The 288,358-nt window shown below is 39.4% G+C and overlaps 4 protein-coding genes across 7 annotated transcripts; 2 read left to right on the forward strand and 2 right to left on the reverse strand.

Annotated features, from left to right (window-relative positions):
* The first annotated feature begins 5,201 nt into the window (after window positions 1-5,201).
* adgrd2 (adhesion G protein-coupled receptor D2) lies at window positions 5,202-60,693 on the forward strand. Of its 2 annotated transcripts, none has more exons than XM_081611238.1 (26): window positions 5,202-5,463; window positions 5,762-5,808; window positions 6,013-6,070; window positions 6,198-6,437; window positions 6,521-7,150; window positions 8,736-8,858; window positions 11,876-11,970; window positions 12,558-12,854; window positions 17,382-17,493; window positions 23,958-24,092; window positions 24,329-24,437; window positions 25,936-26,041; window positions 26,130-26,185; window positions 26,299-26,428; window positions 26,535-26,638; window positions 26,932-27,034; window positions 28,097-28,250; window positions 32,964-33,097; window positions 33,522-33,637; window positions 37,742-37,862; window positions 47,840-47,881; window positions 48,006-48,059; window positions 48,627-48,774; window positions 54,214-54,272; window positions 55,928-55,958; window positions 58,627-60,693. In XM_081611238.1, the coding sequence occupies exons 2-26, from the start codon at window positions 5,764-5,766 to the stop codon at window positions 58,632-58,634; spliced, it is 3,210 nt and encodes a 1,069-aa protein (XP_081467364.1). In that variant the 5' UTR covers window positions 5,202-5,463; window positions 5,762-5,763; the 3' UTR covers window positions 58,635-60,693. The 2 variants fall into 2 exon arrangements, with proteins under 2 accessions (XP_081467364.1, XP_081467365.1); XM_081611239.1 differs by having other exon boundaries at window positions 5,203-5,463; window positions 26,302-26,428.
* Window positions 60,694-65,454: 4,761 nt separating this feature from the next.
* On the reverse strand, window positions 65,455-87,331 carry nr5a1a (nuclear receptor subfamily 5, group A, member 1a). 2 transcript variants are annotated; one of them, XM_081611240.1, is made up of 7 exons: window positions 86,926-87,329; window positions 84,982-85,100; window positions 84,535-84,676; window positions 83,188-83,843; window positions 73,087-73,206; window positions 70,582-70,729; window positions 65,455-68,532 (listed from the first exon to the last, which is right to left on the reverse strand). In XM_081611240.1, exons 1-7 carry the CDS (start codon window positions 86,945-86,947, stop codon window positions 68,279-68,281), a joined length of 1,461 nt encoding a protein of 486 aa, XP_081467366.1. In that variant the 5' UTR covers window positions 86,948-87,329; the 3' UTR covers window positions 65,455-68,278. The 2 variants fall into 2 exon arrangements, with proteins under 2 accessions (XP_081467366.1, XP_081467367.1); XM_081611241.1 differs by having other exon boundaries at window positions 68,396-68,532; window positions 70,582-70,701; window positions 86,926-87,331.
* A 21,509-nt stretch (window positions 87,332-108,840) lies between these two features.
* Window positions 108,841-238,747, reverse strand: nr6a1a (nuclear receptor subfamily 6, group A, member 1a). Of its 2 annotated transcripts, XM_008417362.3 has the most exons (12): window positions 236,726-238,747; window positions 236,209-236,514; window positions 208,133-208,180; window positions 163,664-163,687; window positions 125,671-125,901; window positions 124,099-124,154; window positions 123,004-123,164; window positions 121,495-121,725; window positions 119,899-120,153; window positions 116,017-116,138; window positions 115,779-115,931; window positions 108,841-113,980 (listed from the first exon to the last, which is right to left on the reverse strand). In XM_008417362.3, the coding sequence occupies exons 2-12, from the start codon at window positions 236,273-236,275 to the stop codon at window positions 113,850-113,852; spliced, it is 1,479 nt and encodes a 492-aa protein (XP_008415584.1). In that variant the 5' UTR covers window positions 236,276-236,514; window positions 236,726-238,747; the 3' UTR covers window positions 108,841-113,849. The 2 variants fall into 2 exon arrangements, with proteins under 2 accessions (XP_008415584.1, XP_008415585.1); XM_008417363.3 differs by lacking the exons at window positions 163,664-163,687; window positions 208,133-208,180; window positions 236,209-236,514; window positions 236,726-238,747 and adding an exon at window positions 140,969-141,222.
* Window positions 238,748-241,275: 2,528 nt separating this feature from the next.
* Window positions 241,276-277,108, forward strand: olfml2a (olfactomedin-like 2A). The gene is made up of 8 exons (XM_081611242.1): window positions 241,276-241,577; window positions 252,411-252,674; window positions 257,374-257,481; window positions 257,558-257,734; window positions 261,026-261,272; window positions 265,097-265,393; window positions 265,598-265,783; window positions 273,981-277,108. Exons 1-8 carry the CDS (start codon window positions 241,509-241,511, stop codon window positions 274,583-274,585), a joined length of 1,953 nt encoding a protein of 650 aa, XP_081467368.1. The 5' UTR covers window positions 241,276-241,508; the 3' UTR covers window positions 274,586-277,108.
* The last annotated feature ends 11,250 nt before the right edge of the window (window positions 277,109-288,358 follow it).

The following is a 288,358-nucleotide window of genomic DNA, read 5'->3' on the forward strand; positions in this document are numbered from 1 at the left end:
ACATTCGCTACAGCTCTGAAAATGATAGAGAAGAAAACCTAGAGTTACAGGAAACATGTTGATCCTGGCTCTGAAAGGTTGTTTCTTAATGAACAGTGTGTTTCTGCAAACAGCTGCAGGGCCATGTGGAGGAGGCAGAGGAAATCCATCTATTCACAGAACTATCTCACATCTGTCACAACATAGAGACAGTTTTAACAAATATGTAAGAAACAAATTGTTCATAAAGTTACATACTTTGGCTTTAGAGGTTACATTTAGGCTTAAACGTTCAATCTTCAAACGTTACAGTTTCTAACTGGAGAAGAGTATTTATATTTAACAAGGTCAGACAGTAAATCTGAGAAATAATTAACAAAGAGGAGAAGCTGGTTGAGTGACAAAGTTTTCTGTTTTGCATTTTGGTAAAAAAAAAAAAAACAACAACAGAGGAATAGAAATTCAAAAGAACTAGAATTAAAATTTGGCTTCAGAATTATCAACAAATGATTGAATGACACTTACTAGTTTTCCTTCTTGGCCATCGTTCTAAGAAATGGCAGCATTGTGTTTTCTGAAACCACTGTCATTTATAATCTTCCTGATTATACTAAAAAGTCATCATAGGTGCGACACTACGGCCAAAATGGATCAGAAACAGAAAAACAGCTGAACTGATTTAGAATGTTTTTTGTTTTTTTTAAACAGACATAAATGTACTGAATTACAAAGTTATTTGATAATCTGCATCACTACAGCACACTGGAACACACCAACAGCTTCACAAGCTTGGTCAAACATGTAAAAACATATTTAATCTGTTCAGTCAGTGCAACAGAACAGTAAATGTAAAATAAATAATAAAAAACAAATTAAACTGATGAAAACAATATATTGAATGCTGTGGTCAAACGTAAAAATAAACTGCAACAAACCTTTCAAATGGTTCAGAAGGTGAAACTAGGCATTTGAAATATAATATAAAATAAATAATAAAGCATGACATTGCTCAATGCACAAAGCACAGAATTATGAGGGTAGATCTATGAGGGTAGATCTACCCTCATAGATTGCTCACACTGCCACCGAAATCCAATCTAGAATTTGTTCAATATAGGGACCAATACTTGATCAATATTTGATCATTGCATCTCTAGTTGTAAATAACTTGATGTTGGGAAACTTAAACTGTGTGAAACTCAACTGGTTAATGACTTTATGAAGCCTCTCTGAAAAGAAGGCAGTTTACTCCGCCCAGCATTGTCCAGTCAAAATCTGTCCAAAGAGCAGAAACTAACCGTGAACCTTCGGCCCTCTCCCCCTCTCTCTCTTTTTCTTTGTGTCATGCTAGCGCCATATATTGTTTATATGGCTGTTTTTAAAGCTAGTCTCCATGGTAATGGCATGACCCCTGCTGCTGTTCATCAGTTGCAGGCCTGATTGATGGTAACCAGGCAGCCATAAAGGCTATCTGCTCTCTCCAGATATGGCCAGACAAACATGGCCACTGATTGCTGACCTACCAGAGGTGTTTGTTAACAAGGATGGATTCTGCAAATGTCTGTCTATAAATATTGGACTTTTGGGCTAACCAACTGATTTGTGCAGTTTGAGTATGTGGTTGGATTTGTCAGGTAGGTACCATCTTTGCTTTATGCCAAAACTATTACTGGGTCACGAAACATGTGCAAAGCAAATTCTCTCAAGTAGAGGCGTGTTTAAAAATACATCTGCTCTCCTCTCCCCTTTTATGTTACCAGTGTATGTTGTAGAATCTTATTTTTATTTAAGGTCTCTTCTGCAACAGAGCAGCTGGCTGAGATTAAAAATGAGGAGCCGAGGGGGCTGTCACCACTTTCTCCCCTGTCCTCTCTTGCTGGGCTGGTTCTTCTGGGAAAAGCCTTCATCCTCGCTCCACATGTATGTCACTGGCCTTTTGTGAGGAACGAAGCACGCCCACAGAGTGTTTGACGTTTCCATACCTCCCTTACAATCCACAGGTTGTCATGGAAATGCGCTGGGTGGCAGTGGGTGCAGACTTACAGTGAAGGAACAGCCAGGGGAAAAGGGAGGTCAATTAGTCCCCTTTTCTTTTGTGAGTCTCTGCTTATTACGACCTGACCAGAAGAGTCTGGTCAGAACATTGTATATTGATCAAAATACTGGGAAAAACCCAGACAGTATTCTACCTCAAGGAGGCGTTGGTGTGAATGGCCTCCCCTGAAATGTGGTCCAAACTTTGGACCACATTTCAAACAAAAGTAAAAAGATTTATTTTTGTTTGCTTGCTGTGTTCAACCATCTCCCACAAAAATGAATAGCCCTCTTCTGAATGTTAATCTTCTGAAGTTGAAACTTTCTTTTTTATTGTTTGGATCTAGCAAAAAGACTTCTGAATAGCTTTCCAGACAACGAAAACAAGGCCCAGACCAGGAGGACAAAATCTTTTAAGATGTTTTAAAGCAGTTTTAATTGCATGTTCTTGTTAGTATCATGCCTTAAAATACCATAAAAGTATCTATTAAGAAATCATGATAGCTCTGTAAAAAACTTAATAAAGTTTATGTCATTTGATGTATTGTTGCTCTGTAAAAAGAATACCTCAACAACATACACTTTGACATGGAATGTGCATTGTTGGGCTTTGTAACGATGGTCTCCTGGATTGTCACTGACTCAGGCCTTTATGTTTGTCAGGTTTACAAGGAATTTACTGCAATTTTCTGCCCTGGGGAAGGAAGAGGCAGGAAGAGGATAACTGGTTTGGGTGGTGATTTTGCTTGAGGAGTGCAGAGGAGATTGAGTGTTGCAGGGTGAACAGACAGGTAGATGTGTGTTGGAGATCCAGAGAAGTTCAACAACAGAAGGTCTCCAATCTGAGGGAATTTTTCTGCCATAATCCAAGAGCATATATTTTCATTCTGAAAGCAGGATTTCATGTCTTTTGTTCCCAAAATCTTTAGTACTTTTGCTTACATTTTTATTTTGAAAGCAGAACTTCATGTGTTTCTTCTCAAAACTTGTAACGCTTGTACTCAAAACTTCTCCTGGCGCTCAGACATAAGCCATGTCCAAATTCAGGATCTGCATCCTTCTTACATGAACCGGGTCCTTCGAAGATGTGAGTTCGGACAGGTCTAGCCTTCACCAACCGTCCCCGCCCCAACCTCAGCGTAACTCATGTTGCCTAGCAACCATGACATCGTGAAGCACAGAGTGGCAAAGAAAACAAACAACAGAGTCGAAGTTTGTTTTTTTAGCTGTAGTACTCCTGATTTCTGTGTAATTCTTAAACTTTTGTAGTAATGTCTGTTCCATAGTGAAACATAAATAAATAGATAGATAAATAAATAAATCTGTTAGTTTGGTTCTAAAATGTCCAAACATATAGGACATTTCTACAAGAAATAAATATAAGCAAATTACTCATTTTCAAATATAATATTTTCCAGATCTCAGATAAGACATTATAGTTAAATAAAACTATTATCTTTGAAGGCTTAACTTTAACCAATAAAACCAATTTGCTCAGAAATAAATGAAATACTTTAGTAAACCAAACATTTTGCCATCGGTGTTTAATTTCCACTCATTGGGGAAAGCTAGTGGGGGCTTTTATAGCAGTGTGCCGGGAGTCAGGCTTCTCTAAACCAAACCTGGAGCACTGACAGCTGACATGTGGAGCTGTCTGCTAATGCAGCGGGAGCAGACATGTCCAACAATGTCAGAGCAAAATTGCAATTATGTTGATGAACCGAGCAGATATTTGAGACTTATGCAGATATGTTCACACCTAAAAACGTTGTAAAATATCAAGTTGAATCACTTCAAGTGTAATACAGCAAAATAATTTGCCGCTCTTCACCGCCTTGCCTGAACACCCAGTTTGGACCCGCAGCAACAAATCCCAAGCAATGTGGAACTATAACGCACTGAGTGAATGGGGAAGTTTGCGTGTTGCTGTGGAAAATTGAAGCACGTTAAAATGCATCAACACAACGAAGCTAATACGACATAAAAACAATTATATACTTGACGGAGTTTGGCTACATTGAGGCTCACTGCAGTAAAAAAGACATATGGATGATCAGATAGCAGGTAAAGCAGCGCACAGCTACAAACACTCACCCGGATTAGCATGACGGTCAGAAAGCTAAACAAATAACCCGCAAAATTATTTAAGTCTTCGAGCTGCGATGTAAGACGCTGGTTCTGCTCTCACTGTTGAACCGCTGCTATGCGCTACAGGTAGTAATATTTCACAGACGGAGCGCCGCTTCTGCTCCACCTGGTAGTGACTCTCACACCGAACCTCTGTTTAAAGCTGCAGCATCTAACCTAAAAAAATACATTTTACATACGTATTAAAACGTTCGCTGTTTTCACACATGGTCCACATTATGGTGACTATTGGTGCTATACGACAACCCATTCAACCTTGCACAGACAGTCAGAACTGCAGATCATGGAAGTTTAGTAGCTTTGTTTTCTGCAAAACAAATTGCACACCAAATTGCACACCAAACACACAATAGGTTCAGATATGGAGAGTGGGAGAAAAGTTTGTCTCTGGTTTGTGACAAGAATGGGTGAATGACATGAGGCTGAGAACAATGATTTTCATTGGTGATTCACAATGGTGATTTTCATTGCTACTGTGACAGCTGACTTGGCAGTTGGGCTGGACCATGTAGAGTTTCCTGAAGAACACCAGCAGCTGTTCAGTGCTGGATGACAGAATCATGATTTGTAGGTGTTGTGCTGTAGGAGGAACTTTACAAAACTGCAACTTGAGATCAGAGTATTATGCCTTTAAAAACTCATTTTGTTAATGCTAACTGACCTAAAACAGGAATTCATTGATGTCAGGAAATGAGAGAGAAATCTGTGTTTTTGTAGTCTTTTTAGATAATTTATTCAAACATTTGGTTTCAGCTTTACATTGAAGTATAATAATAATAATAATATGAAAAACTCAGATGATGTTGTGAAATAATTACAACGAACGCTTTACATTTTATAGAATATACTAATTATTTTATTTTTTGCACAAAATGATTTTCTGAAAGCATTTACAAAAAACATGAAGAGGTTTTATTAGTTAAAAATATGAGTATTTTCAGCTTTGTCAATAAATTGCAGTAATGGAACTGATGGGACCATTAACTTTGGAGTGGCCTGTTGAAAGCATAGATAAGGGGAAAGTGGTGGGTATGTGCAGCTTCTTGCTGCTGTTCATGAACTCTCTGTGCCAAAGGCTTGACACCGCTTGCGCAAGTGGAGTTCTTTTTAAAAAATGACCCTCTTTGCATGACAAAAGCAGGTTGCTTTAGGGTGGCTGCACAAGAGGGAGAAAAGCAAGGAGGAGTGTTGAAGCAGGAAGGGGAGGCAGACGGGGACTTGGGCAGATGCACTGGGAGCACTGGTTCTTTCTGTCTGAGGAGACTGTACACACTGCAGGATATGGTTGACATTGACACAGAGGTACCGTATGAGGAGCCCGAGTTGGATTTATGTTTCGCTGTTTGGCAGTTATCTCCAGAGAGATGTGAAATGAATGCACAATCTCTGATTGCAGATGAATCTGGCAATACCTTTTTGCAATTTTTGAGAGTCAGCGGTTGGGGAGAGTCATTTTAAAACTCTGCATGCGTGTTTTCTAGTGCTGTTATTGGCAGTGAATTTTGCATAGTGATGTTTTTAAAGCAATCATTAACTGATGGCACGTGGATACAGTGAAAATACATTTTTGTAGCTCAACTGATTCATTTCTTCTGTCTAGAAATGGCTGGGATCTTGCTTACAGGACTTGTGCTCTTCTTGTTGGAGGTAATAATGTTCACATTATATAATATACTTTGTAACGGAAGTCATATTTTTAGTTAGTTTTTTTTTTTTTATCTCCAAAGGCCACAAAAAGTGTAATTGAAATTATTGTATCAAATGTATCATAAATAGCCATGATTCACACAAGTGTGAACACTGTGAAACATCATCCATAAGAATGATGAACTGGGAATCTTTTCTCTATAGGTGATATGTGATGGTGAGCCAACACATGCTGGGCCAGAAACAATGCAGCAGCCCCATGGTGAGGGAACAGAGTGTTCATTTATTCTGGCATTTTTCTCATTTAGAAATTGAAAAATGTGCCAACTGATAAGAAGATTTCTAATCAACTATCTGTAATGTGCTCAATTATGTGTCTGCTTTCTCAGAGCAAGTCAAACTCGTCCATCCTACATCACAATGGGTGCTGAAGTTGTTTAACGACTCGCTGCCCTTTTCCAGAGCTGAGAGTTTCTGCAGGGGTCAGTTCAGCTCTCTGATCACCGTGGAACGGTCAGAGGAAGAGAAGGAGACCGTCGAGTTCCTTCAGCAGGCTGGACTTCGCTCTCAAGTCTGGGTTAAAGATCACCTCAGAGCAGAGTCCAAGCCTGTAGCTCTCTCCAGGCAGTGTGAGTGGAATTAGGGAACTTCAAAACTGTAATCAAAATTTTCCCTGAACTAAAAGTTTTTTTGTTTTTTTTTCTGGGTTCAGATTTGGAGTTCTCAGCGCTAAAATTTCCAAAGGAATCCCATGAAGGCTTTGCTCGTGTCGGAGTGTCTTTTCCTGCCATGTCGTCTGTCAGCGTATGTGTTCGAGTTCAGTGGGACACAAAGTGGACTGATGTATCAACAGTCTTCTCCTACGCTGCACCTGTCCTGACCAATGAGTTCCAGCTGCGAGGCCGAGTGGACATGCAGGGTCGTATCCACCTGGCCCTCATAATCCACGGAAAACACTTTCCATACAAGGCATCCTTTGCAAATGACGGTGCATGGCATCACATCTGCGTCACATGGAGTCGGATGAGCAATCACTGGGCTATCTATGTGGACGGAGACAGGAAAGACACGGGCTCTGGTACAGACATGGACAGGGATATACACGGGGATGGTATTCTTATCTTGGGTCAGGACCAAGACTCATTTGGGGGAAATTTCACAGAACCCTTTTTTGGGAACATCACTGACCTGAATGTATGGAACGTTTCTTTGGAAACAAGGCATGTCCATGCCCTGAATTTGTGTTCGGCCGCAGTACGGGAAAAACTTTTCAGCTGGAACCTCAGCCTCATAGACAGCCATCATGTGGTCAAAGAGGTGAAGGCCCCGTTGTTCTGTCCAGGTAGGATAAAAGTCTTATTATAAAACTATAAGTTCACAAAACATGTTGGGATTTGTTTTCCGCAGTCAATCAACCAGTTACAAATTTTTATAAAATTCTCTTGAAATGACAGTAAAAAATGTGGTAACACCTGCTTCACTTTTCTTGAACTCTCCTTCATTCAATGAAACACATTAACAGATGAAGTTGAATTAGAATTGAGTTTGATTACATTAAAAGTAGAATTTGTCTCTTATCTCTGCTGCTTTTATAGTAAATGTGTAGTAGGTCAATATACCAAACAGAGCCACTGTGCATTACCAATCTCTAATTAAAACAACATTACTAAATGTATTTTGCCAGTGCATTTATAAATTATGAATAGACTGGATCTACTAGCAGATATAAAAAACATTGAAAGTTGCATAAAAGTACAATGTTTCTTTCATCTCAGAAGTGAAACAGTCATTTTTCATTACACATAGTGTAAATTATTTCAAGCTTTATTTTTTGCAATTTTAATGTAGACAAAAAATTTAAGGATATTCAATGCCACAAAGTTAGAATATCACATTAGATCAATCAAAAACTGATGTTTTAAGCACAAATGTAAGGCTTCTGAAAAGTATGTACATTTCTGTACACTCAATGCTTTTACAGGCTGGTTCACACAACACAGGTCAACATTATCTGTGATGGTATTCATTTCCTACATTACTACCACAGATACTGTAGGAATTTCTGACAAACATTAGAAAAAGTATTTTCAAACGTTGTTGTTTTCATGAGTTCATAAAGTGAAACTTACCACAAATCACTTTTGTGGTGAACTGTCTAAACTGGTTGCTTAGGGTTCTATACTTATAATTCTGTGTGAATGTTGACATTTTTGTATAATTCTTTTAGTTTGGTATTATTTTTGCCTGAAGCCATCTCTCTACTGGCCTCTTTGGTCGAACGGTTCTTACGCAGTTGAATTTTCCTATAGTGGCATTGCTTGGTACAACTTCGTCACTTTGGGTATAAAAACCAAAGTCCAGGAGTGTAACATAGTTAGAGCTAAAACGGCTAAAAAAACAAAATAAAATTTTTTGAAGTGTCCTAAAAAATGTCAGGAGTCTGTACTATGATTTGACTCAGATGCTGTGGCTTGATCTTCATGAGAAATATTAATGCCCAAAACCCTACAATGTCACTGTAGGGTGACATTGTAGGGTCTTTTCAGATTTTCTTCAAATATGTTCAATGATGATTTTTTTTGCAGTGGTGTAGGTGAAGAATTTAAGTACCTTTGCAGTGTTTGTCTAAGCACCACTGTTGAGCCTTTTATGTAAAATGTGTGTAAATTGTCTTGTTGCTCGTGAAGCCGTCAGTAAAAGGACAGTGAAAGGTGAAGGCATTTATTGCTGAGCGGTCTGGCAGTCAGCCCCTCCTCTTTCTGCTCCCCATAATTGTGAACCGTACACATCCTGGAGAAATTCAAACTTTGCCAAAATATGTTTACAAATAATCTTATAGCTGAAAACTGAAGCCATTATTCTGCTACTGTGTGTTACATATGTGTGCGTGTGTGTGTGTGTTTGTAACAATTTGAATGCATGAGTAGCAGTGCTCCAGCAGATGGAGCTCCAGGGCTGCAGAACGGTGCAGGGCTGGTCAGATCAGCTGCCATCCATCAGCTGGACGGACTGCTCTGATCTTCTACCTTTCATCTGCAGGAGCAGCCGAGGTGAGCCTCTACGGTGCTTGTCAGAATAATCCATGATTTTGAGTGGTACCTGCGTGGTATTTTTGAATGAATACTGGGCCTATAAATACCCATCAGTGACTCTGTAGGAGAAGAGTTGATGTCTTTTAAAATTTAGAAAGCAATGTTGAACTGGTTGAAAACAAAATATCCATGCAGAGGTCCTGGCAGAAACCTGAACCCAGAACCTTCCTGATTAATGAAGTTTAAGACCTGGTGTTCTAAGGAGCTCAGTGAGGTCTTACCTAGTTTGTTCTTATTCTGGTTTCAGCTAAAATGGTTCTATACCGGAATTCTTCACTATCTTTATTGTCAACTTCCATGTCCAGATGGTTAGCCACAGTTAAAGTGCATACTTGGTCTGATGTGTTATTGGGTAGTCACAGAAACAGTGGATGGTATAAATGTAGATTTTGTCTTGTTTTTTTTTTGTTGGATTTTAAAATAGTGAGGAATTGCAACTTATCATGGTACACTTCATCCTACCACCATCAGATTGATCTATCTATCTATCTATCTATCTATCTATCTATCTATCTATCTATCTATCTATCTATCTATCTATCTATCTATCTATCTATCTATCTATCTATCTATCTATCTATCTATCTATCTATCTATCTATCTATCTATCTATCTATCTATCTATCTATCTATCTATCTATCTATCTATCTATCTATCTATCTATCTATCTATCTATCTATCTATCTATCTATCTATCTATCTATCTATCTATCTATCTATCCATCTATCTATCTATCTGCCTCTCTCTCTGTCTGTTTGTCTGTCTGTCTTAGAGATGGAAGGTAAGTTGGAAATGGGGTAGATATTGTAGTTGTTAGTACCTGGTTCATGTTTTTTCAGGATAACTTGAGATATTCCCATCATATTATTCAATCCTGCTTTAAAACTTTCCGCTGTGTTCCTTGTTCTTCGTTATGCTGATGTTCACTGATATTCTCCAACAACATCTGGGTTCATGCTGAAATCAGAATACACACAAATGAACTGTTTACACTGAGATTTATTTTAGAGGGATCATTTAAAGAGATCTAAAAACAAATGCATGCCACAGATTTGTATTTGTGAAAATGTGGAGACAGTGTCTCATTTCCCCCTAAATCACAATTATACACTATATATTGGTTTATAAGAAAACACACTGAATGTAGTACTGTAACATGAAAATACATCTTTTTCTTATTTATTTTGCCTAGCATTGTTAAATGTTTTCCAACAACAAATAAAGCAAACTTCAATCCAGGTTTTAAATTGAGTTGTGTGTGTGTATGTGTGTGTTACATTTTGTTGAATGAATCAGCGAGAAGTTTGATTTTAATCTCTTTCAATTTTGCTTTCTTTTCGCAAGATGTTTCTATTTAGAAGCACAAATAGGAATTTGTCCAATTAAATCAGCCACTGTTCCTTCAGGTTTGTATAAGATGGCACAAATGACCTGAAAAACAATTGTAATTTTAGCCAAGTTTTTATGTTTTCTTTAATGTTAATTTAATTTTCTTTTGAGATAAAGGAAGTATTGAGTTGAAATAAATTTAATTAAGTTAACATTCAGCATTCAAGGTTTCATAACAACACAAAGGTGCTTCTTAATTTGCTTTATTTGAACATCAGTTTAAAAATTACCAATTGTTGCCTCTGTGCTGGACACTTGGTTTGTACAGGCAACATCTGAAATGTGGTAATTAACTGCGAAAAATAAACAAATTAAAACAACATTTTTAAAACACAAGGTTAACACCATCAATAGGAACACATGTAACACACCTCAGTCTACATGGACTGCTGTGTGCCAACCTCTGAACTACAACATTCAATATTTTATCTCTATTTTAAATGACTCTTTTGTCTATTTTTAGCTTTTAGGAAATATTTTTGTTAAAAAGTAATAATTTTATTTAGTTCAGCACACACAAACTATTTTAAGTTTTATAACATAAAGCATTTGCTCTTCTCCAGGTTCTAAAATTAATTAAATATGACCTCAAGTGAATAAAAACACACCACAGATTCCAGCATGTCATTAATTTTTTAAACAAAGCTAAAACCAAATCGAAAAAGTTTGTCTAAAACTAAGTTCAGTGAGTGATTTTACTTTCTTTTTACTTCACCTCTGTAAGAGATCCATCCATCCATCCATCCATCCATCCATCCATCCATCCATCCATCCATCCATCCATCCATCCATCCATCCATCCATCCATCCATCCATCCATCCATCCATCCATCCATCCATCCATCCATCCATCCATCCATCCATCCATCCATCCATCCATCCATCCATCCATCCATCCATCCATCCTGGACAGGATGTTAGGTCATTATGCAACCAACACAGATTACAACAAGACAACTAAGCAGATCTGACCACACATTGACTATCCAGAGTATCCCTGGTCAACACACACATGCAGTTGATTACATTCTAACCCACCACAGTAAAAGTCACTTGCAGCTTCATTCCAACATTATCTGCTTGTTAAATAATTAATTGAATTACTGCAATGTAAATTAATTAAAGTAATCTACTGAGATCTGGTGACCAGTATTATTTAATAGAGATTCTTATCTAAGCTTTTGATGAAGAGTGTTTATTTATAGCTATACCTTCACCAATGAAATGAAATCACCCATAGCTGAATTCAAAAAATATCAAATATTTTCTATCAGACTGCTTAATGAGATCTTGTTCTTTTGTTTTGTTCATTAATATAGTGCATATTCTCCCACACAGATGGTTAATCAGTTATCGGTATTGTATTTGTACCTGATAAAAGCAAGGACATCTAGATGACTAATGTAACATGCAGGTGTTCCATGGTTGAAAAGGATTTTATTCAGGGTATATGGACCTTCTGCTGTCACTGAGAGCAGATATAGCAACCTGTCATAATGTTTTTTATCTTAGGATTTATAGTTCAATGGTCTGTTCTCCGATCTGTTCATAACCGACACACATGAACTGTCCTCTCTGCTGCAGAGCGGCACCACAGGATGGAGCAGATCAGTAAGTCTCAGAGCAGCCAGCCCTCTGCCTTCATGAACCAACTGATGAAGCTTTCCAACAAGAGCCAGGTAGGCCACGCCTGAATGCAGATCCAACACCAGCTGATTCCTGATATCAGACAGCCGCAGCTAAAAGTTCCCAGTGGGGATATGAACATCGTATCAGTTGATGGAAGCTGGTATTATCGAACAAAATTACAAAATCTATTACATCCGTATCCAAAATTAGATTAATTGAATCATCAACAATACAAAAAAAACACAATGTTTTTAAGACTATTGTGCAGTGTTTCTACATAGATCTTAATGTGAAAGTAAAAAAAAAAAAATTGTTGTTGATTTTTCCTTTTTTACATTAACGCTTGTCTTAAAATAAATTAGCCCAGTGTTTCATTGAATTCAGACTACACAGTGGCACAGTTGATAGTGTTGTTTTACAGCAAGAAGGTCCTGGGTTCAAATCCTGGCCGGGTTCTTTCTGCATGTTCTCTGTATGTATGTGGAGAGAGGCACCAGCTCCCCGCCCTGCAAGGACATTCGTGTTTACGATAATGAATGGATGGTTCATTAGATTGAAAAAAAAGACCTGAATTATTTTTAATCTCACAATGAAATGCAGTGTAGATTTTCACAGAATCCACCATATTCTCTTTCAGTCTGAGCTGGTGCTGGTGCAGCAGCCATCAGGGCTGGACAGCCTGGCCCAGGCTGCGGCCCTGCTCAACGCCTCCATCCAGGCCCTGGAAGACACGCAGCAGGACGGCCTGGAGCCAGCCGACATGGTGACGCTCATCCAGCTGCTGACACTCACTGCTGACGTCTCCTCTGAACCATCAGTCAGCGCTGAAAACAGTAGCCGTGACAACATCCAGGAGCTCAGTCAGCACTTCATCAGTGTGGCTGACAGCATCATCAGTGAAGACAATGCAGACAAGTGGCAGGCTATCAAAGAGGTAGCATATGATGTATGAAGCAGATGTATGATAGAAACTTGCCATTATTGCTCTACTGAGCAATGTAAGTGCTTGAGATGTTTCTAAAGCCGCGTCATCCTTCTTGCTGACGTCACAGAGAAACAATGGGAGCCATCTTTCAACCTTGACCCCATCACTTCAGGTCAAATCATTAAATGAAAAGGTTACTTACAAAAGCATAGATGTTGAAATTTACAGCAACGTATTGTGACAGATTCTAATTGCGTTTTAAAAGTCTTCTAACACTGTTAGGAGCTAACTTACAGATAGTTCAGTCTAAATTTTAACATCTTGCCAATTTTCTAACTCTCTGAAATTAGGGACTCTGAATAGCAAAGCTGGAGTTGTTCATTGTACAAAGAATGTTGTTTTTTATGAAAACCATATAAACCACTGCTAATGTACGTTACATCTTAGCAATGTCTCCTGGAAGACATCAGTGGGTTCTTCATTGGCTGTGTTTACATGGACTATACATTTGTGCAAATTTGAATTACAAAAACAAATGTGTTTTATGGAAACACAGCAATTTAAAAAATTGTTTTCTGATAATAAAAAAAAGCGCTAGGATGAGGTCTCTTTTCAGCCAAAATTTGCTTGTTTTGCAAAACTGCAATGGAAACACATTTCTCAACAGACGGATATTACTACTAGTGTAAAAGACAGAGATGACAACAGGAAGTGGTAGGAGGAGGATGGTGCGGAATGACTTACCACATTAAAAGACTTATTCACATGTGAGTTTAATTATTCTCTTATTTAATGGAAACATTGCAATTGTGAATTTGTGTCTTTTTGATAGTAGCGGAATACCAACAAAGTTTTGCGCACATTGGTAATGGAAACGCAGCTTCTGCTTGTGACCGAGTGTGAGTTCCCTGAGTGATTAAAATATGGGCAGAACTTAGAGGGTTCCATGAATGAGGGTTGTGTGAAGTGGTGTTGTGGAAATGGCCAGATCGGTTTTGTGTCTAGACTATGACCTCATCCTGACTGCACCTTGCTGAAAACATAATCGTAAAGAAAACAGCTGTTTTATGCTTTGCCTCTTTCCACCTCTCTGGTTTCAGCTGAGATGACCACATCCACGGTGATGTGTTGAATAATGGCAGCTTCTGCACATTAAAGCAGCAGGTGCAAGAGGCCAAATGTCCTCTTGCACCTGCCATTAAAACATTAACGGGACTGACATTAAAATAATTCTGACTCTATGCAGTGAATAAGATGACATTCAGAGATCCAGCACACCACAGTGAACATCCAGCAGAATTCAGCACAAAGGAGACAACTGGTCTGAACTGACATGTAGAGCTGTCAATGTGATTAATCTGAAATTTTAAAGCCATAGTATTAAATAATGCAGATTAATTTAACTACCTTTTTTGACCTAAAAGCCTCTCTAAGGCGGAGGGATACGTAGTTCACAGCAGTGTGTTATTAGTTCGACACACAGTGAGAGACGAAGAAAGATAAAGGTTTTCTGCGACAGCAACAAAAGTTGAACATTTTCAACTTTCTTGTGTTGCGTTGCTGGTCTTCGTGTGGACATCCACTATACCAGCTCAAAGTTACATTGACCTGAGTGACTGGCAAGTTCCACTGGAAAGGAATGGAGAAGGACATTTCTAAATTAACATTTAAAACAAAATTTCTTCCTTAAGCCTCCCTGAATAAAAAAATCCTGGAAAACTGAGAATCTTCAGACGTATTTGATTTGAGACAATACAACATTTTTTGTAAATATTTTCTGAAAATGTGCACACAGAGATATGGGCTACATGGGCAGCTTGCAACTGATACACAAATTTAAAATCGTCTTACTTAATCGAGCTTCTGTGTCTTTTTGCAGCTCAACATTCCTGCCAAATTCAAAGACAGAAGGGCTTTAAACTTAACATGGTTTATGGGCTTCAGTTATCCCATAATAGACTGTTGACTGTGAAGTATGTTTTAGCTAAAGCTAATTCTAATCCATTGCTTTAGTTTTGTTTAGCTAGTTCAAATTAACTGGAAGTTTCAGGTATTGTTCTAAGTTTTGTTTTCTTTTGTTGTCCCTGAACAGAAGCAGGATTAGTAGGGCAGTTGTTCTATATTTTTTATTCTCCAGATTTTTGTGACAGAGAATCATAAAACTATGTTCTGCTTTGTCTGTAGCAACAACTTTCTGTCACGCCTTGCCTGGTGAGTGCTGTACTTTCTGCAACGAACAAACTAACCTTGAGAGGAATTGGTGGATTGCATATTTATCTGTTGGTAAAACTGTAAAATATTGTGTCAAGGATATGTTTTCCTTAGTGGAATGTGTTCTGCTGTAAAGGGAACAAGGACATGATGAATGAGTTCACAAAAATGTGTGAAACAATGAAAGTCTGGATTTTAAAGGGCTGAGAATATCCAAATAAAAAAAACCAATATCAGTTCAGAGTTCCTGTCGCAATAACAGTGAAAATTATAAACGCCATAGCTCAATTCATCAAACAATCACCAGTTTGATTATTACATTTTCTATTCAGCTTCTGAATATTAATGTGTGTAAAACACATCAATAATGTGGTGATCAGAAGGAAACTGTATGAATAATATCTATACTTCTGGTTCTATGAAGAGTGGTAAAAATGAAGTTCCATGTGTTGTACCTACAGCTGTTGACCTTAATTTTTTTTTTCATCTATAACCACCAAGTTTAATGTATTTTATGGGGATTTTATGTGATGGACCAACACAATGTGATGTATGAAATGGGAGGAAAATGGCTCATGGTAATCACAGTTTTTTCACATGTACATATATGAGAGTTGTGCCCTGTAACACGGCCAACTCTCTTAGCCTTAATGTCCTGACAGAAACTCCAGTGCAACCAAACACCTTTGAAAGTGACCAAACTTGTGATGTAACTGAATCTGGGTATAAATCCAGCTGTTCTGTAAAGCCCTCAGAGGTTTGTTGGGGACCACTAGAACAAAAAGCATGAAAAAGACCAAGGAACACAGCAGACTGGTCATGGAGGAGAAATGAGGTTATTAAAAAATATCCAGTAGTCACACTGATCAGTCCATCATCTCAAAATGAAAGGAGAAAAAGAATGATGTAGCCATCCACCTAAACTCACACGCCGTAAAAGACGAGTAATAATCCAAGGATGGGAACTCAGGAGGAGCAGGAGCAATTTACAGATCATGTGGAATAATCAGCCGCCAGTTAAATACAGTCCAATCCTGAAACAAAAGCTGTTGGAGAACTCAGAGGACTTGAGAAATGGGTGGAGGTTCCCCTTCCATCAGGACAATGACCCTAAACATAGAGCCAGATGGAATGAAATGGCTTGGAATAAAGCAGATCTATGTGTAGCAATGGCCCAGTCAAATTCCAGACCTGAATTCAATTGTGAATAATTTGCAAGAAGATTTTCACATGTTTTTCATCCTGTGTGACTGAGCAGGAGCTATCTCGCAAAGAAGATTTCCTCTCTAGAAGATGTTAGAATTAAACCTCACAAGACTGAGAGAAGGAGAAGAAAATGTTCCGAATATTTAGAAAGTAAATAAATGCAGTTGAATTTGAGGGTGCAATGTGATCAAATGAAGAGCTTAATGTGGCAGATGAACGTCACTAACACATGTTCGGTTCTCTGAAGGCAGGAAATAGGAGAGATGAAATTAGGAGCTAAAATGGTGCATTGTTGTTTGGTAGGACAGTGATTTACATAAACCTGCACGATCATACTCAGAACTGATCTACAGCCGAAAGCAAAGGCATTGCACTGAAATGTGTTATGTTCTGTTCAAAACACTAGAGGACAGTGTGCTCCTGTAAATGCAACTGAAAATGCACCAAGATCAGCTAAAATGATGAACACCTGAGTAGATCGTCTTAAAGTCTTCCTCAGACATAATGCTTAATCAGTCAGATCTTGCTCTACGTTTTGACTGGAAATGTCAGTCAAAGAGAAGGCACATTGCTTCCTCTTGTTTATTTATTTTATAATCCTTTTTTGTACTTCTGCACCAGTGTGTGTATTATATAGATCTGTGCAACAACTGCTTTACGTGAAAAGCTGTATTTCTCTCAGCGCTTTCCCTTCCTTCGTCCCCCCCGCACACCCGTACCCCCCAAGCCTCTTAGCTCTCCAAGGCCACCTCAACGCATCCTCAATGGATGAGAAGCACTCTGAAAAACCGAGGCTGCACTCATCCACAAACCTCCCTCGCTCTGCTCCCAGCTCCGTCTCCAAGGCTCAGCTTTTAGATGGGCACACTGAAATCAGAATGCGGTGTTTGGAAACAGACAATGGCAAAATCTATGAGGCATGCATTATAGGCCTGTCTGCTGAGCTTTGTTTGTCCTCCTCGGCTAATCTGCAGACTCTTTCAAACTGTTAAAGTATTTTTCTATTGTGCTGCAATGAATGGTCATTTTGAAGAGTCCTTAGCTCAGATGAGTGTGTAGCTCTGGGCAGGGAGGGTGAGGGCTGTCGATGCCAACACTCTGCTGCTCTGTGGGTTTCAGGTGGTGAACGGTCCCATGGATGTTGTGAAGAGCGTGGACCGGATGGTGACCCGCTTGAGCCCAAGTTTGACAGCAGAGACTGACCATGTGACCATTCACACTCCCAATATCAGTGAGTTACCCAAATTTCCATTTTTGCTATGGTCACAGGATTTATGAAGTTATGAATTCACAGGTTGGAGCCAGGACCCGAGTCTATAATCAACAGTGGTGGAGAAAGTACTCAAAAAATGTACTTAAGTAAAAGTACAAATACACAGACAAAAATGTATTTTTGTCTGTGTATTTAATGTTAATGTGGTAAAAGCACCACATTAACATTTTACTTAAGTAAAAGTAAAAAAGTACTGGGTTTTAAAAATACTTAAGTATTAAAAGTAAAAGTACTTGCTGAATGCATTACCTAATCACTAATATCATTAAGTGAACCGATCGTATTTAATTTTAATACATCAGAAATGTGCCATTTTAATGAGCAATGCCATAGATAAAGCATGTTGTGTTTACTTTCTGTAACATAGTTTAGACTTAGATATGTGATACTATGCATCATAATTTCAGGGATGGAAACATCTTGTCTCCTGTCCTAACATAGCATGAACTTCACTTTTTTTGCCACTAGTGGCATTTATTTTGAAAGAAATCCAACTGAAAGGTGGGGAGGACATGCAACCGAGGAGCCATGTAGTTGTAGTCTAGACCACCGAACCCGAGACCAAGTCAAGACCAAGACCAGCACCCCTTGCTACATGACACAATAAAATTAAGTTTTACCTATCAAAATTGCTTCTCAAATTGATCTAAAAGATCCACATTCCCATAAAAACACCTAGATATTAAATACTTATAGCTGAAATAAATGTAACCAGTATCAATTCAATCTATTCTTCATTCTGTTTTGCTTTCATCTCTGTGCCACAATCCACAGAGGTCTCCTGCGATCCCTAAAAAAAAAATTACGCCCTGGGCGGTTGCCCATATTGCCTATGTCAGAAACCACAACTGTCTGCACCATTAAACATAGCAATTAATGGTAAACAATGCTCACCTATGAACACTGTCCAAGGCGCAATAAGGAAGAAGTAACCAAGCAGAAGGAGGTGACTCCTGCTGCCTCCTGCTGCAATGTATGCCACCATGACAGGTACGAAAACAAAGAGCAATGAGCATGCTCTGCGTTCTTATGTTCTTGTTTTATTTATTTGCCAATTATATATATATATATATATATATATATATATATATATATATATATATATATATATATATATATATATATATATATATATATATATATATAATGCATTCCGCAAATACTTTTACTTTTAAAATAAAAAATAAAATAATAATAGCTACTGCAGTGTACGCAGAGCATTACAAGAACACAGAACGGCTCTCAGTGAGGCTTTAGTTCTATCAACCTTAGTAAAGATCCGTCCAGAAGAATCGGATCGTTCCTGAATGTCATATTACTATATTGCAGACTTTGGTCACAGCGTTGTCCCATATATATGACACCTCAGTCAACACCTCCGCACAATAATTCTGCGCATGAGTGACAACTCTTTTTCATCGCAGATGCAACATATGTGTCTCATTCAGTACAGCTAGATTTGCTAACATCACATCCACGGAGCTTACCTTTCTTTAAGCTTTCCTTCCAAGTGACACTAAAAGTTGGACGAAGTCCCCACCGATTTTACATGTCACCATATCTTATGATTTCTGCAGCGCTATTATATTACTGATGATTAGACAGACATCTTCTCCCGCTCAGACAAAACCACTGCGCATGTCTTGGAGCTCCGAGTGTCAGTAAAGGGGGAGGCGATGGGTGACAACAGACACGTAAGTCAGGTTATTGTTTGGATTTTGCGGCGCCACCTTAAGTCCCTGAACTTCATGGAGAAGGTCGTCGCTGCAGCAAACAGAAAAGGGCGGGAACGGACCACTGTCAGTCTCATACCTTATTTGGAAATGGGACCATTGCACTCCGGAAGTGAAGGGGGCGCTATTTCTTGTATTATCCGCGGCCTCCCGTTTTTATTTTCTTTTGAAATATGTGATATAGCTTCACCTTTACGAAGGATTTTCACTCTCAGAATGTATTTGAACTTCAATCTTTTATTTACTTAAGCGCAGCTCACAGTTTTTAACAAATTCTGTTCGGTGTACTTCTAAATCTGCTCCTTAGTCGCATCTTTTCGGGCCTACTACTGCCTCTAGTGGCCTGGCGGTGGTAAAGCAACTAACATAATCTCGTTACTAAGTCTGAATACCACAACGTCTTTATTTACTATTAATTTCGGCATTACTGGCACCGTAAAAGATAAATTATCTCATAAAACACCATACTTTTTCACTTTTTTAAGGATGTAGAGCTAATTAAATGACAATAATTTTATACATTATGAATAATATCTATATATCTCCATCAATTATAGGAGGAAGAAAAGAAATAAAGAAATATGAAAAACAACATGATCACTATCATAAAAAATACCATTTGCAATATATACGTAAGAAATTTAATTCAGCAAAAGTCAATAACAAACCAATTAGGGATAACAACCCAGGCTGTTAAACAGATACAAGCAAAAAAATCAAATTTTTACGGTGCCATGTATGTTATTCTGAGATACCATTTATGGTAGAGTCTTATATATAGGAAAAAATAAGATAAAACTATTTAAAAACGATAAATCATATTCATAGAATCACATTATCAACAATTTGTAAATAGAGCAAAACACTTACACATTTACCACAGCACGCTATAGGTAAATGTTATTTAGTTTGGTTAAGAATAATTATTGCACTGTCAATAAATAACTTCTAATAGATGTTCTTAGTTCCTAAAGGAACACTTTAACATCTTCATGAGCTCAGAGGGTCAAACTGATAATGATGATGGATGCTCTCTGCTAGAATATTTCTTGCTGTCTTTCATGTTCTTTCAGCAAACAGTTGAGACAGAGATGTTTTTGGTTTCACCACTATTTACCTGCTGTTATACCTGCCATTCAAAGTATTCTTAAAAGACTGTCTGTTAATCTACAGCTCATGTGACCAAACCAGCTGAGGAGATGAAAAGTTAAAACTTGAGTTAAAATGTTGTTTTAACTTGAGTTAAGTTAAAACTCTAGTTAGATTGTTAAGTTTTAACATTTTAACACAACCTCAAGTTGGGTAACCCCAAGGTCTTCTTAAAAGATAGTCTCTGAGAACAGTTCTTAAATATATAGTCAGTGTTTTCAGCAAAGTTGAGCTGACTGTCCAGGAATAACACAAGGAATTTGAAATTTGCCACAGTTTCAACAGGTTGGTCATCAAGTGAAACTGGAATCACTTTCAGGTCTTGTTCATGTCATTTAATTAGCTCTACTTCCTTACGAATATGGAAAGGTATGTTCTTTTGGTTGGGAATTTATCTTTTACTGTTCCAGTAATCCATCCATCCATCCATTTTCTGCCGCATATCCGGTGTCGGGTCGCGGGGGCAGCAGCTTCAGAAGGGAGGCCCAGACTTCCCTCTCCCCAGCCACTTCCAGTAATGCCAGAATTTATAATAAATAATAAAGACTTTGGTATTCTGATTTAGTAATGTCATTAGATTAGTTGTCTTACCACCCCCATGCCACTACAGGCAGCAGTAAACCCCGAAAAGATGCGACTAAGGAGCAGATTTCGAAGTACACCGAAAACTACACAATGTGTTAAAAACTGTGAGCTACGCTTAAGTAAATAAAAGATTGAAGTTCAAATATATGCTAAGAGTGAAACTCCTTCCTAAAGGTGAAGATATATCACAGATTTAAAAAGAAAATAAAAACGGGAGACCGCGGAAAATACAGGAAATATCGCCCCCTTCACTTCCGGATTGCAATAGTCCCATTTCCAAATAAGGTATAAGGCTGACAGTGGTCCGTCCCGCCCCTTTCTGTTCTGCTCCTTAAGTCGCATCTTTTCGGGCCTGCTACTGCCTCTAGTGGCGTGGGGGTGGTAACACAAGTAATCTAATCGCATTGCTAAATCCGAATACCACAAAGTCTTTATTACTTATTATTAATTCTGGCATTACTGGAACAGTAAAAGATAAATTTCCTCACAAAAGAACATGCCTTTTCAATTTCTTAAGGAAGTAGAGTTAATTACATGAGATAAACAAGAACTGAAAGTGATTCCAGTTTCACTTGATGGCTAACCTGTTGAAACTGTGGCAAATTTTAAATACCTCGAGTCATTCCTGGACAGTCAGCTCGACTTTGCTGAAAACACTGATATAAGAAGCCTAGAAGCCAAAAAAGCTTTATCTCAGCGAAAGAAGTGAAAAATGGACTATCTCTGATATCGTAGCTCTACATTAATTTTTCAGCCATATTAGATGATGGACAGCTCCAAAATGCTAAAAAGCAATTGATCTGGCAGTTTCAAACGGGAAACAGGTCTAAATCTCATGTTTTAAGATATAAGAAGCCTAGAAGCCAAAAAAGCTTTATCTCAGCGAAAGAAGTGAAAAATGGACTATCTCTGATTTGGTAGCTCTACATTAAATTTTCAGCCATATTAGATGATGGACAGCTCCAAAATGCTAAGAAGCAATAGATTGTTTTATAATGCCAATAATGCCAGAATTGATAGTAAATAATAAAGACGTGGTATTCTGATTTAGTAATACATATATTTAGATTAGTTGTGTTACCACCCCAACGCCACTAGAGGCAGTCGCAAGCCTGAAAAGATGCAACTGAGAAGCAGATTTAGAAGTACACCGAAAGCTACAGAATTTGCTAAAAACTGTGAGCTACGCTAAAGTAAATACAAGAGAGACGTTTAAATACATGCTGAGATTGAAACTCCTTCCTAAAGGTGAAAATATATCAGATTTTAAAAAAAGAAATATAAACGAAAGTATAGGAAGGAGCGCCCCCTTCACTTCCGGATTGCAATGGTCCCATTTCCAAATAAGGTATGAGACTGACAGTGGTCTGTCCCCGCCCCTTTCTGTTTGCTGCAGCGAGGTGTACTTGCATTTCAACGGGGAAAAAAAAAAGAGCAACGCGACTTGGATGTAATGAGGAATGCGACAGTTTTGTAGAAATGTAGTGAAGTAGAAAGTACAGATACTTACTGTAAAATGTAGTGGAGTAAAAGCAGAAAGTATCCATTATTAAATCTACTTAAGTAAAGTACAGATACACGAAAAATGTACTTAAGTACAGTAACAAAGTACTTGTACTTCGTTACTTCCCACCACTGACAAAGACATCAGTGAAAGCACAGAAATGCAATTATGTAACAGCAGACCTTCAAAAATGATCAAATAAATTCTAGAATGGAGACAGAAATGCAGCACTAAAACAACAATAAAGGCACAAATGTACATGCTTTGTCAAAAAAAACAAAAAAAACAGTTTTTGAATGTAGAAATCATGTTGATTTTAATTTCAGAACAAAAGACGAACTGAATTTGGCATCTTTGTGTGGTGCTGGTTTAATGAGGCTGTTCATTATGTGATAGTTACTCTGAATGAGCTGCTGGATTGTTCACAGACTATAATACAATAAGTACAGCGCTGGTCGCTGCTTGGAATCTGAATGAACTTTCTGAACCCAACAGAAGTCCTATGTGTGTGAGGGATGACTTGTGTTTATTATAAATACATGGTCATTTTTTCTTACACAAACCACATGTTTATATAGTGACTACTATGTGTAAAAATAAAAAAAAACATGTATTTGCGCTGCAGTTAATATTTTATTTAAACAATTGTTTTATGTAGAAACAAACACAACATAGTGAGCAACAGACCTGATTTAATTGTCCATGCTGAATGTTATGCAGTTTTAGATACTTCTATTTAGTCAGTGTTAGACAAAATTTACATAGAGCAGATTTACATTCATAAGTTCATTTTTAAATCCCCACAAATCAATAAAAAATTCACAAGAAACAAAGATAATTAATCATAAGAAAGTGAAAGAAAGAATAAAATTAAACTTTGGATATTGTAGTATAATATAAATATGTACAATATGAATGAAATGGAATAGTTTTTAAAGTCAAAAAGAAAGCTTCATGGTAAATGTGATGGTATATTTTCATATTTGGTCTGTACTAACAGGTAGAAACAAAAGCTTGTTCATCTTATGTATTGTTGAACAGGATGTGTGTTTGTGAAAACACACATGCATTTTTCCTTCTCATAATAATGTGACATGATCAAGCAATCCTTGATTTTAGCCACTTAAATTTTATTAACCATGCTTTTTATTTAAAAACATTAGTCCACTAATAGATACAGATACTAAATATGCATAGGAGAATTTCCATCCCAGTTTAGATGTTGCAAAAAACAACAACACGAAACTAAACAAAATTAAGCCTCAAACAATAGGCAGAAATGGTAATCTTAGCCCAAAAGGTGGCAAAACCTTTTTTAATACAAAAAGTGATCAATACAACAAAAGAAAATTCTATACAGAAATATACTGATATTCTGCTGATGTTTTGCATAAAACCTTTTTTAATGTCACACATTTGAAATGTTATCTGGATGGTTATGTTCATTGTAGAAGTGGAGCTGCAGCAACAAAGACTGGGTGAAGGATCTAAAGTGGAGAGTTTCTGTGGGCCTGGGTCAGAGACGCTCAGCCTTCTAGACTGCATTTCTGTTCCACGTCAGAAGATACAGGATCTGCAGAACAATGGTAGAAAATTCATACAAATCCATTCCCCGATTCATTCATTCAAACGTTTTTTATTATGATGTTAAATTTTGCAGGTGAAATCAAAGGCATCTTGCTCTTCCTTCACCACAATGTCAGATTTTGCAGCAAATGCTGATAGACAATCATAAGCTAGTGATGAATTAGATTTCTTTAAGTTTTCTTTTTAGCTATTTTATCCTGCAAACTGAAGAAAAGCTTTTGTGTTGAATGTGCAGGCTTCTATAAGATTACCTTGGTCAACATGTGGTATGGCTCTCTGCGACCTCTTTTCAATCGAGAAGAGAACATCACCATGGAGCCTACGGTCACTGATGGCACACAAAGGTAGAATTAACCCCTTACTGCCAGAACTGATCTGCAGCTGACGTTTCAAAATAGTACATTTAACATATTTAGGTATTATGAAAATGTGTTAAATTAAGTATATTTGGGACAAACTCGGACAACTTATTAGCAGCAAAATCTTTCCTATATGATTTTTAGTATGCATTGAATGTACATAGATAGCCATTAGGTGATGCAGCACCCTTTCAGAATTGTGCTTAGATTGTGGCACTTAATGTGGAAGCATATTGGAATATTGTTATATCAATTCTGGTTTATACTTTGAAACTTAAATTCCTCTTTTTCTGATTGAAATTTTGTTTTTGTGGATGAGCATCCTCTAGTTTTGGATGCCGTGTAGCTGGAAGAATATTTGCTGATATTCCTTTACTTTTGTACAGTTTTTGTGTAACCACAGCAACAAGAAGATCTTTACAACAAGGAACTCAAATAATACCTCAAATACAGCCCCGAATATGGGATGACCTGAAAATGAGACATAATAATAATAATAATAATAATAATAATAATAATAATAATAATAATAATAATAATAATAATAATAATAATAATAATAATAATAATAATAATAATAATAATTAATTTTATTTGTACAGTGCTTTTCTAAATAGTCCAAGACACTTGCCATGAATCAAGCAAAATTACAAACAGAACGCTGAGCACAACAAACAAAATCATAAAGGAGAACGCTTAAATACAAAGCAAGTTAAAAATAAATAAACGATGACCAGACGACATATGATCGTATGATTTAATTAATTACATTTTTAAGTTTTTACTTTTCTCTTTTGTATTTTGAATATGACTTGTGGAGACTTGAAAATACAATATGTGAATGGATATGTGATGTGTTCTCACTTTTTACAGTGTGTGTGCATAGATATGCATGTACCACTGAAAACAAAATCTATATTTGGATAACAATAAATAAAGTAACCCAACCTAACCGTAGCTAACTTAACTCACTGACCACCTTCTAACCAGGTGGTCACAGATCTCGGCTGACCAGGATGATTGATCATCAGTCAGTTCTCAGCCCAAGGTGGTGCGTGTAAAGATGTTTTAGTTCTGAAACTATGGAGCAAAGATTGGTGAAAAACCATATTCTAGGTTATAAAAACAAATAAATTAATTTATTGCCTTGACTTTACTTTTTATTCTTTCACAATAGAAGAAGGAAATGTGTCTTATGTTTAGCATCTTCATTGAAAATCCAATCAAAAATACACACTTATTTAAAAACACTCGATTAATTAATCGATCAAACAAGTTCATTTGTGTATCACTCTTCAGCAGCAAGGCAGTTCAAAGTGCTTTACATAACAAAAACACAAAATTACAATGTTACAAAGAAAACACCATCCAGTCAATGATTGAGCAAATATTACATTTTCATGAGTGTCATTACCAAAATCATACACATCAGTCATGTTGGTCGATGTTTCATTCACTGTGGTAAAAGTCTGTTTGCCCACAGGTATCTGGGCACTGTGCTGGGCTCGGCTGTTATATCCTCCACTGTGCTGGGAGACGACCAGCCAGTCAGCATGGCAGTTCACTTCCAGCTCCAGCACAAAGCACAGGTTAACCAAACCTCTGGTTTATATCTGTACTATAAAAGTACTGGCCTATTAGAATGACATATTTATCATCTCCTGATATTTTCCCCAGAATTCCATTGATGCTGTGTATGATCCTGTGTGTGCATTCTGGGACTTTGATCTCACGTAAGTAGATTTTTTTAGGAGAACTTGCTATTTAAGTGACTTGTAAAATTTACAGTAACAAAATGAACTGTCTAAGTGAATCCTAAGCAGATGCTGTGTCATGTTTGTCTAAGCAGTCCGGAGGCCGGTGGGTGGTGGAATACAAGAGGCTGTGAGCTTGTGTCCAAACATTATGGATACACAGTGTGCTACTGCAATCACACCACCAATTTTGCTGTGCTGCTGCAGGTTTACGAAACTCAGGTGACATTTGTGTGTCTGGCAACAGCTGTGGATTTCTGTAGCTTCCTCATCAATAGGATGTGCAGCTGTTTAAAAAGCATATGCATTTTGTGTTGCTCTGCACCAGATGAGCCCAGAAAACGAAAAAGCTCTGCAGGTGCTGACGTTCATTGGCTGTGGAGTGTCTCTGTGTGGCCTCCTCTTCACCTTCATCCTCTTCATTGCTGCGGGGTGAGTCACAAACATCACAGAGTGCATCCTGAAAGCATCAAGGGTGAAAAGCATTTCATAAATCCCTGCCAGATTCACATCAATAAGAAAAAAAGCTGAATATTGTGTGGATGTGTGAGCATCCCCACAGGAAAACATTTTTCAATAAACGTGGGAGAGCTTCTCTCTCACATCGCAGCTCACACATGATGTGAGTGTGTGTGCATGCGTGCGTGTGTGTGTGTGTGTGTGTGTGTGTGTGTGTGTGTGTGCGTGTGTGGGGGTGTGTGTGTGTGTGTGTGTGACTTTTTTAGAGTCCCCAAATCAGACCGAACCACTGTCCATAAGAACCTGATAGCTGCTCTGGGCCTTGCTGAGCTTCTGCTGATGTGCAGCGACTGGGCAGCAGAAAATCAGGTGAGACACTTTGTTTAATCAAATAAAGTGTTATAAATCGTAAAACCATGTATTGATAATGCATTCAGACCAGTGCAATATGACTAGGGGTGTTAAAGTTAATGTGTGAAGACGAGATTAATCTGAAAATGTTAACGCGTTAATATTACTTTATGCTGATCAATCAAACTACCTACTGTGACCTAAAGCCTTTCTCCTGCAGATGGTTGTGTAGTTCACAGGCATTATCGGCTCGACACACAGTGAGGGATCAAGGACAGAGAAAGGTTAAAGTTCTCTGTGACTGCAGACAGAAACAAAAATTTAACATTTTTAACTTTCTTATGTTGCATCGCTGCTCTTCATGTGGACATGAATGAATTACGCTGGTCGCTCAGCTGGATGAGGACAAGCGACTGTTGCCTCATCACTTAAGTTCCATAGGAAGTGAATGGAGAGGAATGTTTCTAAACTAACATTTAAAACCTGGACAACTGAGGATCTTCAGACAATAAAACATTTTCTTAATAATAAAAAAAAATTTACACATTGGTGGTTTTTGATATGGGCTAGGTGGGCGGTTTCCCAGGGCAGCATCAGAAATTGATGGGGCACCAAAGAGCTAGAAAATAAAATAAATCTCATCTGTCAGCTGTCCAAGTTTGCTATTACTTGTGCAGTAGAGTATGTTTCCTATAGTTGCTCTTGAGTACCAGGAGACTACATTACTTCCTTGCTGCTGCAAAAATTAAACCGAAAACATCTTTTAATTTTAATTGACTGGGATATGGCAGAAGGAGGGGTTAACCCAAGACACCAAACCTGCAAGAAACACAATATAGATTTCAAGTTTACAAACTTAGGCAAAGAGAGACTGATCATGATGAATCACAGTGGTACAGTGTGGTTAATCCAATTACATTTTTTTTAATCGACTGACAGCTCTAGTTATGATCACTGATTATTTAATGAAAACAGGTCTAGCATGATGCAGCAAAGAAGGTGCACTGTTTTGATCAAGATGCACACCACTAAGATTTCAGGATTAATTCCAGGTGTTTTTGTCTGTGTTTAACTCTGCAGGCAGCATGTTTCATGGTGACTGCTCTGCTTCATCTCTTCTTCATGGCGTCCTTCTGCTGGATGCTGGTTGAGGGTCTTCTTCTTTGGAGCAAAGTGGTTTCTGTTAACATCAGTGAGGACCGCAGGATGAAGCTCTACTATGTCATAGGCTGGGGTAAACTTGTCTTATTGATGATGGTCACAACTTAGCATTTTTCTGCTTCAGTCGCCAAGTCACTATTCTGAAAAACACAACAGCACTGTGGGCTGGCTCTAAATAAACATCACTTTTTGACCAAGTTTTACTTCTATGATGTTTTTCTCTTATCCACATCTGAGTGTGTACATGTCACTACATATAGGCTCATAGAAGACAGTAGTAGTAGTAACCCATGGAGACAAGTATATGTAGTAATTATGACTTTTATTTATGAACAATTAGAACAATAAGCAATATTTACAATAACCAAGACTCATTCGTCTTGAAAAAATAAAAATGTCCTTTGGGGAGCATTCAAACCGGAGAGTGAAAATTCTCCAGTAGATCCATTCAAAGTTCAAGTCTCTATGTTTTAGGGAAAATTCAGTCAAGGAAAGAATCCAAAGGCTCTCAATGGTGTCAGGCAGAGAACTGACCCAGTCCTATCTCACCATCTGCTGACAGATGTTGTGAGGGGTCAAAGTTTGACTGTGAGGCCTGGACCCCCAATCCTAGGCTGCAGCATCAAATAAACTCCTGACCTATATTTAAAATACAGACCTATAGTCCTATTTCTAATGCTCTGTCATAAAATGAGGTTTATTTAACTGCCGTACAACATGTATCTTTTCTTTATGTAAAATTATATTTTATAGTTTACAGGTAGGTAACTGTAGCTATTTTCTTTAGAACAAAACATTTTAATTAATTGTAATCACAATAAAATGAAATTTTATGATTATGTTTTACCAACGGATTTTGCATAACTCACACTCCTCCATGTGTGCGCTCTCTTTTTATCTCTTTCTAACTTCTTTTAACACAGGATTTTAGATTGTAAATAAAATCAGTTAAATAAATAGGTTTAAATTAACATACCATAAATTACAGCACTGCTGCTTTTATCCATGTTCACCAAATAAAAAAAGCCACTCCTCTCTCAGTCCCTCAGGCGACTAAGGTTTAACCACCTGCCTATATGTGACTCAGCCTTAGTCACATTAGAAATAATCTGATTCAGATTGTTTTGCAAGTTCCATAAAACTGTGTTTGTTTTAATATGTAAATGTTTGTTTTAATTTTACAGGATCTAATTTTACAGGATTGCTTTAATTTTTGTGATGTTAATTTTCCATAAATATCCATTATGGATCATCTGTGTGTAATATATAGTATAATGATGAAATCTGTTGCTTGTGGTCTGAAGACAAGAGAGTAGAACATATGAACTTTACCATGTCTGTTAACAGCTTTATTCATCAGGTTTCCCTGGAAACATTGCCTCTGTTTCCAGTCAGGCTTTTTGCCCTTTCTGGTATTTGTTTCCATGTTCACCAAACAGAGACCAACCAGAGATCAGTTAACAAAACAGCTCGCTTGTCAGCATCAAATTAACTGAGAAGCATATTAAATCATATTTAACATAGTCTATACATACAGTTGTAGCTGAGCAGGTTAAGGTAAACTTATCCAGTAAATAGGCAACATAAACACAGGTCAGCTGGGATCACTTGTATATCTTTTTACCAGGAACTGAAATGAGTCTTCTAAAAAAGTGTTGAGGTCAAGTGGTTGGCCTTGCTTCTTCACGAGGATCTAAGATTTTCTTTGCCTTACTGTGACATTGTTTCTCACTAATAAGGCTCTTAAGATTCAAAAGCTATCTTAGGCACTCACTAAGTGGATTATTGCCATCTGTGTGGATATAGGTTCACATCTGCAGTGATAATTTTCTTTAGAAAATAAATTGTGAAGGCTTTAGCTAAGATTTTTTTTTCACAGATTTAATGACAATGTTTGAGGGAGAAAGTGAAGCTTTTCAGGTGCTAACATTGCTTTTTGATCTGTACAACAAGCCACGTCTACAGTGTCCTTGCAAAAGGACACTGCCTGAATAATTCTCAAAAATATGTAAATTTTGGTGATGAGATACATCCGAAACTTTGATACCAACAGATATAAATGAATAAATTCAGCACAACCAATTGCTTTCAGACATCACTAAAGTCAGGCTAATGTCAAATCTAATTTCAGTCTAAATAAACATCAACTAACATCAACGTCTTTGAAACATCATGTTTTCTGTAAAGGAGGTATTATGTAAAATCAGTTTTTTTTAGCTTCAATGTTATTCCCTCATATGAAACATACCTTGAGTGTTGCCTTGATTCTTTCATGCATGTTTGAGAAATCATTTGATCTCCATGGCAACCTTTCAGCCACGCAAAATGCTTGCTTTCTCCAAGCACCGCCTTTTCCACGCAGCTCCTCTTCAGAGTTTCGGTCTCGAGTCGAGCTCCTGCCTCACAGAGAAGCTCTCCTCCATGTCTTCCCCACTCAGCTCCTCTAGACTAGCTGCAGCAACAATTAGCAAATACCTGGTAGAACTGCACATCTGCTGAGGTCACTATACGAGCTACTTTTCAGTGGAACGCTACTTAGAATGATTATAAACGGCATAATGGAGAAACGTGATGACATGCTGGGGGTACAGTGTTAGAAAGAGAAGAAGCTTCTTAAAGAGACATAGGCCTAATTTTATTAAATTGCAAAGTTAAATTTCTTTTAAGTCATGTTTGAAATATACAGTATTTTTGTAACTACTGAACACAACATTGTTACTACATTATGCTATAAAATGTTAAATTGTAGAGTGTGAGATTATGCAACTGTAGTAAAACCTAAATTCATTTTAAAGCTATACATACACGTCTTTAAGCTAATTTTAAGTCAGTGTAGTAACACATGCGGTGGTAAAAATCAGAATTATGAGTTGTCTACTTTTAAGGTTCAGGAAAAAAAAAAACAGGAGGCTGGATAATTTAAATTTTCAAATCTGACTCGCTTAATGTATGTAATCAACAAATCTAATAGTTGCCTAAAAACAACATATGCTTTCTTCTTTCATTAGGCAAATGTATGTCTGTTTACTTGGTTGGTAAACCGCGAGCTTGAATTTCTTCCTTTCCTCCTTTTTCACATGTCACTTTGACAACAACATAAAAAGAATGTGACAGTCTTTTGCACAGTATTTGAAAATTTGTGAAATCAAGATTTAAAAAGAAATAAAGCAACAACCCTGTTTTAGAAGACATGCAGAACACTTTCCTCTCACGTGGAATAACACAGTTTGACTGAAGGACAAGGTAATAATCTCACAGCAAGAATAAAAGTACACACATCTACAGTTAATGCTTTTTACCCAGTGACAGTGAGAGAAAATAAAACATTTTGTTTGTTTTCAAATTTAAAAAAAAGACAGGAGCTGATAGAGTGAGGAGGACACACACACACTGACCAAATGGAGATTTTCTCATCTCCTCTTGTAACTACAAAACAATTATTCTCCCTGCTGAGCCACATTTGCAATTTGTTTAATATTAATTCAGGGTTTAAATTATATTTTGTAAAGAGACCAAAAAATACTTACAGGTAAAATCAGTTTGAGCGTTTTTGTTGTTGTTGTTGTTGTTGTTATTGTTTGTTTAGGTTTTTTTTTTCTTTTCTTTTTTCATGTGTTACTGGCAGTGAGTGTCTCAGAGCTGACACATTAGACAAAATTTTAGCTCAAATCAGAACTAATGTGATGGTGACCCATGTCGGGTTGGGGGCGCACAGAGCGGGGTCTGCAGCCCGAACAGCCATTCTGTTTTCAGGACAGCCCAAAACTTGTTTAGAATCTCAAACGTCACAGGACTTATAGAAAAATGGCTTTTTTTTTTTAGACAAACATTTAGTCCTGGAAATTTCTTGTTATTTTTAAAGAACCAGAATTTTATTTTCATTTTTAGAATTTAAAATAAAGGTAAAAATAGAAAAGGATGGATATTTTCACATACTGTATGTAAATCATGAATTCCAACCTAATACAAAGAAAGCAGATCTATGGAAATACAGTACAATTATTGTAGGAAAAACTTAAAAATGGTAAAAAAAAAAAACCAAAACCTTGCATTTGTTATGACATGTGTATTAACATAAACTTGCGTTTTGGGAGCCGCAGGTTGCAGACACCCCTTGTGTAGATTGAGGGTATCCATGCAATGCTGCCCAGTGTGTGAGAACTCCTCACTCACTGGCAGCAGTACGGTACAATCCTCCAGCTCCATTCAAACCCACAACGGCCTTCACCCACTGATTGCTGTAGATATGCCGGCTCATTATAAATTAAATACTTTATATTCCATTTTCCAGGCTGTAAATTAGATTTCCCACCACTAAAAATCTGTAATGCTGAAGTAATTCTGCTATGTTTGCCTCATGCTTCCCACCAGGGCAAAGAACCTTTTATTCTCACCTGATTTGCAGCTTCACAGGGCTGGTTGCTCTTTCCAACATTTTCTGTTTATTCTAAATCTTCTCTGCTTATAATTACTTACATGATGTTATGTTACACAACAGCCTTAACCCAGTTTTTATTTATGGCAGATGTTCCCGTATCCATTTGTAAGTGTGTGTTATGTCGCATGCTGAGCCGAGAACACGATGTGAGTCGGTAGCACAAACAGTCTTCAGGTGTTACTCTGGTCTTTACCCCACAGACTAAACAGGAACAAAGAACAGGAGAGACAAAACATGCAGCTGAACCCGGTTGAACTGTGACAGTAACTGATGCAGATTGATGTTTTAAACAAGCTCTTTGTTGTTTCAGCACCACAGTTGATTTTATGTCATTGACCTATTTTTCAGGACTACCTGTTCTGATAGTTGGTCTAACATTGGTGATATCAAGGGGAAAATACAAGTCACATGATCACTGCTGGCTCAGTGTGCAAACTGACACCATCTGGGCCTTTGTGGGACCGGTCATATTGGTCTTAATGGTATGTATTCATATTGTGAGTTGTTCATCTGTCCACTGCGGTATGTTTAAGTCATATGTACTGTTCATGCATGGATTAAAAGCTTCTTGACGCTGTTTATAGAATGAGTATGTTAGCTCCTGACTTTTATTTTGTTCCAGACATAAATATATAATATTTGTTCACTGAATGCAAAATAACATCTCTCCAGTCCAACTGCAGCAGCAACAATGGCAGTAAGATTAAAAAGAACCTTATAGAAAGCAGATCAAACAGCTAACTCGCAGTATCGCTCCTTCCATCCAAAACATGAGTCTTCACAGAAGTGTTTTCTGCTTCAGGTGTGTGCTGAGATGTATTTTGGTGCAGCTGAATGCTCCCGTCAGTTTAAGGCCAAGTGGCACTGCAGTGACACGTTGTTGCCGCTGTTGTGTTCTGCCTGCAGGTCAATGCAGTTGTGCTGTGCCGCGTTGTCATGGTGACCGTTTCCAGCGCTCATCGCCGCGCTAAGATGCTCAGTCCAAGCTTTGCATCGAAAATGCAGACCTTTGACCTCACCTGGTGAGACACAAAAACATCTCTGCCTCTTTCCTTCACAAATTGTTTCTCGCTGTCTGCCCGCTCTTCCACTCACACACACACACACACACCAACCCACACACTATTTTCTTTTTTTGCTTGAGGAGCACTGGACTCAATGGAGGCAGTGTGTGAGACTGGGAGTTTACTGTGGGAGTTACAAGGGCTTATCAACTTAACACCTGGCCTCGGCACAGTTGTTTGTCTTTTCGTCAAGCCTCTCCTTTGCCACGGCCGTGTTTGCATTGTATTATTCATACTGCTTGGTATTAGAGATGCACCAATCCAGTTATTTTGGGTTTTATTCAAATCTTTGTTGTTTTATTTTTAAATTTAAATACATGCCTGTACTAAAATGTCCAGATCCACAACATTTTTTATAAAAAAATGTTTCTTATTGGTGATGACATCACACAAGCTTAAGTGGCAAAAATGACAAAAAAGACGACAGGAAGAAGGAGGATGATGGTTTGTTTTTGTTTTTCGGACAATGTGCAGCTGCTCCTCCAGAGCTCTCACAGCATCACAGTTCATAAGCAGTTGTGTGTCATTCCAACATGTTGAATCCAGAGCCCTTCTGTAAAATCGCCAATTACAATTTTCAAAAAAAGCTGTACATGTATTGTGCAGCGTTTATGTAGCTCCTTTTTATTTGTTTATTGCGTTTGTATCGCCTGAATAAGACGCCAACATCTTCTCTGATTGGCTGAGCTATAAATACATTTTATGTGACTGCTTACATCTGTGGCTGCCATGATTTTTAATGACTTACTGCAGGAACAACCTTATTCACACGTGACTTTAATTTAATTTCTTAATTATGGTAACAATTCAATTGCAAAATTGTTTTTTCAAAATTATAGCATCAGAATATAGACAAAGATTTGCACACATTTGTAATGCAAACAATTATCTATTATCAGTAATTATTCCACAATTGTATGCATATTTTTAGTATTATTCATATTTGGAAGATTGATAACTGGTTGATGAGCCATGTGGAAAAAACGTAGACACCTCATCAAACATCCAATCTTTCTAAAGAAACATTCACATGTTGTCTAATCATCTTTTATCTCTTGACGCAAACTGATTTATTTACATTTAAACACCAAAAATGATCCTCGCTTCACTCTTTACAGAGATAAACAGAAATGTGTTTTCTAACTGAGGAAGAGGTTAGGACACCCTGCCCTCTGATAGCTAGTGAAGTGTTTGAGATGTCCAACAGCGTCGGCTTGAAGAAAGTTTCACCTCTCATCACCAGCTTTGACTGTCAGGACTTCGTTAACATTCTGTCAGTCACTGGTGGGTTTGCTGGTCCAGTTCTGCATCAGCGTTCATTTTTTCATTGATTGTCTTGACACATTTCTGATTCTTGTTAAATTCACAGTGGTGTCTGTGGTGGTGATGGCCATGTCGTGCTTCACATGCTTCACAGCTCGTTAGGTCCTGAGTTGTTTTGGGGGTTTTGATTAGTTGATTCTAGCTTCATTATTATTCTGCTTTCTTAGTTTCTCATTTTTGATTGATTACTCTTCTGTTTTACCTTAGTGCAGTCCTCTAGTTTTATTACGTCTACTCATTCTTTACCATTAGATTCATTCCCTCACCCCTGTGCCATTTTCTCTCTCCCCTCATACCTGCAATAAGTCTGCCAGTTAGCCCAGGTTATTTCTCTCAGTGTTTAAACACATCTCCCATTATCACTCCCTCCGGGGTGACAAGCGGCTGAGCGGCTATGCTGATGCGGTCTCCCGTTACGGTCACGCTTCTTATTCTGTGGTGGCGGTGGTGGCCCTCGACCTCACATCCCTTCTGCTGCTGCTCAACCTCTGACTGGCTGTCAGTAATTCATACTTCCAGTGCGGACCGTGCCGTCTCGCTGTCTCTGCCACTCAGCTGCTTGGTGTCTTGATGCTCCGGGAAGCAGGGCGGAGCTGGTGACGCCCTGGTTGCTCCGTCTCCCATCCTTTTATTTCTCCAGCCACACTCTCCCATCATAGCAGATGGGAGACACCTGGGAAATAACCCCCACCAAAATACAAAACACTTGCAACACAAATCTTAAACCAAAACGGCCACCTTGCCACACATACTCAAACCTTTGAAAGTCATTGTTCAAATGCAGAAAATGCCACCCTCACAACATTGGTGTTTATGATAAAAGAAAAAAATGTCAAACAGAATGTTCCTTGCAGCCAGAATTTGTATTTGTATTCATAAAGCCTACCTTTAAGACGCACTTCCACCTTTACATTTTTTTTGCTGCATGTTTGTTTGCAACTAATGGAAATGCCACAATCCCATTCCTTTCCCTCTACAGCCGTTTCTCTTCATTCCCTCACTAACAGGCGGATGTATGTGCCAGTCGTGTTACATCAATTCAGGAGATTGGAGGGAAAACAACTTTCAGAAATAAAGCGAAGAGTGAGTCGGCTTTGTCCTTGCTGACACAGTGCAGCTGAAAAACTCAATCTCTCCATCCAGGTGCAGCAGTGTGACAACAATGGTGGTTTAAACAAAGGCAATGTTTTCTGCTTTGCCCCATGAAATGGTTATTGGCGGTATAAGAACCTAGATCACTGAAAAGATGGTTGCAAAGGAGCAGGAGAATGAATGCAGTTGGGCGGAAAATCTATACTTACACAGAGGTGTTTGGTGTGGATTCGACAGGGAAACATCCAACAATAAACTGTCTTTACAATACGTTCAATGATTTTCTTTTCTTTTCTTTTTAAGACCTCAAGAATGAAAACCCACACACATGCGAGGCTGAATATGTTTTAACCTGATGCATACGAAAGAAAATAAGGACAACAAAATAACTGTTGAAGACTTTCTCTGAAAAATGTCCATGTATCAATGCATGCTCGGTACGAGGGATTGCTGTAAGCTCAAGGCACAATGCAAGCAATCGTCTGTCATCACTGTGTTCTCATCCAGGAGGAGTGAATGCTGCAAGTCAGTGACTCAATGCCATCCCCTGGGTTTCCTTAGATTGAAAATGCACTGTCTGATAATGAGGATCAAATGTGTGATTCAATTGAAATTTCATTTATTTTCTTTTGTAAAGTGCCTCCAGACGACATTTGTTGTGAATTGGCTCTACAGATACATATTTTGTTTTTCAGTTCAATTTGGTTTGTAACACCAATTTACACAAAATGTCCCAAGACACAAAATCAACAGATCCAATTTTTGTATGGAAGTTTATGGCGAGCTTAATCAAATCATAAAGACAAATTCATATTAAGTTGCATTCATTCCAGTTTGATCCCAGTTATTACACCGGATCACTTCTTAGGCCAGTTGGTAAAAATAGATCTGTTCAAGGGAGCCAAGCTAACAGCATCGAGTCTGAAAATGCAGCAATTGCTCCTCCTGAGCAAGCATTTGGTAACAACACATTATTCAATGCATTGATTCTTTATGTCTGCAGCAATTCACGTACTATGTAATAAATTAAATTAGCATTCAAAATTCCATTTATTTCAGTAACTCAATCACCAACTAAGATACATTATATATATTAATTAGACAAAAACTAATTCACAAAAACTCAATACTATAAGGATGTGAGCTTTGAATAGGCCAGTCCTTGATGGATTCACTTGTGAGTTTTTGGGTCATTCTGGATGATGTGGTAAAGTTCTGTTCTGCTTCAGTTTTATGTTTTTTACAGTTGGCCTCATATTTTCTTCAGGCTCTCTCAGATTCACCATATGCTTACATGATGGATTCTATGAGGGAGGGCTTTCCAGATGGCGCTACAATAAACCATGACACTTTCCCCTCCAATGCTGCACATTTGAGTTTTTTTTTTCCTGCAATACTCACATTCACCATCTCCTTTGTTCTGGTGTCCTAACAATTTTTGACTTAATTGAATCGATCGAAGATTATTATAAGTGAAGTTCTGTCTTTGTTTCTTATGGAGACTTCTAGAAGCTCTTTGTGGTCCTCACCCGGAGCTGCATTTTGTTACTACATGTTTTAATTGATTAGCTATAGATTGTAGATACTAATTATAACACATGAACCACCAACAGGGTTTATGCTGATACCGTTTCTGTGTGCTTTTAGGGCTGTGACCCGTCCAGTTCTCATCCTGCTGCCGGTTCTGGGTCTGACGTGGATGTGTGGCGTGCTGGTCCATCTGTCTGCGGTCGTCAGCTACATCTTCATAATCCTCAATTCCTTCCAAGTAAGCAAGACTGAAGTAAATTCTGATGGTGGTGTGTATATTAGGGATTATTTGAAAAAGGCAAGATGAAAAAAAAAGTCAAAACAATGCAACAAATGTAACCTGATATCAATATATTTTTTTGTTGTTTTTTTAGTTAAGCTATGCAACAAAGAACAATTAAAACTTTAATATATGACACAGAAAGTGTAGTCTGGTAAGAACCAGCCCTTGTTCTGTTTGATGGTCTAGGTTCTCGGCTGTAGACAAACGATTGCTTCCCAAAGGCATGACCTTTATTGAGATTTTAAATTTAACCCAGTCACTAATGTTTGCCCGTAATTAGCCAGTTTGACCCTAATAAGCTTACCAGTAGTTGCCTGTTCTGTAAACAACCATCCTCCACTGTGAAGAGAGAAGAGCCGATCCAAACGGGGCGAATCTTAATTAACAACTGTGGTTCCAGCAGTCCATGTTGGAAGTGTGACCAGCAAGGACAGAACGGTTTTGTTAATTTCATTGGTTGCCATTGCTAAAACTCCAAGCAAACTACAGTTCTAAAACAGCACAGAAAACCAACGCCACCGTTCACGATTTCTCCTTCTGTTCACTGATTGACATGGTAAAAATCCACAGACTTTGTTGTAAGCAAGAATTGTTTTTAGCAGAATTGCACTGGAAGGCTGAGGTCAAACTACAAAACGTATAATTTATTTGTTTTAAATAGTAATTACAAATGTATTTTTATCATAGACCTTAAACTTCTGATTAATCTGTGGAGCTGTGGGTATCAAGCCACACAGTGATCTTTGTGGCTTGCTCAGATGTTAAGAGAGGGGTACCAACAATTTTCACATCCATATGTGCAAGTGTTTTCAGTATCATAAAGTGGAAGTTAACGTGTTAACTTAACTTCGGGAGCAGGGCCACGCCCAAACCACACCTCTAACTCTTCAAGCGGCCTATTTATACTCTGCTCATCCACTCTACTCAGTCTGTCGTGTTTTGTCAAACGCCAGACCCGTAACTTCTGCTACAATTACAAGCCTACAAATTCAACTCACCACTGAAGGCGACGTGGCTACCCAGCTCTTCCCTTCAGATTCAGACGATGTTCTTCAATATTCCATCCGCCGCGAACATTTCTTTTCCTCTTCCAGCAATTAGCCAAGCTCCAAGTAGCAAACGCCGTGTGCTCTTTCATCTTCCGTCTTGCACCTCCTTTGCGCCGTTCCTACATCAGTCCGAGGTTCGCCCTTCACCTCCAACATTCCAGTCCAGCGAATGTAGAAGGCCAAGAGACGCCAGACATCAGGCTCGTTCTTCCGGGGCACCACCGCCTTTCAGAGTCATTCAGCTTAACAACACCAACACTTCCACACCTCAGCGCTGCATCGCAGGCGCATCAACCCATCTAGGTCTCAATTCCTCGCCTCCAACGCTCTCTACAGGAGAAACGAATCTCTTTCAGCCGCCCAGCAATTTCTTCAACGTCCGTTTCCTCATCCATGATCTCCGGTGACATCATTTCTGATGCCGGCTCGTAGACCTCCACTGGAGTGCCAGACTCCTCTCGGATCACTGCGAACTTCCAGAGTCTCTCAGCCAAGCAACACAAACATATCCTTATTTCAGCGTTCCTCCTCCGAAACCCAACAGTCAACCGCACCACCACCACCGAAGTTCAAACATCCCAGGCTTCCGCTTTCTCCAAAAAGCATCATCGATGATGTCACTTCCGCCTTCACTCACACCGATTTCGGACCTCTACTCGCAACCGATAGCTCCCCTAGTGGGAGCCAGGTTGTATCACACTTTCTGCCTGCATCCTCTCAGTTCAAAGACTCTTCATTTCATCACCATTCTCCCAAGCTTCTCATAGATTGAACATTTTAATATGTTTGTCTACTTTATAATACCTTAGCAGGACAGTAGTACATCTTCACTTGTCTTAAAGAACACCGTTACCAGTCTGAGCAGTAGCGATTTACATTAGGTTTCACTTTATTTTCAAACCTAATACCATCCGTCCTTCGTTCCCTTCTTCTCTCTTCATCCATCATCTTTTTAACATGCATAATCAAAGCTCCACCTTGTGTCCCATTCATGCAATAACTCAACAGAACATCCCTCTCCTGTTTCACCATCATTTTCACCATCAAATTCTAAATGATGTTGTTGACCCTTGGCAGGAAAGATATTCTGCAGCGATCCGTTCAACACAAATCTGAAGAAACCTCTAACCAAGATGCTCGGCTTTCCCTGGCCAGTCTCGTGAATAACATGGTGATCTTTGTTTTCAATCGTTCTTGAATCATGAGGAACCTTATTCACATAATCATCTTGAGAGCAAATCTTTACGTATTCTGGCGCCAAGCTATTCAAGGATTCATAAACCAGCAGCAGTATTCTTAGTTTATTCTCAGAGCTTCAGGGAGCCAGAGCAGAAACCTTAGAACCATAGCAATGTGCTCTATATTCTAGATTTTAGCCAAACACCAGCACAGCATTCTGGCTCAGCCAGAGCCATCCAATTTATTATAGTCTTCTACAGAACTGAACCAATCTTTATCAGGCCGTTGAACTTTTAGGTCCCTGACTCTGATGCTGCCGCCCCAGCAGATGACGGCAGAAGAGATGACTCTCTCGACAATAGAATCGTAGAGGACGTCCACATCTTGCTGCAAACCTTGAAGGAATTTCGCATCAAGTATCCAGGTCCCAAGTCCGAATTCGATAACCATCTTTCCATCATTCTTCACATGATTCTCCAATTTAGAAGATCAGGCTTCCATTAACATTGCATTCTTTCTGCAGCCCAGATAACAGGCCGTTTTCAACCATTTGATCAGGGGTCATACTGGGTTTCTTTTAATCTGAATCGTACATCTGCATTTTGCCACCTGCATGTCTTTCTCGCAGTTTACGTGGTACTTCATCTCATCCAGCAACTACTTGTACAATTACTCTCCCTCTTCATCCTTGTTCCTCCATCAATCCCTCCATCCATCCATCCAGTGGCGCAAAAAGTGGGTATGCAGGGTATGCAACGCATAGGGGCGCAGCACCAGAGGGGGCGCCAAAACCCCGTCTGGAGGGGGCGGCGCGCCGATGATGTTTTCCCTTACACTTCTGCGCGCCTTACGCTCCTTCACCTCGCGCACATAACGAGGTAAATGTAGCGAGTTTTACCCTTCACGTATCGTCGCCTCGGGGGGGGTGTTGCTGAGCGAGCGTCGCTCCTTCACCCTGACGTTCCTTCCCTCGGTCGGGGGGGGGCGCCGATCTATGTTTTTGCATCCACCTGAATAATGTGTAGTTGCGCCACTGCATCCATCCATCCCTATATCGATCCATTCACATCCATCCCTCCATCCATTCACCCTCTCATCGATTTATTCATTCATTCATCCATTCATTCACATTCCTCCCTCCATCCATTCATCCACCCATTGATTTATTTATTCATTGATCCATCCATCCCTCTATCCACATCCATTCATCCATCCAGATCCATCCATTCATTTATCCAGATCCATCCATCCATTCACATCCATCCCTACCATCCTCCATCCATCCATTCATCCATCCATCCTCATTCTATACCTACCCACATTCATCCATCCATCCCCCTCTCTATACAACGAGAAATGGCTATCCCCCACCGCTCCTCCCCTTCACATCAACCCAAAACTCAGACATCAATCTTTCTCTTAAGCTCATCAATTCCGAGGGCACTGACAATTGGGCCACGCCGTCGCATACCTGGGGGCAAGATGATCTGCAACACCTCAACGATCTTGGTAGTTCAGTCTCCAGCAACCTGCTGACCGCTAATCCATGTCAGCGTCTTTGCAAGGATTTTCCGACTCTTCGGTCCCATTCATCTCCCAGTTTACTAGAACAATTTCTTCACTTCAAACCAAGGTGAACGCTCTCATTCCTACCTTAAACATTATCCTAATGGAGAGTTATAATTTCTCTCTTATTGATTCATCCATGAGTTTTCTCTCCCGCATAGATATTCCAAATTCAATCATCATCCATCCATTCATTATCTATTATTGTTTCATCTTTAACCGGCTCCTTAAGTCCTAACTCAGTCGACTCACTTGTAGCCATGGAAGCCAAAAGAAAGGTTAGATAAGATCATTAAATTAATTCGCTTAGCAAGCCAAGGCAATGGGCTCTCTAAAGCAGATATCTCCCGCACATTCAAAGTCCTTTTCATTCACCCAGATTCTGGTGTTTATCAGCACATCTCAGGAAGGAGCTTCCACTTCAGTTTACCTCACTTTCGTTCATCATGTAACCCCGAAACCACTTCATTCTTCTCAATTATACCCACTGAAGGATGTTTCTAACAGTTCCTTGAACCATGCTATTCGCATCACTCCTCAGAGAAACCCTACATTCCAGCCAGCAAACTTCTTGTTCAAGGCTCACTCATCCTCAATTACTCTTGCAAGGGCAAGTTTTCTCTTCTACAATGACTTTCTTTTTCAAACCAAAGACATTCAACTCCCTCAGAGGCTTGGTGGCCATTTCAGAAACAAATAGCTGAAGCAAATGGCCTAAGAATTAATTTTTTCTCGCATTTTGAACTCATCATTACGGCAGCGAAACTTTGGGGACATGAACGGCGTAAGAAGTTTACTCTCATCCATTCAGACTCATTCAGGTCTCAGCGCAGCATCAGTACCAGGTTCAAGCAGCTCACATTCCAGTAAAGCAGAACATCCTCGATGTTCCATCATTTCCTTCAAATTTCGACTCTCTTCTTCAGATTCAGAAATTCATTAATCTCCAATTTCTCAGTCTTCAATAATATCCAACTGACTCCCCTGTTACTTTTCTTCAAGCATAATTATTTATCCACCCATACTTGTCAGGTATTCATCGTTATAACATTTAGAAGTTAACCGATCAGTTCGCTTTCTGTCACCTATTTAATCTCTTCCATCGTTAACCCATACGAGCCCATCTTCACATTCAGATCAGAAATTCAGCAACCATTTCATCTCAAGGTCCCCGCCTCACCTCAGCATCCTGTAAGGCAGTCACTTAAGTCTGGCTCAAGCTATTTAAGTCAAGTCCAGCATCTCTCTCAAACCGTATTCCGCCTATTCTTTCACGTAGGAGCCGCCTCTTCAACATCCATTCAGGCTATCTCCTACAAGACGGTTCAAGTTTTAGTTCGCTGGTCATCACAGGTGTACCTTTCATGCATCCGTATAACCTTAGTGATTTTTCGCAAACCCATTCTTTTCTCATCTCAATTTAAATCGGACACTTTTGGGGCTCCTATGTTGGCTCGGGAATAAATAAGAGGAACCGCCTCCCAAAGACATACCCCCACTCAGAGTGTTCACATCCCAAGCCCTCCATCATTTTCCCAGACGACCAAATCAAGATCCCCATCCCTCCATACTTTCATCCCTCCATCCCTCTCCCCTTCCTCCCTCTCCCCTTCATCCCTAATGCATTCATAAATAAATCTTCAAACGCATAGGTTTGTGGCGTGGTCCTTGATAGTGAAATCAATATTAAGTCTTCAACAATACAGCTGCCTTTATTCAACAATGCCCTCTTAAAACAATATTTTATCATATAAGCCATTTCAACAGTAGTAAATCATTTTAGTCCATGTATTTATATATGATGTTTAGTAGTTTGGTGCTTTTAGCTTCTTCTAATTAAATTTCTGCATTTTCATGGTATGGATGATTTATCTATTTTCATTCATTTGCTCTCTGTTGCTTTAGACGGCTGTTACTTTCACATTCAGATCCATTTCACCATGAAGGCTGTTGGCAAAGCTTTGAACAACTTTACATCTACATCCACCTCTCCTCCCCAGATAACATGGCACTCATTTCCTGCGTCTCACATGCTTCCTTTGCTTCTTTTTTCGTATAAATTCCCCCTCCATGTTTTTCTTGTACTTTTTCTGTTATGTCCCTTCTTTTTTTCATTTTTTTATCTTGCCTCTCCTTTCGTCTATCGTCCCTATTTGCTCTTCCCTGGTCTTTAATTAATCAAAATGAGTTAGCCCTTGGGTGACCCCAGAAACCTGCTAGTTAATTTAGATTTACTGCCAGTGTCCAGTTGAGGCCAGATAACGCTACAGTAGGAGTTCTTCCTCATGGTGGTAGGAGGATGAGGCAGAGCCAGCAGCTTTCCTCCTAACTAATGAAACAGGAAAAAAGAAGAAGGGTAGAAAGAGCCAATAATAGAACATTAAAGAGCTCCCCTAGTTGTTGGACATACTCTGGAATCTCAGACATGCATTTTAAACATTGTCGTTGTCCCTATGAGTTGAACTGTTTGAGAAGATTTCCACCTCTGTAGCACAGACCAAATCCACATGAAACACGAGAATCATGATTTCTGCAACAGAAACTCTTGCAGCTCAGTGTTAGGGTGGCCTTCTTCAAGGTTCTGGGTTCAGTTCTTGTTCCTGCTGATGAGCAGCACACTCCAGGAACTAGCACAGACCTTTAAAGGGGCGGGCCCTCAAGTTCTAAAAAGGGAAACACATTTTAAAAGACAAATTGAGCGTTTTTGTGTTGTTGGAGACATTTACATCTTTCACATCAAACCTTGTCTGTGTGTTTGTAACAGGAAACTGACCTATCTTCATTAAAAAAAAAAAAAATATATATATATATATATATATATATATATATATATATATATATATATATATATATATATATATATATATATATATATATATATATATATATATAAAATTAGCATTTGTGATAAAGTTCATTATTTTCCATAATGATAAAATGATAATGATAAAAATGAAACTGTCATATTTTAGATTCATTGCACACCAACTGAAATATTTCAGGTCTTTTATTGTTTTAATACTGATGATTTTGGCATACAGCTCATGAAAACCCAAAATCCCTGTCTCAAAAAATTAGCATATCATGAAAATGTTCCCTGAACGAGCAGTTAACCTCATCATCTGAATCAACAAAGTAACTCTAAACACCTGCAAAAGATTCCTGAGGCTTTTAAAAACTCCCAGCCTGGTTCATTACTCAAAACCGCAATCATGGGTCAGACTGCTGACCTGACTGCTGTCCAGAAGGCCATCATTGACACCCTCAAGCAAGAGGGTAAGATACAGAAAGAAATTTCTGGACGAATAGGCTGTTCCCAGAGTGCTGTATCAAGGCACCTCTGTGGGAAGGAAAAGTGTGGCAGAAAACGCTGCACAACGAGAAGAGGTGACCGGACCCTGAGGAAGATTGTGGAGAAGGGCCGATTCCAGACCTTGGGGGACCTGAAGCAGTGGACTGAGTCTGGAGTAGAAACATCCAGAGCCACCGTGCACAGATGTGTGCAGGAAAGGGGCTACAGGTGCTGCATTCCCCAGGTCAAGCCACTTTTGAACCAGAAACAGCAGCAGAAGCGCCTGACCTGGGCTACAGAGAAGCAGCACTGGACTGTTGCTCAGTGGTCCAAAGTACTTTTTTCGGATGAAAGCAAATTTTGCATATTATTCGGAAATCAAGGTGCCAAAGTCTGGAGGAAGACTGGGGAGAAGGAAATGCCAAAAGGCCAGAAGTCCAGTGTCAAGTACCCACAGTCAGTGATGGTCTGAGGAGCCATGTCAGCTGCTGGTGTTGGTCCACTGTGTTTTATCAAGGGCAGGTCAATGCAGCAGCTATCAGGAGGTTTTGGAGCACTTCATGCTTCCATCTGCTGAAAAGCTTTATGGAGATGAAGATTTCATTTTTCAGCACGACCTGGCATCTGCTCACAGTGCCAAAACCACTGGTTTACTGACCATGGTATTACTGTGCTCAATTGGCCTGCCAACTCTCCTGGCCTGAACCCCATAGGCACATTGTGAAGAGAAAGTTGAGAGATGCAAGACCCAGCACTCTGGATGAGCTTAAGGCTATCGAAGCATCCTGGGCTCCATAACACCTCAGCAGAGCCACAGGCTGATGGCCTCCATGCTGCATTGAAGGCTGCAAAAGGATTCCTGACCAAGTATTGAGTTCATAACTGAACATAATTATTTGAAGGTTTACTTTTTTGGTATTAAAACACTTTTCTTTTATTGGTCGGATGAAATATGCTAATTTTTTGAGACAGGGATTTTGGGTTTTCATGAGCTGTATGCCAAAATCATCAGTATTAAAACAATAAAAGACCTGAAATATTTCAGTTGGTGTGCAATGAATCTAAAATATAAGACAGTTTAATTTTAATCATTACATTATGGAAAATAATGAACTTTATCACAATACGCTAATTTTTTGAGAATGACCTATATATATATATATATATGTGTGTGTGTGTGTGTGTGTGTGTGTGTGTGTGTGTGTGTGTGTGTGTGTGTGTGTGTGTGTGTGCGTGCGTGTGCGTGTGTGTGTATATGTATATGGGTTATATACTGATCCGCTATAACCCTGATCAGTATCCACGTGGTAAGCTGTAAATCTTCTGAATCCTCTTTACAGAGCACGGGGGCTTACATACATTAAATAAGTTTAACAATTTGAACTTGTTAACAGTTTTAGACAGTTTTGTTGATTAAATTTCAACACTGGATCAACAATTGTGTGGTCAGGGTTGCTTTAAAGCTCAAAAGCTTTATCTCAAAGGTTCCTCTAACAAATCCATGTTTCTTCACTATTCTTTATAAACAACCAGTTATCAGTTCTGTGTGCAGAAAGAAGCACCTAAACCTGACATTAGGTAAAACACAGCTGTGGATGTAGCAGCTAAAATCAGCCTCTTCCTGTGTTTGGTCCATTAACATCACAACATCATAACTGAGTTTGTTGGGTTTTTTATTTATTTATTTATTTATTTATTTATTTATTTATTTATTTATTTATTTATTTATTTATTTATTCTGCCACCATGTAAAATCAATTTTGCACTGAGGCTGTAAGCAAAGATCCTGGCTGCTTCCAAAAATTAGTGTTTGGATGCACATGGAGCAGAACTAGCTTCTGAAATCCTGTCTGAAATACAAAAATGATGTGTGTGTGTTTATTAACAGAATCACATGTAAAACACAAAATTACTTGTTGATAAGTAATTAAGATTTTTTGCTGATCCCAGGCTAAACAAGCCTACTGATTTTAGCCTTGGGTTGTTATAAAGTTTGAAATAAATGCTCACATGGAAACCTTTAAGGCATTCTCGTTTGAAAATATTGGTTTTGAAAGTCTGTGTTGATAGAAAATATTTGGACATATGCATGTTTAATATTATTTGCAACAACAGTAAAAACATTATTCTGAAATTACAGAATGTATTTTTTTTTCAGCATGAGAAAAAATGTAAATTAAACAAAAGACTGTAAAAGGTGCCCTTTGTGCTCTGACTTGAAGCTCAATCAGAAGATTCTTACCCTTTGCTTTGAAGATAGTTGAAAACAGCCTCTGTGTTATTATCCAACATCAATATTGGAGACACAAAAAGGAGGTGAGCACTGCAGTCGCTATCAGGAAATATCACCGCATGTCTATATAACACAGATTTTATGGAAAGACCTGGGAATAAGTTTAAACAATTCATAGAAAATAATTCTTATTTCAAGTAAGAGCCAACCTTGGTGCCACCATAGTTTCATAGTATTGATAGTTGGGTGGAGGGAAAACATTTCTACTTATCTCAATGTCTGGAAGAACTCAAGGCCAACAGAAATCAATCTCTGAAAAATAGGCAATTTTATAATTTGTCTGCGGAAGATGTCGCCTCTGTTATTTAAACTTAGGAGAACCATTGTGGACTTCGCTGTGAGCTGAAAACCCGACTCTCCTGAATCCAGCTGCAGTGCAGTGTTAAAGGAAGCACTAATGAATAGGATTGAATTTGTAGTGAATGCTTTTCTTTTATTAATGGAGAGAGAAAACATAGTTTTGCAGAGGTCGCAACGTGGAATGCTAAATAGAGACATACTGTCAACAAAGGTCTGTTTTCTATTGCTTGTTCATTATTTCTCTTATCCACAGGGCCTGTATATCTTCTTAGTGTATGCTGTTTACAACAGTGAGGTAAGAAGGCATTCAAGCTCATTTAGCTGCTGCTGGATCTGCAACTAAATATAAAAAATAAACTGTGTATTTGTACAACATGTGAGGACAAAAGGAGTGAGAATAAAGCCTGAATCTGATTTAGGTGAGGAATGCCATAAAGAGGATCAAAGAAAAGAGAAAGGCTCTGTCTTTCACGGTAAGTAGATCCACAACATCCACACGCAGAGCTGTGCATGTCACATAGTCCTTTATTTATTATTACATAAAATATTACACTTTGTTTTTATTCAACATCAAGCAGGTCCTATAAAGAGATCTGAATGTGACACATTCAGACAATTATGATGCATTTAGTGTGAAAATATGCAAAAATGAAAAATCATTCTGCACAATTTCATCTGCCAGGCTGTAACACACTTTCCATAAGGTATCATTTTCATTATGATTTTTTTTATTTTTTTAAAGATCTACATGCTTTCCCCCTGAAAACGTGCTAAACCGGGTTTTAAGGGCTCCAGGGCCAACTCTGGTTTTGCATTAAACAAATTTTTAAGTTGACAGAAAATTTGAAAATATGACCAACTAATTATGTTATTATTTTAACACAATTAAAATATATGCAATTAATTTTAATATAAATGTTTTTATTTATATTTTTGCTCATATCCCACGGAGGGAAATCCTGATCTAAAACATTTACAGTCCAACAAAACGGCAAAAAGAGAAGAAATGTGTAACAGAGAAACTGACTTGTGTTTTGTAGAACTGCTCCCAGCCTACCAGCTTCCTTCCCTCCCAAAGGGCTCCAACAACCTCCTGGAGCCGGAGCCCCGCAACCTCCTCCAGCCCAGAAACAAGTGACACCTCTGGACCCCTCAGCTCCACTTCCACATCACTGGTCATCAAGAACGGTATGCTGCAAATAACATGGTCTGGGTTCCACTGGTTACTCAGTAGAACGTCTCTGACTGGGAAAAGAACATGTTGGCCCACCAGGGATGACTCCACCAATGTTCCAAAAAAAAGGGAAAATCCCATTTCTTTAGTGAAGACCCAAGAGAGATTTTCTCTCAGGCTAAAAACCATCTTCAGCTGGTGAATTAGGAGGCATGAAAAGAAAAAACTCTTCAGCTTTTAAATCAAACTGTTTTTGGTAACACTTTATTTGAAGGGGGGTGAATAAGACTGTCGTGACACTTTCATAAACATGACATAACACCTGACTTGAACATGAATAAGCCTTCATGAATATTCATGACTGTTGTCATAAAGCGTCATTTGGTAAATTATGACACTTTTAATACAAAGTTGACATTATTCAAAATGTCTTTGTTGTGACAACTTGACATTAACCAAGAAATCATTACTGATATAAATTTGTTTTAAAAGTATTACTGATTGCACTTTAAAAATTAGGTAACTTGTTATTAAAGGTAAAGTTTAAACAGTAATGATTTCTTGGTTAATGTCAAGTACTCATTAGTCTGGGACTAATAAGACTACTTCACAGAAATGATTCTATGCATCTGTGCTGGATGTTTATGTATTTCCTGACAGCTCTACGTATTTGTGCTTCACATGTTCTAAATCACAGGTGTCAAACTCCAGTCCTGTAGGGCCACTGACCTGAAACTTTTAGATATGCCTCTATTGCACCACACCTGAATAGAATAATTAGGTCATTAGCAAGGCTCTGGAGAACTTATCTACACAAGAAGGAGGTAATTAAGCCACTTCATTCCAGTGTTTTGTACCTGTGGCACATCTAAAAACTGCAGGACAGCGGCCCTTCAGGAATGGAGTTTTACACGCCTGTTCTAAATGGTGGAACTTGTGAGTGTGACTTGAAAATTGCTTAAAAGTTTTCACTTCCTTTGTAAAGCTTTGTAACAAAGCAACAGGACAACAGACCTTCAGCTGAGTGTGCTTTTCTCTCTGTACTTAATGAAGAAAAAAGAATACAACGAATGCACAATAGTTATCTCCTATTCAAGAAGCTGAGAAAAAAAAAAAACAATGGAAAGTTTTTTTCAAACACCAGCATTATTGAGCATCAAAAAGTTCATAATTTACACAACTGAGTCGTATTAAAGCTGGTTTGATATTAAAGATGACGTAAGAACTGCAGCAGTAAATTGTGGCTCATTAATTGCATGAAGATGCTTTACTTTTCTCTGATGTAGGAAATGCATATATCAGTTAGTACATTTATTCTCCTGTAGTTTTTATCTTATATATAATTGCGCATTTATTTCATGTTGGCGGCGCAGTCCAGAAGAGTTTGAATAGTAAAGCTCAAAACGTTGTCATGTCAGCATCAGCTCTTAAAAAGCCTAAAAGGTGTCATGGCTTCAGGGCTACCAGCAGATACAGTGTTCAGGATTTCATCTTTTCCATTCTTCCTGCAAACAAAAGAAGAGAAGAATAAGAAGTTTGTCACTTCAATTTTAAATCAAAATTCTCCGTCTTTGGACAGGTCAGCAGTTAAAGGTAGGCCTGTTTAATGCTGGTACATTTTTACTCACTTGCTTTGGCAGTTTGGGAAGAATGTGGATTTATTGGTTTTGTTGAAAACTCAACTGGTTCACCTCAGAGACAGAAGAGCAGCTCTAAAAAAAACCTTTAGGTCACGTCTGAAGACCCTTCATACTGTCTGACTGCGATTCAGATGGAGACTGAGGGCGATGCCAAGGGAAACAGCCACAGATCTAAAGTTTGAAATGATCCTTTAATCCATCATTGGATTAGAGCAGTGTTTCTCAACCTTTTTTGGGCCAGGGCCCCTCAGCCTTTATCCAGGTCCCTCACCACCCCCCACCAAAGAATTAGCAGGCTACTTTGCACTGACCATTATTTTATCATTAATATTACTATCACTATTGTAGATGTTTTAATTTTTATGCTTGTTTCTGTATTTATCATCAAAAATAATTTCCCAGAGAACAAAAAAGTTATGGGAATAGAAATTATTTTCACAGGTGTCTATGAAAAATGCAATGAACATTCAAGTTAAAATCAGTAGGCCTAACAGCAGCCAATCAGAGTGGAAAAAATATTCTTATTTTGTGCCATTTTCTAGTTGTTCCACAAAATGACCAGATAAAAGATGTTCAACATGCTAGTTTAAACTTTGAACTATTTGCAAAACGACTGAGCTCTGCAACATTAAAACATGGATAGAACTGTAACTACATTAATCATAGCTCTTCTTCTCTTCAGTGTTTCTGTTGGTTTCTGGTGGTGCAGCTCTGTGCTGCCTTCAGGAGAATGGGACATCAGAGTATCATCCTTAAAACTTCACCCACATGACATTTATTGTGCAAACCAGAGCTTTCAGTGGAAAAACTAAAGTTCCAGATCCTTTTAATGCCATACAAATATGAGACAGAAACATGGATTATATCTTTATATAAACCTGTCTATTGATTTATAGATTAATAGTTTTACTGGACAGAAATTACAAAGAACAAATCTGGTTCTTAATCAAATCCTAATAAGTCAAACTGAAAGTGTCATGGAGTCATCAGCCTCATGACATTAACACTGACATGAAAATAATATTGAAGAAATAAATATAGCAAATTTAATTAAAAACATAAATAAGTGATAAGTTATTTACTGTTATGGTCTGTAAGATATATTTATTCTCAGTACTAGATATGGTCTTAAACCCATGGCACTTCAATATTATTTTACCTTTTATGTTGAAATAGTGTTTGTTAATTCTTGCCATACAGTCCTCTGTATTAATTGTTGCTTGAAAGGTCTTGCCATACCAGTTTATTCCTCTGTATTTACTTTAGTTTCTTAGTTTATTCTTGCATTTTGTTATTCATTCATTTCCATTGAGTTTCTTTTGATTAATATTATCCTCTCTTGGTTTATTGCTATGTCCACTTTAGTTTCTTTCCAGTTGCTAGATTTATTTTATCGTTTATTGATCATCAGTAATTTTCACTCATCACCTGCAGCTCCGTCTAATCGTCATGTGTTTCACATCATGTGTTGATTTTTTCACTGTTCAGCGTCGGATTCTCTGTTTTTATGCCATAATTCACATCTAGTTCTTTGCTCCGTTTTATGTCCCGCTTCTCCTGTTTCAGAGTTTTGCTTTTTTTTTTATAACCCTGTATGGTGAGCAGCGGTTGGGAAGCGTATCGATGGGGAAAAGGCAGACTGACATAAACCTTTTAAAACAACGGAAACAATTTCTGCATTCTGGTTATTGAAATTTAAAAGTGCTGTGTTGTTCCATCACCCCTGTTTCATACCGGATCATTTACAGCACCGGTGTTAAGGCTATAAAATGAACGCTCTCTATCGTGGTATCACCCATGGAGGGATTTCTTTATTTCTTTATTTCTTTATTTAAATGGGTTCATTTTTCAGAGGGATACACAGTGAGGGTATCGTGATTTTAGCTACCAGTAGCAGGAGAACGGAGCTGCGCCAAGAAGCTAACAGAAGCTAACAAACACTGAATAGAAGAAGAGCTGCCATCGATACAGTTGCAGCCAAGCATGATTTAATGTTACACAGTACAGTTTTACCAAGTTGCTGGCATTGTTGTGCATTTAAGGTGTAAACTTTACCTTCGACCAAACGCCCCCCAAAGGCATCCCAGCGCCCCCCTTTTGTAAAAATGTCCGCCAGCGCCCCCTGCCGTCCTCTGAACGCCCCCTGGGGGGCGGTACCGCCCACGTTGAGAACCGCTTGATTAGAGGCTCCAAATTAGATTTCATTAGCCACCCTCATCCTATGTTCATGCTTTATGTCAGTGTTCTCTCTATAATAAGAGGCTCAGAAGGTAACAGTGTGTTATCGTTTCGAACCGCCGTTCCGTCTGTCTCAGTCTTATTGTCCTTGGGCGTTTGTCAGTCTGCCTACAAGGTAGCTTCCCACCATCAGTGTGTGAATGTGTGCACAAATGGGTGAATGACTGAATGGCGCTTTGGTGTCCTTGGACTTGATAAAGAGCTGTAAAAATGCAGACCATTTACCATTTACTGTGCCTCCGGAAAGCATTCACAGAGCTTCACTTTTTCCACATTTTGTTATGTTACGACCTTATTCCAAATTGTATTAAATTAATTAATTATAATTGAAAACTAAGAAATCACATTCACATAAATATACACAAACTGCAATTAAGCTAAAAATTGAGCCATTTCCACTGATCATCCTTGTGACGTCTCTGCGGTCAATTCAGCTGATTGGACTTGATTTTGAAAGACTCACAGTTTTCCATAGGAGGTCCCTCTGTTAACAAAGCAGGTCAGAGGTCAAACACCAAGCATGAAGTCAGAGGAACTTTCTCTAGACCTCAGAGACGGGATGATCTTGAGAGAAAACCTTGAGAAAGATCCAGAAACATTCCTGCTACTCTAAAGATCCCACTGAGCTCAGCGGCTTCCATCCCTGGAAGTCTGCTAGAAGCAGCAGGACTCTTCCTGAACTGAGTGATCGGGGAATGAAGGGCTTTAGTCAAGGTGGAGACCAACAACTTGATGGAGCTGAAGGGTTCCTTTGTGGAGAGAGGAGAACCTTCCAGAAGGAAAACCATCTTTGCAGCAATCCACCAATCAGCCTGGATGTTAGTGCGACTAGATGAAGACCACATCTTAATAAAAGGCTCATGGCAGTGAGTCTGGAGACAGACCTCAGACCAAGAGAAGCAAGATTCTCTGCTCTGATGAGACAAAGATTGAACTCTGGTGTGAATGCCAGGCATCATGTTGGAGGAAATCGGACACAGATCATCATCGGGTCAATGCTGTCCCTACATTGAAGCATGACATCATTCTAAGGGGATGTATAGCAGCAGCAGGAAGTGGTAGTCTAATCAGGATAGAGGGAAAGATGATAGCAATACACAGATACATCTTGAATGAAAGCCTGCTGCAGAGCATCTTGACCTCAGTTCAAGTAGGACAACGACCCAAAGCACCTGGCCTAGATTGCTAAGGCTTCAGAACCTCCCTGGGAACGTCCTGGAGGAGGCAAATCATATGATAGAACAACTCTGAGATCTGAAAATGGCTGACAGACGCCTCCATAAAACCTGAACATGGAGGAGTCAGTTCCCTAAAGCATAGTGCATCCGATCACCGGCAATTTGGCACCAAGATAATAAAGTAAATGCATCAGTAAAGGCATGTAGAACTGACAGATTTCATTCTTTTCCTGTTGGACTGTTTACGTTTTAGCTCCTCTTTGTGTTCTAAAAAGCTTTGCTTGTGTTATGTTCAGGCTGACTTACTTTTTTTGACCTTGCATAAACAAATATGTGGATCTCGAGAGACAAGCCCAAACATTCAGCTGAAATAAATTATTTCTTCTGTTTCTTTCAGAGAGTTTCAAAAAGGAAAGCTTTGTCAGTTTCTCTTTGAGACACGCATCAGGAAACCAAGTGAGTAATGTTTGGGCCACATTAACATTTTCTAAAATGCTAAACAAAGCAACAACTAAGGAAATTGTTGATTATTTCTTTGTTGTAACAATGCTTGATGGCAGTCTTATTCCATTGGAAAGCTTGTTTATTTCCTTTTAGATGAAGACATCTTTAGAAGGAAAATGCATTTGTGGACTAAGCAGCAGAGTTGAGTATGTGTCCTGCACACAGGAAAAATGTTATAAAACTTGTACTGTTACTGACTAGTTTGGTGTTATTTATTTTTTATGAATACCTGAAACAGGAAGTCATATTTTGAACTTAACAATCTATAATTGGGAATCAGGGGCCTCAGTAGAGGAAAGGACAACTATACACAACCATACCTCTGACGTTTGGCCACACAGTGCCGTATGATGGCAGAACCAGTTGCTGCCTCTCATTCTGTGTTTGTGTTGCTTGAGCGGATTCTTCAGGTGTTCAATGGGATTAAGGTGAAATTATACTGGAGAAAACGTAGCATGGAGTGTTTGGAATCTCTGCTGTTCAGACATGATTGACTTTGTTGAGGTTTGAAACATCTGGATCTGATTTTACCCACTCACTAACGTTGGGCTGTGACATGTGTAATGCACCAACTCAATGCTATGCTGTGACGGTAAACTGAAATTGGGTGAGCTGTAAACAACTGTCCCAATAAAAAATCTTAATGGAACCAGTCATGGCTCCTTGAACTAGTTAGGAAAGCTCTGTGGGCTTTACAAAACATGTTCATTAAATTTTTTTGCAAGTAGTCTTTCCCAGATGATGAGATTTCACCTGGTCAGTTCTGTCTAATGGGTTATGCAAGTAAGTTGCTGATCAGTGTTTACACTTTATACACATGAAAATGACTGAGTTGACCCCAACACACTGTGACTCTGTCTGTTACCAGGACTGAACAGAGATGAGATGAGAATGGAGCAGCATTGTGTTGGGGCAACGACCAGGATATGTGGGTCATTCCTCTGGGAGTTAGTGTGTCATGTAGCCCACTCTGTGGGGACGAACACTGACATCTCATCACCATGTCTTTATCTAATGATGACAGCTTTAGTCCTGCAAACCTTCACTGTAAATCTGTAGAAGACTGCCTGTGGTTTCTAAGTGCAGACGCAGCTTTATCTCTCACTTCTATCTCTGACGTCCCCCATTAAATAGAGCCTGTTTTTTTATTTGGAGTTTTTGGAGGGGATTCCTCCACATAATGTTGCAGCTTCTTTAGAGGAACCACATCAATCAGCATGGCAGAGCAGACACCAAATAGCCATGTAGCAGGATCTGTGCTGATAGGTCCTGCTGGTCATGAACCAATCAGGTTCTTGACCATGAGTGTCTGTGCCTGAGGTACCAGAAGCTCAAAGAAAGAGTCAGTAGCAGATTGTGTAATTTGGCATTAGCCAAAAAGAATCGGCAAGTTCTACACACACTCAACTCTGTTCCTCAACCCTCTAGTGTATTTTCTTTACAGATGAGGAACCATATAAAGGCAAATAAGCAGGATTTTTACCTGTATTGATTTATAAGCATGAAGTCTTGTTTCAACAAAGGAACAATTGACCACAATGTTCTTAGTTCTTTGCCATGTTTAGAAGTTAAATATGAATACACAATGTTTGTTTGTTTATTTACAGGTGGTGCAGCTGACTGGGTTTAAGCCATCAGGTACAATATTAGTTTGTTTCAACTTTGTATCAGATGTCCGCACTACACTATGTAACTTTTGTAAAAAATAATGTTTTTGTACATATTTGTCACCATGTCGTGAAAGTATGTTATGAGACAGTCTGTGACAAGACGGATCTCCTACCTGCACTTCTATTGTTGTCTGAAGAAGAAATGCACGGCTCTTGACTTTGTCTCAAAAAATGCTCTTACTGATGCTGACTGCAGCTTAATAATCAGAAGATGTAATCTGTGAAAGAAAGACTAAAAAATGACCAACCTCTTCAGCGGTCACATCTCCATCTATGTTCCAAATATGTATTTTTGGATTTGCAGGGGAGCACCTACCCATGGCAGTAAGACAGAGTTGATGTGTTGGACGTTAACAGATTTCCACTGTTACTAGTGTGACATGGAGCTACTCACTAGACACATTTTTGACATTTTTAGTTGCTGTTTTTTTCAGGCTTATAGTCTGAGGCTTAGAATTAGGTGATGAAAATCCTGTCTGGTTTATTTGTGGTTTATAATAAAATGGTCACTGTTTCTGGTGCTTTAGCTCTTTATTTGTTGTTTTATGCATTCTGAGGCTTAACTTCCCATCTGGTTGTGATTCAGCAGTGGGATATACTTCCATTTGTGGCTGCCCCTCTATTCTTTTTAGATTTTAACCAGGAGAGTATTTTCTGCACATGTGAAAATGACTCCTTGTGCACAAGTTTGAGCTTCTCAGAAAACAGATTATACATGTGCAACAAAACTTGACTTCCAATGTCCAAAGCTAGGGTAATGTAAGCTTCCTCAGAGTTGGGGAAGCTTGAATCAATGATGGGCTTTTTGTTCATGTGAGCAAACTGATTTAAATTGCTCCAAGGAATGTAGGAGTGATGTGCTTTGTACAAAGAATATTAAGAAATCTGCATATAATTTTAATGCACACACTTGTATTTGATTGGCTCCAGGACACTCCACTGAATCCTCAGTGCTGGTTTGAAACAGGTTTCCAGACGCAAATAATGCGTCTCAAAAGGAAACCTTAACCCTAACCCTCTTAAACATTTAAACATTTTTTTTTCGTTTTCATTTTTATTGTGCAACAAAGAAATCCTGAGTAAATACAAGAAATTGTTTTTAAATAAGGATTTTGTCTCTGAAGAGAAAGAAGCATATCCAACTAACCTGGCTCTTTGTAAAAAAAAAACATCGATCACAAATTTCAGTAGAAATGTTTTAATCGTAAAGAGACAGTTTAAGGTCAGGCCACAGAATCCTCATCAGAATTAAGATCAGACTCCAACTACAGACACCCCAGACTCTCCACTTTTTTATCCAGTCAGAGTGAACGTCCTGCTGTCCTGCTGCAGAACTCCAGTCACAGACTGATGGGTGGACTCTCTCCATCAAGACCATCAGCAGATTTCAGGGTTAAGTGTGGCAGATCATTCACTTCCTGAAGAATCAAAGCAGTCCTACACCATCACACAACCTCCATCTCTGACTGTTGTCATTAGCCATGTGTCCATCAATATTTTTGAAATATCACATTAGAAAAGAGTGATGAAAACCGTAAAATTTGAAATAATTTTCTTAGCTTTTCTTTAAACTAATTTGAATAATTAACTGAGCTTATTGTATTATATAATAACTAGAATCAACTGGATTCTATATGTGATCAAATTGAAATTATTGCTTGTAACCTTTCTATGGTGTTGAGGTCGCTGTTTAATGTATTTATCAAATTAAATATATGCACTTATTAATTTATTAAATTAATTAATATCTAACCAGGTTGGTTAGATAGCTTTATTTTTTTCAAATAAATCAAATCATCGATGATGATCTGAACCGTTTATCCATGATAAAAAGCCAAACAGAAACAAATCTGTAAGAGAGCAAATATGTTTGGCACAGTACTGTGAATTGATGGTTACATTGATTACCAAATTTTTCTTCTTATAGTGTCCTTAAAACACACAAATGTGTGAAGTGGACTTGAAAACGTAGGAAGTGCCAGCATTTTCTTCTGGTCTATGAGCTGAGTGTGTCAAGTCAATCTAATATATTAGTGTACATTGATTTTAGTTATGCAATATATAAAACAGCCCAGGTGTTTTGGAGTTTTTTTGTGATGGGTGAAGCCTCAGACAGGAAAGAGTCACATGTGATGCAGAGAGCTGACTGGAGGAGAAGCAGAAAAATAGGTTTTTATTTGATGCTGCATCCGTTCTGTGCGAAAACTGCGCCCTGTTCTCTTTGTTGAGGTGAATGTAGAAGCAGACACAACAGATGGGCTCCATACTTCTAGAGGGTTAAATCGTTGTCAAATGTTCTAAGTGGATAGGCGGCACTGACGAGGAAATCTTTCATAGCTTCATTAAACGTCGAGACGTCTCCCAGAAGAACCCGATGGACAGAGTCTGAGTGCTGCTGCAGCGCTCAGTCTGGAGACAAAGCAAAAGTTCATTCCCTTAATCTGGATGGACCAGCAGTGGCCATTCACACTATCAGCCATTAAGCACTCCAACACCTGCTCTCTTTCACTCCGCCTTTCACACCCCTCCCTTCTTCTGTCCTCCTTTGTACACGAACACACTCAGAACGCAAACACACGACACGTGAGACAGAGCCAGGAGTCGCTGCTAATGCCTTTCACTTTTCCTTCACACAGGTTGTTGAGCTGCAGATGGGGAGGCTCGTCTCTGTATGCTACACACACACACGCACGCACACGCGTGCACACACACACACACACACACACACGCACACACACACACACAGGATGGAGAGCAAGAGGACAAGAATGGAAAGAGGAAACTCCACCTTCTCCCACAGTCATCTACTCAGCTGAACCCATCAGCTCATCACTTTCCTAATAACTCACATATGTATTAGTTTACATTTCTTGTGTGTAGCTCAAGTAGTGATGAGACTTAAACTCTCATTGCTGAGTTTGATTCATCTTCCCAACGTTCCGAAGCACAACATTTTTCACATTCTTCAGTTGAAGACAGGAACGTCTGGAAACTAAGCAGAACCAGGATTTGGCTCATCCATCCCGTAACCCGGCAGTGTGGACCTGGACCGACTCACCACTAACTCACTTTAAAGTGTTTTTATAGTTTAACGTTTGTGTTTCTACTTGACACAATTCCCTGTGGTCTAAAGAGACAGAACCCAGGTGTATGAGTAGTCATTATCTTACCAGCAGTCAGAGTTGACCTAGTTACACGTCCAATCAGAAGTTTACATACACTAATCCTCAGGGTCAACAGCAGCGTTTCCATTGACCATGTAATTGCGGAATTTGATATTAGACTAGACAATTTGGAAAAAGAAATACTCATGTTTTTCGATGAAAAGGTTTGGTGTGAGGTGTTTTTTTTTTTTGGCCATAATCAAAATTGATTTATTTCACAAAACTGCAATAGTTTTGTGAAATAAATCATGAGTCATTTGACTCGATGCCAGTCAAGTCACATGATCAACAACGATGAAGAACAAGATGACAAGAAGCAATTAGACAGTGGCTTCTCGTGTGTTTTAATGACTGATTGTGTGAATAATGTTATTCACATGTGATTGTAATTGCTTTTATTTAATAGAAATGCCACCATTTTGAAATTGCATTTTTTTTCAACAAGTTTTGCACACATCTATACTGGAAACGCAGCTAGAGCAACATAAACCACCAATATTTATCTCATTTGCAAATTCAAAATAAATCACACACATTGTGGACCCGTCTTTACTCCAAAAACAGTTTCCAGTTCTGTCTGGAATCAACGTCCTGCCTGAACCTTCAGTTGGTTCTGTTGTTTCAATTTGTCTGATGTTTATTGGAGATGTAGTTGAAGAATTTGAAGATAGTTCTTCATCCTTCTTCTTCCACCTGCTTTGTTTGACACATTAGTAACACTGGCACTAAAAGGACCCTCAGTATGATGCCACCAACACCATGTTCAAAAGCTGGTGCAATGTTCTCTGGTTTAAAACGCCCAGCTCGACTCATCCATTCCTATTTTTTGTTTGTTATATCCAGACCATTAAATCTTTGTCTTGTCTGAATGAACTTTGACCTGCCCAAGAGCTGAAAACTTCACTAGAAAGTGAAAGAGGGACATTTTACTTCTCAGTTCATGTCGATGTTCCACATTGCAGACATTGTGGCATCTTCCATTCTATAATATCCTTGATTCTTTATCATTTCTTGGTTGTTTCCAAAAAATCCAAAACATTATTCTAATGGATGAAACATGAATCAGAGAAACAGTGCATAAAACTCAGGCTTGTTCACACAGTTATTCTTTCTCAATTAAATTAAGAGTTTTTGCCAACTAATTGTTCCACTTTGAAAAAGGAAAATTTGGAAGCTCAATTAGTATTATCTTGATTCTGATGATGAGTGTATGTGAGCTTTTCACTGGTACAGTAAACATATTACCATGTAGTCTTAACCAGCAAGTCTTACATTTGTCAGCTCTACATGAGTTTGTCACTGCTTCATGTTGTATGAAGCAGTTCACTGTCTACACACTGTATGAGTGTGTAGACAGTACACACTCATACAGTGTGTACTGTCTACACTCTGTATGAGTGTGTACTGTCTACACACACTCTGTATGACGTATTGATGAAACGACCGTACAGTAACCTGTCTGAGAGCTTGTGTTGACAAACATCAAAATGTAATGAAAAATGTTGAAATAAAGTACAGAACTAATACCCCTCTACAGTTCCTCTGTTACGTGTCGGCCTCTGTCCTGTTTTGTTCCATTTCTTCTAAGGTCAGATGAACTGATGCTGCTGGTAAAACACAATAACATCTGACTTGGAAAACATTTTAGAACAAATGTATTAGGGGAGAATTCAGCCTTATTTATTTAAATAGTGACCATTCTTAGTAAATTATGTGAATAGCAGCAGGTCCAATTCATTAGCAGTTTTCTATAAAGTTCATGCCAGATTTTACTTTAAATGTACTACACTCTTAGAAATGGCTGTAAATTTACGGTGGAATTCCAGCAGTAACATACCGTTATTCCAAAATACGGTAGAATATTGTCAATTTGATGTCTTCTTCTCTTGTCACAATCAAGACTGACGACTGGCAGTAAACTACCGCAAAATAATTGTAAAATACAGTTTTTTTTCCTAGGCAAGACATTTTACTTGTATTTGCATCTCAGAGAACCAGCATTTAAAGACAATATTAAACGGAAAGAAAAAAAATATTTTCCATTATAAATCTTTTAGGGAATGAATCGAAATAATCAAAAGTGTTAGAATACCAGTGTTGGTGTTATATGTAAAAAAAACAACAAAAAAAACAATGTTAATTAAACACTTGTTTAGTCAAATTCAAAGACAGTTTTGTCAGTTTCCCTAAAACGATGGTGTTTGATAAAGAGTTGCTCCAACAATAGCAATGTATCTGTGACGTCACGTGTTTGCCCTGGAGACAGCAGTATGGCGTTTTGTCTGGAGTTTATCATAACAAGGTAAGTTCCCCAAAGCTATTAAAACATGCTCTTTATGTTCTTTCTTTAATGTATTTATGTAATGTAATAATGATGTATTGTCTCAATGTTTGTAACTCCCTGGCGGATCCATCCATCCATCCATTTTCTTCCGCTTATCCGGGGTCGGGTCACGGGGGCAGCAGCTTCAGAAGGGAGGCCCAGACTTCCCTCTCCCCAGCCACTTCTTCCAGCTCCTCCGGGGGAATCCCAAGGCGTTCCCAGGCCAGCCGAGAGACGTAATCCCTCCAGCGTGTCCTGGGTCTTCCCCGAGGCCTCCTCCCGGTGGGACGTGCCCGGAACACCTCACCAGGGAGGCGTCCAGGAGGCATCCTGACCAGATGCCCGAGCCACCTCAACTGGCTCCTCTTGACGTGGAGGAGCAGCGGCTCTACTCTGAGTCCCTCCCGGATGACCGAGCTTCTCACCCTATCTCTAAGGGAGAGCCCAGCCACCCTGCGGAGGAAACCCATTTCAGCCGCTTGTACCCGTGATCTCGTTCTTTCGGTCATCACCCAAAGCTCATGACCATAGATGAGGGTGGGAACGTAGATCGACCGGTAAATCGAGAGCTTCACTTTTTGGCTCAGCTCTCTCTTCACCACGACGGACCGGTACAGCGCCCGCTTCACAATAGACGCTGCCCCAATCCGCCTGTCGATCTCCCGCTCCCTTCTTCCCTCATTCGTGAACAAGATCCCCAGATACTTAAACTCCTCCACTTGAGGCAGGACGACCCCCCTGACCTGGAGAAGGCACTCTACCCTTTTCCGGCTCAAGACCATGGCCTCGGATTTGGAGGCACTGAGCCTCATCCCGGCCGCTTCACACTCGGCTGCGAACCGCTCCAGTGAGAGCTGCAGATCACGTTCCGATGAAGCCAACAGGACCACATCATCCGCAAAAAGCAGAGATGCGAACCTAAGGCCACCAAAACGGATCCCCTCAACACCTCGGCTGTGCCTAGAAATTCTGTCCATAAAAGTAATGAACAGAATCGGTGACAAAGGGCAGCCTTGGCGGAGTCCAACTCTCACCGGAAACGAGCCCGACTTACTGCCGGCAATGCGGACCAGACTCTGACACCGGTCATACAAGGACCTGACAGCCCGTATCAAAGGGCCCGGTACCCCATACTCCCGGAGTACCCCCCACAGGGCCCCCCGAGGGACACAGTCGAACGCCTTCTCCAAGTCCACAAAACACAGTAGACTGGTTGGGCGAACTCCCATGCACCCTCCAGGACCCTGCTGAGGGTGTAGAGCTGGTCCAGTGTTCCACGACCAGGACGAAAACCACACTGCTCTTCCTGAATCTGAGGTTCGACTGCTCTTCCCTGGCGGATATTATACCACAATGTATGCTGCGTTTATACTGTTATGTATTCTGTATCTCAATAAAGATCTATTTAAAAACAAAAAAAAAGGTAAGTTCCATGTTAAGACCATCATGTTTTTGATTTTTATTATTTTTTATGAATGCATTAACTTTCTGTTTGCGCTAGAGTATCAACTTATGCTTAACGTAAGTTTATTTTTTTTTGGATATCCCAGTATGACTGTTCAGTACAGAGGTGCTCAAGTCCAGTCCTTGAGAGCTGCTATCCTGCAACTTTCAGATGCTTCCCTGCGCCAATTAACACACCTGAATCAAATGAAAGGCTAGTTAGCAGGTTTGTTGGAGTAAAGATGCATCGAAAAGTTGCAGGACGGTAGCTCTCGAGGACTGGACGTGAGCACCCTTGGTTTATTATTTTTGTTAGCAGCTAAAGCTAGCCAAGCAGGTGTAGCACGGGGTGTCGGTGGTTAAACGAACATTAAAACTGCCAGAAAGGCAGTTTGAGTTAACAGTATTTAGCTGCGGAGTCGTTTTCTTGAAGTTTTCGGCTATGGACGGCATAATGGGGATAGTGGCTGTGCTGGACCGGTGGTTTGATCTATGCGATCAAAGCTAAGCCAAAATGTTTTTGTCTCTATAAATAATAATGATAATAAACAATGACATATTGGTTAACCAAACGGTAAAGTACTGACAGCTATAGACGCCAGAAGTTTACCGTTCTTCCACAGTATCTATACCGTACTTGAATTGACGGTAAATTACTGTCAGGATGAATTATGGTACAGCTACTGTGCATTTACAGTAAACTTCTGGCGTCTATAGCTGCCAGTATTTTACTGTAAATTTACAGGATTATTTCTTGGAGTATATATGAAAAAAGGTGAACATCTTTTCACAGGCTGATGTTAAACTATAGTGAACTTTTCTTGTTTGTTAATTACAAAAATTATTTCTATTTTCTGCATGGACTGCACTCTGCAAAATCTCTGATGTCAGATAGTTTGCAGCAACACAATGCCTCATACTTCTCTACCGAGCTTCTGCTGCTTCAGTCAGGCATGTCAGCGGCTCCCAGGAGTGAACCTGTGGACACACTGAGGAGTGCAAAAGAACTGCCCAGCTGACAATGAAGCTGGGCCGTCGATCTGAAAAACTTGTCCCACAAAACCTGTGGAGCCAAAACAAGCAACTTCTGTGGCGCTGATTACAAACTCAGCAGTCAGGAAACAGAAAAGCCTCGTCTGACCGTCTGTCCCTGCTGGTGCTTCATAAATTAAATCTTTGTGCCTGGCATCCATCAGCAGTGCAGCAGCTGTAGCTCTTCATGCAGGGCCGGTCCACAGTGATATAGGGGCCTTAGGCAGAAACTGATTTAGGGGCCCCTTTTCCTCCTAAGAACATCATCACTAACTGTGCTTAAATATGGATTTGATGAAATCTAGGAGGACAGGCCAAGTTTAACTGATCGAGCTAAAAAGCAATCACTGATAATTGGTTAATATTTGCGGTGATGTATTTATGGACAAACCGAGTTCAAACACAAAAATTAGTTATGAAGATGATTCTTTGCACATATAAGTCCTAAATCCAACATTTATAATTATGTTTTTAACTTGTCTCTGCTCAAATCAATAAAATCAGATATTGACATTCTCAATAAACAACACTAACAATTTTAGATCTAAGGTCTATGTTAAGCATTTAGAGGGGCCCGTGAAGGCTGAGGGTCCTAAGCAGCTGCTGAGTTTGGGCCAGAAAAAGAAAACTCTCAGAGAAAATGCAGTAATGAAAATCTTCTGACCCGTTTGGACCTTCCTCTGGTTCTGGGTCTGATCTCTACCAGACATGAGAAGTCAGATAATACTGCTAATAGCAGCATCTCTGTGTGTGTGTATGTGTGCATGTGTGTATGTGTGTTTTTTCACTAAAACATGTTCTATTTTTGTTCCCGGAGCCTTGCTGTTTAATTATACACAACTTTAGATGACCTCAGTGGAAATGTTCAGGAAATGGCATCACAACCCTTTTCATATTGATGGGAAGCAAAAGTTCATCCTCCAAGGTCGATGCTAATGTGTTTGCTCCTTGTCTTTGTGCTAGCATTGTTGCTATGCTTCAAATCTACCAAAAGTCCAATGTTTATAGAGTGAGTCTCTATGATGATCAGTAAAAAAACATCTGATCAGCAGCAGCTGGCTGCCACTTTCCTCTAAGATCCTCTAAGCTGCTGTTGTTTAAATGATTCCTTACACACAGATTTTATCTTTAATCAGCAATAAATGTTTCCTAAATAAGGAATTTGCTGTGTGTCTCCTACACTTGAAGTTTGATTTATAGACGTTTAGAACCTATTGGTGACTGGAGTTGTATTGTGTCCCTTGATGAAAAATAAATAACTACAAAAAAAACTAGATATCCAGGCAGATGTTGTTTTTTACCACGACTCTAAGCATTTTACAGTGTTGCAAATTAAAAATCCCATGTCAGAGACTGAATTGAAAGAATTATTGTAATTTCTCTGAAACGTGGAGCAGAGCTGCTGTGAATCGACCTGCAGACTCAATCCAATAAGCGCCTTACCGAGTACCCATGTGAAGTTTTGACGTGTTTGCAAAAAAATAATGAACACAGAGCACAAGTTTTACTCTTTGTTCAATTTATTGATTTTTTTGCTATTACAATAAAATATATCTAAAGAAAAATGTGGTCAATTTCTCTGTTCAGAGAAAAACATTTCAGTTTAAGATGGATTCACAAGAAAAAAGAACAAAGCGAGAACCAAAAACAATACCAAGAGAATCAGTTCCACAACAGTAGCGCTTAGACCTCAACATAAAGCAGATATTTTTTTGTGTTGAATGTGTCCTCATATTGTAGTAGATATTCACTTCACAACATAAATATACTGTACAGAGTGATGGCGGCCGTCTCCACTGGAAATCCAAGGTGCGTGTGTATGTGTGTGTGTGTTCAGGCAGTCACTGAATTAAGGCAGACGGAATGATTGTCTACAATACCTTGAAATGGCAAACGGACTAATCTGACATGGCAACAGTAAGAAAGTTGAGCTGCACAATAATACAAACACCACCGTGTTTCTTTGTTTTCACTGACTGGTGACAGACGGGAGCAGAAAATATTGTCACTGTCAATTTGATTGGAGTGCTTTTAAATGTTTTTTTTTTTTTTAATCTTTTTTTTTTAACAACTTAGGAAACCAGTGTGGGACAAAACACAAGTGTTGCTGTTTAACAAAGTTCCACAAACAGAGGAGAGTTTTTGGGAAGGGAAGGTCGTGGTTGTTCATGGCCTCACAAGTGCAGCCTCACTGTTTACTTGCTGTTTAACTTCAGTTTGCAGCTGAGACGCTGAGTTCCAGTGATGGTGCTGGAACTTAAATCCAAATCGTGCATTTAATGAGTAATGGTCACAGCGCTAAAATCTGCAGTTTTCTTTCACTTATTTCCTTGTTTTGAAAAGACTGAAGTTGTGCAAATTTTGGAGACTAACTTGCTTCCCTTCAGCTAACCGGTTGCATCCTCCAAGGAAGAATAAAAATCCCAGATGAAAACTGGATCATCAAATCTGATGAATGTTTTTGTCATTCTACAAACAGATTGAACAAACCATAAAACCCCTTTGTCAATCGGTAAAGTAGTGCAACAGGACAGATGGCCACACATTGCTGTATGTGAAAGTGATAAATCAGTGAGCACCAGCTGATGGAAGTGGGGTTAACATGGGGATGTGTTCTGTCATACAGGAAAGTCATTTTTTATTCTGTTTCGATGTGCCAATTCAAACTATTCCTCCAACCACATAGATTAATGAAAGATTGGTTTAAAAAAAAAAAGCTATTACATTGTCATGATGAGCTCATCATATGCCACCTGCTGACAAACGGGCTAAATTTGGAAGAACTAGTGACTTACTGGTATAGTATACATGTCATCACAAGTTTACAATACAATGTGCAATGTCTTGCAAAAACAATGGTGGCGGCAGCATCATGATGTGGATGCTTTTCTTCAGCAGGGAAAGATAAGGTGGAGTTTTTTGGAAGATGGATGGAGCTTATGAAAAACCTGCTGGAGACACAAACCATGATCAAATGAAGTTCAACTTCTCCTTCCAACAGGAAGCCCAGCGGAGCTCACAGCCAGAGCTGCAGTGGAATGGTGAAGATTACAGCACTGTCATGTGATTGGGCCCAGATTTAGATCTGTTCGCATCTTTAAAACTGCTGCCTTTTTTATCTTCTGTCTCCTCACATTTGCTCATAACTTTGCCCTCTTCTTTATGTTCTTGCGCATAGTTTTTATATTTGACCAAACATTACTGTTTTCTTAATTTCCTTCAAATTATTTTAATTAGTGTCCAGTTTTTTCCTCGTTTTGTTTCTCACTTTTTCACTTTTGTCTGCGTTTTGATGTTCAGTTCAATAGGAATGTTATACATTAAGAAAAGTTTTGGATATATAATGTTTTAAATAAATAGATAAAAACTCAACTCTACAGAACATGATGAGGCTTTTACATTTAGGCTGCCTGTATAGTTGAAGATATTAAGTGCATTCCTTCCTGGTCAAGACCAGTGTGTTATTTTAAGGTATGTTCAAAAATTGGACACAAGCGTCACACAGTCCATCTTCAGTTGTTTTTTTTTTTGTTTTTTTTTCTACTTTGGCAAACATTTAATTTACAGCTTCCAGGCCTGTAAAAAGGGACAAGATTCTATAAAGCTTAAAAACTGCTCACAGGAGTGAGGTGTGTGACATTTAGATTTTTGATTGTCACAATGATCAGCACCTCTCTGAAGTTCTTGATGCTTTATATCTTTTACAACAACAATTATAAAGTCTGTTTTTACTTAAATAAAATAATCTCTGTTCTGTGTCGCATCCAGAACAAGCTTCTTTATAGGAGACATTGTTGCAGGCAACTGCGATTTCTGAAGGAAGGAAACAAAATGTGTTGTGAAAAGGGCCTGGAAACAGGCAGACCTCCAGCCAGTTAGAAGAGTTCCCAGCTGAACCTCAGAGGCATCAGGAAGTGGGAACTTACAGGTAACTGCAAAGCTGCAAAAAGACATCAGCTCAGCTGTGGAATGTACGATTAGTTGTTTAGCATGTTATTCATGTTTATTCTAACTTTCCTCATAAACCCAATTTCAGATGTTTGTAATAAGAGTAGAAAATCCAGTTTTAAGGTCATGTTAAAGTAGCTGTGCAGGATATGAAGATGGAAACATTCAAAACCTTTAAATTCCAAACATCTGAAACATCTTTCTATCTTTCAACCTTAGGAAAAGTCCTAACAAAGATGACCCAGTGTGAAACCTTTTCACCTTTTATTTTTCATTCCCACACACATCCTCACACACAGGCACACACACATACACACACGCAGTCTCACACAGAAATGTAACACTTGGTGGTAGAACGTTGGTGTGTGTGTGCATTGTTCACACACACGCCCTCTTAGCGTGCAGCATCTCGATGAGCAGGTTGTTGCAGGTCACCTCTCCGTTCAGGTGCTTAAAGCACAGGTAGTCCTCAGCCTGCGTGCTGAGGGAGCGCAGGTCAGGCAGCTGGACCACCAGCTGGCTGAACTTCTCCTGAAACTGAGGATAGGTGGACAGGATGTACTCCAGCAGAGCCCCGTTCACCTGCTCCTGCACACCCTCAACGAAGGCCTGGTTCTCCAGCAGCTTTACGTCTGTAGAGACACAGAGGACAAATGGAACTCAGTGGAAGTTCTGATGGTAGGAGATGAATAGTATCATATAGTGCTGTCAATCAATTCAGAAACTGAAGTTGATTAATCATACTGGAGCACTCTGATTAATCACTATACCTAAATTTGTGAGTTTGAAATATAAATATATACCCAATTTTGCTTATTACAGGAATAGTGATTTGGGCACGCCTCTCTTTTTGCTGCACTAGAACAGATTCATTTGCTACATGTAATATTAATGTGTTAAAATTTTCAGATTAATTGCCTGCGGTGACATGTTAACATTCACAACCAAAGTATTATATTAATCAGATTCATCTAAAATTGATTTGATGGAGAATTTTATATAAATAGAAACACTGGCAATTAGAATAGTTACAACAATCAATGGGCAGAGATTATGACATCACTTTTATTGGAATACTAGTATGAAAAGTAAGAATTACTGTATTTACATTAAGCAGGAAGACGGATATAAATCTGTGTGCACCAAATGTCTGTGTCCCTGCTTGATAACATTGTGGTTGATATAATTTGTGTTTATTAGTCTGACTTTAAGTCCAGTAAGATAAACCCACCATCACCACATCCAATCCAAATAAATATTCTGTTTAAACTGTGACATTGTTACAGTTTGGGCCAACATGCAAACCATGCAGGTATCCTAGTAACAGTTTATGTTTTAATCAGTTAAGCATTTTATGTCATAAAAGTATATAATTTCTCAGTGTGTGTCTGTGTGTGTTTGCATGTGTGCGCGCGTGCGTGCATGTGTGCACATGTTCTTGTATTTGGTACATAGTATGGACATTTTCCTGACACATACCGCACTTTGGGGACCGACTGTTTCCTATGGGACCCAAAGCCCAGTCTAGAGATTATATTTAGAGAATTAAGTATTACTGGTAGGTTGGGTTAGGGTTAGGAATATACTAGTACTGACTAGGATTATGAAAAATATCTGGGTTAAGCATAGATGCAGTTAATAAAATTAATAGAAGTCAATGCAAAGTCTTAATATGGATAGAAATCCAAACGTGTGTGTGTGTGTGTGTGTGTGTTTGTGTGTGTGTGTGTGTGTGTGCGTGCGTGCGTGCGTGCGTGCGTGCGTGCGTGCGTGCGTGCGTGCGTGCGTGCGTGCGTGCGTGTGTGTGTGTGTGTGTGTGTGTGTGTGAATGCGTGTGTGTGTGTGTGTGAGACAATAGCCTTGCCCTGCAGCTGAATAGCATTCAGCATCAGCTGAGCCCATCTCAGAGAATCCATTCACACAGTAATTAAATGTTTTGAATCCATGCTCTGAATCATCTTTTCAAACTGCTTAAGGGCAATTAAATTACCCCCAACAAATCTGACTCTGAGGATGAGGGAGAGCAAGAGCGTGAGCAAAGAAGCTGCTGGCAAAGACAGCAAATATTTTCTGTGTATAACGAGTGCTCTCCCTGTTCAAAAGATCTTTGTTCCCTGTTTTGCCAGCACTGAACAGGAAACACTTCTGGGAATCTGGCGAGCCGCATCTATGCTCTCTCCATCTGCACAAGCCACTACATGAATGTCAGTCTTGCTATCAAATGATAGACCCATCCATTACTCTTCTTTTGAATGCCATTAGTGGACAATGGATAAGGTTGCTTTTGTTAATATTTGCTTTTGTCAAGCTTAGAAATTTAATTAAGTGAATTTATTGTGGGGAGAGAGGCCATGTTGGAAAACACTTAGATTAATAGGAAGCACATATTATCTGTATTTGTGACATTTTTTCATTAGGATGTCAGTGTTGCTATTCAAATGCTGCATCTGTACGGCAATGTCGACCCAAAAACTCGACGGATTTACATCAGGCATTTTTCTTGAATTCATCATCTCTACACAGACCTTTTATAGCAATATGCAGAACAAGAAAATCCTCAATAAATATGAATACCACATTTTAATAATCAGGACACATATAACTAATAGTATGATGTATCTCAAACTAAACATGACCTATGCTTATTCCAGTGAAGAAAGATGATCTATAGGGTGACTTACTGGGGTTGAACAGAAGGAGGAACTTGAGACAGGCCATCTCCCTTCGGTCCACCTGCAGCACCCGCAGCCTCGCTGCAAGCTCCTGACCTCTCTGGACCAGACTGGAAAGAGTTGTCTCTCCTTGTGACAAAATTGAGGACATTTCAATCTGCAAGAATATGAAAAAAGGAATTTTTTTGTTATTAGCTCATTTTCATGTTTTTATGCACCTGAGCTTTTGTTAGGACTCATCTCTAGAAAAGCCCTTACAAGGGAAATCTGAAGTAGGCTTGTCAACGCAACAAATTTGTCTGTACGAGAAAATGCCCAGTAATTATTGCAATTATTGTTGTTTATTGCAATATGTTTATTGCATATCAATATATTAGATTTTACTCTCATAAAGTCAAATAAACTGTAGTCCAGTAAAGAATATCAAGCTCTGTACATGGAAGATATTTTAAATGTCCAAAATAAAACATAACAATGAAAAACTATAAACAAAACGGAAATAAAATTTACTTAGAACCATAATAATAGATAAAATGGATTATGAAGTCTCTGTAAAGAAAACTGCCCTTCAAAAAATATTCACTGTTAGAATGGAAATTATTATGCTAATTTTAATTTATCAATAAATTCATTGATTATGATATTTATATAGCTTTATCTAAACTGCTATTTAGGAAAACTTTAGAAGTTTATGCTGGTACCTTTTATGTTTTTTTATAGTAAACACATAATTGTGCTTTTCCATAACTGAAATGCATTTGTGTAGTTTTTATGTTTTGTACTGTATATGTTGCATGTAAAAATTTCAACAGTACTGAGAAATTTAGATTTTTTTTACAGAAATATTTTTAAATATACTCATAAAAAATACTCAATTTATTTTTATATAATTTCCACTGATCAAGAAAGCCCACAATGAAAATATGATTTTAATATTCCTACTAGAGAACAGTAATTATAGTTAAATTGACTCAGTATCTGCTGTGTGTTATACAACTATGACAGTTGATCTCAATTGACCATTAAATCGAATCTGATGAATATATAGTGTGCACAGAAACAACATTCTTGACCATCACATTGCTTATTAATTCATTATAATTTGACTAGTTGTTAAGAAGTAAGAAAACTGTGGAAAAGTATGTTTCTAGCAATATAATTAACAGCTTAATTTATGGATGAATTGATACGAAGTCAATTACAGAGTCAGTAGGAAAAAAGGCAAAATGTGAGAATCAGGCTGAAAACAACAGGAGAAAATCTGTAAAACAGGCTATAGGTCAGATGTAAATGATATACAGTACATCATACAATTTTAGATTAACTTTTATGCTTCATTGCTGTTTTTAGATATTGTTCTGAAGACTTTACATTGTGGCTGATGTGGCTGACAAATCTGAAAGCGGTTACAGACTGAATTCTCAGACAGTTCTAATTACAGTCCTTTTGTTTTAACAACTGGTGGAAGAAGAAGCTGTATGGGGTGAGTATCCCTTCAAAGTCCCACCACACTACTGGTTAGAACTTCCTTACTTCCAGGCCTGGTGTGAACTGTGTTCCTTTTTCAGGCAGAAGCAATACGCAGCTGCAGATCAGTTGTTTGGCTATTTCACACAATGTATCAATGCCAAAAATAAATAGATAAAAAATATACTTTCAACTACTTAGGGAATGCATCACTTAGTTAGATACAGCAACGCAACTTTAGCTAATAAGTTCCTAGGTGCTTATTGTGAATTTTGATGTCTTCAGGATTCCATCTATACTGTAATTCCTACTTATTTAACAGTTTTCTATGGCTGTCAGTGGAAAGACAACCGTCAGTTTGCAAGTATGATTCTAGCTTGTCCATCAGATGACAAAGTGCACTTGGGCAAAACAAGTTTCCCACCACTACATTGTACTGGTGTGTGAATGGTTCATAATGGTAAAGTGAGTTGATTCTCTGTATAACTAGAGCAAAACTGCATCATTTCTGTCCATGTAGTACGTAAAACTTAATTTTGCTCAGCATAATTACAAGTTAAATCCTAAATTATTAGAAACTTTTTAAACTACATTTTAAAACTATAAACAGAGATTTTGTGTCCCAATCTCCATTTGGGACACCAATGTTCCACAGTATTATTAGCATCTGCACAATTTTATAATTGCTGCATCTATCTATTTAATAGTTTTGATTCTGTATTTTTATTTTATTTACTTAGTTTGTTATATTTTATTTTTGTAATTCGTCAATTAGTGTATACAGAACAAACACTACAGACTAATAAAAAGAGGTATTGATCTACCTCTTTTTGTTCTGAATAAAAGAACAAATAACAAAAATTCAAGAAACAACCAAACAATAAAAACAACATAAAAAATGCTTAGAAACTGTTCTTTTAGATAAATTAAGCATGTAGTATAATGCTGCTGCTGCTGCAGTGCAGTTGTCACTGAAGTGCTGTTAAAGCTTAGTAAGTGAGGCAGGCGGTTCATGTGCTGGTTGGAAGTTGAGCGAGGGAGTGTTACCTCCTGGCCAGTCACCAGCAGGATACTGTCTTCCTTTCCATGTTGAACTTGTCTGAAAATGTGATCCAGGACCAGAAGTTCCGACCAGCAGTTGTGAAGTAGCTTCATTTGATCTCCCACCTTCAGAAAATAGAGCAGAGGGTGGGGGGGTGGAACATCATAAGACACTGTGGCTTCATTTTAAGCAACTCAGTATGTCTCTCTTTAAAATGCCATTCTATAAAATCCCATAAAGAATTCTAACTTTATGGTGAAGTTATTTTCCTTTATTTTCTGTCATTACAGAAAACACTTGAACATGCGGCTGTAAAAATCTGGGAAAACTTCCACAGAGGCAGGCAATCATAAAGCAGTGAAATAGAGGTGGTACTTGTGTGTGTTGTCCCATGTTGTGTATTTACGAGCACATCTTTGACCTCTTCAACCTGCTAACCCTAACAGTCCCACCTTGAACAGTCACATCTGTTCTGTTCTGTTTGGGGGGGGTGAGTGTGTGTTCGTAGATTAACCTTACCCCACCGCAGTATTGACAGTAAAGTGAAGGACACGGCAGACAGTAATTCTGCAGCCGCAGCTGCTAATAGGCCCAGACACACATTTATCTGACACAAGCTGACAGAATTACTGTTCATCTGAATGAAACTATATATCAGTGGCAGTGAAGATGGTCCAATCTTCTGTGCTGCACTCATCTAGGCCGGTGAAGTGGTGGGGGTCTGCATGTGCGGTGATAAAAGGAAGGGGTTAAGGAAGCAAGAGGTCTTGGTGACCTTCTGTGCTTCCTCTCCAAAAGGAGTTGGAGGCAGCAGCCAAAGACATACTTGGAAAAAAACCCACAAACATACAAGAAGCAGGGTTCAGAAGGGTTTCATTTTGTTCCCCACAGGAAATGTTGTTTTTCTGATTCTCCATGTTTGATCCATGTTAAACTGGATTCAAATACATATCAAATAGCCTACTGATCAAGTGGCATGATTTACTATTTAGACACACAATATTTTATAAAACATTTTCTCAGGAAAATATGCCTGATTTATGTCTCTTTAAGAAGCTCCTGCTCTTTCTGACACTGTCATCACCGCAGTAAAAAAAACCTCCTTCATTCTGCTGTTTGTAGCTCTTCTTAGGAGCATTGCTTTGAGAAGACGTTCCTATGATGAGTTCAGCAAATGCAATGTTCCACCAGGCGTTTGCTAATTTCTGCTGGCTAGGCTGAAGGAGCTAATTGATGGCGTCGTGGGGGAGGGGTACTCTGTGAGGTGGAACCTTGGAAGCTGCAGCTCCAAGGAGGATCTGTGTGGAAAAGGCAGTGCACGGTGACAGCAAGCGTTTAGGCACCTCCGAACGGTTGACACCGGAGATTAAAAGAAAGAATCAAAGCAACACTCCAGGTGAGTTTTTGCTGAAGGAATAACATTATAATACAATGTAAAGCTAAAAGAAGCTGATATTACATAATAATACCCTTCAAACTAATTTCTGCCTGCAAAAATAAATATGACAAATACTAACGTTTGTCAGAATGATCACACGTTTTCATTCTTACTTTTAGAAAAGGATATTCCTTTAACACTTTAAAATGCATTTTGTCTTAAATGTGATTCTGCAGCAGACCGCACTTTCTAAAAGAGCTGAAATGAACAGCATGCTCACATAATTCTGCAGAGATGTGGAGGAGGTTGTGTTGATATGCTGCAGCCAGCCACATCATGGCTAAAAAGCTAGCCCTGCAGAGACAGTGAGTGGAGCTGAAAGGGTCACTGAGGTGTTCCTACCCTCTGCCCAGGAGGTGTTTCAGGGCTACAGCAAGAACAGCACTCCAAATATCACCAAAGACTACTCACACACTCCCCATCCACTTTTTTGAAGTGCTGCCAACAGTACTGCATAATCAAAAGCAAAATCAACTCAGCGATACACAGCTTTCAGCCTTCAACTGTTAAAATGCTCAACTGCGGTTCGGACTACAAGGCTTAACATTATTGCTCTTGTTTCATAGGTTTTATCTGTTTGGAGTTTGGGAGAATTCAATTATAAAATATAAATACATTTAAGGAATCATGTTATATCTATAAAAAAAACACTCATATTTTGCACAAACATACACTATATATATATATATATATATATATATATATATATATATATATATATATATATATATATATATATATATATATATATATATATATATATATATATATATATATCTGTGGAACAGAGATAAAAAAAAAGCAAAATGAAATAATTTTGCACACTGCCTTTCCCTCAAGAGTTCAAATCCTGTTTGCTCACATGTTCAGAAAAAAAGGATACATTTAAATATATATATATATATATATATATATATATATATATATATATATATATATATATATATATATATATATATATATATATATATATATATATATATATATAAATTGATGAGCTCAATAATCTCCCTTTGAGTGATTTATTGTTTTTCTCTTTCTACCAAAAACTGGATGATAAATATCTGCAGTCTGATGCTTTAGTTTCAACTAGACCTTTTTTGAAGGATAATTTTGTTTGCATAGACTTCATAATTAATTTTATTTGTTCATCCTGTTATTTTGTTTACTTATTCTGGATATTTAAAATGTATTCCATTCTAAATGGAAGACATTTAAAATGGAACATGTTGATTTAACATCAACATGTTAAATGTTGATCATTTAACATTATAATGATCAATGTTAAATGATCATTATAATTTAAAGTTTATTTATCTTTGAGAATGTGGTCTTGCATTATTTTGCCATTACCATTATGTTACTTGCAGAGAGTCTCAAAATAACAATATTATTTTTTACCATAATAACTTCTGGGATAATTCATCATCCAGTAAAATGTTGCTATAGCGATGGGCCCAGGTACCCATTCTCTTTTATCCCTCATCTTGTCTCAGTTGATGTTTCTGTACTGGTGAGTTCAATGCTGAAAGAGAGTTGTGATGTTTCATCACATATTGAGTTATGCAAACAAAATCTATGTCTGATAGTAAAAATGCAATGTGTCATTAAAGTGTAAGTACATAAAGCTAAGTCTGGTAACCTGTGTAATAAACAACCAACCTTATCTCCTCAGACATCATTCTGGTGGAGCAGGTGATCCTAAGGCCAGTCAGTAAGGACAGGCAAACAGCACCACTGAGGAACTGCAGCAAAAAGTAGTTTCCATTTTGCAAACTATTTAACAATGTAGGCAAGCACGAAGTAAAGCTGCAGTGAGAGCTCACATTCCCCCGTTATCATCTGCATGGAATGTAATTATCCAGCCCAGGGAAAAAAGTCATTTCAACAGGCTCTTCTTGGTAAAATAGACACAGCTTTATTCTCACAGCTTTGACCATCAACTGTGCATAAAAGCAGCCTGGCTCTCAACAGACACGCCTTACAGGGGTTTAAAAGAAGGTTCCGAGTGAGTAAAGCTTTTACTCATTTTTTTAATCTACAAAACATTTCTAAATTTAAAGATAATACGCAAACAAGGAAAGTGTGGCTAACACTGCAAAAAAAAAAGATTATGGGTCCTAAGTGCTTAATATATCTGCAGTGAGGAATAGTATTTTATTGGAAGGTTCCAGCTCCATCTAATCTCAGATCATTAAACAACTAAATCTATCAATTTAACCTTAACTTTTTTATTTGTCACCTGTGTATAATTATAGATTCTCCTGCTCTTAGTAATATCCTTTGTTGGCCACAGGATCTAATCTCTTGTGTCAAAGTCACGCTGAGGGCATGAAGGTATCATTAGTATAATTATTAAAATAGCATTTATCATAAACCAGATAAAGACGACTGTGACTGATTTAGCAGCACCAGAATCTTTCTTCCAGAGATAATCACTGCAGATACACTGCAAACACAACAATGGAGCACAAATCTGGCAACAGCAGACAACTCAGGCCTTAGATTAAAGAGACTCATACTTCTCCCCACCACCTTACAAAGCATTATGTCAAAACTCTGCATCATGCTTCAGTAGCTTGGGACAGGAAACGTGAAATTACAGTACGGTAAATACACATTAGAGTACATTTGATAAAACATTATGCTGGTTTCTGATTAGCCACGGTGTTTCTTTCCCTGATTTTTAGCATGCAGGAAGATATCCCTTCAACACATTCACAACAAAGATACCTTGTGCAACAACTATCAGAAGGTGCAACAACTATCAGCCCCAACACAATGTGAACTTTGTTTCTGAGACAAGGAACACACAAAAGTTGCAACTAAACACTATAATCCCTGTGAAAGTACTGAGAAAATCACACTTCCATCAATGTTTTACTCCATTCTGGACATCGGGATTGAATAATTCATTATTTTATGTATATATTTATTATCAGGTGAAAACTGTTGAGAAACTGAATAATGACAGTTTTACATATGTCGCTGCCAGCATCAATAAGAGGCCTAGCTGATTTGTATGGTATAGTTGCCATAGAAACTAGATGTGGTTATTCCGAAAGAGTGGAACAGAGATTAAAAAAAAGCAAAATGAAATAATTTTGCACACTGCCTTTCCCTCAAGAGTTCAAATCCTGTTTGCTCACATGTTCAGAAAAAAAGGATACATTTAAACATCTAGCGCACATTTCCTTTCAACATATATTATTTAAAAAAACACACAAGCAATAAATAAACTAACATTTAAGAGTAATAATCATGTGATCTCCCAATATCAGATGAAGAAAACAAGCAAAGCTAAACAATGAAATAGCTTCACGTTTTAAAAAATGACCTCTTCATTCTAACCTTCTCTCAGCCTTGTGTGTGTGTGACAATTCTGTGTTGAGTGCTTGGTGTACATGCAGCGCTGCAGTTTGCTGACAGACTGCTCACAGAATACTTTTATCGTCCACATGTGGAAAATACCCCAGATCTGTAGATGCTGACCAAAACATGATGTTTCACGTTGAGAACTGTATGTACCTTTGGGCAGCTGATGTTCACTGTGTGCATATCTATATCCCCATATCATTACCTGTTTCTCTGTTTGTTGTTTCAGGTATTTTACCAATACACACTGTGACAGTATTTAAATTCATTTATTTATTTTTTTTTGTTTGTTTGATTTGTTAGATGCTCGTTTTTTAAGGAGAAGCTTTGTAATCTCTACATAGGAGTAGACAGAAATGCAAGTGATCCAAGTGTCCTGAATCAAACAGGGTTTCTGACAAATGACTCCAGTGTCTGACTCCAAGGTAAACAAAAAAAGCAACATTTCAAAAATAAAAATAAAATCACTTTAAGAATTATAATAACTGAATGCTATCATACTGATTTTGATTCTGCAGACTGATTAAATTTTTCAAGGTTTGTAATACAGTCTGCAGCGTGAGCAATGGTGTTCCTACATGTTGAACATGGAGGCATCATTTAACATCACTAATTCAAGTGAATATGTATACATTTTCTCTCCAAGACAGGACCTGGGCAACTGTTGTGTATGTGTTTGGGTATGTGTGCGTGTGTGAGTGTGTGTGTATTGGTGCAGGCACACTCCAGCTGTTACGGACACACACCGCAGCTGTGTTTCCATTGGCTGTAAAATTGCACAAATTGGAATTAAAAAGATAAATTTGCTTAATAGAAACATGGCAGATTAGAAAAACCTCAAGCTTTCTGCTTAAAGGTTTTTGCACTAAAATAAGGTGGTTCTTCAGTTGTATCAAAATTAGTGTATTTTTCAAAACTGCAAAACACTTTTTTCGCATTACACGAGTCGTGATCAACAACCAGACGTTACTACATGAAGAAAAGACAAAGATGACAGGAAGAGGCTGGAGGATGATGGCACGGCATGTTATTAATGACTTATCACGTGAACAAACTTATTCACAAGTTATTTTAATGGTGTTTCTTATTTAATGGAAACACTACAAATGCTAAATTGTGTTTTTACGGCATTAGCAGAATATTGACAAAGCTGTGAGTACATTTGTGATGGAAACACAACAGTTGGGTTGTTGAAGGCCCAGCTACAGAAATAATGACGGTTGGAAGGTCCATGATTATTTCTGGTGACAACAACAATAGTCTGGTAAGGAGACAGTCAAGCAGAGTCACTATGAACTGCTTGGAAGGTGATACAACAATACGGGAACCTGGTGAGAATAATCAGGAGAATGAAGAGAAGCTGGACGAGGGACTAAACTAAGGAGCTAATAGAAGGTGACCAATTAAAAAGTAAATACTCTGTATTTTTAGAGCAGTTTATCAAGTTGAAGAACTCCAAAACACTTTATTAGATTCATTTACACATTCACACACTGAGGGATGAATCCCTAGCTCCTGAGCCGCTGCCAACTCATCATAATAGACCAAAAACTAAATACTAGAACTAATAAAAGAATATAAATGAATATAAATACAAAATGAACACAATAACAAATTAATGCACAGGTATGGAAGAACATTAATGACAAATTGCAACCCAAAGACAATCCAAATACTTGATAACCAAAACACAAAGACCCTCAGATCATGATAGCCAGTCTTTGTGATGACTTCTCTGTCCATGTTGAACTTGACTGAAAAGACTTCTCCTTCGCTTTACACCCTAACAATTTAAACTGAACTTGTTTTATTTACTTTTTTTAAGTTTAACTTACCTCCTCACCAGAGTAGGGTTTAATCAGAAGATCAATCTAAAAATGTTTTTGAAATGTCTGCAATTACTTGGTCTGAAGGGATTGCCCTTCAGTCAAAATCTGAGACTCATTTTGCTGAATGAACAGGAACTAACTGTCAGCTAATTTAGTAATGGAATGTATACAGACTCTAAAATATGCCCTTTACTGAAAGAACAAAACTCTCAGAGCAGATAATAAGGCAAAGCTGCATTATATAGCTTTGCATTATATATATTGCATTTACTATAAAAAAATCCTTCTTTATTTGTTGATACATTTGATCTGAACTCATTAAGTAGTAGTATTAGCAGAAAATTGCTCAAATTCCACACCTTAAATTAAGCACCTTTTCCAATCTAATTATTAATTTAAAAAATTAAAAATCACCAGATCAGCTGACTAACATGCTAAGTTGAGCAAAGCAAAACGGGTTAAGCTTTTTAAATGTTGATGCTAGAAGGATTTTAATAGTTGCATTCTTTGCCACAAATTATCAAGAGTTCACTACAGGAATAATGTTATTGCATTTCATACACTATAAAGTTTATTTTTCTAATTAAAAAAGAAATTGAAAGATTTGTTGGGTTTTTTCTCATTGCCCTATAAAGTTCTAATATTTTATAAAATGAGCTTAAGTGGTTAAATGAAATATTCACAGAATGTGCCAATTTGTTTTTTTTATCTAATTTATTGACTAATCGTCAGAATAATCAATATAATACTTGATTACTAAAATAATGGTTATCTGCAGCCCTATGTTAGATTTGTGTCTCTTCTACATGAGGATAATTCTCCTGTCTTGTCCCTGCTCTGGTGGTTTTGCCTAATCTGTCAGATATATAATCAAATCCATTAAGTTGATTAGTGGGGGCTGTTGTGTAAGATAATATCTTGCTTACACACTCTTCACACAGCCATCAACATTAAATATGAACTATTCATTTAAAAACAGTCAGCTAATTCAGATTTAGCAGGAATTTGTGACTTTTGTGTTTATTTGTCCAAGGACAGCACAAAATTCACTCCTGACCGAGATCTCTAATTTTGGCACTAATGCATGTGAAGGGCTTCCCCTGCCAGATAGTGATATTTAGAATTTTAGTGAATGTTTTACTGTGCATTTCTTTGCTAACGGTGTCAGTAGTACATATGGATAAAAAGAACGGCGTTGCTACACTCGCAGCTGCATTATTGCGGCAATTTGTCTGTAATAATACAGAAGAGTTGACAGATGCAGGACAGATGTCATTAAGAGGCATAAAAAGACCTGATCAGATCAGTGCTAAAGCAGCTTCTTCTGAAATGAATACTCTTATTTTTTAGATGGAGTGCAAAATATAATAATAATAATAATAATAATAATAATAATAATAATAATAATAATAATAATAATAATAATAATAATAATGGTTATACTTACCAAAAATAAATTTATGGTAAATAAAACACATTAGTATGCATCATTATAACCATCATTATAACATTACATTATAATGCCTGTTGTGGTTGCTAATTACATTAAATCAAGTAATATGTAATCTTTGCATTTCTTGTGTTCATTAATGATTATTGTGACTCATACCAAAAAAAATTAAAGAATGATTATTATGACGTTGAATACAACCAAATATTCACATTCAATGTCTCTGCAGGCACTACATCTATCCCTTCATTTCTTGGTGTGCCCCTTGAAAATCCTGAATTTTTGATGAGCTGGGAAGCCTCACCTCCTCCCCCCTTAACCACAGAAACATTTGGTAAAGCAGGGTTGGTGGATGGGGGGTAAGGAAGAAAACAGAAATTAGCCTTGGGTTTTCCTCTTTTGATTACTGTCTAAGAAATAAAAACTCAAATTAATGAAGAGAATCCACAATCATGGAGGGAGTTTTATAAAGTAATCATTTTTCTTCCTAAATATTCCTCATTGACCTAAACTTTACTTTTCTGTTTCTAAAATATAATCAACCAGATCTTCAACATTTAGTTCAATGCATCTAAGAGTACACAATAATTTGTTTCAAGCAATACCCTGCATTGAAAAGAAAACACAACATAACTTTGAAGTAGCAGAAGAGCAGAACTTTCCTTTAAATTTTGTTAATTTATATAGTTCCAATTCACAACAATCTCATCAACAATGCACTTTACAACTGAAACAAAAATCTAATTTACTGTATATTCTGAAGAGCATATAGATTCAATCAAATCATACAGCAAATGTGCTCTGAGTGTCCCTGAGATGAGACCACTGGTTGCTGAGATAGCACAGAGCTTCACCAAGTCGCATCAAGGCCTATCCGTAGTTCAACCATTTATTTAGCTGAGGACATCTGACCAGAGCAACAACTGCTGTTTGTCTACACTGGAAAGATCACATCATTACTCGCGCAAGGTAAACTGATAGGTGGCATATTTCAATTTAGGCAGTCATAAATGTAGAAACGACAGATCTGGAAAAGAAATTCATCTGCTTTAAGGGATGAGCTGTGATAAACTGTGGACACTGCTTCGCTCACCATCCTCACAAGGATGAAAGTATTCCAACATTCTCCTACAACACAAGCTATTTGCTCCTCATAGTTGGTGCAATTTGCCTTTAAGAACTGAAATGGCAAACGTAATGCTGACTAGTCTGAACATGGAGCAAACGTTTCAGCGATCAGGGTTATAGTGGACAGTGTTGTTATTTTTCTGCATCCCTATGATTGGCACTAAATACTAATTATGTATTTATGTGTTCACTAATTTTGTAATTTATTTTTATTTTTTATTTTTTTACCAATTATCAAAATATAATTTTATGAAGTTAGAGCACATTTTCATCACCACAAAACCCTTCACATCACTACCAACTCTCACTCAATTTCATTTCTTTTTAGAAAAGCCAATCTAATGTGACCATGATGTTCTCAGAGTTTTAATGGAATTAAATTGTAAAATTGAAAAAGTTAATTGAAATTTTACAAAAATTTGACATGTCGCCTCCTGAGTAGAAATAAGTATTGATGTGTCCTTTTTAATTACGCATTGCCAAATGTTTGTTCATATTAGCTGTTGTCGGGAGGTTTTTTCAAAAGTTGTGTTGGATGTGATTTATAGTGAATGGTCCATTAGGAAAAAACTATGGATTTAAAAATCCTAAATTAAATAAAATATACAAAACACAAAAATAATCAAACTGCATAATAGCACACTAAATTACAAAGTATTTCCAATGTAAGACACAGTAACACTTCGGTAACCACCACCACTCTTTCCCAACAAACACACTTGAGGAAGTAAACAGAAAAAAACTTGAAAATGTCAAACTGGACCAAAGACTTTTTGAAAACCAGTCAGATTTGTATTGTGACATATTTGTGTATTTGTAAAGATCAACCTTATACAGTCTTCTCTGTTTTAGTTGAGTGCAAGCTTGTGAAATGCTGAAGACTCACCCTCAACTCCTTGAAGAAGATGCAACTCCGAGCCCATTCCACGATGGAGAAGAGGGTCTGATCCGCCATGCGGCACATCAAGCTGAAGGTGCTGGGCTTGTCAGTCCGGCCCCTGCCGCTCTGCTCCTGTTGCAGGTGAGCCACAATCTTGTTCTGCACCACCAACTCGTCTGGGTCGCAGCGGAGCAGCTCCAGCACCAGGGGTGGCAGGCTGGGTGGCTGTGGAGAGGCTGAAGGGTAGACCTCTGGGTAGGGGTATCCTGTGATGGACTCAGGGGAGCTGGTGTAGTCTGGGCACTCAGCTTTAATTGCCCTGTTGGGGAATGCCGTGTACTGGTACTGGGGAGTCAGGGGCACATGGGACTGCATGGCCATCCCCAGAGATGTAGGTCCATAGAGGTTGGCCTCGTAGTCTGTAGAGGTGATGGAGCTCGGGGTGGATGGCAGAAGACTTTTGGAGATGGTGGGCAGAGCATGTAGGGGGCCAGTAAAGCTGTAGTCAGTCTGCAGAGGGGAGGCTGGTGGAGGGGCTGAGGTCTCCAGCTTGAACCCGTTGGATCGTATCAAAGCCTTTTTCTGCTGCTTCAAGGCCCTGTCTCTCTTGTACATGGGGCCAAACTTGTTCCTCCCCCCACGCATGCGATCTGCACGCACAGCTATCACACAACACACAATAGGTGAAAATGAAGTTTCAGGTAAAGCCATTTTTCTGACACAGTTTTTGTAAAAGAAGAGCTTTTAAAGCTCAGCTGGAACCAACAAGAACAAGCTAACTGAAAGCTCTTATTTCAGCTACATCTAGAGTTATTCTCATGGAATAAACGACAGACATGATGGTCTTCCTCGCTTTCCTTTTAGGGATAAGAAGAATCCCCTTAGAGTCTGTGAGCAGCTACTCCTTCTTCCCTGGGGAGTCTCCAGAGTTTTATCAGTAAGTAAAAGAATGTGTGTGTTTTTTTTTTCTGCTACGGAAGCAGGTGCTTTCCTTTGGACTGCTGTCTGGGAATTAATCTCATCCAATGTGTGTGTGGGTGTATATGTGTGTGTGTGTGGGATATAACAAACGCCACCAGGCAACAAGAAGGAAATAATTTAGGTCACAAGACCACATAGCTAAAATTAATTCAAAATATCACAAACTGGACGATAGAACTATACCGGAGTTATTGTTGTAATTGTATTACTCTAATAATAAATAGTAAGAATAGGAACATATTTTTATTTTCTTTTTTAATTTATTATTATTATTATTATTATTATTATTATTATTATTATTATTATTATTATTATTATTATTATTATTATTATTATTATTATTATTATTGAGGGCAGTAAACATGGACATACCTTCAAGGCGCATCCCGACGTTGAGGCATTTTTGGAAGCGGCAGAACGGACACCTCTTCCGCTGGGTCTTGTCTATCTTACACTCCTGGTTTTCCGCACATGTGTACCTCTTGTTGTTCTGCACCGTCCGCTTGAAGAAGCCCTGAACAAAGACGGAACACGAGAATGAAAAGACGAGACGGCAGAAAAAATTGAAGCGCTGGGCCCGACCAGCATGTCAGCTGCGGTCAAAAAATACCTCCACATATTAAGCGTTCCAGCCATTATTTTTTATTTTTATTTTTATTTTTCGTTTACTTTAAAGCAAAATTGGTTAATTAATAAACAAGACGAAGTAGCAGTTCATGTTTCATCATATTAGTCGTCAGTGAATCTGAACGACCATTTAGACCCAGAACTATGCGGACCGGGTCGCGGCTGACAATGTGAGCTATAGAGCTGACCTACCTTGCAGCTTTCGCAGGTGAGCAGACCGTAGTGGTATCCGGACACTTTGTCTCCGCACACAGGACACAGCTCTTCCAGGTCATCATCGTATGTGTATTCCATCACCTTCAAAGTCACGCCTGGATTACCGCAAGCACACGTACAAAGAAAATCATATTATATATATATATATATATATATATATATATATATATATATATATATATATATATATATATATATATATATATATATATATATATATATAATTATTTGCCGAATTAATTGGACATCATCATGGCCTACTGTAGCGTTATTTTTAGGATCTAGGTTGGCTTTCAACATTCGCTTATAATTTTTAACACAAGTTAAAAAAATTACCATATATCAAGACACTTAATTCATAATTTAAATTGGTTGTAAATTGGTTGTAAAAAATTATATATATATATATATTTATTTATTTCCGAACTTTATGCACGCCTGTGCATGAACTACTTTTTGTACCTTTAAAGGTTGGGCAATTACAGCATTTTTTTTTCTATTTATTTAATTTTTAGGAAGACTAATCTATTTTCTATTACTAATAATATTTTATAAAATGCAAGCAGACTGTAAACATGGTCAATTCGATGGAGATTTTTCGACCTTATGGATGCAGATACGCAGTTATTTAATAGAGCCTGCAAATTGTTCTTTGTTTAGCTATTATGACGGTTCTATACATTTTCAAGAAACATATAGTTTATCACTGGGGCTAAATTAAGACGTTATATTTTAGAAAACATTCATTTTTTTAAACGTAATTTAACATATTGGCTCAAACAAGACACCTTTTTTCCCCACAAGTTTCCGCCTGTATGCGTCTCAGATTTAGCCAGGCTGTGTCTCCCGTTCGGTGTCCGGGCCAGCGCAGCGAGAACAGCCGTGTGTTAACAGTACACACCAAAGACAATATGACAGATTAAAAAATAAAAATAAGTAAAAACAACAACAACAACAAAAAACAAACAATAGGCCTAGCTAAGCCAGCTAAGTGAAATAAATTGCAGCGGAAATGGGACTAAACAAGAGCAGCTAAGCAGGTGGACCAACAGTCGGTACCGGAGAGCGCGCGCTCTACAAGGCGGACAACAGGAGCTTCAAAGAGAGATGCTGCTTGGCTTCAGTGGCAGTTTGAGAAATTATTAAGATAAACCATCCTCTCATTATTACTATCGTTATTATTACTATTTTTATTATTACTATTATTGTTGCCGTTGTTATTGGTAGTAGTAGTATTAATTATAAAGTGAGGCTCAGAGCTTTACATGCAATATTCTATAGTGTTTTTATTATTATTTAATTCTATGCTTTCTATCCAAACATAACTATGAATATGCATTTTACTATTTCCCCTCTTTACTCATTTTACTTCCTAAATTTGTCATGTGCATTTTGATAATTACTTTACTTTTTTGATGCTATTCTAGAATATTATAAATGACCATTTCCGTCATTATAATTCATCATGTTTCTACAATATCTATCTATCTATCTATCTATCTATCTATCTATCTATCTATCTATCTATCTATCTATCTATCTATCTATCTATCTATCTATCTATCTATCTATCTATCTATCTATCTATCTATCTATCTATATTGTTCAGCTATTTTTATTTTAGAAACATTTTTCATAATTGTTTTTCATAATTATATTCTACCCAGTCAGATCCTTGATTCTGAAAATTCTAATACTTTGTTTCATTTTTAAATTATTTTCCACATTATGTGTGACATTTTTTTTATATATATTTTTTTTTTAAAACGAAATGAGCAATTTTAATTAAAGAATAGGAGTCGTTGCTCCTATAGCCTGTCAGGCTGATGTACTGAGTTCTTGACTGGGACAGTAACCGAACCGGAAAACACTCCATCAAGTTGATGGCAGCCGGTATAGAACATGCAGAGCAGGACTTACCGTGAGCCTTGTCTCCCAGCATCTGAGCTACACACAGCCGCCACTCAGAAGATTGTCTAATTGAACCAAAGACTGAATGTACTGTGTGCTGCTGCAGCCTCGCATAGGCTGCTTGGGGGGGAAAAAGACCAAGATAACTCCAGGTGGACTCTGTCTAAACCTTTGCTGCTTTCGGAGCCGGTGTGTCCAACTGTAGTCTGTATGTGCGCCGATGATCATTAACGAACAGAGTGAAACTCCTTGGCTCTGATCGCTCTTTACTGCCCTTCCCTTATGGCCAAAGTTAAGTTCCTTTGCTACCATTGGCTAACGCGGTGTCACGTGACGGATGTTCGCTGCCTCCTCAGAGAAAAATGCCTGGACAGGAGGAGCGGAGCGGTGCAGACGGAGGAGTCACTCTCTCCATGCACACGTTAGGCTGTTGTCAGGCAGGCTTTTAACTGAGGGAATTAGCAGTCAAATTAGATGGGTACAGTGTAATAATAATAATAATAATAATAATAATAATAATAATAATAATAATAATAATAATTTTTTGTACAAACTATTGATTGATACAGTACAGGCCAATGTGTGTGTGTGTGTGTGTGTGTGTGTGTGTGTGTGTGTGTGTGTGTGTGTGTGTGTGTGTGTGTGTGTGTGTGTGTGTGTGTGTGTTTAGTCATTAAAACAATGGCGGCCTTCTGTTTGTTTCTATATTTATCTGCACTGTAGATCACTACATGTAAATGGAACAGATTAATAATAATTGACTCTGACCGGACATTTTGCTTGGTAAGCGCGACTGATAGTTAAAGTGCCTATTGTTAGCTGAAGCAGGATGCAGCGTCAGGCCGCTGAGGGTCACTACATGGAAACATGAACAAAGCAGTTCGGTCCTCAGCTTTTCAGATACCGTGGTGTTGTTGCCGATGAGAAGCGGAGGTGGAGGAGTGTGGGGGGAAGGAGGGACGGAGAGAGGGAGAGAGGGAGGGAGGAAGGGGGGCGGGCTAAATTTAAAGACTGATTTTCTGCGTGATCTCTGGAAGATTAAGATTTCTTTGCACTATAGTCTTTATTTCGATTTTGATAATGTTCCTTTAATTGTTTATTATTATTATTATTATTATTATTATTATTATTATTATTATTATTATTATTATTATTATTATTATTATTATTATTATTATTATTATTATTGTTATTATTTCCTTTAGCAGGCCTTAAAGATCTTTGTTCAACAAGACCAAAAATCTCAGTGGTCTGACTAGTTGATCCCTAAAATAGTATCTTAGTCAAATTAAGACATGACAGATATTTACTCATAGCCCAATAATTATTTAAAGCAATTAAGACTTTTGTTTTTTTAATTAAGACCTCTGGTGGTTTGTTGAAGGGACGCGATCTCAATGGGGCTCCCCCTAGTGGTGAGACAAGCTGGAATCACTGAAGAATTCTGATGAGGATGTTGTAATAGTGCCCATTTAAAGCTGAATAAAATATGTGAGCAGATGTATTTATAAAGTGACTGGACATAATAGATGGATACCAGATGAACTGATCAGAGTAGATGTGATGATTTGATTCTGGTAGCTAGGGTCAAAGGCCAATCAAGAATCTCTTGGGATGATCTCCAAAATAAGGGAGACATGGGATGATTGTAACATGGAGAGTGTTGTGATGCCTTTCCATCACTTTTAGGGAACAGATAGAAGGCCGTGATTCTTTCAATATTTAGCTACTCCTGCATTACTTGGTGGATGTCAGTGTAGAAGGCGTGTGTGTTCCAATTTTAATGAGATTTTAGAGATAAGAAAGTAATTTTTTGACCAAAGGTAAATTTTGTTTGGTACTTACACTGTTGGAGCTACAGTCACGTGACTGTGAGTTGAAAATGTAGCTTTTCAATCCTCAGATTTTCAGCTGAGGATTTAATTTTCCTCAGCTAATTTCAAAGCACAGTTAGCTACTGCAGCTAATACAGTTAGCTGTACAATGACTGACAGAAGTATGGTGGGTTGTAGACGTAATGTTACCAATAGGCCTGTCACAATAAGTAATAAATACATTAATCGCTTGATAAATTAAAACAAGCTCAGTAATTTCCATTTCCATTATTTATTATTTTTATCGTTTCTCTCTCTTTCTACCAAAATCTGAATGTCAAGAGGTTTCAGCCTGGTCCACTGGTCTCAACTAGCCCATTTTTTGACAATTGTGTTTACATAGATGTACATAGATTCCATTCCATTCAGCACAATCTCTTAACATGACAAGCCTATTTACAAACCTGGCCTTATGTATTTAACAGCATAAAATGATTGTACTCTTCATGTATTTCACAAAGATGACATCAGTCAAAGTGATACATGCCACTGCGGATCTGTTACTTTATAACTGTAATTTAATAGAGATGACCAAAGTTACTCCAGTAATTAAAGCTGAGGACCAAAATGTTTTCACTAATAACAGAACAGCATAATCACTTTGCCAGGTCTGTAAAATCCTGGTATGGTAAAACTGATCCACATCCATGGCAGACAACAGAACGGACAACAAAACTTTTGTCACTGATTTAATTTCAGATCAGATCAATATGCTTTTTTATTTTGTGAATATGCAAATGAGTACTGTCCCCTTGTTCATGTCTACTTTTTCTTGCATACACACATAAATTGAATGGAAGTTAAAGTTATGGCCCATCAAAAACAGTGACAGATATTGTTCTGGTTCTATTTCTCATTTGTTGTAAAAATGGAATCCACAATGTGGCCTCTGTTTTTGCTTTTTTTTTTTTGTATTATTGTTACAACTCACTTCAGCTTGTATTGCAACGTAGCGATCCCAGTAAGTTGTAACAGAGGAGGTCTGTATCTTTGACATTAACTCAAAGTCTGTGATATACTTAAAGGGTTTTCGTCAGTACCATTTGTAGTAAACACACATGAGTATTTTGCATAACAGTTTGAGAAGACTATCTCCAAAACTCAAGGAGTTAGATATGCTGAAGAAAAAAGTGTTACAATCTCGGTCTCCACTACTTTTGAAAATTATCATTACTCTTTCAGGATGTTGACCATAATCATTAAAATAAATGTTTAAAAAAAACCTGTGTCAAAAGTAAATTAAAGTAGGAAGGAAGGTAATTTGCTGTTAACATGCTCCCGTTTGGTTTGCTTGATCACAATATTTTTTCAAGGTCAAGCAGTCAAAGATGAAGTCATAAGTTGTAGTAGTTTTCTGGTCAACAGCCAGAATGTTTCACAACCACTAAGCTGAATGAAAATTTTTCCATTGACATACTGAGAGTTCTCTTATAATGTCCCCGAGTATCTCCACAGCTACAGGTGTAAGGACTTGGTCCCAGTCTACAAAATTAATCTACAGTATCTATCCAAATTACTCCAAATAAGGGAGCAGTGGGCCAACAGGATCGTGAATGTCAGACCCATTAACATGCTGACCACAAAGATCAACCCAACATATGAGCAGTTGTACTGTAGCTCAGACTGCTGAAGAAGGTTCTGTCAGAAAGGTGTTTGGGCAGTTTACTGGGTATGTGGACTAGCTACTGACTATTCAGACCACCCATACTGAAAGAACCAACAACATAATGAAATAGGACAGTAAGTACAAGAACCAGATCCCAGAGCAATGGAAGAAAGTGGTCTTGTCCAATTAAGCTAATTTTCCAATAAATTGCATGTTTGGTCAGATGTTTTCCTGCAAAACACATAGTTCCAGAATCTTTTGTAGGAAGAAGACAAACTGGGGAAGGTTGTGATGTTTTGGGCAATGTTCTGCTAGAAAACATTGGATCCCAGGCATCAATGTTGAAGTTTCTTGACACATATTTAAAAAAGCTAATTAGAGACCATATACATACTCTCATGGAAACAGTATCACCTGAAAGTGGTGGCCTCTTTCGGCAGCTGTAAAGCAAAGACACTCCTGAAATAGTTTGAGGAGGGTAAGAATTTGTTGAAGTAGTTCACTTGGCCTCCAGTTTCCCCAAATATTTCCAATCAAGTGCCTGTGGGATGAGTCTGATTCATGAAGGCTTCACCTCACAAGCTGCAGAACTCAAAGGCTCTGCTGCTAACGTCTTGGTGCCAGATAAAACAGCACTCCTTCAGGGGTCGTTGGACATAGCTTGATGGGCCAGGGCTGTTGTTTCAGCAAAAGAGGTACCAACACAATGCTAGGCAGGCGGTGATAACATTATACCTGGCCAGTGTTGTTTCTTTATAAAGATTTAATGTAATCTATGTGGAAATGTTCAAACAAGTGTAGTCCAAAGCTCATTAAGCTCAGCACATCACATAATCTGCCTGTGAAGTGTTTGCTCAGCAAAGGGTCTATGGACAGAGGACAGCTCCTATTTATCACTGTGTTTCACCCCTGACCTCCCAGAGTCACAGTTTGGTCCTTGCTCAGCCTACAACTGCTCCTACAAATATTAGGGAGCACAGGGGCAGAAAGCACGGCCCTGCCCCGGGGGGTGGGTGGCGTGTGACGACTTCAGACTATCTCCTGTTTGTCTCCAGCATGATTTTGTTTTGCAAGTGTGCTGTGGCTACTGCTCAGCACAGACCTGCATCAGACAAGCGCTGTCTCTGTCTCCCAGATATATTTGTACAATAAATAAAGGGGAAGGGCTACAGCCAGGCTGCTGTTTTGACTTCATCATTTATAATTTGTGCAGTTTATTCCCTGCACCCCCCTCTACACACACCCACAGAGATTTTCTGCTGGAGTGGCAGGATCTTTGTGGATAAAAGCAGATAGTGTTGCAATCACTCTGGGTGAAAGCTACAGGAAGATGAGTTGCTGTGTTTAAAGATAACTTGAGAGATTTCAGATTGTGGGTTAGTTAATATATCATTGCTCATCAGAGACCAGTACCGCTGAGTTCCTGGAGGTTTTCTTACTGGGAGAAACATTGATAGACAAACTAATCTAGAAATAAAAACAGAACAACTGTATAAAAGAAGGATGATGTTGAATCATTTCAGAAAGGGTTGTTTCAGTGCAGAATGCATCCCGGTATGACAGTATAGAGGCCCAGAGAAGGTGAAAACATTGGTTTTGGATATTCAGGACCAGCCCATATTTTAAGCCCACAAGGGGCCATAATTTAAATTGGGGCCCCTTTTTTCAGTGAGCAGTGAGCACCCACCACAATGTCTCTTCTTACATTTTCCAGGTTGATTTGTGTAAGCACGGCCTTAAAGGCAAATAATTTAATTGATTGATCATCAAATTATCTGTTTCACATCATTAACTAAAGAAAATAGCACTAAGTATAATTCCTCTGGGTAATTTTATTTATTGAGGAACTGCAGAGCAGACATACCTCACCACCATCACCATGGATTCCCTACCTGAGCATCACCACCACCCTTCACCTGTGGTTACAGTGGGGTGATGGTTGCAATGGTGGTAGGAGTTTATGTTGCAGTGGTGGGTTGCTGGTTTGATCTTTGTCCGACACACCAAGTCCAGTACCGTCCTATCAGCAGCAGCCAGGCTGCTGATGATCAGCATGTCAATGTGTCTATGAGTGTCTTTAAAAGTGCTATGTAAGTCTGACGTAATTTCATATAAGTGTACTCAAGTGTGCAAACTAATAAAAAAATTAAAAGATTATTTTCAGAATACTGCAAAACCTAATTTTTTTTTTAACTAAAACTGAAAAGGACACTAGAAGTTTAATTTTAGAAAACTAATAACATGCATCACTTTCAGTATACTTCAAAGTGTACTTTCTAAAAGTAAACGTAAGCTTGAAGATTTAGTACAAGTAAACTTACAGTACACAGAGTCTATAGAAGAACACTTTAAATACCCTTCAAAGTATATTTTCACAAAACTAAACTGGGGCAATTTAGTCCCAAGAAAGCATACTTACTAAGTGTATATGTGGACGAATATACTTTAGTATATACTTAATGACATGTACTTGAGCTATACTTCTTTTTGGGAAGGGTTCTCAAAACTAAAGTGGGGCAATTTAGATTTGAGTTCAAAACTAAATTGAAGAACCATGACAGGAGAACCAATTCAATTCAGTTCTCCTGGTAAGAACCTCTATTTTCCTCACCTCCACACCTTACTCTGTTTATGTCAGTTCACCAGTTTCTCCACGTTGATTCCCTTTTCTCCCCCTGCTCACCCTAACCCTCCTTGTTTCTTTAAGTTATTTTATCCACTCTGCCTCACCTGTCTGCATTGGGTCCTTATCATTACAACCATGAGATCGTATGGCTGTGATATCTCAACACTCTATTTAATAAATTAATTCAAATTAAATTAACTTAGTGAAAATCCTGCTATATCACACGACGTGTGTGACGAAACACTCAAACACAAGAGGTGGATGCAGGAAGTGTCTCAGTCAGATGCATACAGAGCTTTTTAAATTAAAGGTTTTCTTAGAGAAAATGAAAAGGATGAGATTGCTTACAAGTGTTTTTTTTTTTATTCTGACATAATTCTGAAACTTATTACATTCACTGTAGCCTACCTGCATTACTAACTTATTTGGAAACAATGTTGCAACCTTATTCCTGTAGTCACATGCTGTTCTTGAAGTCTTCAGGAATGCCTTAAAACTTAAAAAGAAAAAAAGGTCAGGATGCAGAGTTCTGTTAACTCCTGGTTGCCAACAGAGAAGGAAAAAAGAACAAATGTTTTTTTGGGGATTCTCTTGTTTTATGCTCCACCTGCTTTCACCAGCCACAGAAAAAACTCTTTCAAAATAGAATGTCATGTATCAATATACTTTTTCCAATATTTTTGATGAATCTGTTTTTTCAACTACATTCAGCAGATAACAAACAATTACAAATTTTAACCATTTACATGTCACTTTTGCTGGCTATATTATGTCACATTTTTTGGGGAAAAAACCTGAATATCTTTGGAAATAAAATAAACTACAAACTCCTCAGAATTGTGGCAGAAGGCTGGTGATTTGGGCTTGTTTTGAAGGCCTGGGACTTCAAAACAAAGCAGAGAACTGTAGAGTGAACTGAGAAAATGAGTCAAACAAATCTGAAGCAGGTAAACCCCCAAAATATCAATGAAACATCAAGCATAGGAACAGAAAAAAGTTTACAGAAATAATAGCAGTAATGTAGTTTGGTCATGGATTTGCTCTCTAATGGAGGGTCAGCTGTCCCACACTTTGAATGACGACGAACTTTTAGTAAAACAAAATTTTACTTTGAGTTTAATTTTTGGCTAACTTGTGCATCTGGAAACTTGAGCATCTCATTTACGAGAGACGGTCGGACGGATCGGTCTTTATGAATGTAACTGTCTTAAACGTGAAGTCTGTATTCTGCTTGGAAAGTTGAGAAATCTTGGGCGCCCCCTAATGGCTCGGAGACCGTAAGCAGCATTTTTAGTTCATTGTGTTTTGGGTTTATCCGGGTAAGAACCAGCTCCTTGTCCTACGCTATGTGAGGATTTTGGGCTCTTGCTGTTGAGAAACGATTGCTTCTTGGAGGTGTGCTCTTTGTGAAAGTTTTAAATGTACATAATGCACCAGTTCGACAATAAAAGGTGGAAGTTGCCTCACTGTAAACAATCATTCTCCACTGCAAAGAGAGAAGTGCTGATCTGAATGAGGCGCCTGTTAATGATAATTCAATATTAGCATTGATAACGGCTTCGTTCACGTTCTCTGCTGCCATTGCTAAAACTATAGACAGACAACAATTCAACCACAGCGCAGAAAATCAACATCATCTTTCACAACTTCTCCTTCTGTTGTGGCCTGGTAGAAAATTGACTTGAGAGAATCCAAAGTGAGAGAGCGCCGACTGAGCTGGAGCCGAGTTGCACAGGAAGACAATGGACCAGGCTGGCCTCGGGCTGCTTACTGTTTAAACTTTACCTTTGATAAAATAAAGTTACCTAATTTTTAAAGCGCAATCAGTAATACTTTTAGAACAAATTTATATCAGTAATGATTTCTTGGTTAATGTCAAGTTGTCATAACAAAGACATTTTGAATAATGTCAACTTTGTATTAAAAGTGTCAAAATTTACCGAATGACGGTTTATGACAATAGTCATGAATATTCATGAAGGCTTATTCATGTTCATGACAGGTGTTATGTCATGTTTATGGCAGTGTCATGTCAGTCTCATTCACCCCCCTTCAAATAAAGTGTTACCAAACAAAGTTGAATTATTTCAGGAACTAAAATGAAACACATTATTAATCCTTCTCAGACTGATGTTTCCAAGCCTTTACTACAGTTAATTTAGATGATTTTCTGCTTAATGCCAATAAAAAGAATAACATCTAAGATTAAAATGTTATATCAGACCAACAACAAAACATTTTTAATACAGAAATGTGGACTGAATGAAATTTGTAATATTTGATCAGTTTGGTTTTTTTTAAACGGCACTTTTAATCTGATAAAGGAGCCTGATCAGAACACATTGTGTTGAATTCTGTATAAGTTAACATTATTGCTAAAAGTCCCCATGAGATAGGTTGTTACTCAAAGTTAAAAACACTGGCAGACCAAAAAAACAAATGAATCGTGGCAGGACAGGCCAGTAACTGAACATGGACCTTTGTCCAGTTTTATTAAAAAATCACACTGACAGCAACCAGTGAACCTACTTATTACAACCAAACACTGTCTTATGTTTTTACAGTCATCAACCATCAGTGTCACAATTTCAATTTCAACCTTTATATGTGGCTAATCCAGTTGTGCTCAGTAGTTCCCAGCCAGTGCGCACCATAAAGGAGTAATGCGTCATTTTATCTCTCTGTAACTGAAGCAGGATACAGAGATTTTGCTCTAACCATCTAAATGTTCAGTGTCCTCATGTTTGTCCTTGACAAAGCCAGGGCACAACTACAAAAAGCACTTGGAAAAGGGAAATTAATGAGAATGACTACAATAGCATTGAGAGAAAGCAAGCTTGGCAGGGGTTTTTCCTCAGAGTCATCCAGCAAGGTCATACAAAAAAAACCAAACATGTTCCTATGATCCCTGTAGCAGCCTGCCTTTCAGAACTACTCAAGGCTAACATGTACTAGACTTGCACTGAATGGTGGATTCCTTGAAGAGGGTCATAAATCACTGCTGTGGATGAGCTCTGATGGGCACATGCCCCCTGTTGGTCTTTGGGAAGCGTTGCTTGGTCAAATGTAATGCACCTAAATCTTTCCCTTCAAAGATGTTAATCATGACTATTACCTAATGAAGTGACAGGAGGAAACTTTTTCATTCCATTTTGAACAATTAGACTTGAAAATATGGTTACTGCAGCAAACTTTACTGTTTTTAAAATTTTATCTGACAGTAGTTTGTCGTTATTGTACACATTCTGTGTTGCAAATGTATTCACCTTTTTCACATTTTGACAGTTTAAAACCACAAACCTAAATGTATTTTTATTAGGATTTAATGTTAACTAACACAAAGTGATGTATAAGTAGGAAGTTGGGGAAAGGATAGATGACTTTTCACAAATAATAACCAACATGTGTGTGATCTATACTTGCCCTCAGTCTTTCTTACCCTGATGCTGTTTCAGAATTCACCTAATAAGTAAAGAAAGTCCATCTGTTTTGTTTCATCTTAACAAGTAACTGTTCTGTGTGTGGGATAAGCTGCTCTGTCAGTCGTGTTTATTTTTTTACAAATTAAAATCAGAAAACACTGGTGTGCATCTCTATTCAGTCAATGCTGTGTTGAACTAATTATTGCACAAAGTACCAGCTACAGACTTTGCACTTTTGAAGACTGACATCTTGGTCCATCTTCTTTGTATGCTAGCAGAAACTCAGACTGGATGTGAAGCATCTGTCAGCATCAAAGTCTTGCCACAGATTCTAGCACATCAATCTGATTTGATCTAAACCAAAAAAGTCTAAAATCTTTTCCATCTTTGACTGATTATTTTCCAGAATGGTCTTCACATTGACTCTGAACCAGGGGGCTATAATCATAATTTCCCACCACACATGACATTTTGAATAAGTTCAGTTTTGTTCTCTGAGCAGAACACCTTCTACATGTTTGGTGTGTTTTCTTCTTCCTACTCTTCTACATACACAGTCAAATGTTGTTCTCATTGACAGCGGTAGAAGCTTGTCATGTAGCCAGTGGGTTGTCGGTTCAAATCCCTGTTCTGTTTGTCAGAGTGGTGGTCAGACTGTCCCAGGTCAGCTGTGGAAAGGAATCGGGACGAATTAACCAGCAATTCTTACACAATTCTGCTCAGTTCTCATCTCCCTTCAGTGCTCCATCTGAGCTTTCTCCCACTGAAATGGATTTCTCTGGTAGAATTTCAACTGGGCCAATCAAAGAACAAAAGAGGTTTCTGCACTGTCTTAAAATTATAGTCTTATTTTTAGATTTTTAACAAGTTTAAGCAAATACAGCTGAGGAAGTGACTGAAGCTGTTCAGTCTTGGCCGCTCTTCCAAATATTAAATTAACATTAACAAGTTCTTCTCTCTTCACAGTGGAGGATGGTTGTTTACAGCACAGGCAACTTCTGGTAAGCTGCTTAGCGTCAAACTGGTGCATCATATGCATCACTGACAAACGTTAGCTATTGGGTAAAATGCAAAAACTCAACAGAGTCCACGCCTCCAGGAAACAGTTGTTTCTCAACAGGGAACAGGGAGGGAAGGATGGTCGACTCCAGGGAACAGGAACCCCAGCGCCTTTCTACACCCTCATGTTCAAAACAAAGTCTCTAGAGCAGGAGTGGTCAATCCAGGTCCTTGAGGGGCAGCGTCCTGCAACTCTTAGATGTCTGCCAGGTTGAACAAGCTTCAGTCAAACTGCTGAATCACCTCCTCAGTGCAGTCACGTTCTCCAGAGTCGTACTAATGACCTCATTATTTGACTCAGGTGTGTTGAAGCAGAGACAAATGTAAAGGTTGGAGGACTTCAGCTCTCGAGGCCTGGAGTTGCGCAACCTGCTCTAAAGAGAAACTATCTATTCTTGTCGTTACCTAATTTACTTAATGAATGATACACTCAGATTAAAATCCCATATCATTTAAAACTCCAAATCATTTTCTGGATTTGGAGTTTAATTCTATGAATGATTTACATAAGAATCTTAATTTAATGTAAAAGTTGTCCTGTCGACCGGCAGGCCACCATATGTATCTGAACCCATGAGTCTTGAAGTTGAGTTCCAGCAAGTTTTCCTTCTTTAGAGTGCAGGTAATTTCATAAACTGCTCACTAATTCAAGTTTTAAGTAAAACTGCTCATTTCTTTGGAGCTGCTTTCACTTAATCTGCACCAATACAGAGGATGTTAGTAATGGAAAAAAAACCCTGACAGCCCAAACTCAGTCCTGTCAGAACTTTTCTATAAGCCTGTTTACAGTGTGTGAAACTGAGGGGCCAAACACTGTCCAACCCCCCCAGGTGACCCTTGACCTGTTTCAGTGTTTGGAGAAAGTTTTGTCTACATTTCTGAGGTGAAATTGGAAATAAAAACCAAATTTCAGTGGCCTTGTTAATTCTTCTCTGCTCAACACATATTAGCATGCATAATTGCTATTTGTGTTTAACATGTTTTATTTCTTTGTTTTACTTTTTAGATGCCTGCTGCTGGATAAACTTATCTGGACACCAGATGTTCAAGTGTAGATTTATGCCAGAGTCACATTCAGTTTCAAGGCCGCAGCAGGCTGGCTGCTAATTAGCTGTCATGAAAGAGGCCTTCACAAACCTACAGATATCTGACTAAAGCCCGAGCAAAACAACAGGAAGTGAAAAGCTACTCTGAATGCATTTAGTTTCCCAACAGAGCGACAAACTGTGAACTCAATTAAAGCACACCAAGCTGATGTGTTCCCTTAACCCCTCGGAGGTGTTGGTTCAGATGCCACCTGAATAATTATGTTCTCACCGAGTTCATTCAAAGACATGATGCAGGGATTCAGAATGTATAAGTCAGTGCATGTTTCCCTTTCAGACAGAAGACAGCATGTCGTTGCAATGAAGCCATGAATGTTTTATTTCTGCCTATTAAAGGATTTTTAAGGTAATGCAAACAAAAAGAGACTGAAAAGTTTCTCACATCGTGATGGAGTTAAAGTCCTGTGAGGAGGAATACAGGAGCAACTGTTACTATAGCAACAGAGATTTCCACAGAGATGGTAGTTCAAACAAGTTTATGCCAATATCTTAAAGGGGAAGTATTGTGCATTTTACAATGCAGTTTTAGAGCACAATCAAGTAACTATTTTTATTTCAGTTGTTAGAGAAACGCTGTATGTATCAAATATAACTTCATCTTTGAAGAAATTTGACTTCATAATTTAACTCCATGAAATTGGGCCTCTGCAGGGGCGGATCTTCTGGGGTGGCATGGGATGGCAGTTGCCACCCCAAATGAGAGCCTTGCCACCCCAGCTGGCGACTATAAATTCAATAAATAGTTAGGGGAAATCGGGTATTAAGCGCATGAATCTCTTCTTTCCGACAACATTGAATGCAACACAATGTAACCTGACGGGAAGTGCAAGAGAAGGACAGAGCGCGAGGTAGCAGCATGGACCTTACCAAGCTCCGCCCAGAAACGCCCCTCGAAAGTCTCACATGACTGTATGTCTCACAAACAAAGCCTCGCGTTGCTTAGTTTCTATGTGCAATTTAATTTCGACTGACTCTCTGCAGAGTATTACTGAGTCGATTAGCGTAGCATTTCTGCCGGATTTTCAAAAATGGACAGGGGAGCCAACAAGTTCATGTCATCATTTTTGGACGACATCAAGGTGTTTGAGCCACGCGATGCCTCCAAGATTGTGCACGTCACAGCTAAATGCTACCGGTGGATGAGGAACACAGCAGATCCTCAGACCCTCAGTATAAATGGGTAAGTCGGGCATTCATGGTTTTGAGGGTGATTTCTGTTGGCAAATGTTCGTATGTGCCTAGGCCTGATACACGGTACTCGGAGGCTAACACGATTAGCGTGGCTAACACGATTACAGTTTAGTAAAAAGTCTTTTCAGGTCAAATAAAATCTTTAATGTATGTCAGATACGGTACACATTGCATATTGATCTGTTCAGCTAACGTAAGGCTGTAACAGACAGGCTTCAGGATGTAGAAGTTGTATCGGTACTGCCATTATGCTGTACTTGACTAAAAAGGTTTTCATAATGGATGTGTTTATTATTGACTTTCTTTTTATCATTCACTAAACACAAAGAAAGCAAAGCAATAATACTTACGCCAGCAGACACTCCTTTGTTCTTAATGATCCTAGAACGGTTGAGCTGCAAACGCCGTCGTGCACAAGCTTTGATCCAAGCAAGACATTCCGTTTCAGATTTTGGAAATCTGTGAATTTTAGTTCCACAAACACAATCAGGATACCTGACATCGCCTGTACAGATTCCCCACTGACAGTGGAGAACCATTCTTTTTCGAGTCTTAACGCAAAAACTTTCTGCAGGTCTGCTAGTCCACAATGTACATTAGCATGTGTTTACTGTAGCTTGTGTTTGTGAGACGGTCACGTGCGTGGTAGCTGCGCTGTGATGTAAAATGGGCATTAGCCAATGAAACGCGGCCCCTGTGGTAAGGTCCATTGATATGGATGGATATAAATTACTGGACTGGACATGACGTGACTTATTGTGCGCCACACCTGCGCCATGCTGTCCATTGAGTCAACATTATGGGTGGTCAGGAAATTACCACAGTCACACAAAGAATCTGAAAAAATGGACGCAATATTTAGCGGTTAATTCAACCCTGTGAATTAGATAACAAGGGCTTCAGATTTAACAGGTGATGAAAAGGTTTTAGCTTAAAGAAAACATTGAACAAGTGAGCAGTGGTCAGTTATGCTAGCCTAACTGTTAGCCTGCTCTTGACTTTGATAACCTTAACATGTGCTGCGCAGTTCGGTGTGTTTTGGTTCCGTTGGCACTAAAACAGGTCAACCTGCACACCACGTCATCAGTAGAGCAGCTGTTTAAATCAACTAATCAACCGCCGCTGTGCTCAGGCGAAAACGTATTAATAATGACAATATAGACATCAAGCCTGACAGCATAATGTAACAGACTGAATGATCTGTTTTGGTGTTTTTGCTACTTTTTTGTGTGGGAAATGTTTGTTTTTTGGTGTTGATTCCCATGGTCGGTAATCTCTGCTCTATCTGCTCGTTGAGCTGTTGTCTGTCTGTCGGTTGCCATGGCAACGGGTCCGCGTAAAGCGACACACAGAGCGAGAAAAGGCAGAAAAGAAGTTGTGTTTGGTTCTTCACCTGTTTATCAGCTTTATTGCACCTTTATTGTGGCGCACTGTCTGCAGCCGCTGCAATGCCTAAAAGTTAAACAAGCGACAAAAACTGGACTAATTATCAAACTACGGCTCCTACAGCATTTAATAAAACGATTAACCAATATAAGAGAAATTTTACCCTTCTTGCATCTTGACAGAACTAACAGAAACAAAATTGTTTATATATTTGTATCACGGAGAATTTATGGTAACACTTTATTTGACGGGGTGTGCATAAGACTGACATAACACCTGTCATGAACATGAAGAAGTCTTTATGAATGTTTATAACAGTTGTCATGAAGTGTCATTCAGTAAATAATGACACTTTTAGTGGAAAGTTGCTCTAAACGTTCCATTGAAAGTCCATTAAAAATGCCAACTTTGCATGATTTTGTAAATTATAATTTACAAAAGTTGTTTGGGACTGACTATATATATATATATATATATATATATATATATATATATATATATATATATATATATAAACCAAATTTCAGTGGTACATGAAAAAAAAAAAATATATATATATATATATATGTGTGTGTGTGTGTGTGTGCGTGTGTGTGCGTGTATGTGTGTGCATGAGTTGCTGTTTTTTTACATTCAGTTGTGCTTTCTTGCACAATGACAAATAAATTCTGATTCTGATTCCCCCTCCGTCTCTGTCTGCCCCTTTCCTGTCATATTATTGTGAATGGCACCGACCAGCAAAAATAAACTGAACTACACATTTGAGCTTATTTCCATAATTCACCAAAAATACCAAACATTCAGGAGAAAAAAACTGACATACATTGATAAAAACATAATTTTGAAATGGCATGTTCACATGTATTGAATGAAAATAAGGACGGTTTCACCAGGAGCCATTGAGATATTTACATACAGTACATGAAAAAACCCAAGCATTCCCCTCACTGAGATATAATCAGACTAAACTCTTCCAGTTCAGATTACCAACATTACTACATCTTACTAAATGTCAGAATATTGACAGTTGAGGTCACTCAGAGAGGAAGAAGCCATAACTTAACTTCAATAGCAACATAAAATCTTAGATTACACTTTGTGTCCATGAGTGACGTCCTGTGGTCCCATGAAACTAAAATGAAAGTGTTGGTTATAACCAATGTTAGATTTAAAGCTGAAAATAAAGGGAGAAGTTTGAGTTGTATTGATTATATTTCACCCAAACATTTTCTTTTGCTGCAGTGCAAAAGAAATTGTCTAATTAAACGTAGACGGTCGGCTGGAGCCCTTGAATAACACCATGACCGGGTTGGATGAGTTCTTTCAGGTCTGAGGCCTCGAATGAGTTGAAATGTAGAACAGACCCATATTTGCAGGCCGGTGCTGATTGGAAGAAGTGCGTGTGGAGTGGTGGGGGGGAGGGAGGACGGGTTGGGGGAGCTGTAGTGGAGGCCCTGCAGAAATGTGAAGGAACAAGGTTATGGCCCTCCTGGAAGTGTGTCAGTTGGCGACGGGTCAGGAATGGCGGCTGCTGTCCCTTTATCAGCGTCTAGGTCACAGCTTGTCAGGGTCAAGGGGAGCGAGATGAGAGAGAGATGGGGGAGATGGGGGCCGGAGGAGGACCACACCTGGTGAAGGCACGCTTCTGGAGCGTGCTGGACCATACGCGCTCTGTTAAGACGAGCCAGGAGCCGGCAGAAAAGGGAGCGCTTAGGCCGGGCTGCACAGCCAGTTCTGGCCTTGACATGACTGACGTAGATACGGACGGCCAACACCAAACTGAGCTGGGTGGAGGGCCTGGACTTCACCTTCTGAAACATCTTCATCTCGTTTGGGACTGACTTCAATTGTATGGACAGTCTGACACCTTCAGGAGCGATGCCTCCTTTAAACTCCAGGGCTTTATGCATTTTTGGGGTTTGTAATTAGTTCTGCACAAACTTACAGTTTTGGTTTCATCTTTGTTTAGGAATATTCAATTCAGTTTATTTCTACAATGCCAATTCACAACAGATGTCCTATTGAGGAACTTTGCAACAAAATGAACAAAAAAACAAAACAATCAAACATACATTCAAATTGATCCTAGTTATCAAACAGAACAGTAAGTTCAACTGATTATTAAAAGTAGATAAAAACGTTTCTACGTAAGGAAACCCAGCAGACTGCATCCAGTCATCGACCTGCAGCTTTCACTGCTCCTGGATGAGAACGAAGCGACAACTGCTTATGTTGTGTTGTTGACTTCACAGCAATACCTCATACCCAGCATGCATGTAGTGACAGAAAGAAACATTCAACAGAACCAGAACCGGGCTCAGTACACGCAGCCATCTGCCATGACAGACTGAGGGTTATCACTTAGGGATGATTGGAACCGAATTATTTAAGATTTTAATTTTGAAAAAAGACAGATTCTTCAGTACATTTTAATTGTAGCATGAGGGGGCAGGGGGGTGCTCACATTAAACATTTGCAAACAATAACAGAAATAGCAGTAAAATATATTTTACAGAAGGACTTAATGATCTCAGTGCATCCAGGTGCTGATCAGCTGACAACAATTCAAGGTAAAACTCAGCCTCTGAACAAAAAACACAAAGTGTCATTTTTAGAGAAATTCAAATCAAAATTCAAATCATTTAAACATGTGGGAAATGTTGTCAAATATTACCTATTATATCTTTTACAAAGGAGCGGCTGGATGATAATTTAATGGCGGGATGATTGAGGAAAACCCTCTAAATGCTGTTTCAGCAGAACCTGCTGAGACTTATCTGGTCTCCCGTCTCCAGAACTACAGGGAAAAGTTCTGGGATGGGAGGAAGAAAAGCCTGACTGAGCCTGAGCTGCTTTGCAAGAAGAATGAGTAAAAATATCCGCCTCCAACAAAGAATGAGACAAATAGATCTCTGAACAAATCAAATTTAAATCACACTTTTTAGATTTTTTTGTATAAAAGAAAACACATAGGTCATTTTTATTTTAATTAATAATTCCGTTGTACTTTGTGTTTTCTATCTCATAAAAAACCCAACTAAACACACTGGTGTTTGTGGTCGTCTCATGACATTTGGAAAAGTGCAAGGAGTCTGAATACAAAACTTAATATTATGCATATTGTTATGAATGGCAATATTTTACTAGAAACCAGGAAATGCTTGTGCACATTTACAGATATTATTAAATTAATATTTTCATGGTTAAAAAAAAGAGAAAGGTATGGAATATTTATGGCTTAACTGAAACTGGGTTATCAGTTTGACCCAGCAGTGAGTTCATGACCCTTAGCATAGAAACAATCATGCAGGGGGACAACATTATGTATTTCTATCCCACAGGACAAATGATTCTCTAAACAACTGGAGCTGCTGATTCAGCTGCTGCTGTTTGGTGAGGTTCAGCAGATTTGATGTCAGAATCTCTTCATGAACGGGACCAAAGTGACGCAGAAGGTTTCAGGGTCGCCGTGGGAAACAACAAACAGCCATATCATCACACAGGAAGAAGAATATTAATAAACAAACATCCTGTCTGGAGAACACGGTTTATCACAGCAATGGCTGGCTCTGGAGCTGACCATTAGCTGCCATCGATGTTCTGCTGGGCAATATTTAATAGCGTCAGGTGCAATATTAAGATTAGGTTCCCACTGCAAACAGACTTCACATCTAGACTGAAAACCTCCCTGATTAGAGATGATTTTCAACCACAATTAATGAAACATTAACAAATGACTTTGATGATGTCACTCGACAAAATGGTTGTTACTGGTTTCTGTATGTTGTTTTTATTTATTTATTTATTTATTTATTTATTTATTTATTTATTTATTTGTCGTATTTAGGTCTTTTTATGATTTAAAGCACTTTACACTGCCCTGTTACTGAAATGTGCTGTACAAATAAACTTGATTGATTGATTGATCATCAGTTCATCAGAAGTGACCAATTCGTCAATTCCAGTTTCTCATAATGTTATTTTTTTGTTAGAGTAATATAAAAATTATTTCATCTTTAATAGGTTTAAAACTTATTTAAATCTAACCTGTGGAACATATTCTACAATGTTTGCATTATCAAGCAAAAAAAAATAAAAATAAAATCTAACTTTGAAAACGGGAAAAAAAGTAAAAATGCTTTACAGTACCATCAGTAGGCGCTACTGCCTGTTCAAAGCAGCACACAGGTGTGTTAACAATATGTTAAGACAGCAGCAATTAACCTGAGTGGAGTAATTGTAGCGGGGCATCAATCTGGGAAGAGCTAAAAACATCTGACTAAACTGTGTCAGATAGATGCTAATCCTCCTGAGGGTTAGAAGCATAAACTCTGTAACTCTGAGGAACTGAAGAATAAAACATCCAACAATCAGTTTCTGACCTCATATGATGTGGCAGAATTCAAATAATTCTCCAAAGTCGAGTGGCTTAAAATCCACTGCAGTGACGTCAACGACTCGCTGTTGGTTGTTGGAAGACGTCATGATCGTTTTTGCAACAACGTTGGCACAAAGAGTTTTGGGGTGAAATGACTTTCCACACAGGTCAGGTTGTTCTCTGTCTTTTTGCAAAGTCATCACGCAAATCAAATCCGTCGATGTAATCATATGAAGGGATGCATATGATTGGAATGTTTTAGAGTTTGATGATCTGATCAGAATGTGCTGAAATGACAGTCACTGTCACATATGCTTTGAAAAATCCAATTTTTCCTGGTTTCACTCCGACAAGTTATCAGCTGAAATAAAAATCTCTGTTCAGCTAACTGGTGGAATAGAACAGGTAAGATGTGAACTCTAATTTAAAGAAATGTGAACTATCTCTTCATAGCAGGACTTTTTCTAGCATTAAACTTTAGGCGTGTTCTCAGAGAAAGGTCAGAATTTGCCTTTCTTAGTTTACGTCTCTTGTTTTCTCGTTTAATTGATGGCCTTGGTCATCAAATACATGCTGCTCATTCCCTCAGAACTTCAGCTGTAAACGGGTTTAATCATACAGAAGTTCTATAACCTTGGTTTAATTACTATCATCTTTTTTTGTGTCCTGCTTAAATCTGTACAGAAACTCCTGGAGCAACCAGCCTCCCACTGCTTTACCCTCTGACCTGAAATTACACACTCCTTTCATATGTTCGCCTTACTGAAGCATCTTTTCAAATCGGAACCATAAAATAAATGAATGCAGCCATCAGAGCTGAATGTTAAGCAGTCATCGCTGATTTCCATCCCTGATTCTCATCAAAAGCCGCGGCAGAACTGGAAGTCTGAGGCCAGGAATCTTATCTCCGTTCCAAACATCCATGTACGTTATCGGAGAGAAAGAGGATGCAGATAACACACACCACAGAGGCCGGCGAGGTGAAGGGCGGCGTCTGATGGCGCGCGCCAAGGTGAAAGCAGACGGATCAACCGGCTGGACAAATAAACACGTTGCACACTGATAATGCCATCTCATGAGAGATAATCATCTCACAGCTGATAGTGATGCTGGGGTCGCGACCTCTTGCATAATCATGTGTAGAAACCATCGGCCAGCGGCTCCCCTCAGTGGTGTTGTTGTTCCCAGGAGGACCGGCAGCCTTGACTGGCCGTGGGAGGGGGGTAGTGTTAGGGACAACTCGTCAAAAAGCCACTGCGTCAGCCTTGAGGAAATAAAGTGACGCCCTCTGGACCCGTGGCCCGCTCCACTCATGATGCAATCAGCAGTGCAAAGGCGGCCATCCGTCAGCGCAAAGACAACCTGACTGACTGCAGAGGCTCTACCTGATTTCATACATCATGCAGCCCAGATTTTAGAAGAAAACATGTTGATTCCGGTTTTAGGAAGCTTTGCGTTTTCAGTATCAAAGTAAAGATTGAGAAGATAGAAAGGAAAAACAAGAAGTTCATTTTCACAAAGAAATATATATATCTTAGGGATTTTCTGGAAAAAAACTTGGAGCTTAGTTTCAAAAGTCAACATCTTCAACTTGTGAAATTTAGGAAATTTCTAAAAGTCAAAAACATACTCAGTGTTTTCTAGCAAATTTTTTGACCTTTCAAACTTTTTTCCAGAACGTTCCTGAGATTAACCTCAAGCATTTTCTGGTGAAAATTTCCTCCTTTTTTTCTGTCTACAACGGCCCTGATGAGCTGTCAAAGAATAAGACTGTTTTGTGCTTTGGGTTATATTGTAGCTTCGATAGGGAAGCTGTGGTGGTTCTTGATTAACAGCTGCTACTGGCTGAGCTCCTCCCACTGTTACATTAAAACAGTTATATCTGTAAAAAATGAATGATTTCGATTTCGATTTGACATTCAGAAGATTGAATCTTTCACTTGTTTCTGTCCAAAAGCTAAAAACATCTTCATTTAATGTAGAAGTAAGCTGATGAGGTTTGATCAAACTCAGTTTCAGATTTTCAGATGCAGCACATTTTAATTGAACTTTGCTGCAGATTTGAATTTGGACTCAGATCCTGCAGGTGGTCAAAACCTTTTCACAGATCTACAGTTCAGATGTTTAAATGACTGCCTCAGTCTGAACCCGGCTCCTGGACGAGCTTCAGCTTTTCTCTGGAATCTGCATCTGCAGCCACTGGTCACAGATAACCTCCTCATAAAACTTCACTGCCATAATATTCCTCAAGTGTAACGGATTCCGTTTCTCTTATGAACATATAACTGCTTTGTGTGTAATGTGCAACAGTCTAACGGCTGCCAAGTCAGTTTCATCAGAAGTTCACTATTTACAGGGAACTTCTGATGAACAAGCAGCTCTTGAGAAGAAAAAAGGTTAATGGCATTCAAACGCATTTCAATAAATTAGATTATCATCAAAGAGGGAAACTCCTACATTAGACACAGAGAGATACAATTTCAAGCACTTATTTCAGTTCATTTTGATGATTATGGCTTAGAAAATAACACAAACTCAGTTTCTCAGCAAATGAGAACATTATAGGAACAGAATAGAAAAAGTACATAATGATGCCAACATATTAAGGCTTATCCAGTAGGCACAACATGTCAAACTCAAGGCCCAGGGGGAAAATCCAGCCTGCTGTAAGGCTTTTTGAGGGCCACATAAATGGAATCTTTAAGATAACAGTTTTGTGCTCAACTATTATATCAATCAAGTCAAAGTAATTTTTATTTGGACACTGCCAAATAAAGACAGCAGAAGAATCCATGAGGAAAAAATTAATACAATGAATTGTATTAATTTTTTCATAAAAAGTGCTCATGAAATGCAGACTGTCGGTAAACTGGGTTTTCTGAACTCCAGTCAGTGCATCTTCTAGCAGGAAGTCTCAGAAAACTTCCTGCTTCCCTCTGCTGACCAGCTGGATGGAGAGGCTGGTTTGATTTCCATCTGGACTTGGTTCTGACCCACATTGAGAAGGGTACCAAAAGCTGGTCCAATGATCATGGTGTTACTGTGTTTGATTGGTCAACAAACTCCCCTGACCTTAAACCCCATAGAGAATCACAGGGCTGTTACACCTATAGTTTTATGTTGTGAGCTAAATAACTGAAATTTACATTTTTGAGATTTTAATTTACTGAGAACAACCTGCATATGGAGAAACAGGTGTTTACTGGAAACAGTTAGATCCCATTAGCATTCAGACGGCTTGACAATCATCCAGTTCAATATCATTCTTATCGTTTCCTCTTCTATATATTTTGTAATATTTTAATATGTGTATATTCAATCTATTTTTTATATTTTCTATTTATACCAGTGACACCTGTATGTATATGTACTCTCAATAGATTTTCAGTATTTGCCAAGCATCAATGCTCCGCTGAGGACCGACATGATGTCAGATGTCGGTCCAAAGACCTGAACTTGTGACCCTGAGACCATCTCAGACTGAACCATAAAAAACAGAGACCAACAGCTTTTACTTGCATAACATTCACATTTATTTGGTTTCAAGTCCTAAAACATTCTAAACATGCTTTAAACACGTAATGGATCACATTCTTCACAGGTAGTTACAGTAACGAGAGCAGACAAGAGATTTCTGAAGAGGGAGAAAAAAAAAGACGTTTCAGTGAATTGATTCAATCGTGTAAATGTATTTAATCCCTGAGATATGTCAACATTCATTCACTCCTGCAACCCATGCTCCTGTTCAAAGGTCATGGCAGTGTCACGGCTCTGTTTCAGATTCCAGGAGTCCCCGGCTTCATGAGAACATCAGACCCAACGATGAGGACTTCACACTATGAAGAGGGCTGTGTCATTAGTGATGCCCAGCACTTTGAATCTGAGGATATCAGCAGGGCGGAGCTGAGGCCTGAGCAGGCCCCGGCCCCGCCCCCGCCCCCCTCCACCCGGTGGCATCACCATCCGCATCATCAGAGGTCCGCTGACAGCGGGTCTGTGCTCTCGTGCCACGGCGCCAGGGTCACACGAGAGCAACGTCAAAACCAGGAGAGGTCAGTTTGACCACAGCTCCATTCTCTCATTGATAATCGATCACAAGCAGCATTGACAGAGTCAGATATGATAGCGCTCTGTGTTGCCTTGAAGGAACAATAATCAGGGAACACAATGGGGATTAAAAAATAAACACAAACACACACACACACTGAGGCGTATCGTGTGGAGAAAACAATGCAGCCGTCGGCATGATAACGCTCTGATACGGTGGATGTGGCACCGCCACTGACGTTCTTTCATCTCAGGCCTGGATTTGTGACGAGAGGGCAGGAGTTGGAATATGAAATGACGCTAATTTAACAAAAACAAAAGCAAAAACATAAAAGGAAAGGCAAGGGACACGAGGGACTCTGGGTGTTTTCAAAATAAAAGCTGCCAAATGACAAAAGGAGTGTCTGAGGTAGAATGTAAGGAGAGGTTCAATGTGTGTCTGGATTTAAGAGTTTGATATCAATGCGAGAGCACCAAGGGAAAAACACACAACAGAATGAAGTGAAAGCAATAAATAAGAAAAACACAACGACAACTTAGAGAGGTAGTTTCAGCACAGAAATGATGAATGACTTTGCCCTCGTCTGCACATTCAAATCACAAAAACAGGAAAGAAAAAGAAGCCTTTGTCCAGAGAGAGCAGGAGGTCGGAGGTCAGGCAGCGATGTGGCTGCTCGGTTACTGTCTGATCTGGACTCCGATCGCTGGTCAGAGCGTTACCGCGGTGACATGTCAACTGAACCTTTTCAGACAGCCTATGTTTGACACTCCCTTTCTGTGCAGACAAGAAGTCGATGACGGTGAATGTGTTTGTGAGGCAGTCAGTCGACTGAATTTCCCTTCAAAAATCACTCGCTATTGCTCAGGTTTGTGTTCACAGAAAGTGGTTAATCCCTGAGATCATGTAGTGGAAAGAGTCAGTCAGTTACAAAGATGTCTTCTGTCCAAAGGTTAGTGACGCAGAACACAAAGCTGCACAGATAAACCTGAGCTAGATTAAAACAGAATCCCCACGCTCCTCCACGCAGCTAAACACTAATAAAGAAACAGAAAACAAGGAGATTGGCTGCAAAATAAACACATATTTATGACAGCTATTTAACCGTTGTAGATTTTAAAATAAGAGTAGTACATTTCTGCCATAAACACTCAGAAATTTTGAGATTATTCTCAGAAATTTTCTGGAAAAAAAAATTTTCTGAGTTTTGAAAATCAAATATTTACATGAGGAAAAAAACTTACATTTTGAGATTAATCTCAGAAATTTTTTCAAGAAAATTTAAGACTATAATGTCAGGAAATTTTAAGACTAAAAATTCTAACCTTTTCTCGCAATTTTTTAAAAAACTTTCTTCATCGTCTCTTCTGGAAAATTGCTGACATTAATCTAAACGTTTCTGAGTTTCTTGGCGAAAATGTACTCCTTTTCAGTTCTTTTCTACCTACGATGGCCCTAATGTGCTGCCGTATATCTCTGGTTCCTGAGGTAGACAACACAATTTTCCAGATCAGTCAAACGTAGAAACAGGCCGCATGTTTAGAGGAAAACATTCTGAACAGAAAACCTCCTTGAGTCCAGAGCTGTTCCTTTCTGAGTCCTAAACCACCGACTGCTGCGATGTGATGAACAACACAAGGGAAAGAGTTTGGTTTGAACATCTTTTTAAAACTTCTGAATATGATAGAGATCGTTTTGACCCACTGCCAAAAAAAAAAAAAAAAAAAAAAACTGGGAAAATAAAAGAAAGCACAACAAAAGAAAAAAAACCCTGAAAACATTCGGAATAACTACAGAGGAAAACACATTTCACAAAGCAAGGCTGGAGCGAGGCTGACTGGAGGAGGACAGGTGGCATCTGTCAGACATGGGGGAGGTGAAGAGGACCCCCGCCCCATTCCTCACCTTCAGACTACAACCACCGTCTCAAAGCTTGAGTGAAATACTGTGAAAAAGGGGAGAAAAAAAATACATTTTCTAAAAGAGGACCTACGATGTCCCCAAACCTACATCTACTAACACTACAGGTACATCAGCACAGTCACTGAGGAACTCCTGAATGCAACATAAAACACTCACTTTACCCTGTTTAGATCCAGGTCTGCAGGGACCTGCCAGAGGAACACACTGGGAGGGCAGCAGCCATGGTCAAGCGTCCAGGTCTCTGAACCTCATCGGTGTGTGCAAAAAAAATAATAAAAAAACACAAATAAAAAAAAAAGGAAAAAATTTCCAACAACAAAAAAAAAAAAAAGTTGTTGCAAGAACAGCATCTTCCTGCGCTTCCAATTGTTCGCATATTGTGAAACCGCGACAACCCCGAAGAATCCACGAGGAAATATTCAAGCGGTCTGAAATGATCATCTCACATTTTAAAAATAAAGACCTTTTTTTTCCTATGGCTATTATTTTAAAACAATGTGCATATCTGTCCCAGAGGCTCATCCAGACGTGGGTCACCTAAATTCCATCACTCAACGTTGATTCTTTAAGACGTGGGCCACCATCAGGAGCTACATTTCAGCTCACGGTCAGTTGTTCTAAAACTTCAAGGTTTGAATCAGAAAAACATGATCAACCAAATGCTGCATTCAGTGTTAGCAATGTGTTAATAAATTTGAAATAAGAAAAAAAGCTGACAAATCACTTTTCAGCAAGATATAGGAGCTTGTTCTAAATGAATTCTCCAATATTGATGAAAAAGTTCATTTCACTGAGATTATGTCACTCGTAAAACAGATAAGTGAAATAATCTGCCATTGGCACTGGCACTTTTTCATCAATATTAAGGAATTATTGACTTACAAACAAGCTCCTGTATCTTACTGCAGCAAGAAGTTAGTTTTGCCTCATTTCAAGTGTACTGAGATGTCTGCATTAAAAAACTAAAACACAAACACATGGTGAAATTTGGTGTTTTTGCAGAACTTCCAGCTGGTTGGCAAGAAAACAACTAAAAGCTCAGCTGGTGTAAAAAGGTACAAGAGGTTACAACAGTTGCATTAGAATAATGTCTGATATGCATCACACATTGGACTTTATCGTCCAGGGTCATGTGAAAATGGTTTTCATCATTAGCCTTTAATGTTAGAGGCTGACATTAAAGGGAATCCAACTGACGCATTCTCTTTCTGTTCTGGTCACATGATTACTGACGTGATTATTGTGAAGTTCTTGGCAGAACTCCACCAACATGACGAGGCTTTAGTGAACCAACTGCTCTGACTGCAGCCCATTTGTTGATTTTTCAGAACGAAGTGAAAGCTTCCACGTGAAGGCAGTGTTGTTTGAAGCCTGTGAAACGTGGCTCTGATTAGCAGCATTAAGGTGGAGTTTTGGTGACCCGCTTGTCTGCCCGGCTGAGGGTCTCTCCTCTGTTACATATTGATTAATTTCTTATCACCATCCTTCATTGATAAGAAAGTTCTCCTTTATATATATTCATTCTTTGTTGAGCTGTCAGCTCCCTACCCATTAGTGGGTGTTTGAAGAAAGCATTGCATAACACTTTGGTCTAGAAAGAAAAGTGAAACAAAAACAGCAAACCTAGCTACCCTCCCCTTCCCCTGCAATAAAGCCTCACATCCCTAGTCTATGATTGTAAAAAATACCCGTATGCTCCTTTTTCAGTGATCCCACAGATCCAACAACGGCCAACTTAACTCATGGAATGTTAAACGGACAGGACCGCCTCCCGAATACAGGATAACTGAGAGTCCATGCATATAAAGTAGCTAAAATTCTGCTAATGGGTTTTGCATTTTCAGTGCAACACAACACTGATGTTTCTAAACTCTGATTTCTGCAGCTCATTTTAACATTCAGTCTCTGATTGAGATGTCAAAGCATCCACAGGTTTGATTTTAGACCGGGCAACTTTTCATTTCAAAGCAAGAAAAGGTACCTGAAAATAGCAACAACATCTTCCTGAGGTAGTCACAAATCACAAATGTGTCCTGCTGCCCTGTCTGAATAAAATAAGCTCTTTTAAAGTCTAGTCTAACAATGGCAACGGTGACACATTGAGCAAACTGGATATACACTTGTAAACTCCAAAGACCAATGCATCTTTGAGCATTTGTTTTGTACAGAAGATGTGCACAGTGTAAATCAGCATACATTCAGCTCTGTCGTGTAATAAATATATAAAGAAAAATATTACAAAAAAAAAAAAAGAACTAGCTGCTTGTCACATTCACAGGAGGGGAGACCGGTCCCTAGGCTCGGCAGTCGGGATAGGTTAGTTTCCAGAGGGGGCGGTCGCGCAGGGCGACGGGCCGGTCCGGTAGCTGGTCAGGCTGGATTTGCAGGAGTGCAAGACTGCTTTAAACAGGAGGGGGAGCTGCTCCAGGGGGACGTTCACCAGCTTCCCTGGGAGGACAAACACACAGAGGCAGGTCAAACTCAGAGACACATCATCACATCCTCAGCCATTTATCCTTCAGCACCTACAGGAAGGTAACCACACCTAGATCTGTGAGCCGACGTCAGGAGGTATCAGGGATCAATATCTCTGCTCCAGGTAGGAAGGTCAAAATTATTTCACCATAACAAACCAAAAAAGTGCTTTGCAACTAATTGTCAACACTAAGACAAGTAGATAACGAGGTCGGGAAAAAGTTTTAGCGAGGGAGAAGGAAGTAGTTCAGTTATGCTTGTAGATGTGATGTGGACTTTGGTGTGTTTGGGTTCAGTTTCAAAATAAAAAAGGCCACCCGCACTGTGCAGATACAAACAAATCAAACGTTTCAATTCACTGTTATTAAAAATGTCTTGTGATAATATTCTACATAGGAGGAACACAGTCAAATAAAAGTTGAAAATTTTTTTTTGTGAAAATTCTCTCTCACACACACACCTCACACACACCTCACACACCCGATACACTTGATTGGTCAAAGAAAAACATCCTCCAATTTCACTAACTTTAACATATAAAGAAATAAAACTTTTTATTTCAGCTACGCAGATCAATAAGTAATTGAGCCAGTAGGAATAGTAATTATTAAATTAAATAAATCAGTTTGTGTAAAGTTAAATGACCTTCCTGTGCAAGTTAAATGTTTAAACACAATATAAATAATCACTTGACTTTCTGTAGGGAGTCTTTTCTCAGAGATAATTATAACTTTATTTTTTTTTATTTACAGAACTGTGCAAATAGAATATCAAGATGTTTCCAGACCTTGAAACCATTGTATTGAAATGTAAACATTTCCAAGCACCTGAATGATCCCTGATGTTTACAGTCAGTCAGACAGAATGTAAGGGAAGTTTGGGTATTTTAAATCTTGCTGAAAACATCTGAATTTGCCGTTGGCCTGTTCCTGTCCCAAATGGCAGCATTTTCTGTTTTATGGAGCCATGAATTAATTATCAAAAGTAATATGTGACTCTTGTCGTCCACAGATCTGATACTAATCTCATTCCCAAGAAACCCAACCTGACTGGCAGGATCTGAATGCTGTTTCTGCTTTATAAGCAGCTTTTACAAAAAATATATATCTTTTAGCAAAAGATATATGTAAAAGACTTTTACATATTTGTTAAACTGACCATTATGTCATGACAGTACAGTATGAAACAGACAATCTGTGAAAAACATTGAGCTCTTTTGCCTTCTTCCAGCTCCTCCCACCACTAACTGCAGAAACACGCCGCTCAAACACAAGCAGCCAACCAGAGCCAGGAGGAGGGTCTTAGTGCTGTCAATCACTTTGTCCTGCTTGCTCTTTTCTGCGCAGCACCTGGTTAACTACAACACAGCCTCCCATCAATGCTAAAGCTAGTTAGCATGGCACCAAAGACAGTGGATAAACAGTTTCCCAGGAACTCTAAGTTGTTTGTCAGCCGTTACATGGAGCAGTGAGTACATGACGTTGACTGACAAAGCTAAGCTCCTCCTCCTGGCTCATATTGGTTGTTTCTGAGTGGGAGCTGTGCATTTCTTTAGACGGAAGCAATAGCTCATGGAGAAGGAGGAGATCCATCTTTTCACAAATGATCTGTGTCATACTGTTCCAACATGGTCAAAGTTGAACAAATATGGAAAAAACATAATTGTGTAAAAGTAACATACAGCTTTTGGTTAGACCCTTTCCTCTGGAATTCGGATCTAGAAATATGTTTGAGGAATGGCGTGCTGTCCTCTAGCTGTCTCAGGCCTTACCTGCGATGCAGCGGATCTCGGGCAGACACATCATGATCTCAGGAAAGCGCTTGGGCTGGTGCGGGTACTTGTACTCGGTGTAGTCCTGGCACACGTACCAGTAGCGCTTGTTCAGCTGCTCCAGCTGGGAGACGTTGGACAGTCCTCTGATATCTAGACAGAGACAGCAGCGTTATGGTCGTGCGACATGGTCATGACAGTTTGGACTCAGTGACAGCAGACAGCTGCTCTTTATCACCTTGGTTGAGGAAGTTGATGGCCTTCATACAGGCGTACTCCTCATTGCTGATCTTCAATTGGTGGAACTTACGAAACAAATATATCAGCCTCTCCATCACTTCCATCCCATCTTCACTGAAGCTGTGGGATCACACAAACACACTTGACAGTTGGACAGAAAAGCTTAAAATGGTTTTGTTTCTCTATACAGAATCTGTAAAACTGACTGCATTTTTACAGATCCAGTAAAATGTTTGAGTATTTTTACTGCGAGACAAACGCTCACAGTATTTTGTCTGTTTCAGAAAAGAGGGAGGATTCTGTCAAATCCACTCAAAGAGCTGAAAACATCTCGTTCTCCCACAGATTTTTGGAGGAAATAGAAACATTCATGAAGTTTAATTTTCCTCATCATTGCCTCCCTGATTCTGTGGCTCTTAAACTCCTAATCTCTATGACAACGTTAACCATCGCTGCTGTAAATCAACCCCCCCTGCTGAAAGTTCTAAACTCAAAGGCCGGCTGTCCGGAAGCGGCGCAGCACCACCATATATCACAGGGATGCGTGTCATAAAGTCAGATAATTCAAGCGTGATTTACACATTCACCTCCACCCCCTCCACCCCTCATCCCATTCTACCTGCTGTATTTTTCTCATGCCAGACGGTGCTAGTCACAGCTCTGGCTCAGGGAGTCCTCCTGTTCACAGATTCCTGCTCTGGCCCTTCACCAAGAAAAATAATGTCCCTGCTGAGAGACGCAGGGCCCCCAGAGCAGAACGACTCGCCTCCGTAACGTGGAACATGGAACTCCTGATATCTACATCCTTCTTGGTGAATCATTAGGGCAGAAGTCCAGCAAGCTACCTGGGAAAGCCAACATGTTGTGGATGCTAACAGCCTGCACAAGACAGCCGTGGGAGACACTGATTATTGTAATGAGTGAGATAACACACGCACGCACGCAACAATGAGTTCTGACATTTATGAAAATGTTGTAAAACCAACGACCCTGATCACAGCAGCTTCATCTGAAGGCTCCTCTGGCTAAAGCATTTCATGTCCAGTAAAAACAGAAACCATGTTAAATTAAGCTTCTGTTTGATTAATAAAGGCTAAGAAGACAGTGATTTAAAACAAAACTGACAAGGAACAGCTCTGCTAAACTATTACTGAAGTGAAACATTAGCAACTTGATACAATGGAGTATCAAGTTAAGGCCACGAAAAAAAATGTGATTACGAGAATAAAGTCGTAATAATGAGAAAAAAGTCAACGATACAACAATAAACTCGTTAGCAGAATAAAGTCATAATATTAGTAGAATGAAGTGCTAATTTTACAATAACTGTCAAAAAATATAACAAAAAATTTAATGATTAATGTTGAGCACCTTGTGAAGTTATTCTTTGGTATCAATTTTACAAATAGAACCTACTTGATCTTTTAATACATCAGGATTAAATACTCATGTCTTTTTCTAAGTAATTTTACAACATTCTTTTCATATTTTTGCATCTTTGTTCTGATATTTAATAATTTAAAAGAAATCTCGTCTGTAACTAATACTTGTAATAATAGTAGATGTTTATTCAGTCAACTAACATGGAGAATACAGGTGGCTTCTAAAGGCGCTTTCACACTGCATGGAACGGAACGGTACGGAACAGAACGGTACGGAACGGAGCGGTTCCGAGCGTGTTCGCATTACAACTTGCGACCGGTTCCACCCGGCCCCATGGAACCACAAGAGCTGTGGTTCCAATCGTGCCGGCCAAGCGGTTCTGCTTAGAACCAGCAGCTGATTGGCCGCTGGTTGTTATGGAGTCAGATGTTGATTTTCCGTTGACAGCTGGCTCTCACTAAACTGTATTTTATTTTGTAAAGAGTGCTCTTTTCAATATGTTTATTATTAGTTTTAATTAGCAATGGATTCGTCTCAATATAGTGCAATCACCTGGTCTAATGATGAGGGTTTTTTTTCCTTCGCTTACTCGCTAATGAACGAGTACAGCCGGCCGCTACATCGAAACCATTGTTTAGTTTTAAAAATAATGACGTCCGGCACCGCTTCGATGGCGCCCTCAGTGTAATGCAAACACAACAGGGCTGGAACCGTACCGTTCCGTGCAGTGCGAAAGCGCCTTAACACTCAGGAAACATCTCAGTGATGGTTTTAGAGAAGCTACTGTTGCTACCCATCAAGTGTGTGTGTAAATGGAGTCAATCTGAGGCTGTTCAATTCCAACCCTAAAGAGAGAATTTGACTTCAGTGGATTAGTATGCAGGAGGAAACTGAAGATGGCTTATATTCAGGCGAGCTTAAGAGAGTTTTAATAAGAAACTGTTTTATTCAAATGTTAAAACATTTAGTGCAGCTGTCAATCTGCTCACCAGTGTTACTGCAGATATCTGCTCAGTGTGTACAACAATGTCTGAAAAAACATATCAATTTGGCTTCAGTTTTGCTATCTACTGAAACATGATTCAATTATTACTGGAACTTTAACACATTCATTATAGACAACATTCAAATATTAAGGCTTGGGACACTTGGAATGTTGGTGGTTTGCCCCACAATCGGCAGGTTGCCGGTTCGATCCCCATTGCCTGTCATTGTGTACTTGGGTAAGAGACTTTACCCGCCTTGCCTGCTGCTGGTGGTGGCTAGAGGCCCCGGTGGCCCCCGGTGGCTCTGATGACCCCAGTGGCTCTGGTGCATGGCAGCCTCGCCTCTCCTTTGCTCTGCCCCAGAGCAGCTGTATTTACTAACAGTAGCTCACCACCATCAGTGTGTGAGTGTGTGTGTGTGTGTGTGTGTGAATGACTAAATGTAGTCTGAAGCGCTTTGAGGTCCTCTGGACATGATAATGCGATTTACAAGTACGAGCTCTTTACCATTTAATTGCACTGTGGAATGTAAATACATGTGTCATCCAACTTAAATGTTTTACATATTTGTTTGAGAAGAAAATTACTTACTTTAATAATAACTGTATAAAGAAAGCAGTGAGCAATGCCTTCTGGGTATGTTCCAGGATTCCTACATGATTCCTTCACATCTTTCAGTTGTTTTTATCGGAGGCAGTCAGAGGGACATTTTTATGTCATAAAACCAACATTTATATACTTCCGATACATGCCAGGACTTGTGTCAGGGTTTTTATTATCTCTACCTGCTGACTGTTTCACAAGAAAATCATAAGAAAAAAAAACAATATTTGCAACTTTGAAAACTGTTCTAGTCTTTTTTCTGATGTCTTGTATACAAAGTATTCCCACTGAGAATTTTTTATTGTATATCAAGAATTTAAAAAAAAAAGTTTATCTATTTATATGGAGAACAGAATTTCCATATTAATAGAGAGTAAATGTTTTTTCAATGTTGTGTTTCACTTTAACCTGTACTTTTCCAAAGCTGGGAAATATTAAAAACAACTCCCACACTTTCAAGCATAGATAGGAATCCTGTTGTTCTGTTCCTGTTTTTAACACAATATGTGGTTTGTAGGCTGATAAGCACACAGCTAGCTTGCTGCCAACCTTGCCTTCTGGCAGAGGACTGGGTGTTCTGGGTGTTTGTTTCACACAACACATTCAAACTAAAGCAGCTGACTGCTGCAGCTGGCAGCCTGGTTCCAGACAGAACTGAAGCTGGAACAACACAGATACTGTCGTATGTTTGTAAAACCCTGTGGATTTAAGGGGGTCAGAAGTGATCACACCTAGTGACATCTTTGACATTGCACAAAAACTAGTTAAGTCATTTCATCACCAGTACTGCAGATACTATGTTCTAGTTCAGACCGGTCACTTTTCTTTTCAAATGCGAAAGACAAAGCAACGTAACACCAAACACAAATAAAGGTTACTGCAGCTCAACACCTCTCCATGCCACTCACCCCTGCAGCTCATCATCAGACGGCGTGTATTTGGCAGTGACGTCAGCCAGGTCTCCGAAGATCTGGGCGCTGTAGATGGTGAGGCAAGACAGCAGGATGAGCTCCTGCCAGGTGGAGCTGAGCAGGCAGGTGTAGTCCTCTATGGACAGCTCGCAAAAGAAAGGCAGCTTCTTGATCCAGGAGATCTGCCGGAAGAGCAGTTCATCCGCCAGGCGACACAGCAGGGCGAACAGCTCCACCTGGGTTACCTTGTACCTGGGATGCACCAGGCAGAGCGACACATGTCACACTGCTGCTAAATGGCTGTCACGCCCCTCACAGATATCTTCTGGTTTTGCTTTATTCTTACACTTTGTTTCAATGATCAATTTCATAGACAAAGACACATTCAAAAAGACAATTTTAAATGATGATTCTGTTTATAATGGAAAAATAAAATATCCGAATCCAGGTGGCTCTATGTGAAAAAGTAATCCTAACAACTGGCCGGGTCATCCTCTGTAGCAACAACAACCAATCAAGTGTTTTCAAACCAGGACGTGAGCTTTTACATCGCTGCTCTTTGTTGTTTTCATGAAGGGTCATTGGAGGGTTTCTGAAGGAATGGTCTGTTAAAGGTTAGCGTCATGTCACAATATCTCAATTGGACTTAAGTCTAGACTTTGACTAGGCCATTCAGTTTACAGAATGGTGTCCATAACTTGAAGAAGCCAAGCAGCCTTCCACCATCACACTATTTATTGCTAGGCCTGTCATGATAATAAGTTTTGTTGGACGACAAAGTGTTCCAGTATTGTGATAAATGATAATAAAGCCACACACACAATGTGTTCCGAGACGTCTTGATGAACATCAATAAGGAACTGGCTTTTGTGTTCTTCTTGGTCAGCAGAAGTTTTCAACTTGGAAACTTCCATGGATGCCATCTTTACCCAGGGTTGCTTTCTTTGAATCCTTAACTCTGACTTTAGCTGATGGAAGTGAAGTCAGCAGAACTTTAGGTGTTTTTTCTGGTTCCTCTGTGACCTACTCCATGAGTCCTCCATATGTGAGGAAAGTCATCAATCCAGGGAATGTTCGCCATTGTTCCATGTTTTCTCCATCTGTCAATAACACCTACTGCTGTGGCTCTCAAAGCTTTAGAAGTTACTTAGCAACCGTTTTCAGACTGATAGATTGAGTGACGGTTTAATCTATTTGGAATTTAACATGATTGGCTTTTTGGGGTATTAGCCTACTTTATACAGTCAAGCAGCTTTTATTAAAGTGGTTTCTCACTTCTACAGCTCTGACAGTAAACAGGCCTGAGTGTTCCTCTTGAAAACATGTTCAATCACATCTAAATCTTTATTTAACGAGGAAAGCAGGTGCTTTTCCACGTAGGGCAAGAATAGTTTGCAAGCTTTTATTGCCTTAACACAAATCATTTGAAATCAGCTTTTTGGATTAACTGGTTATCTTTGTCAGACTCAGACATGAAATGTGTTTGATGATCTGAAACATTTTAGGTGTGAGTGCTGGGGGGAGCAAAACAGAACAAATCTGTGACTCCTTCCAGCACTGAATGTGTTGTGTGTTGTGCAGTCAAAGACTCACCCGTCCTCTATCAGCATTGGGGTGGTGAGGGGGGACAGGTCCTCAGCAGCCACAAGCTGCAGCACCAGAGGGTGGGACTGTGGATAGAGGCCGCGAGGCTGAGGGGTCAGCAGGCCTGACTGGGCTGCGTAGCTGAACAGGTGAGGCAGGAGCTGGTAGTGTGTGGACATGGAGGTGTTGATGTACTGGTCCCTGAGCGCTGCTGTGTAGCCATTCATCTCTACGGATCGACTGGGAGCATGAAAAGAGTCCACAGGTTAACATGGACAGCATCACCTGTTTAAGTCAGGGTATCTGCAAGTTTCAAATTTAAGACCTTCTAAGTCATTTTTAATACCAAATTAAATTAAAGATTGAAAAACTATAAACTATGGTATGCTTGGGGGATCCTGCTGTATTATAATCAAACATACCAAATGTGATATTTCTGGGGTCTCTTTGTGGCCAGAAGCTTTGTGCTTGTCACACTGCATATGGATCTCTACAGCCTTATCCCTCCATAGTGCCAAGCTAACAACACTTTTTTTTGGCAAAGAATGCAGTAGAGAAAACGAACGCTGTCCAGACAACTGGCGATAACTTAGCACTTACCCATGACAGACATAAAAAAAAAAAACTAGCTAGCAAGCAAAGGCATACTAGTAGCTAGTTAGTGGTAGCCTTTAGGAGCCTCAAGTCACAGAATTTAATGAAGACGTCTGCACGTGACTCAAAACTTTTGCCTGACAGAAGACGACTTATACGAGATTAAATAGATCTGCTACAACAACATTTGAGACTTGCGACTGATATTTAAGGACAACTATCATTTTTTAAATTAATATAAGACATTTTAAGGCCTTAATTAATGATACATGAATTTGAGACTTCGTAAGGATGCGTGGAGACCCTGTATGTACCTTCGTTTGAATGAGGTGAGCCAGTTTCAGCTAAAACTGACCCTTCACTGGTCTTACAGACTGATTTGTCAACATCTGAACATGTCATTTTTGATCTAAGGAAGCGCAGCAGAGCAGCTCTCCTGTTTTTATTGAAAAATGTTGAATTGTTTCACAACCTTCCACACAAAAATTGAACATTTTGTGCATACTGAAGCCCAGGCTTTCTGGGACTGCTGTTCATTTCTGCTAAGATTCACTCCGATAAAACAACTATTGCTCTGAATAGCAATCAGACAATGAGAATGCTGAGATAAACCAAATGTTTACACAGAATGAGACTAAAATAAATGCCATCATGCCGGTGCCCAGACAATATTTGTCCTTGATGAGTGCAGACGACGCGCTTGACTACGCGGCCGGAGAAGCAGATAGTGCAGCAATTTCTCAGAGTTTGTCATCGTTACCAAGCCTGAGCGAAGGGGGGAATGTTCAGGCATTCTCTGGCTGCTGAATGCCTTTGTTAAGTTGTGGGTGAGAAAGTGTTAGACTGTCAGGGCCGGCTCATTATCTCAATGATGGGGGCAAGTGCTGGCACCGCTGTGCAGAGTGGGTGAGCCGATAAACTCACTTGGACGACAGAGTGGAGGCGGGAGACGGTTGGTTGCCCTCAGAGGCTCCGTTGCTGGGGGAGCTGTGGTCGCTGTCGCCGTTGTTGCCCCAGGTGTGCTCCGGGGCATCCTCCTTGAACTCCTGCCCTGACATGATTCGCTCTATCTCCTCTTCTGTGATCTGAAACACACAAATAAACCCGCTTACAGAACGCTCAATGAAAATCGGTGTTTTTCTCAGCTTAATTGAAAAGCGGTGACTGGCAGCGTGATGCTTTTTACTCAAGCGGCGAGGAGCAAGGACACAAACGCACAATGAAACAGGGAACTAGAGGAGAAAGAGAACGTGTGTGTGTGTGTGTGTGTGTGTGTGTGTGTGTGTGTGTGTGTGTGTGTGTGTGTGTGTGTGTGTGTGTGTGTGTGTGTGTGTGTGTGTGTGTGTGAGAGTGTTCAACTGAGTGGCACACAGGCCTAAAATAATAGGATCCTTGCAGGTCAGAGCAGCCAGAAACACAAACAAAGGCCTTGATGAAAGGCCTCAGCACGTGGGGCATCGTAGAGATGACTGGGGTCAATTCACTTTCACTTCCATCAATTCGGCACGTAAACCAAAACAGGCCATTTATTCCATATTAATGAGGGAAAGGTCCTCCTTCCGGTGGGGGGCAGAAATAAAAGGGATTTTTTTAATGGAAGTGGGCACTGCTGTGTTTTGACTCTGTGAATTGAGCAGGAAAGAATCAAACATATCACTTTGGTGAATAGCGCCTCAACGCCACTTATCCTCATGTCCGCTCAGCTTCTCTCACTCTCGTCCATAATGAAGCTGCAGCTGAATAGGAATAATCAGCAGCTGCATGATGGTGATATAACAAGGTCAGGGCTCGTTCTCATAACTCCAGGAGCGTCCCTACGGTGAAACGAGTAGTGCTGCACTACTGCGCCACTCAGACCCTTACAAGCTGTCATTTAATGAATGGTTCAGTCTTTAAAGGCGCTCTCCTTTTTGCCAGATATTTTTGGGGATAAAACGGAATAGAATTGTGTGTAGAAGCGGTTGTGTGTCAGACTGGGGTCAGAGCAAGACACATGAAGCAACATTTGAGTTGATTTACCTGCACAGGCCCGATGCTTTTGTTCCTCCCTCCTGGCATGCCGTCCTCCCTGATTGCTGTGAGCCACAAAAAAAATAAAATAAATAAACCCACATTTATTAAATGAGTATGTATAAGAGCACTACCTAGTGACAAAAATAGAATTTTTCTCTATGGCTCTGGTTTTCATCATAAGCCATGGATAACTTATTTTTTCTCCCCTATTTCTGAGTGAAATCCAGGAAGAAATGTCCTACATGATTTAAAACTAATTTGGATTTAGTTAAAGTCACTGCAGACCCAATATGAACTAAAAAGTTAATCATTCAGGAAGCCCATATAGTTAGTAAAACGTTTACCCCACCAGGGGGCAGCATGTGGCCATAAAAGGCCTCAGGCCTGGGTTCAGCTGCAGACCTCTGACATCTGAGACATTTCTGCTTCAGGAAGGGAAAAATATGACAAAAAGCTTGGGGGAGGTTTGTTTGGTCTCTAAATTCAGAATGAAGCTTTGAGGAAAACGAAGAAACAGTTTCCTGGCTTCACAGCAGAACTGATTCAGTGGCTACTACTAATACTTTAGGATTCATGTTGTCAAGGATTTGGGTTTTTCCACAAAAGTTCCCACAGTGCTACATAAGAGCTGATGTTAAAGCAAGTTTCTAGCTGGTTCTACAACAAGGAACCAGATTAGTTTTCTGTAGCCAGATACCCAACATCAGGCTGTCATCACATGACCCAAAACGTCTTCTCCAGTAAATGTTTGATGGGCAGGGTCACAGGGCAGCAGGAAAGTTTATCTACATAGTCTTGTTACCTCAGCAAACATAAGTACTAGCTAGCATTACCAGCTTCATTTTTAAACACTATTATAAAAAAAGGAATCTGTGGGCAAAAACTCTTCTTAATGCAAGTCAATTTCTCATCCAGATTTAGAAACAGCAGTTAACAGTTACATGCAGGAATAAAATAGACCAGCTGATAATAGAAGAAACACAGACTGGGCATGAAAAAATGTATCAGATTTATTGTGATGAATCGATTATTGAAATAATTGTCAACTAATTTCCTAGTCAGGTAATTATTAACTAGAGTGTCCAGATTCAAAGTCCATTTGCTGAGAGAACAATACAGTCAGAGTAGCAATTACAATTACTGTACAGTATGTAATTTTGCATTTAAGAAAAAAAAAATCTATCAAGTATTCCCTAAAGGAATGTTATTGCATTTAGGGGAAATAAAATGTTTATTTTCTTATCTCAAAAAGGAATTGAATGATTGTTTTCTGTCTACATATTATATTTATATGTATAAACAATCAAATGAAAAATCTACAGAATGATTGGATAAAAAATTGGCACAATCAATTAATCATCAGAATAGTTAATTACTAAAATAATTGTTAGTTGCAGTCCAAACTGACAGACACAGTTTATAAACTAAGAGAAACTAAAGAAACTAAAGGCTCGGCACTTGAATGAACCATCCGGCCTAGTCCAACTGTAAAAATATTTTAATATTCTTCTGCTTTTATTTACATGAGATATGGATCACAGATAATCTATTTGCTTAAACTGACATGATTTTCCTTACCTTTGCGGTTCATCCCCATTTGCAGACACTTGAGCAGACGGCAGTACTGGCAGCGGTTGCGCTGCTTGCGGGACATTTCGCAGTTCTTGTCCCGGCTGCAGCGGTACACCCGCTTGTTGCAGATGCTGCGCTTGAAGAAGCCTTTGCAGCCTTCGCAGGAGATGATGCCATAGTGCAGGCCTGTGGCGCGGTCTCCACAAATAAGGCAAGTACGCTGGTCAGCTGCATCATCTGCACATGGGGTTTGGGGGATAACATTTAAAACCATTATAACAATACATTTTGCTATTTTAGTCGCAGTTGCACAAATACTGATTTAATAGCAGGTGCTGAAATCTTTGTGAAAGCCATATTTTTTAACTGAGATCATGGGAGTTGTTTGGGATTTGGTAAGGTGACCCTGCAGATTCCTCAGCTAAGACCACGGTTATGTGAAAATTGGGCAGTAACAGGAACTCGGATAGAGAACTGAGATGTATTAGGCATGTTTTATTCAGGAGCCCTGATGACTCAAAACGACACAGCTGACTTCTTCACAGTCTCTCGCTTCCCTTCTGTCAGCAGCAGTATGGTAGAAGTGCAGTGGACTCTGGAGCACAGAACTGTTCAGCTGTAGAAAGGTTGCCCAGCTAATCAGTACAAGTCAAACTAGCATCCAGATTAGAAATATTGTTTACTGATTAGGATTCCCATTAGTGCTTACTAATCTTCCTAAAGTCCAATGGATAAAAACACAAAAGTATTCATATGACATATAAGACAATTTCAACATTAACTTATAATATGCATAAGATTAGTCGGACCTCACATTTTACAAGTTGCACACATGAACCTAGATATAAAAAAATACGATTTAAGACAAATAAGACCTCTGTGCTCTTTTGCTCCATCCCTGAGTTTCTCTGTAGACAACTACTTTTTGTAGCAAGTTTACAATTAAGTTTGTCTCACGAGAGTATCTGGTAAATGCTAATGTATCTGATCAGGATAAATAGGCTTTTTGTAAAATGATTCAGGTTTTCCCATTAGCGCGACTTTCTTTATAATGAGTAGATTATACTGCAACCTAACCTTCAATAAAGGTCACAATATAGTGGGGTGTATTTCAATAATACTTGTAAAAAAAATTGACATCAACATTAAGCATACAACATTAGTGATAAGATATCCATTCGATTAAACAATTCAAAACTGCTCTGTATATTTTTTTAACGATTTCTTAATCTGATATGGAAATGAGTTAGATGTTCAAAAGGAAAAACCAGAGAAAGCTTGTTGCCAATTAGAAAATAAGATGTGGAGAAAGAAAATGGGAGACATTTTGTGCAGCAAATCAAACAGTTGCACACGTACAGCAGAGCATGAAGCGGATCAAAGAGAAACGAATCCCGCTTTAAATCCACCGGAAAAGCTACTGTGACAATCAGAAAAGTGCTGTGGAACTTTAAGGACTTCAGAAGAAGGCAGCTGCTGGAAATCTCTTCTTAATCCCCCTCATCTACCTCAAACTCTGATGGAGCCAAGAATAAAGTTCAGGTGCTTATTATACATATCCACAAACGCTGCAGCTTTAAACATCTTGGTCTTTCTGAGCCATCTCACATTCAGATTTGACTTTTTCCACACAAGAGATGCTAAATGTAAAATAACTGAATTACACTTTTTGATTTCAAGCAAAAAAGAAGAATGAGATATAACAAGTCCGAGATGTCGTTTCCACTAAACCTGGAGATTACCAAATATCTGATTAATATTAGACTCTGATGTGATGCAACAAGATGCAGTAAACACACACACACACACACACACGCATACACACACACACACACGCACACACACGCACACCCCTACACACACACGCACACACACACACAAGCGCATGCAGACGATCAGATCTTTATCCGTCTCCTGGATTCTGGTCGGAAAGCCAATAACGGAGGCAGACAGACAGGTTTCCTAAAACTAACTCTGCAGGCTCCCTGTATTTTTGTATTGTTTTTGTTTTGTTAGTTCCTGTAATTAGAGCTGCTGGTTTTAAGCCATACTTACAGTTTCAGTTATTGGAATAGGACACATTACCAGACCACTGACTTGCTGCTGTCTTCATGCATGGTACAGTTTTCAGCATCACGATATACCAGGATTTAAAAAGTTTGCAGATTGATAATTATAAAGACTCTCTCATAGGGCTGGACAGATTAATAGTAAAAGTCTGTTGCTGTACACTGCTGATAAGCTGGCCAAAATAAGGATTCTATTTTTGGTCGTTACAGAGATAAGAAGACAGTTGGCATGGAAATGAAGGAGCATCACCCACCACTCTCCTACAAAGTTGGTGCTACGTAGAAGCTATAGTTGTGAAGCTACGAGTAGCATGTTCATAAAGCAGACAGTCCAACTGACTAGCTAATGTTAGCTTATTATACTTAAAATGTTAACTCTGTAAAGGGTATTCAAAACAGGAAAATATTCTGCAGAAAAATAACTGTTCATTTAAAGCCTGTCAGAGCAAAGAGAATTAAAAGAAGACTGAAGAGTTCTCCCCATCAGCAGCCATGAATGCTAAGGCTAGCTAGCATGGCAGCTGCTTCTCTGCCATTAGTGCACAAGGTTGCCTGAGAGTGCTGAAAGGAGGTGGAGGAACTCAATTTTATCAGATTAAAATTGTCTCATAATTTACTGGCACAATTTTGTTACAGTTACAGTTGTAATAAAATTGATGAGGGACTAGCAATATACCATGACATTATGCTCAAAAAGTTGATTTTACATAATACATCAACTTTAAGTATTTTAGATTCTTGCTGAAGTTCATAGCTCAAAATCAAATTTACTTTACTATAACAATTATACTGACTTGTTAATGTAAATTGTTATCACTAAAATTATTTTAAAAGAAGTCAGAAGACTTGATGTTTTTCTGCTTGAAATTAAATTAATTTGATTATGTTTAATATTTTTGTGCATTAACCATTTCCTGCCCGTGGATCTTGTATGAAGTCTATCCAAGACTGTCCAGATGAGATTTTGAAAGGCTCACTTATACCCAGAAAATATAAATGAGAAAAGTATCTGTAATGCACACTGAAACAGCAGCTTCCAAAGTCAATGATATCGAGGCTTTTTAACTCCTTACTGCTCCTTATATTTAAATTGTATACATGTTTTTTTAGCAACTGTCATCATGGTCAGGAATTTGACCTGTGAACCTTGTGTGTGTGGATGAAACAGTTGAGAAATCCAAAACACACAAGGAGAGATGCTGCTGTTTGCTTCTCAAGATTCCTGACATTTTGACTGCAGTAAAAAGTTTGACCATTCCACTCCCCTCCCCCTCCATAAAAGTTGATAAAGCTAAGGAAAGGGCGCAGTGTTTTAACAATAAACACATCAAAATGACATTATCTTTATTATTGAAATGAGCACCAGTAAGCCTTTCTTTCCATGGATGTGTATTCTTGAGAAAGACAGTCCACCAGAGGCATGCGGCTGAACCCAGAGCTAAGCCTGCCAGAGAAAAGAGGTTTTTATAGCAGGCTGAAGGGCTTGATGTACTAAAGCTAATTAGAAGGATGTGGAGGGGGTGAATTGAAGGTTTGTGGGGCATATCACATAAAGACCCTCCCAGATAATGCATGAGGACTAGAGGTCTTCTAAAGCCCTGAACAGATTACCATTTAAATGGTTGGAGGTTTAAGTTAAGGCTGTGATGGGAGTTCTACTGTACAGAGACAATGGGATGTCACACTGAGAGCCCATCCTGGGATTGGAATTTAACCATTTCTCTGATTAACCTCTTACAGAAAGAAGGTTAAGACCGTTTAAATGCAAGCTCTACAAGTCAGACACCGGATCTGTTCTTGACTCAGTCATATATGCTCTGCATGGAGATGTACTGCAACATGAAGCTCTGAACAAAGCTGGGGAAATGTGAGTAAATTATTCCCCTGCAGTGTTCCTTTGACTCAGATCTTGGAATGACACAAGACCAAATTCAACTATGATCCAGTCTCCAGTTAAATGTTGTTGTGGTAGCGTGCTTAAAGCGTTTCTGTTTTCCTGCATCCAAAACTGTAGCAACATCATCACAAAATAAAAATGGCAAGCACACCACTGTGTTAAGGAGAATCTCAGTACAATCATGTGAGTAATAAATTCACATCCACCTCATAGGCACCTTTGCTATAGATTAACAGCTACAGTAACATTTGTGACAGCATCCTGTTGGTATTAAAATGGAGTGCAGCAGAAAGAATGTCGTTGTGTCGATGTACAGGTTGAAATCTCATACAAATAAATTTACTGGCAAAAAAGGGCAATATATTAGTCTGGGAATGATAACACATCTAATCGCTGTGTGATCACCGTCTGCTGATGGAGATTTCTGCAGAGTATTTACTCTCCAACATCTACAGGCTCCTCCAGAAAAGCACATGCCATTTCTGGCGATTTCCTTGTGCCAAGTCTCAGCTAAAAAGTAGGATAAACTAAAGATTTGCATCAACATCCCTGCTACCAATGCAAGCAGGGTTGGTTCAGAGAGTAGGTGGTGGTAGTAAGTTGACTGAGGATAATGGCTATCAGGCTTTCTGAAACCTAAAACCCAGGGTATGCACATAGTTACCCCAGAACTTACTCAGGATTTTCACTTGTCCTGCTGTCTGAAACGAGGCCCTGCAGTTTATTAAATGGTGCTTATAATGACGCCACAATGTTTATATAGAGAACTAACTACGAGTGTAACCATAGCATGACTATTATCGTTTACATCCTTGAATTACACTGACTGCAGTACCTGTACTGAACACAACGCATCACTGCTGATAATATAACACAGCTACAAAAAGAGGTAACAGGATGTACACTCAAACAGAAACAAAATGGGACACATAAAGGCTGAATTCACATCAGCTCTCTTTAGTCCACTTTAATCCAATTTCAGTCCTTTTGCCTAGAAAGTCTAGTTCATTTGTGAAGGTGTAAATGTATAATTGAACTGATGTGGATCGAAAAAGTGAACTTTGGTCCGCCAATAAACTTGGGTCCCAGTTCGATTAAAGTGAACTCTGTCATGGTCCAAATGCACATGTGGATGCAAACAAACCGGAGGCTGTTCCAAAAGCAAGACTATAATGCAGGACATTCTGGGAAAATACAACCAAAATAAATATGTGAGTCTAGCGAGAGAAACGGCTGGTGGTGTTTTACCAAAGACGAAAGGGAAATCCTACAACTGCTAAAATCCAACACAACTACATTGCTGTATACACATTTGTGAAGAAGGAAGAAGGTTTTGCTGAACAGTATCATGGGAAAGCAAACTGTACCAACCGAAAATGGTTCCCACTTGAAATGAATCTAACACCCTTTGATACATTTTTGCTTGACTAAAATATGTGGTACTTTTTAAGTGCTAGTAATCAAAAGCAGCCCACTCATTGCAATTTTGGGATATCCAGTATAACACAACAATTTTCTGTTTTGTATTTTTTAAAACTTTGTCTTCCATATATGAGTGACAGAGGATTCTGTAGTGAGTTTAGAAACAGGTCAACAATGAAGAAAAAAAGCCCACCTTTTGTCTGCTCATAGTGTGTGCTCTTGCTCAGAAACACAATCCATTCTCACTGAACACCTTACGTGAAACTCCCAACTTCCTTCATCACTATGGCAATTAGCCTTCCTCACTCAGGCTTATTAGCCAGATGTATGACCTCCTCTTTCAAGTGCATGGCCACCATATAATCAGGCCGATTCACACCTTCACACATTTGATCTCAGTGCGTCACCTCCTATGACTCCTCCTCCTCCTGACTTTAGATGACACTTAAATATTCATGACATTAATGTTGAGATTTTACGATGAGCCTGGAGCTTCCTCGACTCCGTGGTGTTGGAGTTTCATGTTAGACATTTTCCCACGCCGCAAAAAAACTCAGTTTTAAAAAATGAGTTGAAATGAAAAAACACACCTGACAGGTTACATAATATAGTGTAAGTTATTGATAATCATAATGCATTTTACTTGAGGGCGCTTTTCTAAAACCCAAGCTCACCTTGCAGAAAAAAAAAAAAAGAATAATTATTATAAAAATTTAAAATTGCAGGTCTGTTAACATTACTTAACAGTTAAAATCTGTTTAACGCAAATAAGCCAGTTTCAGCAGATGTGTTTTGAACTGTGATTTACCTGCATTCCTAAAGACTGAAAGAAGTGAATTCCAGTCGAAAAGCAGAGCCACTGACAGTTCTGTTTACCATGGTAACATACATGTGGATGCTGCAATAGTAATAATAATAAACTGACAAAAGTAATAATAAATAAAAATGTACCAAAATTTAGTCAATGAAAATCAGACATTAGTAGCCACTGTGCTGTTCGGTGGCACAGTGAACATTGACCCCAGTAAACCGAGGAGAGAGTTGTCTTAGGATATTAGAAAGAAAATGATACACCACCATTGTAAAGGGTAAAGGCTATTAGACCATCTCCAACAGCTTGATGTTTCAGTGACCACAGCTACACATATTATTCAGGAGTTTAAGGCCAGTGGGACTGTAGCAAACCACTGAGGCCACAACAAGAAACCTGATGACAAACTAAAGAGAAGGATAATATGAATGGTAACCAAAGAGCCCAGCCTTCAAAGAAATAAAGGCGAACTCCAAGGTCAAAGTGTATCAGTGTCACATGGGACCATCCATCATTGTTTGACCCAAAAAGAACTTTATGAGAGACGACCAAAGAGGAAAGCAAAGGCATAATACAATGAGACTGGAATTTGCCACAATGCATAATGGCAAGCCACAAAGCATTCTGGGAGAATGTCCTTTGGACAATTGAAGCAAAACTGAAGCTTTTTTGCATGGCACATCAGCTCTGTGTTCACAGACACAATAATAATGCATAGCAAGAAAAGAACACTGTCCCCACTGCGAAGCATGGAGGGGGCTCAGTTGTGCTCTGGGAGGCAGAGCATAACTGTGTGCTCTGAATATGTGCAGCAGGCGATGAATGTGTGCAGCAGGCGATGAAATCTCAAGACTATCAAGGCATTCTGCAGAAAAATGTGCTGCCTAGAATCAGAAAGCTTGGTATCAGTTGCAGGTCACGGGTCTCGACCCAGAACACAACTAAAAAACCAAAGAATGGCTAAGAGAAAAACATTGGACTATTCTGAACAGGCCTGCCATCAGTCCTGATCTAAATCCTGTTGAACATCTGTGGAAGGAGCTGAAACATCTGGAGAAGGCACCCTTCAACTGGAGACACCTGGAGCAGCTTGACCATGAGGAGTGGACCAGAACACCTGTGGACAGGTGAAGAAATCTCTCTGACAGAATTTGTCCGATTGCCTCAAAAGGCTGAGCATATTAAGTTACAAGTACCATCATTTTTGTCCAGGTCTGCTTGCATTCAGGGGTTTTTCTTTTAAACTCTGTTGAATTAACAGAGGGGTACCAAAAGCTTTGTTCTAGTTACTGAGGAAAATCAGTGAAGCTGTTGAAGAACTGGGGTAATGTGTCCTATTGAAGTTCTGACCCGAGCTGCAGAGTTCTGAAGGAGTTGTTTGTGCAGAGACTTTCTAGGGAAACCAAAAAGAGAACTTTGCAATTATCAGTCCAAAAGGCAGCAGTAGGGACAAAGTCTGTTAGTGCTTCATAACCAAAAGTATGCTGAGTGGGTGATGTAATTAATATGATATTACCATTAAGTTTGACATACAGACTCTTTACTTGGAGTTATCAATTTATTTTAATTGTATTTTTATTGTCCCATAAAACTTTAGGGAACATTTTTGGATTCTAATAGAGTGATCACAAATCTGGGTTGAATAGCCTCATCCTTCATTTTCAGTCTAATACCAGGACTGCAAAGGAGCAAAAAGAATAAATGCTTAATATTTATTCATTTAAGACATGAAAATTTGATTTATTAATCTAAAATAGTCTAGATCTCTAAACCTTTTTGTGCCTAATATTTATAGTGTTGAACTCAACTGACAGCTGTGAATTGACAGCAGGAAGAAGCTGTTTTAGGACACATTCTTATCAAGTCCTTGTCAAACATTTAATAACAGTTTCAATGAAAATGAATGGCCTAAAAAGTTGTGTCTGAAGGTAATCTTTAACAAAAACATCAGAGAAGCAAGAAAAATGTCAAATTGAAGAATATTTTCTTAAGCACAAAACTTTCCTAAAACAAGTTGACTATATCAGTTTGTGAATAATAATGTATGTCTTTGTTAAAATAATATCCATCAATGGATTAAAAGAAGGCCTTATATGTGCAGCTTGTATTCAATATAGCTACAGTTCTGAAAATGCTTTGCATCATTTACTGCCTATCGTTCTTTCTTTACACACCACTTGTGTACTTAGTAAGGAAAGGACAGTAAATACAAATTCTGGTTGGGTATTTTAAACATTTAGTCCAGAAACATAACAATACCTAACAGGTCACAGTCAAACAATATTTGATTATGTCTAAAACTGAAAAAATGCAACAAATCAACCCTATGTAAAACAGAACTGAATAACATCTCCTAATGGTAAAATAAATCACCAAATGTTGAACACTCAACTTCCTGACATTGTTTGAACCAAAGTTGGTTCTTATAAGTTACTTATAACTTATAAGAGTTACAATGTCCATTGGAGTGTTTTACATTTATTACAGGACCCAAAGATTTAGTGAACATCTTACCTTATCATTTATTAACTCTATACTGCTTCTTAAGATAACAGAAACTCCCCAATTTATTTCACACTGCTGAATAAAAACAAGCAGATGATGTTAAAAAAAAAGAACACGTTTGGATCAACACAAGGCCTTAAGAATTTTAGGGGGTTTATCAATTCAGTCATTATTAAGCAGTAAAGGTATTGGACTGTTAATGATTCGTATGTTGGATATTTCTCAACAGCAAGGAGCTCATTTATTGAACTTCCACAGATTAATTTCCATTTTCCATTAGAAGAAAACAATTTTCCATTCTAAAGCAGAACACTTCCAACTGTGTAAGGTATTGGCATAGTTTCTATTCATGGGCCAAGGACACAATTGTTAATGTAATGTGGAGAGAACTTTACTCTTCCCAAGATTTGGGACCAAGTTCCAATATACAGTTCAAAGAACTGACCGTCCAATGCTGAGTTCACCTTCTTACATTTCAGGAACTGTTTTCAAAACATCTATCTATAGCATTGTTTCTCAACCCTGGTCCTCACCGCCCCCCTTCCCTGCATGTTTTAGGTATTTCCCTTCTGTCACACACCTGAATTGTATCTCTGGGTGATTAACAGGCTTCTGCAGTAGTTGATGGTCATGCAATCATTTGAATCAGCTGTTCTGGAATAGAGGCACATCTAAAACATGCAGAGCAGGGGGGCAGTGAGGACCAGGGTTGAGAAACACTGATCTATAGCATTACTGAAATGAAGATGTGTTAACTAATAGTAATGTATATAAAAAGAGAAGAAGTGATGTCCGATGTATGTGGAAGAGCCCTCAATAAAGAACAGGCTTTAATGATTCATTGATTCAAAGAAAACGATTTTGAGAGGCGACATGTTCAACATCTCTGTGTGTTTTCACAAGAGAATGTCGACCTGGATCAGCCTATTTCTTTTAGGCTGCCAAAGGCAGCTTATTCAATGACAGACAGAGGCTGAAAAATCCAAGAAATAAAACTAAAGGAATTTGCTGTACTTCCTTTAGTTGAGCCTTCCTATTATCTGCTGAGGTCAGCCCTGGGTCAGTTTGCTTCTGTGCCATATTCACAAGACGTCACCAAGGTGGGAACAAACATACATCCTGTGGTAGTAGAGCTGAGCGGCACGACCCAAATTTGATGTTACTGTATTTTCAACAATTATCATGGTATTTTTCTTTTCATGCATACCTGTGTGTTTTAACCACATTTTCTACTGACTGAGAAGAAAACTACTGCAGTGAAGTGGCTAGTACGCTCTCACACTTATACCAAAATTATTACAGGCATTCATCTGCAGGGATCGATATTGACCCGGAATATTTGTGACCTGTTATTACATGGGAACTATCCAGCATTTTGACCATATCTCTAAAACATTATTTTTCCATGGCACTTAACATCACTAAAAAACATTGTCTTTAGCAATGTGAAAACTGATGGCATTTCTGATTTCAAACCAACTCTTCCTAGTTTTGGCATAGTGAGTATCACTTGCCCAATACGTCTAGAAGTGAGGTTTGGGTTGAGTGTTCTCCTGAAACTTTTCCAGGTTTGTGGATGCTTGAGTGCTGCTTTTCATTAAAAAAAATATTTATAGTCCAGGACATGCTTGTGGCTGAAATGGTGTTGCAAAATGATAGCGTTATTGCCAGTGAGAACAAGTTTAGCATTTGCAAATTACTGTTGTTTGATTGACATGCAAGCTTTTAGAGCCAAAGTACTTCAACGTGACAGAAATCACACAGGTCCTTATCTAATACACAATAAAACAAACAATAAAACAATGTGCAGAAAATTTAAATCATAAAAATAAAAATAAATGAAGTAGTGTACAGCCCACCTCTATGTTGAAGACGTATTTTTGAAACCCTACAATTCTGGCAAAACAGAAGGAGTGAAATTTCCAACACCTGCTAACATCTATGTCTTGGTTTGTCTCAACCTCAACAAACAGCCAAACAGGCCCATGCAGAAAATAGCTTCTTTCTTTAAAAGCTTGTTGCAGCTTATTTTCTTCCTCTGGCTGCATTTTGAACAGCTAGTCACTGCTGACCTTTCAAGATAAAAGTTGACCAATTTCTGTTATTACTGGACTTCTCAGTGCACTTCTAGTTTAACACTACAAATATAAGGTGACTCAGGATAAGCGATGTCAATTTTGACATATTAACAAAGATTTTTAAGCATGATGACTGGACGTGTGGCATCAGTACATGTAAAGAAAGCACAGATCATTTCATAAGATTGTTCTTACAATTGTAAAATGATCCAAATTTTGGGGCGATTTTGGGTCATTGAACAGTTGAACATTAGGACTACATGTATACAGCCAAATGCAAAAAAAAAAAAAAAAAAAAACACCACCAGAGCTGAGAACTCTTTGCTCACTGCAGTTTATCTTTCCCAGAAAGCCTCTTTAAGTGTGGAAACATAGAGGGTGTGAATCTGTCACAAGGTCATGAAGGAGACGCAATGACGAATTCCCTTAAGGTGATGATAAGCAGTCATAAAAGCACTGCTTCATCTTGAACTCCACCCTCTCCTCTTTTCCTTTTAGTGTTGGTGCAAGAACCCCCGATACTATGTGACATGCACACAAAGTCACCCCACACCCCCTCCATGCTCATTAAAGCCTGCATTGTTTTGTCAGAGGTCAGTGTGGGTTTCATTCCCAACTTTTAACACACGCCAGTAGATGAGAGTTGACTAGAAGTCCCAGTCAGTGACAAAGACAAACAGCACTCCCGATTCTCCTGCGCACCACCATCAGCTCTAAGCAGAAGGCCGCTGGATCACAAGATATGAAATGCAAAACGGTGTGATTTTTATCACACATGGAATCTCATAAGATTGAAGAACTTCTAAAAACACAGAAAATGCTTAGCTTGTCATGCTGAGGACTGATGGATTGTGGTTAATTCTTCCCATTGTCTAAACCATGCATGCACAAAGGCTGAAGTTAGTGCAAAGGAGCCTTTTGAGCCAGCGACAGAGCAGTCCTGCCACTAAAGTGTTATTCTTTTTCAGGTTTTGTCTCGGGCTTTCCATAACAATCATGCCCAGCTGAGACAGGGAGCGGGGGTTGCAGGAATCTGCTGTACTTTTCCGCTGCAGGCTCCCTCCTTCTGTCCCTCCCTCTCTCCCTTCTTCCTCCTCTCCTCAGTTTCTTATTCCTGTTAGTCCTCTTTATATCTCTTCTTCTCTGAAACTCATCTCCCCTACGTGGGGGTTAAGGAAGACAAAGCATACACATGCACACACAAACCTACCCCAAATCTACCTACAGGAAGATTCAGCAACACACTCAGACATTGTAGGCATGTGTAAACCCTGTGGGATCTGTGGGATGGGGATCTAGCATTCCTAGCAGCCCTTACTGTGATGTTAATCTTCAAAGTTGCAAGCATGCAGTTAGTTGTAGGTAGGGCTGTTCCACCAAACAGTAGTGACCTGTTGGTTTCATAACGTACACACCTAGCCTACAGGCTAAATCATTAAGACGGAGTGACACTGTCCAAACATACAAAGCACTGTTAAGCTAATGCTTGTCACATGTGTGACTGCATTTTTAAGCAACAAAGGACAGGCTGTGAACTCAGCAGGGGCTGGTTAGTCAAATCAAAGTTTTAAAAACTGACTTTTAAAACAATTGCTGTTTAAAGTCTCTTTAATAGGTTGCCAGAGAAAGTGCTGGAGTGAGTGGAGTTTTCTCCAGCTGTGTAGGGTGCAAAGGAACATTACTCCTCCCCCACCTGTTGCTACACATTGCTGGTCAACTTACTGAAAGTAGTGTTCTATAGATTTTTCCTGCATTAAAGATAACATTGGAATTATATCTGGATTGTTTTTGAATGTAGACACAAAGAGAACTACCCATTATTATTACCCTCACGTGAGTTTAGGACTACAGTTAACAAGTTGAGGGCAGCGGGGATGTTTAACATCCATGTTTGGGTAGACCCGCTACCATGTTTGGGTAGACCCGCTACCCAAACATGCTATAAATACTTGTGGGGCTTCATTAACAGCAGTTTGGTGTATCAATAGGTTAATGATGATACAAAGTGAAATAAGTAGTAAAATCAACTACTAGCATGTGTTTTTTTTCTATTATTTTTTGCTTAAGATCATGTATCACAATCAACATAATAAATTAATGATGCAGATAACATTATTAGAATTGTAATGTATCTCCAAATATTTTACTAACAGTAGGAATAATTCATATTTCTGTTGCAAATAAATGTATAACTTGACCTAAGGTTAAGTTTAGTTATTTTGTCTAAACACAATGATGCAAATCGATTACTTGGTTTTCTTTGAAAGAAGCTTTTTAAAGCATCTTAAACTACTTTGAATAATTATCTGAGCAAATTGTGCTGTTTGATAACTAGGATCAATTGGAATGTATGTTTGATTGATTTGAAATAATATTTTGTAAAGTGCCTGGAGAGAAAATGTGTTGTGAATTGGCGTTATAGAAATAAACTGAATTGAATTGACATATTTACTGTGCTGCTACACTTCCGTTACTGTCCTGATGATTACTTTAAATAATCATTTCAAGTTTGGTTTAAAGGTTAACAAAAAAGGAAGTTTCACAGAGGACTTGTAATCAAAGCTTTTGCAATTTCAGTTTTTAAAAAGCTGTGTGACAGATTATTGGGTGTCAGTAGCAGTACTGATGTTTAAAACCATCTGTACAGCTTGAGATGGAGCGGTGCATCTGTACCAGGCTTAAACAAGAACGGAAATAAAGACTAATTTAAATATCTGGTTTGAATTTGGTTTTAACTTCTCTTTTAGCATGGGTGCTCAGATTTAAACTCCATTTAGGCACAGATCAAAGTTTTCCAGGTGTTTTTTTTAGTTCTTTATGTGTGAAGTTTTACAGCCCATGTTCTGCCATACAAAAACTAACATACAATAAAGTTGTGTCAAACAGCTTGACTTGTGCATTTAAATGTCCGTCTCACACAAAAAGGTTCATTCAAACAAATATGGAAGAATGATTATTGAAAAGCTGCAGAATTTAACTTCAGCTTATCATGAGATGTAAACTAAATGTTTATGTTGTAAAAAACAAGGACGAAGATAAAAGCAAAATTTCTAATGCATCAAATAGTTCAGTCCCCTGACCGCATGTGTGCATGTTTGTGCTGGGGGAAGGGTGCAGTTGAAATAACACACCCTTGAAAGACAAAGATCTGCAACATGATGGACCTGATAGGTTGGTTTGACATGGCCGGGCCAGCTGAGATGGATATGTTTCAGTGAAATTAGGAGAAAAGCAGCAGCAGCAACAAGCGCACCAGCAATGACTAACCTCAGTCACTGACTATTTATAGGCAGAGTCACAGCAGTCCCTGACCTCCCCCCACTGCCACAATTGATCTTCACACATTGATCCTTCCCCCAATATACATCCATGCCAACATCCTCCCATGCTTCACTTCTTTGCCTCTTCTTTTTCCCCTCTCAAATGTTTGGTCTCCTCCTTCCAACACATACTGCTGTGTGAAAACAGAAGGTGTTCATGCCGAGGTGTACCAGTAATAGTATGGAGTTAACACTACTTCAGCTGGAACACAAACAAACAAGAATGCAGGCTGAAGGATTAACATGAGGGGGAGGGGATGAATACAGTAAAAGGGTCTTTCCACATGCTTGTTCTCCAAAGGGAAACATGAGAAACAACCAGGAACTGTGTTTATTTACTGACTTTAAATGTCAGAATGTACTTCAAAAAATAAAAAAAAGAAATATAGCAAAAGAAATCCATAAGCAGTCCACACCATTACTGTGATTCTCTTTCCTCTATCATGTGGGGTAAATCAAAAGAGAAAGGACTTATCACGCACCAAATTCCTGCAATACAAGTAAAAAGAAAGAGGGAGGGGCAGTTTGGTGGGAGGGACAATAATGCAAAATCTGCCAAATAAATATGTTAATATTTCCTCAGATGAAAGCAATCAAGCTACTTGGTGTGGAAACATCAATCCAAGGTAACAAAGCACAAAAGGTGATGAAGAAATCTTTGAAACACAAAGGAATAACAACCGAGTCAGCAGTTTGTGCCTTCTGGTTCTGAACCAACATTGCTGACTAGGGCCCAACGAACAGCCACACAACAACATGGACTCATGCAATGGAAACATTTACAGAACATTGATCTCTATGATGAAATGGGATTTTTCTCAAGTCATTATTGCACAATAAAAATCATTAACTATTCACAGCATACATCAAAAAGCAGAGATGGAATCAAACCACACACACTGTTTATATAAAACATGTGAAACCTGTTTAATGTTTTTTGATCAAATACAGTTTTAGGGGCAAATAACATGTTTAATCAATTTCCTGTATAACAGGGGATTTAAACGACACTACAGTGAGTAGGAGCAATGAAAGTCATAAATAATGACAGAAACAGAGACAAGTCTCCTCCACCAACTGAGGCTGAGTGCACAAAACATAAACTGGTCTACAACTGGAGCAAAATTATGTTTGACAAACCCCAAAGTCCCCCATTTATATCTACTTATGGCCCATTAAAAGAAAGTAGCAGCCACCCTTACCTTCCCATGTATCCATTTCATGCTTCTCCCAATCCGCCTGGACCCCATTCAAGCATGAACCTGGCTAAAGAAAACCAGGCCTCGTGTCCTCATGTCTCTCTTTTTATCCGTGTCTTCTCCTTTCCTCCCTGCTCTCCCTCTGAGCAACCTCTTCCCACGGCAGCCTGCACCTCTCTGGCCACCGCCAGAGCCCAGCAACACCACTGGTCACTTTACTGCTTGGTCACATGACCAAGAGAGTTCAAGCCCCTGAGGTCACCACTTGGCTCGAGGTCCAATGACAGCTAAGGTTATCTGAGTGGAACTGATAGCCCTATTTTCTCTGACGTTCAACAATGCCTCCCCGCCCCTCACCCAAATTAGCCTCCCCTTCAACCATGCCTCTGGCACTTCTAAGGAGGACCAAAGTGCATACTCAAGCATAAACACAGGTCCAAGCTGACAAAACACACAGATATTAAGCCATTGAGGCACTTAGTTGAACAGGAGGAGGTTAAATCTGTACTTTGCAGTATGCTTCCTTACAGACTGATCACTCTGGAAAAGCAAAAATAGGCTGAGGGTGTAAGCTGAACACAAAGGAGGTGCTCTGCTAGGATCCACCACCTGTTCCCACTGCTTCATTTAAATTAGGGCTGTAGTCTTTATGAATATGCATCTAACAAAGAGTTTCTTTAGAACACAGTTACAGGAGAATGCTGTTCAAAGTTAAGATATAGTTATAGGTTAATTAAGCCATTTTACTGGAGCTCTACTCTTCTGCAAGTGTATAGGCAACAAAGAGACATTGTATTGATGGAGGTTGTGTCCAACTCTACTACAGCAGAGGGCATAATGTCCTCTTTCAGACTGTTAGAACTGGGCTGGTTTGTAATGTCACAGACAAACAATGTATAGATAATTCATCTGGCAGCTGAGTTGAAGTTTGATCCTTTTACAGAAGAAAGTGATTGCCACTTTTACCTAGCGGTCTCCAGTTTTCACAGATGCTCCTCTACATTTACCAGCTACTTAGTTGTGCTGCTCCATATATTCCTTCTGTAATGATCACAGTAGGGATTGTACTTAGTGCTACTTTCACATTGACAGTGAAAACGGCAATAGGGATTCGTCCTACAACTGATGGATCGCTGGTAGATTCCCATTCCGCCCCCCCTCATCGTTTGTGTCATTTGTGAAGTGTCTTTCCAGAGACACTTCACTGCATGTTTCACTGCAGCTGATTTAATTTGATGGCTGATTAACAGGTGTTTACTGAACTGCAATAATATGAATGTGGTGTATTGAAGCAAAGAAACATCTAAAACATATTTGACAGTGTGCCCTGAGGACAGGGTTGGGAAAGGCTGATCCAGTAAAGTCTCTGAAGGTTCTTCACTCACGTTTGCTAGCTGGTGTCAGATTTGACAGGTAGTATCTCTACCTGTCAACTGACCTAAGGTATCTCTTAGGTCAGTTCTTCTCACAATCAGTTCTTGCATCGTTGGAGCTTGGTGCCCGATCTTAGGGAGGGTGGATGTTGATGTTAATCCAACATTGTGTCCTGGCTTCCAGTGTTCATGATTTGTATTGCCTGGATCTCTAGTTGTGAAAGGAACACTGAGCTACTAGATGTTTTTCTGTTAGGATATACTGTGAGTCTCAATGCACCCATGTTTCTCAGTCTCCATGTAACTACACTTCCTAAGGTTACTTGAGTAGTAGCATTTCAACAGTTCCTTATCCTCTGGAACAACAATAGACAATAGCATTGTCTATTGTTGCAATGCTCCAGTAGCCCATTTGTCATCACAGTGCCCTGGTTCCTCAAAAGTTAGCTCAAACATCACCAGGTCAAACAAGGTTTGTGTTGACACTTCGCATTCATGGTCTTGCCTAAGGACCAACACTGGATGATCTTAGAAGCCTAGTATATATCCCATGATAAGTTTGATCGTTTACTAAATGTGAGCAGTGGGTCTGTGACTTGGATGATCTCTATTAGCAGTACAAGCCAATAATATTATGTATATCTGCACTTTAGGCAACATCTAGTCAGCTGTTGTACCAGGAGTGTGGGGAAGACTTAATGTAGTCAAACCCAACAGAGGAGCATGTCACTGATTTCTTATTGCAACTATAATATACAACTGGAAGCCATACTGGAGTTAGAGGTTGGGGCTGGTCAGTATTCTAGTTAACTTTACATGAGGTGCACAAGTGAAGCAAATAAAGTCAATTACATTATTTACATTATTCTGTCTGCTTCTCATCTCGGCTGGATAAAAACAAAGATTTTTTCACAGTGAGATGATTAAAACATTGGTAACACTGCTTGGAAACAGAAGCAGGCTGAATTATATCTGCAACTAATAAACAGTTGAGTCTGACTTTTTACTCCAAAACTTTATTCTACTACAAAAAGTATAATAAAAGTATAAACATTCTCAATGACTTGTTTTTTAACACAGAAATGATTTTGTATAGCTTAGAACAGCAACATTAAGATTATGACTTTAAAAAGCAAAGTATTGTTAAAATTGATTAACTCAGCAACAAGGAAGAAATTAAAAAGTTTGAGATGTTTAAAAGGTGTCATAGTGATTTAGCCCAGCTCCTGGTGTTCTTTTAGTCTGCTGTAAACTGAATCTTAACATCCAGTGGGTTCCCCAATGCTCTGGGTAGGGGATCAAAGCATTCAGTGTTACACCAGGGAGCCACACCCTGAACTCAAATGTTCGACATCACTCTTCCCACACCCGCAGCTTCTTTTCTACCTGACCCTGACCACACTGGAATAGCCTGTCCCAGTCACCCAACCAGCTTTCTGGTCCACCCTCTGTATTGCTCCACCCAACTTAATACCACTTGTTCACTCTCCCAGCAGCAGCTTGCCAACACACACGCATGCACACACACACGCACGCACACACACACACACAGGCCCTACCCCCAATGCAAATGCTAATGACCGTGGCCGCACTAAGTCACATTTAAGAAGCTTTCACATTCAGAGTTGTCACAGATGAATGACTTGCACGAAACCATAGGCTATATGCTCACATTATACAGGGTGATATGTTCACCACCTTGCATTTTATCCTTCTACTAGTCAGGCAGGCTAGTAGAAGCCTAAAATGCAGATACATTAATACTACGGGAGACGATGATCTGTGTCACAGCATGTGTATAAGGCCTGTTAGTAGGACCTGGTTAGGATGCTGGCGCTGCATATCTCTTAATGTGTAAATTTTCTCTTTGCTGTAAACAATAAACAATTCAGGAATGGCTAGTAAATACTTACTTCATGTCACGCATGCATAAATACATGCAGATTTCTGCAGATATTCTTTGTGCTTAAAATAAATGCTAGACTGCCTTAATTGACCAAACTCCAAATAAAGAGCTTTTTTAAAGGTTCTGTAGAGATAAAGAACCAACAGTTACCGACCATTTTAAGGAATGCAGATTATAAAATATTGTTGGCATTCTGTCTCTTTCTTTCATAGTAATTCTGTATTTTTTAAGAGTATTATTTGCCACATGTCACTTTACCTTTTTTTCATTCCATGACACAAAGATGAATGACACAATCAGCCATATTGAAGTCAGAGTTTTATCTGTGGTTTTTAGCTACCTCAGGCTTAGCATGCAGCTGGCGGGGTCCTTATGTCTCCACATCCTGCTGGTCAACTCCTCTATTATTTACATTGCTAAAAGGCTTCTCTGCCTACAGCAGGTGGAGGAAACATGTTTTCCCAGAGTTTTTAGCCTGTAAGTTTGGGACATAAGAAATGAAGGTTCCTTTGTTTTTCCATGCAACTATCAGTATCAACAATAACCTAACTTGTTCATCTGATATTTAATTCTAAACTACATTGTTGCAATGAAATTTCATCATATTTTTAAATGTAAATATAGGGTACACATGCTGACCCTGTATGTAAAATTTTGTGTTCTGCTTTACTACTTTTCCATCTCCTTCAGAAGTGCTGAAATGTCATTTTAAGAACAGTCAGTTATCTACCAAAATTCTTAGTTGACTTGATGTCAGCCTAAAAGCGCTGTTCTGTTGCTCACAGAATTTCCTTCAATAGTTGAGTAACAAAGAGCATTTCTTGTGTTTAAGCTACCCTCCCCCTCCAACACACTGTCACAGACCTCTTCATTCTACAGACAAAGAGCTTCAAGATAAACAGGAGTGAGCCACACTGTTCCTCCCCCAAAATACAGTCATGATGAAAACAATGAGCCATCTTTTAATGTAATTGACATAAGACATGATGCCAACCATCTGTCCCTCAAAATATCTTAAGATTCAGAATGAAGAGGAACTAAAACTTTATATCGACAAAAACTCTTTACAATGTTTCAGTACATTCACTTTCATGCAACATGTTAAAGATCTTAACGCCTCAATCAGGACGAGATCTGGACTTTGGCTGGTCCAATGCAACACCCCGATGAACCGTTTTCTTCTTAATCAAATTCTGCTGCAGATGTACTGCTCTGTTAGGAACATCAGCCAGCCAGCTGCTGGGACAGATGGCGTCAGGTTTGGCCCAAATCATTAGCCCTCCACCACCATGCCTAGCAGTTTCTATGAACTATTTGCTTTGATGTATTTTATGATTTCTGCCAAACTTGGTTTTTCAAATTCTGGGCAAACTTCCTGTTTATGTTAAGTTTTTTCTAAGGATACAGTTCTAAAAAAATATGCTCTCTCTTCTGTCATACAATTCATTATGCTAAGCTAAATCTGTCGATCCTGAAATGTACCTCCTGGGTTACTTGCAGTTTTTATCTGACCCATAACCTTCGGAAGAACTTGCTCATACTTTTACCTGCTTAGAAAATGACCAACATTAGATTGTAACCCTTTTCAAACATGCTATACAAGAATTATAATGGACGCCTTTCCACTTTAACAGTGTGGGCACTACGGTCCAAACCTTCAAAGTGGTAGGACATCTGTTTTTATAGAAGTGGTCAAGCTTGTAAATAATTAGGTAATCAACATATTTCATAAGCAGCACCTCACTGTTTATCTACATAAGAATGTCTGAAGGCAAATGGGACTGTGCAGCTTGAATCTTTTAAATAATATTTAATTCCAACTGAATTAAATGTCACTGTGTTGTCAAATAAACAGTGAAATTATATACTGTGGAATTCCCGCCAAAATAGAGTCCTACAAATACACAGGCAGAGCTTATCGCATAAACTTTTTGCGAAAATCTTAGAACTGAGTCAAGTTATTTAGCATATCTAACTCAAACTGAATTTAAATGAACAATCATCAAAAATAGTCAAAGAATCCATCTCTTAGTAAACTGAGTAGTCAACAGCATGGCAGTTCCATAATTGGCTCCAATATAATCGGTTGGGGTCAAACAATGATTTCAGATAAACAATAAAAAAAAAATGTTATATTTTCTTTTTATAGCTTCTGCAAAAGGGTTTTGTTTTTTTCTTATGCTTAAATCTGCCGATTTGGCTGAAGGGCCTCACTGTTTAGACTAAGCTCTGACTCTGATGACAGGTCACACACAGGATTTGATCACTTTCAAGAGATTGTGGGCAGTAAAGTTAAAAACAATATATTATCTACTTTTTGGTACATTGTTGCAATATTTAGCACTCCAATTCATTCTACAACAATCATGACCTCAGTAAACAGCAGGTCCATGTAACTGCTCATCACCATAACCATTCAGGATCCTTTTCTCCACAGTTAGTTGTATGCTTCAGGAGCTTACAGCTGACCTCAGTGTGCCCAGCTTGGGTCCACTCCAGCAGATTAGGTTTACAATCATCCTCGTTACATTTCCCAGATGCATTTGCTTCTCTGAGGTCTGGTGACCAGAAGATCAATGCAGCTGCTTTCCTTCCTGAACTTCCATAGGGCAAATAAAATTGGGTTGACCTGGCCACAGTTAATGACCTCAGAGAAAGTCCCTCTCTGAGGATCTTTATATTTTCAAACTTGGTGGGAGACGAATAAATGTTTTAATCGAGTTAATTGCAGAGTACTTAATCAAATTTAATTGCACATTAATCAAAATATATCACTATGTCAATCACTGCGCTGAATTATTGTACAGAGGTGTTAACTGTCTTCAGTGGCGCAAAAAGTGGGTATGCAACGCATAGGGGCGCAGCACCAGAGAGGGCGCCAAAACCCCGTCTGGAGGGGGCGGTGCGCCGATTATGTTTTCCCATACACTTCAGCGCGCCCTACTCTCCTTCACCTCGCGCGCACATAAAGAGGTAAATGTAGCGAGTTTTACCCTTCACGTATCGTTGCCTGGGGGGGGAGGGGGGGGGGGCGATCTATGTTTTCGTATCCACCTGAATAATGTGTAGTTGCGCCACTGACTGTCTTGTTGAACATGCGGCTACTCTGTGAAAGTAAGCAATAAAGTGATGAATTGGAACAATCCAATTCTTCTGAACATCGACTATGTATGATAGGACTGAAGCTTGAAGAACATTTTAAGTCAGTTCATCTGTTTTTCTGCATCAGATTGTATAGACAGATATTAAACCTCATAAGTGTGTTGGTATCGAAAGTGAAACAAATGGATGGGTGCATCCTTACCCATTACCATCAGTTGCAGATCCAGTATTAATGCCACTCTGGTTAAGCGCTTCCTTCTGCCACCCTGCAGCCAATCAAAATGCATGAAATCATCTAAATTCTGGGGTGATTCTGGGCCATTTTTAACAACTGGCAGGTGGTTCCCACTTCCTATTTAAAAGGTCTGCGATGGACTGGCGAACTGTCCAGGGTGAACCCTCTCGCCCGAAGCGTCTCGCTGGAGAAAGGCACCACCCTGACCTCACTAGGGACAAGGGTGTAAGAATATGGATGGATGGATAAAAGGTAAATACAAAATGTGAAAACAACATTAAAGGGCATGTGTGATTTCCTATTATTGAGGATGTATTAAACATGAAGATTCAATGCTGTACAGTCACAATCATAGTAAAAGTTGTAAAAAAGACATTGGGTGCATATTATAATGCTGCCATAGGCCCAGTTCTACAAGTACCGAATAACAATTATGTTACTTATGCATCTGTAAACAGTCAGACCCTATGAAGGCAGACATGTCTGTTCTTTAGAATATAGACTGAATGCTGTGAGGTATAAGTTGTACACAAAGATCAGCGTTAGTGGTTGCAGGAACAGACATGGAGACCGACAGACAGAACAGAAACTTGGAAAACATTCCTACAATCTTAGGCAGAAAATAAAGGAGGGGACAATGGAGCCCCTCCTCTTCTCAGTCTTGTGATTACCTTTGACCTTCGAAATTACCCAACATGTCCAAAGCTGGGTTGCTTCAAAACCAGTCTATGCCTATGTCAAATTTGTAATAGTACTGTTTACTTAAAACAACAGGGGTGGTCTGATTGAGTAAAGGTACAGCAAAATAAGAATAAATAAAATGCATCTTATTTAAGATGTATTCAGAGTAATTTACATAGCTGGCAGACGGAGTTGGTTCTGCTCTGTCCAAAAAGCATTGGAAAATAGAGAAAATTTTATTCTCTAACTAGCCCAACAAATGAAAGTACAAACCCAAAATAACACATGTCTCTTCTACTGTCCAGTGTCCTGGGTGGATATGGAAAGTCAGAAAAACATCTTCTGTCTGTAAACGGCTCAAAGGTCTTTTTTCTACAAGTAGGGTGCATCTTGAATCGCTGACAGACGGGCAATCAACAAGCTGGAAGACGGCAAAGCAGCAAGTGTGGCCAGACAGAATCCATAGCTCAATAAAGAGCACATGACAACCGACTGGGAATTTGCAAGAAGGGCTCCGAGTGGCTCTCAGACTGACAGACGCCTGTGATCTGATGAAGCAAAACTGAAACTGTCTGAGCAGGGTTTCCAAAAGCGCACGGGAAGGAAACTAAGCCCATAGCATCACCTGATCTGAAGCACAGGAATATGCTGCAGCTCTTCTACAAGTGCGTTATGGAGAGTGACTGTTGGATCAGCGAATCAGAGCCTTAAAACATATCAGCAAGTGCAAAGCAAAGTGAGCCTTCAATCAACTAAAGAACACGTCCAGGATTAAAGGACTAATGTCCCAGCAACAACTAGAGAGACTCATCCATCCATTTATCTTTAGAAGCATTGATTACTGCAACAGCGTCTTCACATGTCTGTCTAACAAAATCCTCCAGTTGTAGCTGATCCAGAACGCTGCTGCTGGAGTTCTCTCTAAAACCAGGAAGATAGAGCACATCACCCCAGATCTATAATCCCTCCACTGAGAGAATAGACTTTAAAATAGTGTTGTTAGTTTATAAATCACTGAATGGCTTAGCACCACAAGACATTAAAGATCTTCTGTTGTCACATCAACCTTGCAGACCTCTCAGGTCTTCCGATTCTGTTCTGCATCCCAGAACCAAACATGGAGAAGCAGCATTCAGCTTCTATGCACTACAAATCTGGAGCAAACTTTCAGAAAACTGAATCACTGAGTTTCTTTATATTGAGGCTAAAAACCCACCTGATTAGAGTTGCTTTTGTACCATAATAAATGAAACATTGACCAACATTTTTGATGATTTTGATGATGGCACTTGTCAAAATGTGATGTCTATTATTGGTTTCCCAAATAGCAACTGTTTTATGACATTTTATTTTTGTGTTTGTATTATGTAAATATACTATACCAATAAACTTGATTGACTGATTGAGAAGGCTGAAATGTTCATCATCTTCCTCATAAAATAAATGATGGACAACCCTCAGCATCCTCTTCAGTCTGTTCCAGTCAGAGGCTGTTTAAGACAGACTGCTACAGGAAAACCTTCCCTGCCTAAAGCTATCAGCATCAACAATTACCATTTTAAAGAACATACAAAGTTTTTAGAATATCGAATATCCTTTTGGGATTCTTGTTTTATACAGACTTGAATCACCTTCTTCATGCTCCCATCACAGTCACAGTGGGGGCTGCAGTCTTCTGTGGCAATGGTCTCCAGCAACACGTCTGAGAGACCAATCAGCAGAAAGTACAGAAAAATGCAGAAAAAGAGCCAATCATGAAAGAAAACTGCTCCGTCAAGTACTAAACCAATCTAATCTAACAAAAGATTGTTTGGAATTAGAAACAATAGTGTCCAGGCTGGCGTAGGAAAAAAATCAGTTAGTCTAGTTTGGGAGTCAAACACAAACCATTTAATAAGTACTTCACTGCAACAAATCTGACCAAAAACCATAATCTACTACATTGTTTTCTTCATTTCAACAACAGGGAGAACATATTTTAAATATCTTAGAGCAAACGCTTCTGACAAGTAATGAGAATGTTATAAAGAATGTTTATAATCAAACAAAGAGAGGTTAACCACCTCCAAGGCTAAACTAAAATTTCTTCCCTCACAAGAAGCATCATGTTTATTTGCTTCAGCAGTGCCTCAATCTACCACCAGAGGGCAGCGTCACATAAGCAAAGGGCTGTTCTGAGCTCTTCCACAGAAGACAAAGAGCTAGATAAATTAGCAGCATGAGCTGACTTGTTCACTCACAAACACCCAGAGGCTCATCAAAGTGGATCACAATGCTCCCCTAGAGGCAGCATAGCAGCCATTTTCTCCTATAGATGCGGGCCAGCAGCTTTAATGATGTGGGCTGCTGAGGGGTGCTCTGCCTCCTAATCGTCTTATCTGCAGCCAGAGAACCCTCATCGGCTTTGATGTTGTTTGGTTTCTGCTAACACAAGTGCCTTCTCTTCCAGTGGTTGCTGACCATCATGGATGTTGGTCTGTAAAGGTTATTTGGGTTCATTTTGCACAAGAAAATGTGCTCATACCATGCGGTGGCGAATATTTGGTAAATTGTCAAAAATTATTGCACCAAACTACACAGAAACATCAAACACATGCAGACAGGCCCACACACAAATCACCTTCAAAGCAGAGACGCCCAACCACAACGTTCTGCTCATGGCTCCCCCAACAAACAGAAGCTGATGGTTGGGTCTGAGGGCTGAGGACAACAACCTAAGGAGGAGTTCTCTCTCTTTTGTTCTCATCTAAATTAAAAGTCAATAGATTTTGACAATCATTACTTAGAACATTTAGGTAAAGTCAGCCATAAAGAGAAACACATGACTCAAAAAGTTGCAGTTGACAACACAGCAGTATCATAGTATCAACACTAAACTATCATTTTGGTTGATTCCATAGAACTGGGAACACTGGGAGAATTATCTGTTTCCTAGCATACTGTCACAAAATGGTGATAATGTCAACAAATATGTAAAAAAATAACATTTAATTAAATAAAATTCTGCCAGGTTTCTGTGATGCACAACAATGAGACCATGGAAAATCATTTCAAACTTTTTCGTGTGTTCAACTGTGTCCAAAAGGTTTAGATTAGTTCAGTCATTGTTAAATGGATCAAATGAAGTAAACAAGGGACAAAATCAATGTTTCTGCAAAACTCATACAATGATCAGAACTCTGACCAACACTGAAGGAGAAGCAGAAACATCCACCAAGTACTGGTTGTGTTCATGTGTGTTCTAGGGATTTGCAGCCTTTACAATCCAGAGCCATTTTGCCCTCAGTCCAACTTAATAAACATTTTAAATGTTACTTTTTGGAAACATTTTTTTAATTTACTTTAGTAAATTGTAATTTGTTTCTGAAAAAGAAATATTTTACTTCTGTGTTTTGGATTAAAACAGTTTTTATTTCTTGAAGTAAAGAGTGATGAAAGAAGATGAAAACATTTTCTTTTGTGGAATGTTGATGCAAGGGAAATGATGTGAAAGAAGCACAAAGTTTCCAACCTAATAATAAAGAAACATCAATCTAAAAACAGTTGTACTTTCAGTTCTACTCTGTTGTGGAAATTAACGCAAATATTCTATGAAAACATAAAAAAAACTGCTAAAAACCTGCATTTTTATTGTATCTTTGTTTAAAAACATTAATAGGTTCTTGATCAATTTAGCCAGCATTATTAAGGAGTAAGGAGGATCAAGGTTTTAAGAGAAATGGAAAAAAGAAAAAAGAATCCCAAAGCCCTGTGGGAGAAACTGTTTAGTCTGATGAAACCAACTATGACATTTGGGCCACAATTCCAAAAGATACAAAAAGCCCAATGGAAATGACCAGAACAACAAGGTTGGTGTGAATGTGGATGAGGTTATGAATAGTTTCAAATGCTAGTCACTTTTGATCCAAAACCTGCAGATGTCTTCTAACAAGCTAAAGATGAAGAGGGAGTCAATTAGAAGAACATCTATGAGATTATCAGAAGAGGCATTAGGAATCTATAGCAAGAGAGAGAGAGCACAGATATTACCCGGTCAAGATGTGGGATCCTGATAGAAAATGACAGAAGAAAACCTGATGCTGATTTAGAATCAGAACATGGTTTAGCAAAGTATTACAGTAGCGCCCCACTTATTTATTGCTCAGTGTTCACAAATTCATTTACTGCAGGTTTTTCTATGGGACGCGACCCAGAATGGCTCACAGAAAATCCACACATTAGCAGATTTTCTATGTATAAAATATTTAAAAGTAAATTTATCTTAGGCAGCTAAAAAACTAAGGTACTATGTCACTTGATCACACGTTGTTCATGTTCTTTGGTGCTGCACCCTGAAGAGTGAAGACAAAGAAGACTAGAGATGTCAGCTGTTGTGTTTGTGCCAAGAATGCTTTTCACTGTGAGTACTAATACATAGTAAGATATATTTGGTGCTTAAGTTATTAAAATAGGCAGTTATTTAATAGCTTATGAGTGTATAAATGTTTTTAGAAGGGGTCTCAAGAAATACACATGGGAGTCGGTTATTGCAACATATTTTCTTTTGATAGGGTTGAATGATTTTCTGTTTAATTTTATGTGACATTAAAGAAGGCAAAAATTTACATTGTGTTTTATTGGACTCATTTTTACGTGGGAAAAACCTGTCATTTAAATAGGCGTGTGAAAATTTATGTGAAACACTTTGAACATATTTATTGTTTTTAGAAAATGTTCATGTTATAAACAATTCAATAGTGAAGTAGGTCAAAAAATTTATAATGTACCACATCATTTGTAAGAACTATGCTAAACTGAAGAGATTGGTGTTTTTTACCACATGCTTCAAGCCGCTTTTTGGGTGAAAATCCCACATTCATGTGCATTGTAAGCGAGGATGAAACAACAGACGTGGCCTATCTGTGTCTTTCTACCATTTTTCTAATGACAGGTTGGGCTGGCAGCAGGGTGTCTGCTGTACGCCTCCATCAAAAGAAGTGCTGCTCAAGCCAGAGCGGTGCTGGAGCCTGTCAAATTACAGTGGGATCCCACCTCACTTCCTCTCCCTCTCCCCTTGATCTGTCTGTCGTTTGTTTTCACCGCCAGCCCGCCTCTTTCCGTCTCTCAGCTTGTCTGTCTGTGTTAAAGAAGCACAACTTATTTTAGCTAGTCTTTTGAAGAGAAAAAATAATTCCTCACATCCCCACATGGCCAGCAGGGGCCTCACATCTTGGGAACGATGCTGAAACTCGAGCAAAGCCTCAACATCCTTTGTTGCGACAGATTTTCAAAATGGCAGCCATGGTCGAATCTGTCGCAATGTCTGAACACGCGAATGGGTCTGGACGTGTGACGCCCTCTGTAAGTGTTTAAAAGACTATCCGAGGCCACGTCACTTCATGTGTATCTCTACAGCATGTTGGAACATTTGAATGGAAGTCGAGCTGATAAGAGGCAGTGGATATTGGAGGCCATTTTCTACTGCAAACAACAATAGAGGTCTCCACAGCACCGCTGCCTTCGCCCTTCCCCTCCCATATTCCTCATCCCCGCTTTGTCCATATCTAGCTCATCCACTATTTTTCTCTCATCCAACACCCCCCAACCCCTCTTGATCCCTCTATCTTTTAGCACCCCCCACCCTCACCCTTCTCTCTCTTCTCCTTTTCTGTCCAGCCCTCCTCTTCTTGCTCCAGAACTGTCAGATGGTATTAGCTCCTTTCACGCTCATGGCCTGTAGGAATAACAGCCGTGAACCTTGCCGAACAGCGTCATTCTCCTGCTCCAGTTAGCTCTCCACTCAGCACAGGCTGTTGCACAAATACCAGTGTTATTCACATTGTGCCCCCTTCACTTACACAACATGCCACAGTAAAAGGGCAAAGTTAGGCAGACGCAATCCTCAGCGGAGAAGGTCATGGTACCGAGCAAAGATGTGCACGCATTGTATAACACGATCATGCTCACTTAGTAATTATCAGCTTGCCCCCTCCGACTCAAGGATCGGCCCACAGCTTTGCTAAGATCTGGCTGACGTGGATCAAAAATGGATCCTCTCTTTATCTACTTTTGGAGCCAAAGGCTTGAAAATTTGTTAAATATTTCATGCTCAGCTTATTTCCCATGAAGCTTTGGCTGCAGGGCAAGTTGTAGATGGTATTAAAAGCCCACTGTGACCAATAAGCTGTAAAATGAGCAGAAGTTTTTTTTTATTGTGTGGAGAAACAGACCAGAATAATTCCAATATGTCCTGCACACATGTAACTGAAGGTTCATACAAGCTGCCAATCTGAGTAAAAAAAAAATGCTTTAATATCTTTTGAACTTTCTATATGCAATGATGCAGTAATGAAAAGACAGAACGCTTATGTTTTTATTCCAGGGTTTTCAGCACATGAGAATGTCTTTAACAACTTCTTTAGTTATTTAAATCTAACTTGAAATGTTCAAAACCAAAATGTGTGAAAAAGGGTCTGGATCTTGAGAAATGTGACCAGATGTGGAGCATTATGAGGGAATTGAGTCACATTGCAATTTTTGCTAACATGCAACCATAATCCTCATGTCTAGCAGAATTATAAATATTACTCAACTTTTCATACAACAAATGCTAAAATGCAGCTACAGTTTTGTGTTGTATTTTTTCATCATGTTGAAGACGCAGTACCTCTACTAGACATAACACCACAGCATTCTGGGGGATGTAGGCAGATGAAAGGATTAGCCTCTCAAAGTAGAGTCCAACTAAACTAGTTTGGCAACTAACTCACTAAATCAGACAATCAATCAGGGTGCAGGAATTCTGGCAATTGTCGTAGAGCACTGTTCAGTTTATATAACTGAAACAACAGTTATGCTGAAACCGTTATGTAGATATCTCAGTCATGGCTTCCACCTCCCCCCATGCAAATATGGATTTTAGTTAAAGGTTATCCAATAATATTAAGGAGACAGGCGGTTTTGGACAATAAGCAAAAAAGAAAATGTTTGGAATTTCATTTGTTAATCCTCCAAACTAAATTTCAGACACTGGTTTCTATGCTCTTTGCTTCAATACATTCTGCATAATCCATAAACTCCAACATATAAAGAAATGTAAAGCCTGAGATGTAGCCCACGTGGTTTTTGGTGATTTCTGTCTGGGTAAAATTTGCTCAGGTGCAATCCAATCAGCACATCTTGAATGTTTTCTACTTATGAATAAGTTTTCGAACAGAATCATCGGCATAAAGTAATTCAGAAATTGCATTATGCAGCGAGGAAAATAGATATTAAATACGTCATAATTTTTCATAGTAAACATATTACTAAAGGTGCCATTAAAATGACATTTTTAACAGGTGTTGGTAAAAATCCAAGTAACCCATCCACAGAAAAAAACCAAAGCAAATAAGCTCAGAAATTAAGCTGTGTAGTAATGTAAAATGACAGGGTATTGAACACTCTTTTTAATATTTATGGAAAACTGTAAAAAAAAAAAAAAAAAAAAGCCTTTTCTGGTAACTTCAAAATGCCTCCTGTATGAAGAGACTAGCTATGTGATTTTGGTCCATCCTTCCACACAAATAGCCTTTAAATATTTTTGATGCATCCTGAGATGCTCTCTGTGTGACATTGTGTTGACTCATGGCTGTATGCTTCCAACTAGCAAACTGGAAAAACTCCTCCTCATACAGTGATTGTCACACCTGCTAATCAATAGGTAATAAAATAACTCGGTAACACTTTATTTGAAGGGGTGTGCATAAGACTGACTTGACACCATCATAAACATGACATAACACTTGCCATGAACATTAATAAATCTTTATGAATGTTTATGACAGTTGTCATGAAGTGTCATTCGGTAAATAATGACACTTTTAATGCAAAGTTGCTCTAAAAGTTGCATTGAAAGTCCATTAAAAGAGCCAACTTTGCATTAAATTATCATAATTTACAAAATCATGCAGTTGGCACTTTTAATGAACTCTCAATGCAACTTTTAGATCAACTTTGCATTAAAAGTGTCATTATTTACCGAAGCCAATAAATTCTAATATGATAAAAAGAAGAGTAAGTAACTGTGTTTCTATTGACAAGATAATTGCACAGTTTGACCTTTAGAAAACATATGCATTTTTGGAAGAAAATCATTTTTGATAAAAAAGTTTTGATGTTAGGTTGAGTTTTTTTTTGGCCATATCAAAATTGGTTTATTTTTGCAAAACTGCATTGGAGACACTTTTTTTCCCCCCCATCACATGGATCATGTTCAACAACCGGGAGTTGCCGCTGGCGCAAACCACAGAGAAGGAGACAACAGGAAGTATTTGCAGGATAATCAGGGTGCAGGATACATTTTAATAACTGATTGTGTGAACAAACTTATTCACGGGTGATTTTAATTGTGTTTCTCATTTAATGGAAACACCCTTATTACAAAATTGTTTTTGTTTTTTTAACAACAGAATATTGACAAAGTTTTGTGCAAATTTGTAATGGAACTGCAACTAGTGTTTAGTCGACCAAAACTGCATCCCTGATGAGCAGCTTACCAGCTGAAGCCAATATAAACCAGGTGAGTCTAAGGCTGTCACTGCCTTCACACTGTTCAACTGATTTCAAGACACTGGTACAATAAAATGATAGGGAGTCAAGTAAAATGTTCTATGCAGTTTGAGAAAAACTGCAAACATACTTTTGTGGGGGCTATCTGCACGATGGGCAAGGCAATTATCAGTTTGACAAGTAAGCATAGACAGATTAATACAAATATGAGGAGATTGTAATTTCTCATCACTCTGTGCTCAGCAAGCCCAGCATGGAAGGAAGGCTTAGAGGCTAATAATCAAAGCAGATTAGCTTGAGCTCTGATGGATGCGACGCAAGCCTGCTAATCATCAGCGTGATAAGCATGAATCATCCGATCACAGTCAGAAATGAGCAGTGGGTTTCAAATAATGATTTTGATGGAATGATTTTGGTATCAGCCGCCCATCAAAGTGCCGCTCTTTGGCTTCCATTTGTTTCCTTCAGTCCATGTCACAGTAATTCCTTCGCGTTAATACAGTATGTGTAGGATGGTGCATATTAAGCATGGTGAGGAAGAGTGGGCGGAAACATAAGAGTTTCAGGGTACCGGTATGACTGATCTCTAGCCCTCCTGCCCTGTGATTTAGAATCAAAATGACAGACTTTCCCCTGATTGGGCTACGGGTGGAGAGCTAATGACACGCTGCGTGGGCTAACGTGACTATTAACCCACTCGGAGCAGCAGGAACTGACGGGAACACAATTCTGTCATTATGCTCCGAGGAGACCTTTAATCATGGAGGCAGGGACAGTAGTCGCCCTGGATTCAGCAGGGAGACGATGATATCACAGACATGCTCTGCCTTACCTCATGCTGCAGGAAGTTGATGTCTCACCTGATGGCTGCTGCATTAGCATCTCTTGGTGGGTTTAATGGACGGCTGCTAAGTAAACATTGATGATGAGGTTTACATGGATACGATAGTTGCATGTTTGTGGGTCTTAAAAATGGACGTTGTTTCATTTTAATAGTGCAGAATTTACATTTTTAGGAGCACTTTTAATGATAATGTGCAGATCTTTTTAGTGCTGAAGGAACATTTGAATTAATATATACGTGTCTGTGTAAGTCCTCCTCAGTAAGACCTGGGGAGCATCCCTTAAAGTCGAAATGTCGCACTCAAAGCCTGCCGTTTGAATCTAGTACACTATCATTCTAACATCACACTTTATGTGTAATATAACTGCTGACACACTACCCTAGTTTTATACAAGCTGCTCAAATAACATTCTTCCTTGTACTGATACTTGTGTTAGCAGCTCTTCTCTGTGATGAGATGATCAAAGCACGCAGGAGTCGTCGCACTGATTCACACCTTCATTCAGTCCTGAGAGTTTCAGTGGCTCAGAGTCTGATCAAAAACACTGAAATATGGAGCAAAATAAAGATGTCAGGTGTGGCGTTTGGCTTTTATCAGAGCTACAGAGTGTTTGCATGTGTCTAAATCTTCTCACCATTTTTCCTGTAATTTTAAGGTGTCATCTCAGTGATGAGATTTTACTGAAGGATGTTTTTAGTTGTTTTATATGGGCAAGGGAAAAATGCTCTTTGTGGAACCAACTGATAAAGAGAAAGACATCAGAAATAATTGAAAGTATAAACATCTACTTTACTTATTGTAAATGTAGCCAATTGTTGTGAAGCTACACCCACCAAGGTGTTGTTTTTTTACCCTCGACATGTTTTCCAGACTGATGAACCTTCAGTGGTGCTTCATGTCGCTGTTCAGAACTCATTTCTTTCAAAGTGTTTGTGATTAGCTGAAGGCCACTTTGTAATAATTTATAGCCATCCATCCATCCATCCATCCATTTTCTTGCACCCTTTTTCCCTCAGTGGGGTCGGGAGGGGTGCTGGTGCCCATCTCCAGCCAACGTTTCGGGCAAGAGGCAGGGTACACCCTGGACAGGTCGCCAGTCTGTCGCAGGGCAACACAGAGACACACATGACACACAACCATGCACACACACTCACACCTAGGGGCAATTTGGAGAGGCCAATTAACCTGACAGTCATGTTTTTGGACTGTGGGAGGAAACCGGAGTACCCGGTGAAAACCCACGCGTGCACAGGGAGAACATGCAAACTCCATGCAGAAAGACCCCAGGCCGGGAATCGAACCCAGAACCTTCTTGCTGCAAGGCAACAGCTCTACCAACTGCGCCACTGTGCAGCCATAATTTATAGCATCAGTTTTAATTTATTGTCTTTCTATTGTCTGCCTGAAGAAAATATAACAAGCTTCATAAAACTTGTAACAAGCTTAATTTTTAATCTTTATAGAAGATTAAAAAACTTCTGTAAAACATGTTTATCATAACACATTTGTTACAATAAGTCAATTTTGCTACGTCAGTTGGGAAAAACTCTTATGCCTGGTGGCTTGACGGGAACACCCTTTACAGTTAGTTGTAGTCAAATGTTTCAGCCTGAACATTTCAGAGGAAGAACATCTTCCAGCCATGCCCCACCTCATTGTTCCCAGTCATCAGGACTGAGAACAACTATGTAAAAAGCTATCATTTCAGCTTTTTAGAACTTTTCATGTTTCTTTTTGAACTCATTCTTGTGGCACTTTGACCTGCAAATAAGTTTCTTTTTTTTTTTGCATAAAGAAGCAGTTAAGCAGAAACGCGTAGCGAGCATGCTGTGTTTCACCAACTGCCACAAAGAAGAAGAAGTGTACAGGTTTTCTTGTGATTTTAAAGTTGTTATCCAACAGGAGCCAGCACAGTAACAACTTGATCCTCATTATCTTCCACCATGGTTGTTGTCTTTTTACCTACTTCCACGTGTCAGGACACTTAAGTCCTGACACGTGATGTTTGTAAAGTATCAATGATGTTCAGGTCGGATGAATGCGACCTGGCCATACAGTCGCAGGTAACATTTAAAAAGATCATTAAGTATCAGATTTAGGAACACATATCCAAGTGACCTGGGTCGCATTTGTAAAAATCCGACTTGTTTTGTCATAAAAAGATCAAATACAAGTACTATTAAGGCAAAATAAATTGGATTTGAGTCACTTCAGGCTGCAGTGTTAATACAGCCTGATTCGGTCACTCTTTGATTACCTAGCAACAACCTGTCGAGTAACGTGCCCAGAAGCCTTTTAAGGTTTCGCCACCATGCCTCATTACATAGTGAAAACAGGAAAGGTCACGCCACCAATTAGGCAGTATTTCAAATAATTAAAACAAAAACCTAATTAATACTTATCGATATCGACTGATATAAAGAGCTGATATTGTGGAATGTTTTCAGCCGTATTGTCCAGCCCTACTGTTTGTCTCCATCTCTCAATGGGTTATCTCTGGACAGGTCCTCCCTGACTTAAAGCAACCTCTTCCAACATCAGGAAACTCTTTTCAATATTACTGCTGAGTAAGGATTGGGTTAGACAGACTCACCCAGAACGAACTCGATGTGTTGAATCAGATCACCACGGAGACACCGATTTGTTAATTGTGTAAATGGGAAACAAGTCTGGGTTGCAACATTGTAAGTATTAATCTTAGTTCCACTTGGAACATATTAATTAAATACTTTTACTCAGACAAATATTCTGCTAGTCATCCCAATAACTGAAATAATATTGGAAAATGTGGGACAGATTTCTTTTAATTTCTTAAAATATTTTTATGATAAATACCACAATACAAGTTGATATTAAAATGTCCTAACCAAAAGAAAATACAAACAAATGAACCTCTAAAACTTAAATGAGACTGAATTTACATCCATTTTTGGAGAGTAACCAAACATTTAATACAGATTCCTTACAGCAGCTTGCCCAGTGATATTATGCAGCAGCATTAGGATAAATGTGCTGTGTACTTGACACTGTGTGAAATGGCATTTTGCAGTAAAGTCCTCTCATCTTCTACTTCAAGCAGATTAAAGCCAACTGGGATTTATTAGCAGGCAGCACCGCGGCAGGTTTGTCCAGGATCATCCCACCCTGAAGTAGGTGGAATGTTACAAATTTCCATGCTGCAGCCCACAGCCTCTGCTCTGCTTAATCATACATCTGAATCAGTGCAGGCACATACCTGACTGGCTGGATACTAACACAAAAACAAAACTGTTTACTCTGAAACTAGAGATGCTGAAACTACATCTCTAGTTTCAGCATTTTTATTTTCTTCAGCAGTTGCTTTATCACTGATATTATTGCTGTTGGGTAAAATTACTCATTTTAACTAATCATTGTTTCATCATTTTATTTGAGTGTTTTATCTACATGTGTTCAGTTACCTTTGACCAGTCATGCTTTAAGGTTCTTTCTGTATCTATAATGTAATTTCCTACTCAAGGGGTCCATCTGTTCTGTTATCTCAGCATTGTTCTACTGAAGAAGGTCATCATAATAAAAGCCATTTCCAAGCAGAGTTGAGCAGAGCTCACCAATCTTTGATCCCGAGCGGGTTAGAGGTTGTGGATCTCTCCCTTTGCAAAGGAAGTCATAAAACCCTCATTTGTCTTGTGTCTGGTTCTATACAGGTCTTGAACTAACTTTAAAAACCCCCAACAACTGCTATTACAACAAATATAATACATAATGCAAAACAGGACCAGTAATTGGGTGTAGCCTCTGAATTGTAACAAGGGATAATCTTTTTAGGCCAACTTATTTGTAAGATAGTTCCTGTCTGGAGGAAAAAGGAGAAAAAAACTTTTAGTTTGAGGGTTACAGAAGAGGCAATACTTGTCCCCTGCAGACTTTAGAAACTTACTTAAAAACAATACTATGTCCACCTTTTGCAGTTTCATTTTACTATGAAGAGACAGAATATCACGGAAAACAAACCAGCTGACTGGGTGAAATAACTCAGATTACTTAAGTGCCATATCCAGATAACTATCAACTAATTATGAATGCTATTCTTTTCTTCACCAGGTCATGTCCTTAAAGATCACTATTATACAAAATACGTTTACTCTACTTTCTTTCGATCACCATGAGAACAGGAACACTGGACAACAGCTGGAATGGGCTTCAGAATCTGCATCATTGTCAAAATGGCACAAAATTTTCATTAGAAAATGGAGGAAATGTAAAATGACCATCAGTTGCTCTTGGTCTGAGGATCTATCCTCAATGATTATGAGAAAATTTAGTTCAGAACAACTGGAGGAGTTTATTGATCTGAAGCTGATTGAGAGCAGTCATCAAGAACACAATGTTCCCAATCTAATTAATGGGAACACTGTACTGCATGCTGTGACATTTAAAGGCATGTCTAAAGTTTTCCAGTGAAGTTTTAGTGGTTCACAGAATGCTTGGGAGAAATTGTTTTTTTATCAAATGATATCAAGATAAAAGCTTTTGGTGTAAACATGATCCAGTTTACTTATATAAGAAGAAAAGTGGCAGTTTGAGCTAAACACTACAATTCGTACATTTGTCAAGCATGTAGTGGACAACTTTGTTTCAGACTTTTATGTCTGATAAATTTACATGAAGACTTTGCTACACTGAAGGCCCAACTAGAAGAACCAATTTCTCTTATCAAAAACATATTACATAGGTCATCGGTGAGTCTTCAGGATGACGATGTCCCAAAGCATAGTAAGAAGTTTAATAAAGGAACGGCTACAGATGAAACACATTAGGTTAGAGCCCGTCTTTGAACCTCAACTATACCGAAAGGGTTGCAGGAAGTTAAACATTTTGCCTAACAAGTGGGAGCCAAAAAAGCCTAAAGAATTTAAAAGCTTATGCAAAGAGGAGTGGGTCTAAATCTCTCCTGGAGAGACGGTCTGGAGACATGTAGAAAACATCTACAACACTCTTGTTTTGTCAGTCAAGTTCTACGTCATGTTTTGCTTTGATCCCAAAGCAACATGACTTGTTGCTTTGGGACAAGTCATGTTGTCCCATTGGTCCATTAGATCATTGGACCAATGTGATCATTGGACCATGGACCATTGGACCATTGATCCAATGGTCTTTGATAAATTGGATCAAATACCATTTTTTTGAAAGGGGGGGGGGCAAAACTTACTGTTTTGTTTCTGTTACCTTTTTTTTGTTGTTGTTGACTTTATGTTTTAGCATGCATCTTATAATCCGGTGTGCCTTATGTATGGGTTAAATACAGAAATGGACGCCATAATTGAGAGTGCGCTTTATAATCCTGTGCGCCTTATAGTCCGGAAAATACGGTACATTAAATAATTCATACTGACGGACATAAACCAATGAGGAAACATCACTGTCTGCAGCCAAGAGGCAAGCTAATATAAAGCTGGCATAAATGAATTGCAGGTGAACCTATTTAGTGTTACTGGTGCTTGTCTATCACCCCAGATTTACACTGCATGTGTCTCTTCTCTGCTGCGATCTTCATTGGCAGAGTCCAGCTCTTCCTGACCAGTCCCACCTCACATTTGAAAATTTCTAAATAAATGCAACTTATACTCCAGTGAGTCTGATGTTCTTTTTCCTGATTACAAAACATTTTTTGACTGATGCCACTTGTGCTCTGAAGAAACTTACAGTCCAGAAAATATGGTTGCCTAGCTAGGGTTGGCTACAGAGTTGGTACATGTTAATAATGCCAAGTAGGTTCACACATTGCAACAAGGTCATGAAGGAGAGAAGGGACAGAGCAATGGATCTGAAAATGGTGTGAAATCTTCAATATTGAGATTATTAAGCAACTGTTTCAAATTGCTAATTAAGGTTGTAAAATAGCAGTAAAATAGTAGTGAAATAGGTGATGGCAGCAGTGAAAAACCCCCACAAAGAATTCCAGGTTATCCAGAATTTTGTTGGTATCTTAACAAATACCTTTCATCGTGCAGCTATTCAGAAAAACACAAAAGCATTTTTACTCACCCAGGCTACTTTCATTGATTGCATCTGTGGAAACAGAAACCATAGTTTTATCAATAAACATGATCATCAGAGTCGGAATGTCTGGCCATACTTTAACTATGAGACTGAACAATTATTCACCAGTGATGTTATGTCTATGTGCTTAGCTGGGAAACTTTCTGACATGCAGAGGCCTGCACTGGAAAAAGAAACGGGTATGCATACTGAACCCAGATCAGGATCACACTGATGCTAACAAATCACTGTTGGTGTGGGTGTACCTCCAACATTCTAGAGTTCATCCATCTCAACTAAAAAAAAAACAAGATCTCTCCTGAGATCTGGAAAGAGGCAGGTTTTACTTACTGGCATTGTTACTGGAATTAATTTTAGTGTTTGGATGTTGGCTGTACTTGAGGCTTTTAGAATAAACTAAATGTAAATGTTTTCTTGAATTGGAGAAGATTCATTCTCACTTTCATTCAGTGTGCTGATGTGTTGGGATTGACTGGACCAAAGAGTAAATTAAACTGCAAACACACAGGCCATTAGGTCATAAGGACCTTGCCAACACACTCATACTCATACGATGTGTGGGTGAGTGGAGCCACAACAGTCTCACAAAGCATGTCATTGAAACAACTATATGTGTGCGTGTGTGTGCGTGTGTGCGTGTATGTACGTACGCGTGCACGCGTTTATGTATCTGTATATATAAGTAATTAGCAAAAAAAACTGAGGGAAAAGACCCAAAACATTATAAGTTTAGGTCTTTAGCTAAGCTAACTTGGTTTACTGTAGACAATTTTCACATCTCTCTGTTTTTGATAAACAACACAACGTCAAAAATAAATCTGCAGGCAGGTATTTGGCGCTTCCAAATTGAAAACACGATTTTCTGCTTTCCACCGGAATCTGCAGTGGCCCCTGTGGAGCTATGCTGAAAACACAGAGTATCAGTGCAAATAAGAAAAATTTTAATTTTTGTCTTCAAAACTGCAATTTGTATTGTGCAAAAACAAACAAAACAACTAACCCTTGCCTAGTGAGGCAGAGAGGAAGAGAAATAGAGTTAATTACAATGAGATCTGTGATCCAGAACGCAGTGTGTAGCTTGTGAATGATATCCTGCATATAAATATCCATCACGGTTTCACAAATTACAACTGTGACCTAACCGCTGCCTTAGCTCCACAGAACTGCCCCCCTTCACACCCAGGAGGGCCCCACGTTCTACTTATGCTTTGCTCTACACAAACCTGTTTACTCCCACAGCAGCAACAACTCACTGGAGCCAATCTGTTGCTGGTGAAAAAGAGGTAACTGATCATTCTGGATGTTCATGAACAAATCTGAGTCCAGAGGTCTGTTTCACAAAGTAGGTTAACGAAATCCAAGATAAGAGATAAAGCCAGGTTTGACATAGCGCCATCAGTTCATCCTGATGACCAAACCCAGTTTAGTAGGTGCAGCTTTGTCGAGCCAGACTTAAGTAATTCAGGTGAAAGCAAGTCCACGTCTTCAAGAGACCATGAAACTGATCACAGATCCACTGATGCCGCGCTAGACAAATTGTGCATAAAATGAACATCTTTTGATGCAGTATTATGAAGAATTGAAACACTTTTACCTGAATTACTTAAGTGAATAAATTGTCATTATTTACAAAATCATGCAAAGTTGGCACTTTTAATGGACTTTTAATGCAACTTTTAGATCAACTTTGCACTAAAAGTGTCATTATTTACTGAATGACACTTCATGACAACTGTCATAAACATTTATAAAGACTCCTTTATGTTCATGACAGATGTTATGTCATGTTTATGACAGTTTCATGTCAGTCTTATGCACACCCCTTCAAATAAAGTGTTACCAAAGGTTTACTACAATGTCCAATTGACTTGGACTAATAACTTAGAAGGTCCCTGCCTATGTCGTTTTTAATTAGTTTAACCTATAGTTAACTTCCTGTTTGAGTTGTGATGTTTTTGTTTTGAAGGAACAATTTCTATTAGCACAAAGGCAGTTTGACATTAATCAAAAGACAGAAGATAAGTTGAAACAGAGCTTATAAAATGTAATATTAGCAGCAGCAAACTATGCTACTTTTATTTATATGCCTAAACTAAATTTACAATGTAAATGTATTAAATCACGTTAAAATTCATCAGTGAAGTATGCAGAGAGCTGCAACTAACATGGCTTCACTTGATTACAAAACATTTGTTTCTTTATCAGTCATTTCTCTACTCCCTTGATCACTGCAATAGTCTATTAAAGGCCTTCCTGTCAAACTAGAATAGCGATCTTCAGAAACACAACAGTAACATAGTCCATAAGGATCATTTTAAATTTAATAATGGTATTTTATACCATCAGAAAGGTAAAATAATTATAGTGCTTGACTGAATACTAAAATAAAATGAGGTATTTTAATGTGTAATAGTGAAGAAAGAAAGACAAAGAAGAAGATAAGACAGAATCACAGATAAAACTCATTGGCTTCTGATCGGTGTGAGTCCTGAGTGAACAGATGAGGCTCCAGACTCAACTAAGCCTGGTTGTTAGCCTGGTCTGGGACAGGCTGGCTGCACAAAATAGATCACCATGGTAACTTATGCGCTACTGCTTTTATAATACCAAATCAAGGCTTAAATAAGCTAAGATAACCGGAGAGTCTTGGCTTAACCTGCTATGCTAGTTTTGTAAAACAGCCCTCTGAGCGTTTTTATGATTATTTACAACAATCATTAAGAGTTGTAAATAATCATAAGTTGTAAATAATCATAAGTTGTAAATAAGCACCACCAGCAGGGTCTTGCCCTAGGACACAACAACGGAGGAGTCGAGCTGCCCTGTCTGTCAATCAATCTCTCAAGTACCACCACCGTCATCCTGATAGATTGAGTACTAAAATATCCAAAAGTTCCAGTCCTCTCTGTCCATTTACATCTTTTTGTTGTGGTGTTTTTAAGATTGCATTAATAAGAGATGCTGTAAAAATAATACACAGTCAAAAGACAGCTGTGTGTAGCATTTAAGTTCTACAAAATAAATGCACTCCTAATATTAACAACACACACCAAGTCAAAGATTTCTTGCTAAAAAAGCAAGAACAGTTAATGACAACCCCTAAACCTAGATCACTGTGTATTAATGAAAATGTGTAACAAGAGTGCATTACAGTTCTTTGAAAGTCATGCCACAAGTACGTTTTCTGAGTATTATTAAAAAATGAAGCCAAGTCAAACATACAAACTGTGCATTTGTGAACTGCCAACAGCTGCGTTTCTACTACAAATGTACACCAAACTTTATCTATATTCCGTTAATGTAGGAAAAACACAATTCGGCAATTACATTGTTTCCATGAAATACAAAATGCAATTAAAATCACACATCAATAAGTTTGTATATTAATATTTTTAATATACAAACTTATGTTTTTTATTTTATCATGTCAATAAAAAACATGATGTGCCATCATCCTCTAACAACTTCATTTTGTCCTCTTTGTCTTTTCTGCCAATACAAAGTAGTATTGCAGTTTTACAGAACATACAAATTTTGATACAGTATAGCCAAAAAAACATTTTATCAAAAAAACAATTTTTTTTTTTTTTTTTTTTTTACAAAATTGGCATTTCCATTAAGCAAATGTATTTTTGTAATTCCAATTTACACAATTTTATGGTCAATGGAAACGCCATCGCTATTTACAGGGTGTCTAAAAGACCTCCACAACTGCCTTGTCAGATTCATCTTAGGGGTCCGTGCCTTCCTCATCAGCAGCGTACTGAAATTTTTCTGACATCCTCACACCGAGCGCCGAGAGCCAGGGCAGCCTTACACGGCAAAAAAAATGGTGACATCACTTAAACAAGAGCTAAACAAAAATAGGCCACAGCTGTTTGGATCTTTAGGCTACAAATTAGACTCAATATGTCACCCACAATCACATCAAAGGAAGGACCGACTGAGGGAGCCGTCTACACTGCAACGGGCTGCTGTTGCTGCTTTCTGCTCGCTTCCGCTCTCTGCTCCGTTTTCCACACATGGAAGTAGAGCTCATGCTAATTTGTGTTAGACGAACACTGAACAACGGAGGGAGCATTGGTGGGGAATGGATGAATTATGGAGTGATTTAAATAATGAATAGGCCCCTTTTTAGCCATACGAAAAGCCCTGTAAGAGAGGGAGGGGGATCCATGGAGGTGGTGGGACACTTTGTGGAAAACACAATCTCAAAACAGAACTGGGGCATATGAATTATACCTTACTGGGTCCATTATTGCTTATCAAAGCATCAAATGAATTATTCCATCCATGGGTATGTGTTTAGCACTGCTGCAGTTCTACTTCCTAGGGAAACCAGAAGCAGCAACTGATGCTTTCCCGTGTACACATTTGGAAATAAAGATGAAACACCTGGGAGGAATCACATGGCTGTCAGCACACAAACATTAAGCCTCCAGCCTTTTATGATGCACGCACCACACTCACATTAAAAGAGTAAGAAAACTAAACGCAAATCTTATGTTTATCTTATTAGATACACATAAAGTAATCCGAAGTGGAAACGGACAAGGCAAGAGACAAGAAAGAGGATGACTGTGGGTGATCAAAATGTCAAACCTGTCAGTTCTTTTCTATGAACTGACAGGTTTTTACTAAATGTAATGGTTATTAAAAGTAATGAATCGTTGGACATGATAAAACCTGCAAGTTATTCTGAATGTAGACATGACCATCTGAGAACATTTTTTGTAATTTCTTGATGAATTATTGATGCTTCATGAATTTATTTGGGTAATTATCACATAAAATTGCAGTTAAGTGCTTGTGCTGATCAGAATCAACCCCAGAATAAACATAGTGAATTTCCCTTGCACTAGGGTCCCCAAACATTTCTCATTGTATAGAAAGAAAAAAAAGAGGTGATAAAAGAAACCAGATCGATCCACAGCTTTACACTGAAAATGACAATATTTATGCTATTGAAACTGTAAGAAAAAACATTGCATTATATTGAAATCTATGGAAAAATGTCCTTCAACAGGGTTTAAACCACGTCTCCAAGTTTTTCAAGCTCAGTCTTTTACAGGCTAATCTAAAAATAACTAATGCTGCACTGATCTAGCTGTGTGGAGTCTTTTCTAATCCCCAGCTCTAATAGGAAAAACACTTTAACAGTTTATACAGATTTAAGAAAAATCTGATTACTGCAGACAGCCAGCAATAATCATTACTTAAGTGCATGCACACAGAGTCATGGAGCCTAAAGCACTATTTTCTGCAGTAAGACATGCACAGCAAATTGATGAGCTAAACCACAAGCTTATAATCGCAAGCTGCTTCACACAGCAAGAGCAATTTATCACAGGGGGCTTTTCATGTAAAGGAGAAAATATTCTGACCAATTAACCAGATATAAGATAACTTTACATAAGTTCCAACAGCCCTGACCTTCACGGTTTGCAACAACAGAAAGTTGAAAGGAAAGACTAAAGTAGAACCAACTGAGGAACCAGTGTGTCTCTCAGCACACTGAGACATCTACAGCCACTGAGTGCTGTTTATGTTTGGTCTGAACTTGCAACAGTATCTGAGGCCCCAGTTGGGGTTTCACTTCCCCGCTTGGGGTGTCCTTTCACCCTTAGGTTCAGCAGAATAAAGAAAAGTGGGGGGAGTTTAGGAATAGAAGGGTCACATGGCTGCTCACCCTCACATTGCCTCCACTGGCCCCATCCTGACATCCAACCCCTCAGAAGTCACTCTGCTAAAAGTGAAGGTCAAAGAGCCTACGAGGATGCATTGAAACCCCTGGTCAAAGTCCAGCAGCACCTACAGGAATCAGAGCCCTTCAACTGGTTTTCAACTGTCACTATTTTAAATTCATGTTTCAACAACTTGTGACAGCAAGGTTTCAATGCAGATTGGCATCTGCACTATGCGGACAAGAGAGTAATACTTACAAATTCAGTAAACCAAAAGTCCCCTCCTGGTTCTAAACAAAAAAGCCTCTGCCATCAGACTCCATTTACACCAGAGCATTGCCTGGAAACTGCTGGCATTTTAGGATGTTAATTGGAGAAACGGTCAACATTTAGACACCACTTTGAATCTACTGTAGTTAGCATGCCAGGCCACTAGATAGCGATGTAACTTTAGCTCATCATTGCACACAGTTTTGACCTTTGGCTTCCATATCTTTGTACACAGTAACATGTCTCCCAAAAATGAAGTGCTCATGTAACACATGGAGTTCATCCATCCATGCATTTTCTTCCGATTATCCAGACTCAGGTTGCGAGGTTAGCAGCTCAAGTAGCTGGCCCAAGTGGGAAATCCCCAGGCATTTCCAGGTCAGCCAAGAATCATGGTCCCTCTAGCGCACAAATGTCAAACTCTAGTCCTGGAGGGCCACTGCCCTGAAACTTTTAGTGGTGCAGCCTCAGCTCACCACACCTGAATAGAATAATTAGGTCATTAGCAAGGCTCTGGAGAACGTATCTACACAAGAAGGAGGTAATTAAGCCATTTCATTCCAGTGTTTTGTATCTGTGGCACATCTAAAAACTGCAGGACAGCGGCCCTTAAGGACTGGAGTTTGACACCCCTGCTCTAGCGTGTCTTGGGTTTTCCCCTGGGTCTCCTCCAGGTGGGACCTGGGTCAATTCACAAGGGAGGCATCCAGGAGGCATCCTAACCAGATGCCCTAACAAAATCAACTGGCTCCTCTCGATATGAAGGAGCAGTGGCTCTACTTTCTTGTTATCTTCCTGTGCATGCGTAGAATAAACCCTACAGCTGTAACCCACATGCGTTCTGTGCACGTGGGCTTTCACACCTGTGGAGTACTTCTGACCTCAGCGACAGGTGACATAGAAAAGTTTAACTCGGAGACTACTACTTGTGTGGGGGGGAAAAGTCAATTTCTTTACTGAATTTACTGAAGAGCTTCTCCTTGTAAATGTGGCTGAACTGAGCAAAGAATCTATTGATCTATTGGGCTGATCCAGCAGGAGGCAGAGTGGAGCTCTCACCACTCTACCTCTGTGGTGAGGGCAGAGTAACATGGTCTGTAGATAGCGAGCGACTTTATCCCTAGCCAACCATCAGAGCTGTTACTGTCCTTCAATTTTTTTTGCTCAATTCTTGCTTCTTTCCAGCATTGATGGTTGGAAAACAGTGATTGTCCTTTGTCATGACATGGTAACGATGAGCAATGCTAAAGTTGACAGGGTTTCCCCAGTGTATAAAAAGCCTGGTGGGCCACCAGACTTTATTTGCCCCCCCCCCCCCAGGTCCTCCCTTACTTCTCCTTGCCCCACCAAGCAAACTGGCTAAGTGTTACTTGTTTTTATCTTAAATAGGTTTCTATATTCACCAGTAGCTCCGGACTGCATCAGTGTTTGCTAAGCTCCGCACTTCACTGACAGAGTGGAGTCGTTCCTTAAAGACGGGTTTATAGATGATGCAGTGAACTGAGTGTAAAATCATGGGCATTGCACCAATCACACCATAAGCACCTCTGCACTGTCGCAGCTGCATCCCTGAAGTTCTGAACCTCAGCGCTGATCACACATGCCACCTTTCACTTCAACTTGAATATCTGAAAGGTGTTCTTGCAAAGCAAGTTCACCTGTATAGGTGTATGTTTTAACACTTTGTGAGGACTCTTTTTTCTTCAGAGAATACTTCACCAAGGTAGGCATCAAGTTTAAAAGCCACAGTGCTTGTTCTGCTCGTGTATATAACCTGTAGTTGCACTATTAGAGGTGAGCGTTGAGTGTGCAGTGGAGTGAGAATGATATATCTGTGTGAACAAAAATTATGTGTGGCATGTGCATTTAGACCTCACACATGCAAGATCGGGAGAACAGAAAAATGTGTCCCATAAAGCCCAGGTGACGAAAACAGGCTGTGGTTATTGAAAACTCAGCAGTCACAAAACGGAAAAGATTGGCCCTTCATAGTATAACACGAATTAAATGTTCCAGTTTGTCCTTCAAATCCAGCAGAGAGATGCCCAGTGCAGCAGCTCTCATTATGCAGGGCCCGTAAAAGGTGGTGTGGGGCCTTGATTAGAGGGTTAATGTGCACATACACACTAATCTAATACCAATGCTAAGCCCAAACACAACAAATGCAGAAAAATTACTCAATTTTAACTATTCAACTATAAAAGCTTAAAAGAAATGATCAATTAATTAAGTTCAAGTTCCTGCTGTCTTGATATCATACCCACAACTTTCCTTAAAGTCCTGCCTGTCATTGCACCTGATCCGATTCATATAGTAAACTCATCCCTCTCATCAGGTGTTTTCCCCCACAGGCTTTAAAAACAAAAAATAAAAAACAGTCTGGAAAAACCACTACTGTAGAACTACAGGCCAATCTCCAACCTTCCATTCATCAGCAAAAAAATTGAAAAGCCAGTTTCAACAGTTACATAGTTTTCTAACTATAGCCAACCACTTTGATGTGTTTCAGTCTGGTTTCTGTGCTCACCACCATTCTGAGACTGGCTGATAATTTGCGTTATGTGATATTAACCCGTCAAAATTTTTGGATTGATCGCATGGGTTAGCGTGTCATCGTTGATGGTCCTAGTTTGTATGTGACTTGTACGATATGCATTTACAGAACATGCAAATGAAAAAAAATAAGTGTTGAGTCACACAATTGAGATTGTGCTGAAAGAGATTATCTCACATATCCCGCAATTATAATATTCCACAATAGGCCAAAATTCTCAATACAACTATGGCTGATTTTTTTTTTATATTATTGCAAAAGTTAATTATAAATGGACAGTTGACATTTATGGAAAGATCAGGCCTTGAACACAATGTAGATGGATGGATGGAATAAACACTAGGAAGAGGAAAGCAAAATAAAAAAAAATAAAATAAAAGAAAAGCTTATTTTTTCAGGGCTGCACAATATTGGTGTGCACAGTGTTAATCTGGCAATAAACTGCTTGGAATGCAACATTTGCTAACTTTTATCAGAGCTGCACAATAAGGGAAGCATGCAGAAGTGATACTACTGCTGAAAATTCTCAAGACAATAGAAATTATGATTTAGCAACATTTTCTTTTGGCTCTTTTCTTCCTTTAATTTTACATGAAGGCCCTACAACATGAAATCTATACAATCCAAATATACCGACATGAAGAGAGTTTTGAAATATTGTATTCTGAGAAATATTATATCAAAGTAGTGCTTTGGGATTGCATTATTGCTCACACGGATAGTGTAATAGCATCTACAATCTGATCGATCGTGCAGTTCTGGCGATTCTACTCCCACAGTCAGGAATTCTTGCTTTCCTGAAAACCCAATAGTATAGATAGCCTGTTGGATGGAACTTCATTGTAGCAGAGACCCACACCAGATGACAGCGCTAAAGATGATAAAGGTTACAAGAAAGACTGCATGATCAGACCTGAACTAGGTTCTATAATACCTGTTTAGTTTGTGTGACCTAGTTTTTGAGCAGGAAGAGTATATGCGTTACATACTGTATACTTTGACATCTATTCACACTCTGAAGCACCTTCCGATTTGAAAATCTGTAGCATTTCCACAAACACAATTCTGAATGACATTGCTGAAATGAGGGGAATTTTTTTCCATTTAGCTAGCATTTGGAAGTGTTTCATCTTATTGCTAAAATGACAGCTTTTAATGCTGCTGCATTTATAACCCGTTCCTCTTATCAGAGCTCCCCCCCAGACACTTGATGGAATTTGCCATCGCACAATGGTTGGAAAATACACTTCAAAGGCAAGACGCATCTAATCTCCTCCACTCTGCACATTGCAAATTTGCTGTGGTAATAAGATCCTGCCTTCCCAAGCGTTCTTAAGGATCTGAACGAAGGATGAAAATTTCATCTCTCTTTTGCTCTCTCCCCTTCTGTTTCTTTGCTCCCTTTCAGCATGGCATTGCAAAAGAAGTGTGTTGGGCACAGTGCTGCAGTTGAGAAGAATTTCTGCAACAGCAAAATACTGCATAAACGTTGGAACCCATCCCATCCTTATGTAAAAGCCCCCATTTTACAGCTTTATTCGTCACACACACACACACGCACACACACACACACACACACACACACACACACACACACACACACACAAGAGACACAACTGACAACACAGCACAGTGACCTAGTTTCTATGTGGCCCAGAAAGATCAAGCATGACTCCCTCAGAACAGCTATAGGCACAAAAACCTGGTTCGGCTCTTCAGACCAGTACACATCAGCAATCATCCAGGATACCCATCACACTGCAACGGCGCGTTGTGGCTGCAAAACCACAACTCGCATATCAGAGATGTGCTACAGATTCCGAGTTAGCTTCACATCCTGTTCAGAACCATGAGACGAGTGGAAAAGCAGAAGGGAATAGTGGCAGGCAACGCCGGAGGACGTACTGCAATGCTGCCCTGTTCGACCCCACCGTCCCACAATCCATCGCTCCATCCCCACCAGGTTATCTTTATATGTGGGGATGGTTATGGAAGGAGATGCTATCGCAGTGAGCGCATTAGCACAACAAAGGAGTGTTTTAGAGACAAGCCCGGCAGAATAATTAGCTGATCTCTTCCCGAGATGCTGTGTTTGATACAGAACAACATGCTAATGTGAGGACACAGAGTTTAGAGTGAAAGGAGGAGATAATTTGAGTCATGGAAGAACAAAAAAAGAGTCACTAAGAAATTATGGCTTTTCTGACTTGCTCTGATAGCTTAAAGGACTCGAGAAGGTTTTGACCTTGAAGAGCTAATTTCTGAAACATTTTTTTCACCTATGAGTGCGGTGAGGCTGTCGAATCGAAATCGAAATCGAAATCAAGATCTTTATGATGCAATGTAACGGCACTACTGTTGCACCACTCCAAGATGACTTGGAGTAGAACATGGGTATTCAATTAAAATTTAAAAAGGTCAGATCAGAGAAACGTTCTTGAGGCCAAAGTCTGGAAAAATCACAAAGTCTAACTATTTAGTGTGATACATATTTAATTAGCTTTGTAGTTGTATCAACATCTGCACACATTTGATTTGTCAGTGTGTCAAATCAAATAGTCAGTGCAAATCATTAACTTTTTTTATAATAGGGTGATATTAGTAATGTCTCATTTATTGAATGAGAAGTTAACATTTCAAATTAAGAAAATAACTAATTGTGTATGTTCACAAATATGGAAGACCAAAACTGACAAATTATAAGCAGAAATAGATACATTTTGTTTTTCCTTTTTCCTTATACAGCAATTTTTGTTGTATTTTAACATTTTCTTGTCTCCTGTTTGTACTTTATCATATGCATTTCCGCCTCGTTATGCAAAGGAGGAGGGTGGTGTCTGAAGGCTCCAACTTCTGCCTATTGGTTGGTTAGAATTACACTCCACTTGGCTTCAAAAAAGATGTTGAGCAATTAGTGAGCTGAAGCATGACAACTTTATTAGAAAAATGCTATAATTCCTGACTTTACCATTTTTTGTGCCTCTCCCCTGGCAGACTGCCCCAGGGCAGCTGTGACTACTATGCAGTAGCTTGGCACCATCAGTGTGTCAATATGTGTGTGAATGGGTGAATAACTAAATGACCTCTAAGCATGATAAAGCACTGTTCAAGTACAAGCTATTTACCATTTACCTCTTACAGGCACAGTTACATACAGCAACTCAAGCCATAGTCCATCTTTTTCTGCTCATGTCTGCATTTTCTCACTTCTCTCTTGCTCAGAAAACATCCCTGGTCAACGACTGACACCTCTGCTTCCTATTGGTGTGACAGCAGAACTACATTATACAACGAGACTGGAACTTTACGATAGAACATTAATTAACCAAGTTTGTTAACATTTTAGACAGTTTATACTGCCAACTGTTCCACCCTAGAGCAATGCATCCGGAATAGAGCTTTACTTCTTCTAAGCGCAAAGAACACATCAATGCATCTGATAAATGGCACTTTACAGATATGCAAGCCCACCAATTTTCTAGATAGTTTACTTTAAAAGAAACACGAGTCATGAGTGACCAACCTATTCATGCTATCCACCAATTTCTCCAAAGCTAATGCAAGTGAGTAGTCTCCCTCTCATTTGCCAGCTCCAGCAAGGCATTTACTTCTGTCAGTTGCTCAGTTACTAGATCAGTAAGCTGGCCTCGGAATGGATAAAGCCACTGCTGGGTGCACAACAATCTTAATTTTGGTGCTGATATTGTGGCATAAAAGGACACTCAGTACCGGTAGTGGTTTTCTGCTGGATTATTAGAAACCTTCAATGACCTGTAGCTTAGTGAGCAACAAATTCCAATAGCAACGTGTGTCAGGGCATGTAGTTCTGATCTTATCTGCAAAGGGAACTCTTTCTTCTTCAAAGGCTGACTGTCAGGCCAAGTAAAACAGTAAACATAATGTATGCGAGTCACCTGATATGCAGACACCACCAGATCTTTAGACAGTTCTGTTTTTTGGTAAATCTATTAGAATATTATGAAAAAGCTCTTTTTTGTCACTTGTTTCAGAAAGTGAAACTTATAGATTCATTACATTAGTGAAATATTTCAAGTCTTGATAATTGCCTTTTATGGATTATAACTCAAAATCCAGTGTCAGCCTTTTCTCTATAGAGTTCAGGTCAGGCCAGTTTGCCCACCCATCAAACAAAGTACACAATGGTCACTGAACCAGCTTCACTACAAACCCCCATGGTCCATCCAGGTATTACTTTGCCCCAGATCCCAGTTCATCCATCCAACCATCTCCATGCCAGACCAACAGCCACCACAGGGAAGCACACAGATGCCCACTCCGCCCAGGGTGACCATCGACCCGGCACCAGCACCCCCTTGTTGAGGTGTTTTTTTTGTTTTGTTTTATTAAACAAAGCATCAACTCCACACTTAACTGAAATTTACAAAAACATTGTGGTAATTAATTTCTATCATTTAAACTCAAAACTGAATTTTTGAAGCGATAACTAAGTTGTTTTAAGTACAGAACAGGTTTTGGGGCATTTGGTTAAGTTGACCCTTTCTTATAGACTGTTTATTGATAATTTCTGCCTATCATTTTTGTACATAATATATACAATACTTTCGACACATGGCTCTGGTTCTGGAACCAGTCTCCTTGAGAGGGGCTGGACGTACTTCCACTCTGGAGTTGACCACGGTGAGAGGCGCAGGGCTGGAGTGGGCATACTTGTTGCCCCCCATTTGGGCGCCTGTACGTTGGGGTTCACCCCGGTGAACGAGAGGGTAGCCTCCCTCCGCCTACGGGTGGGGGGACGGGTTCTGACTGTTTGTGCTTATGGGCCAAACGGCAGTTCAGATTACCCACCCTTCTTGGAGTCCTTAGAGGGGGTACTGGAGAGTGCCCCTCCTGGGGACTCCCTTGTTCTACTGGGGGACTTCAACGCTCACGTGGGCAATGACAGTGAGACCTGGAGAGGCGTGGTTGGGAGGAAAGGCCCCCCCGATCTGAACCCAAGTGGTGTTCTGTTGTTGGACTTCTGTGCTCGTCACGGATTGTCCATCACGAACACCATGTTCAGGCATAAGGGCGTCCATATGTGCACTTGGCACCAGGATGCCCTAGGCCGAAGTTCGATGATTGACTTTGTCATCGTCTCATCGGATTTGCGGCCGTATGTCTTGGACACTCAGGTGAAGAGAGGTGCGGAGCTGTCCACTGACCACTACCTGGTGGTCAGTGGACCTGGTGGTCCGGTGGTGGAAGCCCCCCCGGTGGTGGGGGCTTCCACCACCGGAGGAAGCCCCCACCACCAGCTTCCTCCGGTGGTGGGGGAGGAAGCCGGTCAGACCTGGCAGGCCCAAACGTGTAGTGAGAGTCTGCTGGAAACGTCTGGCGGAGTCCCCTGTGAGACGGAGCTTCAACTCTCATCCCCGGCAGAACTTCGAACACGTTCCAGGGGAGGTGGGGGACATTGTGTCTGAGTGAACCATGTTCCATGTTCTACCTCCATTGCCGAGGCGGCCTATCGGAGCTGCGGCTGCAAGGTTGTTGGTGCCTGTCGTGGCGGCAACCCTCGAACCCGTTGGTGGACACCTTCGGTGAGGGATGCTGTCAAGCTGAAGAAGGAGTCCTACCGGGCCTTTTTGGCCTGTGGGACTCCAGAAGCAGCTGATGGGTACCGGCGGGTGAAACGGCTTACGGCTCGGGTTGTCGCTGAGGCAAAAACTCGAGCGTGGGAGGAGTTTGGAGAGGCCATGGAGACAGACTTCCGTACGGCTTCGAGGCGATTCTGGTCCACCATCCGGCGGCTCAGGAGGGGGAAGCAGTGCAGCACCAACACTGTTTATAGTGGGGATGGTGCGCTGCTGACCTCAACTCGGGACGTTGTGGGCTGGTGGGCGAAATACTTCGAGGACCTCCTCAATCCCACCAACATGCCTTCTGTTGAGGAAGCTGAGCATGGGGACTCTGGGTTGGGCTCTCCAATCTCTGGGGACGAGGTCGCCGAGGTGGTCAAAAAGCTCCTCGGTGGCAGGGCCCCGGGGGTGGATGAGATCCGCCCGGAGTTCCTTAAGGCTCTGGATGTTGCAGGGTTGTGTTGGCTTACACGACTCTGCAATATCGCATGGACATCGGGGGCAGTTCCCCTGGACTGGCAGACTGGGGTGGTGGTCCCCCTGTTTAAAAAGGGGGACCGGAGGGTGTGCTCCAATTACAGGGGGATCACAATCCTAAGCCTCCCTGGTAAGGTCTATTCAGGGGTCCTGGAGAGGAGGGTCCGTCGGATAGTCGAACCTCGGATTCAGGATAGTCGAACCTCGGATTCAGGAAGAGCAGTGTGGTTTTCGTCCTGGTCGTGGAACACTGGACCAGCTCTACACCCTCAGCAGGGTCCTGGAGGGTGCATGGGAGTTCGCCCAACCAGTCTACATGTGTTTTGTGGACTTGGAGAAGGCGTTCGACCGTGTCACTCGGGGGACCCTGTGGGGGGTACTCTGGGAGTATGGGGTACCGGGCCCTTTGATACGGGCTGTCAGGTCCCTGTATGACCGGTGTCAGAGTCTGGTCCGCATTGCCAGCAGTAAGTCGGGCTCGTGTCCGGTGAGAGTTGGACTCCGCCAAGGCTGCCCTTATTCACCGATTCTGTTCATTACTTTTATGGACAGAATTTCTAGGCGCAGCCGAGGTGTTGAGGGGATCCGTTTTGGTGGCCTTAGGATCGCATCTCTGCTTTTTGTGGATGATGTGGTCCTGTTGGCTTCATCGGAACGTGATCTGCAGCTCTCACTGGAGCGGTTCGCAGCCGAGTGTGAAGCGGCCGGGATGAGGCTCAGGGATTACGTCTCTCGGCTGGCCTGGGAACGCTTTGGGATTCCCCCGGAGGAGCTGGAAGAAGTGGCTGGGGAGAGGGAAGTCTGGGCCTCCCTTCTGAAGCTGCTGCCCCCGCAACCCAACCCCGGATAAGCGGAAGAAAATGGATGGATGGATGGATGGATGGATGGATGGATGGATGGATGGATGGATGGATGGATGGATGGATGGATGGATGGATGGATGGATGGATGGATGGATGGATGGATGGATGGATGGATGGATGGATGGATGGATGGATGGATGGATGGATGGATGGATGGATGGATGGATGGATGGATTTTTAAAAATAATGTATCCAAATATTTTGTTAATGATCCCCTACAAGAAACAAGTTGATGTAAGAAAGAAGCAGAACACCAATATGCTACACTAAGTTTTTTCCCCACCATCTAAATAACACAAACCTGCTGCACATGAATCTGCAGAAATAACAAGCAAGTTCTATTATAGTGGTTTTAATGATTGAGTGTTTTTCATCGCTCTGAGAAGTATACCTTTAGTGTCCATGTCTTTTCCATTCCATGGCTAAGTTTCTCAAGGCTGCAATTTCAGACCATCCAGGTGAACATAAACAAACCTATAGACCCATTCAGTGTTTGTGTTGATTGGTTTTGGATAAAGTGAGAAAACCTGACAAGTGGACAGTGCCAGAGAGCATAACAAATTTGGCAACATGTAGCTCTCCCATGCGGTTTAGACTTGCGTTAGTAAATCAGGAGTTCACTTAGAACACCCTTTGTCCTGAGTTATGCATTCTATAAAGAATTTAGTATTGGTTTAATAGGAAGTGAAATTGTTAAATCTAAGGTTTAAAAGTTTAAGGTTTTTGAGAGGGGATGAATGTTAAGAAGTTACTTATTACCTGTGTGCACTTTTAATCTTAAATTTGTACTGGGTAGTAGATTTCAGCTGGTAATCCTGCCCACATTAACTGGAATATCTTTTTATATCGGTATTGGCATTAACTGTATGACATGGAACATCCAAAACACGTTCCATACATTTCTGATTCTTATTTGTTAAAAATACCCATTCTATATCATTGTGCTTCCACTACCAGTTTGTGTTGGCATAACACATACAATCCTAAAGTGTAAATTTAAAAATAATCTTTTTACATAATTTTTAATTAATGTGTAAATTTTGCTTCATACATCAACCTGCCGGAGACTGTAAATGAAAATTAACCTTTATGACTAAATCAGCTACATTTACATCACGGAAAGTGCTTGTGTTAATTGATGTGTATTGTCTAGGTTTGAATACATAAACGCATCAAAGGGGTTGTAATGTAAGAACATTTTCTAAATGTCATGGGTATAAACACTTTTGCAGTATAGCGCATCGTTACCACATCTTTGTTCTTTAATGTTTAAGCAAACTTAATTCCTTTGTCAATTTGTTCCACAAATAATCTTGACTTGCCAAATTCTGCTAAGGATACTGTGTCCATAATGGCTCCATCACAATGACAGTAGTGATTCCAGCAGCACCAAATGTGTGTAGATTTGAAAGTATTTTTGAGGACCAGCAACATATTTATAGTGATAAATGGGTTGAAAAAAAACAAAAAACAAAACTGGAAGTAGCAAATATGTCAACAATTTAACGGAAATACCCAACATGCCCAGCATACATTCATTGTATTACACAGCATTTTGATTTTTTTTTTTTAATCAGCTGGCACCAATGTAAATTTTCCATTTTGAAAAGATGAAAAAATCTCAAGATTTATTCCAGATATTATACAAATGAATGGAAACAATTTCATAGATGTTTACCACCAACATCTTTGCCTTTAAAAGTGCAGTTTCTGTACCAGCTTCAAAGGTTCAAAAGAACAATAAAGAAACCTAACTAGATTTCTTCTTCTTTCTTTTATTTCACTCTAGAAGTTTGCTTGAAATCACACCATGATAGTGAGGACCCCTCTTTCCTTAAAACATCACTTCATTTGACTTAAAATCCAGGTGAGTAAACATCATCCTAGCTCGTTAAGAGGGGGCAATGAAAATGGATGGTTAGATTGACTCTGCAGTCTTGACATCTGCCAACTTATCCACTTTAATATCATCTCAGGATAACTAGGAGGCAAACAGCATTTTGTTAAAGCCAAATAAAAGATTAGTGTGGCAGTGTGCTGCCGAGCGTAGAGTGTTGAACATTATCCAGGTCAGAGTGATTTAATCAGGTGTGAATGAAGGCATCAGGCCATGCTCCAGGGCTCGGTACGCCATCATCATTCAACGGGAGGAAAACTCAGATGTAAATGTGGCCTTATTTTTGGAATAAAAAGTACAAGGAGATTTGTTAGCTGTGTTTTCCATAGGAACTCTATAAGGTACTCCCATTTCCAATAACTGAAAAAATTAAATCAATATACTTAAAACACACTCATTGTTTAAGCAAACTTAATTCCAGTGAAGAGACTGTCCACTGTCCACTAAAAAATTAAAACCCTTCCTCCCTTCATAATTTGCAAATCTATTTGCTTATAAATTATTGATCTCAACTGACAAAACACGACAAACAGCTTATTGATTTTCTCTGCACTACAAGCAAGAATTTAAATAATTTCATATTTAATTTTTACCAACCTGGAATTAGCCAGAGTTGGTGCTTTACAGTTCAATGATTTCTTTACAATAGTTACTATATAAACCTAACTTTTTTCCTTTTATTATCATCATCATGTTAACATCATGTCTTACAGCATAAACAGGCACAATATATTGTCATAAAAAAATTATTAGAAAAAACAAGCTGCCATGTATGGGGAAATAGTATAATTTAAGTATATATAAGATGAGTCAGTGAAAAAGATGACAGGTCAGGAGGAGGAAGAGGATCAATGGGAGCTTCTAGGTGACGTTTCCTTCTGAAGAGCTGCCTGCATAAAACAATGAAAAATAAATAAAAAGTTCACGCTGCATGTAAGAAGCCAAGCAAATGAAAGTATGTATTTCATACACTTACAAGCAGAAGTGAAAGTGATCAGTATAATCATTAAGTATCATCTTAAAATATTTTTCTTACTATGCTAAAAACATTCAGAGGAAAGAAAGACATATAAATGGTATGACAATACATTGTGGTCAAAATTTAGAAGATATTAAAATCTCTAAAGAATACAATATTTTGATAGATGTATCAAACAGCACCAGTGCAAACACATTAAACCCATCAAATGCACTGTGCCATCAGCTGCTACCAACTGATAACAGGCAGCGGTAAATGACAGTGACAGATCAAAAAATCACTGTCAAGTCACAGGAAAATACTCTCCACCCACCTGTGGAGCCTGCAGCTGCCTCGTCCTGTTAGCCGAGCTACGTGCTAAAGAAAAGAAAGGAGCACTTTTCAAAGAAGTCTCATTCAGGGTGAACTTTGTTTCATAGATGAAGCTGTAAGGACAACTTTCTTGCCTAAAAACAACTTTTTGCTACAAATAAATGGTGTACTCACTTCTATTTACCACTGCTGGTATAGTGCATTGCAATGGAGGGAATCTTCCAAAAAAAAACTCATGTACAACCTCTCCTTTTCTTGGGTGGCCAAATGTCCGGTATTAATTGTTTCTCATGGGAGTTTTACTTAAACTGACTTGCAGTTTGCAGATATTACGACAATAAGAAACTATGCTATATAGTTTCATATATAAATAATGTCTATGTAGCTACAGTGTGTGTGGGGCAGAGAGAACTTCAGGTTCAGGTCACTTGTCTCATAAAAGGCAAACAAATTCAAAAGTGAGCATTCTTTTTTTTTTTTTTCATTTTTGTTTTGTCCACAAAATTTTTAAATTGGAAAACAGCTTGTTATCCAGTTTTCCTTTTTTAAACAAAACAAGTGTATTTTTGTTTTTTCGTTTTTTTTGTTCCAAATGAAAAAAATACTATACGCAAACTAAAAAATTCAATTCACTCTGGCATTTTTTATTTTATTTTGTAAAACCTCATCAATATTTAAAACTGATCACCTTGTTTATAGGCAAAAAGAAAGGTGGAGTGAAAAATAGCTATAATCAAGATGAACTTAATGATTTTAATTCCTTTTTGATCAAAAACCTCAGTTAAAGTGAAAGAACAGATCAATGTGTGGATGTGCCACAACTTTCTCCAGCTGAACAGAAACAAAATTGAAGTTGTCAACTTTGGACCTAAAGTGGAGCGAACTAGCTGCAGAACACAGCTTCAGTTATTACAGATAGAAACTAGTGATCAGGCTGAAACTTTGGTGTAGTGATGAACTCTGACCTGAACCGTCAGTCACATAGACACAGTTACAAAGTCAGCCTTCTACCAGCTGAAGAACATTTCCAGGATTAAAGGACTAATGTCCGTGCAAGATCTATAGAAACTCATCTATGCATTTATTTTTAATCAAATTGATACTGCAACATCAGTCTTCCAGATGCAGCTGATCCAGAATGCTGCTGATTGTGTTCTCACTAAAACCAGGAAGATAGAGTACATCACCCAGTTCTAAAGTCCTTCACTGAGAGAATAGAGTAACTGCTGATCATTTTTAAACCACTGAACTAGGGCTGAAATGATTCCTCAAATGATTCGAGTACCTCAATTATTAAAATTCCTCGAGGAAAATTTATCTTCGTTAATTAATGTTTTATTATTTAATGCACCGTGTTCCGGCGGTCGCATTTCTGGCTGAGTTGTTGACGAAAGCTAACCGTTAGCAGCATAACATCCAGTTTTCAAGTTCGGCCTAGGAGGATTTTATTGATTGATGATAATGTCCGGGTCTATGTTGTTTTTCGGGGGACCAATAAGCATCCTTAAAATGACTGGCGCAATGCCTGGAGTACGGCAGCTTTTCTCCTCCTTGAGCTGCTGCCTGGTGGCGGAGAAGAGCGCTGAATTTGCATTTATACAGGTGAGCGGATAGACTGAAGACAGCGGGCAGCTGCACATTAGATGATTAACGCAAGTAAAGCATTACGGATGAATCAGAACACTTATTTCATATCATCCCAGTCTCATCAAATGTGTGGCGGAGCACACAATAACGGCTAGCTGGTAGACGCGTTTCTGTGTGTGACGGACGAAGGTGTCAAATCGCTAACATAAACACAAAAGCTATAAATGTCTGGGCAAAATGAGAGTTCATCTATTCAGAATCAGAAGAATTTTATTGTCATTGTCAGAAATTAAATTAACTGAATCATTAAATTGACTGAAGATGAATATATAAACCAAAAGCTGGAGCATAGACATTTTTTTATAAGCGTATTTGTGAGCCTGCCTTTTTATTAAATTGAATATAACTTCAGATTTTTGTATAAATTTTCTTCAGGTCAACTTGAAAGGTGAGCCATTATTGTTACAGGTTAATTTTCTAAACTACAGAAAAGTTATTGTTAGGGAAGTTCAAATATGAAAAATTGGACTGATGTTGATATGCGATAGTATCACTGCTGTTATGTTAGATTTACCAATGTTTTATTTTATCTTTTTTTCCCTGATTACTCGATTAATCATAAGAATAATCGATACATTACTCAATCACTAAAATATTTGTTTACAACAGCCCTACACTGAACCAATACATTAAAGAGCTGTTCTTGCATCAACCTTCTACACTTTTCAGGTCTTCTGGTTCTGGTCTGTTCTGCATCCTCAGAATCAGAATTCAGCTTCTATGCATTAAAAATTTGGAACAAACTTCCAGAAAGCTGATATTTAAAGGAACACCGAGTTCACCCACGGTAAAGATGTGTCAAATGTGTTAGCCCACAATCATAGTAACACCACCAAACACTGTCACAAATTATTAAAAGAAACATCAAAACAACATGGAAATATTGTGGCTGTTACAACTACCACTGTTGTCCAAGCCATAAAGACTTCCTAAACAACATCCTTTGAACAAATGAAACAAATGGAGAGATGTGTGGCTATAATAAACCCCACAACCTCACTACTCACACAAAATCCTTTTCAAGTATGAGTTCATCTTTGTTGAATAAATAACAGTGTTGTTGTTGTCTGTTGCACGTTTTTTGTACACTTGAGGTTAGAGTAACTAATTCCAGAATCTGGTCAAAAGGGAAAGACATGGTTAGAAGAAGGAAGCAAATGTTCATTCAAATTTAATATCAGTTTAAAAATAAAAAATATTAATCCCAAATATCTTCAGTCAGTGACGGTGACGCTGTGGGCAGGAAGGATCTCCTGTAGCAGTCAGTCTTTCAACGAATCTGAAGAGGGCTCTGACTGAAGACTGGTGGTGCATGTCAGCTTCATGACTGTCATGTTAACGGCGCAATATCTGTGCAGCAGAGACGATATTTCACAGCAACATGTCCTGGTTGGCACCATCGGTTGTTAGCAAATTCTGCTGGTCCGCCCCATTTGTTTTTGCCACTCCTCTTTAGATCTGTCTGGCTATATAGGTAAATAGCTGAGAGTCAGGGATTTGATCCTTGGTCATTATGATCAGTTTGAACTTCCTCCTTCTTACTCTGCATCCATGAAGGCTCCTTTTCAACTTCTCTGGGATTTGAGGTCAAATTTCAGGTATTATTTCAGCTTTTCAGATGATAATCAACCGTTGCCAATTGCAAAAATAATGCCTGATGTTGCACGTCATAACTGTCCAAACGTAAAACAAAAAAAAGAACAAAAAAATATTTTTGCTGTGCAGCCTCAAAACATCCAACACCTCAACCAAATAAACGTATTACCAACGTCTACAAATCAGAAATATCATAACTACTTCAATATCCTGCCACCATGAGCGACGCAACTGTAGGATCATGTCTTCACTACTGTGATCATATCTACCTTGTGGTATACCAAATCTACCTAATGGTATAAATATAGTTGATTGGTTGGTTTGATTTGATTTGTGAAATCAAATCAAACCAATCCTTGATTGATTGATTGATTGATTGATTTATTTGATTTGTATGTTGCTGCAAGTAACTAATTCCACAGTTCTCCACGATTAAAGGCACTCTGGATGAAAATCAGTAATCTATGTGTTTTGTGGGAGACATGGGATTACCAGTTCTTATTAATACTCAGCATCATGACCTCATTTCGGATTTTTGGCTAAGCCTTTGATATTATGTGCCTGAAAAGCCTTTCACAATTTCATGTCAGGATCATTTAATAGAAAGTATAGATAGGTGATAATTTATCAAGTTGACCAAAAGTATTTTTCTTCTAGCTAACATCTAATACAAAAGAATTTGTCATGTTGTATAAAGTGATTTTCCAATTGCTTTCTTGTTTTAGCTACCCGTTTACAGGTGAGTAACGATGGGGGTCATCTTTTCTTCTACCCAGTTATTAAATAAATGAAATCAGATGTGATGCGTATAGATGAACCTACTGTCGACCAATCCATGACAGTTAATGTTCTAATAAAGATGATCAGTTTGCACGATTAAGTATATCTGGCCCCCACCTTCCAGTAGTGTTTCAAACTCCGCCCACTTAGGCAAACGTTCAATGGAGAAGCGCTTTGCTTTCAATGGTCCTAGCTCAGACCAATCACTGAATGCCTTGATCCCCCCTCCCCACCAGCACCGGCTCTCAGGCCTTCAGCCAATCGCAGCAGACCTCTACCCACACATGACTGTGTGCTGCTGTCTGTCAACTCCCTCATATATAGTGCATGCAAGAAAATGTGGAGCAGTTCAATAACTTGCGCTATAGCCAGACTTTTGTGAGTACAAGTGTGTGTGTGTGTGTGTGTGTGTGTGTGTGTGTGTGTGTGTGTGTGTGTGTGTGTGTGTGTGTGTGTTGAGGGGGGGAGGATGTGGAAATGCATCCGCTTGTTTATTTATGTAGATGAACAGAAGGAATGACGATCAGGGAGGGAGAGGCAGACGGAGAGAAAGAAAGAAAGGTTTGGAAGAGAGTTGTATTTGCAAACTGCTGGCTGACTTCCCACTGGAACCGTGAGAGATCAGACCGAGAGGCTGCGTGTCAGAAGAGAGAGAGTGTGTGTATGTGTGTGTTTGCACATCTGAGAAGAGAAACGCACAGACAGAGAGAGGGAGAAAGGGGAGGGAGGAAGGGAGAGGAACCCGTTCAACCCATTTCAGCGGCAACTTTTCAGCCCGTCTTACATGAGGTCTCTCCCTGAATATGGACACTTTTTGCTCCCGTCTCTTCAGCCATACCCGTCGCCACGGTTCCCCGATGCTGAACTTTGGCCACACTTTAGGTATGTATGCCAGCTGTTTTGCCTCTAGACTTTTATTTCTCTGTTGAAGGCTCATAAGGCACCTCTATATCACTTATTTTCGACAGCAGCATTTGCACAAAAAAGAAAAATAATCAAAATCTAACTGCAGATGACTGAAGTTCTTTTAATCCTTGCAAATGTTGTCCACTGGAGAGAAAAAAAAATCTTTTTTATTTGTGGCAGGAATTTTTAGCTGGTCTTGAAGCGTGTGTGTTTGTATGCGTGCGTGTGTGTATGGTTACGAGAGAGTTGGTGTTCAGTACAATGTGTAAGAATTGAAGTAAACGACCCTTTTGGAAAGGACACAAGTAAAGAGGCAAATTCTGTATGCTGCACAAAGTGAAAAGTGTGTGACTGCGAGGGTTGTTTTTTTTTTCTTTGCTCTGTGGGAATGTGGAGCTGCGGTCGCCGGTAGCGATGTGTGACTGGAGAGGAACTGAGCCAGACAGTAGACAAAAGCAAGCAGGGCCGACCAGACGGGGCAGGTCAGCCATTAGGGGCTACAGCGAAGGGACAGGTCAGCCAGCTGCTGCCCCGCTCTGTGAGCAGAGTGCGGGGAGGGGAGAATGGGGGGGGGTTGGGGGGGCATCAGACTTTAACTTTGGGGCACAGGACTGGAGTTGCCACTGGAATTTGGGGGGCAACCACGCTTTGCTTCATGAGATTCATGAGAACTCCCAGCATGCATGGGAGCCCCTTCTGTGCACCCGACCCCAGCACCTCCTCCTCCTCCTAAAATAAAAAACAGTTTAATAAGAGCTCCTTCACTAAGAGCTAATGTCTGTATCAGATTTGTTAATACATGGACATAAATAGTTTATAGTTTAAAGGGATTCATCAAATCCGAAGTGCCTACTTGTAAGAGTCCAGGTGCCATGAAGAAACGGCTCCAAAGGAAGCCTCAACGTAGGAGGGGGTTAAATATAGACGGTGACAAAAGAGGAAGAATAGGAGAAACAGACATTTTCACAGAGCTCGTCATTTTCTATTCCCCTTTTTCACCGGTTTCCCCCCACTGGTCACTGGGTTTGGAATATATTCTGTGACAGGAAGCGCTAGCAAACAAAATCTTTTTTTTTTCTATTCTGCTTTTCTCCAAAGCTCTTAATCCAGTAGGAGACAAAAAAGCTGAGAGCATTTGGGAATAACAACTGACAAAAACATGTCTGTGGATCCCAGATGTACACAATGGCTGTTGCTGCTTCAGAGGAAAAACATCATGCTTTACAGCAGCCTAACTTCCAATAACAACCTGGGAGGATAACGTAGTCGATAACTAATCATGAGTAAAGAGCGGATCATCAACTTCAGCTGTAGGAAGTCAAAGAGGAAAAACAACAACAACGTCCTCAGGCTCTACAAGAAAAAAAAGTGTGTTGCACCTCTGACGCTGAATCTTTCTGAAATGCCAGTACATGTAGAGACTTGTTACTCAGAGGAACGTTTCAAGCCCTCGCCACCGGCGCTGGCTTCTTCCTGAAGTCAGACTCTCCGTAGCTCCAGTCAACAGAGCCTGTAGATGCAACAACAGCCCACAGACAGCTGAGGGTATGGCAGTGTTTTGTCTTTAAATGAGGCATAAAACACAATGTTCTCATGGAGAGATTGCTCAATGACAACGGAACAAAACAAAACAAAAAAAAAGCAGGTAGTCAAAGTCCTTTGCTGACCGGACGATAAAGTTTGGACCCTGCAGAGGCAATTCTGGGGGGTTCAGCATGTTATTCTGTCTGCAGCATTTTAAGGGCCAGTGTGAATTTGAGAAATCCACTATCACTTGCTGATCATCTGTTGAGTTCAGAGCAGGAACTCCGTGACCCGGACGGCTCAGAGATGAGACCTGCGTGAACTCTCCTTTGGCCCCCTGGCTTTGGAGGAATGGGTGAGCCCCTCTGCTCCTCTGGCTGCCCTCACAGGGCTGTGTGCTATACCTGGATTTGAATAGAAACCAGACAGTGATGCCTCCCTTGCTTAGCCACCTCCCGTCCATCTCCCCTCCTCCTTCAGTCACCACTCTTGCGCGGGACAATGAGGATTTGTTGGTGCTCAGTCGTGAGCCTGCTGACACAAAGCGTGGAGCCTCCTGGTCCCCAGCCCAGAGTGGAGCGGGCCTATAAGCACAGGCGTGTAGGACACTGGCGGGAGGGAAGCTGGAGTGTGTGTGTGTGTCTGTGTAGGGTAGGGTAGTTTTGAGGGGTGGGATTAGCCGACCAGAGCTCTGAGTTGGGGGATGGGGTCCTAAAATGAACAGGAAATTACAGCCTTTGATCAGGCAGCAGCAGATTCAGTCTGAACTTCTCCAACTCCTCTCACGCTCATGACTATGCTTTAAAAAAAAAATCTAATCTGTGGGGGGAAAAAAAAGACATCAACAGCCTAATCAGTCACTTCCTGTCGGCTTCCGAGTCATTGTTAAATCAGTACCCAGGTGCAAAGCAAACACAAAAGTTAACTAGTGGTGTTCCGCTGCCCCCTCCCCAGCCGTTCTCATCTTCCCTCCCCTCCGTCATGGAAATCCTATTAAGTTCCGTGTCCATTTGACCCACATTTTTTATCCACTGAAAAAATAAATAAATAAATAATAATAATAAAAATTTAAAATAAATCACAGCTCAGTCAGTTTGTAACTTCAGAAACACCACCAAACATGGAATTTATTTTTAGCTGTGCTCATAAATATTTCAGAACCCACCAAGGCGTAGAGAATGGTGGAAAATCTATTGTCACATTTGAATTTGTTGTACATTCAGCAGATTAAACTGAACTCAGGCCAGGTCAGAATGTTTGAGGAGCCTCAAAGCACACCCAGAACTCCTGATTTCTGAACCTTTCTGGTGGCTTGCTCAGAGATTCCCGGGAGCTCCTGGTCCATGTTTGTGCTTGAGAGTGAGAGGAGCGATGGTAATGTGTGTTCAGTGAATATCAGGGTCGATTAGAGAGTCCCGTCTGGTCGGACTGCAGGAGATTAGACAGGCGGAGCAGATACAGGCCGCGGGCTGGTCGTCTGGCGTTCTGACCCACATTGCTCTGATGTGCACGTCACTTCCCATTACGGTGACAATTGGTTGCCACATCAGCTGAGTACGTTGTGATCCGCATACCCTCCCCCTTGGCAAGGCCTCTCTTCCCGCAACCTGGCTCTGTTATGTGCGTACTGATGGTCCAAGAGCGGGGCCTAAGGGAGTGCTGAGGAATCACAGCATCATCCAGCCCCCTGGAAGACATCCGAGTAGAATCTCAGCAACGTACCTTCTGAGCTTCCTGATGTCTCATGAAACTATTAAGACATAAAGACCTAGCACCTAAAGACCGATAGATTTACCAGACTTCAACAGATGATCAGTCGCTTAGTTTTCACCTAAATGTTCCTCCAGGACCTTGCAGCTGACATTGACCCTAGTTTGCTTTTGACATCATTTATCAACCTCTCTCTTGAACAAACTTTTACATATTCTCCATTCTCAGAAGGCAGCTGAAAGGCGCAAGACTAAATGCCTTTAGTCTTGCGCTCATAATGTGACATTTCAACAAGCACTTGGGCCCTAAAATGCACACCTTCAGCCACCCCACCTTCCGCAGGTATGCCTATACGGTTAGCCGGCAAGAAGCCGGTACGCAGCTGGCTGACTGAGAGAAGTCTGACTGTTTGCGGGCTGCCCGAAAGATAATTGGCAGCTCCAGAGTGAAAAGCGGGCTCAGCAGCAGATAAGGGCTGCATGGAAAGCTCCATAATCAGCATGGATTAGCAAATGATAAATCACCAGTTCACACAAGTGTGGCGCTGTCACAGCTGGGAGAGTCGTAGAAAGAGGTAGGAAGGAGATATGAGAAAGAAAACATGGGGGAGAGTGGGACTGAAGAGCAGGGAAGATTTTGATGTCTTTTTTTGCTGTAATTCAAGAGCAAAACATAATAATACTATCCAGCAGGTCAGCACCAGAGGCAGGCTGGGAGTGAGGGGTGAGGGAGGGTGGAAGTGGGAAAAATTAAAAGCTGTGCCAACATTTCAGCTAATACAATCTTCTGCCTGTCAGATTACCTTCTTAAATCCAGAAAGGTTTTACGCCTCTTAGAAATGTGAAAGGAGACATGAATTCAGCAGAGATTTTCCTCTGCTGGTGTGTGTGTATGTGTGTGTAGGATGGGGTGGTTAATTCTCTAGAGCAGCTCTCTAAAGCACTGTCCTCAACAACTCTGCCACACAGAGGATCAGCCGATCTAAACCGCTGCGCTGTTAAATTCTGTGATTATACTGCGATGCTGAAAACTCCCAGGTCTTTAAAACATTCTATGCTGTGTTTTCTTCTTAGCGCCGTTAGCCATGTTTAACCTTGTGTGCATACTATACATGCATCAGGTCAGCAGAGTGCAGACTAGCAGCAATGCCTTCCCACACCTGGTCTGGGATGGATGAGAAGGGAGCATGTCATTTCTGTCATTATAAAAATGATCATGTTTGGTGGGGAGCAACGTAGCTGGAGAAGATGACAGCTTTTTGTCATCTGGCTGGTGTTAGCAAAGTGCTAACAACAACAGTATTCTAATAAACTGGACATAAAAGAGCAAATAAGGTATCATTTGGAAGCTTTTGTCATGTCTTAGCTGCATGCCTGAGTGTGTGTGTCTGGGGGTGATAGAGGACACTTGAAACATGGCTCCACCATGCAAACAGCTGCAGGAAGCTTCAACGTAATGTTCTGCTGTGCTTTTTTTGTCTCACACTCCACCATCAACTCCGCCATTGTGCTTTAACCTTTATTTTGGTTGGTGCAGTTTGTAGCAGGTCTGTCAGGCTGTAGGGCAGCACAGAGTAAAGGTTGATCAGTATCCAGGTCATTCTCACTTTCTCACCTCACTGCTTCTGCTGATAACAGAAATATAAAATCCAAGTTAGCGCCTGTGATGTTGGCCCCAATTCTCACTGCTGTTTGGAAATATCTCAGTCTGAGCCTACTTTGCATTGATTGCAGGATGGGAGGGTGCGATTACGGCCTAGAGAATGCTGAGTAAAAAACTGAAACAGATCCCAATGGCCATCATCGACTCTGCATCAATTAGACAGAATAAACAAAGGCAAAAAGAATCTTGTTCCAAGTAGCTGCCATACAAGATTATTGTGTTTCTGATCTACAATAGTTACAGTATCAGAAGGGAAACAAGTCGTGATCTGTCAAACTAGTCTGAGGGGTACAAGCTCTGTGGCTGGGAGTGGGACCTGGGGAAAAAAAACTGCTGGAGATAAAAAAGCAGCAGCAGGCGGCAGAGAAACGTCACGCTTAAATCCAGGAGACAACCACAAAGGGCCCCCTCATCATTCTTTGATTGGGATCCTTTAAACTGCTTGAAACAGAGCCTGGGTTACATATTCATCAGCCAGAGCACTCTGGAATGAACCAACAAAGCTTTGTAGAAAATAAGAGTAAAACATACCCTGCAGTTCTCTCATGCTTGCCGATGGAGTGGATAAGTCAAGGTGTCAGAGTGATGCGAGGTGATCAAGCAAGTCAAGGTTGGGTTTAAAGGTGCAAAGCACAGAGGGAAGAGGATAAGGAAAAAAATCCAGCTGACAAAGACACATCAACCAAGGCAGGAGAGAGTGAGGATACTAATGACCATAAGGAATGGAAGAGAGGGAACACCTGGGATGTTGGCAGGAGATATTCAATAAGAATAGCAAAGGGTTAATGTTGAGATGGGAGCTGGCAGCAGAGATGGGGGCCAGCCCCCAGTGCCCCTGCAGAGACAAGTGGGAGTAGATGGCTGGATGGATGGATGGATAAGGTTAACCATTATTATTGATAAAAAGTCATAATGTATTTTTCTTGATTTTGTGCACCACCACACGAAAGCATTACTTTTAGCTATTGCTAAAATGACCTGAAGTACATTTGATGAGGTGTTACTATCACTTTCAGTACTTATTATATAAAGAGCCATATTGGATTTTAAGGTCGAGGTTGGTGAAAAGTGTTCCAACTTTTCACTGCCGAATTCTGACTTGGGTGGGAGTTCCAGATTTTTCTGGGTTATTTTTACTTTGCTAACAAAATTTTTACAAAGAATGTCCAGTGCTTTGAGACCTACATAAGTAATATATTGTCAACTATATAACGCATAAAGCCAGTGAATGCTAAATATTGGATTCTAGAATCTTGTCACCCTGAGCCACTTTGGTCACTTTCAAACATGTGAGGAATCAAAGGAAACGTAGTAGTGTGACAACTGAGTGTGATGGTATGCGACCAGGCTGAACCACTAAATCTCATTATTAACTTAATTCGAGCTGATATTAAACCATCCGATGCAACTCAAAGCTCATTTTGCAAATGACAGCATTTAAGTCATATTTGCTAAATCTGATTGAGCTTTCCTGTGAAGAGGATCACCCATGGCATGAGTGATTTTAGCTACTTAATCTCAGAGCACACTTCCATCATGGGATGCCTCACTGCACCAACATACTGTACAACAAAGTAAGGAGAAAAGATGGGACGGGGAGACAGTGTGAGTGCATATTGGCAGCAGCCCAGCTGGAGTATTTTTGAACCGGCATCCGAGCTATGCGGACACACTTAAGAGCATAATATTTGGGTTATCAGCGGAAATGAGCAGGCATCAGGCAAGTTGTGGATATCCAGAAGCAGGAACCGAAAACGTGCATTTCCTCACATCTACTCTCAGGGAGCAAAACAAAAACTGAAAGAAATAAACAGACCCATAAAACTTTGGCTTTGGAGGAACCTGCTGAGATTCTTTTCCTTTTCAGCCATATTTATGTTTTATTTGAGGTTTTAGCAACTCTGACTAACCCAGAGTTCAACCAAAGGAAAGAGCAACACAATGCACAAGGATGAACCCGTTACTGGTACATAAATACATTAAGACTGATTGTTAAATCATAAATATCACCAATAATCAACAAAGAAAGCACCAAAGTAACACATTTTCTTCAGCTGTGTGGAAAGCAGGTATGTGGGGATTTCTTTGTGATATGAAAGACCAAAACAAGCAAAAAAGTACAATATTCTGTCCAACAAATGTATGAAAAATACTATTAAACTACTATTAGTGGATGTTGGTTAAGTCTAAATATTAAAATACGATAAGTTGATATCACAAGTACTTGCAGTGGTAGAAATCCTTTTTTCATCTATGTTTTAAACAAAAGCAATAAAATGATACGCTATCATTTTGTATACAACAAAATGTAATATATACATTTTAGAAATACAACAACAAATTCATTCCTTGTCGTTTTCTCAGGTAATATACATCTTCATATTTTACTTAGAATTATGCTGGTCTCGATTGTTACACAGCTCAACCCGACCGAAAGACCATTCATATTGCATTTGAGGGCTTTTTTTCCACAGTTTGAAGTCTTTCTCCCAATATTCCGAAATTCAAGCAACCCCAAATAAATGTACTGTAGGGATTGGAACAAATGTTTCTAACTGCGGCGCATCTGTGTTGTACTTGCTTAGCTTCAGGCAGTAGAGTCGTGGCTACAGAGCAGCCAAATATGCAAGGCAATACGACAGAGAGTACACAGTGTGCTTCTCATTGTCCAACCCCTGGAATGTGCTGACGACGCAGGGCTCATGCTGGTTCAGTCACACTGTTGCTGCCGCTACCGCTCGCCTCAGGCCCGTCAGACTCCTATGCTGCCCCAGCTATTTTTTGCACATTGCACTTTTGAAAGTTTGTCAGTTATGCAAAGTTTCTGGGGACCGAGCCAGCACTGGTATTATCGGGAAAGTTCGACATGGAGGCACAACCACGCCTCTCGCAAATGAATGAGTCAGTGTGCGCACTGCCATGCATTTCCCACAAGTTCTTCCCTACAGAGGAAAGAACTGTGGGAAGGGGCGGAAGTTTAGTCAGTAAAAAAAAAAAAAAGAAAAAAAAATGGAGAGGGAGAGATTTGAGAATGAAAAACAGTCTCTCTGTGTGTCTCTGGCAAACAGCCAAGAGCTACACATGCCAAGGAGGAAATCCACTGAAGCTGAAACCAGCAAAGAAAAAAAAAAAACAATTACGAAACTATTCTCACCTAGCCTGTGTGGAGGAAAAGGACACAGGGAAGCTGGGATCTCCTCATCTATGGGGTAAACTGCCATCAGAAGTAGGAAATAATTTGACCAAACATCTTTAACTATTTTTCCAGAAAATGTTGTTTGATCATTATTATATACTTTGTTTCAACAAAAAAAAATTCTTTCAGCAAGATCCCCTTTATATTTTGGACCTTTACATGGATGACCCACCCATAAACATATGGATCCATAATTCATGGAATGCAGGAAAGTGATAAATGTTGCAGTTCTATACAGTGAGTGGCAATAATGAAGCCTTCTCCATGGTCAGTGAACTGTGTCAAAGTGGGAGAGAGTGAACTGTGCCCTTCGTCTTAAAGTGATCATTTATTATGCAGAAAGCAGAACAGCAGGAGTTCTTTCTGGAAGCCTGACAACTATAGGGAACTCGCGGCAAATCATCCCCTTCCTATTCTCAGACTTTTTTTTTTAACCCAAATCTGGCAGAAGTGAAGCGAGCAACATGACAACAATCCGTATCCTGTTCTTCAGCACCTTCGAAAACAGGTTTCAGTATCTGAGGATGAAGAGCAAACGAGTCGAGCTCTTCCAAATCCCTGTGACGGTGTTGAGGGGAGCCGGCAGAACAGAGACAGAAAAGGAGACAGACAGACAGGGAGTACATTAATAAAACATGACTGGATGATTTTTCCAACCTCAAAGAGGCGAAGACAGGAAGCCGCGCTCCCAGAGCAGCAGCTGAGGTTCAGCGCAGGGTAAAGGGAACAGTAATCTCTAACTAGCTCCACACTGCAGCACACTTGTTTAAGCTGTGGGGCACGGCGCTGTCTTCTGATCACATGTGTACAGAGTTGTCTCTTTTCATGAGCCTGTCTTGGTCTCACTTCCTTCTAATTATGCCCCTTTCTGCTTCTTTGTGTTTTCCGCTGCAGGCTGAAGCAACCTGAGTTTTCTCTGCAGTTTTGCAGGAGGTGATGATGGCATTCACCGTGTAAAGCAACTCAAGCCTTTGCATCATCACCCCTCCTTGCGGTGTCATTTGAGCCTTTGCAGCAATGAGGTTGGCAACACGTCCTGGCATGGAACCGCTCCACATGTGCCAAGAGTGCAGTTCAAGAGTGCACAGGCAGACAAAAAGAGTGGTAACACACATTTACCTGTCTTCACATATGTTTTTCCTACTTTTTGTCCAATAATGTGACAGCTGAGGAGGAAACTACAAGACGCATCAGAGCTGTTTTGTAGGAATCAGACCTGCAGACATAGAACTACATGAATGTTTAGGCCCCTATGATTTTCACAATGTGGAAAACACAGACAGAATCACAGAATTTAATAAATACACTGGAATCCACAATAAAAATTGACAACATGAAAGCAACACCAAAACACTGATTGTCAGTAATTCAATGGAAATTCCTCTGAAACATGGCAGAAAAAAAAAAAATCCTCTATATATATATATATATATATATATATATATATATATATATATAGAGAGAGAGAGAGAGAGAGAGAGAGAGAGAGAGAGAGTGAGTGAGTGAGTGTGTTTTGGTGTCCATTTAAACTCTAAGGCACTTTTACAGGGGAGATTTTTTATGTCCAAAAACAGATTTTTAGTTTTGCAAATAATGTTTGATTTCTTCAAAAAAAATGAGGAGGAAACAAAAACACTTTGTAATGCCATTGTTTTGTTGAACCACAGCTGTAAATTAGCTTTTTTTTTTCCATGCGCACCACAATTCAATACTCTGGTTAAAATTTAATTCATAAAAACTAAAATGGAAAAAGTAGAATTTGGGGAAAAAAAATACAGAATTTGGAAAATAATAAAGCAGATTTCATAGTGTCATATTGTGAATGGTACCAAAGAGGCCAAAAACAGACAAGAGTTTGTGTTTTTCCACTTGTTTCACTCAATAGCAGAATAAAAAAAAATTCAAACAACTTAAACTAAAATTAGCTCTCATTTGTATTATGTTTTTGTTTTTTCTCTCACCAAGTTACCAAAGAGCTACCCATGAGTCAAACAAAGCTACTTTAGTGCCCACAGGGAACATTCAACGCTGTCGGTGAGTTTGTGCTCTAAGGAAAACCATCGACCGTTGACTGTACCTTGAGGGACACCTCAGCACATCAGATACTCCACTCAGAAACTATGACCTGCGCTCCACATCCAACCTGTGGCCACCAGAACTGCTCAATATCTAAGGCTGCAATAAACATTCATTGCTGTCGGTGGGTTTGCACCAGAATAACTCACTGATCAATGAATGCAGACTGCGGTTCAAACGCCCTGTTGATGATGCTCACCAGAAGATAAAGTGGTTAAACAGGTTAAAAATAACAATGGGAAGCTCATATGAGCTTCATGAGAAGCCAAATATAAGGATCCTGGTTGCAAGTACTGAAGGAGAAACAATGCTAGGTTAAGCTACTGAGTTCAAACCCACTGAGCTAAACATTAAAACTAGCAGCTAGAACCTACTGGTTTGTAAACATGTTTAGTGACTGAGCATGGATGGAGAACATATGAAATATCCTCAGCTGAAATATCTGATCAAATTAAATTATTTTTATACACCGTCATGCATTATCAAACGAAATTCTTGTCATTTTCTCTTTGTTCAATTTTGTTAATCTGTCGCAGATGTCGCTCACCATCAGTGTGTGAATGTGTGTATGAAGCACTCTGGAGTCTTTGGACCTGATAAAGAGCAATACCCTGCCGGCCATTTACAAACAGGCCGGTAAATCTTGTAGTTTCAAGTATTGAAAAACAAAGTGTCAATAAAAAGTAAGATATGTGATGCTTCTTTGAAATCAAAGGGGGGGACAGTTCTACTATGTGTGACTGGAGACGGAATCTGGGGCGTCTCATTTAAAGGAATATAACACAAAGGATAATGAAAGCCTAGAATTTAACTGAAAGTGCAATTTTTTAAAATCATGTTACATGTTCCCAACAGGAGGCAGCTCAAGTATGTTGTGTAGCATCACAGGGAGTAAAAACAAGCAGTCATCTTGCATTAATAACCACAAAACTCCCAGTATGGTTCACTTCATCTATTTACATTATACAAGTTGATCAGATGAGAGAGAGAGAGCAACGTGTGCTTTCAGAACATGAAGCTTGGATTACCAGATCAAAGGGGCGTGGCGGCTTCAAGTGACAGATTTCATCTAAGCAATATACGTTAGCTTTGGGAGAAATAAATACATTTTCTAATACATCAGGATGTAGATGAGAATGATTTTTGAATCCATAAATGTCCAAGCTTAATTATTTATTCATTATTGTAGTAAACTGACATTACAGGAAGCTAATGAACTCATCTGAATGCTGAAAACAGATGTGTATTGTCTCATCACACTTTGTCAGATTTTATGACAGAAATATTGAGTATATGAATCTTGCCAGTGCTGTACTCATCTCTCCTTACAGATGAGCACAGTAATGTTAGATCCCAGGTATATTTTATTTCCCATGCCGAAATAAAATAAAATTCCTTCTCTTTTCTGCAGCTGTTTAACACTTAAACAGGTCAGGAAGAATAAAAGCTGAAATCAGTCTAGTACAGCAACATCCGAACAAGACGGAAAAATATTGCTAAAAAAATCTTTCCAGACAGTAAAAAAATGGCAAAAAACTAATTTGATGAAATCTTTTATAACCGATTTTCATCATCACAGTTCTGATCTAGAATTTCCCTAGGAACAGAAACTGAGAGTATGGCCTTTACACAACTGTTCTACAACTCAGAATATTAGAAATGAACTCCTCCCACTCAGAGTGATTACTGTAAAGACAAATGATTCCTCTCATGTGTTTTATGTTATGGTCCGGCAAAAGGATTGAATTAAAAAAAAAAAAAAAGTTATTAAACGTTTGTTTAAAAAGGAAAGTTGCTGTTGTAATGTCAACAGCAAGGTACAAATTAGTTATTAATTGCACTATATTATTAAATAAGCGCCTTATGAAGCAAGTAAACAGAAATTTAAAGCTTTGTGGAACACACCACATGAAAAGGTCTATGTCCTCCTGGATTTTCATTTTCTACAGACAGAAGATCAACGCGTTTAGAATCTAGCAACGTTTAGGTATGTAAAGTTATATGATCCCTGAAAGTATTTCCATAGTCAATTTGTTAAAATGAAAAATAAATCAGAGTAAAAAATAATGTTTGGAAGAGTGTGTGTTTAGTTTGAGCCTACCTTCCAAAGCACAGTTTCACTTCATGAGGCAGAACATGTGGTAATCTGCTAAAGCAAATGTTTGACATTTAAAATATTCCGTGAGATTTAATTGTTAATCGAGTTGAAAAGCAGAAAGCAGCAGTAACAACTGTTGTACCAAAGATTTCATGCATAGCGGTCATTACAGTGGACAGCTATCTAAAAGCCATTTTCTTGTGTTTCTTGTGGATTATTATGTTATAAATGCACATAGACCACTGAAGAGGACTCTAGTGCATCAGGCAAAACACTGAAAAATGTTTTGTTAAATCCAATGTGGCGGACAGATGGAGCAGTATCAGGCTAACTCAGGAATATACAGTCCGTCCTTCTACTGTAGAAAATTCTTGCAAGTAAAAACAAAAATATATGGTTACATCAACAATAATAAGTGTATGTCATGCGCAGATCCCAGATCCTATACCAGGCTCCTCTGTTTGCACTCAACCATTTCACCAGACATTGAAGTGTCAGACAACTCATGTGACTATTGTTTTTCTCCCCATCTCATCAGAACAATGTCTATTGTGTCTGTACCACAGAATGCTCAGCTGTGCACTCATCTCTATAATGAAGGGTTTGTGCGCTACATGCCTGCCATAATCCTCTGTATGAGACTACAGTCAAAGGTTTGCTGGGAGTAGTCTGATCACATGCTGCACTGGTGTTTTTATTCACAATTTGATGGTGTTGGCATTTTAAAACCCCTTCTGACCACAGTGATTCCTTATTCAAGTAAAATAAGGAATAGTTTACAGACGGATGCAACTGTAGTAACTTGCCCTGAAAAACCTTAATTAACTAAGGCATAGATACAGACTGCTGGTAAAAAGTACGTACATGTGTTCCTTTCAGCTTTTCCCTGTAGGGGTCGCCACAGCGAGTCATCCGTCTCCCTCTAGCCTTATCTTCCACATCTTCTCTCACACCAACTACTTTCATATCCTCTTTCACTCCATCCATAAATCTGCTCTTTGGTCTTCCTCGAGGCCTCCTGCCTGGCAGTTTCACCCTCAGCATTTGTCTACCACTATACTCACTATCCCTGCTCTGTACACGTCCGAACCATCTCAGTCTGGCTTCTCTGTCTGAAATGGTCATCATGCAACGCATCTGTCACGTTGAGATACGTACACCAATTATGTACCTCAATTCTAGCAAATTAGACTTCACCAGTTCTCAGAATCTACCTATATGTTCTGAACTCCGTCACTGTGCTTGTCCCTGAACCACTTGAGTTTGTCAAGACTTCACTTAGAAAAACTGAGTAGTGTTGTCATACGTTTTCAGCAAAAAGAAGCATTCTCACAACGCATCCAGTCAAGATGTCCTAGGTTTTTTCTGTATGTTCAAACACATATGCAGGCAAAAAGTCTGCAGATCTTTTTTCACTTTTTTCTGAACAATATAAAGTGTGCAATCAGAATTAACTCCCTGGAATACAGGAACCTATAGTTCCTCTAAAATGTATTACCTTTTTATTTAATCAATATTGAATATTAACAGCATTTTTATAAGAACTGAAGGTAATAGTTGACTATTAAAATGACACTAAAATACGTAATACCGCCCTGTTTAACAAATGCAGCTGCTTTAATGTTACATTATGCAGAAAACCTTTTTTCTCTCGGATTCTTTTATCATTTACCACATGAATCAAATTTGATGTATTAACAATTTATTAACAATTTAATAAATTGGATTAGAAAGTGCCACAGAAGCAAAATGAAAGTCTTGAGATTAAGGATGAGACGTTTCAACACCAAGTGTTAAATAAAAAGGCAGTTTGGATTTTTTAACTGCAACAAGGATTTCCAATGTTATTCTCACTAAAAGAAACAACATAATCAGTCCTTTTACCCACCTGGCTCTAGCTCCTTGTCAGCTGTGGCTGACCAAGCAAACATTCAGCACGATGACTGCTCTCTTCACTATTGTTTGGTCTGTTTAACTGGTTGCCAGATTTCTTAGCCAAATAGTTTCCAAGAGTCTGGTTCTGCTTGACAAGACAGCCAAGAAAATAAAGTTTACTGCCGGGAGCAGTTAAGAGGGCCGTCTGCTTTACTGGACTGACTGTGTGTTTAACTCCAGGTAAGAGAGCAGAAGCTGTTGCCTTGAGGGTGAACTGATTTTGTTAGGTTGTAATTTTGGCATAAATGGTTTACATCCAAGCTAAAATTATTCTTTGTCTGTTTCAATGATATCAAACTCAAAAAGAGTTGCATATATAATAACCAGCTGTACACCTATAAAATAGCAATAGCAACTCTCAAAGGCAAGTCAAATAATTGAATAAAATAATAAATAAGTATATCTCAATAAGTATAAAAATATAGTAGAAACACAGAACTGAGATGTTAAAGAAAAATAAAAATAAATTTTATGACCAGTAATAATTCATCAGAGCATGCCCCAGTCTTTCCATCCCTGAAAACAGTCAGAAAGTAGCACCTTAAAACAGTCAAAATCACAGCTGAGTTGCCATCAGATTTAAAAACAAAACACCAGATAAATGTGGAACTAAATACTGATTAACTATATTTCAGCTCAATCCCTCCTCCATAGCAAAAGAGTGATGAAGCAGCCTAGTTTAGCCATCTAAACTAGGGCTGAACAATATTAATCATACCTAATTACAATATTATTGACAGACATTCAGATGACAACATTGCTTAAAATGTTATTTTTCCTTCAATCATTATAATATCTTATTAGCTTCTCAGCAACTAAAATCTACATCAAATGTCTTCATGATGGCCAGCAGGAGACCGTCCAATTGTTAAAATATATCACAAGTATGCAAAGCATGAATGCATGGCCCTTTAAAAAGACCACCAAATACTGCAATCAAGCAGTCCTTACGTCATCATTGCACCATTACACAGATCACAGTTGCAATAAAATCTCCAACTCAATACTCTTTCCTTTATTTAACAAGGCGAAACCCCACTGAGATTTAGATCTTGTTTCCAGGAGGAACAGCAATATTATACAGACCATGTTCCAAGCCTCAGAGTATTTTTTTACTGAGCTCTACCACCTCTGTTATTACTATGGTGTCAATCCTGACTATTTAAAATAATATACTCATCTACTAGATAGTAAATTTATGCATTTGAAAATTATGATACATTTTCATCTATATTACATAGAGTCCACTTCAGCTGAAAGTGATGTCTGTGTTACAAAGAACAAAATAAAACTACATTCAAATATTTTCTGAGTTGGGTAGGTCAGTTTGAGGTAGAGTGTATCAATTCTTTAAATCAAATGGCAATTGTGCTCAGCACAGGTTGCAAATTTGCTTGGAGAAGAGTTTTGGTCTAAACGTTCTGTTATTAGGAGTGTGTTCTAGATCTATGAAAAACAGTGGAGAGTGGGAAGGAATCATGACAGTTATTTTTGCCAAATTCTTGCCTACCTCCACATCTAACTCATTTTCTACAGAGTCAAGCTTTACTTTTTTAGCTGGCAGAGCAGGACGGGGCCTCAGCGCTGTTAGTAGCCTAAAGCAGCTTCCCACCATGAACCAGATGTTAAATTCCACATCTCCACTCTGATTTTCAGTCACACGTTACAGGCCTGTGCTGTGTGAGCTGATTTGGTAATGTTGCCTGTTCTCTTTATTCAGAATCTGCTTCATGTCCATGTGTGAAACAAGCTTGGAAAAACAACATTAAGAACAGCTTCTGATTCAGATCCTTCCAATGTTCAATGCTTCAGAAATCTTTGCCAATTATTTTAAGAAATAAAAATATGCTTTGTGAGCTGATTTGTTTTGTTCAGTTAGTGATATTGTATTTTAAAGCCACCATCTGTAATGTATACATTCCTGAAACAGGAGACAAGTACCAATTACCATCATGATTCATTAAACCAATGGAGAAGATACTGGCATATTGGAACAATGTGACTGGAACTGACCAAGTGAGACATTTTAAACACACCTCCAGGAATTTCCCTGAGTAGACACATGGTGCATTTCATTTATCTAGTTAGAGCTGGCATTTACATTGTCTGAGGAGAGAACAAGACACATTTTAGTTTATAGTTGCTCTAATAAAACGTACGTCATTTCTTGATTTTGTGTAATTGTGTGAGAGGGAGGTAGTTTAGACATCAATATCTGATGGAATAAACCAAAACATATTCTGGAAATAAACTCTTTTAATCCAGGTTTTGATATCCTCTTTCGCATCTCAGCAGGCTACAAAATGGGCTCCTTCATCAGCCTCATTTCTAAATTTGGTGTTTGCCATGGCTGACTTCAAGTCAGAAAAACAAGAAGAAGCTGCCCTGTTAAAACACAAAATCTTACCAAGTAATTTTAGTGCAAAAATCTTAGTAAACTTGAAATAAGACTAAGCTAACTTACAAGCAACATTTCAGCAAGATATAGCAGTTTGTTTTAAGTCAATGATTCTTGAAAATAGATTAAAAAGTACAAATTCCACAGGCAGATTATTTCGATTATAACAAGATATTTTTGTCATAAGTGAAATAATCTGATAAAAGGAACAAGTACGTTTTCATCAATATAACTGACTTAAAACAAGCTCATATTTCTTATAAGGTAGCTTAGTCTCATTTCAAGCATACTAAGGCATTTGCACAAAAAACTCAACCAAAAGTAATTGGGTAGATCTTGCATTTTTGCAGTGTGTGAATGAAAGAGTATCTGCAGAGATCCTTATGCAGCAGGCTCTCTGCATAAAGTGTATTAGGGCCACACAAAACTCAGTGTGTTTATCCCTGTGGAGTTGGGCTTTGTCATCACACACTGTGAAGATATAGGCACTGACACTGGGAACAGTGTGACCCACTTCTCCCTGACCTGGAAACACTCCGCAGGCTGACCCCGAGTCTAACGCCAACGCGAGTTGAATCAAGCAAGAGGGGGGAAAAAAAGATGGGACGGTGAATCACATCAAGGCTAATCATGAATTATTAAAGGTTAAAATGATAAGAAAGCACAGAGGTCAGCAGCAGCAGCTCCCAAATTACATGGCAGCATTCACGCCAAATTCAGAGGCATAAAAGTCTGAGAGGATCACAGGAGGAGAAAAGGAAAGTCAAAAAATGAAAAGTATTGGTTTTATATTTTCATTAGCAATCCATTTAACTATACGTTCACTTCAGTTATTCGGTGGTCTTAGCAACAGTAAAAATCTCATAAAAAAAACAAAATCCAAAAGAAAGAATAAAGAGAAGTGTTGATGTTGTAGCATTGTTGAGTGTTCAGCGGCAACGCGAGTAGAGAAATGAGAACCTGGTGGTCTATGGATGACTTTTGGACACCACCATAAGAACCTGGCCCAGTTATGTGAGGACAAAGGAAAGGCATGTGCTGAGCTCAGGCCAAGTACTTCCATATGGGTGCTGAGTTCACTGGGTCCAGGTGGCATGTGGCAGGAAACACTACACGGTCTGTCAGCAGGGATTTGCTGCCACCCGATGGTCTGAGGGGTGTAGTGCATCAGAGACACTGAATACAATCACCTTATGAATTTAAGATTAACTAGAAATTAACAAGAAAGGGGGGGAGGGGGGGAGGAAGGGTTAAAACAAAGAAAAATATAGACTTTTCATAAAATATAAAAGCTACTTCTAAAATGGATCAGACGTCCATGTAGATATTAGGACTGATTCTAAGTTTTTTATCCCTCATTTGCATTTGCTTATGAAAATGGTTTGAAGTAGTATTGAACAAAGTGAAAACAGGATGCAGAGATCCAGTGAGTGATACAAACAAGAGTCCAAGCTGGTAATGATTAACCATGGAGAGGTGCAGTCACCAAAGTACCATGACAACCTCACTCTCTACCAGGTGCTAGACTGGGGTCAAGCACCATGTGAAAGGGGGAGGAGCCACAGAGGCAAAATACTTCAGGATGCAAGTCACAAAACAGCCATTTAGAGCAGAGACCCTCCTTATATGGGAAGCAGCATCTGTTAGATCAGCTTTAGCTGTGGAAAGTAGAGAAGCAACCTTTGAGAAAGAAACAAAGAGTTTTTGACCATCACCAGAACATGTGTTACTATGCTTAAAAATGATTGATTTAAAAATAAAAATCTAATTAGATCAATATCTCATCAAGATATTGTTTTATAAGATAAAACTATGAATGTATTTATGAAGGACACAACTCGGAAGAATTGAATTTAAAAATAAATTTAAGCATAAGCAGAAATATTTCCAGCTTTAATCATTTATTGAAAGCTTGAAAAGGTTTGGCAACAAAAAAGCATAAGTGTTTTCTTGCTTCTGATCAATCTTAAAATCTTTCTTTAAAAGAAGTGGCAATCAGGACTTGAAACCACAAGTAAAACATTAATAATAATCAAATAAGATTATCAATTTGGAAAACCTGAACTAATTAAAATAATTAGTAAAAATGAATGATAAATGTTTGGCATGTTAAAAGATGTCAAAATGAACCCCAAGCAGAAGATGACATGGCGTCAGCTTTGAGCAAAATGAGCCAAGAGCCAGTATTTTACCAGCTGCCATCTGAAGCTAACTACGAGTTGTCTCTGAACATGTTGATATCTAAACTGACATGAGTATTACATCTACAGGCGTAGTGTTGAAAACAGCTGTTGCCAGCTCAGTTATTTGGCCCCTGACCTGGGTGTTTGGGCACTGAATGGAGGCTTGTGAATTCCCACCCTGTTAGAAGCATTTACAAGCCCAAAGAGCCTCGCCTCAGCCCCCCTTGACCTCAGCCTCACCCTTGCCCAGAGCTTGCACCGAGGCATCCTGGGAGCATAAAAGGGCCAAAAGAGAGAAAGAGAGCAGTCCTGGCAGCAAGCCTACCTTGTCAAGTTTACAACCCAATCAGGCACTGCCTCATAAATTTCCACCTCATCCTCCTACAAGCTAACAATGCTGTCCATTCAGTTTGTGCTGCTTTAATAGCTCCTCTCCAGCTTCCTTCCACTGCCTAGAAACAAGCCTGCTCTCCTCCTCCTCTTACCTCAAAGCTTTAGAAAGGGATGAGCAGAAAGCGTACGTCCAAGCAGAGCAACACACAATCAGGTCAGTGAGGAGTCACGGCGAGGTCAGCTGTTTCTCAACTGTGTCTGACCTCTGACCTTCTCTACAGTGCCACCTGGTGCTGGAATGACACTCAGAGGAGTCTAAAGTGAACTTCACGTGAACCTGGACCTTAACATTGGACCACTGCCTCACCCCGGCCCCTCCAGTGCAGGTTTCCTTTAAAGCAAAGGACCACTGGCTTTACCATTTTGACCACTTATCATTTTATTAACAGACATTACCTGCTTACATCACAAACACTTACGAGTGCTGACTCAAACTAGTTGTTATGGTTCCAGGCACTTCCTGTCCACTGCTTGTGTTCAGTTAATTTCAGCTGATGGATTCTGGATTCACAGCAACTGTTAATGCTGTAGTTTTAAAGAAGCAAAACACAGCTCTGTCCACGGGAGCCTGGTACCGCTGAGCTCATACTCCCCTCTTGTGGACATAAAGAGAAAGATATATATATTTTAAACTCTGCTTTGTCACTAGAGGGAGCTCTTTCTTTAATAGTTTTTATCAGCAGTCACTGAAGTCATCATAAGTCTGACCAATGAAAAGGGACTCATTATTTTTTTAATCAGTACCGACTACTGCAATGTGTAATGTAGCAATAGATACAGTAAATATTCTCCATTAACACCCTTATTCTTTAGTAGATCTGGGTGTAGTGATGGACTCAGACCTGAACCTTCAGAGTCACATAGACACAGTACAAAGTTGGTCTTCCATCACCTGAAAAACATTTCCAGGATTAAAGAACTAATGTCCCAGCGAGATTTAGAGAAACTCATACATGTGTTTATCTTTAGTCAGATTGATTACTGCAACAGTGTCTCTACAGGTCTGCCTGGGAAAAAATAAATAAATAAAAAAATCAATCTTCCAGCTGCAGCTGATCTAGAACGCTGCTGCTGGCAGCAAAATCCAGCGCTTTGGATTTTGTTCTTCCACCAGGAAGATGGAGCACATCACCCTAAAGTCCTTCTACTTGGTTCCTGGAGCTCAGAGAGTAGACTTTAAAATACTGCCGATAGTTTATAATTACTGAACAGCTTAGCACCAGAACACATTAAAGATCTGCTGCTGCTGTTGTATCAACCTTCCAGATGCTCTGTTTTGTTCCAGAAATAGAACAAAACATGGAGAAGAAACATTCAGCTTGTATGCACCACAAATCTGGAATAAACTTCTAGAAAACTGAGAAAGTTGAAATCCTGAGCTCCTTTAAATCTAGACTGAAAATCCACTTGATTAGAGCTGCTTTTGAATATAATAAATGAAACATTTTTCACATCTTGATATGCAACGATGGCACTTGACAAAATTTAATGTTTACTGGTTTTCTCAATTGACGACTGTGTGGCATCTTCTATGACTTTGTATTTTTGTGTTTTTAATATGTAAAGTACTTGTTGAATTGGTTGAATGGTTTTGAGAACATTTCAGCAACTTGTACCTTGTTGCTGAAATGTGCAGTACAAATAAACTTGATTGATTGATCAAAAAAAGGAAGTTAAAAGATTTACTTCTGGAAGGCAAAGTGTTTGAACTCACCCATGCTGTCGCTGGGTTCTGTCTCCAGGGGATGGTCACCATAAAAACCTGGTGGGAAGGCATATAGAGGCAGAGGAACAGTTAGATATTACACTCATGGTTTGCTTTTAGTGTTAAAAACTGAAGAGTGGCTCTGGAAAGTGCTTTATGCTGCAGGAATCTGCGTTGTTGTTTGGCAAATACGCTCTGCAGGAGAAAACATGGAATCCTTTGCAGCATCACCACCACTGCCCAATGACCAAACAGATATCACATAACAAATCTCATCCCCCAATCCAGAAACAAACAGCAACAATATGGAAATAAATATTAGCCATTAATACCGTCCCAATGTTTTTTGGGGGTTTTTTGTAATCGGACCGATACAGATATGTTAAACTTCTGAATTGGTTAATAAATACTACTAAACTTTTTAAATTAAGCAGATATCAAACATAAAATTAGCAGAATCCCCCTGCAAATCAGTCTGAGATCCCAAAGATTCCACAGAGCAAAGGCCAGAGGGGATCTAGTTCCTCCAGGGTGTTCTGGGTCTGCCCTGGAGATTTAGTATGACATGACCATCCCACTTATACCTGGAATTTCAATTTTTCAGTCTTTGTGAATATTTCTTACATAGAACAAGGAGAAAAAGCGTTAAATCAGGAGCTTAGCATTCAACCACTAGCCATGAAGCTAGGGCCTTATGGAATCTGTTTTATTATTTCCTAAATTCCATGTTTTTCATGTTAACCATATTTATTAACCCAAGAAGAATGTAATCATTGTGTGAATGAAAAGAAAACAAATCAATAGAAGGTCAGCATACATATGTTTCACAAATACAACAGAGCGCTGCGGTTCAACAGAACATTAGCTTTACAAGATGCTAGGGTGGTTCTTCCCAATATTTGTAAGAACTCAATAATCATGAGCAAAACTAAAAATCTTATTAACATATGAAAATCTTCATTTTAAAAATGCTTTATAGTTGATCTGAATACCTAAATATTTATCACTTAAAAAAACCTGCAAAACTAAAAGCTTGACTGTCAGTGTTTTGGAGTAGCTTTCAAGTTCCTGCAACTGCACACGCCACTGTTTATTTTTTAGTCATAGCTACTGTTTGTTTTAATATTTCTCGTCTCCTTCTAATTTTATCAAATTTTGTTTGCATCATTTAATGTTTATTTGTTTCCACCTTAGATTTTAGTCAGTCATAGTGATATGGTAATAGTTTTCTTGGATTATATTGGGCTAAGGCCGCACGATATATTGCTAATTTATTATCATCACAATATCAATGTAAACAGTAAGTGTTTGGATTCCAAAAACTATTACCTGATTATCCAAGTACAATGCATTAAAAGTGTATTGTCTCTATGACAAATGCATTTTGAACTTGTTTACTGGAGCAGAATGAAAACTTTCAGATGATAAAAGAGGTGGTGATGATTCAGCACCCAATCAGTCATGCCTGTCTGTAGACAGATCTTTGACCCTACTGAACAATGATTGCATTTTGTGACTCGTAAAAATTTGTGTGTTTGTGTGTAACCACAACAGTAGCATGTATGTTGACAATTGAAGATGGTTTAATGTCATAACGGAAGATGTTGGCCAAAACTTAGTAAGTTGTCGTCGTCAATATCTATACTCTGTCTTAAGACAATTCACAGTACAAGATAAAAACATTGTTTTTAGAAATTCTCAGAATTATGGTTTTAAATAACCTAAGATTTTAATATTACCAAAAGATTGTGTTCATTATGTTGCCATTCTAGTCCAAAGTGTTGTCTCATCATGAGCTGGACGTTTGACCTCTTACTGCTGTGGAAAATGCTTCTCATCTTCCAGAACCCTGCTTGGTGTCACCAATTGTTATATTCTACTGGGCTGCACACAGATTATGAATCTAGCCTACACTTGACTTGACAACAAAAAACAGTGTTTTGAGTGTTGCATGTGTATTGAGCCTTTGCATTGATGTTCAACAGACAGACTGTACACCTCACTATCCATTCTTTCACATCAGGTAATGTGGTTATTATTTTGCTGTCTTTAGGGAATAGTGTGATGAATCCTTTCTGCAGACCACCTCACAGACTTTTAGACCAAAAATTTATCTCACAACACAAACTGCTGGAGCATTTTTAGCCATAAAATGAAATCAAGCTGGATAACTGGACTAATCGATATAATAAACAATGGACCAATCAACCAATGGACCACACTGTCTGATTTTAATGCACAGCCTGATGTATCATCTGACATCCATAGCTGAAGAACAATCTGCTTTCTTCATATCAGTTACCCTCTTGGTGCCAGAATTTATTTTTACCCACCCCCCCTCCACATCTTGCCTCCTTCAGCAGTGCAGCCATCTGTGCGCCCACCGAGTAACAGCTTCTCACTTACACAGCGCCCAGTAAGCCACATCATTCATGTCCAGACTGCTTCAGACCAAGGGGCCATCAGTATCGAGTCCACCAAACCACTCACCTCCCCCGATTTGTGTCAGCGTACCTCCGTGCTACCAACAGCTGTAGACCCCTGACCCGACACACGCTAGCTGCTCCCCTGCCCCTCCCCACCTCCTGCCCAGAACCAGCCCCGCAGTCAACAGCAGCATATGTTCTCCCTAGAGCATACACCAACACACACGTGCCTCAGTCATCTTCCTGCTGAACAGACACACACTTATACAAATGTAACAAGAACGAATGTCTGCAGGCCCCTGCCGAGTGCACAATCTAGTTCACTGTCGATGTTTCAAATCATGTGATCGGCCATCCTGGTCAACAATAATGGTGATGAACTGATTATTGAAATAATCATTAACTATTTTAGTAATTAAATAATCAATAACTGGAGTAAGCAGACTAAGGTCATTTGCTAAGAGAACATCACACTCAAATTAAGCCAACGCTGTATGAAAAATATATGCAGTTTGATTTAAATAGAAAAAATAAATACCTTATTTGTCTGTAAATCTGTTCTATTCAGAACTCCTCAAATGTCAGTTTCAGCTTCACCTGTTTCAAAAGTAATAAAAAATTTTTTAAAAAATCCTATTATGCACCTTTTGTTATCGGATTTTTGATTGGTTAATTAGACAAATAAACAGATCAGTCCTCCGCTGTACTGATGGCCTGAGCTTCACAGGTTGATGTTAGAGGAATTTTTAAGCCAAGAAAGCATCTTTTGCTGCAAATAATCCAGTGTTCACTGAAGGGATGTTGTTATTTACGTCAATATAATGAAATTGAATTATTTATTTATTTGCATTTTTTATTTAATTAAATTAAATGGTTAAGTGAAAAATTTGCAGAATGTGCCGCTTTTTGTAAATCAGATTAATCAAAAATATTGTCTGACAAATAGAATACTCCGTTATTAAAATGTGTTGGCTGCAGCCCTAAATAAACAGCGGAATAAATAAAAGCTGTTCATTTTTCTTAAGAAACCATAAGCTAAGAATGTCAAAGAATTTGTGAAGTTACAGTGAATATTCACAACCTGAGAGCAAGAGAAAACGGAGCTCTCCTTCAACACAAAGCCAGCTTCACAGTGTTCCCTTACCCACTGTGAGGGTCCTGGTCTATCAACCCTCCACAAATTTTTCTCTGATTTTTTAGTTGCTCTCTGGTCAACTGACAACATTTCTGAGATCAGAGCCAGGTGTTGTTTCAGTCTGTTCTCCAAAGCTTCAATGTTCACCATGACCAGCCCCACAGTACAGAAGAACAGAGCGCTTGAGTGTGTGGTCTCTGTCACTAATCCCCACAACAGCTTATTGACCATCATAGCCTGAGGCTGGACAGGTTTCCAGCAGCAGCCCATACAGCCAGAGCCTGCTCCGCTGTGGCCCATTGTCTGCCGACAATGAAAGGCTGCATCTTTAACCTTTCACCTTTAAAACCTTTGCAACCTCCAGCACAATCAGCTCACCATCAAAACAACATACCGTCTTCCCCCCTGGCTCCCTGCTTGTGGATTGGGACGTATGGAGCATGATAGATTTGTGTGGTTTACCACCAAGTAGCTCAACAATATAGCATCCATCATCTCTGGATGTTCTGATGACTTCCAGCCGGCCTGCATCAGCAGGCTTTGATGTGCAGCTGAGCTATCACCGTACGACTCATTCGATCATACATAATTAACGGTCTGTTCATAATTAACATGAAAAAATTCTTAGGCAGTAGTCTATAGGGCTACACCATATCAGGAAAATGGAAATGAATAAATGGATTTATTCATTAAGTTTGTCATTACCAATAAATATTACTGACAAAGACCCTGAATGTTTGCTGCAGCAGCTTGTACAATAAATGATTTTTATTGCAATCCAAGGAGTTCTTTGCTAGGGGTGGGCATTTATCTATTAGAGGCCCCATGGGCCAAAACTTACAAACTCTCTTACACATAGTGAATGTGAGAGAGTTTGATAGTAAATGTGAGAGAGTTTCTAAGTTTTGGCCCATGGGGCCTCTCATATTTATAGCACCGTTTATCATTTATCATTATAAATTTCTTATAAGATTTTTTTATTCATTGTTGTTGCTTTAAATTCCAATTGATGATGCTTTAAAAAAAACTGTCAGTATTAGAGATGTGCCGATCAGGTTTTTTCCTGCCGATTCCGATCACTACGGTTACATTATGTGGAAAAAGGAACCATGAATTCACCTTAATTTAGTTAAAAGCTTTTAACACCTTAATTTAGTTAAAAGCTTTTTTTGGGTTTTTTTCCAAGAAAAAAACCCAAAATAAAACAAAACAGGCATTGTGCAAATTGTACTGCTATCAATAATACTATCTTTAACAGACTGAAAACATATGAAGGCTCTGAAGACGCTAAATAATGTAAAGAGTCAAAGTAAAACCTCTGAACATTGCCAAAAGATTTAAGTATAAAACTTAACATTCAAAGGCAAAAACAGGATCCATTACAATAAACAATGCTGAGTTATTGAATGAAAACTTCCTGATAGCATGGCGGCTAGCTGATTACTGCTAGTTCTGATTGGCTGTTTCTGACTGAGCGGAGTAATTATGCAGAGCAGGGAGGAGATCGATTATTTTTTCAGAGATTATCTGTCTCATGTTAGGTCAGCGAAAGTTTTAATACGTATGTAAAATGTATTTTTTTTAAGCTAGAAGCTGCAGCTTTAAACAGAGGTTCGGTGTGAGAGTCACTACCAGGTGGAGCAGAAGCGGCGCTCCGTCTGTGAAATATTACTACCTGTAGCGCGTAGCAGGGGTTCAACAGCGAGAACAAAACCAGCGTCTTACATCGCAGCTCAAAGACTTAAATAATTTTGCGGGTTATTTGTTTAGCTTTCTGACCGTCATGCTAATCCGGGTGAGTGTTTGTAGCTGCGCGCTGCTTTACCTGCTATCTGATCCTCCATATGTCTTTTTTACTGCAGTCAGTCTCGATGTAGCCAAACTTCGTCAAGTATGCCATTGTTTTTATGCCATATTAGATTCGTTGTGTTGATGCATTTTGACCTGCTTCACCCCACGTGCTTCAATTTTCCGCCGCAACACACAAACTTCCCCATTCACTCAGTGCGTTATAGTTCCACATCGCTTAGGATTTGTTGCTGCGCGTTTGCGCAGTGTGAAGGAAAAAGGAGACCAACTGCACAGACAGGCTGCAAAATGAGATGCAGGTGATCGGTTTGTGTGATCGGCAACAAGAGACTGTGATCGGCCATCACCGATCATACACTTTTTCACAGAAATCGGCCGATTATGATCGGTGGCCGGTCGATCGGCACACCTCTAGTCAGTATCGTTAAGATTTTAAGTTTTGCTATTTTCTCCACTGTTTGTTCAATGACAGGATCAATAAATATCAATACATTTGAAAATCTGAGTTCAGTTTAGTGATGCAAATCTTCTTCATGCAACTGGTGTCCTAAAGAAGTGTATAATAAAGAGGAATATTTTCCAAGAGCAGTATCTGTTTGTGGGGGTCACTGCTCAGTCCTGCTCTCAGAGCCACACAGTTAAATAATTTTTATTGTCCCCTTTATCGCAATCATATTGTGACACTGATAAAGGTTTCATTTTTTAAATAAATAACATTTTTATCATCATCACAATAGTACCACAAAATACTGTGACAAAAATGTAAGTCCATATTGCCTACCCCTATTCTTTGCAATATTTATATTGCATACAGTAAAATTGCAACAACAGTGAATGTTTGCTATACAGCAGGGGTGCCCAAGTCGGTCCTCGAGGGTCAGCATCCTGCATGTTTTAGTTATCTCCCTGGTTTAGCACACCTGCGTCAAATGATGGCTCATAGAAGGCCTAAGAAGAACATTGACTTGCTGAGGAGGTTGTTGTCACCACCAGAGAGAGAACTAAAACATGCAGGATGCCGTCCCTCAAGGACCGATTTGGGCACCCCTGCTATACAGTATTGAGCAGCTCAGAGTAAAGGTGTAAAGAAATTAGGAGCTGTGAAGCAGCACAGAATCTAATGATTATTAGTGTAATTGTGTATTAATGTAATTTATGATGACAGATCATCCTGGAAGCAGGTCAAAAAGCATCAATCAACAAATCTAATGTGATATTAAGAAGCTAGCACTTGACAGAGTATGGTAGTTTATCAAAGCTCACTGCAGAGAATAAACTAAAACAAACTCAGTACTGTCAGACAGCAGTTGAAGCAGTCTTCAATTTCCAACACCCAGCAGTATGAACGCGACAGGCAGAAGGCTAAGCAAATAACCCCAAAAATTATTTCATTTTGCAGACATAATACTGCCCAAGCTCCAGCAGACAGAGTCCTAACACATCGAACGTCTCCTTAAAAAGGTGTTGCATCACCTGGAAGTTTCACAGCTCATATATGGAGCTGGAATTTCAGTGTTAAGTTTAACATCTCTGCGGAAAAATCCAGATTTTACACTTCGGCACAATAATATCTGCACCCTGCACAAGTAGGAAGATCAAGCGCTTAAATTCAGTGCTGCATCCGCCATTGTGGACCGACACAGGAATAGACTGTGTCGGTCCACAAGACTGTGGACCGACTGTGTCGGTGAGGAAAAGTGCAGATGCTTCTCTAACTTTAGTAAATGCTGTTGAACTTTTTTTGCCCGTTCAAAGTAAATGCTCTGTAATTTCACTAGTGCCTTTTTCTGCTTCAAGGTCTTCAAGGTCAAGACTAGATTAATCTGGTTTAGTAGCAAATGGGTTTTTAATGTGTATATGAAGCACTGTATTTATTTCTTTTCACATAATAAAAAAGGTAAACACTTTTTTGAAACTATGCACAACTGAGTTTGCTCATGCACAAAACAGTGTTGAATGCCACTTACATTTGACTTCAAATGTTTCCTTTGTTAGCTGGACATTATTCGACATATGCAATGTTGTGAGATCTATTTGACTTTCTGCATAATTTAAGCTGCTGAGAGTTTTACTGTTAAATATTGCATCACTGATAACAGATTTTTCAGTTGTGGTTTTGACTGAATAGTTGCTGCACTTTGCTTGCAAGTTTTTGTATGCGCTTATGTAAATTAAGGTGATTTTGTGGTTCCTTTCTGCCAGATCTGTGTTATTGGTGTTGGTGATCAGCCCCGATCAGCATTTAGGGCTGATTCAGTAGCATAAAACTTGATCGGAGGATCCCTACTAATATTTATGCTCCAAAAGAATCCCTAAAAACATTGAAACAGCCCATTTTTTTACAGCTTTTCCCCTACGCAGCAGGGGACCTACCCTAAAGAGAAATGAAGGGCAGTATCAACCCGGTAACCATAGTACATCAGCCTCAACTTTTAAGTCTGTTCTGATCTCGATGCCAAAACCCAAATAGTAGTAAATTACCTGTTATTCCAGCAAATAGGTTTGTTTTAAATAAAGAGCTACAGAGAGAAAAGATAAATTATTTGTTTCTGAATGAGTTTTAAGACTGCCCCTAAAAAACTGTTGGTTGTGTGAGGTCCTAGTGGCAGCAATGCGTTTCTTCCACCCTGTGGTCTATGTGTTCTATACCATTACCATGGAGAAACTCATTAATCAGATATTCTGTTTGCCACTGTGACTAAGCTGCCAAGTGCTGATAGTAAAACAACAACTAATGACAAATTCAATCAAATTTAATGTGCGTACTTTCAAAATTAGGTGAAACAGCAGCTCAAAATCAAACTGCTCTTTGAGGCTATTCAAACGCTGGCATGTCAATAAACTCACAGATATATTTGTAAGTATATAGTGAAACGCCCAACAAATTAACTGGATCTAGAAGATCAAAACGCTCTTTGAAGGGGAGCAACACCAGTAATCCAATGCATCTTCTTGGACATAGAGTTTCTATGGTGACCAACTGCTGTACTGGCCTATAGGTGGCAGTAGACCCCATCACTTTATTACAATATCAATCTTTAACTAGGAGACGTACCACAGATTTAGATCAGCCAGCACAAATGGAGCCTAGTAGTACATACTGCTAATAGGTTGTTGCTATGGACAAAACGAACAATATGCTCAAGTGTACATGCTGTACATGCTACCAGCCACTCAGTACATTCATCCAGCCACTCAGTTTTCATCCATTTACTTATTTACCCATGGTCCTTCCTGTTTAACATGACCAAATCAGTAGTGTGCGCCATCTGAAACAGATGGAGAGTCCATCACAGTTCCAACAAAGAACGAGACAAAAATACACAACACACTAAGTTTATCATCACCCTTTTTTGGGCCAACGCCCCCCTAGCCTTTATCCACGTCTCTCACTGCCCCCCACCAAAGAATTTGTAGGCTACTTTGCACTGACAATTATTTTATCATTAATATTACTATCACTATTGTAGATGTTTTGATTTTTATGCTTGTTTCTGTATTTATCATCAAAAATAATTTCCCAGAGAACAAGAGAGTCATGGAAATAGAAATTATTTTCACAGGCGTCTACAAAAAATGCAATGAACATTCAACTTAAAATCAGTAGGCCTAGCGGCAGCCAGTCAGAGTGGAAAGAATATTCTTATTCTTTGCCATTTTCTAGTTGTTAAATATTCCACAAAATGACCAGATAAAAGATGTTCAACATGCCAGTTTAAACTTTGAACTAGTTGCAAACCGACTGAGCTCTGCAACATTAAAACATGGATAGAGCTGTAACTACATTAATCATAGCTCTTCTTCTCTTCAGTGTTTGTCAGTTTCTGGTGGTGCAGCTCTGTGCTGCCTTCAGGAGAATGGGACATTAGAGTATCATCCATAAAACTTCACCCACAAGGCATTTATTGTGCAAACCAGAACTTTCAGTGTAAAAACAAAATTTCCAGATCCTTTTAATGCCATACAAATATGAGACAGAAACATGGATTATATCTTTATATAAACCTGTCTATTGATTTATAGATTAATAGTTTTACTGGACATAAATTACAAAGAACAAATCTGGTTCTTAATAAAATCCTAATGAGTCAAACTGAAAGTGTCATGGAGTCATCAGCCTCATGACATTAACACTGACATGAAAAATAATATTGAAGAAATATATCAAATCTAATTAAAAACATAAATAAGTGATAAGTTCTTTACTGTTATGGTCTGTAAGATATATTTATTCTCAGTACTAGATATGGTCTCAACAAACCCATGGCACTTCAACAATATTATTTTACCTTTTATCTGGAAATAGTGTCTGTTTATTCTTGCCATACAGTCCTCTGTATTAATTGTTGCCTGAAAGGTCTTGCCATACTGGTTTATTCCTCTGTATTTACTTTAGTTTCTTAGTTTATTCTTGCATTTTGTTATTCGTTCATTTCCATTTAGTTTCATTTGATTAGTATTATCCTCTCTTGGTTTATTGCTATGTTCACTTTAGTTTCTTTCCTGTTGCTAGATTTATTTTATCGTTTATTGACCATCAGTAATCTCATCACCTGCTGCGCCGCCTAATCAACACATGATGTGTTTCACATCATGTGTTGATTTCTGATTTTTTCACTGTTCAGCGTCAGATTCTCTGTTTTTATGCCATAATTCACATCTAGTCCGCCGCTCCGTTTTATGTCCCGCTTCTCCTGTTTCATAGTTTTGCGCAATGTGAACATCTTTTTTTTAAGCCCCTAAGGTACAGGGCAGTCGGGAAGCGTATCGATGGGGAAAAGGCAGACTGACATAAACCTTTTAAAACAACGGAAACAATTTCTGCATTCTGATTATTGAAATTTAAAAGTGCTGTGTTGTTCTATCACCCCTGTTTCATACCAGACCACTTACAGCACCGGTGTTAAGGCAATAAAATGAACGCTCTCTATCGTGGTATCCCCCTTGGAGGGATTTCTCTATTTCTTTATTTAAATGGGTTCATTTTCAGAGGGATACACAGTGAGGGTATTGTGATTTTACCTACCAGTAGCAGGAGAACGGAGCTGCGCCAAGAAGCTAACAGAAGCTAACAAACACTGAATAGAAGAAGAGCTGCCATGGATACCGTTGCAGCCAAGCATAGTTTAATGTTACACAAGACAGTTTTACCAAGTTGCTCAAAGTCTAAACTAGCATTGTTGAGCATTTAAGGTGTAAAGTTTACATTCGACCAAACGCCCCCCAAAGGCATCCCAGTGCCCCCCTTTTGTAACATTTTCCGCCAGCGCCCCCTGCTGACCTCTGAACGCGCCCCTGGGGGCCAGTACCGCCCAAGTTGAGAACCGCTAATATAGAAGAAAGATTTCATCACAGGGGAAACATGTGCTAATGTACAAGAATGAGAAGAAGACAGGTGTGTGATGAAGAAAAGGTTTGGTACCAGGGATCACAGTTATGTAGACAACAGGGTAAAGCAAAGATTTACACCATCTTTTTCTAATTTTCTACTGCTCCGTTTGAATTCTGCAAAATGAGTCCTCTGTCTTATGTGCCCAGTAGTATTATTTGAAGACTATTATATGGTCATAATCTTGGGTTTAAAATCAATCATCATTAAAACTCAACAAAACTGAGCAGAAACGGTTTAAGAATACTTTTACTAAATGAGCACACTCAGTTAGGCTCATATTTGTCCCTACTATACAAACAATGACACTTTGAATGTTTCAACCAAATTAATAAAAAATAATAATTTGATGTGATAATCTATGCTGTAATGCCAGCATGGCGTTTTGTGTAAATAGGAAATGGTCAGTGCGGGATTTTCCAGTGTGACCCAAAAGAGGGTAGTGCCATGTTACCAATGCATCCGCATATCCCAGATTACAGGATTCTAATGAGGTCGTTACAGTGACAAAACTTATTTACAGGTATGTGATGTAGGACAGACAATGAAGATGGACCATTACATCGGGTGAATAAAGGTCAAAAAAACAGGTCTTAGTTGTGTGACATCAGCGTTCTGCTCAATCAATCACTCTTTCCCACTTGCAAGATGGATGAGAGGAAGCAGTGCCACAGATACATCATTGTTTTCACTCTGCTGCAGCAGCAGGACATAATGAATCCCATGCTTGCTGAGAGGTCAGAGTAGAGAGGGCTTCTTTACCCCTTGGGCACCACTTTGCCCCTCCACCCCCTCCAATAAAGACATCCATGCATGACAGTAAGGAGTTTCAGTTTGCTTCAGACAGTCTTGGAGGAACAGATGGGGTTATAACAAAGTGAAGAGGGGAGATGTTGGCGCTAGTAACGCGACCACCTGGCTGTGATGTTGTGATAAGACCAAAGCTAGATCAGCTTGGTGTTGTCAAAGCTCAACACGTGGTAAGAAAATAATAAAAGACTTAGGAGCATTACATCAATTGAGACATTTCTTCTTGTGTTAGTATAGTAAAATAAATTTTCCTGAGTTTAACAATTGTTGAAATAAGAGTTTATTTGTAAATCTGTTACTTAATGATAGGACAAAGAAATCAAAAACTCTAGAAATCCAAATGAATATAAAAGTACATTTAATGGATAAAAAAATAAGAGCGATTTCTGTCAATCCCGACAGAAATGGACTTAACCATGTGATATGAAGACAAATGATATGTGTTGACCAGGTGAAGAAGTAAGCAGTGTGGAATCGTCTGTGTGCCACTTTCTCTAGTTTTCTAGTTCTATTTAGTGTCACTTTCCACCTTTTTCAGCACCCTTACAGACCAAGTAATTTTGGATGGAATAAATGCTTATTGATTTTCAGAAAAAGTAAATGTCTAAATAATGTCTAAAGTAGTGGTTCTAAATGTGGGCGGTACCGCCCCCCCAGGGGGGGTTCAGAGGACGGCAGGGGGCGCTGGTGGACATTTTTACAAAAGGGGGGCACTGGGATGCCTTTGGTCAAAGGTAAACTTTACACCTTAAATGCACAACAATGCCAGTTTAGACTTTGAGCAACTTGGTAAAACTGTCTTGTGTAACATTAAATCATGCTTGGCTGCAACTGTATCGATGGCAGCTCTTCTTCTATTCAGTGTTTGTTAGCTTCTGTTAGCTTCTTGACGCAGCTCCGTTCTCCTGCTACTGGTAGCTAAAATCACGATACCCTCACTGTGTATCCCTATGAAAAATGTACCCATTTAAATAAAGAAATCCCTCCATGGGTGATACCACAATAGAGGACGTCCATTTTATAGCCTTAACGCCGGTGCTGTAAGTGGTCCGGTATGAAACAGGGGTGATAGAACAACACAGCACTTTTAAATTTCAATATTCAGAATACAGAAATTGTTTCAGTTGTTTTAAAAGGTTTATGTCAGTCTGCCTTTTCCCCATCGATATGCTTCCAGACCGCCCTGTACCTTAGGGGCTTAAAAAAAAGATGTTCACATTGCGCAAAACTATGAAACAGGAGAAGCGGGACATAAAACGGAGCGGTGGACTAGATGTGAATTATGGCATAAAAACAGAGAATCCGACGCTGAACAGTGAAAAAATCAACACATGATGTGAAACACATGACGATTAGGCGGCGCAGCAGGTGATGAGTGAAGATTACTGGTGGTGAGCGTCAATAAATTCTAAAATAAATCTAGCAAAAGGAAAGAAACTAAAGTGGACAAAGCAATACACCAAGAGAGGATAATACTAATCAAATGAAACTAAATGGAAATGAATGAAGAACAAAATGCAAGAATAAAAAGTAAATACAGAGGAATAAACTGGTATGGCAAGACCTTTCGAGCAATACTTAATACAGAGAGAATAAACAGACACCATCCATCCATCCATTTTCTGACACCCTTGTCCCTCAGTGGGTTCGGGAGGGTTGCTGGTGCCTATCTCCAGCTAGCGTACCGGGCGAGAGACGGGTTACACCCTGGACAGGTCGCCAGTCTGTCGCAGTAAACAGACACTACTTCCAGATAAAAGGTAAAATAATATTGTTGAAATGTCAAGGGTTTGTTGAGACCACATCTAGTACTGAGAATAATAATATCTTACAGACCATAACAGTAAAGAATTTATCACTTATTTATGTTTTTAATTAGATTTGATATATTTATTTCTTCAATATTATTTTCATGTCAGTGTTAATATCATGAGGCTGATGACTCCATGACACTTTCAATTTGACTCTTTAGGATTTGATTAAGAACCAGATTTGTTCTTTGTAATTTCTGTCCAGTAAAACTATTAATCTATAAATCAATAAACAGGTTTATATAAAGATATAATCCATGTTTCTGTCTCATATTTGTATGGCATTAAAAGGACCTGGAACTTTTGTTTTTCCACTGGAAGCTCTGGTTTGCACAATAAATACTATGTGGGTGAAATTTTATGATTGATACGTTGATGTCCCATTCTCCTAAGGCAGCACAGAGCTGCACCACCAGAAACTGACAAACACTGAAGAGAAGAAGAGCTATGATTAATGTAGTTACAGCTCTATCGTTTTGCAAATAGATCAAAGTTTAAACTGGCATTGTTGTACATCTTTTATCTGGTCATTTTGTGGAATATTTAACAACTAGAAAATGGCACAAAATAATATTTTTTCCACTCTGATTGGCTGCTGTTAGGCCTACAAATTTTAAGTTGAATGTTCATTGCATTTTTCGTAGACGCCTGTGAAAATAATTTCTATTCCCATTACTTTTTTGTTCTCTGGGAAATTATTTTTGATGATGATACAGAAACAAGCATAAAAATCAAAACATCTACAATAGTGATAGTAATATTAATGACACAATAATGGTCAGTGCAAAGTAGCCTACAAATTCTTTGGTGGGGGGCAGTGAGAGACCTGGATAAAGGCTAGTGGGGCGCTGGCCCGAAAAAGGTTGAGAAACACTGGTCTAAAGAGTCAAGGACGTCAGAGCGCGTTCAGTATCCTTTTGCTCATCTAACATCAAGAATTTATTTATTCTGTGTGTTGATGACAAACCAAATAAAAAATATTACAATTATAACACTAGTAATAATGTTAATATTTAAACTTGACTTTGATGAATTTGCAAACAGTAATGATAAAAGAAAATTTCCACATATGCCTATTCTGTAGAAAGAGTAGACTGTAGAAAGAGGATACTTGAAGTCTTCAGTGAGCCAAAAATGAGAAATGCCAGGTCTTCCTGATGTGATTAGGTGAAATTTTAAAAAGTGATAAAAAAAATATGTTTAAAATTACTTTTAAACTTGTGATTATGACTTTGTAGTAATATAGAAATAGTAATATAATATAGAAATAGTAATACATCATTGTTGTCATAGCATCCGCCACCTGGGGGAGCAGATGCTATGACAATTATAGGCCGAGACAACCAACAACTTAGGACTAAAATGTTCCAACATTTCAGAATCAATAATCTATCAAAACTCAACACTATCGATACAGTTATTCCATCCATGTGTATGTAGCTCTTAGCTGAAGTAATGTTTCCTGTCCAAGAATATTGTGTACATGTAATTTAGAATTCTAATAAGAAGAAACGTGCATTTCAGAAATCTACATTCCTGACTTCTTGCTTACAGTAAAAATGATCCTGTGAAAAAAAGGAAATATTCAAGAGGCCAAAAAAATGTATAAAAAATACTCAAAGACACATCCTGAGTTGATTAAAAAATTGTTTTAAATATCTTTATTTTACGTTGTAATTCAAGTAATTGAAGAATTGCAACCACACTTAGTCTTAATCTTAGTCATACGTTTGTCAAATTTTTATCCGTATTATTTTATACATATGTTTACATTTAATACGTGAGAAAACAACTTTGTTTATTCAGTCAGTATTTAATGCAGCTGACAAGAAATTGATAACATATCAGGGTTTCCCCCAGTGTATTATAAGCCTGGCGGCCCGCCATGCTTTACTAGCCCCGCCGCCAGGCTAAGCGTTGCTTGTTTACGTTTCTAGGGGGAAAAAAAATTGTTTTCTTTTTTGTTTTGTTTTTTAAAGCCAAGCTGCAAGCGTCTCTATTGCTCTTAGCATTTCACTAGCAGAGCAGATTTATTCCTAAATGATAAGTTTATAATAGATAGGTTTATAGTTTATGCATTTAAAACCGACAGCGCGCGGACTAATCACACAGCTGGTGCCTCTGCGCTTTGCCTCTGCTTTACCTCAGTGCGGATCGCGGGCGCCTCCTTTCACTCAAACTGGACACAGGCTGACCTGTATGGATATTTACATAAACCTACTGTGAGGAATTATGATCCTTTGGAGAACTCTAGGTAAGAGTTTAAAACCCACCGCGTTAGCTCTGGTTGCGCAGCTCAATGTGAACCGCAGGAATAACTTGTAGCGAATTCAGAGGTTGCGTTGTGGAGTGGTGAGAATGATTTATCTTTGTGAATGAACAATTATATGCTGCGTTTACATCTCAACACGCTGCCCAGAGTGTGGTTCTGTGTCTGTCTTCCCTGTAAAGTTTATGTCTGTGGTCCCGGTTGGCCGGAGTATTTGTGGATAACCAGCAGCGTTAACCTCATCATGCAGGTTCAGCCCAGTGAAGAGCTTTCACGCTCTCCTCGGAGTCACGCATCACCCTGATTTTATATTATTTTATTATTATTTTTATTATTATTTTTCCGGTTACACGAGGCATCAAACCATATCAAATGCGTTATCTACTTAAGAGTTAATGCGCGCGGCCACACGGAGATCTGAGAAACTCGTCCCATAAACTCGACCAACCAGAATAGTTTCTGTGACGCTTATTAAAAACTCAACAGACACGAAATGGAAGAGTTACTAAGCCACATTAGCAGCATTGAATTAAATCTCGCGTTTGTTGCGCATCTCTGCATAGTGCAGCAGATTACCTCATCAAGCAGGACTGTATGAGGCCTGGAGCAGAATTTGATTTAGGGGCCCCTTAGGGGCTAAAAATATCAGCACCTCTAACAGCTTCTGTGTTAGATTTAGTGAAATATGGGAGAAGGGGGTAGTTTAATTGGCCAGCCTAAAAAGCAATAAGTTATAATCCCAGTTTACTCATTTGTATTTGTAAATTCAAAGATTAAACTCACAGCATCAGATTGTTGCTACGTTAACAAAACAATCTAACTATGAATATTGTTCTTTGAAGTTTTACAAAGTAAACTTGCTAGCTCCTTAAAATCTTGGACCTAAATGTTAAACAATTTAAAATCTTTTAATTTATGTATGCCTAAACAATTGAAGAAAATTTAACAGCATTGATCATCTCAATAAACAAGTGTTACATTTATGCATCTGTGGTCTGTTTTAAAATATTAGCGTTTATGGGGCCCCTGAAGCTCTGGGGACATGATGGAGCTGCTGACTTAATTTGGATTAAACAGAAGTGCAAATTTGTTATTTTTAGACTACTTGTGGGTTTAAATACCATTTCACTGGAGATGTTTTTCCTTAACATATAATTACACACTAATACTTTTACATTTCCTGTCAACTTAACATCTTTTAATACAAAACACGGTGGACCGCCTCGACGCCCCGACCACCAGGCTTAGCAAGTTTTCTGGGGGAAACCCTGAATATAATGTAATTTTTTTTCAAATTTAGCAAATTATAAACAATTAGCCTTTCATCTTAGAAAAATAGAACTGATTTGTGCTCTTTCAGTACACACACACGCGCATACACTATATGTACAGCTCTGGAACAAATGAAGAGACCACTGCACTGAACCCTATTGAAAACTTAATGATTATTCCACCAAACATTAATTTCTGAACTCTTCCCGAGTTAAAACATTAGTATTGTTGTTTCTATATGAATATGAATTTGTTTTCTTTGCATTATTTGAGGTCTGAAAGCACTGCAAATTTGTTGGGGATTTTGACTATTTCTCATTTTCTGCAAATAAATATTAAATTTGTTTGCAGAAATGTCCGTCCGTGCAGATCAGCAGTCTGCCGTTAGGCCGAGATCTACTAGCAGCCTCTCAGCACACACTGGGGTGGATGCAAGATTTGACAGATTGTGATGGAACTTAAGGGCCGACTTAACAGGCAGCTTCGCCGTCATACGTTGACCTCAACATTTGACCCTTGACCTTGTTGTGTAACAAGGCACAGCACAGCAGATCCACATGTCAGTGCTGTCATACTCAGTGTTTCTGGCTGACAAAAGCATGTAGCCACGTGGTGCTGGCCTCCTAATACCAGTCAAATTCGCGCAACACCTCTACTAAATCTGCTTTTCTTGAAATAAATTCCAGTGGACGACTTCATGTAAAATACTATAATACTTTTCACTAGCTTAAATTTTAGCAGCTTTCAACCATAACAGCCTCTAAGGAAAAATGTTTATGCTCATTATAACATTACAAAATGTAAGTTTTCCATCTGACTACCTAAAGTTAATCAATGCATTTTTTTATTGCATTTAAAACACAAAGTTATGGTTAGAGGAGAACTTTCTTCAGCTCATTCAAGGGAAATAGCAATATTTTTTTAAACAAGTAAAGATTTTCAAAAGAAAAACTTACCAGTCTTTCATGGAAACGGATTGGTTTTCATGAGTTACAGCGACTCTGTAGCACACGCTTTCTGTGTACACACTCATCAATGAAAATTACAAAAGAAAACAGCTAGGAGTAGTGCAAATATTGATCCTATAGTTTATCAGTAGAGTATCTGACAGTTTGATGTTCATGGTTTTGGACATTAATGGTCTCAGTCCCACTTTTTTATCAGACCTTCCCACTTTAATGATACGAGCCATCCAGACCCCTCAGGTCTTCCAAAATAGCTATTTTGATAAAACCCAAAGGAAGAACAAAAACCATCAGTGAGGAATCATTTTGTTAATATGACCCTCATCTTCCTACAGACATGATGACATTATTAATGTTTAAAAGTAAATGGTCTATCTTTTTGGTTATACTGTCTAATACTGCAAATATAGACCACTAGTTCCACCAAAAAACTTTAATAATTATTAATTTCTAGTTTCACCTTGCCTTAAGTTAATCTGCCTTAATATAGATTTTTATTTACTTTTTGTCTGTTTTATACCATTTATTTAAACATAATGTAGATTCTATTTTTCCTCAGTTTTTTTATGTAATATTTCTATTTTTTATTATCATATGTATTCTGATCTTAGTCCAACACAAAGTATTTTAGAATCTATGCTTCTTAGAATTTTGCTACCTTCCATGTCCTCTCCTCATGTTTCCTCAATTCTTCACACCATCATCATCTCTGTTAACCAGACATTTCAGCACATTGTTTTCAAGCTAAGCCTCGTCTAGCTCATCATTGCTTCATCTCTTGATCTTATGTAAAGCACACTCCGTTACTGTCATGTATAGAGCCTGCTCTAAATAAAGAGACTGATTGTTTAATTGATACATTGATTATACAAAATCAAAGACAAACTGATTGTACAATACAGGGAAGAAGATTTGTCAATAGTTGTGTGGTGGATGTTTTTTTTAATTGGGGAAAGTAGATGTATTCAGATCAACGACTGGATAGCCTCCCACTTTTAGATTATTATTTCATATTGTTGCAGCAAAAAAGTACATGATGGTAGATGCACCTAAATTTGTTACCCTCTTCAAGACGTCAAAGAAACGATGACTTTTATTGTGTTTGTTCCATGCATCTAATCAACATTAACAGTTGATACGTGACTGGGCTCTGGGTCACGCTGTGGTCAGTGAGGGGGGGTGGAGGTGGAGTAGGGGTTCTATCACCACCACTTGACATGCTCAAAGGAGCAACTTCTCTTTCATCATACCAGGGGTCAGAGTTTTATTGCCTCACAGAGCCAGCTAGCATATAGCACTGAGCAAACTCAGGCCTACAGCAGCCATCTGATTAGAATTAGCTCTAACCCCATAAAAGACCGTCCACATCAGCTGGATGTGACCGGCAGCCAATAGACTCTGTCCCTGGGCAATCTAGATACAATCGTACCACCCTGATATTAACCTGATTTTTGAGAAAAATTAAATATCCCAAGACTTTAACAAGCTTAAGAACAGGAAGTTATTTTTAAATGTTATTTTATTATCTTTGTTTCTTACATTAAGCCACATAGTACTGATTTGGTTTTGAACTGGTGATCAAAGAAAAAAAAACAAACACTTTAGTTTAACTAAATTAGGTAAAAACGCTGAAAAACTGTTAAAATTTAAAAGTTAATTATTGAGTTGAACTACATTTCCATTTTTATTCCACTAATGAGTCTAAACTTTATCAATAAAAGAAGGATGCAAAAATATTTTTAAATTTGTTCATGGCAAAGACCTGATCATTTCCAACTTCATCAACTAATCCGTGGCTAGTCCTTTCGAAACTCAACAGTACAACACTTTTTCCAATTAGTTAAAACATCGCTGGGCTAAAAGTTCACACAAATATAAATAATAAATTTTTTTAGATTAGAACTGTTTAAAATCGTTTTTTGTATCTTTATTAATTAATGAAATGAAATCATAGTTGGTTAAAAATCAGTATCGGCATCAGTAGAAAAACTTTAGATAGAACACCAGCGACAAAAGTGTGATCTAGGGATCTGTAATAATCAGACTGCTAACAGTTATCATGGAAAAGAAATTAATTTATTGTTTCAATGGTGAACTCTGACTCTGACATGAAGGATGTTGTAGACAACCTCCACAACTTAGTAACTTTGTTGCTACATTTACTGATTTTTCAAACATAAAAAAAAGTATGTCAACCAAAATCAGAAGTCAGGTTTTATAAAGATCCCTGATTGGCCAGAAAACTGCAAACGGTGCACTCCTAAATATTGTGTAGAAATAATATAGTTTGTGTAAATATTGTTTGTATTGATAGTACTTGTTAAATAGCAAAAATATGCAAAAACTGTTCTTTTACAACCTGGAGAAATCTATGCATGTTTGTGTTCAGGTAAGAAGAATAGTTTCTGTTCAACAGATCAATTTGTTGTGAGATCAGTAGTGTAGTGAGGGCACTCACTACACTACATACCAAGTTCAGTGCTTTACAGCTGCCTATAAAGTCATCCTCCAACCAAACTCAAACTGAAGGCATTTATTGCCTCTGGGTTGGCGACTTGATGAATATCACAGAAGCCTGACAAAAGCCCAACTCTCAGATCAAGCATCATTGCGTCATGATACTCCAGCTTGTTCCATACTCCATCACACAGCACAGACGTAGGGCTACGGTGCATGGGCTTCCATTAGCATCTGTTAGAGTCCTTCTACCTCTGCCAGGAGCGAGCAGGCAAAGTGCCCCAGCCCTGCAGCTCATGGATCAAGTGGAGGCTGTAAATACTTTGCTGGGTTATGTTGAGGTCAGCCGAGCGCAGAGGCAATAATCCTTCAGGAGCATCATCCCACTGTCCCTGCTCCTCGTTCAAATAGCACTTACCTGCCACTTCCCCCTCGCCCCCCGCATGTCACATGATATACCTCCCCTCACACACACACACAAATAAAACATTTAGACTTGCATTATAAATGAAGACATTATTTTATATAAATTATTTTCAGTTCAGTTCCACTGCAAAATTATCAGTTCTCTGATTTTACTTTTTATAGGTATACCTTTGAGTAAAATGAACATTGTTCTTTTATTCTATGAACTACTGGAAACATGTCTCTGAAATTCAAGCAATTTTGGCAGAAAATGAAAAAGGGTCAAAATCACAAAAATATGCAGTATCCATCATGCATGGACCTCAGTACTGAGCTGCGTTCCACTGCTGCTGTGGCGATGCATCACCATTTGACCTCCATCAGCCTGACCTCAAACATGTTGCCAAGAAACAAGAGCCAAAGCATCAAGGACATTCAGCCTTTAAACCTCTGGGGCAAAGGAGACTTCCTGCCACAACACTGCACATAAATGCTTCGTTTAAAGTTCAAAGTTTACATAGCAAAGGGCATACATCAATATTTTGACAACATTTTTGGACTTGCATACATATTTATGATGAAGTGTGGAAATATGTATACAAATGTGAAAGAAAAAAGTAAGAAAAAAGACGGCCAAATATGCAAAAGAGTTCAATCTAAAATGCTGAAAAGTGGCATGGATAACATAATGGCATCCCAAGCCAAGTTCATAAAGTTAGGATGTATACGGTGAATTAGAGGGAACCAAGAGTACTTTTGTATGAGTGCAACTAGGGTGCACCGACAAGTCGACCAGCCAATAAGTTAGCCACGATTTTCTTAATTGTGAGATCAGTGATCGGCTGACACATGTGAAAATGATCTTTTCCACTGATCTCATCTACCTCAGCAAAGACCTGAAAATCAGCCACTGTCCTCTTTTTCTCTGCTGCGAGAGAAGTTTGACTGACAGACCCACACGTTCACAGTTAACAATAGTCACCCCACTGTCACCAACTCAGCGACTCTCTTGCTATTAGAGGTGTGCCGGTCGATCGGTCATCGATCATAATCTGGCCGATTTTTGTGAAAAAGTGCATGATCGGTGATCGGCGATCATTGGTTCTTGTTGCCGATATAGATCACCTGCATCTCATTTCGCAGCCTGTCTGTGCAGCTGGTCTCCTCTTTCCTTTACACTGCGCAAACACGCAGCAACAAATCCTAAGCGATGTGGAACTATAACGCACTGAGTGAATGGGGAAGTTTGCGTGTTGCAGCGGAAAATTGAAGCACGTGGGGTGAAGCAGGTCAAAATGCATCAACACAACGAAGCTAATGCGACATAAAAACAATGCCATACTTGACAGAGTTTGGCTACATCGAGGCTCACTGCAGTAAAAAAGACATATGGAGGATCAGGTAGCATGTAAAGCAGCGCACCGCTACAAACACTCACCCGGATTAGCATGACGGTCAGAAAGCTAAACAAATAACCCGCAAAATTATTTAAATCTTCGAGGTGCGATGTAAGACGCTGGTTCTGCTCTTGCTGTTGAACCGCTGCTATGCGCTACAGGTAGTAATATTTCACAGACGGAGCACCGCTTCTGCTCCACCTGGTAGTGACTCTCACACCGAACCTCTGTTTAAAGCTGCAGCATCTAACCTAAAAAAATACATTTTACATACGTATTAAAACTTTTGCTGTCCTAACATGAGACAGATAATCTCTAAAAAAATAATCGATCTCCTCCCTGTTCTGCATAATTACTCCACTCAGTCAGAAACTGCCACTCAGAACTAGCAGTAATCAGCTAGCCGCCATGCTATCAGGAAGTTTTCAATCAGTAACTCTGGATTGTTTATTGTAATGGATCCTGTATTTGCCTTTGAATGTTAAGTTTTATACTTGAATTTTTTTGGCAATGTTGAGAGGTTTTATTTTGGCTCTTTGCATTATTTAGCCTCTTCAGAGCCTTCATATGTTATCAGTCTGTTAAAGATAGTATTACCGATAGCAGTACAATTTGCAGAATGCTTGTTTTGTTTAGTTTTCTTCTTGGAAAAAAAGTTTTTGTCTAAATTAAGGTGAATTCATGGTTCCTTTTTCCACATAATGTAACCGGTAGTGTTTATGCTAAAATAATAATAATTATGTGATTGGTATCGGTGATCGGAATCAGCTATCAGCCCTCATGGGTGATCGGTATCTGTATCGGCAGGAAAAAACCTGATCGGCACATCTCTACTTGCTTTATTTAGCAACATTTTCAGACAAAAAATATAAATCAGTATCGCCAGGTCAAGCTTTTTAGAGCTCAGTAATCTGCAAACAGCCAGCAAACTTCAATCAGTGCACCCTAAGTGCAGAATTTTGGAGACTTAAACAACCAGCACTGTAGGGAGAGACATAAAAGCACCTGGTGGTGCAGTTTGCCTGGAATTTACCTCATGGGGAATGAAGACTTGTGCAAAAAACTACAATTCCAAACCCCTGACAGTATTATGTTAGACACTGAATGTTACGCTCCTGCTCTAAACATCACGGATTTATAAAGGCGACGTGTATAGTGATATGTCCATGCACCATTTTGTACGCTACAAAAAATAAGTAACATACAATTTTTTTGTACAAATTAAGTTTCAGAAGTTTTCCCAACTGCAAACTTTACACTCTTGTATACATGAACGATCTGGTCAGATCTGCTATCGCCTTAGAAACCGGATGTTGTTCTAGTAGGAACACAGTCGCCACCATTCTACTGCTGATTACTGCATACTAGATTCTTTTTAAAATCTCTAAACTGTGCAATGTAAAACATGTCTGGTCTTTCTTAAAAACAATGTCAGGATTGATGGCAGCATCTTTGTATAAACATTTATAGAAAATCGGAATTTGTAAATAATATACAATTCTGAAAAACAACTTCCATCTCTGTCTACTTTTCTTTGAATTCAAAGTATAATTTTTGGGCCTGGGACTTTAACAAGTCAATTTAGACTAATCACATACATTTTAAGGCACTAAAAATGTTAACACAATTGTTTGTTTTTAGCATACAACAGTTTTTCACTGAGTTCCTTTTTCTGTCTGTTTTTTTCATTTTATTTTTTTTTACATGCAAACATTCAGGCAGAATCTTTTTTATGTTTGCGACATCAGCAAATAGCTGCCATGGAAAACAAAGCTGCTTCTGTTGCCCCACCGGGAGTTGATGTCTGCTTCTAAACCGATCTGAGGCGACGCTGGAAAACACTTTTATTTTGTGCCAGTTGTGTTAAATTTGTCTATCAGTGAATCTATTTGAGCCTAAAATAGCATCTCAGTGCTAAAGCTGGTGCAACAGCACAGACGCAGCATCCACAGTCCACATTTCTAAAAGAAAAAAAAAAGTTTTTTTTCCAAATAAGTTCCATGAATGATCAGGGCTTCCTGTAACACTGGAAAGCTGAACAGCTAATAGCAATTTACATCAATTTGATGGTGGAAGCAAAGATTAAAAACTATACATATTTGTTGTTGAGTTCATGTCTCCATTTATTCAATTCAGCAGCAAAAATGTTTTTTGAGTTGAAAATATTGCATATTTAGTCAATATATAGTTTTCAAATAAAATGTCATTAAATACAGATACTGCAATTGAAGCAATATTTTTTTTTAATCTAAGAGAAAACTAACATTTGTAAAGCAGAATGTCGGGCCACTGTTAGAAGAACATCCATTCCCATGTAAACAGATTTGCCCAGATTTAAGCTTTTGGGCTCCAATAAAGATGTTAATGTCTGTCTTTAGTTTTTGGTCTGTGGGAAGAAGGTTCCAGAGTTTGGGAGAATTAAATGAGAAACAAGACTGTCCAAAGGATGTTTTGAATGTGTGTGTGTTTCAAGCATCTCATAAATAGCCTGGTTCCGAGCCTGGTTATAGAAATATCTGAACTACTGCCATTGTGCCTGTTATTTTTTTCTGCAAAGTTTTAGGTTTTGTTCAGGCTCTTCTCTAGAACTTGCTACACAGCACACCGCTCTTGTTGGATTTGTGTCAAACTAATCACTCCTCTGATTCCTCTGAGACGTCAAGCTGCAACTCTACAAGCCTTTTGGTGACAGAAACCCAGAGACAAGAAATGCAACATGATGGATTATATCTGCCCCCTCACCTTTTACTACCCCCTACTCCCCCACCACCATCATCAGCTGCAAAAGAAACCCACTCCCATTCTACTGTACCGGTCATCATTCAATCATCACAGTGGGAGGTGGGGAGAAGGAAAGAGTGGGGGTCACATCCTGTCCCTGTTCCACTTGCTTACCCTTCCCAGGGGACAGGACAGCCCCTCACCGGCTCCATGGAGCCACAGCAGAGGCTGACAAAGCACTTTCTTTCAGCCTACGCTCCCTGCTCATGCCAGGCCGCCCAAACCCCCAGGATCAGCTCCACATAAACAACAAACCTGTCGTCCTGCCTTACTCCTCCCCTGCCTTCAGTCACACCAAACCTGCACACTTCAGGGCAGCTCGTGTGTTGTGCTTGAAGGGATCAATAGAAATTAGGTCTGTTTCCTAAATGTGGTTATGCGGAGACTCTGAGTGGAACCAGAGTTGCCCCGAGCTCTAAGCTGCTTTTGTTTCTTCTGAACAATAGTGGATGATGGTAAATAGGCCTGAGGAGTGGACATTGCCATTCAGCAGACAGGAATGGCTCTTCCAGCTGGACCTCAACATCTGGAGGCATCTGTGTCCTGGGGTGGCAGCGATAAAAATGGGAATGGTTTCCAAGGTGACATCTTCAGTGCCTCGCTACCTTTAGAGTTGGAAAACTACAACTGTTTTATACAGTTCGATAAGAGAGAAAGAAAAGCAGAAGCTTTCCTGTGATCTGTAGGGAGAGAATGTTCTCCTTCCACCAAGTTTTAGGATTTTTAGTGACCATACTGAGCATTAATGATCACTCAGACACCCTCACTGTGTTAAGGAGTGACAGAGTTGAGTAAGTAATAATCTAGACTTCAACAAATTCTGTTTTTACAAAATCGAACCACATTAGCTTACGTCAAATAAATATCTCCCTTTCTGTCAATTATAATACACATTATATATTATAAAGCTGAGAATGAAATGTAAACATTGACAAGAAATGGATAAGAAGCACATTTTATATAAATAAATAGGTTTATAATGAAGCAACAATAAATATATATATATATATTTTTGCTTGGTTATTTGTTTTCAACAAGTCTGCCAATAGATTTTCTTCATTTGAAACGGATTTGTTTACAACTTAGTTACTAAGAAAACTGAAGAAAAACAAAGATGCTTTTCCTTCAATGGTCAAAAATGAAAACATATTTAATTATCAGATTTCCCACAAATTTTCCACTTAAAAATTTCCATACTTTTTCAGACTCAAATTTGATGGAATTTTTTTCCCCCACATGTTTTATTATCATTTCTGATAAATGTGCACAACATTTTCATTTATCTACATGGTTCATGGTAAGAAAACAGAATACTGAATTCGGCTCTTGATATTGTTGAACAGAAAAGGGCCATTTCACTAGTTTTGTGGCCCAACTTACACCAGCTCTACAGATTAAAATCTATAATTCTTTGGCTTTTTAAATCAGGGTTGGTCATCGTACATGTAACACTGATTACTTAAAGCTAAATTTGTGACGTAGCTACACATTCGTTCTTATGTAGACATAAGAACAAAGAACATCTGTGGAAACTGTTTGGTGAAGCACACTTCAATCTGAGGGATCACAGGGCCAATTTCAAACACTGATACTCAGTGGTGCCCAAAGTTGGTCCTCGAGGGCCAGCATCCTGCATGTTTTAGTTCTCTCTCTGGTTTAACGCACTTGGATCCAATGATGGTTCGTTAGAAGGCCTAAGAAGAACATTGACATGCTGAAAGGTTGTTACTACCACCAGAGAGAGAACTAAAATGTGCAGGATGCTGGCTCTCGAGGACCGACTTTGGGCACCCCTGGTCTAGGTGAAAAAGCAGTGAAATGAGTGGACATTTACTTGTGACCTGTGTCATTTAAATGAAAACTAAATGTTCAACCAGCGTCAAAACTTTAGTTCTGATGTCAATTTTTACATGAATTACAAATTATTGTAAAAAGCTCTTTCTAAACAGAAATTTAATTATTTTTTAATGACGGGTAAATTCAGTTTGGAAACACAGACATATTTCCAGACTGTTCCAGACCTCAAAAATGGTTTAATAAAACTCCATATCTTTCAAGAATGCCCAGGAACAAGATTGTAATGTAAAGAGAAACTAATTGTGCAAGAGAATGCTAAAAATATCAGAGAAAATGTAATATTCCAACAACTATTAAAACGTTTCAACGTGGCAATTAGTTTTATCTTCATTATAATCATTAATTCCGTGTATATGACCAACTTCACAAAAATCATTGGAGGAACACTGAATGCTTCCTCCAATGTTTTATTGAATATTTATTTTATTTAAAATGTGTTATTTTTTACAACATCCACAACGAACTTTCAGTGGCGCCAGGGCACCATTACTTCAGAGGAGCCGGGGTTTGGGGACTTTTAATCTTGGATGTGACGATAAATTTTGTTCCCTGTATGGGGGGTCGAAATGGGACTGGCGCCTGCTGCAAAGTGCTGTGAGTCTCAGTTTGGGTCTGGAATAGGCCGATATTACCGAACAATATCCTATGAAGACGCAATTAATCGGAGAAGAAAGGAGGGTTTTTTTGTATTCACTTTTTTATTTTCATTTTTTATTCCTCGCAAACTGTAAACCTGGGCCATGTGAGGAGCTGCAGGCAGCAGAACCCCGGTAGAACCCGTTCCTCCATGTCAACCCGTTCTTGTTCTGTCCGGATTTGGGAGACTAACAAGCTAATGGCTGCAGGGCCTTCTCCAAGTTCAAAAGTTCACCTTTTACGATCTCCTCGGGCCTGACTGACCACCTCCAAATAAAAACATTCCGACCTCTGTTCCCAGCAGCTCCAGCAATCACACACACACACACACAACTCAAAAAGCAAGTAAACACACACACACACACACACACACACACACACACACACACACACTTTGGAATAATAACCCTAATTTATTCGTTCCCTCTTGAGTAACAAGCCAAATTTTGCTTATAATTTTACTCTTTGGTCAGAAAGAGTAAGTTTATAAATCTAAACTCCGTCCCACCCGCTAAACTACTTCTAGGAATGCAGCTTATTATTTAATTCAATCGTCTCCCTCAGCAACAGTTTGCAGACGCTTCCAGCAGCAGCAGCACTGACACACTCAGAGGCTCATCAAACATGCAGCCATGTGTTTTGGATGGAGGCGCGGTGCTAGCCTACCGTTCGCTGACTTGGCGTTGTTTCTCTCTGGGTAGTCGAACCCATTCGTCCTCTTCTCTATCTCCATCCTCCAGCACGGGCTGATCCGGAGTCAGCCCAGCGTTGCCCCTCACCACCACACAGCAGGGAGATGATGGCGGGGTTGAGGGGTGACAGTAACGTTGATGTTGCTATAAAGTGAAACAAGCTGTCCTCAGCTTTGCTGTGTCACCGCTCGGACCGCGGTCCCATGCCTTTCAGCGAACTGTTTCCAGTCAGCAGGGAATTACTGGATCCACACACACCCAGGAATGGTGCGTTTGAGGTCTGAAAGGAGGGCGGAGTTCAGTAACCTGGGAACTTAAGTAGCTTTTGCCAAATAAAAGCTTGGTTTATTGTTAGAATAAATATCACGCGAACAATGCGAACATATAATTCCTTTCAGTTTGTTATAATCAAAGAGCTTATCAAAATACCGAGTTTTAACTCAGAAAACCGAAATGCAAATTCAATTGTACATAATTAGAGCTGACCTTACCTTTTCAGTTCACTAGAAAAGGCGTATACCTAGCAAAGTAAACGCAGGTGAATTAAAGCATTTTTCTCAACCTTCTGCATTTGAACTGTAACACAAATGTAAAACCAGTTATGTGCGAAACCAGTTTAAACTAGTCGAGTTGTTTGGACACGTTCAGGGTTTTTTGGGCCTATTTTAGTTTCTTCTGCTTAACTGGAAAGCAACACCAGCGCACGCGACAGCCAGCTGCCTTCGCTCTGAGGGAATTCTGGGAAGTGAAGTTTAGTGTCCTACTTGGCCACCGAAATCCCAGTTGTTAACTTGAAGATAATGGATTACAACTGACGAAAGCATTTTGTTTGTCTTAACTTTTGTATATCAAATTCGCGTCAACGTTTTTATAGAAAGAATGTTTCATGATTTTTTTCAGTAGACCATGTGTAACATCCTTTGCTGGATGCTTCACTATGTCTAACTATACTTAAATCATATTTATACTGACGAAACCAACTTTTTCGCACCGTCAGAAAATATGTACCAATGGGACAGGTGTCAGTGTATCTAACAATCTGTACAAAATAATGTAACTATTTTTTTTAAGCTGATAAGAATTTCTGCACTCCCCATTAGTATTTTCTATACTAATGGAAAATAGTTTCAAAAGTATAGAACAAATGGAACTAGTGCTATAGTTCCATTAGTTCGCGACAGCCAGCTGCCTTCGCTCTGAGGGAACTAATGGAACTAGTTCTATAGTTCCATTAGTTTTATACTTCCTATTCCTCTGGAGAACAAATATGACGCAAAGATAAATTTGCTTCCGAAATATTGGTCCTTGCCCGGACAAGGACCAATATTTATCTTTGCCACCACACACAGGGAAACAATCTTCAGTGGTCTCCATTGTAGAGTGCTACAGCAAAGAGGGCTTTCCGTGACAACCGTATCTATGCCAAGTTGACCAGGGGTGGGGCAGGAAAAAGCCTTTTCTGTTCTACCATCACAAGTATGTAAAAAGATTTTCTCCTACCAAGTCAGAAGGCACCTGATTACTTCAACTATTCTCCCTCTGATGGACTATGAAGACCTGCTATTCATGAACTCTTAAGCATGAAAAAACTGGATCCTGTAAATCATAGTTCTCTGTGATTTATGTTTAATTGTAGTGATTGAGTACATTATTGCAAATAAACTGAAAATGGGTGATGAGCGTTGGCCAAATCAAAAATACATCACCAGACACAGATCGTCCCCAAGAGAAAACCCGTGGAGTGAACTCAAGGTAAGAGAGCATCAGGCCTCTGAATCCTATTTAGGTAATGTTGATTAAGTTATCTTTGGTTTGTAGAGATTCTTTTCTACATCACTCTCTGAAGGTCTCACACCAACATTTCAATTAGGTTGAGATCTGGCATTGACTGACTCAGAGCGACAACTTGTTTCTTTTCTTTTTCAGCCAGGTTTGCTGTTTGGGATCATTGTACTGTTGGTGACCTTATTTTGGCCAAGATACAGCTGTCAGACAGATGGCCTCACATTTGACTCAAGAATACTTCAGGTAACCAGAGGAGTTCATGGTCAACTGAATAACTGTTTGACTTCACAAGTGGCTGCAAAACAATTCCAAACCATCATTCCTCTATCATCCTGCTTGACAGCCAGTGTCTGTGTTGTTATGCTTTGTGCAGTTTTCTCCCAACATTGTTTTCTACATTATCGAATGTGTTGCATTTGATCAGCAGCAGATGGCTGCTTCCATTTACTTTTAAATCCTTTGAAAGTGTTTAGAGTTTACTTGCATCCTTCATGCTCCACGAAACATATTCTCTCTGATATTCTTAGACTTAGAGCAACTTTTTTTCAAATTTTGCAAGTCAAATTTATTTAAAGAGCCTTAAAATAATGAGCTTGATCAAAGTGTTGAACAGCAAGCAAAGTAAAATATTGCAGATAGCAGAAATTAAAATAAATGAACTTAAAAACTAACACAGAAATAAACAAAAAAAGATTTAAAATCATGATGGATCCTGCCTAATTTGTAGAGGCAAACCATTCCACAGTGTCAGAGCCACCACTGCAAAATCTCACCTCTGTATAACTTCTGGATTTACAGTGAACCTTAGGCACTCTTAAAAGCATCTGACCTGCTGACCTGGGAGTGTGAATTGGGCTGCAGTAATTCAGTGAGATAAAATGGAGCAAATTTATTAAAATAAACAGATAAGAGAATTTTAAATGGAACCCTAATGTCAACTGGACATCAATGGAGTTCGGCTAGAATTGGCATATTGTGCTCTCACTATCTGGTACCTGTCAAAAACATTTCAGAACCAGATGTAAGTCAGCAACAACAGCCTGGGAAACACCAGGAAGAAGTCTATTACAGTTAACAAGCCGAGACGTGATAAAAGCATAGATTACTGTCTCCATTCTCCTGTGAGATAACAGCAGATTTAAGCTTTGCTGCTTCAACTGCTAAAAACAAGACTTTACATCTGAGTTCACTTGGCTGTTCATTTTCAGGAGAGGGTTCATTTTTACTTCTAGAATTGTTATTATGGTTTTCCCACTGGGTGCCAAAGATAAAAAGTTAAAATTTGGTGTCCTATGCTCAGCCATTTGGCCCAAACCAAATTACCTTTGTCTTATTTTCATGAAAATTCAGAAAACTTTACCAGACATTTAGTGAGGGTCTTAGGAGTGTGTCCTGCTTTTCAAGAGTAAATAGACCTGGCAATCATCTCAAAAAAAGATTCTGTGTTTTTTTTAATGGCTCCAAATGGTATATCCAAGAATAGAGCCCTGAAGTACACCCCAGGATAGTGCAGCAGAGTCTGTACTCAGATAACAGAGAATACCACTAAAACATCTCAGTGAGGTCTGACTGAAACCACAAGAGATTTCCACCCACATGCTCCAAGGCTAGAGCTGATCAGTGGTATCAAAAGCTACTGTTGAATCTAGAGCCGGAGTGCAGTATCACCAGAATCCATTAGTGGAAACTATCAGAGCAGATTTTGTTCTATGGAATGGTCAAGACCCACTGCGACACCTTACAAAGGATGGATAATAATCGTATAATGTGCCTGACAACTTTTGTGTGATTGGTCAGAAATTTCCAAGTCACCATGGTTACCTTACTGACAAATGCTGCAGTCTGACGGATCTATGAGGACATTGCAGGAGTTCTGCTCTTCTATTGGTCCCCACATGGCTCTTTTTATGTTGACATTCTCTTTGTCTGTTAAATGAATTTGTACCATTTGGATGCTGCTTGTTCTCTGATGGCCAGTTTAGATTTATATCAGAATTCAAAGATGTTTGTTATTGATGCTTTCTGTAAAGAACATCTTTGTGTCATGTAATTGAAAGTGCGGCATGAATTACTGCATCAACGCAGCAGGGAGGCAAGCCCATGTTGCTTAAGTAGACTTCAGCTCATCTGAACTTTAGAAAACACATATTTTTGTATTCATTGAATAATTCTGACCAGTGGCACCTGCTGGTGCCCCACCCCCTCTGATTGAAAGAGAAGCAGATGAAGATGAAGGGAGGGTGTGGCATGATCGGATATTGTCAGTTTTGTGCCTCTACTATTGGATTGTTTGGAAAGAAAGCACTTATTTTTGTCATGGTTGTGTGGTTTTTCAAATTGAATGCGAGTGCTTATTATTTGAATGTTTTTCATTTATAGATATTGCCGTGATTGCACCCTGCCTTTCGCCCATTGACTGCTGGAGTTAAGCAAAATGGATGGACGGACGGATAGATGGTAATTGCTCAGGTTTATGACGGTGCCTCCCTTGACTTTCAGGGCTTTGTTTGTACATTCTAGTGCTGGCTGGAATAACTAGTTCTTTAGACCGCATTGGATATAGATAAATAAGTTTGTTTATGTCAAATTGATGTAGTGACTTGATTTTTGTTTACATGATTATGATAAAATTAGCAATAATAATAACAGTGAATATTTCTTGCTATTGAAATGAATATTTAATGGTATACTGTAAAAGTTTTCTTCTTCATGGTCAGTGACAGTGATGGTCTGCTTAAGTCTGCAGTCTTACCCAAGATTAAACTGTAATATGGCCATGAGAAAACATTTCTGTATTTATAATACTGTAGTATTGTAATGTATTATTTACATTTTATGGGGGAAAAAAACAGAGTTTGAAGTTTTCATTAGCTAGATACTATGACAAAATGAAAACATATCTGTTGGTGAAGCTTTATAATCTGTCAGTGTTTCTTCCTAACGTGGAGCAGAAACTTAATTAAAAAAAGCGGGTCGAACAGGTCTTGTTGTTCTATGAACTGGCCAGGTGATGGCGCCAAATATCTTTTTAGCTGGAGTCTTAAGGCATTAGGATTTTTTTCTTAACTTTATCAATGATAAATTAATTAGCTGTGGCTACAGCGCGGCATCGAGGGTACTGCCTACATAGCCGTAACTAATTCAAACCGCATTAACACCATTTTGTCCTGAGTTTCTAACTTTGCCTGTTGCGCGTACTCTGAGCGTACGGCGTGAGTGCGTGCGTGTGTGTTTGCGTGTGTGCGTGTGGGTGTGTGTCAGAGCCCTCCCATCTGTGGAAGACACCCGATGATGGATGGTGCGCTCGGATGAAGGCAGACCTCAAAGCGCGGCCCAGTGGCATGCAGAGATCCGCGCTGTGCTCCTGAAGCCCGTCACCTGCATGAAGCGGAGATGGAGTTCAGATAGACGCACCGCTCCAGCCCTGGGACTGATCGCTGCGACTTCCGCTCTGGATTCCTGCACTTTGTGTTTAGTCGCCGTGAGAAAATGTGGAGACTCACCAACTTGTTGGCCTGTCTGCTGGTGTTGTGTAAGGACGCGTCCTCACAGAACAAGGTAAGACGGCGCCTTTATTTTAGAGCCAGCACGCCTGGTTGCATGTTTGCAAAGTGAGCACAGGTTTCTTCAACCCCCACCTCAGTGTCAAAGTGACTGAGCGTCTCCGCACCTGTACATTTTCTGCTTAAGCCCAGCAGATGTTTTTGTTTGTGTCTTTTCTTGTGTTTCGAGAAGATCCCTCAGTGAGAGCTTTTGTGTCACACAGATACATACATAATCGTACCTCCACTGTGCGCAGGCCCATTGCCAGCAGAGATGGCACTCAGTGGGGTTAGTGCAATATCAGGCTGGCCATGTTTGTTCAGCTGTTGGACTGCAGTAACCCCTCACTCTCCTTCATCCTGATTCAGCTCCAAAAACACAGCCAGAAGGGAGAAAACATGGACTGTATACTGCATGGAGTGGCTGTCAGCAGATGTCTGCTTAAGAACTAATCATGGAGGTTAAATCATCTTCAATGCAGTTCAGCAAAAAAAAAGTTTGATCCTCAGAAAGACAGTAGCAGGAGTCACAGCTGTAGTGCTGAGCAGTTTGAGGTTTAAACTGCTTGTCATTAGCTTGTTTGTCTTTTTCCCCTGCAGAATAAAAGGATTTTCCCACTGTTGTGGATGAACATGACTGCCTCTGAGTGAGTGCTGGTCATTAATGTCTAAGGGAAGGATGGAAACTCAGTTCTCTACGTCTGACCTAAAGCCTGAAATCAGACAAGTGGAGCCTAGAAGCATGCTCAGTATACCTGACCTGTGGAAGTGGATGTGGACTTTGTGCTTTGCAAAGGGAATTCTGCACTGCTTTCAGTGCTAATATAAGCAATATAATAAATATAGTCCTAATTAGGCATGTGCCAAAATTTGCTGAGAATCTTAAGACCACTAAAATCCAGGATTATGTCACCCTGAAATGCCTGTACCATCCAATTCAACCTGGAAGGAGTTTTTAAACATTCAAAATAAACCATTTTGGAAAATTACTGTGGAGCTAATCTAATTGGGTTCAGAAAAGCAAACATTGAAATCTCTCAGCAAAGATTTAGAGGTTGTAATTATATAGGAGCAATTTAGACACAAAGTGTTAAGTAGAAAAAAACTACACACCTTGAAAAAACATCAGGCATGCCTTACAAACATATTCATAACCTTTAAACTATTTTTTATGTATTGTCAAACAGTTTCAATGTATTTTATTGGGATTTTATGTAAAAAGTAAAGCTAAAACATCATATAGTGCAGAATTGTCAAGTATGAGGAAATGTATGGTTTTAATTTTCTTCCACAAATACATTTCTGAAAAGTTGGACGTTCGTTGGTATTTAGCCCCTCTTGGTCAGTCCTTTGTTTAACCACCTTTTAATTCAATTGTAACTGCAAGTCTTTGGGACAAAGTATCTCCATCAGCTTTGTACACGTAGAGTCTGAATTTTTTACAATTGTCTTCTCCAACACATGAATGATGTAAACCATTCCACTGTAGCTCTGATTTTATGGATGGAAAACTAGGAAGCTGTGTAGAACCTTCAGTTCTCATTATTTAGAAAACATGAACTGTTTAGTCACTTTGCTGGCACAGTACCTGTAGTTAAAGTTATGTAGTAGCTACATGATTATCATTAGGTAAATTTGCTTGATTTCAACTTAGTCTAATAAAGAAAAAACAACTTGATTGTGACTATAATTTGCATTGAGTAATTCTAACAAACATGAGTTGTAATTACTGATAAACATGAGTTATGGTTGAGTCAATTACAGTTTTGAAACCTTGAGTTCTTTAGTAATGGATTATTTTGGACACTTGATGTGTTTGGTTTTGATTTTGTAAAAACTAGACCATCCCAGGGCAATGACTTACCATGCACAGCTTTAGTAATGACTCCCAATTTGGGTTTACAGTGTAGGCTATAGAGGGCCACATAAATATAACCTTCAAGATAACAGTTGTTTAGTTAAATATTATTTTATTAATTAAATCAAAGCACTTTTTATTTGTATGTGTCAAATTACATCCATGGGAAAAGATATTTAATGTTATTTAACTTTATACTTTGTACTCACTGAATGCAGAGAACACCATTTATTAATATTTCAACTGTTTAATGGGTAGTTTTACCAATACAATCTGCCACAAACGGCCCTTTGAGGACATTGGTCATCTTGATACGACCCGAAGTGAAAATGAGTTTGACACTCCTGAGTTAAAGTCTACTGACCGTGCTGCAGTTGGTAGAACTTCACTTGCAGCAAGAAGATCCTGGGTTCAATTCTCTGCATGGAGTTTGCATGTTCTCCCTGTGCATATGTGTGTTCTCTCTGGGTACTCTGGCTTCCTCCCGCAGTTCAGAAAAAAAGACTGCCAGGTTGATTGAGCTCTCTAAATTCTCCTTATGTGTGGGTGTGTGCGTGCATGACTGCATGACTGTTTGCCCTGTCCTGTTGCTATGCGATGGACTGGTGACCTGTCCAGTTTAACCTCAAATCTTGCCCTTTGACCAGCACCCCTCGTGATCCCACTAGGGATTAAGCGTGGACGGATGGATGGATTTAAAGCAGTTCTACAAGAAAACAAGTGAAAAAGCTCATCAGAAGCTTAACTTGTAAAGCTAACAACCCAAATGCTAAAATTATGTAGCTAATGTATAGCTTCAAGAAAATCTTAGAAAGATTAGCATTTACTCTACGCTATAATCTTTATTAGCTGAGTTCTTGCAGCAGCGCCCTCTCCTGGCTAATGCCAATACCTGCGTTGACCCAGTCCAAAGTGCAGAGAAACATATACCATTATCCCATTTGTTATTAAGATGGCTGTCACTGTATATCTCCATAAAACATAATAACATCCATGTGTGAACACACACAGTGTCTCAGTTCCCTCATGCTTACAATTTGTCTGTGATGCACATTCTTTCGGGTTTTGGTTGATGTTTGTGTCTTGTAGCTTAAACACTGTAAACCATTCTGACATCAACGGTATGATGAGAGCACCCCGGAGGTTAAAGGTGAACATCTGTGATTGATTGATTATCTGTTATGGCTGCACATTTTCACTGAAGTGGTTTTCCTTATGACACCCACTGTTTGTTTTAGCAAACACTGCTAAAACATTACATCTCATAATTTTGGCTCCCTGAAATTATGAGATGTGTTGGAGGTTTAAATGATTGAAAATGACTGAAATATAATGCAAAGATCATTTTTGCTCATCCACCTTTTCATCACTTATGTACCATAGTTATGGAAAATAGGTAATGAGCCCTGGATGACCTGATCCACTAACTAGTTTGTCTGCATTACTTTAGGCAAGGATCTTCCTAACTTTAGGGTGTCGCACAGGTTGAAAGGAAGTCTACTCAGTCTGAAATGTAAATCTACATGTGCCAGCCAGACATAACTCCAAACTACCACTGTGTAGGTGTGGAGGCCAAAGGAACCAAAGGAATGTCCTTCAGAGCAAACAAATAGGTCAGGGCTGAGTTCCTACAATAGTCCGGTCTAAACACAAAAACCTCTAGCCTGTCCGAATTTAGAAAAAGAAATTTAAAAGTTGTATTGTATAAACCATGTCTTCATAAATACCCATCAGTGGTCTGAAGTCATAGCAGGTTTAGCAGAGTCTGTCCACAGACACCAGCTTTTGTTTCATTTTATTGACTAGGCTGAGGATATTAAAACACAGTTTGCAGGAATAATAATACAAACACCAAGGCATGTCTAAATAAGCAGCATGCCTCCATTGCTTTGGTTAATAACCAAATGGGCAACATTTCAGTGTCTAGATGTTTACATGTCAGAGTAAACATATCATTTTTATTTTGCTTCACTATTATCCCCTACCTTGTCTGGTGTCTATTTCATCCACTTCCAATTTCAGGTGGTTAGTTTGGAAAACAGCTGGAGATGGGCACCAGCAACCCTCCCGACCCCACTGAGGGACAAGGGTGAAAGAAAATGGATGGATGGATGGATGGATAGTTTGGAAAACCATAGCTGTCTTCCATTTGTTGCATTTGTTTTTCTTTTGTTTGTTTTTATGTTTTTCTGACCAATCTGTTCATAAGGTAAAGGTTATATCTGCAAACTTTACAAATTTTTATGATCAAGTTCCTCTTTTCCACTGATAACATTTATTGGTGAGAAAAAAACACCTGACAAACTGAAGTTCTGTGGAGCTTTACCCAAACCACTTTATAGATGTACACCAGTGGGATAGACAGAAACATACCAACTTTTGAGGAAACTAAATTACTCATTATAGGTTGCTTGATGTGTTTATTTGATGGTTTAAATGAAATATTGTATTTCCACTTTAGGAGTGGATTATAGTGTGTGTATCCGTAGCAGCGGAAAGCTGCACAGCTTTGTGCCAGATCTAATAAACATCTCTTTGAAGACATCATCTGGGGTAAAGGCATTGGCAGCATCAGTCATTCCTCTCATAATTGAGGTCACCAAACACACACTATTAATTAAGGAACTGTCCCTTTTTCTGCTTATGATAGGATTATTACAGTGTGTGGATTTTATCAACGAGTCATGCTGACTGATTTATATGTATCTCTGCAATGCATAAGATTTTCATGTTTTAAACAGACCCATAGTTTGGTTTAAAGGTTTTTGCCAAGATCTTCAATGAGACTCAAGAGGATGGTTTGGTGTTTTATTGAACTGAGGTTCTGTGGTGTTCATAGTAGTCATTCTGTTAGCTGTAATAGAAAGATGTCATATTGTAACATCTACCAAGAGTGGTAGAAAGTTAACTGTTCAGACAAAGCTTCTGATTTTAGTTCCTGAAGACAAGTCAACATGAAAATGATGTGTTATTTGGGAATCATCTGTTAATAACCAAAGTTATGCATGCTGAGGCTGTATCAATCAGCCTGATCAGCTGATCAGTCTTATTAACATTTTTCATTTCAGCTGTTTCACCTTTTCAACAAACTCATCCCTGCATTATCACATTTATCTCCTAGAGTCAAAGACACTGTTACAGGAGCTCACCTCAAAAACTCTGAACTGTCCCTTTAAGTTGAACCTTGACAAATCTTTAGGCCGCTTCATGTCAGAGCGAGGTCATTATGTTTTAGAGCAGTTCTGCATGGTGAAAGCTTCAGACTATCTGGAGACATAAACAGACTCAGCTGGAATGTAGATGTTTGCTTTCAAAAGCAATAAGAGCTTGATAAACTTTGTCTTTGGCTATTTAACAGCCTGGTGCTAATTCCAGTTGTTTAGTTTGCCTTTTTTTTTACCATGAGCATTAACACTTTTACAAAAGTGCTAGAGTTGAGTACTGGTTAAATTTGTCTCATCTGGATTTGATCTAGAACTGGCTTTCTTTGACATTATTGTGCAATCAAACTACTGCTCTATCAATGGACAGACAGATAGAGCAGATAGATAGACAGATCTCAGCAGGCCGAGAGACGGCATCACAGGGTACGTGAACATGGCTGCTGATAGAACAGGCTACATCTGACAGAAACTCCTGTCATGCAGTGTGTTTTGAACAATTCTGGCTTTCACCTTGTAGCTTGTCAGGGCGTGTTAGCTGTCAAACATTTCTGCAGCTGATCTAATATGGCTCTCTGCATCATGCAGGCTCTACCCCTCTCACTGTGCCTGTTGAGCTGTGTGCTTTTTGACCTAAAACTTGACTGCACTTTAGAGGTCAAAGCTCAAAGCATGCGTTAAATACTCTGCATCCTTAATTATTGCCAATCTTAACTGTTTTGCCCGTTCTCATGCTGGTAGGTCAGCTTGGCATGAGATTTGGGATAATTAGATACGCTTACTGGTACATGTGACTTGACAGAATGAGGAACTAGCTGGTCTGAAGGATCATTTTGATTCATTCTGATAACCTGCTGCTGTCTACTGGAAAAGCCAACCATGTAAAGGCTGCAAAGTCAAACTTGCTGGAATATGAAAGCTGTGCAGTGCAGCCAGCAGCATGAAGCCACAGCGTCACGCAGACCCACCTTATTTTCTTGTGGATGTTGTGTTTGTCAACCTGCTGCTTTTTGCTCAACGTGGGTCAGGATCTGCTCGGCCCCCCATCCCAGAACGTCTGCACTAACAGAGGGGTGAACACGCACTTCACCCTCTGCATCTTCCCCATCAGTTGGCCCACATTCCTGCACTAATGAGGCCCCCCACTCCACCTCTTTTATGACTCATGCCTCTGTTTTTACTAAGCCTGCAGCCTTTCTAACAAAAAAATCCTAAAAGTGCTTGGAAAAGGTTGAAAATCTGGCAGCTGATCAGTTTTTAACCACCTTGACATTCCTACATCCGACAGCCTCACTGCCTCTCATTAGCCGTAATATATGTCTTCTTGTCCTCGACTATAACAGTCTGTATTTACTTTCCACGATGGTGGGAGGATTGTAGTGCCATCAGCACTTTATGACATTCTTCCTGTTTCTCAGCTTCATATATCAGAAATGGACAATACTATAATTGTAGAGGCTCTAATGGAATCTGCTTTTTTCTCAGTTTAACAAAAACTCCCCACAACGCCGTGTGAGCCGAATTCTCAAATAAAGGTTTCCTTTCAGTTTCCAAAACAACTAATCTTGTAGAGTTGGGTGATATGGACTTAACGTTTTATCATGATACTTTGTAGTACTATTGTGATAATAAGAAAAGTGATGCTATTTTTTTTAAACTTTTTTTTAGATAACTGTATGCCTTTGGCTTCATTACACAGCAGCCCCTCAAACACAAACACTCATCTTGGAAAAACATTCCCATTTGTAATATGCTACTTTAGGACAGCAGTCACATAAAGAAGCATGATTTGTGTCACTGAAATGGACACAATAAGTGCATTCAATCATATTTCTAATTATGAAGGTGGAAAAGTGCATTTATTGATACACCTTAATTGAACAACCTGTGGAGAAAAATTGTAAAAACCTCAACAATATGGACGGCTTACAGGGTTTAAAACCATCATCAGTTGGACTTGGTCATGACAACAATGAATCAAAATCTTATTTTGAAAAAATCTTATTTGAAACTTATCACAATAAATGATAAACAATATGACAAATAACCAAGCCTATCTTGTTTTGTAAATTTGCAGATGAAACTATCCAGTCAAATTATGACAGAATGCTATTTTCCCGCATCTTAAGAAAGGTCATTTGTAAATTGTTTGCAGTTATCACATTAGGCTAAAATTTGATACATGCAATTACTGGAATGTCCAATATATCTTCTTATGTTGTGTTTTTAAGGAAGTCAGTTGAAAGAGCACAGCTTGTTAATAAAAATGATCTGTGAGCTCATGGCACATGAACATCTGTCCTGCAGTTGATCCAGGAGCATAAATCTCTCTGAGTGGGATGACTGTCTCAGCCAGCTTGGGTTCCATGAGCCGTTACTCTGCAGCCAAGTCTTCTCAGTCACACAGAAATTAACACCAGTAGGATCATTTCCAGTCAGATCAAATTTAGACTATCAAATGTTTTGTGTTGCCCCTATTCTGGGTTGAACTGGCTCAGGAGGTAGGAGTACATGTAGTCGGTGGGTTGATGGTTTGAACCCCTGCTCTGTCCGTCTCAGTCTTTATGTTCTTGGGCATTTCTGGACACTTCAGCCACCTTGTCTGCTGGTGACCAGAGGACCTGGTGACAGCCTTGTTTCTGTCAGAATGCCCCAGTTCAGCTGTGGCTACAATCCAGCTCACCACCATCAATTTGTGAATGACTAAATGTAGTGTACATCGCTTTGGAGCCCTCAGACTTAAGGCTGCAAGCAGGTTTTCTAAGGAATATAATGTTTTTCTTACATATTTCTTAAAACTATCACCATGTTGTGACAGTTTAATATAAGACAGATAATCTGTGAAAAATGGATCTCCTACACCTCCTCCCTGAACTACTGTTGTCGTCTGTAGAACAACCAATCAGAGCCAGGAGGAGGTTCTTAGCGCTGTTAATCAAATTCATGTACTCACTGTTAAATGTGCTGGTGGCGTAGAAACAACTTACCGTTCCAGGAAACTAGCGCGAGATTGTGATTGACAGCGCCTCCTCCTGGCTCTGATTGCTTATTTCTAGCTGGCAGTGGGAGAAGCTAGTCGTAGCAGCGCTCAACGTGGGCGGTACCGCCCCCCAGGGGGCGTTCAGAGGACGGCAGGGGGCGCTGGCGGACAAAAGGGGGGCACTAGGATGCCTTTGGGGGCTTTTGGTCAAAGGTAAACTTTACACCATAAATCCACAACAATACCCGTTTAGACTTTGTGCAACTTGGTAAAACTGCATTGTGTAACATTAAATCATGCTTGGCTGCAACTGTATCGATGGCAGCTTTTCTTCTATTCAGTGTTTGTAGCTTCATGTTCAGCTCCGCATCAGTTCAGCGTTACACCGGCTGATGACGCTGCTGTGATTCACTTTGTCTGGTATTTATAGGCTACACATGTTTTGGCAGTTCTGTGATCATGTCAAAGCAGCAATTTATATTAAAAAGTGTTTTATTTCCGTTTGAAAGCTGCCCGCTACCATAGAAGGACAACAGAAAATCGCTCTTATAAACATGTAATTACTAAAATCACGATACCCTCACTTTGTATCCCTCTGAAAAATTAACCCATTTAAATAAAGAAATCCGTCCATGGTTGATACCACGATAGAGAGCGTTCATTTTATAGCGTTAACACGGTGCTGCAAGTGGTCCGACATGAAACAGGGGTGATAGAACAACGGTACCAGCACTTTTAAATTTCAATAACCAGAATGCAGAAATTGTTTCCGTTGTTTTAAAAGGTTTATGTCAGTCTGCCTTTTCCCCATCGATGTTTCCTGACCGCCCTGCACCTTAGGGAGTTAAAACAAACAAACAAACAAAAAAACCCGCCGCGCACATTGCGCTAAACTCTGAAACATGAGAAGCGGGCAAAACGAAGCGAAGAATTAGATGTGAATTATGGCATAAAAACAGAGAATCCGACGCTGAACAGTGAAAAATTAACACATGATGTGAAACACATGACGATTAGGAGGCGCAGCAGGTGGTGAGTGAATATTACTGATGATCAATAAACAATAAAATAAATCTAGCAACAGGAAAGAAACTAAAGTGAACATAGCAATAAACCAAGAGAGGATAATACTAATCAAATGAAACTAAATGGAAATAAATGAAGAACAAAATGCAAGAATAAACTAAAAAACTAAATTAAATACAGAGGAATAAACTGGTATGGTAAGACCTTTCGAGCAATAATTAATACAGAGGACTGTATGGCAAGAATAAACAGACACTATTTCCAGATAAAAGGTAAAATAATATTGTTGAAATGTCATGGGCAGGAGCGCAACTACACATTATTCAGGTTGATGCGAAAACATAAATCGGCGCCCACCACGAAGGAGCGTAGAAACGCTCACTCACATATGCTGAGAAACACTGAGCTAGAGCAACTTGGCTTTTTCACAGATTATCTGTCTCATAATAGATCCTGTCACAACATGGTGACAGTTTCAACAAATATGTAAAAGGAAAATGTTGTAAAAGTTACAAACTGCAACTTTAATAAGTCACAATAGAGATTCAAGACATTCACCATATCCTAGTGTTGCATCCGCTGCAGGATCACGGCATCATGCCATTTCCCACTTTGCTAGTCGGATGGTTTATCTTGAAATTATCCTGTGTTTAAATATTGTATTTCTGACTTAAAACTTATAAAATAAAAAAAGAAAAACAAATGTTTTGATGCTGGGCCTATCAATTGGAAGCTAGATGACATTAACTGAAACTCAACATTTTTCTGTCATGTCTAGATGAGACATCAAATAGCGAGTAAATATTTCTTAACACAGTGGGAAAATGACTTCACTTCGTCCTGATTTCAGGATCACATTTCCACACCGAACTCCCTTAAGGTTCAGATCAGAACACATTGAAGTTGAAGCTGGAAGGTCTGTGAAGTCATTCAGGAGGTTTTAGATCAGTTGGAGAATTTTTCAGCAGAACTATCCCAGATGACCAACCCAGCATGAACATTTGTTAGACTTTACAATAAATCTGTCTGGCTGAATTCTTGTGTGAGAGCGATCTTCACTTTATGTAAGGCGGTGTGCCTGACATAGGAAATGTGTGGAAGGCCCTGGTCAGACTGCCATGCCTTGCCTCCTGTTTATTAGGTGAACCAAGGAGTCTGTCATCAACCATGGCAGGAAAGGCCAGCTGTTGAGGCGACTGACTGAATTATGTATTTCTCAGAAGATTTCATCTGAGTCACACCAGCTTACATTCAAAAGAAAGGAAGCATGAGTTTATTTTTCAGAATCACTTTCCTTCCTCTGTTTCAGATGACTGGAAAAGGCACCTCAGGTCTTCCTTGCAGGAAGGAACAGAACACTTTAATTTATACCCTCAGTAAACAGAACTATTTAAACTGTGAGGAGACTTTTCCACACCATGATTAAATGGTGAAGATAAATAAAATCCAAACTGATAGTTTGGATTTTCTGATCTCTCAAAATTGATTACCTTAAATTTGAGGGATCAGGGATTGGTCGATGCTTACATGTGAAGTTGATCTTTTCCACCATTGTGATCTATCTCAGTGAAGATCTAAACATCAGCCACTGTCCTCTTCTGCTCTGCAGTGAGAGAGATTTGACTGACAGACCAGCCCACCAGGTCATAACTGTACATTTGCATATATAGTGTGACTACTTACAATAATTACTCCACTGTTGCCAACTCAGCAACTGTATTGCCATATGTAGCAACATTTCACACAAAAAAATGTTATTGGTAAGTTAGGCCCTATTAGGTTATTACCCTAACATAAAATGTTGCTTGACATCGTGTCTTTCAGATCTTTGGGGACACTGAACCTGTCAGGATGACATCAGAGGGCTCCGACTGCCGCTGTAAGTGCATCATGCGTCCTCTGAGTAAGGATGCCTGCCTGCGGCTGCGCAGCGGCAGCGTCCGCGTGGAGGACTTCTATACAGTGGAGACGGTCAGCTCGGGATCAGACTGTAAGTGCTCCTGCACGGCTCCGCCGTCCTCACTCAACCCCTGTGAGAATGAGTGGAAGATGGAGAAGCTGAAGAAACAGGCCCCGGAGTTATTAAAGGTGAGGACGGTGGAGTCGGGCTAGACAATGAATCAATAACAATACATATCGCGGTAGACACATGATTCTCCTTAGTTCAGTATTCTTAGTCTGAACTCCTCCTTTGAGACACATGATCAATATCCATAGATAATACATCTGATAAAATATTCAATATTCAATAATTTCATTGATCTCTGATCTGCACAGCATTGAAGGGGATGTAGGCAGAGGAAAGGTGCTGATAAAACCACTCAACCTCTCACAGCCAGCTAAGCTAGCATCAACTAACTCACTCACTTATTGGTTACCTAGAAACAGCCTATTGAGTAATGTGTGCAGCAGCAGTATCAGGTTTCAGTATCTCAGATATTTGAAACAAAAAACCAATCAGTAATTTTCAATATCAACCAATATGAAAGTCTTATGATACGTTTTTCAGTTACATTGTCCAGCCCCTGAACATGATGCACTTCTACTTGCTTTTCTCACACTCACCAAGTTGACTTAACAATGAAGTGCTTCTTGTGTTCTGTCCCAATGGCAGCTAATCAACTAATCACATAATAAATTCAAATGAGTGTGATCATTTCCATTCTGATGATTGATATTTTTTGAAGGGAGATTTTGTTGATAGAGGCTTCATTATCAATTTTATTTTGAATCTATTGTTTTATTTTCTTTATTCATTTATTGTTTTCAGTTGTCGTGTTTTATTTTGGGTATTTAAAATGTCTTCTGGTGTTCTTTTCAAAATTAAAGTTTGTTGGTCTTTGAGGGAACAAACTTGCATTATTATCCCATTATCGGTTTATTACTTGAAAATGGTCTCAAGACAACCACATTATCATTTTGTTATCAAGACATGCTTATTCATACTAAGATGTGTTAAATTGAGCTTTCTATAATAGATCATACTATTTAGTCATATTTTTTGTGCACTATGATATGTTAATCTGTCAACAGGCTCAGTTTCATTTAAATTTTTCTAACTGTTCTTTTACAGGTTGTGTTTTTCTGAAAGGCCTTTTTATAAGGTTCAGCTGTTCAGTTGCACAAAGGAAGTCAACCAGTTTAGGTATTTGGACATGGTGAAGACAACTTGAAGGATTTCAAACTGAGGATGCTGAACTAAGGAGTATCAAGTGACTATGAATGAAGCCCATCTCACATTGACTGTGTGAGATGGGCTCATCTGAGTATTTCAGAAGATTTGCAGGGTTTATAAGGGATGTAAAGCAAAGAGAATCCAGAGAGCAGCACATGTGTGGACAAAATGCTTTGCTAAAGGGGCAGTATGGTGATATCCAGGCATATATTAACTTTTTATAGCACAATCAAATGACTATGTTACCTTCAGTTGTTATAAAATTCTATGGATAGTAGCATATTTAACAACCTACTGGTGGGACATCACTTTTTCTCTACATTTTTTGTTGGACTTTTAAAGCTTGAGAGGATGGAGATTGTTATTCTTTAATTTTTTAATTAACAGTTGAAAATCTGCGCTTTAAAAGAAAAGCTAGTATCTAGAGGAAGATAGTCAAGGCCCATAAATTACCTGTTGGACACAGAGCAATAATGTCTCTACACACAGAGGAATGTTTAGTGTGTTGTCTTGCATCACTTTGTTTCACTATCAACAGGTTATCCAGCCAAGGTCAGGGGAAAGTATTTGGTGGAAGACAAAACAGGGAAGGATAGAGTTGGGAAAAGTATAGAGAAAGCAATTACTATAGGATATGTATATATTATACTATATGTTGAATGCAAATAAAATCCTACAAATGAGAAAGTATCAAGATTTAATCTGGAGATACTGTAGTGATGCCCTAAACAAGTAATTTAGATTAAAAGAAATACTGAGTCGAAATAGTAAACTCATAACCCGCCTGATGAGAGGTTACCCAGGTGAAAAAAAAGTATACTTTAGTATACTTCAAACATACTTAAATTTGTGAAAGTACACTTTAAGTATACTAATTTTTAAGTGTACTACCTATAAGTATATCTGAAGTATACTAAAAATACACTTGTACCAATTTCGAAATCAGCACTTTAAACACACTTAAACATAATTGTACCAAAATACACTTTTATTATATTAAATAAAAGTATACTTTAAGTGAACAATATATGAATAAATATGTATGAATTTTTAAGTGCCTTAATAATCTTTTACTATTTATTAAAATTGCATACAATAAAAAAAAGGATAATCATGATGTAATTTTTAAGAAAGTACCCAATCAATTTTCAGATATGTGATGTAAAACCTGATAATCAACAGCACTAGCTCCAGTTCATACTCCAGACGAGATGGTGGCGGTATTGCACTTTCATTTATTTAAAAAACGCCACAAAGAGAAGAAAGAGCTTGAACGCAGGGAAGATAACAAGCGCTGTTCAAATTAGCCATTTTTACTCGCATAATATTGCCTTCAAAGTAGAGAGGACCTTGACGATAGTTACTAATTTTGGTAAATTCAAGCTGGTGACGTCCTAGTCAGAGTTAGACGACAACGCAACGGGACAACAACCGATGGAAATGAAATGTGTGTCACAAAAGGAGCCAGGAGGGATGAAGGCTGCTAAGTGTTGCTAGCTGGTGGTAAGTTTGCTTATTAATTATCTACATTTAATTATAAACAGTGCAGTAAAGATATATAACTTGCGTTGGTTTCTTAAATAATTATTTGATCAATTTTATTATGACTTGTATGATTATTACTATAGCAATCATTCAGCTTCATGTTATAACTGCATGGAGGTTGTTTGTTGCTACTTATACTTTAATTCATAAACTAACCTGGCTCCACCAGATCGCCAACCAGCTCTGAAGATGAACCTTCACATCGTCTTCATGATGTAAGTTTGTTTTTTTCAATGAGGAGCTAGCTACATTTTCAACAACAAAAACTGGTGTGTTACCAACACCAAGTGCTTAATAAACATGATTTGATTTAAAGGTAACTGGAAAGAATTTATCTCTTCTTGTTAATCTAACATTTATCTTTCTTTTTTTTTATTTGTTGTTGACTTTCAGGGCCCTGTGATGGACTGGTGACCTGTCCAGGGTGAACCCTGCCTCTCATCTGATGGCTGCTGGAGATGGGCACCACCAGCCCCCCTCACCACCCTGCAAGGATCAGTGTGTTCAGATCATGGATGGAAAGTGATCCTCACTTTCATGTTTTATTGTCACACTTAAATTTTCATGTTCATGTGTTCACTTTTGATGTGTAAACTGATCATTTATGTAAAGTTCATAAAATTGTGAGTAAAACTGGACAATTTTAAAATGTTGGTAATAAAACAAAATATTTGAATTACCTTGGGCATCTTGTGTAATTAATCTTTCCATGTAATTGTAGCCTAGAACAATGTAAGTACTGTAGTGTAGTTATGCATGTCATTTACAAAATAGGTGCGTAGGAATAAAGACTTTCACGTGTAATTAAAATTGTAGTTTATTATCAATAGCAGGAAATCAAAAATAAAAATTAAGTGTAATTTAAATACATTACTAATATATTAATAGTATATTTAAAATATATTTTAAGTATATTAAATAAATATTTTTAATATAATTCTGAGACAGAATTATTCCACTCAAAATATAATTATATCAAAATATAATAAAGCTTTGAAATATATTTAAAAAGTTACTTTAAGTACACTTGAAGTTGTTCCAAAAAAGTACGTATAGTATACTAAAATATACTATTAGTTGTAATTTAATACTATTTAAATACTACTACAGCATACTAAGCACAAAATTAGTTGTTCCAAAATAGTACAGTTTAAGTACATCGATAAAAGTATACTAAAGTATGTTAAAATTTAGTATACTAAAGTATACTTTTTTTTTCCACCTGGGTAGGTTTTATAATAATGGATGATTATTATAAAACCTATGCATAAGTCCAGCACTGGCGTTATCTGAACAGCAGGATGCTACACATGTACGAAATGAACACAAACAACTTCTCTCAAATATGAAACTTTTATTAATGGAAAAATGTAACTTTATAGTTAAAACATTTTATTCAACAAACTCGCATTGAATAAACATTGAGGAAAAGATACAATTATGAAGCTAAAACTACTAGAAGTAAAGAGAAAAAAATAGAACCAATAAAACAATGTCAATGTTCAGTATGAATTACGAATATTAAATATCCAGATTTAGTTCTGGAGTATTTTGATTATGTTAATTAGTTGTAACTAATTCAGTTTTGCTTGAACCAAAATATTCTGTGTCTTCTTCACACAGCAAACCAGAAAAACCTGCAGGGTATAAAACATGATCTATGGTAATATTACAGTTCTGCATGGATATGCACCATTAAAGTCCAAGGATTCTATTGAAAGGTTTCATCATTTAGAACTTGTTCTGATCAGTGAAAAAAGAGCAAAAAGGGAAGAAATGTGGAAGGTGGCAGATCATTTTTACAGAACTGGAAGGAATGTGATTGTGTCCTGTTGCTACTGATAGAATTCTTTCAGACATGAAATGAAATTAAGACAAATGTACAGTCAACAAGCATCAGCACAGAAAAACCATCTTCAGCTCTCTATGCTTCAGGTTTCTCTATGCGTGCATTAATATGAATTTAGGCAGCAAATGAAGACTTCCAGGCACATAGAGCTGCCAGGCCTGGGTTTAGCTGATGGTGGATGACGGACGGCCTTCTGTTTTTCTGGTTTGAATGTGCAGCTCCAGTCTATGGTGGACCTCCTGGAGGGAACCCTGTACAGTATGGATCTACTGAAGGTCCACTCCTATATCAACAAGGTGGTCTCTCAGATGAACACCCTGGAAGAGGTTGGGAACTAGACACACTCACACACAGTGCAGGATTATAATGCTGCATGTCCATTCACTCCCGGCTGTCTTACAGACCATCAAAACAAACCTTACACGAGAGAATGAATATGTACGGGACAGCATGACGAGCCTGACCAACCAGTTTAAAAAATACGAGAACTACTCCAACATCATGATGAGCATCAAGAAGGAGATCTCCTCGCTCAGCCTGCAGCTGCTGCAGAAGGACGCATCTGAGAGCAAAGCACAGGTTGGTAACACAGGAAGTAGTCTGAATGTGTCCAAATATTAGGTGATAATACAAAAACAGTAATGTGTCCATTATCAGTTCTGACACTTGGACACATTTGTTAGTGCAGATGTTCTCCCAAATTCCGCTTGTTCTGTTTTTATTATTCTGAATTCCATTGTTTCAGTTTTAGTCAAATCTATTAACCCCAAAAAGCACAGAAGTATGGTGTGAATGAAAACATTATAACAAGTCAATAGCCAGAGGTACACATTTATTTTGTTTTCTTTTTCACAAACACAAAACACTGAACATTGGCTTTGCAAGGAGTCAAGAAGTATTTCCCCTAATTTTTTATGAACTCAAACTTTATGAGCTAAACTAAAAATCTCATTTTGAAGATGAAAGAAAATCTCCTTTTAAAAACGCTTTAGAATTGAACTGAACACTAAAAAAAGCAAACTAAAAAGTAAAAGCTTGTGCTCACTTCCATAGTAATCAGGATTTGGGAGATGGAGAAATAATCACCTCCAACTTTCACTTCCACTCATTTATTTAAATGTTCAACAGTTGGCAGATTTGCCTGGCTGAAGTTAGTTTCTTCTCTTCTGTGTTTCTTAATTATTGTGATACTGTTGCACCTTCAGTTAAACTTGTGCTGACGAAACGTACAGAAATGTCTGCTTGTATTTCATAAAACTTTCTGGCCCGGAACCATTCTCTAAGCTTTCAGTTATGTATTTATTTTTTTGGGAAGAGTTTTTTTCCATGACTGACCGATTCATTCCGTCTGTGTGGAGAGGAGAGCCGAGGCCGGCCTAACCAAGTAACAGCAACAGATATTACTGGATATCCTTCACTTCTCACTGATATCAGCAAATTCTGTGAAATTCCACATTTTATCGTGGATTCTATTTTGTTTATTAAATTCCATACGTTTTCCACATCACTGAAATCTAAGGGCCCTCGCAGAGTAAAACACAAGCTTCAGAGTACTTTGTAAAATCCATTTCAGTCATCAGACATTTAGTTAATTTACATCATTTTTGACATTTAAGTCCTTTAACACATTCCAGAAATCTGGGATAAAGTCAGTTTTGTTGTTGTCAAACATTTGACAGTACCGTACCCTAAACCTAGATTTGGTACTGAAGTAGTTCCACTGAGACGAGTGAAGCTTTAGGAGCCGTTGATGGTCATCAGAACCCAGTGAGTGTGTTCTGATGGGTCACTGTGAGCTTTATTTTTGATAAAACATGGCTGAAGGTAGCTTTTTCTAAACTCAGTATCAACTTCTCAGAGCTCTGAGACATCTGGGTTTGTTGTTGGGAGGATCAATAAGAAATAGAGACCATATGCTCCACTTAGGACCACTTAGGACTAACAACATAAAATGGAACAATGAATGTTGTGCAAACTTGTTCTGCAACTTGAATAAATTTACAAGGAAGCTGATAGAAACTAACATCTGGACTACTTGGTAAGTTGGTTTTCCTGAAACACCATATGAGAGTAGTGAGGCACCGCTGAAAGGATCAGAGTAAATTTTATCTGATTTCAAATTATCTCTAAGAACTGCAAACAACAGCTATTTCAATTCTATTTATAGGAGTATAGGTGATGTCACACTGTGTGAATGAGAGAGTAGAGACTGTAAAACACAATTTTAATCATTTATTTTAAATAAAGGCAAAATTACATAAAACATATTTAAAACAAATACATTATCTCACAATAGCAAACGGCAAAGTTGCAGTCATATTCAATGAACTAGAATCATATTGAAAAAGTTCATTTATTTAAAAAACTCAGATTAATTTCACACACACTTTTCAAGCCTTTTTTTAATGTAAATCATGATGTTTTTTGCATGCAGCTGAAAACATGACATTAAAGATTACAATGTTACATCACACCAATTAAAAAACATTTTTAATACAGAAATGCGAGTTTAATAAAAAGTAATCAGCACTAATATATTAGAAATGGCTGTGATGCACATAGGCTGTGCTTACAGTTGGAACCAGATATTTACATTTACGGTACCAAAAACACTTCAAAACTCTTCCTGCGATGTTAAAGTGCACTGCAAAAAACAAAAGTCTCTAATTAACTAAAATACCAGCAGATGTGGTTACCAAACTTTTACCATATAAATGTATATATGTTAAAATCCATATTTATATAATAAAATTTATACAATAAAAAGTTGCCAGAATTTTACTGAAAATTACAGATGTTTTTTTTTCTCTTTCTTTCTTACTTTTTTACAGGGTTAAAAATCCTTCTTTTTAACATGTAAATCATTATTATTTGGAGCTTGTCGCTTTGCTGTGTCCCTCGTGTCAGAAGAGAGAAAAGGGACTGAGGTTGCTGAAGCAGTGCTCCAAAAACTGATGTGGGTACATCCCTGAGAAAAATCTAAATTAATCAGTTTGAAGAGGCTCTGATGTAAGGACTCTTGTGCATTAACTCAAATCAGAACCAAACATTTTGACTACTTGCAATTACTTGCAATTTTGACATAACTGAACTTGGACTACAAAATGGCTGTGAGGAAAAAAAACAGCGGCTTCACAAACCCGATTAGCTGGAAGTCGTGACCTTGTTTTCCACAGCAAATGTGATGACATCATACCCAAGAAAACGTCATAGAGAATAGAGAAATATGAACAGACTGAAAAATATAGTCCAATAAGAATATAAAGATATCCAGCACCTGGAGAGAATATGAATGTAAAACTCCTAGACTCTTAAAGTATGCAAAATAGTGGATTTTGCATGATATGTCCCCTTGAAAACACGCAATGAGCTTTTTATTTTAGGTCAGTTTATATTTCTAATTAATTGAATTCAGTAAAAGCCAGAATAACGAGATGCAGTGATTTATGCTACAGAATCCCCAAACAAGTACTGAGTGCATAGAAATAAGTTTGAGATTTATGTTTAAAATTAGGATCACTGTTAACGCAGTAACAGATGCTATTAAGCTCAAAATGTAACCAGTAATATTGTATTTTTCTAAGACACAAATCGTTGGGTTTTCATTCTCTGCAAGCCATAGTCATGAAATTAATATTCATTTTTGACATTGTGTGTAAAGAACCTATATGAGTTCACTTTTCTGAAATGCATGACAAAAAATATACATTTTCAAATATTAAATTTTTTTTAGCTTTACCTGTAATAGTTTTCTACATCATAAACAAAGACTTTTTATCATATTTTTTTATAGAAGTTAGCCCACACCTTAAAAATACACCACAAATCAAACCATTCCCTAGGAAACACAACCCTCTGATGTCTTCACAGGACACTCATGATGAGAAAGTCAAGCCTCCAGGAAAGGTAGCAAACAAAAAGACCCCTGCTGCCAAAACGCCCGCAAAGGCACCCAAAGAAAAACCAGTCAAGCCCAAGAAAGAGGTCATAAAGCCTGGAAAACCGGCTAAGCCTGACCCGACTCCAAAAACAAAGGTGGGTGGCCAGCAGCCTGGCGTGGTGAGGAGCATCACATACTACAAGGCTTCCAAGACCAACCAAGATGACCAAAGAGGAGGTACGAGTTTTAAGTTTGATCTAAACAATCTGTATACTCTCCAGTCAACATTCATGATGGGCAAGTCAATGTGAGGTAAATATGTTTAGCGATCTGCAGTGAATGTGGTCGTCTGGGTCTGATCCACACTCATTAGTCTCTGAGCCCACATGACTCTGAATCAGAGAGCAACAGGCAAGTAGGGTCAGTAATTTACTGGGACAGGAGGAGTGTTCCCAGAACAGTCTTTAAATAACTGCAGGATAAGGCTCTCATTGTTTCGCTCATTTTTAAAAATTTGAAGCGAAAGGAATGATTATAGAAAACGACACTGTGCAGCTCTTTATCTGCTCTGGCCTTGGGGTTTCTATTAGCAGGAAATCAAAGCTTTTTTACATTAGCAGTAGAGATGGAAGCCATAGAGGACAGTCTGAATGCAGAGCTGCCATGTTCATGACAAGCCTCAGCTCTGCTCCTCTCAGTGAGGCAGAAGGACCCTCACATCCAAGAGAAACCGTTTCCTGAATCCTCTTCAGGACTGAAGAGGGGTGATTAGGGCTGCTGCGTTTTCACAGCATAGAGCTGTCAGAAGCTATGTTCTGCCATGTATGTGAATCTGACAGAGCCCAACCACCCTTGTCAAACATCTGCACCTGTTGCTTCTGCTGAAACAGGATGCAGTGACCCTTAAATCAGCTAGAAAAGGCAGTTACAAATCCAGACTTTCATCACATATAGTCAGGGGCAAAAATCCCATTTCAAATATGGGGGCAGGGAGTGACACCTTTTTAAAAGGAAGGAGAAAGGTCACCTTTCCTGTGTCCCTGTCTGCCTATATATAATAGGCCTGTGAATGTTAACTTGTTAATGCATGTAGTTAATCTGAAGATGTTAAAGTGTTAATATTACATAATGTAGATTAATCAAAAGCCTTTCTCCTGTGGATGGTTGTGTAGTTCACACCGTTATCGGTTTGACACAGTGAGCGACAAACGACAGAGAAAGGTGAAAGTTCTCTGTGACTGCAGTCAGAAGCAAAGTTGAACATTTTTAACTTTTTATTTATTTGCTTTTTAATTATGGCGGTCGCTCAGCTGAATGAGGACAAGCGACTGTCGCCTCATCGCACAACGTCTATAGGAAATGAAAGGAGAGGGACGTTTCTAAACTAACATTTAAAACAAAATGACTTCATGAACATAAAAACATGAAAAACTGAGAAGTGTTTATAGCCAAATATCATCTTGTTATAGAAAATTCTCTCTTCATTTTTAATGTCTGTCAGCACAGAACAAACATGTCAGACTGCAGCTTCTTATGGAATCCAACCCCCCCCCGCCCCCAATGTTACAGAAAGAAACGAATAGAAAATCCCAGATCAATAATTTTGACCCGGCCCTATTCTTGGGTCGGGTTCAGGTTGGGTAACAAATCTAAACTCTGATCTCCATTCAACTCACTGAGAAACTATCTATTGGCTGGACCTGTGTTGAATTAGGCCAGTCATTTAAATGGGGTACCAAATTATAAAATCACTTACTTTATGGAAAAAAAGGGAAAATTGTCATTTTGTAGAAATCAGTATTCACTTTGAAGATTTGTTTTGTAAAATGGCTAATTTTATTGATCCCGATTGATTTGTAAAATAAATAACAGGGTAAAACATTCCAAGGATGAATATTTTTTTATAAGCACTCTACATGTTGACCTTATATAATGCAGGCCTGACATATCACACCCCCAAAATCCTTTGGTGACAATACAGGAATCTGTCTTAAACAAAAGAGACCAAAATGAAAAACCTTTATTTCTTTTCTGTTTAGCAATTCTCTTTTGAAGTGGGCGTTCAAACAGCACATCGTGTGGTTTCTGAGACAATATCACTCCTATCATCTACTTTTATAATTCAGTATTGTCATGCAACTAGAATGTTTTACATGTGGTATAAATCGTGCAAAAAATGACTCAATTATAAATGCTTACTGTACCTTATTATAATATCAAGCTTCATTTAAGAGTGTTTGATCTGTTCTAACGCGGCATTTTTTTTTTATGTCCCTTGTGTGTGTTTTATTGAGCACAGATATCTGTCCCATCAATCAACAATTAAATATTATCTGTTATATAACCTCAAAGCATTCTGCTGCTGAGGACACTTTGCTTTCTCTGTGCAACACGTCCAAGTGAATCGGTGACCGTCAGACCTCAATACAGTTTAAAGAGATCAGGTTTAACTAAAGCCATAAAACATGTTTATTTCTGCTGTGGCCCTGCTGCCTCTAATCTCTGGAACAATCCAAACCTCTATGAAGGACCTGCTGATACCAAGAAAGCTTAATTGCTTGAAATCTTTCCAGAAGCAGCTTCTTCTCGCTGTCCTCAGGTCCATGTGGTGTCAGCATGCGTGTCAGGAAGACTTTCCCCACACATCTGTCAGCCAGCTTGGAATGCAACAGTTTCAGGACCAGTGGAAGGTTGCCCTACGATCAGACTGTCAACTTTTTAGCAAGAGAAATAGCAATTGAGACTGGAATCGACTGATAAAACATTTCAACAGTTCTTACTTGAGAACTTCTCAGTTCTTAAAAGCTTTTAGTAAAATTAATCTTAAACCTCAGTCGACATTTAGACAGTCAAAGGCTTTTTTTCTACTTTATTTCCACTCTTACAGTTTTATTGTTTGTAACCAAATTTTGTTGCCCTTTTTGCTTGGTGAGATACTTTTTAATGATGACAAATAGTAATAATGCTGTGTTTTTAATTTGATATCTTCAGTTGTTTCCCATCTGGCTGTTCTGTTCCACACCTCCTGCTCTTCTCCTCAACAAGTCTCTTTTTTTTTTTTGCCATTCTGACCTGGGATTTATACAATTGCTTACTGACCATTTGAGGTATTTAATATTTTGCATATGAACGTTTCCAAATGTGTGCAGATTAAAGATCCACCACTTCATAGATGGTTGCTATATCTAAAAGGTTGGTCCTCAATTTCTTGCTTTAGAAAAAACTTCATATATCAAATGTCTTCCTGTGGTGCAGCGGCCCTTAGAAGCAGATACTTTTCAGTTGCACACTTGGTAACTAAGAGGCAGAAATCGACTGATAGGCTTTTTTAAGGATGGTGCCGATACTGATGATGTTGACATCGATCCCCAGCGATTCTTTCTGGCCGATTCTTGAAGCTGATATTTATTTTTCTTCCTCCATTTATATGATAAAAATGACACAATGACAACAAATGTTAAAAACCTCAATTTAAACAAAAAGGAAACACTTAACAAAACAAGGAAAACATACTAACAATGGATAACAAACAACATAGAACATTTAACACCACTGTTCCACCACTCACAGTGAGACTAAGACTTTCAAAGATACAGCTATAGCAGAGAGCTAAATACATATTAAAATGTTAAAACTTACTCTGGTTGTTGTCGGCTCTCAGTCTTACAACATTGCCAGCTGTTCTCTGCCTGGATGGAGAAGCAATGTATGAGGTCATGTGACCTCAAGGCATAGCTGCTGCACTAATGAACTGAAAAACAAATGCACGCATTGGCCGATGTCAACACAAGAAATGAACACAAATATTGACACAAAAAATTTTCTGGCTGACGTATCAGTCGACCTCTGCTGAGAGGGAATAAGTACGCTTACAAGTACACTCATAAATGTTAACATTGATAATAAAGCAAAAACCTCTGTTGCCATGATGACCTTGATGCTTTGGTCATAATGGCTCAATGAGAAGAAGAAAGCAGTGTTTACCCGTTCTAACAGCAGTCATCCTCCTGGTATTGTCTCTCTTATTCTGATTCCCCTTATCGTCTTCTCCTTCACCTCAGACCACTCTGTGAAAACACACCCGGTCCATCACCTATCAGAAAATGAGCCTGAGGATGGAGGGACTGAAACTATCCTAGAGCCTGTTGAGGGAACTGTGGCTGAGACCTTTGACCCCACTACAGCTCCCATTGCTACCACTACCACCACCACCACTACTACCACCACAATGTCCACCACCTCAGAGCCCACTACTACCACTACCCAAAGCACGCCCCGGTCTGAAAGACCAGCTCCTACTATTGTGCTGGTGCTGGACAACTCCAACAACAACAGTCGGCCCAGCCTCCACAGAGAAGGTATGTGTTGAACTCTGTGCTGTGATAAGATCAGTATTTTGCTGCATTCTGTCACGACAGTGAGGCCGCCCAACTGAGCAGCAGAACATCGTGCAGTCCTGAGCTGCCAAGACATGTAGAAGCGTGGAATCAATTTAAGCTCCTGTTAATGCGAATCATTCTTTCCCAGACATGCAGGTTGAATTTTCTGCTTGTTACTTCCAGGGAAGATCCTCAACTGTGAAGGAACTCTGGCATCCATTGAGCAACCGGAGAAACAACACAGCTATGGGCGCAATGAGGGAGCCTGGATGAAGGATCCTTTGGCTAAGGACTCCAAAATCTACGTGACTAATTACTACTATGGCAACAACCTGGTGGAGTTCCGTAACCTGGACAACTTCAAACAAGGTACACACCATTCTGGTGTTTTTGAGAAAATGCAGTTATCCTCTACAAAATATAGTTCAGCCCTGTGTTTGGATTTGAAGCTTTGTTTCTGTTTTATTCCAGACATTTGGGTTTGTGGGAAGATTAAAGTTTAGGTATTTCAGTAGCTGATGTTGCTACATTCTATCAATTCATTTCAATAGCTATGTATTTGTAAGATAGTTATTTTTGCACAACTTACCCAAAGACTGAACAAGTGGACTGTGATTCACAATATTGTTGACCAATCAGGAAAGCATAACATGCATAAATGACTACTCTTTATATATTTTACCCTGGTAACACTGGTAATATACAGTGACATGGAAGATGAAAAATCCCAAACAGATTTCTGGTGTTTTGGCATATATTGTCATGCAACAAGACTGAAGGGCTTTTAAAGAATAGCCAGCTTAAGATAATTTCAAAGTATCTTATCTAGATTTAACCACCAGGGCATTGCAAAATCCTTTTTAAAGAGTCTTGCAGTGGTGGGCTTGCTGGTGTGCTTTGGAGCAATATCCTGCTCATAACTCAGGTCAAGAATGGATGGACATAAGTTGTCCTTCAGTATCTTCTGGTACAGAGTAGAATTCATGGTCCATCAGTGACAACCAGCTTTGCCATTTCAAGACATGGAACAGGACCAAGGACATCACATTACATCCACCATGTTTGACTGCTGACATGGAGATCTTTTTCATCAAGTCCTTAACGCCAGACCTAATGGGACACACACATTCCCAACACTTTTGTCTTTACCTTCCACACAGTATTTTTTCCAAAGCTTTGGTTTAGAAAAACATGTAGTATTTGCTCTAATTTCTGTTTGACTTAATAAAAGTTTGAACAGACACCGATTTGCAACATGAGTACACAGATGAGAAAGCTTACTCTTCCTATGTCTGAATGAACTGCAGAGTTTCTGGGAGTGTGGAGAAGATCTGCAAATGTTGGACTTGACTTGTTGATTTAGATATGTTTTGTCATGATCGAGGGTAGACTTCTAACCCACATGCAGAATCAGACCCGGAGACTACTGGTGAGTTACTATTTTTATTAGAAAAGAACAATGAAAAGGTTCTGAAGGTGATCCGTGGGTCTAGGTCTGAGTCACGCCTGGAAGCGGAGAGAACAGGTTAATGGTCTGGCCAGAGGAGGGTAAAGTGCGATGGGTGACCGGGGTTATCGGCTTACGTCGTCTTGAAAGGCTTTCCGACGGGGGAGGGGGCAACGAGCAGTGGGCTGGAGCGGGCAGGCAGGTGAGGCTCTGAGAGCTGCAGGCAGAGTCGCCGATGGGAACTGGCCAGATCCTAAAAAATGAGAGAACAGAGAGCTAGTGAGGAGGGTTGACAACAGGCAGAGGTTTACTCGAGAAAAATCACAAAATGCTGGCGTTTCTGTAGAAGGCGTTAACGAGCTAGAGACTACCGTGGAGGGATAATCATCCGGCAGAGAGGAGAGGTCCGATGGCTCCTTAAATCCTCTCTTGACTGATGATCCAACAAGCTTCAGGCGTGCAGCTCCACTCCAGACCACTCCCCAACGGGGAGCGAGACCTTTCTTAAAGAAAAAGCCCAGAACCTGACATTACCCCCCCCTCAACGGCCGCCACCTGGCGGCCAAGACGAGCAGGATGGACGAGAAGCCTCAAAATCACGGATCAACTGCGAATCCAAGATGAAGGAACGAGGGACCCAGGACCGTTCCTCAGGTCCATAACCCTTCCAATCGACCAAGTACTGGAAACCCCTGCCACGGCGTCGAACACCCACGATACGGCGAACCGAATACGCGGGGCCCCCATCAATGTCCTGGGCGGGTGGAGGGGTTCGGAAGGAGGGCACAAGGGACTCGAGACAACGGGCTTAATCAAAGAAACATGGAAAACTGGGTGGATTCGCAAACAGTCAGGAAGCTTGAGACGAACTGAGGTGGGACTGAGAATCGAGGAAATCTCGTAAGGTCCAATGAATCTGGGAGAAAGCTTTTTATTAAATGATTTCAGTGTTATGTCCTTGGTGGAGAGCCATACCTTTTGACCAGGTTGGTACGAGGGTGCAGGAGACCTCTTTCTGTCAGCTAGGCGTCGATTCCGAGATGCGGAGCGGTTCAGAGCAGCGATGGTTTGTTTCCAGGTATGCCTGCATCGACGGAGATGGTGCTGAACGGAGGTGACAGAGAGTTCTTGCTCCTGAGAAGGAAATAATGGTGGCTGGTAGCCAAGGGATGATTCAAATGGTGACAACCCAGTAGCTGATGAAACATGACAGTTATGGGCATATTCAACCCAGTGAAGCTGTGAACTCCAAGAGGTGGGGTCAGAGGTGCAAACACAACGGAGAGAGGCCTCAAGTTCCTGATTCAGTCGCTCAGTCTGGCCATTAGTTTGTGGGTGAAAACCAGAACTGAGCGCCACTTTGGCCCCCAACGCCTTCCCAAACCCCTTCCAAACCTTGGAAACAAACTGGGGACCTCGATCAGACAGGATTTCAAGGGGGGTTCCATGAAGACGAAAAACATGTTTAATAAGGAGCTGCGCCATCTCCTGTGAGGAGGGGAGTCTTCGTAATGGGACCAGGTGACAAGCCTTAGAAAAACGGTCAACTATAGTGAGGATGATAGTGAAACCCTTAGACAATGGCAACCCAGTGACAAAGTCAAGAGCAATATGAGACCAGGGGCGACCTGGGATGGTGAGAGGTTGGAGCAGCCCACTGGGAGGCTGATTGCGGGCCTTGCTTCTGGCACAAACCGGACAAGCGAGTACATAACTTTTAACGTTAGCATAAAGGTTGGGCCACCAAAATGAACGACGGATTAATGCCAGCATGCGATTGACTCCCGGATGACATGAGAATTTGGCAGTGTGAGCCCAATGGAGGAGTCTTGATCTGACTGCGGAGGGAACATAGATTCTGTTAGGAGGACCTGACCCTGGGTCCGGCTCTAGCCTTTGGGCTTCTAGAATCTCCCTTTCAATGTCCCATGTGAGGGCCCCAATAACACAAGACTTAGGAATAATGTTGGCAATAGTTTCTTCATGGTCAGCAGAGAACTGTCTCGACAGGGCATCAGGCTTAGCATTCTTAGAACCAGGTCTATATGAAATAACAAAGTTGAAACGGGAGAAAAAAAGCGACCAACGTGACTGTCTTGGGTTGAGGCGTTTGGCCTCACGCAGGTAGGCCAGGTTTTTGTGATCAGTCCAGACTATAAAAGGATGTTTGGCCCCCTCCAACCAATGCCTCCACTCTTCTAAGGCCAATTTGATAGCCAAGAGTTCCTTGTCCCCCACATCATAATTTCTCTCAGCTTGAGACAACCGACGGGAAAAAAAAGCACACGGATGGAGCTTATTGTCTGGGAGGGACACTTGAGAGAGGACAGCCCCCACGCCAGTATCGGAAGCGTCAACCTCCAGAATGAATTGTCTGGATGGATCTGGTTGAATGAGAATGGGGGCAGTGGAAAACTTCCTCTTAAGTTCCTTAAAGGCCTTGTCAGCATCAGGGGACCAGACAAAAGGCTTCTTAATGGAAGTTAGACTGGTAAGTGGGAGAGCAGTCTGGCTGTAATTTCTAATAAAACGGCGGTAAAAGTTGGCAAAACCCAAAAACCGTTGCAACTGCTTACGGGTCGATGGGGTGGGCCAGTCTAGGACGGCTTGGATCTTCACTGGATCCGACTTCACCTGCCCGCTCTCGAGGATGAACCCAAGAAAGGTGAGGGAAGAGGCGTGAAACTCGCACTTCTCTGCTTTGACGTACAGCTGATTCTCCAACAGGCGCTGAAGGACCAATCGAACATGTCTTTTGTGTTCCTCAGGAGATCTGGAAAATATAAGTATATCATCAAGGTACACAAATACGAAATGGTTCAGATAGTCTCTAAGGATATCATTTACGAGTGCCTGGAAAACTGCTGGAGCGTTCATGAGACCAAAAGGCATTACCAAATATTCAAAGTGCCCTAGGGGGGTTTTAAATGCTGTTTTCCACTCATCGCCTTCTCTTATCCTGATGAGGTGGTAAGCATTCCTCAAATCCAGTTTAGTGAAAATGGTGGCCCCCTGAATGGGTTCAAAAGCTGCAGTAAGGAGTGGCAAAGGATATTTGTTCTTGACTGTAATCTGGTTGAGTCCACGATAGTCAATGCAAGGACGGAGAGTTCCATCCTTCTTCCCCACAAAAAAGAACCCTGCACCTACAGGTGAAGATGACTTGCGAATAATGCCTGCAGCCAGAGAATCATTAACATATTTCTCCATGCTCTCCCTTTCAGGCCCGGAGAGGTTGTAGAGGCGACTGGAGGGGAGAGGAGCGCCAGGTAAGAGGTCGATAGCACAGTCGTAGGGTCTGTGTGGTGGTAAGGATAAAGCTCGAGACTTACTGAAGACTCTGTGCAGATCATGATATTCAGAAGGTATGTTTGTGAGTGCTGAAGGGCTAACTTGCTCCTCAGAGTATGGGGCCTGAGAAGTGCCCCATGCTGATTGGAGACAGGAGGCCAGACAATTGGCGCTCCATGACTCCACCCTATTATCTCGCCAATTGATATGAGGGTTATGAGAGGACAGCCAAGGAAAACCAAGGACAACTGGTGCCTGCGGGGAAGGAAACACAAAAAAGGTAAGAGACTCCCAATGGTTACCAGAAACCAGAAGGTTGATGGGTTTGGTCTTATGCGTGATCCTGGGCAATGGGTTTCCATCCAGAGCAGATACCTGGATGGGAGCAGGAAGGGGAATAACTGGTATTTGCAGTTGTTTAACTAGGTTCTCATCAAGGAGGTTTTGTTCACACCCCGAATCAACTAGGGCAAAGGTCTGGAAATGGGTTTGGTCATTAACAAGAGCACAAGAGAGTGTTACCCGGGACTCAAATTTCTTCACTCCACCCACCAGTACTCCCGAGCCTACCGGCGGGCTCTGCCTTTTGGCTGCAGAGGGCAAGCAGCCACAAAATGCCCCAGCTGACCACAATACAGGCAAGCTCCTGTCTTCATACGGTGCTGCCGTTCCTCGGGTGACAGCCTCGCTCGGCCAATTTGCATGGGTTCCTCTGTGGTAGGTTCAGGGCCACTGTCAGAAAAAGAGGGAATCTGAGAAAAAATTGGTGCAGTAACAGGGAGGGGTCGCCTCTTAGCCCGAGATCGTTCTCGCACCCTGTTGTCAATCTTAATCGCCTGGGAGATCAGAATCTCCAGTGTCGCAGGCTCGTCACGATAGGCCAACTCATCCTTTAGTGGTTCATTTAAGGCCTGAAGGAACGCACCCTTAAGGGCCTCATCATTCCAGCCAGAAGAGGCCGCCAACGTGCGAAAGTCAATCGCAAAATCAGCTACAGATTGGCTTCCCTGTTTGAGACTCCATAACTTCTTGGTGATCTCAGAACCTGACTCAGCATAACCAAAAGTCTGTTTGAATTCGGAAATAAAGTTGGTGAATGGATTCTGTAACAGTGTCTGTTGTGAGTACTTGGCCTCAGCCCACCTTAATGCTCTTCCTTGAAGTAATCCAACAATATAGGAGATGCGGGAGGGGTCATCAGGAAACGACTGGGGCGAACGAGAAAAGACTAGAGAACATTGGAGGAGGAAACCCCCACATCTGCCGATCTCACCCGAAAAAGGCTCTGGCGTGGGAGAGGCAGCGTCTCTAAAACGGGATGGAGATGGATCCTGTGCCGGGACTGCCGCTGTGCCGACCGCCGCGCCGGCCGCCGCGCTAGTTGTTGCGCCACCCGCCGCGCCGGCCGCCGCTCCGGCCGCTGCGCCGGCTGGGTGAGTAGGTGGACCTAGAGCAGAAAGTTTTCGATCAATATCCTGGAAGAGCTGTGCCAGGCGATCCAGCCGCTGGTTAGATTGAATCTGCTGGTTAGAGAGAGAGTTTAGGAGGTCATCGTGTCTAGCTAAGACTGCTAATGGGTCTGGACGAGATCCTGCTGGGTCAGACTGCTGGCCGGATGATTCTGTCATGATCGAGGGTAGACTTCTAACCCACATGCAGAATCAGACCCGGAGACTACTGGTGAGTTACTATTTTTATTAGAAAAGAACAATGAAAAGGTTCTGAAGGTGATCCGTGGGTCTAGGTCTGAGTCACGCCTGGAAGCGGAGAGAACAGGTTAATGGTCTGGCCAGAGGAGGGTAAAGTGCGATGGGTGACCGGGGTTATCGGCTTACGTCGTCTTGAAAGGCTTTCCGACGGGGGAGGGGGCAACGAGCAGTGGGCTGGAGCGGGCAGGCAGGTGAGGCTCTGAGAGCTGCAGGCAGAGTCGCCGATGGGAACTGGCCAGATCCTAAAAAATGAGAGAACAGAGAGCTAGTGAGGAGGGTTGACAACAGGCAGAGGTTTACTCGAGAAAAATCACAAAATGCTGGCGTTTCTGTAGAAGGCGTTAACGAGCTAGAGACTACCGTGGAGGGATAATCATCCGGCAGAGAGGAGAGGTCCGATGGCTCCTTAAATCCTCTCTTGACTGATGATCCAACAAGCTTCAGGCGTGCAGCTCCACTCCAGACCACTCCCCAACGGGGAGCGAGACCTTTCTTAAAGAAAAAGCCCAGAACCTGACATGTTTAGACATTGGGTTTACTAAATGCACTTACATGTGAGGCATCCTGTGGTGTGGTGAGCTCACAGCTGTGTGCGGATGACTAGGTATCTCTGTGAGTAGCGGTGCTTCCTGCTGTTCCTTGACATGTGCTTTAGCCTTTCTTTTTGAACTAAATCCAGCAGAAGAGGATTAAGAGAGCCGGTTGGCCTCAGGGGCAGGGCCAGAGAGAGTGGGGTTAAGAGTGGGGGTGGAGGGGTTCTGCTGCACATTGTTTTTGTTCTTCACAGGCTTCAGTTTATCTACATCGGACTTCCTGAGATTGGAGGGTTAGAATGGGAAATAGGATGTGATTAGAAAGTGACACCTATAGTACAAAGTGTGTTAGTTCAGGGGGGAAATCCTACATAAACACGATCACTGTTACGCTAAGCCTGTGCACATACAGTCTGGTACTGTGAAAAAAATCAGCTTAGCAAGGGAAGCTTCATGTTTGCAACTCACAGTAAGTAAAGTAAAGCATAATGCATCTCTTATCCAGTATTGTCTGTGTGGCTGTTATTTCCTTTGTAGTAATGAACAACTGACTAAACTGTCTGTTTTATTGCATGACTGGCTTTAGACCTGTAGAAATTGTATTTCATGTTATTGTTCTCAGTTTCAATAGCTGAGATCAAGACCTCTCTATGTTTTGCAAAACTTTTTTTTTTCACTGATTCAGGTGTTAACAAGTTTCAGCACTTCTCAAATATATTATGGAGTTAAATTGTCTTCGAACTTTGATCCACCATAAACAGGCCTGATTTGTTCAGATTCAGTCAAACAGAGGGAATAAATTCACACAGTCAGATTGTATTTTTTTTGGCAGATGTAACTCCCTAAAGAAAATGTTGGAAGCCAAGCAACAGCCATAAAGAGTGGCCTTTAATTTGATGGCTCCATTTATGGGAGCTAGCATGGATAAAATAACAACTCTATCAACATCTCTGTCTTCTGTCTTTTATCTAAACTGAACACAAATGTGTTAACTTGTTGGGGAACATCAGTGCCTTTACCTGTAGAGACCTTTTATGTCCAGAAGCAGAACCAGAGGAGGAAGCCTCTTTTCTCAATAAGCCATCAGAATGCATGATGTAGCTGCAGATGTTAAATGAACTTTAGAGCAGTTTGGTTAGAGTTAGACGTTCAATAAAGTATCTGTGAAGATCTTTACTTGCCACCTGTTTGAAGATAGTCTTTTTATTTGATGTGCAGATGTTTGACTGGTAGTGTGTGTTTTTGTTGGCAGATAAGACTTTTGGATCAAGTGTTCATAGCTGAGCGCAGGCCATGCAGCCTCAGGAGATGCATTACGATAAGGGAGGGAGTATGCCTGGGGCTGGGAAGATGACTAAAGAGTGGATAAGAAATATTCTCTCAAAAGGCCAAAGTACAGCCTGGTTTTTCTTGGATCACAGTATCCCAGTCATGGGATAACATAAACATTGACATTATTGGTTGTCACGCAGGCATATTGCATCAGTGATGATACGATGTTAAAGCAGAATGTGTTCATTGGCAAATGAGGCTTGAGTGTTGTAATGAATGAGTAAAAGCTAATCCTGTCCTGTCATTTGTTCTAGGGCGTTGGAGTAATCTTTACAAACTGCCCTATAACTGGATCGGGACTGGCCATGTGGTTTATAACGGAGCTTTCTACTACAACAGGGCCTTCACTAAGAACATCATTAAGTATGATCTGAGGATGCGATACATGGCAGCGTGGACTCTGCTGCATGATGTTGTCTACGAGGACACCAACCGCTGGAAGTGGAGGGGGCACTCGGATATCGACTTTGCGGTTGACGAAAGTGGCCTGTGGGTAATCTACCCATCTCTGGACTATGACTACAACCAGCAAGAGTTGATTGTGATCAGTAAACTGGACCCCGGAGACCTGTCCCTGAAAAAGGAAACGACCTACCGAACAGGCCTCAAGCGGAACTCTTATGGAAACTGCTTCATCATCTGCGGTGTTCTGTACGCTGTCGATGTGTACAACCAGAAAGAAGCTGAGGTGAACTATGCTTATGACACCCACACAAATACGGAGGCAATCCCACGTTTGCCATTCACCAACGAGTACTCCTTCACCACCCAGATCGACTACAACCCAAAGGATAAGCTTCTGTATGCATGGGACAATGGCAATCAGGTCACATATCAGGTGAATTTCATTGAGGAATGAGCACAGGTAATTTGTGTCCAGGCTTGCCAGGATGGCAACCAGTTAGAGGATTCTCAGTATTTATCTATAAGAACTCATGTAGAACCTATCATTGGACGTAGATCTGTTTTTTGGGCATCAGTTAGGCTTTACAGCCTTCCCTGGTATCTTCTAAAGCATGTTGTTATGCAATGTTCCAATCCTTACATTTTTTTGCCCAGCTTTGGATAATAAATAATAATAACAAACTGAAAACAGTATTATTTTGCTGGTTTACTACCAATCAGCTGACTACTGAATACAAGTTGGGGCAGAAAATATCCTTCTTAGAATGTATTTGATCAGTTTTTCTATTTTGTTGTCAAAAGAACCCTAAAACAAGACAAAACAAAACATATATGATCCAAAGCTGGTGTATTTAGTAGATAGGATGGCTGTCACTCTAGTAAATTTTGCTGGATGATAAATTGCCCCAGAAATTATTGAGATAAACAATACCATTGTGGTTTTGAGATCATTATCAACTATATAATGATAATGGCATAATAATGTAAGTTCCCTCTTGCATTATTGAGGATGAACTAAATACCAAATTTCAAGGAAATTTTGTTCTTTACAAAAGAATTTCACAACGACCAAAATCTATAAATAAAAAAGGAAATAAACTCTACAATAAAAACTCAAAACCTTAAATAAATTAGATTATTGAGTCTCTAAAATAAATTGCCCTTCAAGAAATATGAATCATCAGAAGCAATCAATTTCATGTTGCCTCATAAAAGTGGTAGATTAATTGCTTATTGCGACAGGCTCAGCAGCTACCACCATTCTGTGGTCACTTTTACTTTCTTTATGGAGAGGAAAGTGGAGCCAAAGTCAAAGTCCTTGTTTGGATGCACAAACTTTGTGAAAAAAAGCCGATTCTGATTCTAGCTGAACGTTCATTCTTTGACAAAAAAAATGAACAAAAAAATGCTGCCTCATTGTTTTTTTTTTTCACATTATGCATTGAAAAGAAATGTAATCATTTGTTGTTGAGGAAATGAACCAAAAAGGCAGAGCCTTTTCATTTACCGTGTTTTTCAGTTTCCACCATATACTTTCAGTTTGTTTGAAATCCAGACTACTTCTGGACAGGTCACTGGGCTGATCTGCCTTTCCTGAAAAAAAGTTTGAATGCTCTTTGCTTGGTGTAAAGATGCATTATTATCCTGACAAACCGCAGACTTAGAGGATTCTGTCTGGAGATGGCAGACAGTGATTTGTGGAAATCACCACTGTGTCGATGATTCAGTTCAACAACTGAATCATCGATTCAGTTGTTGAACTGAATCGATGATTCAGTTCATCGATTCATTTTTTACTCTGAATCTCTGCATTGGAAACAGTCATACAACCATCAGTCAAATGGCACCAGGTGCAGAAGAGGAATATTAACAGTGACTGTTGGGAACTAAACAAAAAGTGTATTGATTTGCCATTTATTTTTCTTCTTCTTCATGTGTTCAACCCATCACACAATCATCCCCTCAGGCCACAACTGCTTTTTTGGCAACAAAACTGACTCAAGTGACTCCAGAAAACTGGATCAGTTTAAACAACTGGAGTCCATAAATGGGACTGAGTTGACCACCCCAAAGTGTTATGCTAAGTTTACAGATAATGAAATTACGTATTAATAAGCAGCTACCTCTGAACGTTAGGAAAATAACGCTCAGTAAAACAACTCATCAAGCAACCACCAAGAGTACTGATTCCATGTTTTTTTTATCAAAAGTTGTATTTGTCATTTATCTAAGATATCAAACTTTCCAATGGCTGTTCAGATGCATTCTGGAGTGTTTTTCTTTAAATAATTCTTGAATTTTATTTTTTTTTCTCTTTTTGGCATTTAACTTGACTGGTGATATTACATCAGCCTGTTCGAGCAGACAGGCTTCTGAGAAAGTTTTCCAGAGCTTAAGGATCAGTCATGTCATCATTTTCCCATCCTGTGACCAAACATTTGTTCAGAAATCTGCTCTATTATTATCCATGCATCCTGTTTCTTCACCAGAGAAATGTCGAGTGTGCTGATTAATACGAATGAAAAAAAATGTACACTTTACTTTTATATTTGTTCACAATTTGATTTGATGATGTAATGAATCTGTGATTGTTTCTTCATAAAAATATCAAGTTTTTACCATGCCAATAACCTTTTCATAGCCACTGTATATATTGTAAATGAGCATTTAAATGTTTGCACTTCAAACTGGGATCATCATGTTCTAACAAAAGTGCAATTAGCCATATTATTTTGTTTCAGATTTACAGGTTTTACCACCCATGATGTAACGCTTACACAAATCTAGAATGTTTTTTGGGGAGGGGGTTTCCTGCAATAATGATTCATAACCATAATGTTTTTTTTTAAAGCTTATTACTGAAGCTCATGTCAGAATCAATAAAGTCATTTGTTTAAGTCTACACATAGAAACATAATATTGTGTTGAAACAAGTTGAGCATGTGCTTGTGCCATGAAATAAAATGTTCACTCAGAAGTCCTGTTGTGAGCTTTGTGCATAAATCCACCGTGACCAATAAATGCCACAGGTTAACACAGCCTCACCCTCCTTGTTTCAAAGGGAGGACGACAAGTTAGTCAAACTTTCCGATTTCCGGATAACAGAGGTTTCTGGGGTTCTGTTTGGTTTAAAGTAAAAGTAACAATGTTGCTTGATCTTAGTCCAGTTATATAAAACATACATAACATAGGTCATAATAATGTATTATTATGACCTGAGTCATAATAACAGAGCCATTATCGTATGTATTTTGGATAGATTTCAAAATGTCCTACTTAGGCTCCAAGTCATGCAACTCTGGAAGAAGACAGAAATTAACCATGAGGTGAATTGTGGGTGTGGTGTTTTAAAACATGTGGGTTCTCATTTGACACCAAGAAAAAAAAAGCCTTGTTTCTCTGTGTTGTCCTGAATACCAGCAACGGGCCGGTTCAGTTCAGTAATGATGTAAGGCTTGGCCCCGCTAAGGTCTGATGAGCGCACCGCTGACGGTGCGGCCAATCATGAACTCTGTCATGAAATGTTGGCATGTTGTTGCGATGGAACAATCACGTTCTCACCCACTGTGTTGATGAGTGCTGACAATTCACACGACCTGTGCCGCTTCGGCCCCAGAAGCCTGGGGTCAGCACAAAGCCTTGACCCTGTTCGCATCAGCAGGGCCTCCTGCTCAGCAGCACATACAGTACACATCATGCCCCATCATGTCCTCCCAGAGGCCCGGATGTGAAGCCTTTGTCTCCGTGGGACATTCCTGGAAGTGGATTACTCAGTCACATCTAAGAGTGAATCTGCTTAAAGGTGGAGTATGTAACTTTTCTAAAAAAAAACAAAACAAAAAAAACATTTGTTAACACCGTGACCAGAATGTTATGAAACAGATAATCTGTGAAAAGATCAATCTACACCTCTTCCCTGAGCTGCCACTGCCATCTGCAGAAATCCACCACTCCCAGTCAAAAACAACCAATCGGAGCCAGGGGAGGGGCTTAATTGTGTCAATCATCCCTGTGTACACGCCACTCACATCCTCCTCCTTTTTCTGCTACACTACAGCTGGTTCATCTCAGCATAGTCTGCCACAAATGCTATGGCTTGGTAGCATAGCATAGTTTAAGGCACATTGCATATCATAAAGGGTTAAAATGTTGTGGCCACTTTCCAACTAGCAGTTAGCTTTAGGTCAACTAGTCTGGATTGTTAATGAATATTTATTTATTGCAAAGCAAAGTTTTGCTTGGCACTGAAGATCATTTCACCACCAGACATCTTCAGGGCTCAGGGCAGAGCAGCAACCAGCACTGCTTGTTTTAACATGGGGCTGATCTGCAGGGAGACTCTGACGTTCTGATGGAGCATGAAATATTCTGAAGTGGAGCATGAGGCAACCAGCATCTTTCGCCAGAAAAATATTTCCAAATACCCATTTCCTTTATAAAGGCAGAAGTATAGCTTGGATAATATGTCCCTCTTTTTTCAAACCTGTGAAATTGTCGGTGTCGTTTTTTGAAAATTGTCACCTTCTTTCAATTACTGCTCCCAGCATAAGAAACTAAAAACAGGAAAGCAAACATGGCCACACAATGTCAGAGGAATGCACCACCATCGCACCACTCCTCTTAATAAATATTATCTTGTGTGTTGAAATTTTTTATTTTTTTGTCCTGTTTCTTCCATACTTCTGCTCGCTGATCCATTCGAACATGCAGTCCAGTCCAGTTTTCTCCTTCAGACAATAAGACTATTAAGATAACAGTTGGTTTCACTTCTGCTGGTAAATATAGAAATTGAAGTACTAGTTTGGATCTCGATTTTATAATCTGAAGGCATGAAGGGAAGGCTGCCTGGTGGCTCTATGAGAGCTTTGGTCTTCCTGATCCTGACAGAACAAGTTTCACTCACATCAATGAAAACTGTGAACGCAAATGGAGCCAGGAACAGTTGAAGTGCAGAGCAGAGCAGAGCAGAATGAAGAAGGCTTCAGTGTGGCTTTAATTAAGGGTTATTTCCTGTGGCAGCCAGGAGAATGTTGCTGTTAGGCAGAACATTGGAGCAGAACAAGAACATCAAACTTTTATCTAGATGTGCATGTAAATGTCTGCTTGGTCAGCCTTCTGTCTCTCCCTTAAGCTTTGTGAAATCTCATGTGTGAAATAAGGCCTGAAGGTTTAATCCTTAATAAAACTCCAATTAAAAGGGCTTTTGTTTGGGCTTGTCCAGAGAAACCTGCAGACACTGAATAATGAAGCTTGTTCTCTAAGAGGGGGCTTTCCTGCATAAAGTCCAGGGAAGTGTCCAAAGAGGACCCTGAAGAAGATCATTGTCTGGGATACAATGGTGGCTTTCAGAGAGGAGCGAGGCGGAGTGGCCGTGTCAGGACCTCACATCAATATTTTGGAGCAGAGGTGGAGATAAATATCTTCCAAACCACCCACAAGTTTTTGCCTTGTTGCTGAGCCAACAGACTGCAGGGCATAAACAAAACTCAACAAAGATTATTTATGGACATGAAATTATTTTTTCACATGAGCCTCGAGTCGACTTGATGATTGCCAAGCCATATCAAATATGGATGGGAGGAGACTGTGGATGAAAAGATAGCAGGTAAATAGGGAGCTTGCCAAGGCTTTTCCAAAATAGATTCAAGTTGGGTTAAAATCTCCATGTGTTAACAATGGTAGCAGGAAATACATCTGTCAACAATAAGATCAAATCAAGCTGCAGAGCATCTGGACCTTATCTGAAATGATTCAACTCATCCATGCATTAAAGCAAGCTAAGCATCTGCATCAGTTCACTTTGCTACACAGCCAGAACATTGTTCTGACCCGGGTCATGGTTCTTCACAGGGTTCTTCAGTCTTCCTTAGCCAACAGATTTAAGTTGAGGTGAGCTTAAAGCTGCAGTATGTAACTTTTATAAAAACATATATTTTTTACATAGTTGTTGAAACTGTCACTATGTTGTGGCAGTATATTATAAGACAAATAATTTGTGAAAAAATGGCGCTCCATTTTCTCCCAGTGTTCCCAGTGCTAACAAGACATAAGCAATTAGAGTCAGGAGGCGGGGCTTAGCGCTGTCAGTCTTGTCCCTGTGCAGGGCTCCCTTCTCCCACCCTGCCTCTCTGCTATGATACTGTGACTCTCCATCCTGACTGTTGTTCCCCAGTCTGTTGTGAATGCTAAAGATAGTTAGCATGGCCACTGATGACAGCACATACAGTTTTCCTGTAAAGGTGAGTTGCATTGAGAAGTGAGTACATGAGAATGATTGACAGCGCTAAGCCCCTCCTCCTGGTTCTGATTGGTTGTTTGTGACTGGGAGTGGTGAATTTCTTCATCATTTTAAAGCTACATTTTAGAAACTAATTTTAAAATGTGACTTATCTCAGTCAATCAGATCAAATTCAAATTCTAAAATATGAAGGTTTTGAGTCAAAATGTGCAAATTAGCAAGTTTCAGGAATTAGATCATGTAGCATTTCATATTACACTGCGTTAAAACTAACACAAATGTACCAAACTCTCCATCTACTGCACAGCCTTAGTGCAGTGATGTCACAGCGTGGTCCTGGGCCAGGGCCTTTCTGTGTGACTTTGTCATGTTTCCTTCCTCCTGTACACCAAGTAACTCATCATCCCAACTGGAGATTCTGCATTACTCACAGGCATGAGTGTGCATGTCAACGGTTGCTTGTCTCATATGTCTCTGGCTTGACCCTGGAAGGGATTAGTAATGTGTCCAGGGTGTTCCCCGTATCCCACACACTGACCTCTGAAAACAGCCAATAGTTTCCACAGTCACTGTGTAAATTAGAGGAAAGCACAAGTAAATCAATCTTCAATGTACTCCATTTTATATAATTTTTGCAGTTCCAAGGTGACAAGTCAGATTTCAGCACCATCAACAACCTTCAAGGGAAAGATGATGTAAAATTGTCTTTTTTCAGTTATATACCATGTTATAATGCTATTCCCTCATCAAACAAATGCCTGCAGTGTTGCTTTGACCCATTTTTGCATGTTTTAGGAACGCCTGTTCATAGATTGCACCACATATTAACCCAAAGCTCTGCCTTGGAGCTTCAGTCTCCAGTTGAGCTTCCACCCCACAGATCAACCCAACCCTGCACATCCCCCACATAGCTCTTCCAGACTAGCAGCAGCAGCAATCAGCTAAAACCTGATGGAACTACTTCTCATACGAACTACTTCTCAATCCAGCGCATCAATAGACATGGAGAAGAACCGAAGTGATGAAGTGCTGAAGACAGAGTGTTGAAAAGAGCAGGAGCTTCTTAAAGACAAAGATAATTCAAAGGCACCAGATTGTGATGCAAAGTCTCATTTCTTTTAAGTTGTTTTATTTACAGGTATAGTTTTTTATAACAACTGAAGGTAACATTGTTACTTGATTGTGCTATAAAGTGGCACTATATTCTTGGAAAATACTTCACAGCCCCTTCCAATTCAATATGGATGCTGCACACATAAAACACAGTGAATTTTGCAGAAATGAACTGTGTTCTGTTATTATAGCTGACAGTTTGTAAGTCAGCCACACTGTGTAACCAGACATTTCCTGATTTTAATATTATCTGTGAAAACCTGACAGCAGCATCTCACAGACAAAACCATATCAACCCAGTTGATTTATTTCGGTCAAATTACTGGACAGTCTCTCTCCATTCTGGTTTGTGGGTGCATTGTTGGCAATCCAGTGAAAAAAATAAACTACTAGCACAAATATCTTATGTGAAAGCCCCACACACTGTCCCTACTGTCCCATGCAACTGTTGGGAACTATATGGTAACTGAAGCAGCTGCACTTCTGTAAGCACATTTGCTCTTTGTACTGAATCACAAAATATATCAAAATTTCTGTGAACATTTTTATATAAATAATTCAATCACTTTTATCTAACGTTTTTAAAGTGTTCTTGAGGATGCTGCCTTTGTATAAAAATAAAAAATGAGATTATTTTCAGATACCCGGTTGAAGAAGTGTTTTAAGAAGTGCTTTGGACCATTGTCCTGCTGCATAGCCAAATGCCCTTAGATTGAAGGTCACAAACTGACAAGTTACAATTTAACAACAGGGGCTGATATGCTTCCACAGAGCGCCAAGTCCTTCCTGGAGGACGGCACCAGCTGAGATGATGCTGTCATCAAATAAGCATTCTTCTTCTTCTGGTATTAACTTTTTACTTTTCATTAATATAGAAGGAACTCCTACGTCAACTCTTCTTTTTTTATGTCTCTGCTCTGTCTTCTCAAACCTCCAGTCGGTCGTGGCAGATGGCCTCTTGTACTGAACCAGGTTCTGGTTCTGCTGGAGGTTTCTTCCTGTTAAAGATGAGTTTTTCCCCTCCACTGTTGCCACATGCATGCTGGGTAGGAGGGATCGCTGTAAAGTCATCCAAGTAATTATCTGCTGTCACAATATAGATGCTTGTCCAGGAGAAGTGAATGCTGAATATTTCAAGACAACAAACATTTAAGAAATTGCTTAGAATGAAAATGGAGTTCTCCTTTGTGCCTGGTGCACATGTTAAAATGGTCTGACTGTGAAGATCACTGTCCAAGTCATGCATCAATATATTGCTGTTGTGTTTCTTTTTCTTGGTGTTGTAATATAAGACATATCCTTACATAACAACATGATTTTAAAATGTTATTTTTAAATCACACATCTTGTTTAGCTTAGCTAATCGTACTTTGCTTCTTAGTAAGGACTTCTCTGGAGATTAGACTGTAAAAAAGTTGACTCATTTTTCCTAAAGACCTAAAAAGAAATAATCCTCTTGACCAAAGGACACACATTCATTCTGAATTTTTGGCCATGAACGAAGTTCTGTGGGGTTAACTCAGCATTTGGCTTAATGAAAACTACAGCCTGTCGTTGCCGTCCAACAGCTGCCCCAACTGGCACTAATGGAGCCAGAACAGGCTTAAAGTCAGTCAGCCATCAGTCACACTGCCCCACCCAGAGCTACACATCGCTTCCAGTGCAGCGAGGGGTTGAGGGCAGGAGGGGGGCGCATCTCAGAAGCTCTGGGAAAGCTCTGGATAGCAGAGGGAACTGAGTGAAACTTGATTCTGGGCCAGAACCAAGTTTCCCTCAGTTCCCTCCGCTATCCATCCGTTTCCTGTCTGCAGTGTTGTGAGGGTTGTTTCCTTTTAAAGGTGCAGTATGTTCATTTTAATTAAGCTAAACGATTTTTATATATTTGTTAAAGCAGATGTTCTGTGAAAACATCTGTTTCCTTCACCTCCCCCCAGAGCTCCTATTGAACAAATGAACCTCTCCTGACCAAAAACGACTGACCAGAGACAGGAGGAGGGGTCTGGTGCTGTCAATCAAACTCTTGTATTCACTGCTCAATGTGCTAATGGCAGAAAAACAACTTACCATTACAAGATAACCGCTTATGTGCCGTCATCAGTGGCTATGCTATGTTAACTAGCCTGAGTGTTCACAAAAGGATCTGCTAGCTTCAGCAGAGAGCAAGGGGGGAGGGAGAAAAGGTCTGGGCAGCACCACGTTGTGGATGATTAACAGCATTAAGACACACCTCCTGGTTCTGATTGGTTGTTTCTAAATAGCACTGCACTATAAACCATTTGAGCTGCATTTAGTTGTGCTGGCCACCTTCTGATCTTTAAGTCAAATAAATTAAGGCGTTTTAGATTCTGAACAGTTTGTGAAAGATAAACTTACAGCAGTGAGTTGTATTAACTTTGTATTAATTTAGTCAAACCTCCAAGGATTGAATGAATTAGATTTTTTAGGTTAGCACTAAAATGAAGGAAGAAAAAGACAGAAGTGGGAACTATTTCCCAGAGTGCTTAGCAGCATGTTTTTGTATCCTGCATTGAAACGGGAGCTTGAGGATAATGTTCTGTTCATGCTAAATGTTTCAGAGCAGAATTCATTGTGACATTTAATACAATTCATTATCAGATCGGAAATTTTGTTCATGAAATTTGAAACAAGAATTAAAATTATTCTAAAGTAAAATAAGCAGTTATTTTAACTTGATGAAAATAACAGAGAAATGTGGCTCTTTAACTAGGTGATCGGCGCTTTTTGTGAAATAGTTATTTGGTTTAAATTAACAGCATTAAGTTAAAACTCACATTTCAAGATTAATGAACTTAAAAAATACAATGTTTGGAAAGTTCAGTGACTGAATACTTCTGAGAAGGTTTGTATCTCACTGCACTTAAAAGTTGCCACGCAAGCTACAGACATGTTTTAATAATTTTTTTTAGCAACAATAGAAACACATGAACACTTGTTGCTAAATGTTTTATTATCTTGCTGTAAAACTAAATCCTTTCGTTTAATCCTCCCAGCCGATCCCAGCAGTGAGAGGTGGGTAAACCCTGAGGAGATCACTAAACTGTCCCAAGAGCAGCAAAGTTAAAAAATACATTTCCCTCCCTCACCTAGTTAGAGATATTTTGTTTTTTTTTTAACTTTGCTTCATTCAAATCTGTCTGTGAATAATCTGAGTACAATGAAGCACCTAATCTACACAGACAGATTTCTCCTATTTTTTGTTTACTGATCAAATAAATTTAGACTAAACACAAAAATTGATTCAGTAAAATGAAGAAAAAAAACCTATTCAAATATCAGCTTGTTAAATCATTATTTATTCTTGTTAGCCATGTTTTTTTTTTAAAAGCTGAGTTCAATTTCTGTAGCTGGACTCAGAACTTTGATAGTTTCTGTTTCTGAATTGATACATTTCTTGAGTTGAACCTGTCTGACAGCATGAAGTAGGATAAGAGATCTCCACACACATCATCCTGCACCAATATAAAGAAAATGTAAGATGGACATGAAACAGAGTCACTGACAGTCTGGACGGACTATCAGTTTGGAAAGGTTACACAGTCTTTACTAAGGCATTGGGGCTCCAGTGAACAACACTGGGGACCATTATCCACACATGGAGAAAGCTTGGAACAGTGCTGACCCTGTAGGGGGTCGCCCACCAAAATTACTCCATGAGCGCATTAGTGACTCACCCAAAAGCTCGAAGAAGAAGCTGCAAGAAAGAACAAAACGTTCTAAGGCAGAAACTACTCCAGGCAAAAAAGAGCAGAAGGGGGTTCAGCTGGTTCTTCATTTGTACATTTCAAAACTTTCTGATGGTCTCCAAGACTGTCAGGAAAATATTCTGTGGACTGCTGAGTCAGGAAATAGTTTTAGTTTGTTTGTGACCTTAAGCTCACTTGGGTTATGCATTAAGACAATGAACCAAAGTAGACCAGCAAGTAAACCCCTGAATCTGGCTTTAGCATGAACCTGAAGGCTTTGGAGTGGCCTAATCAAAGTCTGGACTTAAACCCAATTGAGGTTCTGCACTTTAACCTTGCATGATCAGATTATTCATGCTCTCACTGTGGCAGAATTAAAACAATCTCATCCAGAAGATTTGACCAATATTCATACACTGTCATGTAAAAACTGTCAGTTATTCCATACACTTGATGTCACATTTAGAGTTGGTTCAGATCTTTTTAATTTTCTTTTCACAAATGAAATTGACATTTGAAAACTACATTTTGAATTTACTCAGGTTAGATGAAAGTTTTCAGTTTGGCCAAAAAAAAACACACAAAAAAACAGAAACAGAAAAACACCATAGGTGGCTTTTTTATATTGCACCGTAAAACAATCAGTTCTACATGTTGATTTTTTATTGTGCTGTACGCATAATTAAAGCTTTTATTTTAACAGAATTGTGTTGAAGTGAACAAAAGACCCATCTCCCCGACTCCACCACAGGACAACTGGACTCCTTGTGTATTTAGTCTGAATTTGTAGAAGCAGAAATCCACAACGCTCTGACTTTGATCAAGCTTTTCTTTTTTCTCTCTCTTTAATTCTAAAATCCAGACATACTTGACATTCAGCTACAAAGCGAGTCTCCTACATCCCCCCAGCCATGAGGCATGCTGGTTTGGTTACAGCTAAAATCTAGGTTAATAAAGAATGTGAGCATTGTAGTGATGCTGGGATCGTTCAGCGCCGGCGCAGCGTGCAGCACAGACAGCTGCTGTCTGCAAGCTAAAGGGACATGACACAAAGGGACAAGAGTAAAAACACTCTCACATTGTGTTGACTGAGCCAATGGGAAGTTTTGGATCACTAATAAAGATAAGGACATGAGGTAATCTTGTTGCTATGGCAACAAAACTCTGGGATCTTATCAAAGAGGGCTTAAATCTATTGCTTCATCAAAGTAACTTACAGAAGACATTTTATCTTATCAGCTTCATTTGATATTTTAAGTATTAGCATTTTACGTTGTAGCAACACTTTCAGTACTTTCACCTGGAAAAAGATGTATTTTTTATTTCATTATTTTGGAAACAAAGAAATGTATTGAGTGAATCCATTAAAAGTCTAATGGAGCAATGAGAACATGTGAGTCACTAAAAGGTCAAGGTCAGTGGAGACCAGCAGCAAAATACCATCAGCTGCAACCGCTCTCATTTAGATGGAATAAATATTTTACTTATATTCCCAAGACAAACTCAGATCAGTTGTACCATATTGGTTATTCTGTGAAGCGTGAATTCAATTCAGATTAAAAGTCTTGATTAATTTCACAGGAAATTAAATGTTTTGATAACTCGTATCCAATTTTAATCAGAGATGTTGTGTCCTAATCTGGGTTGGAGGCCCTGTAGCCTCAGAAGCCTCTGATGGAAAACACTCTGCTGTATTGCATCCGATGAAGACGATGCTCAGCGTAACATGTCATGTTCTTCATCACATCCTTCTTTAAGCAGCGGTTGCTGGCAGCTGGAGCCTGCACAGTGGTGCAGCAAGACGGAGGTGGGTTTGAGTCCCAGCCCAGTGTCAAGGAGTCTACTCCTCCTACTCCATGTTCAGAGATGGAGGTCCACGCCCGGTTTGACCCCAGGTTTATCTGGAACATGTCCGTTACTGTTTGAACCCTCTTCTAATCAACCAACTTGCTGATACTTGACAAAGACCAATATTAAAACAAAAGACTTTCCTGCAACAACATGCCTTTCTGGCCAGATCACAGAGGCATGCATCAATGTCTGCAGATCAGTTTCGCTAGTGGATGTGAAGAAGTTCACATCTTTAAAGCCCTTAATGCCTCCAGCTCCTTGGGGATGTGTCAGATATTCAACACCTCATGCTGCCTTTCCCACACAGGGAATTCCCAGGCAGCGCTGAGGGTGACACACAGAGAAGGAACAGCTCAACTAACCATAACCATGTTGGCACAATGAGACGAGGTTTATACGGCCATAGTGAGTCATGCCTTCAAGAATGACATTCATAATGCTGTTTTGGCATAATGTTACATGGTAAGATACGCTTTATGCTTGAAATCATATTGTGGTTAATGAGGGAAGAATGTATATGAAACACTACAAGCACATATGGAACAATGAAAAGCAGAGAAAATCAAACCTGAGGGGTTGATCTAAGAGAAGAAGCATTTAGGGTTAAAAAAAAAGAGTGTTCTTTGTGTAAAGATCCCAGAGTCCCTGAAGGTTCCAACACCTTCCTCCATCAGCTCACATGTAAAGCTGCTCAGGAGATCAGAACATGGCAGTGAGCAAAGCAGAAATCAGAATCAAACATATAATTCTGTTTGTCCCTGAAAAAGAGAGAATAGGAACCATTGAACTTATCTCTGTGTCCGTATGGCTGCATATCAAGCAGGACCATCGTCACTCTCACGTGGAAGGAAAGTGTTTGAGAATATGTGCACCAGAAAGAACAATATGGAAGATCTACTCTCAGCACCTTAAATGAAGTCCAGTGCAGCCAACCTTATTCATAAGTTGGCCAAATAGTAAACAAAGTCCACCTGTGTGTGTTTGAGTCGCAGCCATGAAGACAGATACTCTGTGACGGGAAAATTCCTTCAAGGTCTTTGTGGTGCAGCTGTGGCTCAGTGGGAAGAGGAGTTGGTCATGAGTTCTATTCCAGGTTCCCCCGACCGCATGTGGACGTGTCCATGGGCAAGGCACTAAACTTCCCCAATGATGGAGGGAATGGTTGGGTTTGCATGGATGAGTGAAGTTTCTGCTATGGTGTAAAAGTGCTTTGAGTGATCAGAATGAGCAGCAGAGTTTGTTTCGTCTACGCACAGTTGGTGAACAACCAGTCTGATGAAGACCAAGGAACACATCAGTCAGGTCAGGGAGGCGGGAAGGG

The sequence above is a fragment of the Poecilia reticulata genome, chromosome 9, assembly GCF_904066995.2.
Source record: "Poecilia reticulata chromosome 9, P_reticulata-male-v2, whole genome shotgun sequence".
Classification (NCBI taxonomy): Eukaryota; Metazoa; Chordata; class Actinopteri; order Cyprinodontiformes; family Poeciliidae; genus Poecilia; species Poecilia reticulata.

Excerpts from the sequence above, each read along its gene's own strand:
- adgrd2 (XM_081611238.1), top strand. The coding sequence starts at position 5,764 with ATGGCTGGGATCTTGCTTACAGGACTTGTGCTCTTCTTGTTGGAG. Across the intron at positions 8,859-11,875 it reads CATCTGCAGGAGCAGCCGAG|AGCGGCACCACAGGATGGAG; the intron begins GTGAGCCTCTAC and ends TCTCTGCTGCAG. Across the intron at positions 12,855-17,381 it reads AGTGGCAGGCTATCAAAGAG|GTGGTGAACGGTCCCATGGA; the intron begins GTAGCATATGAT and ends TGTGGGTTTCAG.
- nr5a1a (XM_081611240.1), bottom strand. The coding sequence starts at position 86,947 with ATGCTGGGAGACAAGGCTCACG. Across the intron at positions 73,207-83,187 it reads TCTTCTTCAAGGAGTTGAGG|GTGGGAGATCAAATGAAGCT; the intron begins GTGAGTCTTCAG and ends TATTTTCTGAAG. Across the intron at positions 68,533-70,581 it reads CCTCCTTCTGTTCAACCCCA|ACGTAAAGCTGCTGGAGAAC; the intron begins GTAAGTCACCCT and ends GTGTCTCTACAG.
- nr6a1a (XM_008417362.3), bottom strand. The coding sequence starts at position 236,275 with ATGGAGATAGAGAAGAGGACGAATGGGTTCGACTACCCAGAGAGAAAC. Across the intron at positions 208,181-236,208 it reads CAACGCCAAGTCAGCGAACG|GTTTTTATGGTGACCATCCC; the intron begins GTAGGCTAGCAC and ends CCTTCCCACCAG. Across the intron at positions 116,139-119,898 it reads TCTGATGATGAGCTGCAGGG|CTTCAGTGAAGATGGGATGG; the intron begins GTGAGTGGCATG and ends GTGATCCCACAG.
- olfml2a (XM_081611242.1), top strand. The coding sequence starts at position 241,509 with ATGTGGAGACTCACCAACTTGTTGGCCTGTCTGCTGGTGTTGTGTAAG. Across the intron at positions 265,394-265,597 it reads GCCCAGCCTCCACAGAGAAG|GGAAGATCCTCAACTGTGAA; the intron begins GTATGTGTTGAA and ends TGTTACTTCCAG. Across the intron at positions 265,784-273,980 it reads CCTGGACAACTTCAAACAAG|GGCGTTGGAGTAATCTTTAC; the intron begins GTACACACCATT and ends CATTTGTTCTAG.